The following is a 288,358-nucleotide window of genomic DNA, read 5'->3' as shown; positions in this document are numbered from 1 at the left end:
AATGCTATTCTACATCCCACCAGAATGAAAACAATGGGAACCTTCTCTGGTTACACCTCCGAGGCTTCTACAATTTGCAAGCCATACGGATGCTGAGACTAAGGAAGATGAGGGAATTCTACATTTCACGTCCCATCTGCTCAGCGCGGTAAAGTTCCAACGAGAATGGTTCCCTTCATACTCCACACAGAGTAAATGTAAATCAAAAACGAATAACCATTTTCAATTTCAAATAATAAGTTTCGAAACCGGTAGGGGTGCTTGCGGCACTCTCTGATTGGACTAGAATATGGTTCGGCTGTGTTTTCGTTTTGCAACGAAATTGAAAATGGTTATTCATTTTTGATTTACATTTACTCTGTGTGGAGTATGAAGGGAACCATTCTCGTTGGAACTTTACCGCGCTGAGCAGATGGGACTTGAATTGTAAATTGTAGAATTCCCTCATCTTCCTTAGTCTCAGCATCCGTATGGCTTGCAAATTGTAGAAGCCTCGGAGGTGTAACCAGAGAAGGTTCCCATTGTTTTCATTCTGGTGGGATGTAGAATAGCATTATGTTGTTTTATATGCCATTAGAGTGAAAACTTAGTCTTTTTAAATAAATTAGGTACAATCTTCTTTGTGTGTCAATTAATTTAATTTAATTTAATTTTTTTTTCTTGGACACCTTGTATAAATAATTATGTTAAAGTTTATATTACTGAATAGAGAATTGAATAACCTTTTAAATGAGCTAGCACACGGCTCCTATTCCCTATTTAAAAATAAGGGGTGAGGGAAGTGAAAGGGAGGGGGTTGACAAATGACAGATTTATGTACCGTAAAAATGTGTACCCTTAGATAAAAAATCGACCTGTATCGTCATTTCCTTAAAACCTAATAAAAACTGTCAAATATGGAGGTGGACTGTTTTCAGTGGCCCACCCTGTATATTTAGTAGGTGTATATGACATAGCATTGCAAACAATATTCACGACGATATTTCTGATAAACCAGATGTTAAAAATGCCATCTGGTGCTAAAAAATCTTTAATTATAGTCCGCAATTCTGGAATGTCAGACGGTGGATCGGTCTACCTCTTTCAGTATTCCCCATATATACGCATCAGGTCAGGTGGCGTTAGGTCTGATGAGTGGCGATCTTCCAAAATGATCAAGCAGTATTCTAAAAGACTCCCTGGCCGTGTAACAGGTTGCCCCGTCCTGCTAAAACCATTATTGATTTTAATCTGGGACCGTTTTCGCGACCTTTTGCGTATGACCGAAAATAGTATTCCTCGATAAAAAAAATTTCTGCAAAACTGAGAACCATCCTGAAGCACCTAACATTAACACGACGTTCACACACGTTATAACGACGTTCGGAAACAACTCAATACGTTTCAGCGCGCAGCGTATGTAGGACACATATAACTTTGAGGCATACGCAATTCAGTGCTTTTATTTTTGCGCATACCATAATGGTTATTTTATTAAATTTATTTTTTATAAATATGTGAAAAAATAAATACACAAGTCTTACTTAGTTAAAGGAAATAGGAAACAAAGCATGTCAAAATGGAAACATTACTGGCCGCTATTTGTTAACTGGAATATCTAGGGAAAGTCCATAGAAAAGGCGTACCATCTCGTGACTATCGAAATTTTTATTGCGTCATCGTTTTTTATTAACATAAATTAACACAATTAACACAAAAAGCGAAATTTCTCATTTAATTCAAAATTGTGAAAAAACTACGCATTGTGTAGATGAAAAAGGCCAACCGACGACTGTATTAAAAAATATGAAAAAAAATTTTTAAGAAACGCTTTTCTTTAGTTCAAGTGACTAAAATTAAAAATATTATAAAAAAACAACTAAAAAGCAAAAACTAAAAAAAAATGAAAAAATCTAACACATTTGTCAAAGCCGCGTGGCGCGGCTTCATCGAATAAACTGTTTTTGCCCTAGGTTTTTCTTTAACGAATGTGTTAGATTTTTTAATTTTTTTAGTTTTTGCTTTTTAGTTGTTTTTTTTATATTTAATTTTAGTCACTCGTAACTAAAGAAAAGCGTTTCTTAAAAATTTTTTTTTCATATTTTTTTATATTTTTTTAGTTTTTACTTTTTTGTCTTACACTTTTCAAACATTAAAATATATCGTCATGTTTATTAACATATGTATAAAACATATGATGTACAAACATAAAAAGTAGTCGGAATTGGCAAAAAATTTGAAACTTTATTGTTTATTTATGAAGCATAACGTAAACAATTAACGTAAAAAGTCAAATAATGCATAGTTCATATAATTAGCTGCAATCTGTAAAAGTTTCAAGTTTCTTCATTGTAAAAAACAAGAGCATTAAACAATTTAAGCATTTTCCGTTAAAATCGGTTTTTTATTTAAACAATAAATAAACATCAAAATTTTTCTTATTGACTATTCGCGTATTGTTCCCGCGAATGCATATGTCTGCAAATTTTCAGTCATTCGCATTGAAGAAAAGGCAGTCAAATTAACGTCTAAAGGTTTGACCCAAACGATTGAACTAAAAATAAGCGTTTAATTAATACGCCAAAATGAATTCTAATATTAATTGTAGCACAAAACGTCTCTACCGGTAGTTTTTCTAAGAGTACGATAAAAAAACGATTTTTTTAATTCGAGTTTTGGTTGAAGTTTTGTTTCGTATAGTATTGAAATTTGACACGAACAAGCGCCGATTTTTATATAAACAAATATATTTATGAGCGATCAAAATTTGAAACTTTATTGTTTATTTATGACGCATAACGTAAACAATTAACGCAAAAAGTGAAATTATGCATAGTTCATATAATTAGCTAAAATCCGTAAAAGTTTCAAGTTTCTACATTGTAAAAAACAATAGAATTTAAGCATTTTCCATTAAAATCGTTTTTTTTTTATTTAAACAATTAATAAATATTTAACATATGTCTGCAAATTTTCATTCATTTGCATTGAAGAAAAGGCAGTCAAATTAACGTCTAAAGATTTGACGCAAACTATTGAACTAAAGAAAAGCGTTTAATTAATAAAAATAAATAGATAAAATGACTTATTAAAATAAACAATAAAAACATTTAAAACATATTTCACAGTTGTATAGTTACTTCTAGAATAAAAAACCGCTAAACGCCGTAAAAATGAGTGGCGCATACAATATTCCAGCTACAAAAGATCTGATATGAATGTTACGTGGCGCGAAAATGGATTTTCATTTTGATGCAAAACAAAATTCTAGTTTTATTTTAAAAGATTTTTCCATAATATTTGCTAAATTTGAAGTAAACGCACCACAAAAGAGTAAATTTGATACAGTTTGAATTTTGAAACTCTTTTGTGGCGCGTTTACTTCAAATTTAGCAAATATTATGGAAAAATCTTTTAAAATAAAACTAGAATTTTGTTTTGCATCAAAATGAAAATACATTTTCGTGCCACGTAATTCTCATATCAGATCTTTTGTAGCTGGAATATTGTATGCGCCACTCATTTTTACGGCGTTTAGCGGTTTTTTATTCTTGTATCAGGAGTTTTTCAAGTTATATACAAATAAAATGTATGAAGTTGAATGCAATTTTTCTCGATTACACGTTAAGCTTTATGGTCACCTTTGTAGCATTATCTCCCAAATGATCTAGTGTCCATCGAATGTACACTAGATTTTTTTTCTATTCGAAATAGATTGAATAAAAATATTGGGATGGCCGGTAAATGAACTCGGATTGCCCGTTGCAGATCAAATTTAGCATCGTAACCACTACAACTACATAAACCATTTCGGGAATAATCGTTAATTGGATTATACTTGTGTAGCTTAATAATGAGAATGAAAAAAGAAAAAGAGCTGTTAATCAAAATAAAAACAGCCAAAATCGAATACCTCGGTCACATCATGAGGAACAGTGAGAGATATGGACTGCTGCAACTGGTCTTGCAGGGAAAAGTAGAGGGAAAGCGAGGACCAGGAAGGCGAAGGATTTCCTGGCTGAAAAATCTACGAACGTGGTTCAACACAACCACTACAAATCTTTTCAGAGCAGCAGTGTGCAAAGTGCAGACTGCCATGATGGTCGCCAACATCCGAAACGGATAGGCACTACAAGAAGAAGAAGCTTAATAACTTCTAAACGGCTTAACCCATTTTTATCACTAAACATGAGTTTGAAACGTATTGACAAGTAGTATCTGATGCATCTGAGGTCAAGTATGAAAACTAAAGCTGTTACAGAAATTATTGAGCTTGAAAAACCGTTTTCCCCATAGGAAATAGATTTGATCATACTTATGAAGCGTATAACTTAAAATTTCGAATTTTCCCGGATATGAGGTAAACAACGTTAGATTCGCCTAGAGTCCTTCTACAAACGCTCAGTTATTGGCGAAATTCGTAGGTTGAAATTTTGAGTAATTGTCGAAACACCAAAATTTTCAAAGTTTAGTTTTTCAATTTTTCGGCAATACTGAGCCGTGTGTATGTCTGAGCTTGATAGCTTAGGCACCATTTGAAAGCTTAACTCAATCCTATTGATGTGGTGTATTTGCGATTTTCCTGTCTCTCCTTGAACCTAAGATATATACGCCCAAAAAATTTGCCATTTCGTATCTACCTAGCCCTATAGCTGGCTTACGGGTAGTCAGAAGTCAAAAACTACACCGGTTCTGAATCGGCCCTCACACCCTCTTGAAACAGAGAAAAAAAAATTCAGATCGGTGTAACTTTTCCACATGCATACATACATACATACATATCCACAAACATTTTTCCCCTTTTTAAATAAAAATTGAGTTCTAATTCTGAGCTCGGTAACTTTTGAACAGTCTAACTGATTTTCAAAATTAAACATGCGTTGGAAAGCTAATGATCTGTGCTATCAGAAGCCGTAAAGGTCGGGCTTAAGTTTTTGAAATTTTTGAGAGTTTTGGGGACGAGAACGAAAAACAGACTCTAAATGGGAAGGACCGTAAAATCCACACCCTTGGACCAAAATGGAGATGTAACATATGGATGGATGGAATGGAGTCTTTTCCTATACTTTAATATGGGGTTTGGTCCAATTTTCAATTCAGTCAGGTTTAGAAAATCGAAAATTTCGTGTAATATAGTGTCGCTTGTAGGGGTGTTGTGCGCCACTGGTGAGAACTGCCGTTCTCTGTGGATATGTGCAAAAGATGGGTCTTATTGGGCGAGTAATGTTTAAACAAGTCTGTTTGTTTATCATATTTAAGAAAAATGGGCATTTTCAAATGACTGTACAGGTGCTTTGTCAATGTTTTTAAAAATATATATTTATTTTTACAAATAATTAAAGCACAATTAAGTACCAATTTTCAGCCTTATAAACAATTAAAGTATATGATAAAACAAATATAATATAATAATATATTGTATCAAAAAAATAATATTGTAGTACTTACGTTATGAAATAAGAAATTTATGACTATGAATCTGCAATCAATCACAAACAAGTCTGGCTAATTGGCTATGCCAAAGTCATTTTTCAAGCAAAAAAACAATTAAATTATTTCCGCCGTTTTAACCTTTACATAAAACAAAACACACCATCTGAAAGGTTATGAAAAAACACATATTAAAAAAAGAGGGAAGTTTGATGATCCATAGAACCAGAGATATTGTTTTTTTATTTCACAGCGAAATTTTTTTAGGCGGGTGGCATTTGTCAAAAGGTGTCAATTAAACAGAAGTCTCTTTTCTCGATTCGATTTTTTTTTTGATAATTTAAGATGTTATGCAACTTTTTATTATTTCAAGATGAAAGTTTTGCTTGTAATTTGTTCGTAAAATGTCTACTTTAAGCGTAAAATGGAAATAAACAGTTAAAAATTCTGAAAAAAGCCAATTTTTCATTAAGTTGGACATCGAATTAAAAAAACAAAAATTTTAGGATAAATGCTTAGGTCCAGTGATTTTAAAATGCACGATTCTATGTATTTTGATTTTATATTTCAGAAATCAATTTAAAATACCTACAAACAAATTTATTTGTTGAATAATTGTTATAAATAAGCAGGTTCCCGTGGCAAACTTTGAGTAAACTTATTACTGTGATATTTTAACATCATATTCATTCGATTAAAACAATATTCAACTTGAAGGTAAGAAATAATCAATGTATTTCACGTTAAGTTCAGACGCTCGTCATTCCCGAAACGCAATGGTGTATCAATCTGTTTATGAATTTTTTGAACTGACTTTTGCAAGATAAAATCAAAATTGAATTGTAAATTTTGAAAATACTTGACTTAAGGTTTCATCTCATATTTTTGTTTTTTTTTTAATTTGATGACTAATTTATTGAAAAGTGGCCTCAAAAACGCTAAAATTGGCATTTTAGTCATTTTTAAATGTTTTACGCTTAAGGGCGTAGGCTCAAAATTTCGCGCCAATGTGTTTTAAGTGTTTTCGAATCCTGAGGAAACTAATAAGTATTTTTGAAAAATTTAAAAGCAGAATGAAAGATTACATTATTACCGAGGGCCAGAAGTCCCTTAAAATAACCAACAAGTTTCTTTTGAATGAGATTGAATGAAATTAAAAATCACACTAAATTTTCTCTTTTTTTCACCCATATAACTTAATAAAATAAACATTATAGAAGTTTTCGGGGACTTTCGGCTCTCGGTAATAATGCAATCTTTCATTCTGGGTTTAAATTTTTCAAAAAAGCTCAGGTTTTCTCAGGACTCGAAAAAATGAATGCATTTAAAACACATTGGGTGAATTAAAGTAGGGATTTTTCGAAAAAATCATACTAATAACTTTTATCCTAAAATATCCCAAGTTATTAAAATAAAGTAATTTCGAAGCGAAAAAAGGGATCTTTTATAATTTGTTTAAAATTCGTTTAGTTTCTCTTGGTTTGCCAACTTTAACAAGTTTTTATTATGCTAAATATGCATGTATTAATCTTGATTAAATTTTAAATGAAAAACTGAAACTTCATTGACAAATTGCCCAAATTTCAGCTCTTAATGTTTGTAAATAATGGCGCTAAGTTAAGAAAAATATCTCCAGTTCTGTTAATCGTACAAAATTCTCTTTTTTTTTTAATGTATTTTTCATTACCTTTTAGATGGTGTATTTTGTTTTTTTGTAAAGGTTAAATTATGTGTAAATAAATAATTAATTATTAAATTAAGTAACAAAAAATTAAAAATAAGAAGAAAACTGTGCATTGATAGGTATCAACCCTCCGGCGAGTTGATTGGGGGTGGGTGCCTTCCGCAGTGCAACAGTACTTCTTGTTATAGGTCCAGCAATGCTGTCAGATGCCAAGAGCTAAATTAGTTAGGCAAAAAGTATAGTCATTATTGCAAACAGGTTATATTTTTCTATTTTTGGGTACATTTTAAGTTTTAAGTGAAATAAAAATATATTTTTCTTGCTTTAGGTTGATAAATAAGATTACGCGGTTAGAAAAATGGACGAAGTTAAGGAAATGTGCGCAGATATAATGAAAATGGTTAAAGAGTTGCTACAAGAAAACAAAGAAAATCGTGAAAAAATTAAGAATATAAAGGAAGAAAACCAACAACTACGCAGAGACCTTGAAAAATTGAAAGGCAGACTGGAAGAAATGGAAAATAAACTCGAAAGCAAGGACAAAGAAACAACCAAAAATAATATTGTCATAAGGGGAATAAAAATAGGACAGCCTGATGCGAATAAACAAATAGAACAGCTAATTAAAGAAAAACTCAAGCTAGATATTAAAATAACAAACGTTCAAAATATTTCACTAAGGGAGAACAAACAACTGACAATTGCTACAGTTGCTAACCTAACGGACAAAAAAGCAATATTGCGAGAAAAAAGGCAATTGAAAGGAACACATATCTTTATAGACGAAGACCTAAGTAAGAATGAACGGAAAATACAGAAAATTATACGTGACAGGGCTAACATGGAAAGAAAACAAGGAAACAGAATAAAGATGGGGTACAAAAAGTTGTGGATAAATGGAGCACTGTGGAGATGGAGAAATGAGGGAGAGAAATTGGAACGAAACGAGCATACAAGCGCAAGTCCAAATCCAAAAAACTGATGACTGAAATAACTGAATTGGAAAATATGGAAACAACCGCAAGAAAAAGGAAAACGAGCACACAAGAAGATAAGATAAAGTTAGACAATAAGAAACGGAAGAGAATAAATAAAAGAAAAAGAAAAATTGGATCTTGGAACGTGAGGACACTACTAGAATCAGGAAAAATGCAGGAAATGGCAAATGAGCTACAAAGATACAAAGTAGATATTGCTGGATTACAGGAAGTCAGATGGGGAGGACAAGGCAAAATAGAAAAAAGTGATTATACAATATGGTATGCAGGAAAGGATAAACAAGGGCAAGGAGGGACAGCATTTTACATCAGAAGAAAATTAAGAAAGGAAGTCTTAGAATTTAAAGCAGTCGATGACAGAATATCTTATATAAGAATAGATTATAAGCCGCAAAAACTATCTATAATTAACGTTTATGCACCCACCGAAAATAGTGATGAAATAACCAAACAAGACTTTTACGAGAAATTGGAAGTGACAGGTGATCAAGTGCCAAAACAGGATATACTAATTATCCTAGGGGATTTTGATTCACAGGTTCAAAGAGAAAGTTATAATCAAGAAGTGGCAGACACACATACATTACATGACAAAACCAACGACAACGGGGATAGATTATGTGGCATAGCAGCAGCACTAGAAATGGAAATAAGTAGCACCAAATATCAGCATAAAGATGTACACAAAATAACATGGTTAAGACCTGGAACTAATACCGGAAACCAAATCGATCACATTCTGATCAATAAAAAACAAGCGAAGTCAATAAATGATGTACGATCATATAGAGGAGCGAACATAGACTCCGACCACTTCCTGGTGATTGCAAAATGCAAAATTAGGGCAAAACCAAAAGAAACAAGAGTAGCGAAAAAGAAATGGAACATACAAAAACTGGAGGAGGATGAAATAAAAGATAGATACAAAGAAGAACTTAAAAGAAGAATACAACACGAAGAACAAAAAATATAAGAACAATGGAAACGAATTAAACAAGCCATAGAAAAGGCAGCGGATACAGAAATTGGCACAATAAGAAACATCAGAAGAAATTAATGGTTTGACCAGGAATCTAGAGAACAAATAGAAAGAAAGAATAAAGCCAGATTGAAATGGATAAACTCAGGAACAGCAGAAGATATGAAAACATATAGGAGAGCAAGGACAATAGCAAAGCAAACATGTAAAATGAAAAAGAAAAGAAAATTAGAAGACATAATGATGGACATCGAAAGAGAAACATGAGAAATAATTCTAAACCACTATATAATTACTTAAAATTAGGAAAAAACCAAAACCGATGGTAGCCATAGAAGACATTTGGATAAGACATTTCGAGGAATTATATAAAGCAACAGGTGAGATGACACAGGAAGGGGACATAATAAGGATAAGACAGGACGCGGAGGAACACAAGGAGCCTACATACGAAGAAGTAGCAGAAAGTATCAAGAAGATCAAGAACAGAAAAGGAGCGGGTTATGACAACATAAACGGAGAACTCATCAAATATGGTGGAGAAGCTCTAACTAGAAAAATACATAAATTAATTGTAACGATTTGGAAAGAGGAAAGAATGCCAGACGACTGGAAAACGGGAATAATTATAACGATACCCAAAAATGGAGACCAAAAAATATGCAAAAACTATAGAGGAATCACCTTGCTAAATGTGACATATAAGGTCATGACGGGAATAATAAAGGACAGACTAGCAGAGCATACTGAAAAAATCATAGGAAATTACCAATATGGATTCAGAAAAGAAAAGTCGACGATAAACGCTATTCACATAATAAGACAAATCATGGAAAAAGCATATGAACACAACATGGAACTGCATATGCTTTTTGTGGATTTTAAACAGGCCTTCGATAAACTAAAAAGAGGAGAACTAATAGAAGATCTAACACGCATAAAAATACCAGACAAATTAATACAGTTAATAATAAAAATGACAATGAAAGAGGCACAAGCAGTAATAGATTTAGGTCAAAAGACAACAGAGAAGATCAGGGTCCAAAACGGAGTCAGACAAGGGGATGCCCTGTCAACTGAGTTATTCATTACAGCTCTAAATTGTGCAATAAAAGAAGCAACAAATAACGGAATAATTAATAAAAATGCAGTACAAATAGTAGGTTATGCAGTTGATATCGTTTAATAGCCCGGAACAAAAGATCATTAATTAAGGCATTCTCTGAAATAGAAAAAGGGGCAAAAAGAAGAGGACTAGACATAAATATGGAAAAAACAAAGTACATGAACGCAAGCAGATTCAAGAAAACAAAACTAACACAAATGATAATAGATAATTACAGATTTGAGGAAGTAGATACATTCAAATACTTGGGAACGATGATTAGTAGAGATAATGAAAGAATAGACCTGAAACATAAACTACAAGCAGGAAATAGAGCTTACCACAAAAATAAAAAGATAATAAAAGATAAAAAATTAAGCAGAAATACAAAGACGCAAATATATAAGACTACCATAAGGCCAGTGGTAATGTATGCCATAGAAACCAACACCCTAACGTTAAAAGAAGAAGAACAGCTGAAAGTATTTGAAATAAAAATAATGCGCAACATTCTGGGACCAAAAGTAATCAATGAAAACTAAAGAAGACCCTGGATGAACCACGAAATAGAACAATGGATGGAAGGAGAAAACATAGTAAAAGAAGCAAAAGCACGAAGAATAAGATGGTATGGTCATATAAGTAGAAAAAGTGAAGATGATCCCATTAAAGTTATTAAAAACTGGATACCCCCTGAGACAAGAGCACAAGGCAGACCAATAGCAAGATGGAAACATCAAGTCGAAAACGACTCAAGAGTTATGGGAATTCGAAACTGGAAAAAAAAAGACTTAGAACCGAAATGAGTGGAGAAAAGTAGTGAAGGAAACGAAGACATACAAGAAGCTTTGAGGAGACCGATTAGAAGAAAAGTGGACTGATCCCCCATGTCTTAATGGATCATTAAAGTGAAAAACAGCTATAACTTCCACGGGAGTGTACAGCTTATATACATATACCAACAATTAATAACGAATATACTTTTTTAAAAACATAAAAATTTAGAAAACTAGAGATATTACGAAGAAAATGAGACCTAAATATTGACAAAGCACCTATACAAACATTTGAACCTCTTTTTTCTCAAATGGGGTAAATAAATAGAATTGTTTAAAAACTACCTACTCAACCCATCTGTTGCACATATTTATAGTAACTTCTCATATTTATTAAATTATGTTTTAAATATTTTTATTGTTTATTGTAATAAATATAAACAATTAAAAAAATGCTTAAATGTTAATAGAAAATCTATGACGCAGTACAAATTTCGATACCCACGAGAGGCTTCGCCTTTTCCATTGATCCCTAGATATTCCAGTTAAAAAATAGTGGCCAGTAAATTTTAGTTTTTTCAAATGCTTTTTTGGCTTCGTTTACTGGTATCTACAGTGCGTCCATGAAGTAACGGATAAATCCATTATTAGCAAAATAAACAACATTAGAAATTCCCCAAATAGGTCGATTTTTATTTTTAAATTACGATTTTTTTGGAATATATATCACAGTAGTGACCTCATCCATCTGGGCATAATGACGTAATCGATGATTTTTTAAATGAAAAGAGGGGTCATGTGATAGCTCATTTGAAAGATTATGCAATTATCTATTCAGTAATATAAACATTACCATAATTATTTATAGATGCTGTCCAAATTTTTTTTTATTAAGTTAATTGAGACAAAAAGAAGATTGTATGTAATTTATTTAATTCAGAATACGTTTTGCTGTTGTCAGAAAACGGAAAAAAAATATTTATTTAACAAAAATATATTGTTTTTCGCTTAATAAATTCAATGTTAAAGCTGCCACACACCTGCCTCTTGTCAGTTTAAACATTTCAGTTAAGCGAAAATCAATGTTTATTTTTCAAATATTTTTTTCTGTTTTCTGACAGTAGTAAAATATATTTACAATTAAAAAAATTAGATACATTCTTCTTTTTGCATCAAGAAATTAAATAAAAAAATGGTGGACACCCTGTATAAATAATTATTGTTTGTATTACTAAATATAGAATACGCTTTCAAATGAGTTATCAAATGACCCCTGTTCTCATTAAAGAAAATCATCGATTACGGCATCACGCCCAGGTGGATGACGTCACTAGTATGAGATATATGCCAAAAAATCGTAATTTAAAAATCAAAATTGGCGTGCTTCGAGAATTTCTAATAATGTTGTTTATTTAGCTAATAATGCATTTAATGCGTTACTTTATGGACGCACTGTATGTGAAAAAAAAATTAACAAATACTGTTACTTAGTTATGTGCAGTTACAATATATTAAACAGAATTAAAAATTTCACACTTTATTGAAATGCCAGACGATTTTTTATTATTAAACAAAACAAACATCAACATAGCATCAGGCTAGGCCGGCCCTAAATGTTAGAACTAAACGGCCTTGGAAGGTCCTATACTACCCGCGGCCACCCCTACCCTCTATTATCACAAATCGCACACTCCATAACAATTTATCAGCACAATATCGCGATCGCTTTACGTTCTTCAGAGACTTTTGATCGCGAGCGCGGTTTTCTAGTGTTTTGCAGTTTTCAGTTATTTTATTTTTCTCAGATCAGCTGAGAAAAAACTGCTTCAACAATTGAAGCACTAATAATTTTCGTTCGTTGATTCGCTTTAATTTGTTAATTTTTTTATTTTTATTTTTGTTGTAAGTATAAACTATCAGATGTTAGAGTTTACATTTGACGAGGATACCACCTTTGCCGTGTTGACAATTCCGAATATGGTGAGTAATAGAGTAATACTTACTATATACAATAAGAATAAGAGTAATTCCACTAATTGTTTGGGTATTGAAGTCAAACTTTAGTTTTAGAGAGGCTTTAAAGTACACTATTATCTGAATATTCAAGCCTTCGAAAACGTTTATTATTTCTTTTTTCAAGAAATTCTACAATGCACCAAGAGTAGAAAAAATTCCTATATGTATGAGTGAACAAAAAGTAATGACCAACTTATAAGAATTTATAATATATATAAATTATATTGTTAAAAAAAAGTTAATACACATAAAATTAAAAGTAGTAAAAGGCTGTTGTAGGTCTTGAATAACATAAAAAATAACTCGCAACCGTCTCCCACACTTTTTGATTTGACATTAAGTTTTGAACTAAATTAAATAAAATATCACTAATATTTAAAGCTAACTACAACAACTATCTTTTACTATTTTAGTCCTGTCGCCAGGGGGGGTACAACGGCCTCCTTAATTCAGATGGACTTACCCAAGTTTTTTTATGTATTTTCACCCGTAGAAGACGAATTTTTTGGGTAACAGTTGATCCGGATGTCGATAAGTTTGTTATAAACAAAGAACTTGAGGAATTACATAACAGCGATTTTTCGCAAAACAAAACATTTTTTTGTATTTTTTGGCTGATTCTCAGCAAAAAATGATCTTACAAGTTTTTTCGTAGGATGCATAGTTTTAGAGATAAACGCGGTTGAACTTTCAAAAAATCGAAAAAGTGCAATTTTTGAACCCAAATAACTTTTGATAAAAAAATAAAATAGCAATTCTGCTAACTGTATTTGAAAGTTCAAGTCAAATTCTATCGGGTTTGATTATTTGCATTGCTAAAAATTAAGTTTTTATTTGTTAAACAAAGCCATAAACACATAGTGTTTCCCGTGCCCAATGCATGCGATTTAATGTACGTAATCTACGTAGAAATTGTCTGTATGCGCACACTCGTTCGATTTCAAATGGGAAATGCATTGAAAACATCATTCAATCACTATGTGTTTATAGCTTTTTTTAACAATAAAAAATTAATTTTTAGCAATGAAAGTAATCAAAACCGATAGAATTTGACTTGAACTTTCAAATGCGGTAAGCAGAATTGCTATTTTATTTTTCAATCAAAAGTTATTCGGGTTCAAAATTTGCAATTTTTCGATTTTTTGAAAGTTCAACCGCGTTTATGTCGAAAACTATGCATCCTACGAAAAAACTTGTAAAAACATTTTTTGCTTAGAATGACCCAAAAAATACAAAACAATGTTTTGTTTTGTGAAAAATCGCTGTTATGTGATTCCTCAAGTTCTTTGTTTATAACAATCTTATCGACATCCGGATCGACTGTTACCCAAAAAATTCGTGTTCTATGGATCAAAATACATAAAAAAAACTTGGTAAGTCAATCTGAATTAAGGAGGCCGTTGTACCCCCACTGGCGACAGGACTATTTTTAATTTTATGTATATTATGAAATTTGTATGTTACGGTAAAAGTAGGTAATTGATATCTAATTATTGTATACAATTACCAAGGACCACCGGTAAAAGTATAAAATGATGAAATAAAAACAATAAATTATAAAGCACAATTAAAAATAAAAACAAGAGACAATTTGTATAACTTGATTTGAGCTTTTCTTAAATACTACTAGTGATGTAACGAATATTCGTATTCGCATTCGCGAATATTCGCATATTTTTGCATATTCGCATTCGCATCCGCATTCGCAAAATTTGTGCGAATGTTTTGCGAATATGAAAACCAGAAAAAAAATAATTTTAAGATAATATTAGGTTAATAAAATCAAAATCTATTCACTTCTCATCTTTTTTTATTAAGAAAAAGTAACTTAACCTCAAACATGCAGCTACTCTCAAATGGAAATTTGCAGGACACAACAGCAGACAAAGAGACGGAAGATGGAATGAAGCAGTGGCGGATCCAGTAGTATCCTGCATCTTCAAGAGGGGGGGCCAATTGGCTAAATTTTTATGAAAAATAAATGAATAAATGAATGTTTTTAATCTTTATATATAACTTGGTTAGAGAGGGGGGCCGATCGCCCCATCGCCCTCCCCTGGATCCGCCACTGGAATGAAGCGATAACCCACTGAAGACCTTGGGACTACAAAAGAGGAAGGGGCAGACCACAGATGAGATGGTCGGATGACCTAAAAAGATACACAGGGACCAGATCCGCCAGATCGACAGCATAAGTACACTATAGCACTGAACCGAGAAGAGTGGAAAAATAAGGGGAGGCCTACGTTCAACTTTGGACAGATGAAGGGCAATAGATAGATAGAACTTAACCTTGTATAATCACATTATCAGCCTTCACTTTTTTTATTATTTGGTATTATGTAATAAAGCTTAAGGTTCAGATTGATTTACACTAAATATCAATTAATTTTTCATTATAAATTTAGAAAACATTACAAAAATAGAAACAAATTAAAAAAAAACTGAATACTCGCATTCGCATCCGCATTTGCGAATGTCGGTAGCAGATATTCGCATTCGCATTCGTGAATGTTCAAAAAAGACATTCGTTACATCACTAAATACTACTTACTACCTACTTACTACTTGTTGGCATGGCAAACTCTCATGGCACTTGGAATTACACAACTTTCCATTGTTTTACATTTATACTTATTTGTTATACATTATTTACTTTGCCAAGCACATCGCTGATAGCCTTGCCCACCCGACAAAGACGTTTTTCTCACATACTCCCTCAATGAAATGTTTAGTTTGGGAAACATATCTAGAGGAATGAAAGATTCCTTTTTCTTCTTCTTCTTCTTCTTCTTATATTAGGCCTCTTGGACTGTTCTTAACCGATTTTGAGCTTGTATTCGTAGCTGTGATGTTGACTGCCAGCTATCTCGCCACCTTTTAACCCGGCACCTGCCACGTGGGGATCTACCAGCACCCCATAACATATTTTTATCAAATATTTGGTATTTCAAGTTTGGTAAGCGAGCTGTGCGTCATAGTAGCTTTCTATAATATTATATAGTATATATGTGTTAGTGTTTAAAGTGGTTATTTAGTGTCATTCTGAACTTATAGCTCTAAAGTCGAATTGGGGTGTCATCATCTGGCACTTTATGTTTTAATTTTTTTTTGTATTTTTGATATAAACAGGTCAAATTTACATTTTGTATTGAAATAACTGATTTAAATTATTAATATAGACTCTATACTCACTATATCTTAATTTTTTTAGATATTTTACTTGACTTCATTTATTATGGTTTGGTACTTGCCAATTTGCTTATAACACCTTTTTCATTGTATTTTTCAACTTTTATAACATATTAGTGGCTAATAAGTTAATAAAACATGTTTATTTATATTCTTGTGTTACTCAACACATTATTTTGTTTTTTAAACAAGTGGATCACAGAAAATTGTTAAGGGGTGCTGTGAGATCCCCACGTGGCAGTTGGCGCCTTTCAAAGCCACGTGGCAGGTGCCGGGTTAAAGGGCCTTCCTATTGATCTCTTGCCTGTTTCCGAAAACCTTGTTGTTACTCACTAATTGTGTATTCTTCATTTATTTTATTGGCAAGTATTTTTGTTAAAAGTTTAAGAGTTGCGCTCAGCAAGGTGATGGTACGGCAGTTGCTAGGGTCTTTGCTGTTTCCTCTCTTGTGTATAGGTATTGTTATTCTCGTCCTCCACTGGTCTGGTACACGCTGGCTACATATTATTTCTTGAAAGAGGATCTCTATGATTTCGATTAAGGTTTCTCCTTCGTATTTTAGGAGTTTATTTGGTATCCCATCGGGTCCTGGGGCTTTTCTGTTTTTTAATTTACGTATGTTATTCCTTATTTCTTCTTTTGTGATTTCTAGTTTTGTGTCTATGTTTGATCCGTTTTCATTTCTTGTTTATTCCTCTTCTTCAGGTATTACAGTATCTTCCTTATATAGTTCTTCTATATAGGCGGTCCATTGTTCGACTTCTATTTTATTTAAACTTCTATATTCGTTAATGGGTTTTTTCCTACTTTTTAATATTTTCCAAACTTTTATTTGCGCCCCATACAAATCGTGTTCCATTTCTTTGGTAAAGCGTGTCCAATATTCTCTTTTCATATTTCTTATCTTATAATTGATGTAATTTCTTGTATCTCTGCATTGTTGGTAATTATTTGGTGTTTTGTTAGTGCTGTATTGTAGGTATGATTTCCTCTTCTCATACGCTAGATCTCTTATTTCAATATTGAACCAGGGCTTTGATATTTTTGTTGCATTCAGGTTAATTTTTCTAACTCTTATGCTTTCCTTTGGGGCTTGTAATATATTATATTCTATTTTTGCCCATGTCTCATTTACTCCTTCACCTGTTGTCACTGGGTTTATCTCAAATCTATGTTCTAAACGTCTTTTATACAGACATTTTGTGTTTTGGTTCTCTAGAAACTCTATGTTTAGTTTTTTGAAGTACTTGGGGGTTTTTTCTTGTTTTGTGGTATTTTGAGCAAAAATTTTCTAAACACCATTTTATAATCTGATCCGATATTCAGTGATGTTAATGCTCTTACGTCTAATATTATTTGCAGATGGTCAATTTATTTCTGTTATAGAACTGTAACAGTCCGTTAGTACCGAATTCGTATAATTCATTTTGAAAACTCATATTAATAGCCAAAATATTTCTAGAATCATTTCGTGCCCTGTCCACATCTGGCAATCTTATTTTTACCGTATCACCGACATTGCCAGGGGGAAATTTAAAGTTTGATGTTTTAACCATTTTCTTCGTTTGCTCTTCAAGACCTTGCTCTTCACGTGTCCGTTTAATTACAACAGGATCTTGCCTCTGTGAAATTTGATTAGAAGATATTTCTTCTAGAATCTCATTCTGGTTCTTGTTCAATTAAAAGCTCATTTGGTGCATTACTTCTGCTTCTTCACGTTTTTCAGAATCAGGACCTGAGTGGGTTTCTTCTACTTGTTCCACCAGCGCTTCTAAACCTTCTTCAGTCGAAATAATATTTTCTAGACCATCTTCTGGCAGTGATGAAGTTTTCAAACCAATTTTAAGAGGAACCCTCAACCATAACTTCATATGGACTGCGATTGTTGCTAGAATGATAAGCTCGGTTCTTAGTGAATTGTACAATTCGAAGACCATATGACCACTTGTTTGTTTGGTTGATTTCCATCCTGAAACGTCCTAAATTTTCGATGTCTTGATTCACACGCGTTCAACAGATCCTTGTGACTGACTATGTCTTGGCTTACTGTTTACTATCTTCAAATCTTTCCAAATTGAGCATAGCGCTTCTATAATTCTGTTGGAGAGTTCTCGGTCATCATCGATTTGAAGAATGATATGCGCTCCAAAGGTATGCGAATGCTACTTCTTCTGCTAGTTTAGTTTTCAACTGCAGTAATTCTACAAATTTTGTTAAGTAATCTTATTAGACAAAACTGTATGGGTTTGCATATCTATCAAATCTGTTTGACATCTACTATTTATTTCTTTTGACAGTATAGGTTTCACTATTAAAGCTTTTTTGGAACTTTAGATTTTCTTCTGACAAGTTTCACACAGATCCAAATATATAGATTATTATTATTCCACAGTTATGTTCTTATTTATTCTTTCAACATGCTTTTTGTACCTCCATGTCCAATAGATAATATAATGTACAGCTCTGTATGTAGGTAGGTGAACACAAAACGTTATGTCGGTTAAAGAAAACACTTCAAAGATAGATAGGCAACATTATTGTTAAACACGAAGCACATGCCAAATCAGGATAGAAACATTTTTGATGTCTTAATCAACACTGTAGACTAGAGACTGATTACGCACGAAGTAAACAAGAGCATTGAGCTTGCGTGGCGATCGTTATAATTTGAATTTCTTACTTTCTCTATGGAATTGTTTCTCTTCGTTTTTGTTATTTTCTTTTTGAATAAAATAATAAGTGTTGTGATAGGAAACTTGCATAAAATTTTAAATTCAAAAAAATGCTATAAATCACAACAGAACATAATTTAAAACATATACCAAAAAAAAGTTTTTTTGTCTTTTGTTTGGCCCTTAAGACGATTAAAATTCAGAGAAAATGCAAAAGCAGGCAGCCCAAAACGCGCCATAACTGGTCGTGACGTCATATCATTATATTTAATGTCTTCGCTATAAATTCATTAGGTTTGGCATTCTTCTTCTTCTTCTTTTTCTTTAGTTTATTGGCCTCCACCTACTTGGGTATTTGGCCAGCTCATCGTCGCGGAATAAGGGAAAAATCCCTTATTCACTTACAATTTGGAGTTAGTACATTGTACAATTTGATTCTTCTTCTTCTTCTTCTTCTTTAGTTAACTAGCAATTTTGGTTGGTGTGGGAAAAACATAACAAGATAAAAAAAATTTCACGCTAGGGGTAACTGTCTATCAATAAACAATCTTCTTTTTCTTCTTTGATTTAGTAGAATTTTTGAGTTGGCATGGGACAAATACAACAACTAAACTTTTTTTCAACGACATTAAACTTTTTTTCTCTCGGGGGCAACTGCCGACTACTACACAATCTTATTCTTCTACTTCTTTTTTAGTTTACTGGCAATTTTGAGTTGGCATGGGATTTTGGTTTGGCATTCGTTATGACACTCAGGTATGACACTGACTTATATTTGAGTATTTTTGTTAAGACATATATTATTACATTAGACTTACAAGACTTTTACAAGACTTACGATAAATGACATTTTAAAATATAATGATGTGACGTTACAAGTGTTCGCGCGCTTTTTGGGTCGTTTGAAATGGTTTAAATACACAGAAGATTTTAAATTCGTTCTTCTAAGTTATTATGAGTTTTTGAGGCGTGAAATTTTGGAAATCTCATTTTTAAACAAAACTGAACATTATTATGTAATAAAAAAATGTGCAAGTTCCATATAATTCCAATATACAACAGAATTGTCCAAATACTTGGAATATGGTACAGACCCGCAGTTTGAAATATAGGTTTTAATTCATGATTTGGAATATCTTTAAGTTTTAGCGAATTTTTATTTCCATTGGTGTTATTTTAATTTATTATCATCGAGATTTAATTTTGGTGCGTTTATCATCATTGGTTGTCTTGAAGTGACGTCTTGAAAGGTCAATTCTTTATTTTTGGATATACAGTAGAACCCCGCAAATCCGAACTAATTGGGAGAACAGCCTAGTCCGAAAAGTTAACTTATAATTCAAAGCTTTCGTTGTCGTTGATTTTGAGTCGCTGCACCTGTCTCACCATTTCCCTCTCCTACCCATCTCAGATAGATGTCATTGTTAACGGTGATTGGCAAATCTAAAAAACCACTAGGTTCGAATGACATGAACGCTTTACCTGTTTATTAAAGGCCCAAAGGAAAGCATGGATGAATAGAGCACTTTTTAAGGAATGCTTTAAAAAACAAGTTGAACCATTCGTTTTGAAATTTAATAGGAAGTGGGGCTTCTCAAAAGAGCTCTTCTTTTCTTAGACAATGCTACTTCACACCCTAAAGTAATGGAGGTTATATGTGATGAAAGATGTTTTCCTACCAACAAATGTTGGTACGAACTGTATTAGAAGGCGAGGAAAGTTTCATTACTGACAACCTGAAAAAGAAATCACCGTAAAATATGTCATTTATTGGGTGGCTGAGGCCTGGGACAACTGACCTGATATCTTAATTAGAAAATCCTGAAAGAAGTTTTGGCCAGATTTACAATTTGACGAAGGTCCATTTTTTCAAGCTCTATTACAAAATGACTTTTTAGAGGTCGTACAACAACTTCCAGGATGTGAAAAGAAGAAGAAAGTGCAATTACAGAATGGATTGAAGCTGATGACAATGGGCACCAAGAATTTACGGATGAAGACATTGTAGACACTGGTTAAACCTCAAGGCAACTCTAATTAAGATGAAATCGAGGAATGAGTTTCCCTGCCAGATCAAGTGACGCACGCAGGTGCCACCATGGCTCTGAATGTGACTCTACGTTACGTGGAGCAGAACTCTGCTGCGTTATCGGTCGATGTAATGTTTATGAGTAATGTATGTATACAGGGAGTTTCATTAGTAATTATCCTTATAGTAACTGGAGAAACCTTAGAAAGAAAGAGAAACTTAGAAAACTGGAGAAACCCTTATACGAAGATTTAACCTAAAACACTTAAATAAAATATATCTCCTTACCGAGATACAGAGTGTTTTATTACAAATATCCTAAAATGATTTGAGCCCATTGTTCTAACACCTTCCAATATTCTTTGTTTAAACTTGACAAACGGATTACACATGTCAGAATACTTTAACTAGTGTTAAAAGATAGTTTTCCGCTATTACCAGAGGCGTACTGTAGGAATATATACTTAATTTTTCCACCTATTCCCCCTGCACAATCTACTCCACTGTCGTAATAATCATTTCAGCATGTTTTTTTATTCTTTGTTACTTTTTACGTAAATATCAAATTCTTGTCTTAATGCGATATAGTGAGTAGTTTTCAAGTTATTTGCGTTTAAAAGTAAATGATTCAATAAGATTATGTGTATTTTAAACACATAATCTTATTGAATCCATTATTTTTAAACGAAAATAACTTCAAAACTACTTACTCTATCGCATTGAAACAAAAGGATGATATTTATGTAAAAAGTAAAAAAAAGAATCAAAAACATGCTAAAATGATTATTACGACAGTGGCGTAGATTGTGGGGGAAAAGGGGGACAAATTAAGTATATATCCCTACAGCACGGCTCTGGTAACGGCGGAAAATTATCTTTTAACCTTAGTTAAAGTACTCTAACGTCTAACATGTGTAAATCGTTTGTTTGTCAAGTTTGAACAAAAAATGTTGGAAGGTTACAACAATGAGCTTAAATCATTTTAGGATATTTGTCATAAAAGACTCTGGAGAAATATTTTATTTTAAGTGTTTTAGGTTAAATCTTCATATTTTATGCTAAGGTTTCTCCAGTTAATATATGGACAATTACTAATGAAACACCCTGTATATAAATTGTGTAGAATTATTTAATTTTAAAATAAATGTAAAAACTATTTTTGGATTTGGAAAAAGGATTGATTTCGCGACCGCTATCGCGACCGTCATCGCTTCGGCGAAATAAATTTTGTACGTATATATAATTTGTGTATGTATATATAAATAGGGTAGATGCCACGCAACGCGTATATAATATACGTGTCGCACCTATTTTTTAATGGGGAAAAAGAATTGATTTCGCAACCGTCATCGCTTCGGCGAAATAAATTTTGTACGTATATTATGTGTATGTGGTTACAGGGTGACCTTAGTGCAAATGTGCACATAAAAAAAGTTACAGCCCTTTGAAGTTACAAAATGAAAATTGTTTTATTTTCATATATCGAAAACTCTTAGAGATTTTTTTATTGAAAATGGACATGTGGTATTCTTAGGGCAGCAACATCTTAAAAAAAATTAAAGTGAAATTTGTGCACCCCATAAAAATTTTATGGGGGTTTTTTCCATTAACCCCCCCCCCCCCAAACTTTTGTGTACGTTCCAATTAAATTATTATTGTGGCACCGTTAGTTAAACACACTGTTTTTAAAACTCTTTTGCCTCTTAGTACTTTTTCGGTAAGCCAGTGTTTATCGAGATATTTTGAATATTTGTAGAATCCACCACATATTTGTATATGGTTAAGTACGATTATAGAAACCTGTTAATAATCTGAAAATTTATTTATAATTTATATTTTTAGGTATTTTTTGAAAAACAAGCCACATCTCGATAAAAGGTGACTTTTCAAAAAATGACTAAGAGACAAAAAAGTTTTAAAAACACTGTGTTTAACTAATGGTAACGCAATAATAGTTTAATTGGAACGAACACAAACATTTGGGGGGTTTAAAGGAGCAAAACCCCCATAAAATTTTTATGTATACATATTAAAAAAGAAGGCGCATCTCGATAAAAACTGGCTTATCGAAAAAATACTAAGAGGCAAAAAAGTTTTAAAAACGTTTTGTTTAACTAATGGTACCACACAAATGAATTAATTGGAACGTACACAAAAGTTTGGGGGGGTTTAAGGGAACAAAACCCCCATAAAATTTTTCATGTCCATGGGTACATGTCCATTTTCAATAAAATATCTCTAATAGTTTTCGATATATTGAAAAAAATCGATTTGCATTTTGTAACTTCAAAGGGCTGTAACTTTTTTTATGAGCACATTTGTACTAAGGTAAGTTAGGTTCAATCGAACTACTTTTGACCCCAAAATGTGTGGTATAATTTATGACAAATCTTTGCGGGACACCCTGTATAAATAGTGTAGAAATCACGGCAACCCGTATATAATATAGGTATAGCGCATCTTTTTGGATGGGGAAAAGGAATTAAATTCGCGACCGTTATCGCTTCGTCGAAATAAATTTTGTATGCATATATATTATGTGTATTTATATATAAATAATATAGAAGGCAAGAAACTCGTCTTTTTCTTCTTCTTCGTCTAGTCATTCACGTCCACATCTGAACATAAGCCTCTTCAAGTCTTCCTTTCCATTGTTTTTTATTTTACGCTACTTGAAGCCAATTTTTCCCGGCAGTCCGTTTCAGATCATCTGTCAATCTCATAGGAGGTCTGCCTCTGGATCTTTTGTGTGAGTATGGTCTCCAGGTTAGAATTGTTTTGTGTCATTTGTTTAGATCGCTCCTAGTTACATGTCCAGCATATTCCCATTTCAATTTTAATAACGTAACTCGTATATTAGGTATTATAATATAGGTATAGCACCAATTTTTGGATGGGCAAAAAGAATTTATTTCGCGACCGTCATCGTTTAGTAGAAATAGATTTTGTATATATAATATATAGGTATATGTATTTTGTATATATAATATAATATATATTTGTATAACAAAAATACAGGTCATAAATTTAATCACATATTCTGGGACCAAAAATAATTCGATTGAACCTAACTTACCTTAGTAATATATGCACATAAAAAAAGTTACAGCCCTTTGAAATTACAAAATGAAGATCGATTTTTTTTAATATATCGAAAACTATTAGAGATTTTTTATTGAAAATGGACATGTGGTATTTTTATGGCAGTAGTATCTTAAGAAAAAATTATAGTTAAATTTGGACACCCCATAAAAATTTTATGGGGCTTTTGTTCCTTTAAACCCCCCCCAAACTTTTGTGTACGTTCCAAGTTAACTAATATTGTAGTACCATTAGTTAAACACAATGTTTTAAAAAAATTTTTGCCTCTCAGTACTTTTTCGAAAAATCAGTTTACCTATATCGAGATATTTTGAATATTTGTCAAATCCACCACATATTTGTATATGGTTAAGTACGATTATGGAAACTTGGTAATAATATGAACATTTATTTTTGATTTACATTTTTAGGTATATTTTGAACCATATTAACATCTCACATCCCGATAAAAGATGCCTTATCAAAAAAATACAAAGAGGCAAAAAAGTTTTAAAAATACTGTGTTTAACTAATGGTATCGCAGCAATAGTTTAATTGGAACATACACAAACATTTGGGGGGTTTAAAGGAACAAAACCCCCATAAAATTTTTATGTAAACATATTAAAAAAGAAGCTGCTAATCGATAAAAACCGCGTTATCGAAAAAATACTAGGAGGCACAAAAATTTTAAAAATATTTAATTCAACTAATGGTACCACAAAAATAATTTAATTGGAACGTACACAAAAGTTTGGGGGGTTTAAAGGAACAAAACCCCCATAAAATTTTTATGGGGTGTCCAAATTTCACTATAATTTTTTCTTAAGATACTACTGCCATAAGAATACCACATGTCCATTTCTAATACCAAATCTCTAATAGTTTTCGATATATTGGAAAAAATCGATTTTCATTTTGTAACTTCAAAGGGCTGTAACTTTTTTTATGTGCATATTTGTACTAAGGTAAGTTAGGTTTAATCGAATTATTTTTGGTCCCAGAATATGTAATTAAATTTATGACCTGTATTTTTGTTACACCCTGTATATTATGTGTATGCATGTATAAATAGTATAGGACGCACGCAACGCGTATATGTATAATACATATAGGTATAGCACTTCTTTTTAGATTATGTGTATGTATATAATATAGTATCGGACGCACCAACGCGAATATGCAAGCAAGCAAGCAATTTGATTCAACCCGACCTGTGGGAGATGTCCACCCTATCGAAAAAGTACATTCGGGTGTAACAATTCATTGGGGCGAGGTGTTTTGACCCGAGTACAAACAGGGATCACCCCACCTCGCTCCAATGCCCCAGGCTATCCCTTTCCCCCACATAGCACGCTGATGCGCGATGGGGGCACAAATATCGTAGCCAAATGCTCTTCACAATGGAATCCTGGGTAATAAGATTCCATGTGGTACCCTAATCGAATGCAAAAAACTAGGCCAGCGTGAAGCGCTCTATGCCTTTATCTTCTTAATTACTTATCCGTGGAACTAAAATTGCTTGCTTGGGCCCCAAGTCATTGTACCGAGCCTCATTGAGCTCTGTCCAATGACTTGTTGCTCGAGTTGTTTTGGGTGTTTTTTTGGTTTTTTATATTTTTTTGGGGGCTTACGCCTTTTTTGTATTTTATATATTTTTTGGGGGCTTACGCCCTTCTGTATTTTTCTATTTCTGACTTACCTTAAAGGTGATCGTGGTATTGGACCTACGTGTGTTACGTTTTCTTCGGCACTTGTTTTCGAGCTACGAACCGTTCACTGTTTACACTATTTTATTTATTTATCCCACTTTACAATATTTGTTGCTTTGGACGTTTGTGCTTCCACCGGTGGAAGGCGTCGTACCTTAGCATCTCTCGCAGTATTGGGCTTGGATGGTGTTCCAGATCTGCAAATTTTACCCTGGCCTTGTCTGTCATCATCTCCGTGACTCTTACTTGCTGTAGTTCTCTGAAGAGGAATCGCTCGGCAACGTATTTTGGGACTTTGGCTGCTTCTCTTAGGCTGTTGTTGTGGACCGCCTGTATCTTATTTTTTGTTGTGTTACACACGTGTCCCCATGCAAGAGATGCGTACGTTAATATCGGAAGTATTATGCTATTTATGAGCCTTATTTTAGTCTTCAGTCTTAGCTTACTTCTCTTTCCTCTTAATCCTCTTAATGTTGCTCTTGGCATGTTGGTTTTTTGGACTGTGGCTTCTACGTATTTCTTGAAGGTTAATCCTTTGTCCATGATGACTCCTAGATATTTGGCATCGTCTTTCCACTCGATGGGGGTGTTCTGCACCGTCAATTGTTCTTCTGGCTGTTGTCTTCCTTTCTTATATAGTACCGCTTGCGTTTTCTCCGAGTTGATGGCTATCTTCCACTTTATGCTCCATTCTTCTATGTCTTCTAACGCTGTTTGCAGCTTGGTCACTGCTATGTTTGCAGGTTGGCGATTTCGTCTAAGATGTTCAGGTTTGTTGTTATGCCGCCCGGATTCCAGGAGCCTATCCTCAAGTATCCCCTTTCTGTCAGCATTACTTCTGTGCCTCCCTGGTGCCCAATATCACTTCTTTGACTACCTTAGTCACTGTGTTGGTGACCACTCTGACTAGGTAGTCTTCGTCTGGCATCGCTGTGTTGTTCTGCGCGTTTTATGTGGCCTGGGCGTAGGAAACCCCGGTTGCTTGAGGTCGTCTTTGTTGTTGTGGCCTCCTTGGTGGTGTTCTTCCCCATGTTGGGCACCTAGGGCATCCTCGGTAGCTGGCTGGATGGCTCCCTTTGCAGTTAGCGCAGGTTGCTTTTACTTCTCTGTCCCGTTTGCACTGTTTCGTTTGGTGGTCTTCACCGCACTTCACACACTTTGGATCTTTGTGGCACGCGTTTTGGGCGTGGTGGAAGCCCTGGCAGTTAAAGCACTGCGTTGGTCCGTTAGCCTTTCGTAGGTCCTCTACCACGACCTTCATGTGGCACAGGTTTGTGATTCGCTTGGCATCCTCGACGTCCTCATGGTCCAGAGTCAGGACGAACATTGGAAGCTGTCTCTTTGGGCCGGCTCTGGTGGACATGTTTTTCGCTGAATGGCAGACAATATTATATTGTGCTGCCATTTCGTTTTCTATTTCTTCTTCTGTGGTATTTGTTGGTAACCCTCTTATAACCACTCTGGGTTTCCTATCCTCGTCTAACGGGAAGGCTATCCATTTTAGCCTTTTGGTTTTGTCTTTGGCTTCGTATGCTTTAGCATACTCCTCCACTATCCTAACCATGTTCCTGTAATCTTCGAGGCTTTTGGTTTGTATTAGGGTTTCCCTACCGCTCCTGGAGATCTTGTTAATCGTAATGATTTTTTGTTTTTGGGCAATGCTGAGGATGGCCCCTGTCTCGCTCACGCTCTGTAATTTTATTACAGGCGGTTTTCGGTGGTGTGTTACCTGTTGTTCAGACAACGCTGCGGTATCTTCATCTTGGTTGGTTTCCATCTGACATTCTGACTCTGAGACACTGGAACGTCTCGGGGCAGGCGCACCACCACCTGCGCTCGTAGCTGGATGGATTGGTTGGACTGGTCCTATTGGCAGGAGCACTTCTATTGGGGGTGACTTGGCTCTCATCGCATTATTGGCTTGACGATCCCATGTCGTCGATTCTTCATCTTTGGAGGTGGATGGCAGTACCGGGAATTCTTCTTTGTTTTTCGGTTTGTCTTCGGTTCGAATCTTTTTCAGTCTCTCTTCAGCGGTTGGTTTTGGCTTTTTGGCTTCAGGGGCTGGCTGTGGCTTCTTGGCTTTAGGGGCTGGCTGTGGCTTCTTGGCTTCAGAGGCTGGCTGTGGCTTCGGTTTAGTCTGCATTTCCTGTTGTTGATTCTTTTCAATGAGTTTTCTAGTCTCTTTCAGTTCTGTCAACAGGTCGTCTAACCGGTTTTACATCTTCTTGATTTCGGCCCTTAGTCGCTCGTTTTCTTCCTCTTTCTTTGCCATTTGGTCTTCGGCAATTTGAAACCTGGCACTCATCGTTGTTATCACTTCTTTCAGTGTTGCTACTTCGTCATTCGGATCCTCTTCGCTCTCGGATTTGGCTGTCCGTGCTCTTTTGATGGTACCTCTGCCTGCCTCGTCGGGAACTTCTTCCTCCATGGCCTCTACTTTTGGGTTGTCCTTATCTTTCGTCGTTTCCTCTGGTTTATTTTTCTCGTCGCTCTCTTTCTTTTTCTCCTCTCTCTTCTTTTTGGACTTTTCCCTCTTCTTCTCGCTCCTAGGGAGTTTAAAACCATCGTTGTTCGCGCTTCTGTCGTCAACGGACGAGAATCCGTCAGTTTCATCTGAGCTTAATTTCTGAAACAGGTTAGGATCCACTTTGCGTGTGTCCTCATAAGTTGGCGGGGTAGGCGCCATGGAGCGGGGGGGTGACCGAGATCTGACTCGAGTCATCTGGGGTTGGGGGCGAATGGTCCTAATTTTGGCGAAGCCTTTTTTCTGCCGACTGGCCCGACGCCAGCTCGGTTTCAGGGTTGGCTCCCTGTACCAAGCGCGGTTGTTCACGTACCCAGACAGAACTGGGTACGGGATCCTCTTGACTTTCTCGTTCTACTGACCTAGGGGCCGGGGCTGCCCGATGTAGATTCCAAAGAACTACACCTTGCAGTGTCGATACCCTTACGGAGGCACAGTAGAAATCCCGTAGCGGGCTCACGTCGAGCCCGCTTTTCTTTTTCTGCTAACCGATCTCTAGCTGTGGCGTCTCAGAGAATTCAATAAAATCAAACTCCCTAAGTTTCACCACATCCAGTCGATCGGCCTTTGCCTCTCCTTCTCGCCTCAGAGAGTGAGAAGCGCTTAACTGATGTCTTGCTTACATTCAAGACTGAACTAAAAAGTTCACAGTTGGGCTACCCCCACCTCGTTCGGCTGCTCTCGCTGCTGCTCCGCTCCGCTCGTACGTGTAGCTCCTCCGGTGTCTGACACCGGACTACTAAGTGAAACTTACTACCAACCCGAATATAATATATGTGTACCTAATATATAATATATGTGTGTACCCGAAGGAGCTTGCCAAGCAACCGCATGAGGGGCCACACTATCCCCTCTCGAATCATTATAACTGATTAGTGTTTAAAGTATTTTTGAAATAAACATTTCTTTAGCGACGTTGTGCACTTTTTGGGTGGGAAAAACGCATTTAATTGGCGACCATCATCGCTACGGCGAGATATTAGTTATTTATATACAATAGGTTGAAACCTGTATAAGTTCGACCGAAGTTATAATGCTTGGAGGAGGGATAGAGTGTGTAGCCGGGGGAGCTTGCGAAGCAAGAGCACGAGGGGCCACACTTTCCCTACTCCAATGGAGTAGGGAAGTAATTAAAACTGTCAAAGTATCACTCGGGATACAAATCGATAATAATTTTAGAGCTTTCGTGTAATTACTACTGATAATTTCGATATAGTTTCCTGGAGTTTTCACTTTTAAGTATTGGCAGTCCGTGGAGTTGCCATAAAATAGAATTTGATCTTCACATACGTGCTAATTTGCAGATAACCAGGATATTAAAATATTTTACTATGTGTGCAGATGTCATTTAGAGAAATTATTATTTTTTTCATTTTTTAATAAATATCGAGTTTGGTAACATGATGAGAAATTCAGACTCACTTTTTGTTGGAATTGGTAATAAATGATAAAGGTCCAAATTAGATTCATAATGAATAGAAACTGAAAGAAAATATTGTATTTGGTTCTTTTCTATTTTGTAAGTTCTGTGTAAAATAGCTTCTAAATCTAAAATATTTTCATATTTTACTTCAAATGGTAATTGTGGAAGAAGAACGTTAAAAGTCGAAAAGTTCTAATTTTTAAGAGGGACGTTTTAAAATTTTATTGTGCTATTTTCATTATAATTTTGGTAAGGTAAAAAATAAGAGGTAAAATATTTTACAATATTAAAGAGCCCATTACTATCATTTAAATATAAATAGAAAGACTTTTCTTGTTCTCATCTTTCTACCTGTAATTAGTATTTGTAACAGTTTTTCCCAAAATTTGTTGAAATGTTACTGCATTGCTCATAATAATTCTATATAAACGCACATATCCTGTAAGGAATACTTACCTAAGACGAAATGTAACTCTCTTGCATTAAATATTAAACACAAAATCCCAAAAAAAACGTTCCTTTTTTAACTTGTAACACTGTTCTCCAAAAAACATGTGGTAACTTCCACAACAACTGAAACACGACTATATTGCGACGCTCTTCCATAAAATGTAATGCATGGGTTTGACAAAGTCAAACTGTTATAAGTCGCCATCTAACGGTAATTACATGAATGCAACTTCTGACAATTTTTCCCATAATAAAGTGTAACATTTAGAGCTGGTTAGAGGGTAAACCTCAAAAATGGCAATTTTTGAGTTATAACGTTCTTCTTGTGGGTAGCGGATAGGAACTCCTTTGGATAGTCCTACCAGGGAAAATGAATCAATTCCTGCCCTCCGTAGATTCCAGGGGTTTCCTGACCCGGGAAACTAGTACCTGTTTAGGGTCCCTTGTCCAGGGTTACGGATGAAGTCCACAACGGCAGCCATGGCGGAGAAGAACACCTTCGGTACGGTATGGATGGCGGACGTGGCAACCCCTTGATTTTAGGGTTTGTATGGAATCAAAACAGCGCAGCGTCTGACTCAGAATGAGCGGCTGACAACAGCGTCTGACCCAGAATGGGCGGCTGAATGAAAACTCGCCAACCCGCCTGACAAGCGTGGCGTTTTAATGTCAAAAAACCCTCTTCAAAGAAAAACATGTCGAATCACAAAACAAACGGAATATTACCCCAGGTGGGTAGAGATAACAACTCACAGTCCCACACCGACAAACCGGTCCGCCTCAAGGATTCTGGGGGAGGCAAACATTCGACTAAACTAAACGTAGGTACATATAACATCAGATCCATGAATGAAGACACTAAACTCCACGAATTAGAAGAAGAACTAACTCATATACAATGGGATGTCATCGGTCTGTCAGAGATAAGAAGAAAAGGAGAACAAAAAATACTATTAAACTCGGGAAACATGCTGTACTACAAAGGTAATGAAGATAACACCAACAACGGAGTTGGTTTTATAATAAACAAGAGAATCGTTAGATACATACAATCCACCAAGGGTATATCAGACAGAGTAGCCTACATTATGCTTAAATTAAAAAGAACGTCGTTGAAAATTATACAGGTATACGCACCAACAAGCACATATAAAGATGAAGATATTGAAAACTTCTACGAAGAAATAACACACGCTGTGGAAGAAAAGAAAACTAAATTGACGCTAATAATTGGAGACTTCAATGCCAAATTAGGGGTAAGAATAGACGAAGACGAACACAGAATAGGACAATATGGATACGGCGAAAGAAATAATAGAGGACATACATTAATGAACTACTTGGAGGAAAGACAACTTTTTGCTATGAACTCGTTTTTTAACAAAAAACCGCAAAGAAAATGGACATGGATAAGTCCCAACGGCAATACTAAAAACGAAATAGATTACATCTTTACAACAGAAAAAGCCATCATCAAAGATGTTACAGTGCTGAATCGTTTCTCAACCGGTAGTGATCATAGACTTGTCAGAGCCAAACTCAGCATTAATAGCCAATTCGAAACAAAAAAGAAAATGGAAAATAGATCGAAACTAGATATGGGAAAACTTAAGAAAGCAAAAGAGGAATATAAACAAAAAATAAGGGAAAGTATACCGGCCACTAGAGATTTGGAAAACAAAAATATCGATGAAATAAATCAGCTATTAACCGATACATTAGCAAAGGCGGGAAAAGAGGTAGCACAAACAAGAATAAAAAAGGAAAACTATATATCCCAGGAAACAAAAAACCTCATGAGCAAAAGAAAAACATTAATAGAACAAGATAAGAGAAACACAGTAGATTACAAAGAGGTAAACAAAGCTATCAAAAGGAACATCAAGGAAAGTCAAAGGAGAGTACAGGAAGAAAAAATAGAAAAAACCATTGAACAAAATAAAAATATGAAGTGCTTAAAACCACAGCTTGGAAGCATACAGATTAATAGTATAAAGAACAAAGAAGGCATAGAGACCAATAATATAGAAGAAATTATACAAATAACATAAGAATATTATAAAAACCTCTACAATACAAAACAGAAACCAACACAAGAAATCCTTAAGCAATTACAAATAAAAATAAAAAATGTCAATTCCGACTTACAACCAGAAATCAGTAAGAATGAGATAAAAAGAGCACTCAAGGAGATGAAGAATAATAAATCGCCAGAAAAAGACGGGATAACTGTAGAAATGCTAAAAAATGGTGGGAAAACAACTAGAGAAGTTTTGTACACACTTATGAATAAAATATTAATGACAAAACAAATACCCAACATTTGGAACGAAGCAGTAACATTGTTACTATTTAAGAAAGGAGATAAAAAGGATCTAAAGAATTACAGACCCATAACTTTACTAAATGTGATGTACAAACTATTAACCAAGATATTAACAAACAGATTAACAACTAAATTAGATGGATACCAGGCAAGAGAACAAGCCGGATTTAGAAAAAGCTTCAGTACAAGTGACCACCTTTTAACGATGAAGATATTAATCGAAAAAGCTAACGAATATCATATCCCGCTATACATGGCATTTATTGACTTCGAAAAAGCATTTGATAGTGTGGAACACTGGGCAGTAACGAATTCCCTACAAAACAGCAGAATAGACTACAGATATACCGACTTAATTACAAATATATATGATAAGGCAACAACAACTATCAAGCTAATGAAACAAACGGAGCCTATTAAAATAAACCGAGGAGTAAGACAAGGAGATACCATCTCGCCCAAGCTATTCAACCAAGCGCTAGAAGATGTGTTCAAACAACTGCACTGGGATGGTTTGGGTATAAACATAAACGGGCAATATCTGAATCACTTACGATATGCTGATGATATTGTATTAATAGCAGAAAGAAGTGAAGAATTGTAAAGAATGATGGAAGAACTAGATAGAGAATCGACAAAGATAGGACTGAAGATGAATTACAGTAAAACAAAAACCATGACCAATCAACAAGAAGAACTAGTAATTACAGTGGCACAAACAAGAATAGAACAAGTAAAAGAATATATATATATATATATATATATACTAATCAAAAAACAACATTCGAGACCTAGACATAGAAGGTGCGTAAGTCTACGGCAAATCCGACAATGACAGTCTCAAGTTTTAATTCCCTAATTACTTAAAGTAAGTAAAATATATGTTTAAAAACATAAGATGTAGATCTTTGAAACACACTCAGTGAACCAAAGATCCAAGGTTATTGGTTTAACGACCACTCGTACGAAATCAAATAGATGAAATAGAGAATGTGGAAAAATCCCCTTACGAACAATTCACACATCCACCATTTCGGGCTGGGAAAAATTTTTCGAATAGAATCAAAGATCCAAACACCAGTTCTTAGAAATGTGTTTCGCCCTCTTCAACCTCTCTGGGCTCGTCGGTAAAGACAAGAGGTTGAATATCTTTAGACACATTCTAATCAAAAAACAACATTCGAGACCTAGACATAGAAGGTGCGTAAGTCTACGGCAAATCCGACAATGACAGTCTCAAGTTTTAATTCCCTAATTACTTAAAGTAAGTAAAATATATGTTTAAAAACATAAGATGTAGATCTTTGAAACACACTCAGTGAACCAAAGATCCAAGGTTATTGGTTTAACGACCACTCGTACGAAATCAAATAGATGAAATAGAGAATGTGGAAAAATCCCCTTACGAACAATTCACACATCCACCATTTCGGGCTGGGAAAAATTTTTCGAATAGAATCAAAGATCCAAACACCAGTTCTTAGAAATGTGTTTCGCCCTCTTCAACCTCTCTGGGCTCGTCGGTAAAGACAAGAGGTTGAATATCTTTAGACACATTCTAATCAAAAAACAACATTCGAGACCTAGACATAGAAGGTGCGTAAGTCTACGGCACAAAAAATTTTTCCCAGCCCGAAATGGTGGATGTGTGAATTGTTCGTAAGGGGATTTTTCCACATTCTCTATTTCATCTATTTGATTTCGTACGAGTGGTCGTTAAACCAATAACCTTGGATCTTTGGTTCACTGAGTGTGTTTCAAAGATCTACATCTTATGTTTTTAAACATATATTTTACTTACTTTAAGTAATTAGGGAATTAAAACTTGAGACTGTCATTGTCGGATTTGCCGTAGACTTACGCACCTTCTATGTCTAGGTCTCGAATGTTGTTTTTTGATTAGAATGTGTCTAAAGATATTCAACCTCTTGTCTTTACCGACGAGCCCAGAGAGGTTGAAGAGGGCGAAACACATTTCTAAGAACTGGTGTTTGGATCTTTGATTCTATTCGAAAAATTTTTCCCAGCCCGAAATGGTGGATGTGTGAATTGTTCGTAAGGGGATTTTTCCACATTCTCTATTTCATCTATTTGATTTCGTACGAGTGGTCGTTAAACCAATAACCTTGGATCTTTGGTTCACTGAGTGTGTTTCAAAGATCTACATCTTATGTTTTTAAACATATATTTTACTTACTTTAAGTAATTAGGGAATTAAAACTTGAGACTGTCATTGTCGGATTTGCCGTAGACTTACGCACCTTCTATGTCTAGGTCTCGAATGTTGTTTTTTGATTAGAATGTGTCTAAAGATATTCAACCTCTTGTCTTTACCGACGAGCCCAGAGAGGTTGAAGAGGGCGAAACACATTTCTAAGAACTGGTGTTTGGATCTTTGATTCTATTCGAAAAATTTTTCCCAGCCCGAAATGGTGGATGTGTGAATTGTTCGTAAGGGGATTTTTCCACATTCTCTATTTCATCTATTTGATTTCGTACGAGTGGTCGTTAAACCAATAACCTTGGATCTTTGGTTCACTGAGTGTGTTTCAAAGATCTACATCTTATGTTTTTAAATATATATATATATATATATATATATATATATATATACATCCTACTATCAATTTGGCATCGATACATTATGCATTTACCATCGATTTGGCATCGTCTTGCAAAGTGGCATCTGTATATCGATGCCACTTTACACTACCTTAATAACTTTATTCCTGTACTTGCTACCAGAAGTCTAATCAGCTCGGTAGTTAGAGATTTGATTCCTTGATGTTAATTTAATATATCAGCTTTCCTTGTTTACCTCTTACTAAGTTATATAAGTTTATTCCATAAAATGTTTGAGTCCAAAATGATCGTACAGTGAAAATATTATATACATTTAGTTCAGTGTTTTACCGTTTTGTCGCTGCCGTTATATACATGAAAACGTATATCCCACTTTCATTATCAATCATTTTGTGATCAGAAATTTGGCATCACTGTTGAATACAATATTATTCACAACGAAAAATAGACAATTTGAGAATGTATATATTATTTTCATAAAGAAATCAGTCTGGCATCATGTTTTATTGTTTTCACCCAATTTTGAAAAAATGTGAAAACTTTGTATTATCCACGTCCGTCTGTCCGTCTGTCTGTAACCACAACTCCTCCGTCAATATACCAGCTAGAATGACAAATGAGGTATCAAATGAAAGCTGATAATCCAAGGATGGTACTAAAGGTGAGATATTTGACCTTGGCGGTCTGTCCGTCGGTCTTTACGACCGCGAATATAACTCCTCCATCATTATACCAGGTAGAATGACAAATGAGGTGTCAAATGAAAGCATATAATCCAAGGATGGTACTAACGGTGAGATATTTGACCTAGGCTGTCTTTCCGTCGGTCCCTCCGACCGCAAATATAACTCCTCCGTCATTATACCAGGTAGAATGACAAATGAGGTGTCAAATGAAAGCTGATAATCCTAGGATGGTACTAAAGGTGAGATATTTGACCTAGGCTGTCTTTCCGTCGGTCCCTCCGACCGTGAATATAACTCCTCCGTCATTATACCAGGTAGAATGACAAATGAGGTGTCAAAAGAAAGCTTATAATACAAGGATGGTACTAAAGGTGAGATATTTAACTTAGGCGATCTGTGCGCCGGTCCCTCCGACCGCCAATATAACTCCTCCATCATTATACCAGGTAGAATGACAAATGAGGTGTCAAATGAAAGCTTATATTCCAAGGATGGTAATAAAGGTGAGATATTTGACCTAGGCTGTCTTTCCGACGGTCCGTACGACCGGGAATATAACTCCTCCGTCATTATACCATGTAGAATGAGAAATGAGGTGTCAAATGAAGGCTGATATTCCAAGGATGGTACTAAAGGTGAGATATTTGACCTACATGGTCTGTCCGTCGGTCCGTCCGACCGCGAGTATAACTCCTCAATCATTATACCAGGTAGAATGATAAATGAGGTGTCAAATGAAAGCTTATAATCCAATGATAGTACTACAGGTGAGCGATTTGACCTAGGCTGTCTTTCCGCCGGTCCGTACGACCGCGACTATAACTTCTGCGTCTTTATACCAAGTAGAATGACAAATGAGGTGTCAAATGAAAGCTGATAATCCAATGATGGTACTACAGGTGAGCGATTTGACCTAAGCTGTCTTTCCGCCGGTCCGTACGACCGCGACTATAACTTCTGCGTCTTTATACCAAGTAGAATGATAAATAAGGTGTCAAATGAAAGCTTATAATCCAAGGATGGTACTAAAAGTGAGATATTTGGCCTAGACAATCTTTCTGTCGGTCCGTACGACCGCGAATATAACTTCTCCGTCATTATACCAGGTAGAATGACAAATAAGGTGTCAAATGTAAGCTGGTAATACAAGGATGGTACTAAAGGTGAGATATTTGACCTAGGCGGTCTGTCGGTGGGTCCGTCCGACCGCGAATGTAACTCCTCTATCATTATACCAGCTATAATAATAAATGAGGTGTCAAATGAAAGCTTATAATCCAAGGATGGTACTAAAGGTGAGATATTTGAGCTGGGTACTCTTTCTGTCGGTCCGTACGACCGCCAATATAACTCCTCCGCCATTATACCGGGTAGAATGACAAATGAGGTGTCAAATAAAAGCTTGTGGGTGAAAACCTAGGACTTACGAAGTCCAATTTAAAAATAGGGCATATCAGAGATATGCCTTAGACATCATAGAAGACAATGACACAGAAAAATCAAACAAGCAATATGTCAAAAGGGCCTTAGTTATGTATCTTCGGTCCTGTTGGTCCAATCGTGATGTATAGCACCTCAAATGATAGGATTTGACAAACAGAATACAATGAGAGAAAAATCAAATACAACCTCATGTCAAAAGGGCCTTAGTCGCGTATCTTCGGTCCTATAAGACCAATCGTGACGTACGGCATCTCAAATAATAGGACTTGACAAATAAAATACAATGACACAGAAAAATCAAATACAGCAACAAGTCAAAAGGGCCCTAGTTATGTATATCTAGTCCTATTGGTCCAATTGTGACGTACAGCAGCTCAAATGGTAGGGTTTAATGAACAGAATACAATGACACAGAAAAATCAAATACAGCAATATGTCAAAAGGGCCTTATTTACGTATCTTCGCTCCTATTGGTCCAATCGTGGCGTACAGCACCTAAAATAACTGGATTTGACTAATATAATACAATGACGTATGAAAATCAATTACAGCATCATGTCAAAAGGGCCTTAGTCTTGTATCTACGGTTCTATTGGTTCAATCGTGACGTACAGCGTCTGAAATGATGGGATTTAACTGGCAGAATAAGATGGTGTAGACAAATGAAAATGACGGCATGTAATAACACTTTAAAATTGTAGAAATAAAATGGATTAACACACATGGTATGACATATTAGGTGAGAGTATTTAACAAATAGAATACGATTACATACGTCCAGGTTTTGACAAGCGACTTCTCTACATATGATAAACGCGAAAGGGCCCCAACGTTCACTGCTCGACATAGGCCTCCCGTTCACTGCATATACCCACTGCTTTCTGACGCTGTGACTTGAGAGGATAGGATTTAACGAATAGAACGACAAAGAAGACTAAACAAGGCAGCTCACGGGAAAAACACAACTGTCCGTTTTATACTCTACAGGGAAGCATCAAATATTCAACGTAAGAATATATTAGAGTATAACGGTATGATAAATCTTTTTCTTCTTTTTTTCATTTAGTGCATTCCGTACGTTTTTTAAACATAATCAGGAGAAGTTGTTGAATTTCTGAAGTCTATAAAAGAATTTCTTAACAAACCTTTTTTTAATTGTGTTATGGATTATTTTTAAGAATGTGTTTAAAAGGCAGTTCGCAGGCTTATTGTTCAATGGTCTTATCACTTTCAAGCGCCTGTCTTTTTTGTAGGACTATTATTTGTTACTTGTGATTTCAACCATTCTAGCGGGGCAATGCCTTTTCTATAACTGAAATGAATATTGTTATCCATTTAATTTTTTTCCTCAATTAATTGAATGCCTCCTACTGGTGTTTGGTCTAAGCTTACCGCTTTTCCCCATTTAAGCTAAACTGCTCGTCAAAAGTTAGGGATATAGAAAATTATGCTCATTTTCATAGCTAATTTTTTCGAGAACAGATTAACGGATTCCACTATTTTTTTTTAATATTTTAGATTTTTCTTTAGTATTTACACAGTTGTGCAAAGGTTTACACAAACTTCTTTTTTGTACTTATACCGAGTGGTAGGTATAAGTACAGAAAAGAAGTTTGAGTAAACCTCTTGATAGGTATTAGTTACGTATCTTCACTCCCATTGGTCCCAACGTGTCGTACGGCGGCTCAAATCATTGGAATCAGCCAACAGAATACAATGACTAGTTAGCGGATTTATATGCGATCAATTTTGATGAAATATTCGCATATATATGCGGTAAAAAATTACGAAATATGCGCAAGATATGCACAAAAATTCAAAAAATGCGCATTTCGGGAAACCACAAATTTTCTGTCTTATTTAGTAATCTTATTTATTATTTTTCAAATAAAATCATTTTTTATATATGCAATTTATTCACAGTTTTTACAAAAACTGCTACCAATAGTTACCTATTTAAAATAAAACAACAATATCACTATAAATATATCTTCGATTATAATTCACTACAATGTGTTTTTCCAAATTCTTTACGAGGAAACATATTCTTTGATCAGACAAAATATTTTTATAACTTGAAAAATTCCTTTCAACATCGATAATTGGTGCGTATTTAAAATAACTTGTTAATTTCCGTTAGAAAATCGTAAAACTTTGGCTAAAGGTGTAAATTCTCTTAACAATAGAGGATTTAAAAAATCACCAGAATTATAGGTAGGTACCTACCCTAATAGCACAAGGACGTCCAATGGACGTCCTTCACGGACTTTAGGGACGTCCATTGGACGTCCGTTTTCGTCCGAGGAACGTCCTTTATACGTCCTATTTTGGTCCAAAATGTCGCGCTACCGAACGTCCATTGGACGTCCATCTAATGTCCGAGGGGACATATATTGGATCTTAATCGGACGTAAATTGGACCTTAATCGGACGTCCTAGGGGACGTAAATTGGACCCTAATCGGACGTAAATTGGACCTTAATCGGACGTAAATTGAACCTTAATCGGACGTAAATTGGACCTTAATCGGACGTAAATTGAACCTTAATCGGACGTAAATTGGACTTTAATGGGACGTAAATTGGACCTTAATCGGACGTAAATGGGACCTTAATTGGACGTAAATTGGACCTTAATCGGAGTAAATTCGATCTTAATCGGACGTCTTAGGGGACGTGAATTGGACCTTAACAGGACGTCCAAGTTTGGTCCAAATTCCACGTTGCCAAACGCCCAATGGAGGTCCACCTAACGTCCGAAGGGACGTTCGGTGGACGTCAATTGGGCCTTCATAGGACGTCCCAGTTTGGTCCAATGTATTGCTGCCGATCATCCATCTAACGTCCTGGGAGGACGTTCGGTGGACGTCTAGAGACGATATTTATACCTGTGGAGAATGTATTGTGGGAAATAAAAAATATATTTTTTAAGGAACTTATATTACATCTTATATTAATTTACAATTATTGGATATTAGATTATTTACATTAAATTATAATTACATTTCTCCAAGAAATTAACGCACCACCTTAAAAATGGGCCATTTTTGATGTCTCGAATTTCCTAAAGCCATTGTCCCATCTAAGTGATTTTTTTAATAATATTATAGCCTAGGCTATATGGGCTACCTCCATAAGCTTGTCATGCACGGGGAGCTATACTGTAATAATATTATATCACATCGCTGAGGGAACTCTACATTACATATACTTTTCGAATCAAAACTTTTATTCTCTTAATATTATTACTTAAAAAATATATACTACATTCGTCTCGCTAAACTCGAAAAATAACTTATAAACCATAAAAATCTCCAAAAATATAAATGACATAAATGAGAATTGGCACAATTATTATTATGGTTTTAAGTTGATTTTTCGGATTTAACTACAATATTATGCAAAAAATTATGTTATATCGCAGATTTAAAATGGGTTTATCTCGAAAACAGTTATATTAAGTTTAGCGAGATGATTGTAGTACACTTTTTTTAAGTAAAAATATTAAGAGAATAAAAGTAGACTGGTACGCAGTCTGATTTTTGCATAAGAGTTTAATGAAATGGTAACAAATCAATTGGAAGTTCTGTCCGACAAAATACATGGAACGTTTTCGGTAGTCTGATGTTCCAAGTTTTTAACCTGTTCCACAATTAAAACTTCCCCGGTTCCAGTATTCCCGTACATCAAAGTTTGTCCGACTAGACACCGTGAAGCTATTAACAAATTTTCAGCTTGCTGTTAATCAACTTTTTTTATTACGCGGGATCCAGGTCTATAAATGAATACAATAAATAAGTAGGTAGGTACATATTATACACTTATTTATACGAGTACAATTAATAGTAGAGCTGGTTTTTGGGATGTTACAAGCAGCATTTGCATTTCCACAGAGATACTTATGACAGAAATAATAAAATACCGAGACGGACTATTATTATAATAATTTACAATAGGACCCGACGGCCGACGCTATAGGGACAGGTAAAATTTGTGACTGAACAATGCACCGAGCATCGATACAAGCAATATGTACCGGTCGAAGGTTATTTTTTATTGTGCCAAATGGACGTATATAGTACCTACCTTTAAAAATCGAATACACAAATTAAAAGATATTTAACAACCATAAAGATTTGTCAAACTCTATCACCGACTTCATGAAAACAAGTATTACTACATTCTTTGATGGTTTTTGCTGTAAATTTTAAAGGATTGACATGAAATTTGGCATACGCATAGCTAACATGCCAAAGAAAAAAAGTGATATTGTGCCAATGTGTGCTATTGCCCTGGGGTGAGTTTCACTCTTTCTCTGGGGTGAAAAACGTTCAAAATAAGTCCGGACTTCGATAAACTGATTAATATTAAGCAACCTTTATTCCATACTTACAAAGTATGTGTACTTACAAATTAGTATGTGAATTTGGGGGGTGAGTTTCACCCCGAGGAGGGGTGATATACAAAATATAGATAGATACACAAAAGATATACAAAAATGTTTCAAAACATCGAAAAAATGTGGTAAAATGCAAATATACATATCATATTATGATAAAATTGCGATTTTGGCGATTTGCCTTTTTGGATAGAATGATGATGATGTTGATTAGGATAAAACTGCGAAGAATTTTTTTATCGAAATATAGTAAAAAATATGAAAAATATACCAACAAGCTTGAAAAAATATGTAAGTATGTAAGGAAAAACATAAATAATTAAATAAACTTTTGACAACACAACACAAAAGTTTGAAACACTCACTATTTGGATTGGTTGTCCTGGCTTGTGATTTTCTTCTTTGCAGATGACGCTCACGGATCGATGTCAATGTCCAACGGACGTCCGAGCACGGACGTCCAATGGACGTCCAAAGGACGTTCATATTTATTCAACACGTAAGTACGTCCAACGTCGGACGTCCGAAGGACGTTCATTTATAGTCCATCCGCATTAGGACTAAAACTGGACCTATTTTGGGCACACGTACGCTCAACTTCAAAAAGATGCTCTCAATATTCATCTGTAGTAAGGATACATTGATAAAAATTATATTTTTGCTTATTAGAATTAACCACCAAACTTCTATCATCTTGGTAACGGGAATAATAAAACATTATAAAGTCCACTTTACATCAACAATAATTGAACAAGAAATTGACGACAAGTTATTCAAGGTCAAATTTGGCTTATACAAAACAGAATTCTACTTCCAATTTTGCCGTGAATAAACAGAAAATAAAGAAATTTGACAAAATAAAACATATCCAATTGTTCTATTTCATCAAATTCCTTCATTTTCTTTTACAAATCATACATTTTGTACTCGTCAAATTTGGCCTTGAATAACTTAGTCAATTTCTTGTTCAATTTATTGTTGATGTAGAGTGGACATAACGAATAATTTACCGATCAGATTTTCACACTTTACATAAAAACAAAAACATGTATTAGATATTAAACTACATATACAGTTTTGAATTAAATATGATTTATAATCTTTTCCATTTAAACTATTTTATTAACATAATTTAGTTAATATTTTATTAAATAATTTTGCTGTTTAATCCCCTTATTGGTAGAATATGTCCAATATGGACGATTGGAAAAGGTCCGTATTTCGTCCGAGTACGGACGTTTAAAGGACGTTCATATTTATTCCACCCGAAGGACGTCCAACACCGGACGTCCGAAGGACGTACATATTTAGTCCACCCGAAGGACGTCCAACGCCGGACGTCCAAAGGACGTACATATTTAGTCCACCTGAAGGACGTCCAACGCCGGACGTCCAAAGGACGTACATATTTAGTACACCCGAAGTACGTCCAGCGTCGGACGTCCAAAGGACGTCCGTTTATGGTCCATGGACGTTAGGACCAAAAATTGACCTATTTTGGACGTCCAAAGGACGTCGTGTGCTATTAGGGTATTAAATATAACAAAAGTATATAAAATTCGGATTTCCGGGTAAAACATCCTTCGTCATTTTAACATCCTACAATCATTTCATAACGGCGGCGTATTATCCTATAAGTACTTTGTGTAGAGATCGTTTATTTTCTAAGAAAAAATGAAAGGCGGTTAATGAGCTGTCTCTCTTGGTTCTCGAATTAATACAGACCACAGCCTGTGCGTGGAAATATTTTGTCGAATTAAAAAATTTAAATTTTGTTTTGGACTAATGAAATAAAACATTTTAGTAGTTCCAAAATGACACAAAATCTAGGCATCGGATAAAAAAGTTTATTTGAAGAAAGTGTATTTTTTTGTTCTTCTTAATGGCGGTACAGGCTCGTTTTTTTAATATTGTATTTAATTACAGAATAATTTTCAAATATTACCTAATATATTTTTCAAATTGGGCTCTGTACCGCCATTCTTTATTATATTACGGATACGTGTGCCAAATATCTTGAAAAAATATTCAAAATTACAGCCGCAATCTTGGAACGCGTTTTGGCTACCTGTTGATCGCTACTGTATCACCTTAAACAATTTTTTAAACAAATTCACAAAAATAATTTTTTCATTACGAACGATTTTTTAGATAAGTTGGGTTATTCTGAGCAAAAAAGGTATCTTGAGATTTTTCTCTAAAATTGATTTTTGTCGAGTTATATGGCCATTTTCGCATTTTTCAGGTTTTAAATCGCGTATAACTCGACAACAATCAATTTTAGAGAAAATTGACAAGAGACCTTTTTTGTTCAGAATGTCCAAAATTATCTAAAAAAAAATTGTTCAAAGTGAAAAAATTATTTTTGTGGATTTGTTTAAAAAATTGTTTAAACAATTTTTCGACCACGGCACCTTGTGAATATGTTATAAGGACCTCTTTTTGAGTAAGTTTGTGCAAAAAAATCGAATCGGAATAATTTCACTAACAGGGGCGACGATAAATCCGGGACTATAGCGCTAATTATTAATAATTAAAAATAACAGCTTTGTAATAAAATAATGACAAAAATCTCTTAAGGACCTTGAAGCAAGGGTTTGAAACTTGATCTGCTCACTTTTTAATTTCATAATAATAACTTTTAATCGAGTTATTAAGACTTAAAAATGGCCATTTTCGCATTTTTCAAATTTTTAATCGCATATAACTCGACAACAATCAATTTTAAACAAAAATGGCAAGACACCTTTTTTGCCCAGAATGACACAAGTTATCTAAAAAAAATTGTTCGAAATGAAAAAATTGTTTTTGTGAATTTGTTTCAAAAAATTTTTTTAAACAATTTTTCGACCAATGCACCGCCCGGCACCCTTTGGATATGTTATAAGGACCTCTTTTTGAGTAAGTTTGTGCAAAAAAATCGAATCGGAATAATTTCGCTAGCGGGGGCGACGATACTGCCCGGTCTACTTTTGATGCTGATGGTGATAGAATAGATACTTTTTATATAACAAAAATAACACTTTTTTTAAACTCTTTAAAAAATTTGTGGCGGGTTTTCCCCGAAAAGTGCGTTATTTTTTGGACATTTTACGTTGAACTAGTCGATTTGGAATTTGACGAATAAGAACCAACTTTTGATTAGCTCCAACTCTGTTTTTATTGTGTGTCCAGACTTCATACATACATCATTTTTTTTACTGTTTTATAAGCTTTATATTTGCTAGGAATAGTTTTTCGATCAAATACTTACTTTTTGATTTATTTGCGAAAAACCATCTAAAAACAAAAGTTACAAGGAATTTAATTAGTTTATCCACTTACGGACTTATTTGGACCTATATTTTTTCACACTCGAGAAGGGGGTGGTACTCATCCCCAGAAAAAAAGCACACACTGGCACTCTGATGTTCATTTCGCGAAATATCGCAGGGTTCGTATTTAAAATTTTTAATTTACTCCTCACCCCTTTCCGTGGGGGTTCGTTTTTGGTATCATTCGATAGACTTTTGAAAAATATTGAACACGCATTTTTTAGTTTTTCGATCTGACGTTCATTTCGCGAAATATTCGCTTTTTTGTGAAACTTTGTGACTCGCCCATCATTTCTTCAGATTTGGGAACACTTAATAATCGGAGGGGGCCAAGTCAGGAGAGTAAGCCGCATGAGAAAGTAATTAGAACCCCAACTCGAATTTTTGCTACTGTCACAACGCTCTTGTGAGTCGATGTATTGTCTTAGGTCTTGAGAACACTTTTTTCTTCTGCTTATGGAGTCGTTTTTCATTCATCACATACCGGAACTCACCACATAAATTTTGAAGGCCCTGACATCAAAACTGTATTAAATTATATGTGATCTAAGTAAGTTAATGAAAAGTCAGAATAGATAGAGTAGAACACTTATAAAAAAAATTGTAACAAGCAATTGGACATCGTAAGTTCTAATTTTTCACAAAAAGTGACCGGAAGTTGAACCGGCAGTCGATATTTGAACCCTTCGTGTAACTTTTTGTCAGCTGATATGACGGATGAATTTTGTTCACCTACAGATATGGACGAACAGACAGGCATGAAACCGGAAGTATGTATTTGTTCTGGTCTTTCTTAGTCGTGTTGACCAATAGTTTGTACTATTTCGACGAATTTAAAACAGTACTTTCGGTTGCAACTCTGGAACAGGCAGTCCGAGGTCAAACTTCTCACATGTAATATCATATTTTGGTTATAGGCTTTCATTTGACACCTTATTTGTCATTCTTTCTGTCCTACTAATAGACGAGTTGTGTTTATTGACGGACAGACATGGATAATTCTAGGTTTTCACATTTAATGATAAAAACAATAATTATACAATTCAGTTAACCTGACTATATCATTGTGATAATGACTTCTTATCTAAAAGTGACAACGGCAATAATTGCCGTTGTAATAATTATTATTCCATTCACTCACGATAAAATATCGCAAAACCTCCAGATTTTAAAGAACCGCTTGGTTTGACATAAAATTTGGCACACACGTAGCTAAAATGCCAAAGAAAAAAGTGAGATTATGCCGATATGTTCTCTTGTCCTGGATGTGACTTTCACCCCTTCTTGGAGGTGAAAAAACATACGTGCAAAATAAGTCCGGAAGTGGATAAACTGACTAATTCTAATTCTAAGCAAATTTTGTTCTATAAAAGTTTTAGGTCAATACTTTTCGAGGTATGTGCGAGTGAATATGTTTATTTTTCATAGAAAAACACGTTTTGGACGGATTTTCGCAAATAACTCAAAAAGTAAGTATGTACATATTTTATCGAAGAAAATATTCCTAGCAATAATATAGCTTATGAAAAAGAGGTGTCAGTATAAGGTCTGTAGACCCAGTAGAAGCAGGGTTGCAGCTAATGAAAAATAGGTTCTTATTCGTCAAATACCAAATCGAATATTTCAACGTAAAATAACCAAAAAAATAAAGCACTTTTCGGGAAACACTCATCATAACTCTTTTAAAGTGTTTAAAAAAATTTTTTTTTTTTTGGTGTTGTTAAAACAGTTTCTAGCGTGAAAAGTAAGCAAGTTACGCTGAAAATAAAATCGTTCCCTTTTTTTTGGCAAAAGAAAGTCATGAAAATTAATTGTTACCGCTTCACACGTTACTTTAGATAAATGTATTGTTTATACAGGGTGTCTCCGAAAATAGTGCGTTCCTTTAAGGTGTGGATATAATACACAATTTAGAACAAAAAGGTGTTGTAACATTTTTTCCTAAAGTTAACCGTTTCAACAAAAATTACGTTGTTCTCCATAAGAGTAAATTTTTATTTTCATAAATTTATATGACCTGGCAACATGGCGTAGAAGAACCTGTGACTGTGAAATTTAATCTAATGGGACCCCTTGTTTATTTACTAATTGAGTATCAATTTGCATATCAAAATGTATTTTCGTTTTTTGGTCAAACGGCTGAATTTAGAATAAAATGTTATAAGACTTTTTTGCTCTACATTGTGCTTTCTATCTATACCTTTAAGGAACGCACTATTTTCGGGGAAACCCTGTATATGATCTGTAAGTTGCATTGGTTCAAAATGCTTATTTTTGAAAGGGGTTTTGTTGAAAGGCCTCGAACGAATCACTAGTCACGAGTATGTATATGCAAATTTTGAACAGCCATATCTTAACCAATTTTTGTCTTCCAGAAAATCAAAAAATTCCAAATATTTAAAAAAGCAACACCTACATTTTTTACTCTTTAAGATATTTGGTATCACTAATAATTTTTAAGTTATTTTGACAAAAGTCTTTTTTTCAAAATTAAAGATTTAAAAAAATTTACTTTAAAACCAAATTTTTCCACAAATAAGCACTTTGAACTGATGAAACTTACAAACACAAACAATACATAAAGTTACTTGTGAAGTGGTAACGATTAATTCCATTTGGGCTGTTAATTAGAGGGAGTTTTTAGAATATTTTTAACCAAAAAAAAAGGAACAACTGTATTTTGAGCGTAACCTGCTTACTCTTGCTGCTGGAAACTTAAAAAAAAATAAAAATAAACGTTTTCTTAAACACTTTAAGAAAGTTGTAATAAGTTTTCCCAGAAAAGTGTTTCATTTTTTTTATTTCACGTTAAAATATTCGATTTGGAATTTGAGATATAAGAGCTTATTTTTCACTATAGTCTGTTTTTAAACAAGAGGAGTCATTCAAATTTCCCGCGCCGTACACCTTGTTTGTAATTGGTACAACCTCAGGCAATTTTACTCATATCAAATTTTGACACTATTGGCATTTCATAGGTTAGTTTATTTATTTTATCAGCAATTTTTGTATTTTCTGCGTTCTTCCTTTTATTTTTAGATTTTTAGTCAAGATTACCGTCAAAGGCCGATATGATCAACCAAAAAAGAAGATTTATCTGATGATATTTCTAGTGACTTTCTTGGGTGTGAATCTGCCATTTAGTTTACCTACTCCTCTTGGTTTTAAAACAAAGCTTAGCAATAACTCTGCTTCTACTGGGTCTACAGACCTGACACATATACCATTTTTTCACTTTTTTATAAGCTATATTTACTATTTGCTAATTTTTTTTCAATAAAGTACCTACTTTTTGAGTTATTTGCGAAAAACCGTATAAAAACGTTTTTTTTTTGTTGAAAAATGAACACATTCACTCGCAAATATCTCTAAAAGTATTGACTTAGTGAAAAACGCTATAAAATAGAAGTTGCTTAGAATTAGTCAGTTTATCCAATTCCGGACTTATTTGAACGTGTTTGTTTTCATACCCTATAACCGACGAAACTCACCTCCAGATCAAAAGCACATATCGGCACAATATCACTTTTTTTCTTTAACATATTAGCTATAGGTACGTGTCCCAAATTTTATGTCAAACCAAGCGTTTCTTCAAAATTCTGACCAAAAACCCTAAGTAAATTAAACGAAAATATAAAATGAATTTTTCAAACAAATATTTTAAGTCGGTATGAGAAATTTTAATTTAACAGATGAAATCAAATAAACACAATTCAACTCGTAAAATATTTAGACCCTTGCTTGGTAATCCAGCTGAACAGGTAAAGAACCTACCTTTTATGTAGTTTATAATCTGAGAGGATGGAATATTTTACCAAAATATTCCATCCTCTAAGTTTACAATAGACCTTTTCTACCTGTCCTCAAAAGATCGGTATTTTTAACTCGTGGCAACGTCGAAAAGCGGCAAAATGATGGGAAATACACATTTTTATGTGGTGGAAGTCAAAATGGTTATGAAGTGTAAAAATTTTTGTATATAATTTAAATTTTTAAAATTAAAATTTTAGAAAACTGAGAACGATACAGGGCGTTAAAAAATGCGCTCAACAAACATACACGAACTAAAATTCGAAAATGATAGTATTTCTTGGTGATGCCAAATGACTGCAACATGAAAAGATGACATAATGATAGCGGGATGTATATATATATATATATATATATATATATATATATATATATATATATATATATATATATATATATATATATATATATATATATATATGTGTGTGTATATATATATATATATATACATCCTACTATCAATTTGGCATCGATACATTATGCATTTACCATCGATTTGGCATCGTCTTGCAAAGTGGCATCTGTATATCGATGCCACTTTACATTACCTTAATAACTTTTTTTCTGCACTTGTTACCAGAAGTCTAATCAACTCGGTAGTTAGAGATTTGATTTCTTGATGTTACTTTAATATATCAGCTTTCCTTGTTTATCCCTTACTAAGTTATATAAGTTTATTCCATAAAATGTTTGAGTCCAAAATGATGGTACAGTGAAAATATTATATACATTTAGTTCAGTGTTTTACCATTTTGTCACTGCCGCTATATACATGAAAACGTATATCCCACTTTCATTATCAATCATTTTGGCATCAGAAATTTGGCATCACTGTTGAATATAATATTATCCACACCGAATAATAGGCAATTTGAGAATGTATATATTATTTTCATCAAGAAATCATTCTGGCATCATGTTGTTTTCACCCAATTTTGAAAAAATGTGAAAACTTTGTATTATCCACGTCCGTCTGTCCGTCCGTCTGTCTGTAATCACAACTCCTCCGTCAACATACCAGCTAGAATGACAAATGAGGTGTCAATTGAAAGCTGATAATCCAAGGATGGTACTAAAGGTGAGATATTTGATCTTGGCGGTCTGTTTGTCGGTCTGTCCGACCGCGAATATAACTCCTCCATCATTATACCAGGTAGAATGACAAATGAGGTGTCACATGAAAGCTTATAATCCAAGGATGGTACTAAAGGTGAGATATTTGACCTAGGCTGTGTTTCCGTCGGTCCGTACGACCGCGAATATAACTCCTTCGTCATTATACCAGGTAGAATAACAAATAAGGTGTCAAATGAAAGCTTATAATCCAAGGATGGTACTAAAGTTGACATATTTGACTTAGGCGGTCTGTGCGTCGGTCCCTCCGACCGCGAATATAACTCCTCCATTATTATACCAGCTTGAATGATAAATGAGGTGTCAAATAAAAGCTTATAATCCAAGGATGGTACTAAAGGTGAGATATTTGACCTAGGCTGTCTTTCCGTCGGTCCGTACGACCGCGAATATAACTTCTCCGTCATTATACCAGGTAGAATGACAAATGAGGTGTCAAATGAAAGCTTATAATCCAAGAATGGTACTAAAGGTGAGATATTTGACCTAGGCTGTCTTTCCGTCGGTCCGTACGACCGCGAATATAACTCCTCCGTCATTATACCAGGTAGAATGACAAATGAGGTGTCAAATGAAAGCTTATAATCCAAGGATGGTACTAAAGTTGACATATTTGACTTAGGCGGTCTGTGCGTCGGCCCCTCCGACCGCGAATATAACTCCTTCATTATTATACCAGCTTGAATGATAAATGAGGTGTCAAATAAAAGATTATAATCCAAGGATGGTACTAAAGGTGAGATATTTGACCTAGGCTGTCTTTCCGTCGGTCCGTACGACCGCGAATATAACTACTCCGTCATTATACCAGGTAGAATGACAAATGAGGTGTCAAATGAAAGCTGATAATCCAACGATGGTACTAAAGGTGAGATATTTGACCTAGGCTGTCTTTCCGTCGGTTCGTACGACCGCGAATATAACTCCTCCATCACTATACCAGCTTGAATGATAAATGAGGTGTCAAATGAAAGCTTATGATCCAAGGATGGTACTAAAGGTGAGATATTTGACCTAGGCTGTCTTTCCGTCGGTCCGTACGACCGGGAATATAACTTCTTTGTCATTATACCAGGTAGAATGACAAATGAGGTGTCAAATGAAAGCTGATAATCCAAGGATTGTACTGAAGGTGAGATATTTGACCTAGGCGGTCTGTCCGTCGGTCCGTACGACCGGGAATATAACTCCTCCGTCATTATACCAGGTAGATGACAAATGAGGTGTCAAATGAAAGCTGATAATCTAAGGATGGTACTAAAGGTGAGATATTTGACCTTGGCGGTCTGTCCGTCGGTCTGTCCGACCGCGAATATAACTCCTCGATCATTATACCAGGTAGAATGACAAATGAGGTGTCAAATGAAATCTTATAATCCAAGGATGGTACTAAAGGTGACATATTTGACTTAGGCGGTCTGTGCGTCGGCCCCTCCGACCGCGAATATAACTCCTCCATTATTATACCAGCTTGAATGATAAATGAGGTGTCAAATAAAAGTTTATAATCCAAGGATGGTACTAAAGGTTAGATATTTGACCTAGGCTGTCTTTCCGTCGGTCCGTACGACCGCGAATATAACTTCTCCGTCATTATACCAGGTAGAATGACAAATGAGGTGTCAAATGAAAGTTGATAATCCAAGGAAGGTACTAAAGGTGAGATATTTGACCTAGGCTGTCTGTCCGTCGGTCCATACGACCGCGAATATAACTCCTCGATCATTATACCAGGTAGAATGACATTTGAGGTGTCAAATGAAAGCTTATAATCCAAGGATGGTACTAAAGGTGAGAAATTTGACATACGCTGTCTGTCCGTCCGACCGCGAATATAACTTCTCCGTCATTATACCAGGTAGAATGACAAATGAGGTGTCAAATGAAAGCTGATAATCCAAGGATGGTACTAAAGGTGAGATATTTGACCTTGGCGGTCTGTCCGTCGGTCTGTCCGACCGCGAATATAACTCCTCGATCATTATACCAGGTAGAATGACAAATGAGGTGTCAAATGAAAGCTTATAATCCAAGGATGGTACAAAAGGTGAGATATTTGACCTAGGCTGTCTTTCCGTCGGTCCGTACGACCGCGAATATAACTTCTTTGTCATTATACCAGGTAGAATCACAAATGAGGTGTCAAATGAAAGCTGATAATCCAAGGATGGTACTAAAGGTGAGATATTTGACCTTGGCGGTCTGTCCGTCGGTCTGTGCGACAGTGAATATACCTCCTAGATCATTATACCAGGTAGAATGACAAATGAGGTGTCAAATGAAAGCTTATAATCCAAGGATGGTACTAAAGGTGACATATTTGACTTAGGCGGTCTGTGCGTCGTCCCCTCCGACCGCGAATATAACTCCTCCATTATTATACCAGCTTGAATGATAAATGAGGTGTCAAATAAAAGATTATAATCCAACGATGGTACTAAAGGTGAGATATTTGACCCAGGCTGTCCTTCCGACGGTCCGTACGACCGGGAATATAACTTCTCCGTCATTATACCAGGTAGAATGACAAATGAGGTGTCAAATGAAAGCTGATAATCCAAGAATGGTACTGAAGGTGAGATATTTGACCTTGGCGGTCTGTCCGACCGCGAATATAACTACTCGATCATTATACCAGGTAGAATGACAAATGAGGTGTCAAATGAAAGCTTATAATCCAAGGATGGTACTAAAGGTGAGATATTTGACCTAGGCTGTCTTTCCGTCGCGTCGGTTCGTACGACCGCGAATATAACTCCTCCATCATTATACCAGCTAGAAGGATAAATGAGGTGTCAAATGAAAGCTTATAATCCAAGGATGGTACTAAAGGTGAGATATTTGACCTAGGCAATCTTTCTGTCGGTTCGTACGACCGCCAATATAACTCCTCCGCCATTATACCGGGTAGAATTACAAATGAGGTGACAAATGTCAAAGTTTAGTAAAAATGACTCAAAATTAGTAAATTCGTATATCAATCCACGCAAAGTTACACGTAAAATTCAAATATCGTCTTCCAGTTCTGCTTTCGATTACTTTGGGTGAAAACCTAGGATTTACGAAGTCCAATTACTTGTTTTGTTTAAAAATAAGGCATACCATAGACATGCCTTATGCATCATAGAAGACAATGACACAGAAAAATCAAAACACAGCAGCATGTCAAAAAGGCCTTAGTTATGTATCTTCGGTCCTGTTAGTCCAATCGTGATGTATAGCACCTCAAATGATAGGATTTGACAAACAGAATACAATGACATAGAAAAATCAAATTCAATAGCATGTCAAAAGGGCCTTAGTAGCGTATCTTCGGTCCTATTAGTCCCATCGTGACGTACGGCATCTTAAATAATAGGACTTGACCAATAGAATCAAATTTGACGCAAACAAATCAAATACAGCAACAAGTCAAAAGGGCCTTTGTTATGTATCTTCGGTCCTATTGGTCCAATCGTGACATACAGCAACTCAAATGATAGGGTTTAACGAACAGAATACAATGACACAGAATAATCAAATACAGCAACATGCCAAAAGGGCCTTATTTCTTCTTCGCTCCTATTGGTCCAATCGTGGAGTACAGCACCTCAAATAACTGGATTTGTCAAATAGAATACAATGACATAGAAAAATCAAATACAGCAGCATGTCAAAAGGGCCTTAGTCTTGTATCTACGGTCCTATTGGTCCAATCGTGATGTACAGCACCTCAAATAATAGTATTTGACAAATAATATAAAATGGCACAGAAAAATCAAATACAGCAACATGTTAAAAGGGCCTTAGTCATGCAGCTTCGCTACAATTGATCCAATCGTGACGTACAGCGCCTCAAACGATGGGATTTAACGGGCAGAATGCGACTGTAGACAAATCAAAATGGCGGCATGTAATAGCACCTTAAAATTGTAGAAATAAAATGGATTAACGCACAGAGGTGTATGACATATTATGTGACAGTGTTTAACAAACTGAATACGATTACATACATCCAGTTTTTGACAAGTGACTTCTCTACATGATAAACGCGAAAAGGCTCCCTTCGTTCACTGTTCGACATAGGCCTCCCGTTCACTGCATATATCCACTACTTCCTGAAGCCGTGACATAAGAGGATAGAATTTAACGAATTAAACGACAAAGAAGACTAAACAAGGCAGCGTGCGGGAAAAACAGGACCATCCTTTGTATATTCCTCAGGGAAGCATTATATATTCAACCTTAAAACTATGTTATAGTATAAGGGTATATATTTTTAAATGATAAATATATTTTTTTATTTAGTACATTCCGTACGTTTTTTAAACATGATCAGGAGAATTTGTTGCCTGAAGTCTATAAAAGAATTTCCTAACAATCCTTGTGTTATGGATTATTTTTGAGAATGTGTTTAAAAGGTAGCTTACATGCTTATTGTTCAATGGTCTTATCACTTTTAAGCGCTTGTCTTTTTGTAGGGCTATTAATTGTGATTTCAACCATTCTTGCGGGACAATGCCTTTTCAGTAAATGAAGTGAATATTGTTATACATTTAATTTTTTCCTCAATTAATTGGATGCCCCCTACTGGTGTTTGGTCTAAGCTTACAGCTTTTCCCCATTGAAGCTATTTTATAACTAATTATAATTAGGGGTACGGAATTTTCGCAAATAAAAAACATGAATTTCGCATTTACTTTTTTTATAATTACAAAATTTCGCATTTATTTTTAACTACGAGTAAAACAACAGAAAACATTAATTAAAAGCTAACATCGTTGTAATTTCGACATTCGACTCTTTAAAAGCTGTTCTTCGATCTGTCACTGTCACTACAATATTATATGTGCTGAAGAATCGTTCTGCGTCTACGCTGTTCGTTGGACTCCAAATGCTCTGTAATGCTGCTTTAGCAAATGACGGAAAACTGCACTGTGTAGCAATTGTGTCTTGTGTCACACAGATATAGGTCATCTGTTGCAAATTCTTTGACTCGATCACTCAGAATTGTTTTAGGGCGTCCCATTTTAGGGGATACTTTAACTAAATTTATGTTACTATGAAAACTTTTTTGATAGACCATGTTCTTAATAAAAATTGACGGAATGAGCACTGATTGTCCTGTTTGACTAATTTATATGTTTAGAAAATAAGAATTAGCCGACTTTTATTCCTACTTAGATTTTTACCAATACAAAAGACCGAAATGCAGATAACAACAGTCGGATTATTTATATTTCTCAAAGAATCACCATTGAAAAATATCAATTCCTTATCTTATCTTTATCTATTTAATGATGAATAATGAAAGTTCCTTCTGTTTCAACGCGTGTTAGAAAAATAAACAACCTTTCAAAAATTATGTACAATAGAAAACTTTCCGTAAAATCTTTCCATGCCTTATTTACTACGTAACTACCTACTTATTTACGGGCGAGTTGGGCACCTGCAGGTATTTCGCGGAAATAAACAAAAACTCCATATTTCATATTTATCGCATTTATGTTCAAAATTTCGCCGAAATTCGCATCTATTTCGTAAAAACGAAAATTCCGTACCCCTAATTATAATAAAACAGTTGGTCCAGAATCATTATCTCGTTGACTTTTTCTTGTTTATCGTTGATAATTCTGCCGTTTGAACCTTCTGATAATCCATATATTTTCTTTATCTGCTCTTAAAGTGTGTTTATTATATTATTTTCTTTCTCATTTAATTTACACCGATCCAGACTAGTATAGCTCCATATAACAGTTCTAGTTCTGCAGTAACGAATCAATACTTTTATTTAGCACATTCATTTTTGTTTTGTCTTCGGGTCTATTAAATAATTTTCTTGCACTGTTTCTCGCAATTTTTAATTATCCATTTATTACTCTACTTGTCTTATTTTTTGAATATACGACTTGAATAAAGACCTTAATGTTTTGCCAGTCGTTATTGTTTAGTAGACCGGAATATTGAGATATTAATTCTTTACATTACATATTTGTCTTTCGGTGATTTTCTGTTATTAATATGAAGCTGGAAGTGTTAGGTTACACTGGTTTTTGATATTTGGTCCAGAGTTCCCTCTCAATTCTTTTGTCGGATTTATGCCGTGTCGCGGATGTCGATGCCGTGCGCATAATACGATTCTGAAAGCTCTGAAAAATAGTTATTTTTTTCTTCAATTATCTCAGCTGATTTTTTTATTTACGAGTCATTTCTTCAGATTTGGGAACCCTTAATAATCGGAGGGGGCCAAGTCAGGAGAGTAAGCCGCATGAGAAAGTAATTCGAACACCAACTCGAATTTTTGCTACTGTCACAACGCTCTTGTGAGTCTTAGGTCTTGAGAACACGTTAAAGAACACTTTTTTCTTCTGCTTATAGAGTCGTTTTTCATTCATCAAATACCGGAACTCACCACATAAATTTTGAAGACCCTGACATCAAAACTGTATTAAATTATATGTGATCTAAGTAAGTTATAAAAAAAGTCAGAATAGATAGAGTAGAACACTTATAAAAAAATTGTAACAAGCAATTGGACATCGTAAGTTCTAATTTTTCACCCAAAGTGACCGGAAGTTGAACCGGCAGTCGATATTTGAACTCTTTCATGTAACTTTTTGTCAGTTGATATGACGGATGAATTTTGTTCACCGACAGACATGGACGAATAGACAGGCATGAAACCGGAAGTATGTATTTGTTCTGGTCTTTCTTAGTCGCGTTGAATAATAGTTTGTATTATTTCGACGAATTTAAAACAGTACTTTCGGTTGCAACTCTGGAACAGGCAGTCCGAGGTCAAACTTCTCACATGTAATATCATATTTTGGTTAAAGGCTTTCATTTGACACCTTATTTGTCATTCTTTCTGTCCTACTAACAGAGGAGTTGTGTTTATTGACGGACAGACATGGATAATTCTAGGTTTTCACATTTAATGATAAAAACAATAATTATATAATTCAGTTAACCTGACTATGTCATTGTGATAATGACTTCTTATCTAAAAGTGACAACGGCAATTATTCCATTCACTCACGGTAAAATATCGCAAAACCTCCAGATTTTAAAGAACCGCTTGGATTGATATGAAATTTGGCACACACGTAGCTAAAATGCCAAAGAAAAAAGTGAGATTATGCCGATATGTTCTCTTGTCCTGGATGTGATTTTCACCCCTTCTTGGGGGTGAAAAAACATACGTTCAAAATAAGTCCGGGAGTGGATAAACTGACTAATTCTAATTCTAAGCAAATTTTGTTCTATAAAAGTTTTAAACGGCTGAAAATGTTATAAGAATTTTTTGCTCTACATTGTGCTTTCTATCTATACCTTTAAGGAACGCACTATTTTCGGGGACACCCTGTATATGATCTGTAAGTTGCATTGGTTAAAAATGCTTATTTTTGAAAAGGGTTTGGTTGAAAGGGCTCGAACGAATCACTAGTCACGAGTATGTATATGCAAATTTTAAACAGCCATATCTTAACCAATTTTTGTCTTCCAGAAAATCAAAAAATCCCAAATATTTAAAAAAGCAAAACCTACATTTTTTACTCTTTACGATATTTGGTATCACTAATAATTTTTAAGTTATTTTGAAAAAAGTCTTTTTTTCAAAATTAAAGATTTAAAATTTACTTTAAAACCAAATTTTTTCACAAATAAGCACTTTGAACTGATGAAACTTACAAACACAAACAATACATAAAGTTACTTGTGAAGTGGTAACGATTAATTCCATTTGGGCTGTTAATTAGAGGGAGATTTTTACGGTATTTTTAACCAAAAAATAAGGAACAACTCTATTTTGAGCGTAACTTGCTTACTCTTGCTGCTAGAAACTTTTTAAAAAAATAAAAATAAACGTTTTCTTAAACACTTTAAAAAAGTTGTAATAAGTTTTCCCAGAAAAGTGTTTCATTTTTTTTATTTCACGTTAAAATATTCGATTTGGAATTTGACATATAAGAGCTTATTTTTCACTATAGTCTGTTTTTAAACCAAGAGGAGTAATTCAAATTTCCCGCGCCGTAAACCTTGTTTGTAATTTGTACAACCTCAGGCAATTTTACTCATATCAAATTTTGACAATAATTACATTTATAAAATTTTAACACTATTGGCATTTCATAGGTTAGTTTATTTATTTTATCAGCGATTTTTGCATTTTCTGCGTTATTCCTTTTATTTTTAGATTTTTAGTCAATATTACCGTCAAAGGCCGATATGATCAACCAAAAAAGAAGATGTATCTGAAGATATTTCTAGTGACTTTCTTGGGTGTGAATCTGTCTTTTTACCCTAATAGCACAAGGACGTCCTTCACGGACTTTAAGGACGTCCCTTGGACGTCCGTTTTTGTCCGAGGAACGTCCTTTATACGTCCTATTTTGGTCCAAATGTCGCGCTACCGAACGTCCATTGGACGTCCATCTAAGGTCCGAGGGGACGTAAATTGGACCTTAATCGGACGTAAATTGGACCTTAATCGGACGTCCTAGGGGACGTAAATTGGACCTTAACAGGACGTCCTAGTTTGGTCCAAAGCCACATTGCCAAATGTCCAATGGACGTCCACCTAACGTCCGAAGGGACCTAAATTGGACCTTAATCGGACGTAAATTGGACGTTAATCGAACGTAAATTGGACCTTAATCGGACGTAAATTGGACCCTAACAGGACGTCCTAGTTTGGTCCAAATGCCTCGTTGCCAAACGTCCAATGGACGTCCATCTAACGTCCAATGGACGTCCACCTAAAGTCCGAGGGGACGTTCGGTGGACGTCAGTTGGACCTTCATAGGACGTCCCAGTTTGGTCCAATGTCGTGCTGCCGAACGTCCATCTAACGTCCTGAGAGGACGTTCGGTGGACGTCTAGCGACGATATTTAGACCTGTGGAGAATGTATTGTGGGAAATAAAAAATACATTTTTTAAGGAACTTATATTACATCTTATATAATTACAATTATTGGATATTACATTATTTACATTAAATTACAATTACACTTCTCCAAGAAATTAACGCACCATCTTAAAAATGATGCATTTTTGATGTCTCGAATTTCCTAAACCTGTTGTCCAATCTCAGTGATTTTTTTTATAATATTATAGCCTAGGCTACAGGTTACCTCCTTAAGCTTGTCATGAACGGGGAGCTATACTGTAATATATTATGTATATTATATCATATCACTCCCTATAGTAATGAGTGAGCCTGGAGACACGGAACTAATGGTTCCGTGTGTGCAGGCTCACTCATTACTATAGAGAGCGATGTGATATAATATATATTACAGTATATAGCTCCCCGTGCATGACAAGCTTAAGGAGGTAACCTATAGCCTAGGCTATAATATTATAAAAAAAATCACTTAGATGGGACAACTGGTTTAGGAAATTCGAGACATCAAAAATGCTCAATTTTTAAGGTGGTGCGTAATGGGCTGTATATTATACATATATTTCAAATCGACACCTTGCTCATTTGGAGATAATGGACAATTTCTTAAAAAGAAGATATTCTATCTATGTATACTTATTATATAGTGTAATATTATATTATAATATTATAATAATCATTCAACTTTTGTCTAATTTTTTTTCATCCGCCTTCGCTTTCTGTCTTTAGATAATTCAATATTATAAATAGATCATAAAATACTGCGATAAATACTTTTTGCTTACTAGGTACAATAACCAACCCAATCTGTTTGACAAAAGAACTGTTATGGGTAGAGGTAATAAGTTAAGACGAACAAAAGGCGACTGCGGTAGCGAAACTTTCCTTTAACAATTGTAATTCAAAATTCAAGGAAATCTATACTTTATAGAAAATCAAAAAGATTGGCTAGAATACAAATATGTACTTATACAGTGTGTTTGGTAAAGAATAGGCCATAGATTAACCTTAGATTTCGGAGGGTAAAATAGGTCGATTTAAGTTAACTTTCGTTAGTACTAAAGTTGATAATAACCGAAATACAAGGTGTCAAATTTAAATTTTTATTTTATTTATTCTTGAATATTTCCTAACAGGCATGGGCTAATATCACGAAATTTGGTAAGCGGGGTTTTTTTGGGACAAGAAATCTAAATTCAACACCAAAAATGATGTATTGCCCAGGAAATAATCAAGAATAAAATAAAAGTTTAAATTTGACACCCTGTATTTCGGTTATTATCATCTTTCGTACTAAAGTAAGTTAGCTTAAATCGACCTATTTTAAGCTCAGTAATCCAAGGTTAAGCTATGGCCCATTTTTTACCAAACACCCATAAGATTGAAAAATGTATGAAAAATATACCAGAAAGAATAAGAAATATATATCAAAGAGCATGAAAAAATATGTAAATGTAATAAAAAACGTAAATAATACCAATGTTTGGATACCAGTTGTCCTGGCTGGTGGTTTTGTCCATCATTCTCGGTGAGTTTGTCCTCTAGGCCATCAGGGATCGATAGGCTATGTCCAGACGGTGGTAGCAGCAGAGTCTGAATGCTTCCTCTTTGGCGTTCACTTACCAAGAAGTGACTGGCTGCAACGTGGAGCTCCAGTAGCTCTCTGGGGTTGATGGCTCCGAAAACTCCTCATCTGATCGAGGAATCAGGAACATAGACTGTTTCGGCACTTCAGAAAAACTCCAGGAGCAGGAATCCTCAGGGTGGTAGATTAAAATGTTGTGCGCCTATGTCAAAGGGGCACATAATAATCCATTGGATGGGCTTATGCATTGATGCTCTAAATGGCCCGATGAGGCGGTCGGACTCTGTGTTATGTGTTGTGAAACAGCGTCTTCATAGTTTTACGTAATATATAGTATATGTATAAGTATATTATACTTTAATTCGTATATAATATAATTTCTTACATTATGAAAATCAGTGGTTAATGAATAAAACTTTACGCGGGAGCCCTAACGACGACAACGACTGAGAGATCAACTCTCTAACTTCGAACTGATATCGGTGGGTGAATCGAAAATCTATCGCCTATCGTTATAGTTTTGTGAACAGAGGAACCAAGTAGTGGAGGTGATTTTTAGACGTCCACAAAAAGTCCGTATTTCGTCCAGTACGGACATCCAAAGGACGTTCGTATTTATTCCACCATCGGAAGTCCGAAGGACGTATATATTTAGTCCACCGTATTCATATTTATTTCACCCGAAGTACGTCCAACGTCGGACGTCCACAGGACATCCATTTATAGTCCATAGACATTAGGACTAAGACTGGACCTATTTTGGGCACGGCCACGTATATTCAACTTCAAAAAGATGCTCTTAAGATTCATTTTTAGTACAGATACATTGATAAAAATTATATTTTTGCTTACTAGAATTAATTAGCAAACTTATGTCATCTTGGTAACTAGAATAATAAAACATTGTAACAAATAATTTACAAATAAGATTTTCACACTTTACAAAAAAAAACAAAAACATGTTTAGAATATTAAACTGTGCAATTTTGAATTAAATATAATTATCTTTTCGATGTAAACTATTTTATTAACATAATTAAGTTAATATTTTATTGAATTATTTTGCTATTTTATCCCGTAATTCGTATAATATGTCGAATATGGACGATCAGCAAACGTCCGTATTTCGTCCAGTACGGACGTCCACAGGACGTTCATATTTATTCCACCCGAAGGACGTCCAACATCGGACGTCCGAAGGACGTACATATTTAGTCCACCGAAGGACGTCCAACGTCGGACGTCCGAAGGACGTACATATTTAGTCCACCGAAGGACGTCCAACGCCGGACGTCCAAAGGACGTCCATTTATAGTCCATGGACGTTAGGACCAAAAATGGACCTATTTTGGACGTCCAGAGGACGTCGTGTGCTATTAGGGTTAGTTTACCTACTCCTCTTGGTTTTAAAACAAAGCTTAGCAATAACTCTGCTTCTACTGGGTCTACAGACCTGACACATATACCATTTTTTCACTTTTCTATAAGCTATATTTGTTATTTGCTAATTTTTTTTTCAATAAAGTAGGTACCTACTTTTTGAGTTATTTGCGAAAAACCGTCTAAAAACGTGTTTTTTTTTGTTGAAAAATGAACATATTCACTCGCAAATATCTCTAAAAGTATTGACTTAGTAAAAAACTCTATAAAATAGAAGTTGCTTAGAATTAGTCAGTTTATTCAATTCCGGACTTATTTGAACGTATTTGTTTTCATCCCCGATAACGGACGAAACTCACCTCCAGATCAAAAGCACATATCGGCACAATATTACTTTTTTTCTTTAACATATTAGCTATGCGTGTCCCAAATTTTATGTCAAACCAAGCGTTTCTTCAAAATTCTGAACAAAAACCGTAAGTAAATTAAATGAAAATGTAAAAGGTACATTCTTCTTCTTCTTTTTTTCTCAAAATGTTATTTTATGCGATTTTACAGTGATTTGGTGTTTATTTAAACAAATTTGCATTTTCTGTCGTAAAGTATCAATGAAAAACATAATATTTTAATAGAAATGACTCAAAAATGTCATTATATGGCATTATAACAAGTTATTTTGAATCAAAACAAGATTTTGATCAAATTTTATAGTGTAAAAAACGTTAAAATACCTTTTTTTACATTTTCCTCCATTCCCAAAATACATCATCATCGATTTGGCTAAAAATTTGCCCGCAGATAGCTAAAAGATAGGACTTTAAGTGGTTAGAAGGATTTGAATTATATTACAATACCAAAAAAGTTACATGCAGTAATATCATACTCAAAAGTATATATTAGTCCAGTCGGGATAGCATTTGACCTTGAATGCCAAGCTGCACAAAAATGTATTTTTCTGATCTTTAGGGGAGTCAATAGTAGCCTAAATTTAAAATCGCGAATGAATTCCTCCGTTACGTTAGCGGCCATCTTGATTTTAAAGGAGAACCTGTTTTGCTCAATATCTCCGCCATTTTTAACTTTTCGACAAAAATGGAAGGAACTGAAATTGTTCCAAATAAATCGTATTTACAATTATTACAATTTCTTTTTAACAATTTTTGTCGTGAGGTCGATATTTTCGAGTTAATTTTACTTACAGTAGACGCCTATATTTTTGACTATAATATTGCATGTAACTTTTTGGGTATTGTAATATAATTCAAATCCTTATGACCACTTAAAGTCCTATGTTTTGTCTATATGTGGGCAAATTTTCAGCCAAATCGATTATGATGCATTTGGGAATGGAGAAAAATGTAAAAAAAACCGTATTTTAACGTTTTCTACACTATAAAATTTGATCAAAAGCTTGTTTTGAATCAAAGTAACTTGTTATAATGCCATATAATGACATTTTTGAGTCCCTTCTATTAAAATATTATGTTTTCCATTGATACTTTACGAGAGAAAATGGAAATTTGTATAAATAAACACCAAATCACTGTAAAATCGAATAAAATAACATTTTGAGAAAAAAAGAAGAAGAAGATTTTTTGACCTTAAATATCTTATTTTTACTTCCCGCAGAAGCTATATACCAATTTTCAGACAAATCGGAGGTCCAAATTTTTTTTGCTCCAAAATTGAGTAATTTGAAATGGAATGACACAAATTAATTTTTCAAACAAATATTTTAAGTCGTTATGAGAAAATTATAATTTAACAGATGAAATAAAATAAACACAATTCAACTCGTAAAATATTTGGACCCTTACCAGCCGAACAGGTAAAGAACCCACCTTTTATATTATACCTTTTCTACCTGGCCTCAAACGCTCGATATTTTTAACTCGTGGCAACCTCGATTGACGGCAATTAGACCGCAAATACACATTTTTATGTGGTGGAAGTCAAAATGGCTGTGAAGTGTAAAAATTTTTGTATATAATTTAAATTTTTAAAATCAAAATTTTAGAAAACTGAGAACGATACAGGGCATTAAAAAATGCGCTCAACAAACATACACGAATTAAAATTCGAAAATGATAGTATTTCTTAGTGATGCCAAATGACTGCAACATGAAAAGATGACATAATGATAGCGGGATGTATATATATATATATATATATATATATATATATATATATATATATATATATATATATATATGTATATATATATATATATATATATATATATATATATATATATATATATATATATATCTAGGACCAATCACTAGATTAAATAAAGAAAATCAGACCGAAGAAATAAAGAGAAGAATAAGGTTGGCCTGGGCATCATTCGGAAAACTGTCTTATATTCTAAAGAACAGAAAATACCCGCAATACCTAAAAACAAAAGTCTTCAATCAATGTATACTCCCTGTTTTAATATATGGCTCTCAGACATGGACGTTTACAAAAGAGAATATGGAAAAAATAGCAAAGACAGAAAGAGCCATGGAAAGACAAATGCTGAACATTAAATTATCAGACAGGAAAAGAAACGAATGGATCCGTAACAAAACAAAAGTGAAAGACGTCTCTACCCAAGTAGCAAAGCTTAAATGGAAGTTCGTCGGACACACCCTATGCCAGAAGGATGAAAGATGGACTAAGATGGTAATACATTGGAGACCATGGAACCACAAACGAAAAAGAGGAAGGCCACAGATGCGATGGTCAGATGACCTGAAGAAACACACTGGGTCAAAATGGATGCAAATTGCCCAAGATAGAGAGGCATGGAAGAAGGAAGAGGAGGCCTATATCCAAGGATGGATGTTTAGGGCTGATTAGATAACGTTCTTCTTCCAAACCAACGGTATAGTTCACATGACTTAATTATGCTAGGATGTAATGTTTTTAATTTTCAAAATGTAATCGAATTCTGGACATTTTCCACTGTATTGAGTATTGGGTAGTATGTTATTATAATTATATATTATATATAATTAATTATTATATATCTCCTAAGAAAATGGACATACTGGACAGCAATTCTTGTTGTGTTATCCGCAGATTGGTCATTTACACTGTACATAAAAGTTTGATGTCACTCTTCTTTGATGGCTAGGGCATATTAAGTAGCATAGATACTGTCCGTTTTCTTTCGATAGGATTATCCGGCTGAGGAACTGATTGTATATTTAGGATTTCGTTTATGTCCTGTCGAATATTGTGCCGTAAATGTGGTATGTTGAATTTTTGGCGCATCTATGGTTCAGCAAGGCTTTGCCCAAATCAAACATAAACTGAGAGCGGAAAACTGACTTCCTATTTGCTTTGTGGGAATTATGGCAGTATATCACATACGAATTGATAGTACTTAAGTTTATTAGCACATACAAAACACACAATATCCATGCTAATGTTACGGTCACTACCATGGACCGATTTTGTCAATTCCTTTACAAAAAATTTGTAAGAGGTATCGGTGCGTATTCCAATGTAGGGACATCAATCACATATTTAGAGGATAAATCGCAAAGCATAACAATCCATGCTGTACTTAGACGGCTTACCTATGTTACCAATGTTAACACTAATACTGTCGTAATGATTACGACAGGATCACAAACTTCCGCACAAAATTTAACTGACGATTTTACAGGGTGAGTCAGCACTAATGGGACGGAAAATAACAGCGAAATGGTAAAAGATTTGAAAACAATTTTAAATTAATAGTTTGTAAGTTGATAAAAGCTACATTTTAAAATTATTTTGAAATATACAGGGTGTCCTAATATATGACGGAGTATCAAAGTTATATTTTTTCTTATGGAACACCCTGTATTTTATTGCATTCTCCGATTGTCCGCAAACGATAAGGTATAGTTTTATAAGGCTTCTCTATACCTATGTAAAGAGTGTTCTGAGTTAAGTTAATTTTTCTTAAATTTTAAAGTTTTAAAAGAGGACTCATTCTCAAGTTAATTAATAATTTATAAAAAAAAACTAGTTTTACATGTAAATAGTTGGATATTAGTTGAATGTATTCCATAATTGATTATTACACATTTATTTACAGGGTGTTCAAAATTTACAGTTTCATTATTGGATTATTCAATGTGTCATATGATGCTTATTTTAAATAGAACACATATTAATAAATTATTATACTAAAAAAAATTTCCTCTTTTGAATGGTATATAGATGTCCTATCCGCTGTGAGCTCGTACGTAGTAGGGATATTTACAAATTCTCGAGCGCCAGTAGTGGCAAGTCTGTAAACGTTTACCGGAAATTTGACATAAATGTCAAAGTGATTAAAGTAAAATTAAAATTAAAAACATTAATTATAAAAAATATTAGTTGGTAAAAGTTGTGGTATATATTTTTACCTTAAATATACTTACGTTTTAAATACTGAATTTAAGTTTTTTTAATGATCCGTAATATGTAATTATAATTTAATCTAAAAATCTTAGCGCCATCTACACGATAATTGTGAAAGTATCCGAAGTAAGAAATTCATATTTTATCAATAGAACGTCAAAATGATTAGCAAAATCTTAAAAAAATCGATTAAAATTTAATTAATTTTTTGCGTTGTAAATGTTAAGCGATAACAATTAAATAATAAATTTAAAAATTACCGGTGAAAGATAATTCCAGTAATCCGCTAGGAGCGCCACCAGCGAAGCTCAGAGCATATACGCTGTGAGCTCGTACGTAGAGGGGATATTTATAAATTCGCGAGCGCCAGTAGTGGCAAGTCTGTAAACGTTTACCGGGAATTTGACATAAATGTCAAAGTGATTAATTTAAAATTAAAATTAAAAACATTAATTATAAACAATATTAGTTGGTCAAAGCTGTGGTATATATTTTTACCTTAAATATACTTACGTTTTAAATACTGAATTTACGTTTTTTTAATGTTCCGTAATATGTAATTATAAATTAAGCAGCGCTATCTACACGATAATTGTGAAAGTATCCGAAGTAAGAAATTAATATTTCATCAATTGAACGTCAAAATGATTAGCAAAATCTTTAAAAAATCTGTTACAATTTAATTACTTTTTAGCGTTGTAAATATTAAGCGATAGCAATTAAATAATAAATTTAAAAATTACCGGTGAAAGTTGAATTAGTAATCCGCCAGGAGCGACACCAGCGAAGCTCAGAGCGTATACCTAGGTCTCATAGTTTTTGCGTATTTTACAATTATTTAAATTATTAATATCTAAATCAATTATTGTGAAGCAAAAGATGTAGTTAGAATGTCATTGTATGACATTGTTATTTTATGACAGTTGGGTCCGGTAATTATCAAAAATATAAACATTAGTGCATGATATTTAAATTTAATTGTTCGTAAAAATGAAGAATTACACTATCTACGAAAGAGTAGACAAGGTAGGTAGGTACTTTGAATTCGGGAATGTTTGGAAAATTGTCTTTTCGCTTCTAAAATTTACGCCTCAATAGTATTCTGATAGAAGACACCCAAAAAAGGACGTTTTTTGCTCAATAGATTCCGTGCTACTGGTAATGTTGCATACGAAAAGTTAAATAAAAATAACCCAGCTATCTGTGAAGACGTCAACGAACTTGATGTCCTGCTTTCTGTTACAGAAAAACCCAAATACTAGTAAGAGAAAAATTTCGGGTAAATTGGAAATCAGTCAAACGAGTGTATGTAAAATACTTACGAGAAACCACTATCATCCGTATCACACTCAACTATATCAGCATTAGACAGAAAAGGATTGTGATAAGTTTAAATTTTCGTTTATGGACTTAGATAAATTTGGAGAAGATCTTGATTTTTTTAAAAAGGTATTGTATACAGACGATTCTACCTACTTTTCATAATAATGGTCTAGTAAATGGACATAATTCTCATTTTATTATGATACAGTAACAAAAAATAATTTCGTACTGTTGATCACCAACACTGATGGAGTGTTAATGTTTGGGGTGGTATTCTGGATAAGTACGTTATCGATCCGTATTTTTTTGATGAAAATCTGAGTGGAACAACTTTTTTAAATTTCTTAAAACAAGATTTTTGGATCCTTCTTGAAAACCTTCTATTTAGCGCCCGAACAAACATGTGGTTTCAGTTGGACGTAGCTCATGCTCATTTTTGACGTGATGTTAAAAACTACCTTAACAGAAAATGTAGAAATAAATTGACAGGTAGAGGCGGTCCATATACGCTGTGAGCTCGTACGTAGAGGGGATATTTACAAATTCGCGAACGCCAGTAGTGACAAGTTTGTAAACGTTTACCGGAAATTTGACATAAATGTCAAAGTGATTAATTTAAAATTAAAATTGAAAACATTAATTATAAACAATATTAGTTGGTCAAAGCTGTGGTATATATTTTTACCTTAAATATACTTACGTTTTAAATACGGAATTTAAGTTTTTTTAATGTTCCGTAATATCTAATTTTAAATAATCTATTATAATCTTAGCGCCATCTACACGATTATTGTCAAAGTATCCGAAGTAAGAAATTGATATTTTATCAATAGAACGTCAAAATGATTAGAAAAATCTTAAAAAAATCGATTACAATTTAATTACTTTTTTGCGTTGTAAATATTAAGCGATAACAATTAAATAATAAATTTAAAAATTACCGGTAAAAGTTGAATTAGTAACCGCTAGGAGCGACACCAGCGAAGCTCAGAGCGTATAATTAGCCACCTAGGTCACCAGAATTGCCAAAGATTAATCTTTTTAAATGGGGTTATATTAAAAATATCGTATATGCTACACTTCCTACTACTCCAGATGATAGAAATTAAGATTTTCGAATACTTTTGCGTTTATAACACCAGCTGTGCTAAATACTGTAAGCAAATTCAATATTCAATAACGAAAAAAAATATTTTACAAATCAGCAACTAAAAGTAAACATATTTATACCCTACAACTACACTCATCTATAATGTCAAGATGATGGGTTTAAAAATGGAGAGTGACTACAAATATTTTAAAATCGATTTACCGTTTAAGAGGATGGGTACGTATTTTCGGCTACAATGCTATTCAAATGGGGATTCAGTTTTTTCGAATCCTGAGGAAACTAATTTTTGAAAAATTTAAACGCAGAATGAAAGATTACGTTATTAGTGCGGGCCGAAAGTCCCTGAGAACTTCTATAATGTTTATTTTAATAAGTTACAGAAGTGAAAAACTAAGAGAAAATTTAGTGTGATTTTTAATTTCAAATACCTCATTCAAAATAAACTTTTTATTTATTCTAAGGGACTTTCGGCCCTCGGTAATAATTTAGTCTTTCATTCTGCGTGTTTTAATTTTTTAAAAGTATTTATTGGTTTTTTCAGGATTCGAAAAAAATGGACACCATGTCCGTGGTAATATTTTCCAAATCCATCTTTGTCTTACAACGCACTCAGTCGAATAGAATATTGTCAGCATATTGTCAGTCAGACAGTGAAAATCAGTGACAATTTTAAATATTTGACATGACGTCGTGAATATTTTGAGTTGTTAATAAAATTATATTGATATATAGTGTATTTGATAAATAATTGATTTAAGACGTGAACTTAATAAAAAGTTATTTATTGTGTATTATTTGTGGAAGATCCAAGCAGAGAATACATCAGGATAATATATTCTGTGATCCAAGTATTTTATTGTTAAAGATGTTCAAAATTGTAAGCGTTCCATAGTAACAATATATTATTAAAAAATCACTTTTCCTCTTTTCTCGATTGAGTATTAGTTTTTGTTGTACATAAATATAAATTATTACAATCACTGAATACATAGTTAGTGAAAAAATTATCACATTTATTAACTGAATTAATAATTTGCAATTATGTAAATAACAGTTATCCAAGAACATTCAAAAGCCATCTATTTAAGTTAATGATGACATTTTCAAGTAGAAAGATATTCTAGTAATGTTTACATATCCATACCAGTGTGAATTTTACTAAACATAATTTACCGTGTAACGACAGAAAAAGTAGGGATAGCCGTAAAATATTTGCGAATTATGTACCCATGGTCTTAAGGAAATTGTACCTAAATTACGCAAAAACTATGACTCCTAGTTATAGAACATCTATATACCATTCGAAAGAGAAACCTTTGTTTAGTATAATAATTTATTAATATACATGGTGTTCTATTTAAAATAAGCATCATATTATGACACATTGAATAATCCAATAATGAAACTGTAAATTTTGAACACCTTGTAAATAAATGTGTAATAATCAATCATGAAATACATTCAAAAAATATCCAACTATTCAGATGTAAGCGTAAATTTTTTATAACGTCTTAAATAACTTGAGAATGAGTCTTCTTTTAAAACCTTACATTTTAAGAAAAGTCCAAATAACTCAGAACATTCTGTACATAGGTATAGGGATATCTTACGAAACTATACTTTATTTCTTGCATACAATTGGAAAAATAAATAAAATACAGGGTGTTCCATAAGAAAAAATACAACTTAAATATACGCCGCCATTTATTGGGACACTCTGTATATTTTAAAATAAGTTTAAAATGTAGCTTTTATCAAATTACAAACTATTAATTTAAAAATTTTTCAAATCTTTACCATTTTGCGGTAATCTTCCGTCCCGTTATTGGTGACTCTGTTATAAATTGAGTTAGGTGAACTAACTAAATAGACTGGGAGATATTATACAGAAGTTCAGCCACGATTTTCTAAGTCCTGCCTTTTGCAATACTGGAAGGGTAGACGATGTAATTACAATCTGTGGAAACATCCACAAATTTCCTGTGACATTTTCCTGTAAAAATTAGATTTTCCCAAAAAATAAAAATAGGGTTTTGCGATGAATTTCTAAGTCCTGCCATATCCGTAGATAGACAGGATACTATCGATTTTATGAAGAAAATTTTTTGGGCAGGACGGTCGCAAAAGTACTTAGGGAGTATACATATATACAAATATGTAATGAAAATAATGAAATTTTCATGATTTTCTAAGTCCTGCCAACTTAATAAATTAATTATATTTATTTCAAAATGATCAAAAAAATATTGGCATGACGTCTCCTAATGTTTAAGTATACTTGTCCCTTGGAAAATTCTGCGGAAAATTCTCACCCTGATTCCGTGATTTTCTAAGTCCTGCCTTTAAAAAGTTATAATACTCAAATACAATCAATACCTTTTCGGTACTCGGCAGGAAGGTTAAACAGTTCTTGTAAGACGGCAGGAGTCCTAGATTTGTAAGAAAATTCGTGAAAAAGTCAACGATTTTCTAAGTCATGCCATTTTGCACATGTTTCAAGAATCTTAATATAAGTCTATATACAAAGAGGCAGGATGGTTTTATGGTTATTTTGTATACAGGGTGGGGCATTAGTGTGGGCTAGTCCAATTACTCGTTTGTCGTAAGATATACGAAAAAAGTTATTTAGGTAAAACATGTGCCACAGATAGGACTATAATTTAACAGTATTTTCTAATATACAGGGCTACCCGTTTTCACAGGGTGACAAAAATTTATGTTTTTTTAAATGGAATACCCTGTATATTTTTACATTTTTGGATTCTACTCGATGTTCTCTTTAATAAAATATAGTGTTTTGAAATATTATACGAGGTAGTTTAAAATATAATTACGTTTTTTTTTTATTTTGTAGGAACATTCACACCCTATACATATTGTTAGTGATTTGATATCCAAACTTCTATTAATTTATGTTTAAACGATTTTTAATATAGTCTACTATTGTCAGTTATTAACAGTATACCAAAATTTTTAATTTTAGTATACGGGGTTGGTTGAAACTTGAAACTCGGAATGAGTATTTTTTGAGTTTTCTTAAATGGGACACCCTGTATTTTAGTATTATAATAAAATGATATTTTATGGTACCTTTTTATTTGCTAAGCATTTTCTATACCATATTTATATATTAATTTCGGCAGTAAATTGATACAGACAGATTACTCAGGTGGTTTTTGGGGTTTCTGAACAAGAATGTCACATTAGAACAGATCTTTACCTAGTGCCCGGGGTGACTGATATACACGCCGTATTCTTAAATTTCGAGGCTTTCAGACACTAAAGTGATGCAAGTAGATTTCTCGAAGAGTTTTGTGGTTGCTGAACATGAATACGCCATCAGAATCGACCTCCAAAAACTCTCTTAAATTCGAGATCAGTCACCCTTTGCACCAGGTGCTCCGAGGGTCTTTGCACCAGAATATTCTGTTTTTTTTTTTTTAATTTATTGCCGATATCCCACGAAACTCCAGATGGCGTGCCTTAGCAGCAACTCTGGGCACTAGGTGATTCAGAGGTCGGTTCTGCTTGCGTATTCGTAACTCCATAAACCTCAAAAATAACAAAATTTTGCCCTTCATACACCGATTTTGACAGGTTTATGCACTTTTGGATGCATGTTATGCACTAAAATGCAATTTCTACCCATTTTTATATTATACACCTTTTCCTGATGTTATCCTGAACACAATGCAAAAAGTTGCAAGTAGATAGATGCTGTATTTAAAAATCGTTATTCTGGTGTTGTTAGTGTTAGTAAATTTTGCTATCAAATATAGGAAACAATATCAGGATAATATCTACAATCCTACAATATTAGGAAAACGAGTTGAGTGCGGCAACTCAGCGCCTGTTACATGCGTGTGTATTTTGTGTTCGAACAAGTAAGAAGGCGGGATAAAATTGCTATGCAACAAAATAAATTAATAACAACAAATTGATTTTAAGGCAATTAATAATTGCAATAAAGGCAATTAATAAATTTAATAATTTTACGGCAATTTAACACAATTCAACTAATCTGAAAATGCTTCCTAAGGCAGATTAAAATAACATAAAACGTGAAAGATGAGACGTGAAACATGAAACTTGAAATAAGAAACAAATAAATTGTGAAAAAACATTTGATTTCATGTGATATACTAATCGAAGAAACAAAAATAAAATTTGTATAGTCGACAATGGAAAGTTATGACGAGGTCGTTGCTGTCATGGCAAACCTTTATTACTTTCTAAGGGAGGCCGCAGATCAAAGAAACGTGAAGTAAAACATAAAACGTAAAACATGAAACAAAATGAATTGTGAAGGACGAAACCGTTTCATATTATATACTAATCAAAGAAACAAAATGAAAATTTGTATAGCCAACAATGGAAAGTAATGATGACGAGGTTGTTACTCTTGCGGCAACTTTTTATTACTGCCCAACATCATAATCATAGTACGTATTTGGTTGCAAACGAACTAAGTAATCATCTTCCCAAATTTAAATAATTTTATAGACTGAGTATTCAAACATCTACATTGTTTTATTGTGGGTCCTGGTTTAAAGAAAACTGATATTTTCTTATCATTACCTATTCGAGTACCTCTCCAGGTTATAATAATTGTACAACTCTTCATTCTACTTTACAACAGAAACCAATGCAATATTAAATTCTTGGTTGGAATTCATATTATGCACGTAATTAACTGTCCAAAACAATGAAACTGAAACCGAAAAATACAACACGATCTCTTTCCTGAAACAGATTTCACCAAGATAAAAATGTTTTATGTGCATGAATCACACTCGCTTCTTGTGTGTGCGGACTTCAATTTGTTTAACTGTGTTTTATTTTCATGAAACGTGTCATGTTTTATGTTTCTTTGGTGTGGGGCCTCTCGAAGATAAAAAAGTTTCAGGCACATGAATCACACTCGTTTTATTGGTGGGCGTACTTTTAAATAGACGGAGGCCTATGACCAGTACTAGAAATTCACAATTGATAAAATCGATTCATCTCTGGAAGAGAAATAAACGTAGCAGTTTTCGTTTTTCTAAATAGAATTTTTCTAAATTCTTTTAAACTCAAAAAACCAAAAAGCGAAAAATTTTTCACATCGATTTTTCTAGAACACTGCATTGCGTGTTCTTCTGAGTTAAAGCAAAAGTACCTTTTAGTACAAAACTATCCCAGAATTCAATAATCCAGTGTCAGAGATGCTTAAAAGTTAGACAGAAAAGTTATTCGATAATATATCCGTTTCCGTACCCAAACGGACCCCTATGACCTACTAAAAATTGACAATTGATAATTGACATTTGACAATTGACCTCTGGAAGATAAATAAGTGTACCAGTTTTCGTTTTTCCAAATAAAAGCGTTCTGCAGCTATTTTAAAGAAACTAATTACAAGACATCGATATGCTTCTTCTAGACGAAGCATATCGAAGTAGAGGTCGTCCGCCAACCAGATGGTCTGATGACATTTGTAAAGTTGTAAACGGTTTTAGATTAGTGTTTTTTAAGCATACTCGACATGGTATGACTCAAGAAAAATGTGGTGATATGAATATGTTTGTATAACACCCTGAAATAATTTTACAGACAGATAATTTAATTTTTTTATACGAAATAACTATACAACCATCCTGCCTCTTTGAAAATAGATTTATATTAACCTTCTTGAGATATGTGCGAAATGGCATGACTTAGAAAATCGTGTAATTTTCCACGAATTATCTTACAAATTTTTTAACTATATATAGTAAAAAAGGTGTAACTAAACATCCTGCCATTTTGCATAATGTATACTGAAATTATTTATTTTGTAACAAAATTTATTTTATGACTTAGAAAATCACGGAACCAGAGTGAAAATTTTATACAAAATTTTCCAAGAAACAAGTGCAGTTAAACATTAGGTGACGTCATGCCAATATTTTTTTTGGTCATTTTGAAATAAATATAATTAATTTATTAAGTTGGCAGGACTTAGAAAATCATGAAAATTTCATTATTTTCATTACATATTTGTATATATGTATACTCCCTAAGTACTTTTGCGACCGTCCTGCCCAAAAAATTTTCTTCATAAAATAGATAGTATCCTGTTATTCTATGGATATGGCAGGACTTAAAAATTCATCGCAACTCCCAATTTTTTTATTCATGGAAAATCTAATTTTCACAGAAAAATGTCACAGGAAACCCGTGGATTTTTTCACAAATTGTAAGTACCTTCTCTAACCTTCCAGTATTGCAAAGGGCAGGACTTAGAAAATCGTGGTTGAACTTCTGTTAATATCTCCCGGTTTAAAATGACAAACAACGATTTATAATTCACTCAATTACAGGGCAATAGGAAAACATTTTAATTGAACATGACTGACATTGTATTTTACTAAACTTCTAAACTGTCATTACATAGAGTATGTACAACTATAGAGCAACATCTACTTTTAACGTTGTATATTATAACACTCTTCCTCAACGTGAAAAGTAGATAAGCCAAACAATTTTGGTTTCTTTCTAACACGCATATTGTAACGCTTAGATTATTGACACCATCATCGCTGCTTTCTTCTCTATTCACTTCTTGATTTTCACTTGTAATTTCTGCACTTTCCATATTCTCAGATTGCACAATTTCATTCATACCAGTTTTCACTTCTTCGGATGAGTTTACATTTACACTAAAATATTCCGACTGATTCTCTTTCACTGATTCGGCTTTAACTTAAAAAAAAAACGAAAATTGCATGTAACCTCAGGTTTAAATCGTACGTTGTGGCTCGATACGAGTCTTCTTTCAGATGGAATCCATATTCTAAAACCATCCCTGTCATTCAAGTAACCAACCAAATAACCATGTATCGCCTTATCATCAAATTTACTGCAAAAATTCTTGTTTACGTGAGCATAATATTGAGTGCCAAATATTCTTAAATGTTTCAAACTCCCAACTCCCCAACTGGCTTTCCATACCACAATTCATAGAGACTTTTATTCTCAATTAATGACTTTCCTGTGCGATTCAGAAGATACACTGCAGTATTGCATGCTTCTGCCCACAATTCTTTGGACAACTTGCATGGGTTTAACATGGAACGAGCACACTCTACAATGGTACGGTTTTCCCTTTCAGCAACACCATTCTGCTGAGGTGTATAGGGTGGAGGGATACAATGCTCTACCTCTAATCGCAAGAAGTTCAGATACCTTTCTATTGTCAAACTCTCTCCCTCCATCACATCTCAGTTGCTTTACTACATAGCCATTTGTGTTTGCTTCATTTACAAATTTTTCTAAGAAGGTACATAGGGAGCGTTCAAGTATTACGTAAAGCGATTTTTAAAGATTTTTGACCCCCTCCCCCAACCCGCCTTACGTGATACTTGAACGGCCCCATACTTCACTTTTGTGTTTCATAAATAAAACTTTCCGAAACTTACTAAAGTCATCTTTGAAACATACGTAACAACGTGCTCCTCCTAGTGATTCTATTAACATTGATCCATTCACACCTGCATGCATCTGCTCACCAGTTTGTTGTGGCCGATTGATCCTAGTTTTAAATGGCAATCTATGCATTTTTCCAATTTCACATCCATCGCAAAAGCTTTCTTTGCACCCATCAATGTCTATATTTATTTTCTTCAAGATCTTCTTTACGTGTTGCTTATGCTGATGACCAAATCTTTCATGATACACTTGTAACATATCTGTTGACTCTACTAAGTTTGCTTGAATGGGTTTGGTCGGTTTCATAACACGTATATCAAGTGCATACAGGCCATTACTGAAGTACCCAGTCATTACAGATTCAAGAGTATTTTTATCATGTAGATTTACACCTTTTTCGTCGAGTACTGTAATGAACCCCCTTTGCGCAGCAGCTTTCACAGAAAACAAATGAGCGCTTGCTTCAGGAACATAAAAAATGTTCTTCAATTTAGCATCTTTCCATTTATTATTCAGACGCGTTTGAATTTTCACCGTTCCTTGTCCTTGGGCTAACATACATACATCCTTCTTACCTAGTGATATCTTTACGAGTTCGGCAAACTCTGTATAAGATGCGAAATATTACTTATCTGTAGTGATATGATTTGTGGCTCCACTGTCACAATATCATTTTCCAGCTTCAATACAATTATTGGTTGATGAAGCACTTAAACAACAGACAAAAAAGCAGTATCATTACTTTTATTCTTGTCTAAATTCTCAGTAGATTTTTTCAGTGGACACTCTCTCGCCCAATGGCCTAATTTCTTGCATTTGTGACATGGAAATTTCTCTTTTGCACGATTTACATTTTTCTTTGCCTTCGTAGTAGTTGTACTTTGGCTCTGTTTGTATTTTTCTGTCGAGCTATTGTGTGCAACAAACGCAAAATATTCTGTGGTACTTTGGTCACGTAATTCAATGGCACACAATTTCTCAATCAATAAGTTCAAAGTTTGATTCTTTGATGGTAATCCCATCTTTGTGTCCCACAAATCTTTGAAATTATCAAAGTCCTTGTCAACACGAGCTCGGCAACAGTTTTTCCTAGCGTACCTGCTAACAAACTTGCCGCTTTTGCATCGTCTTTAAAACCAGTGTTGATGCTTCTCTACTTCCAATGAAGTTGAATTTTCAATAACCTCGGGACACTTACGCACACCGTTCACAATGTCTTCAAGTGCATACGCTCGTAATAACATCGAAACGTGCCATTTCCATTTTGCCCAGTCTTCAGGACCCTCAAGTTTGTCGACTTGAATTTTATAATCGTTATTACTGGTCGCCATATTTTTTCACCTGTTCACAGTTCACACGTGAGCTGGGCCCGTAACCTGTTATAAATTGAGTTAGGTGAACTAACTAAATGACCAACAACGATTTATAATTCACTCAATTACAGGACAATAGGAAAACATTTTAATTGAACATGACTGACATTGTATTTTACTAAACTTCTAAACTGTCATTACATAGAGTATGTACAACTATAGAGCAACATCTACTTTTAACGGTGCATATTGTAACAATACACGGTGTATTAGGCTTTGGAACTAGAAATGAAGCTGGAGATGACATGCTTGAATTAGCAACAGCATTGGATATGGCGATTGTTAAAACATTCTTTAAAAAGAGAGAAACTCAACTTATTACCTAAAAAAGTGGACATCAATCCCAAATAGACTACTTCATGATAAGGAAAGAAGACATACGTGAATGCAAGGACTGCAAGGTAATAGTTAGTGAGACAGTAAGCCAACAACATAAGCTGCTTGTTCTGGACATCGAAGTAAAAAGCGAAACTAAACAAAAATATCGGAGAGGACCACAAAAAATTAAGTGGTGGCTGCTGAAAGATGAGAAAGAAGGTCTATTCAGGAGAAGAATTGTAGAAAAAAATTGTTGGAACATGAAAGGAAGCCCTAATACAATTTGGAGAAAAATGGCCAGTAGTATTAGAGAGACTGCTATTGAAATACTTGGGAAAACATCAGGAAAAAAGTTTGAGGATGAAGAGACTTAGTAGTGGTCAAACGAAGTACAAGGAAAAATAAAAGAGAAGAGAAAATTATATAAAAAGTGGCAAGAAACCAGATCCGACACAGATCTTCAAAACTATATGGTGGCGAAAAAGGAAGCGAAAGTAGCAGTAGCAAAAGCCAAAGCAGAAGCGTATTCAAACCTATACGATCAACTTGATACCAGGGAAGGCGAAACGAAGATATATAAAATAGCCAAACAGAGAGCAAAGAAAGCAAAAGATGTTAATCAGATTAGATGTATCCGAGATGAAAATAATAAAATACTAGTTCACGAAAGGGATGTCAAAAGAGATGGAGAAAGTACTTTGACAGCTTATTAAATGAAGAATTTGACAGACAGCCTGTAGAGTCAACGGAGACAGTAGCAGCAATGGTCACCAAAATAACCAACGAGGAAGTGGCTCAAGCGCTTCAAAAAATAAAGAAAGGAAAAGCGGTAGAACCAGATGATATTCCTGGGGAAGTATGGAGAGCATTGGGAGAGACAGGAGCAAGGTGGCTGGCAGGTCTATTTAATAGAATTATGGAAGTCGGACAAATGCCAGACGAATGGAGAAGCAGTATACTGGTACCTGTTTACAAAAACAAGGGAGATATAACAACAATGTACAAACTACAGGGCTATAAAACTGCTTAGCCACACCATGAAAATATGGGAAAGAGTAATTGATAGACGGATACGTGAAGAGACCGAAATATCTGAGAATCAATTTGGCTTTATGCAGGGTAGATCAACAACAGATGTAATTTTCATTATAAGGCAGTTGATGGAAAAATACAGGAGTAAAGAAACAAACGCTCATATGGTATTCATTGATCTTGAGAAAGCATATGATAGAGTTCCTCGAGAGATTCTGTGGTGGGCACTCAATAAGAAAGGAGTCACTGGTGGATATGTAAAGATTGTGAGGGATATGTATGAGGGAGTAACGACTAGTGTTAGGACAGGTGTGGGAGAGACTGATAAATTTCATGTGAAAGTAGGATTGCACCAAGGTTCTGTGCTTAGTCCGTATTTATTCTCATTAATTTTGGACCAGATAACAGCGAAACTACAGGGTAACATTCCATGGTGCTTAATGTATGCTGATGATGTCGTGTTAGTAGGAAATAGTGAAAGAGACTTAGAACAAAAACTGGAACAGTGGAGACAAGCTCTGGAGGAAAAAGGTTTAAAACTTAGTAGGACAAAAATAGAGTATTTGGAATGTTCATTTAAAAATGGAGCTACTACAAATAAAATGGTACCTTTGGATGGTGAAATGATTGTGAAAAGCAATAGTTTTAAGTACCAAGGATCGGTATTACAGAGTAATGGAGAAATAGATGGAGATGCATGCAGTAGAATTAGGGCTGGATGGATGAAGTGGAAAGAAGCGAGTGGTGTGTTGTGTGACAGAAAAATTCCAATGAAGCTGAAGGGAAAATTCTATAAAACAGCCATAAGACCGGCTATGATGTACGGAACTGAATGTTGGGCAGTGAAAAAGAAAGAGGAACAACGAATGCATGTGGCGGAAATGAGAATGCTTAGATGGATGAGTGGAGTGACAAAGAAGGATAAAATTAGAAATGAGTATATTAGGGGAAGTCTAGGTGTGGCACCAATTGATGCCAAAATGAAAGAGCATAGGTTAAGATGGTTTGGTCATGTTCAACTTCGAGACGTTAATCACCCAATACGAAGAATAGCTGAAGTGCAGATCCCTGGAAGGAGTAGGAGAGGAAGACCAAAGAAGACCTGGGGGGAGGCGATAAGGCAGGACATGTTGGTAAAGGGGATTAACATTGATATGACCCAAGATAGAATTGTGTGGAGAAATGCAATTAGGGAAGCCGACCCCGCATAGGGATAAGGCAAAAAAATGACATTGTAACATACTCACTCTGTATACCAACGTTTACTCTAGTACTAAAGAAGAAGCTACCGTGGGACCCAAGTTCGTGGGATTTTCCGTTGTTGAGAAATTTCACAGAAAATAATTCGGCGTCATATTATAATTTACGAGTATTAGTTTTCTAGGGTTTTAACAGTTCTTTCGCCCACATACAAACATTAATTAAAAAAAGTCATGCTTTTTTAAGAATCTTGTTCATTTAGTTACTGATACAAATGAATTTTAAATGGGGGCATATTTATTTTCCTTTATAATTCTGCAAACTGTCATTGCACAGTATTATTGCTCATTATTTTTTGTAGATCTTCTGTGCAGATATCTCGGACGAACGCAACACTGTTGACAATTGTACATGTATAATAGGATGTATTTTTAAATTTTTCATTTTTCTTTACAGGCTGCTAGTTATGGGAAGAAAAATGGTATTTGGTATGCTGCCCCTGGAGGTCAAGGATGGAGCAAAGCGCCAAGCCGCAAGGCTTCAATAGTCGAAACCGATGTTCCACCTCCTGGCGGCGGTCCCATTAAACCGAGCACTGGACGCGTCATAAGAATAATTAATAACATGGACCATACTGTTCAGGTAAATTAAAAAAATCTCAAACCAATTGACCTTCTTGTTCAAACGAAACTCACATTAATATTATTTTAGCTTTTAGAAGAATAATCTGTTGCTTGTATTCCTAATTCTTTGTAGCTTGACTCTAAATCCCTCTCTGCGGCCTCTAACCATCTCTTCCTTGGGCTGCCACGTCTCCTTTTTCCCAATGCTCTGTCATTCAATATTCGTTTGACGTTTCTACTTTCTGGCATTCGAGTAATATGTCCCAGCCATCTAACTCTTTGGGCTCGTATTTTTGTCGTTATTTTTGGTCTCCCATACATCCTCATTACTTCTTCATTTTTTCGTCTCCTCCAGGTTTTCTCTGCTATCTGTATACCTCCAAAAATCTTTCTCAGGACCTTCCTTTCCCATATCTGTATCTTCTTCTCCTCTTGTTGATTCATTACCCATGTTTCGCTCGCGTACAACACTGTGGGCCGTATTATCGTTTCGGACATTCTAATTTTCGCGTTAATTGATACATTTTTTGCTTTTAATATCATGTTTAAGGCACCCATAACTCGACTTCCCTTCAATAACCTTTTATCTATTTCTTTTTCTTCCCTTCCAGTATTGGTTACAGTCACTCCCAGGTATTCGAATTTTGATACTTCCTTAAATTTATATTCATCTCCTTTTCCTTTCAATTTTATATAGTTATCCTCTTTATTTATATTTCCTTTCATTACAATGTATTGTGTTTTTCCTTGGTTGATTCTTAATCCATACCTTTTTGCTTCCGCTTCGAACTTTTGGAATATTTTTTGGAGATGTTCCTTTGTTCTTGTTAGGATGACTAGATCATCAGCGTAAGCTATAAACTGCTGTCTGTTGTTAAATATGGTACCGCTTGTACTAATTTTATCCTTCTTACTATGTGCTCTAGTACCAAGTTAAATAAGTCTGTGGATAGAGGGTCGCCCTGTTTCAGTCCTTTATTCACTCTGAATTGTTTTGAAAAATTTCCTTCCATTGTTATCCTGTTTTTTGTATTGTTGAGCGTCATTCTCACTAATTTAACCAGCTTTCCTGAAATACCTAAGGATCTCATTGCTTCATATAGCATATCTCGGTCTACTGAGTCGTAAGCCTGTTTAAAGTCAATGAACAACATGTGTAGTCCCAAATTTTGTTCGTAGCTGTTGTTTTGTATTAGTTTTAATAAACATATTTGATCTGTTGTTGATCTTCCTGGTCTAAAACCTCCTTGGTATTCTCCAACGATCTTATTTACCTCCTTTTGCAATCTATTTCGGATGATTTTTCCAAGTATTTTATAGGCCACTTCTAATAGCGATATTCCTCTATAATTTTCGCAACTTGTTTCATCACCTCTTTTGTAGATTGGACAGACGAGTGCATTGTTCCATTGTTGCGGCATTTCCTCTTTTTGCCAGACTGTTAATATTAGTCGGAAAATTTTTTCTTGCAGTTTTTCTCCTCCTGCTTTAAAGATCTCTGCCGGAATTCCGCTTTCTCCTGCGCTTTTGTTATTTTTTTGCTTCAATATTGCTTCTTTTACTTCTTGTAGTGTAGGTTCTTCTTCACGTTGTTGTTCTGTGTTATCCTGTTGATGTTGTTTTATTTCCTGGGGTTCTGCTTGTTTATTTGCATTTAATAGTTCTTCAAAATACTCCGCCCATCTGTTCAATTTTTCTGTTGTTTCTCCTAAAAGCACACCATCTTTACCTCTACAGTAACTTGTTTTACTCTTTGCAATTCCTCGTGATTTTTTTACTTCTTGGTAGAAATTTCTTATTTCCTTGTTTATGTATGATTCTTCTATTGTTTCCAACTGTTTGTCAAGATGTTCTCTTTTCCTTTTTCTGCAGATTTGTTTTACTTCTCTTGTTGCCATTTTATATTTTTCTGTAGTATCCTGTGTATTATTTTTGTCTTTTTCTATTTTTGCTTTGTTTCTACGTATCAATGCTATTTTACAATCCTCGTCAAACCAGTCTCTTCGTTTCTCTTCTTGTACTTTTCCTAGACATAGTTCCGTTGCTTCTGTCATCGCTATCTGTATATTCTTCCATTCTTCATCAATATCTTCTGCGGTGGGGTAACGAAGTCTTTTATTTATCTCTGCCACAAATCTGTTTGCCGTTTTTTTCTTCTTTAAGTAATTCTATCTTGTATGTTGATCTTTCTTTTGCTGTTCTTGGGTTTCTTGGCAGCTCTTGTTTAAGTTTGGCTATCGTTAGAATATGATCGCTATTGGTATCTGCCCCTCTGTAGCTTCTGTTAATACGTGGTCTATCTGGTTTTTTGGCGTTCCATCTGGAGATATCCAAGTTATCTTATGAATATCCTTATGGTCAAATCTTGTGCTTACAATTTTCATTTTATTTTCTGTTGCAAATTCAATTAATTTTTTCCCATTTTCATTTGAGTCCTTATGCAAACTTTTTCCACCCGTTATACTTCTGTAAATCTCTTCTCTTCCTATTTTGGCATTCATATCTCCTACGATTATCTTTATGTCATATTTCTGAATTTTATCTATCAAATTACTTAGCTTCTCATAGAACTCTGTCTTGGTTTCTAGGTCTTTTTCTTCAGTGGGGGCATGTGCATTAATGATGCTAATTTTTCTGTACTTTCCTCTTATTCTTAAATAACATATTCTATCTGATATTGCTTGGAAGTCTATAACTAATTTACTTATTTTTTCTGTCACCATAAATCCAACTCCAAAATATCTGTTTGTCCCTCCACTCTTAAAAAAGGTTCTTTTTCCTATTTTGACTATTTCAGTTCCCAACTGTTTTGTTTCTTGTAAGGCCAGGATTTCTTGTAATTCTCCATAATATTATCTAAATTTTTTAAGGCACCCTATTAGTACGTACTTCGTACATTCCAGGTTCCAATTTTTATTATTTCCTCAGGTTTTTCCTTATTTGTATCGTTTTTTTCCTCATTTTCCAAAGTCGTTATCCCTTTTTTGCCATGTCAATACCATATTTCAGCCGCTGTTCTTCGTTTATTTGTTTTTTGAAATTTCTATCAGCTGTTCTCTCCTTTCATCCCATATCCAGATTTTGCCATTCACTATTAATTTCTTGTAGCCGATTTTTGTTTGCTTACCGTTGCTTCTTTCTTCCTTTGCTATTTTAGTTATTTCCTTTTGTATCTCTTTTTCTTTCGATGTCCAATCGTTGTTTATATAGATACGATCTTTGTGCTGTTTTAGTTTACTTTTTTTGTTTAGGATTTCCATTTTATCCGTGAAGGTTTCTGTTTCTATTGCGCATACTGTTTCTCCTATTTTTGTTGCACTTCTTAGTTTTATTTGTGTTTGCAACTCTTGGGCTATGAAATTTTTCATTTCTTCTTTTAATTTCTTATCATTATTTGTTTCTACTTTCAACCTAGTTAAGATCAAGCTTTTCTTTTTGCTAAATTTCTCCAGTTGCTCCATTCTTTCATGTAGTAGTTTTACTTCTTTTTTAGTTTTTGATTCTCTACTTTTACATCCATTAACTCTTTATTGGTTTGTTGTTGTTCTTTCCTTATTTGTTTTATTTCCTGAAACATTTCATCATTTTTATTCATTAGCTCTCTCATCATCGTAATCATAATATTTTCCATGTCTTCCTTTTTTTCGTTGCCTGCTTTGCTTGGTGACCGTTTTGTAATTTTACTTCTATTAAAACAATCATCCAAGTTTTCTCTTTTGCATTTCGTTTCGTCATCGGTTTCACTTCCTGTGCCATTATCCTTTCTTTCCATTTTCTAAGAATGCCCCGCTAAATGTTACAATTAGAAAAATCTGTATAGAATACAATATAAATATAAGGTTAGTTTAAAAATAAACCAATATTAGACACAATCTATGAACTCAATTTAAAAATTAACTTTAAGCCAGTTCGTAATCACCGTAAAAATTAAAATTATTGATTTTTAATTCTCGCACTATTTTAGATTTATTTTATTAAGTCCGACTCTGCACTGCGGAAAGAAATCAAGCCTGTTCGACCCATCAAAACTTGAATTTCTTATCAGTGGTTTTATTTTATTTATATTGTTCGAATAATTATCGACATCTAAAATAACTGTTTACAGTAAATAATGGAGAGATCTTACTTTTTCGATGCTTTGGACGATTTATTTTCACTTACTAGTGCACTTGTACTTTTATTTACACACTGTGTTAACTTGGCGATTTATCTGTTCGTAATTCCAATGGAAATTGGATTATTCACGGAACCGACGTTAATCAACCTCACAATTTGCCTACCAGGACCGGTTTGCTCAAACTTATGTTTAGTGATCAAAATCGGTTAAGGCCCTTCTAAATTATCAAGCTCCAACGTATAATCCATTTAACCATTATCGCCGAAATGGTTTATGTAGTTGTAGTGGTTACGACGCTAAATTTAATAGGGAAATATTTTTTCAATCTATTTCGAATAGAGAAAAAATCTAGTGTACATTCGATGGACACTACATAGATCATTTGAGGGATAATGCTAGAAAGGCGACCATTTATAACACAACGTGGAATCGAGAAATATTACATTCAAATTCATACATTTAATTTATAAATAACTTTCAAAAACTCCTGATACAAGAATAAAAATCCTAGTCCTGTCGCCAGGGGGGTACAACGGCCTCCTTAATTCAGATGGACTTACCCAAGTTTTTTTTATGTATTTTGGTCCGTAGAACACGAATTTTTTGGGTAACAGTTGATCCGGATGTCGATAAGATTGTTAGAAACAAAGAACTTGAGGAATTACATAACAGCGATTTTTCGCAAAACAAAACATGTTTTTGTATTTTTTGGGTGATTCTCAGCAAAAAATGGTCGTATAAGTTTTTTGGTAAGATGCATAGTTTTCGAAATAAACGCGGTTGAGCTTTCAAAAAATCGAAAAAATGCAATTTTTGAACCCGAATAACTTTTGATTAAAAAATAAAATAGCAATTCCGCTTATGCAATTGAAAGTTCAAGTCAAATTTTGTCGGTTTTGATTATTTGCATTGCTAAAAATTAATTTTTTTATTGTTAAACAAAGCTATAAACACATAGTGTTTCCCGTGCCCAACGCATGCGTTTTAATGTACCGAATGTAAAACCGATAGAATTTGACTTAAACTTTCAAATTCGGTAAGCAGAATTGCTATTTTATTTTTCAACCAAAAGTTATTCGGGTTCAAAAATTGCAATTTTTCGATTTTTTTAAAGTTCAACCGCCTTTATGTCGAAAACTATGCATCCTACGAAAAAACTTTTAAAAACATTTTTTGCTTAGAATAACCCAAGAAATACAAAAAAATGTTTTGTTTTGCGAAAAATCGCTGTTATGTGATTCCTCAAGTTATTTGTTTATAACAATCTTATCGACATCCGGATCAACTGTTACCCAAAAAATTCGTATTCTACAGGTCAAAATACATAAAAGAAACTTGGTTAAGTCCATCTGAATTAAGGAGGCCGTTGTACCCCCACTGGCAACAGGACTAACCGCTAAATGCCGTAAAAATGAGTGGCGCATACAATATTCCAGCTACAAAAAAGCTGATATGAATATTACGTGGCGCGAAAAGGTATTTTTATTTTGATGGAAAATAAAATTCTAGTTTTATTTTAAAATATGTTTTCATATTATTTGATAACTTTTAAGTAAAACGCGCCACAAAAGAGCTTCAAAATACAAACTCTATCCAAGTTACTCTTTTTTGGCGTGTTTTACTTCAAAATTATCAAATATTATGGAACCAGTTTTTAAAATAAAACTAGAATTTTATTTTCCATCAAAATTAAAATACATTTTCGCGCCACGTAATATTCATATCAGCTCTTTTGTAGTTCGAATATTATAGTATGCGCCACTCATTTTTACGGCCTTTAGCGGTTTTTGATTCTTGTTAAAATAAACAATAAACCATATTTCTTGATATGAGTTTTTATGTAGTTACTATTTTTTATCCCATTTAATTTGTCAATATTCAGTTTTTGATTTCATTTTCTTCGTAAGGTCTCAAATTTTTATGTTTCAAAATAAGTATATTCATTTTTAATTATTTACTTACAAATTATTGCTGCCGAATGAAGTAATACTTACCATTTTTCACCACATAAACAATTAATTATCTACGCCGTTTTAACCTTTACAAAAAAATACACCCTCTGAAAGGTTATGAAAAAACATATTTTCTAAAACGAATTTTTTTTTAAGTTCACAGCGCAATCGTTTTAGGCGGATGGTGTTTTCAAAAAAGGTATAAAGTTTCAAAATGTATAAAAACAATTCAAGGTACTCATGGGAGTGCCGACAGAAGTGAAAACTTCTTATAGTATACAAATTACGAGCTCAATGCTTTTACCCCATCCTAAAAGAAGTGCTATACCTATATCATATACGATATACGCGATGCGTATGCCCTATGCTATTTATGTATGTATGTATGTATGTATACACCGTTCTTAGGCGTCAACGCCCTTCGGTAGGGATCTATGGGGAGTTTCACGAGCCGCAAGCCCTTATTCCTTGCCGTACTGCTCCCTCATAGGTCGATCAGATACCCGCATATTCCAGTCTAAGCGCCAGATTCACATTTAGAATTTTATACAGACGCGTTAGCCTTTTTGTTTTTCCGATGGCCTGGGCTGGGCTTGAACGCACATACCTCACGGCGAAGTGAAGTGTGGGTCAGCCGCTAGTCGAACTGAGCTATCCGATCGACTATTTATGTATACATACACATAATTTATATATGTACAAAATTTATTTCAGCGAAGTGATGACGGTCGCAAATTCAATATTTTCCCCATCCAAGAAGTGCTCAACGTCCCCAAAGAAATTTTCAATTCAAAAATTTATTTCGTCGAAGCGATAACGGTCGCTAATTTAATACTTTTTCCCCATCCAAAAAGTGCACAACGTCCCTCAAGAAGTTTTCACTTCAAATATTTATTTCGTCGAAGCGATGATGGTCGCTAATTTAATACTTTTTACATCGAAAAAGTGCACAACGTCCCTAAAGAAGTTTCACTTCAAATATTTATTTCGTCGAAGCGATTACGGTCTCTAATTCAATATTTTACCCCATCCAAAAAGTGCACAACGTCCCTTAAAAAAGTTTTCACTATAAAATTTATTTCGTCGAAGCGATGACGGTCGCTAATTTAATAATTTTTCCTTATCCAAAAAGTGCCCAACGTCCCTCAAGAAGTTTTCACTTCAAAAGTTTATTTCGTCGAAGCGATGAAGGTTCGCTAATATAATATTCCCCATCCAAAAAGTGCACAACGTTCCTGAAGAAGTTTTCACTTCAAAAATTTATTTCGTTGAAGCGATGACGGTTGCTAATTTAATACTTTTTTCCATCGAAAAAGTACACAACGTCCCTAAAGAAGTTTCACTTCAAATATTTATTTCGTCGAAGCAATGACGGTCCCTAATTCAATATTTTCCCCCATCCATAAAGTTCACAACGTTCCTAAAGAAGTTTTCACTTCAAAAATTTATTTCGTTGAAGCGATGAAGGTCGCTAATTTAATATTTTCCCCATCCAAAAAGTGCACAATGTCCCTCAAGAAGTGTTCACTTCAAAAATTTATTTCATCAAAGCGATGACGGTCGCTAATTTAAAACATTTTTCCATCGAAAAAGTGCACAACGTCCCTAAAGAAGTTTCACTTCAAATATTTATTTCGTCGAAGCCATGACGGTCCCTAATTCAATACTTTTTCCCCATCCAAAAAGTGCACAACTTCCCTCAAGAAGTTTTCACTTCAAAAATTTATTTCATCGAAGCGATGACGGCCGATAATTTAATACTTTTTTCCATCCAAAAAGAGCATAACGTCCCTAAAAAAGTTTTCACTTCAAATGTTTATTTCGTTGAAGCGCTGACGGTCGCTTGTTTATTACTTTCTCCCCATCCAAATTTAATAATATTCCCCATCAAAAAAGTGCACAACGTCCCAAAAGAAGTTTTCACTTTAAAAATTTATTTTGCCGAAGCGATGACGGTCGCGATGACGTTCGCTAATTCAATACTTTTTCCCTATCTAAAAAGTGCATAACGTCCCTAAAGAAATTTTCACTTCAAAAATTTGTTCCGTCGAAACGATGACGGTCACTAATTTAATACTTTTTCCCCATCCAAAAAGTGCACAGCGACCCTCAAGAAGTTTTCACTTCAATACATAATGTACAAAATTTATTTCGCCGAATAGATGACGGTCGCGATGACGGTCGCGAAATAAATCCTTTTTCCCTATCCAAAAATAGGTTTTACATTTATTTTAAATTTAAATACTTCTATACAATTTATGTATAGATACACATAATATAGATACGTACAAAATTTATTTCGTCGAAGAGATGACGGTCGCTATGACGGTCGCGAAATAAATCTTTTTTCCCCATCCTAAAATAGGTGTTGCATTTATTTTAAATTTAAATACTTCTATACAATTTATATATTCATACAAATAATATATAGCATAAGCGATGACGGTCGCAATGACGGTCGCGAATTCAATGCTTTTTCCCCTATCCAAAAATCGCACAACGTCCCTAAAGAAGTTTCCACTTAAAAAATTCCTTATTCTTTATAATTTCGATTATTTTGAGACAAAAGTTATTCTGTATTTTTTTCGTAAAATGCCTACTTCAAGTATAAAATGCAAATAAACAATTAAAAATGACTAAAACATCCCATATTAGTGTTTTTTGAGGCCACTGTTGAATAAGTTGGACATCGAATTAAAAAAAAAAACAGAAATATGAGATGAGAGCTTAAGTCAAGTAGTCTATTTTGATTTTATCTTCCAGAAGTCAACCTTCAAACAAATTATTCAAACATAATAATATATTAGCTGACATGAAACCGAAATCACAGAAAGACAAATTCAATCCAATAAACACGCTAGTTAGAAAAATTAAGGGAACTTAAGTAATGCTTTTAAGTTATTTTTTATGCCTTTTATGTAATCTGAGTTTATCTTTTTTTGTCTTTTGTCTTTTGGTTGGTATTTCATTGCAAGTTCCCCGCTAAGGCAAATTTCCCATCCCAAAGCAAATTTCTAGATCCACCACTGCCTCTGGCACTAAAAAATCATTAATTCTAGTCCGCAATTCCGAAATGACAGACAGTAGATCTGTCCGATTCATTCAGCATTCCCCATATGTACACATCTGGTGGCGTTAGTTCTGGTGAGTGGCTACTGCCAAAATGATCGCGCAAGAGGCTCCCTGGCAGTGTGACAGGTTGTCCGGTCATGCTGAAACTATTTTTGATTATAAGCTTGGACCGTTTTCGTGACCTTTTCTGTATGACCGAAAATAGTACTCCACCATAAAAAATTTCTCTCCAAAACTGAGAACCATTCTGAAGCACCTAGCATTATCACGATATTTATATACATACGTTGTAACGACGTTCAGATACCACAGTAGGGAGATAAAGGTTAATGAGTAGCGGAGGAGGAGCACCTGTCCCTAATTAGTATACCCTCCCCTAATGAGCACCTGTCCCTAATTTGCATACACCCGTAGGCCCTGTAATTTGCAAACACTTGTCACAATATAATTTGCATACATACGGGTGACATAATCGCTGTCCTCTACATCTGTCCCATTTTTTATAGAGAACAGATGCAGGACATCTGCTGTCGACCCATGGTAAGCGGGTATAGCGCAGGAGTAGGGGTTAAGAAAGGGTATTTAAAGGTGGTAAGAGCGTTTTTGATGGTTAAACCTATAAGATGAATCAGTGTATGTGCGGTAAATCTTTCTCACGGTCAGATAATCTTCGTAGATATATAAGTGTCTGTAACAAAAGTCACACGGGTGTGTACATGTGTAACAAATGTGGAAAGACTTTCACACGAGATTCTGATTTAAAACGTCATGGAGTTAATTCTTGTGACGTCGCTTGTCCGATTCCGAGAAAAAGACTAAGACCGATAGGTATTGAAGTGCTCGAAAGTGGTGTTACTAAACTATCACATGCGTTTAAAAATAAAATAGCCTCATACCTGTTTATGAGTCAAACTAACAAAATTAACTATTCCACTTTCATGAATGATATTAAATTCAAAGTAACCCGAATTCTCAGTGAATATCATGATCAACACGAACACACGGCTCTTAAAGTTAACTGTGAACTTTTTGCGGTGTTTTACAAACCCGATAATGACATCTCGGATATTAAGTCTATGAATATATCTAATAAATACTTTGAGTAGTGATATATCCGAATCTCGGAATCGGACAAGCGACGTCACAAGAATTAACTCCATGACGTTTTAAATCAGAATCTCGTGTGAAAGTCTTCCCACATTTGTTACACATGTACACACCCGAGTGACGTTTGTTATGCCGGATTTATACTCAGCTATTGCCACTGCTGCTGCCGCTGACGGAAATATTGCCCGAAATACGATATCGACGCGAGTGAGGTGTTCACATCAGTTCCTCGCCAATGTCCTCACATCTCATTACCGAACGACTCACAAGAATGGAATGTGACGACAGCATCGTCTTGCTCCCTTAAGCGCTGGTTTCCTCGAAAGCGGCACCGACAAACTGCGACCGTAGCACTGCGATAAATTACGTCAGATTACGGTGAAAAATTCAAGGTTCTTCACTGGGACAATGGAATGTGCAAGCTCAGCAAGCGGTGGCTTCCAACGCATCCTTGGAAACCAACGCTTTCATTTTGCATGGTACAGTTTTTTATGATGTCATTCATCGCAGTGTTACGATCGCAGGTTGTCGGCACCGCTTTCGAGGAAACCAGCGCTTTACTCACTTGTCGCTTTGCCGGCGGCAAGTGAGAGAGTGAGTAGTTGAATGTGAATGCTTACTCGCGTTCGCGCTGCCAGTCCTTTGACTTCCATCTCGAAAACCGACTTTTGAAGTATCGTCGTGCAATGGCAGTAGCATGAGCATGCGCAGCGCGAGTGAGCTACTTACACATTCACGCTGCCCACTTCCCTTCCCAATTCGCTGTCCAACAGGACTGAGTATAAATGCGGTATTACAGACACTCATATGTCTACTAAGGTTATCTGACCGTGACAAAGATTTACCGCACGTACACTGATTAATCTTATAGGTTTAAACATCAAAAACGCTTTTACCACCTTTAAATACCCTTTCTTAACCCCTACTCCTGCGCTATACCCGCTTACCATGGGTCGACAGCAGATATCCTGCATCTGTTCTCTATAAAAAATGGGACAGATGTAGAGGACAGCGATTATGTCACCCGTATGTATGCAAATTATATTGTGACAAGTGTTTGCAAATTACAGGGCCTACGGGTGTATGCAAATTAGGGACAGGTGCTCATTAGGGGAGGGTATACTAATTAGGGACAGGTGCTCCTCCTCCGCTACTCATTAACCTTTATCTCCCTACTTACCACTCAGTACGTTTCGGCGCCTGACACATACAAATGTGAGGCATACGAATTCCAGTAATACGTATTTATGTTGCCGCATACCGTAGCATTCCAAAAAATTGGTCTGTAGGATAAACATATACAGTGAGCACGTAAAGGTTGGAATAAATTCATTTTCTCGAGAATGGACAATTTTGGAAAAAAAATCTGAAACTGGTCAATTTTTATTTTTAAATTACGACTTGTTGGCATATACAGGGTGTAACAAAAGTACAGGTCATAAATTAAATCATATATTCTGGGACCAAAAATAGTTCGATTGAACCTAACTTACCTTAGTACAAATATGCACACAAAAAAAGTTACAGCCCTTTGAAGTTAAACGATAAAAATCGATTTTTTCCGATATATCGAAAACTATCAGAGATTTTTTAATGAAAATGGACACTTGGCATTCTTATGACAGGAATATTTTAAAAATAAGTTATAGTTAAATTTGTGCACCCCATAAAAATTTTATGGGGGTTTTGTTCCCTTAAACCCCCCAGACTTTTTTGTACGTTCCAATTAAATTATTATTGTGGTACCCTTGGTTAAACACAATGTTTTTAAAACTTTTTTGCCTCTTAATATTTTTTTGATAAACCAGTTTTAATCGAGATGCGGCTTGTTTTTTAATATGTTTACATAAAAAATTTATGGGGGTTCTGTACCTTTAAACCTCCCAAATGTTTGTGTACCTTCCAATTAAACTATTATTGCGGTACCATTAGTTAAACAGGATGTTTTTAAAACTTTTTTGCCTCTTAGTATTTTTCGATGAGGCACCTTTTATCGGGATGTGGCTTCTTTTCTAATATGGTTTAAAATATACCTCAAACTGTAATTTATAAAAAAATTTCATATTATTACCAGGTCTCTACAATCGTACCTAACAGTATATTAGTGGAGTCACTGAAGGTGGATATCAGCTATTACCTCCGATTTCGTTGAACCTCCATCGATTTGCATGAAAATTGGTGAGTGGTTAGAGGATATCTCAGGGAACAAAGGTGACATGGTGCCAACTTGCGCTTTTACCCTAGGGGTGGATGCCACCCCTTCTCGGGGGTGAAAATAATTTTATTAAAAATAATCCCATAATTCGATAGAGGGACAAATTTCAAGCAAAATTTGTTATATAAAGTTATTAAAATAAATCAAAACTTTTTGAGTTATTAAAGATCAAAGATTTTAATTTTTCTTGAGAAAAATGCATGTTTTTAACCAATTTTTCATCAATAACTCAAAAACTGTAAGTTTTTACAAAACAGTTATTATTATCAAAATTGAAGCTAATAAAAAATGAAATAAACCCCTTACTAGAAAAACCTTTTAGTGTTAACTAAAAGTGAGTTATAGGTAATTGAATGTATATTTTTTTCGGCGAGTAAAAAACTCTTAAGTATTCAAGCTGAGATAACGGGAAATTGATGCATTTTATAACATAAACTTACTTAACATTTGCAAAGTACTTAAAAATATCTATTAAATGAGCCCCCGAATATGTTGATAGCGTTAAAATTTATGCTCCAAAATTTTTTCAAAATTTATCTTTTAAAAATTTTTCCAAAAAATGTTATTGCTTTTTTTTAATAACTCCGTTCGTGTTTATGATATTAGGTTCATCTAAAAACTTTTTGAAAGTTAATTATAAGTGCTATTTAACCACGTTGAATCTAATCTTTTAAACCCCTTACTTTTTTAAAAATAAAAGGTTAAATATCCCCGGTTGCATGGTTCCCACAACAAAATTTAAGATTTAAACGTTTCTATCTCGGGTATTTTTTACCCTATAGAAATAGTAGAACAGGTAAAATATTTAGCACAGAAAAAACTAAAATTTGGTTATATACAATTTTTTACGTATATTAAGTATTTTTGGAGTTATTATCAAAAGAATATGAGAATTACAATAATTTTAAAAATTATGATTTTTTTAAATTACACCTTTTTTTTCAAAAATATGCACTCTAAACCGGTCAAAATTATCGAAAACATTACTTATGCTAATATAAAGAAGCTCTTGTAAGGATTACTATAAATTTTAATTTTTTTGGAAATGGCGTATGTTTTATTTTTCACTTTTTCCTAAAAAATTTGAGACGGTTCTTTTATTTTCATTATAACTTGCTTAATTTTGACGCTATTACCTTGTTCTGAAGCTCATTTGATAGGTATTCCGAAGTACTTTGACAAATGTTTAGCAGGAATATTTTATATATTGCATCGTTTTCCCGTTATTTAAGCTTGAATACTTAGATTTGAGTACTCCTCGAAAAATATACACATTCAATTGCCAATAACTCACTTTGAACTAACATAAGTTTAGTTGTTTATGTAAGGAATGTATTCAGTATTTTATTATCTTCAATTTCAGTAATAATAATTTTTTTGTAAAAGCTTATAGTTTTTTATTTATACGTGAAAAACCGATTTAAAACATGCATTTTTTACGAGAAAATAAAATTTTTGGTCTTTAATAACTCAAAAAGTGTTGATTTATTTTAATAACTTTATATAACAAATTTTGCTTATAATTTGTCCCTCTATCGACTTATGCTATTATTTTTAATAAAATAATTTTTACCCCCGAGTAGGGGTGGCATCCACCCCCAGAGTAAAAGCGCAAGTTGGCATCATGTCACCTTTGTTCCTTGAGGTATCCTCTAATTACTCACTAATTTTCATGCAAATCGATGGAGGTTCAACGAAATCGGAGGTGAAAACCTTCAGTGACTGCACTATATAAATATGTGATGGATTTGACAAATATTCAAAATATCTCGATAAAAACTAGCTTTTCCAAAAAATACTAAGAGGCAAAAAAGTTTTAAAAACATTGTGTTTAACTAATGGTACCACAATAATAATTTAATTGGAACGTACAAAAAAGTTTGGGGGGGTTTAAGGGAACAAAACCCCATACAATTTTTATGGGGTGCACAAATTTAACTATAATTTATTTTTAAAATGCTCCTTTCATAAGAATGCCACGTGTCCATTTTCATTAAAAAATCTCTAATAGTTTTCGATATATAGGAAAAAATCGATTTTTATCTTGTAACTTCAAAGGGCTGTAACTTTTTTTGTATGCTCATTTGGACTAAGCAACCAGTGTAGCAATAGAAAGTAGCACTGGTACTCTGGTTCTATCAGCAGCATATTGCCCACCTAAACACAACAACAAAAAAGAACAATATACTAACTACATACGAACACTCGGAAACAAATTTATAAGTGGAGGTGATTACAATGCCAAGAATACACATTGGGGATCTCGACTTACAAACACTAAGGGCAGAGAATTATTGACCACAATCACAGGTAACAATTTAAGCATCAAAGCAACAGGAGAGCCCACCTACTGGCCGTCCGATCCTGCGAAAATACCAGACGCTATCGACTTCTTCATCGTAAAAGGTATTAACCCAAACTACCTAAAAATTGAAAGCAGCTATGATCTTTCATCAGATCATTCTCCTATAATATTGACGTTACATGCAAAAGTAATAAGAAAATACCAAGAACCTCAATTATGCAACCTAAAGACCAACTGGAAGCTATTCAGACAAAAACTTGAGGAGAACATTGAACTAAACGTTCCACTCAAGACACCACAGAACATTGATGAAGCCGTCGCAAATCTAACAAAAGGAATTCAAACAGCAGCCTGGCACGCAACTCCCAATGTTGCCGATAATAAATCCAAAGGTGATAATCCAATTATTGTAAAAGAAAAAATCATAGAGAAACGAAGACTTCGTGAAAAGTGGCAAAACAATAGAATAAAAATAGAACAATAGACAAAAGGAATTATAACAGAGCAGCGTCTGAATTAAAAAGACTACTACACACAATAAGGAATCAGAACGTACAAGAGTACCTCGAAAAACTAACACCTACGGAAGCAACAGATTATTCTCTATGGCATGCTACACGAAAAATGAAAAGACCAATACAACAAATACCTCCGCTTAAAGACTCTGCGGGAACATGGGCCAGAAGTAATAATGAAAAAGCAAAGGCCTTTGCTGAACACCTAAGCAACGTCTTTAAACCTTACAACATGAACCAAAACGACGAAGATAATAATGAAATCTTAAATTTTCTTGATATACCTTTTCAAATGGATCTCCCAATAAAAAAATTTAAACCTAAAGAAATCCGAATGGTAATTATGAATGAAATCAATCCAAAAAAGGCTCCTGGATATGACCTCGTCACTGGAAAAATCCTGCAAAACGTAACTAAGAAAACAATCATGGCAATAACACATATATTTAATGCAATACTTACGTATGCACATTTTCCCAATCAGTGGAAAGTAGCAGAGATCATAATGTTACAAAAACCAGGAAAAACCCCAAAGAACTGAACTCATATAGACCCATTAGTCTCTTACCTATATTATCTAAGCTATTTGAAAAAATGTTTCTACGTCGATTAGAACCAATAATAGAAGAAACAAGATTAATTCCAAAACACCAATTTGGTTTTCGTAGCAAACATGGAACAATAGAGCAAACACATCGTATAGTCAAACAAATCAGCAATGATCTAGAAAACAAGAGGTACTGTAGTGCAGCTTTTCTAGATATCAGCCAAGCATTCGACAAAGTGTGGCATAGAGGACTCCTCCATAAGCTGAAGAAAAATCTTCCGTATCAATATTATTTAATTATAAAATCGTATCTGACAGATCGCTTTTCATTAGTAAAACAACAAGATGCTCGCTCAGAACTATTTAAAATAAAATCTGGCGTCCCACAAGGTAGTGTACTTGGTCCTTTACTATACCTGTTATTTACTGCTGACCTACCTACAACTAGATTGACAACAGTCGCAACATTCGCGGATGACACAGGTATTATCGCATCTCACACAGACCCCAAAAGAGCTTCGCATAACTTACAAGCCCACTTAAATAAAATAGAAAAATGGTTAAAAAAATGGAAACTAAGAGTTAATGAAACAAAATCGACCCACATGACACTTACCATGCGAAGAGAGACCTGTCCACCAGTATACATAAACAACAAACAATTATTACAAGTAGATACAACCAAATATCTGGGCATACATCTAGATAAAAGACTAACATGGAGAAAACACATATTCACCAAAAGAAAGCAACTTGGACTCAAGCTTCAACAAATGTACTGGATTCTGGGTAGACATTCAAGACTGTCAATTGAAAATAAATTAGTGGTATACAAAGCCATACTTAAACCCATATGGACCTATGGCATACAACTATGGGGCTCAGCCAGCAACTCTAACTTGAAAATTATACAACGTTTTCAAAATAAGGTATTAAGAACCATAGTAAACGCTCCATGGTACGTCCCCAACGCAATAATAGAGAGAGACCTGAAAGTTCCCAGCATCAAAGAAGAAATCAGCAAATACAGTGAAAAGTATGAAAAAAGACTTAGTGCGCATCCAAATGATTTCGCGAGTGAATTATTAAACACGGAGGGTGAAGTTCGCAGACTTAAGCGTTATAAACCAACTGACTTACCAAATAGATTTTAGATAAATTAGAACTATTTTAAGTTATACTTTATTTTACTAGTACTATCTATACATTTGTTGATAATTTAGAAAGGAAAGTTTTCATTGGAATTCTTACCTACATGTCATAGCCTAAGAAAGTCATAACTTTAACTGATTGTTCCTAACGGAACAGATTGTTAAATAAATTGGAGTAATAAAAAAAAAATTTGGACTAAGGCAAGTTAGGTGCAATCGAACTATTTTTGGTCTTAGAATATGTGATTTAATTTATGACCTGTATTTTTGTTACACCCTGTATATTATAATAGGTAGTGACGTCACCCATCTGGGCGTGATAACGTGATCGATGATTTTTTTTTAATGGAAATAGGGATCGTGTGATAGCTCATTTGAAAGGTAATTTAATTCTCTATTCAGTAATATAAACATTAATATAATTATTTACTACCATAAAGTAATCCATAAAAAATTTTTTTTGAATTAAATTTATTGACATAAAAAGAAGAATGTGTGTAATTTATTTACTTCAAAATACATTTTACTGCTATCAGAAAACAGGCAAAAATGTTTATTTGGGAAATAAATATTGTTTTTTTGCTTAAATTCAATATTAAAGCAGCCACCCACCAGCCTCGTGACAGTTTGAAATTTAAGCGAAAAGCCATGATTATTTTTCAAATAAACATTTTTTTCTGTTTTCTGAGAGGAGTAAAAGGTATTTTGAATTAAATAAATTACATACATTCTTTTTTTATATCAATAAATTTAACCCAAAAAAAATTTTTTGGACACCCTGTATAAATAATTATATTAATGTTTATATTACTTAATAGAGAATTGAATTACCTTTCAAATGAGCTATTGTCCTTTTCATGAGCATTTTTCAGTGCGTAACAAATGATAGGAAATAGGTAAGTCCGTGATAATACACATTTATGACATTTATTCTAACATGACATTTAAGTTAAATCTGACAGTTGTCACATTTTATTTTCAATTTGGAATAAAAACAAATCAAATGTGTTTTTTGCATTTATAAAATGGTATTTTCTTTGATTTGTATAGTCTTATAAATTATACAGATTATATTTGTAATATTATTATCTAATTAAAAAAATATTTTTTTTATTATGGCGCCATCTATCGACAACTAGAATAACTAGAATAAATGTTGTAAATGTCTGTAATCACGGACGTGCCTTTTTTCTGTCACATACAATTTAATGCGTTAGAAAGAAATCGAAAAACTGTGACGCACTGAAAGATGATCATGAGAAAAAGAATACCACACGACCCCTATTCTCATTTAAAAAAATCATCGATTACGTTATCACGCCCAGATGGGTGATGTCACTAGTATGATATATATGCTAAAAAGTTTTAATTTAAAAACAAAAATTGACCTGTTTCGGGATTTTTGTCCAAAATCGTCTATTCTCGATAAAATAAATTTATTCCAACTTTTACGTGCTCACTGTATAATAACTTTTAAACTAATTAATGGATCGGTCTAAAATTTTAAGTGTTTGTTAAATACTCTAATATACAACTTTGGGTGAAACGCCAAAGTTCTACCCTAGTTTTAGTTAAAGTTATTAACAAATAATAACGATTTTCACTTATTTTGCAGTTTTCGAAGAAACAAATTGAGTTTTTAACTTTAAAAAATCGACATTTTAAAGCTTTTGTTATGTTTTAAAAAATCAAATTTTGTACTTTTATGTCAACTACATATTTAGCTTTTTAGTGAAGTGCAAAAAATCGAAAAAATACCGTTTTTGCACTAAATTGTTAATAATTAAAAAACGGCTCCGAACTATAGGCAGGAAACAGGTAGGTTTTCTTCCTTCTTCTTCTTCTTTAGCCCATTTCTATCCAACTTTGGACATAGGCCTTCCCCAAATCTTTCCATTTCCGTTTGTCCTTGGCTGTGCTTTTCCAGTTAGTCCCTGTAGCCTGCAGCTTTTACAATATCGTCCTTCCATCGCATCTGAGGTCTTCCTATTTCTCTTCTTTTCTTTCTACAGGTTCACAATAAGTAAAAGTTGTCAGGTACGTGGATAATTCAGTCCCCTGAGAAAATCTTTATTTCCCCTGGACTAACCAGGTGGAGCAGGGAATACCAAAAATGCTTCAAATTCTTCTTCAGTAAATGATTTGAAAACCTTTGGTGATGGTCATTTGGAGCTTGGTACTGTCGAATTGGTTTAGTATTATAATTTTCAGTTTCCTTGTTGCCTTTTCACGTTGTAAGCTAGTAAGTGCTTAGACAAGTTTTAACTTGCATATGCATACGGATACCGAGTAGGTAACATGGTAACAAGTTTACTTGCTTACTTACTCCGTGACGTTAGAACCCTTCGGGGGTTTAGCCGACTCGACAACATGCCTTCACTCTTCTCTACCTATCCAGTTCTCCACGCCCATAGTTTTCAGGTAGCTTCCATAGGTTTCAGGCTTTTCCTGCTATATTATCCCGCCACCGGAGTTGAGGGCATCCGCGTGGTCTTCTTCCAGTTGGGATTTCTTCCCATACCAGCCTTTGGTCAATAGGTCTTCTGAGACGTACTGCGCATTGGAGTCTTCTGGAATTTATTTCTTTTATGATCTGGATATAGTTATTCGAGCTCTTGTTAGTTCTTATTTTATATTGTGCTGCGGCTTCATCCAGCACCGGCAGAAAAATTTTCCTTAGGATTTTTCTTTTCCAAACACGTAGTCTCTCTTTGTTTGCTTTTGTTGTCGTCCACGTTTAGCTTCCATATATTCTATGGGGCATATGATTGTTTTATATAGTTATATCTTTGTACGTCTTGTTAGTTGTTTCGATTTTATAAGATTTTGAAGGGCATAAAGACATCTGTTGCCGGTTTGAATCCTATTGTTTATTTCTTTGGATCCGTTATTGTCTTCAGTTATTGTTGTTTCAAGATACTTAAATTCTCTAACGCGCCCAAAGTTAAAGTCATCGATGGTGATGTTCTGATCAATACTGTCTTCGCTTTGGTTTTTAAGGCTCATATACATATTTGACCATATTTGCGTTTTATTTTCCTTGATTAGCCCCATCTTCTCTGAGACGAAAGTCTCCTTCATCAGGCGCGGATCCAAGGGGGGTCAATGGAGTCAATTGCCCCCTCCTTGAGACCTCGCCTGGTGTCTACTGACACTTTTTTTAAGAAAGGGATTAAGGCTGAAAAAAAAATAGTGAGTTTTGTGTCCTGTTGATAACTGAATAACTCAAACATACTTAAATATGGAGAATTTCTTGGAATCGAAAATTATTAAGTCTTTGGAACATAACAAATGAAAAATTTGTAATTTGTTTTCTAGAAAGGTTTGTATTGTTGACTGCAATAAAGTAAGCTGGTCTCCAGTAGACGCTGTAGGCTGCGTACCGCATCACGCCGTAGGAAAATTATTCCTTTATTTCATTTCATTTTGTCCTTAAAAAAATCTTTGAAGGACAAAAACTATCTTATTTTTTAAAATTGTAATTCTAATACAAAGAGCCCTAATAAGAGCCACTTTTAAAAGGAAGTCCAAAGTATCATCTAACAGAGACTTAAAATTGGCATTAAGGATCCACCTACGTTTCTCGGGCTTACTGTGTGGTGTCGAGTCTTGGACTGTGAATAAAATCGATCTAAATCGCCTTGAGGCTCACGAGATGTGGTGCTATAGAAGAATTTTAAGAGTTTCTTTGGTAGGAGAAGAACAGAATGGCGTAGAAAGCTTGAGAAGGTCGAGGCCCTCTAAGGGCTGTAGCACCAAGATAATGATGATGATGACGATGATGGGAGGAGAAGATTCAAGAATCCACAATACTAGAACCTCTCAGCAAGACTACTGCGATTATAAAAGCATCAAGAAGACAAAGCTGGAGTATTTCAGACATGTAATGAGAGGTTCCAAATATAGATTGCTACAAAATATTATGCAAGGGAGAATAGCAGGCAAACGCAGTCCAGGACGAAGAAGAACTTCAGGTTGGTTAGGGTGGCAGTGAATAAATTTAAAATAGCTATGACGGTAACCACCTCTCTGAAATGATATGGTACAGGAAGAAGAAAATAACAGCCAATCCTGAAAAGAATTCTTAGTACGCCAGTGACGAGAAATTTTTTATTTCATTGCCCTTATCTTGCAAGGTTGCTAGATCCGCCGTTGTCCTTCATCCTAGGTAACGAGTGGTTTGCGTAAAAATAATAAACAAATATACCACTAAAATCATCACAAATTCTTGTTCAATTCTCCACGTGTTCTTTTTCAGTCATTTATAAGTTAAAACAAATGAAAAAATATCTCCGGTTCTATTGGTCGTACAAACTTCTCTTTTTCAAAGATTTGTTTTCTTTTTCGGATATAATTTGCAACGATTCTTTTGTTTCTAAACAGTTTTTTAATATTTAAAAAGCCTTATTGTATTTTATTGTATTTTCTAGAAAGTCATCTATTAAACGTTTCCATCTAGAATGCGTAGTTTTTTCACAATATTGAAATGAATGCAAAAAGTCGATTGTGTGTTCACTTAAATTAAGTCGCTTAAATGATAATAAAAAAAATATGAAACAGTAAAAATTTCGATACCCACGTGGGTACGCCTTTTTCTACTAACTTTCACTTGCTATTCCAGTTAAAAATAAAAGCCAGTAATTTTTCGATTTTTCACGTGCTTTTTTGGCTTTGTTTTCTGGGGTAATATGTTACGTGTGGTAACAAATTTAAATTGAGGCGCTCAGAGCAACAGTGGCCTAACCCCAAAAACGAAGTTTTGAGATAAATGCAATCTTCGCATTCGTATTTCCATTATGCTTATGGGATGGTGCTTCTTTAGCCCATTTCTATCCAACTTTGGACATAGGCCTTGCCCAAATCTTCCCGTTTCCGTCTGTTCTTGGCTGCGCTTTTCCAGTTAGTTCCTGCAGCTTTTACAATATCGTCCTTCCATCGCATCTGAGGTCTTCCTCTTCCTCTTCCTCTTCTTCCTGTCCACGGTCTCCAGTTTTGTATTTTAGCATTCCGTCTTTTATCTTCCTGTCTCACATTGTGGCCCGCAAATCTCCATTTTAACCCTATTTTATTTTTAGTTACATTTTTACTTTTGTTTTCTCTCTTATCCATTTTTTTTATTTTCTCTCTTGTAGTTTTATTCCCAACATGGATCTTTCCATTTTTCTCTGAGATATTTCTATAGAAGTAAGTCAAAATGTATTGATATATTAATGTCAAAATGAGCAAATTTGTGGCTTAAGCCACTGTTGCTCTGAGCGCCCCAATTATAAACCATTAAACTCAACGGTACGAATAAAATATCGAAACACTGAATAGCGCCAAGAAAGATGAGCGTCAGCATGTTCTATACATCTGACTCTTTAAATTGTACTTAGAAAACGTTTGAGCATTTATTCTTACAAATATGGAATCACGTAAAGATAATATATGTATTAATAAAAATGTAATACTAGAAAATATTAAAATTTCAAAATACTGCATTATGAAAAATGACAGTTAAATAAAGAGAAGATTTTGAACTTAAAATTAACAATAAACATATTGAATTAATGGCAATTTTCGGTCACTCGGAAATAAAAAATTCATTAATAAGATTATCGATATTGCATATCGTTGTAAAAAAGAACCCAGGTCTATGAAAGAACTACATAAACATATAAATAAAAAACTAACAGAAATAAAGTCTAATCAAAATCAATGTTCTGCAGGACGAAGGAGATCTAGTAACACCACAAAGTAAAATATTGAAAATTTGGACAGCATTTTTTTAGATATGGTTTGTCCATCCCACATCCCACTCCTTATACGAAATATTTTGTAAATATCATTAACTCAGCTCTCTGTATACATAAACGAGATTATCCCTCTGGATGGGATACAAAAATATTGACGTCATCTAGAAACAGCTCTAGAAACCCTTATAATATGTGTTCTCGCGTCCAATATCGCCTTTTATTTTACGCTATTTTTAATTATAAAACAGAAAACAGAAGATTTGTTAATTACTTAAGTTTATTTCTAGTAACTAAAATATGGTATTTTCTTGTGTATCTGGTAATTTAAGTTTGATTAAAATTCTCTTTTCATCAATCAGCTCTGATTTTTTCACTGTTAAACCTAGACCTCCTCCAGATATTGATATATTATTCTGTTCTGCGCCTCTGTTATCCACTTGGTCACAATTCTTTTGAGATCGTCGGTCCATTGCGTTGTAGGTCTTCCCGGCTTCGCTTGTGTCTTTGTGGTCTCTATTAAAGCAATTTTTTGTCTACTAGCCATCATTCATGCTCAAAACATGTCCCGCCTACCTCCATGTTTGCCTTGTAATACGTTCGATGGTGCCTTTCACTCCTGTTCCTCTACGAACTTTCTCGTTTCTTAATAGTATATTTCACAAGCTTATTCCAAGCATCGATCTCTCCATCTTACGTGTGTCTTTCTCAATTTTTGCGCTGTTGTTTTAGTGAGAGTTAAGGTTTCTGCTCCGTATGTGAGGGCTAATAGAAGGCACTAGCTAAAATCTATCCATTTTAGATGGATTGGTATATTTGTTTTAAACACGTCTCTCATTTTTCCAAATGCAACACAAGCTAAACTTATTCCTCTGTGCAGTTCACATGTTTGGTTATCTCTTGGCGATATCTGTTGGCGATTCCTCGATTTCTATTCGTTCATTGGAGATAATAGAAATCGAAATATGTAGTTTTATTTCTCTTTGTCACTAATATTCCTATACCTGGGGTCTATTCTACTTTCTGATAATTCTTTTAAGATACTATTTCCACTGTATCAAATGCTTTGTGGAAGTCAACAAAAATAGGAACAAGTGGTCTGTTATATTCGAAGATTTCTCCACTAGAGTTTATTCAAACAAAGAGCAGGTGGGATAGTGAGCTTTTTTTGTTTTGTTTTCGGGTCTTGGTTTAGAACAATAGAATAGAAATATGCTTTATTGTCATGAAAAATTAAACAATTTTATAGACAAAGCTTTCAAGAATCATAAATAAGAACAATAACAAATAACAAATACAATTTACTAAAATGATATAAATCGTCAATATTAATAAAATATAATGAAGTGAAACAAAAAACAGTAACAATCTATTGCAAAATTTTAAAAAAATTGCAAATTGCATAATCTACCTTAAGAATTTTAATAAGTTAAGTTAAGCTGCTGCATATGACACTCAAATATAGATTAAGATTCTACTTATAAATAAGAATACTGTACTTTCTTAGTTATTGGTTAAGAAACTTTTTTTGGCTTTAAGGTAAAACCCACGCAGCCAGACACAAATTTTGTAAAAGAGAGTACAAGGATTTAACACAAGGATTACACTCTTCTCGCCCAGGGGCCGATCAGGGCATTTTAAAAACGATCAAAAGTAGGTCTTGGATAGATAAGGTATATATACATTAAGAAAAGACATAAGGTAGCAGCAAAAGGTATTGTTAAGTTTGTATTTTTGTTATTCTGACGAAATATAACAAACAATCGTAAATCTCTTTTCTGTCTAAAGCACGAAGATACATTATGTTATATGGGCTTTCAATGTTCAATTGTAGAAGTTTTCTGAACAGCTCATTGAATTGAGCAGATTGAGCTCTATATTTTTGGCAATCAAAAAAGATGTGGTCCAAGGCACCAATTTTATTACACACTTCACAAAGATCACTCTCAAGTATTTTGATTTTATGTAAGTGTGCTGGATAACATGCGTGACCAAACTTCATTCTACTTATAGTGGTTATGATTTTGCGATTGTAATCGTACTTATTGTACCAAGGATTTTTCCTCAATTTGGTTTCTAGTCTGGTGTAACGTGTTGGATTTGTAAAGATGTATTGTTGCCACAAGTAGGACCATTTTCTCATCATTTTATGTTTTGATATGTTTATTTGTTCATCCGTAGTTAATTCGCAATTTATCTGTTCCCCCATTTCTATGCTTTCTTTGGCGATTTTGTCTGCAATTTCATTGTTTGTTATTCCTGCGTGTGCTTTAACCCAGAAGAATTTTATAAATTTATTTTGGTCTTGTAATTTTTTAATAATTCTTTGGATGTTAAAGATAATTTCATTTGTTGTGTTTGAGTTGGATTTTAAAATTTTTAGAACTGAAAGTGAATCGGAGAAGATAATGGCATTCTGTTCCACTTTCTGTTGTACATATTCTAGTGCCTTTAGAACTGCTATTACCTCAGCTGTGAAGATAGATGTGTTTTTATGTAGCTTATAGTGTTTTTGTATACGTTTAGGTATTACGAAGGCACAACCTGTGCCGCCAGTGTTTTTTGATCCATCAGTGTATATTGTGACATATTTTGGATGTTGGTCTAAAATTTGATTAATAACTATGTTATTAGATGATTCTAATTCAGAGTAATGGGGTATATTCACATCACATACAACAAAGTGAACAAAGAAATCGATCTCTACCTTTGTTTATGGTTGTACGGTCACGTTTCTTAATGCTTCACAAATAGGAGGAGAGTTCTTATGTATCCAAAAATGCTTAGTTAAGTCGTATTCGTTTAACTTGTATGTGCTACTAATGAATGATGAATTTTTCTTTAGCGATTTAATAATCATTTTTTCAGCTAAAAATGATTTTCTCAGTTCTAATGGAGGTTCGATTGCTTCAGCTCTTAACGGTTCAACTGGTGTAGATTTCATTGCTCCCAGACATATTCTAAGTGCTTTGTTTTGTATAATGTCCAGCTTACGTAGATTGGTTTTATTTGCCGTTCCATAAAGTGTACAACCATAATCAATTATTGATCTTATGTAAGCTCTATAGAAAATTAGTGCTGTTTGAGGTTCTGCTGCCCACCAAGTTCGCATGATGGATTTTAAGAAGTTTAGTCCTTTGTTAATTTTATCTCTATTTGTTCAATATGTGGTTTCCAGGTCAGTTTTCTGTCTAATATAACTCCTAAGTATTTGGCATTGGTGTCCACTGGAAATTCTATTTTATTAATTTTGATTTTCTGCATTGGTTTCACATTATGCCTGGTGAAGATTACGACTTTAGATTTTTCAGCGGAGATTTGTAGTCCTAAATCATTTATGGATCTTAAAAAGAGTTCTGTGCTGGAGTTTAAACGATTGATGCATTCATCCAGGTGTTTGCTACGTGTATAAACAACAAAATCATCGGCGTATTGTATCATAGTTGCTGTAGATATGGAGGAGTGTAAGTAGATTAGTGGTATATATATTGAAGAGTAGTGGTGCAAGAACAGATCCTTGTTGCAAACCTAAATTTGCAGTTAGGTATTTCACTGGACAGCCATCACATCCTCTGAGTCCTACTTGAATGTTTAAATACAATTTGCATATGGTGTTAGCAACTACTTCTTGAGAGATTTGTAGTTGTATCATTTTTTTCCCGTAGAATGAACCAGTTGGCATTGAAATATGCACCTTTATCATCAAGAAACATCGTGCCATTGTAATCATTTTCAGTTAAACATATTTATATGTCTGTAAATAAGTGTGTCACCGCATCAATGGTGCCAAACCCTTTTTTAAAACCGTATTGTGTGGTTGGCAGAGAGCCAGTTGTATTTAACCACCATTCCAGTCGGTGTTTAATTATTCTTTCAAAAATCTTGAGTATACATTGCATACGTGCAATAGGTCTATATGCATCTCATAGGTGGGGGTTTTTGTTTGGTTTGTGTATTGGTATTACAATAGTCTTTTTGCATTCTTCTATACATTCCCCATTAATCCAGATGTCATTTAGGATTTTGATTAGGAACATCTTGGCATTGTTTGGTAGTTGGAATATCATAGGATATCTAATATCATCATAACCAGGTGATGTATTCTTTCTATTTTTTATGTTATAGTTTAATTTTGGCAGACTGATAGGTTCACTGAAAATTTTATGATTGGTATTATTTTGTTCTTGTTTTGTAAAAATGTGTGATGTATCATTCAAGGCATTAGCTGTCGAAATTTTATCTAGAAATTCTTCTTGCCATTCATAATTCCCCGATGCAGTATTAACTTCCCCAGATAGTCTATTCATTTTTCTGACCTGTGTCCATATATTTCTCAATGGTGTATTTTTATTTAAGTTTTCACACTAGTGCTGTCAATATAATTTGACTTTATATTTTAAAAACTTTTTGGTTTTTGAATTTTCGTTTTTTACATTTCATATAGTTTTCCATGGTGCTTTGTTGCTTATATGTTTTGAGCATATGTTTTCTTTTTTTAATAGCATCTTCGCAGATTTGATCCCACCATGGTGGAAGAGAGGTTTTTTTGCTCATTTTAAAAGGTTGGTAGATGGGTATGGAGGCATTGGCTGCCTTATTTATCCCTTCAACTAATAGGTTGTACTTATGTTCTACGTTGTTGTTATTTTTAATGTATTGTGAGAAGTATGTATCCGCAATTTCTTGATATAAGCTCCAATCTGCTTTATTTAGGTTCCATTTTGTTTTAAGATGTATTAGGATGTTTTTACTTTCCATTCATTTATTAATTTCTATAATAATTGCGAAATGGTCTGAGTCCAGTACATCAGATAAAGTTCCCCATGCACAATCAATTAATTGCTATATTTGGAGTTGCAAAAGTTAAATCCATGACTGAATTATTCCCATTATTTGTGAACCTTGTGGGGGCTCCAGTATTTAAAAGTACTAATTCTGTATTGTCTGAAGCGGTTATTATTTGCGTGCCTTTGCTGTTATTTTTGAAAGATCCCCATGTTTGATGATGCGCATTGAAATCTCCTCCAAAAATGCTATTAGACTTGGTAAAATTATTAAGAATTGCCTTCCAATCTGCAACTGTTGTTCGTATATCTGGTGGGCAAAATATCGAGAAACATGTTAGCGTTATTTCACTGTTGTTCAATATCTGTATTTCACACATCAAAATATTGTTATTAAAATTTTTCATAATTGAAATTTCTTCAAAACGAAATACATTTCTGACACACAAGTATTGCCACACCAGCATAACCATCATGACGATATTTACGTATAATTTGATAGCCTTTGAAATTATATTGTTTATTTGGCTTAAACCATGTCTCTGAAATTAAGGCAATATCAATTATATTTTCATTTAAACATTTAACTAAACTCAACTTATTAGCTACAGCCAATTGCGCATTCCATTGTACTAAAATCTTTATCTTATTTTTTATTTTAGTAGTCATTAATTAAATTTATCATATTTAATAATTTTATCATATATGTATGCTCTATCTAATATTTCTAAATCGTTAAAGGAATCAAACTCTTTGAGTACACTTTTAAAAAAATTGAAAAAAATATTAATAAATTCATCTGTGTTAGGATCAGGATCGGAACTGTGTAAAATATTTGGTAGCAGAGGGTTTTTTGGACCAAACTAAAAAGAGAACATTTCTTCAGCTAAAGGAGATTGGACTTTCCTTTTTTTAAATTGAGAAGAAGTTTCAGGTTGACTTGGAATTACTTTTTGTGTTTGTTGTTGGATACTGGATGTGGATGGTTTAGAAATATTATGTCTGACATTGTTTTGCCTTGGAAGAGGTGGAAAACTTTCATTATTTATCGTACCTAATACTTCAAACCTATTCCTTGTAGTAACAGCAGATGTATAAGATCTTTTTAGACTGTCCTTTGCTTCCAAAAAAGTTAAATTGTTTTCTGCGATGTGTCTTTTAATTTCGTTTTGTTCTTTAAATTTTGGACACTGTTTGGATATGGATTTGTGCTCAAAGTTTTTACAGTGTATACAATAACTGTCTTGCGGGTATCTACAGTTATGATCATCGTTTTTCTCTTGTGAGCAGTTATTGCATCTCGTTTTTGTACTGTTGCAATTACGAAATATGTGTCCATGTGGCAAGCATTTGAAGCATTGGACAACTCTATGCACATACGGTTCTACGGACCAGGCCACTCTGTTTATATATACATATCTAGGTAAAACGTTACCTTCAAAAGTAATAAGTAATACCATTTGTCTAGGTACATATGCTTTTTCTCCATTTATATCAACTTTCCTTTTAAGTCGAGTGACTTGTGTTACTGATATATCGGATATTATATTTTCGAAAAGATATTCATTACTAAAAGCAGTATGTACGTTTCTGATGATTGCTTTTCTTTCAAACAGGTTATTTGAAATGTATGCTTTTAGTTGTTCCTCTTTTATATTCTCATTCTTAACTAGATAATTTGCATCTTTGGAGCTTTTAAGTTGTACTCTTACCCTACTTTTTCCTACTCTGTCAATGCTAAGAATATTCTTAATTCCTAATTTTTTATGAAAAAGGTGACCTACCTTCATGGGGTGAATTTTTCCAATCTGCTCCGCATTTATTTTTTCAATGAATACATCCTATACTTTATCCGTATAGACATACCCTTTTTGTGGATTGAACAGCTTGATTTCTTTTTCTGGTTCCTTGGTCCTTTCGTTTTCTTCCTCCTGGTCCATGTTTTGGGTTCCCCTTGTATCAGGGGGAGAGTTTTCACCTATTATTGTAAACTACCGCCATATAAACACAAAACAAAAATAATAAACACTTCACAACACTAAGTTTTTTATTAATTTAGATCGGTATGAAATTAGTTTATTATTAATTGTCACAAAAACTTGTCTTAATCACTATTTAAGCACCTATAATCATCCGTGCACTCGGTATGAAAGATCGTACAATACTGGGTTAAGAAACTCTGCTATTGAATAATATGGTCTTTCAGATAATTAGGCTTTGGTCATTTTACGGAACTTGGGAAAAGATGTTGCAGATTTAAGTTGTAGAGGGAGATGGTTGTAAAGTTTTTTTGCAGAATAGAATATAGATTTCTTTACTAACTCACTGGACGGGATCGGTAAATAGATGTCAAGGGTAGAATTTCTGGTGGAATAGTCATGTCTAGGTCTTGCTGGGAAGACATGTAGATGTTTACGAATTAAGCAAGCAGTTTTTAAAATATATAAAGAAGGTAGTCTTAGAATCCTGTGACCTTTGAAGTAGCTTCTGCAATGTGTTGTTCTTCTGAGGCCAAACAGACATCTTATTGCTCTTTTTTGTAATTTAAAAATAACATCGGATTGGGCAGTAGTACCAGAACCCCAAAAAGGAAGACCATATCGAAGATGGGACTCGAACAAAGAAAAATATGTTATTTTGGAAGAGGCTAAATTCATTTCCTTCGAAACAGATCTTATTTCAAAGCAAGCTAAGGATAGTTTCTTGCTTAACACATCAATATGAAGGGACCATTTAAGGTTGCTATCTAAAAAAATATCACGAAACTTTACAGAATCAACGATACTGATCTGGCTGTTATGAAGAGGTAAGGGTTGAAGAGCTCCTTTATAGGATAATGCTACTGTTTTATCTGCATTAAAAGAGAGTAAATTTGAATGGGACCAGGATTTTATTGGGAGTAGATCAGAAGTTATAGTAGCATGAAGAGTTGCGATATTTGAGTTGCTCTAAGTGACACTGGTATCATCAGCAAAAAGAAAACCTCTAGCCACTTAATTACATATAAATATTAGTAAGCTAATGGGTCTATAATTTTCAAGATCTAATTTATCTCCTTTTTATGAAGGAGGATTGTAACCGAGTTCTTCCATTTTTTTCGAATGTTTTAATTATGCACACATAGATTAAAAAGTAACAGGATTCGTGGCATCAAAAGTTGACCTCCTAGTTTAAAATTGTCTCAATACCAGCTTCCCCCGGAGCTCTATTATTTTTCATATTTTTGAGAGCATGTTGAATTTCCTCGCGTGATATGTCGTGTATATCCACCGATACTACATTCCGTATTTTTTGTATTGGCTATTCGATGAGCTCTTGAATAACTTGACTTTGATATAATGTTTCATATAAACGTTCCACTAGGTATATTTAATATGCCTGATCAATCTGACACTTCCGTATATATACGTATTTAACACGAAATACGTATATAATACGTATTTCCATTTTTGTATAAGTTGGAAGATAATTTTTTTTACCATTTTATATTTTTCTCCTCAATGCTTTTGTTTTCTTCTATTGTTTTCATAATTTTCTCGTTCTTGTATTTTCTAATATCCCATCTGATAGCTTTAAAGATTTCTTTATTATGAAGTTTATTTCGTGTGGGTCAACATTTTCTTGACTTTTCTTGGAGTTGTGTTATTGTATTTACTATTTCTTCATTTAGGCTATTTACATCTCCTTTTGTTGTGTTCCTGAGTAAGTTACTGCTGATATATTTCTCAAAGTTAAGTTCATTCGTTGGGCATATCCAAGGTTTAAATTTTTTTACATTTTATCATCTTCAGTCTTTCTTGTTTAATATTAAGTTCTACAGTTGCTTGGACCATTTTATGTTATTTTTTAACTAAGTATGTGTTTTTTGTCCGTGACCGTGACGATAAAGACGATCTCGTTTTTAGTCTTATCTTCGGGATCCTCCAAATTGATCTGATTTGGATCTCCTTGTAGAAAAAGCTATGCATTAAATATAAATTGTTTTCCAATAGAAAATTTAAGAGTATTTAGCCCTGTTTCATTTCTACCCGGTGTGCGAAAATGTCCATCATGTCCATAATTTTCAGCTGGAACTGTTTTTACTCCTATTTTTGCATTAAAATCGTAAGATATTATGGTAAAATATTCTATTTTTTCTTCAGTATGGCCCAATCTTGGTACATAGACTTGAATATTCTTTATGAAGTAATAGGTATTTAGCTGTTGACAGCAGCCCAATATGAGTCAGATGCTGTCGGCTGGATTGTATACCATCCCTAACATCCAGAGATACCCCTTCCGCCATCCACGTCGTACCGAAGATGTTCTTTTTCACTGTACCTATCGTTGTGGTCTTCACCCGTATCCCTGGATAGTGTTCCGTGTTATACCCCACAGAACTGGGGCGCAATCCCAATTAGCTATATTATATATTCACTCCTACCTACTGCAGTGATAGACGACCACGTTCTGCACGGGTTGAAAAAAATGAATTTTACAAACACAAAATTGCTAGCGATAGCTGTAGCTTTGGTTAAAGATGGAATATGGAAAAGGCGAATGGCAGTCCACCCAGCATGGTTATCATAGGTAGCTGGGTACTTTCTCACACACTAAATTAAATGTTTGTTATTCATTGTAGAATGTAACTTCTTAACTAAATAGGTAGCTGGGTACTTCCTCACACACTAAATTAAATGTTTGTTATTCATTGTAGAATGTAACTTCTTCTTTCGGAGCCTCTTCTGATCCAGTCCTAGACATAGGCCTCCCATTGTGTTTCCATATTCGCCTGTCTTGAGTTATCTGGTGCCTTTCTTTCTACCTTTTCTTTAATGTAGTCGACCCATTTTTTTTTCTGTTTTAGTATGCCTCGTTTATGTGTTCTTGGTCGCCATTGTATTATTCTCTTTGCCCACTTTGCTTTCTCTTGCCACATAAGCTGCCTATTTATATTTAGATTTTGCGGTAGCTTCGATGACATCTTTACCTTAGGTTCTTCTGCTTAGGTCTTAGTTTTTCATATGATATCTTAAGTTTACATTTATCATAAGTCTCTCAATAGCTGCTTCAATTGTTTTAAGTCTATTAAGAGATTGGTTATTAATAGTAGGGGAGGAAAGTATGCTAAATTTGCAGTTAATCGAGCGTTATGGAGACCTATTGGGTTGTGAAGATAGACGTCCTAAATACGATAGTCCTAAAACCAAAAAAAGTTAGGTAAAGTATTCCATTTAAGTGGGGACTTTACATTTTTTAATTTAATTTTCCATTTTTAAAAATCGTTTTTCCGTTTATAGCGCCATCTATCCATAATTCTAAAAAATTTCTCGAATAAAAGTTACTTATTTTTACGTAAGGAATCGAAATCTGCAATAAAAATGGGGGCTCCTATTTAATGTTTTAAAGTAAATCCCACCTCAAGGTTAATAGATTACGGCATAGGTTGTGTCGTAACTGTAGACCAATCAAATGCTCGCTTTTTAAAGGCGGGAATACGTCATCCGTACGACAATTTTAAAATTGTCATAAGTTTCAATGCTCATTAAAGGTTCAAAAACTTAGGTTTTGCAATATATTTTGGGATCTTATTAGGTATAGGTACATTAAGTGGTTCTTATATTGGTAATTATATCAATTTTTCCGTTAAAAATCAATAATCTGCTGACAAAAAACTAGAATTGGTTTAACACTTATTATGTGTGTTTTAAATGGAGAAAACGGTTTAATTCGCACAAAAATCCAAAAAAAAATAGAAGAAAAATTTAAAAGCAAAATTACTAATATGTTGGTACTTACTTATTATATTTTTCGTGAAATGTGCAGCATTTTTATTATTTCTAGTGGTATGCAACAACAAAAGAACGAATATTATAAATAATTTATTATTAGGTTAAAATACAAAAAACACATAACATAATATTAACATATTCAGACACGAGGAAGTATTTGCTACATATTTTTTATAATTAGAGGCCCATTTATCTTTATGGCAACATTCTATTATCCATTGTTTGATAATGTTAAGGTATTTGGAAAATGTAAAAAACATTATTTTGTTTCCATCTGGTTCAGGATTTTTGGAGTTGCTTTTACATGTAGCTATGCTACAAAAATGTTACCGCCACTCATCTAAAAAATATTTCATTATTATAACATACAAAACTACATATTATAATTGTTAAACTAACCTTTATATCACGGCTACGAAAACACACTTCACAAGTCATTACTGTCTTTGTATAGGACCCAAATAAGTATTTATAGTAATATTGTCCTTATATACTTAAAAACTCAACAAATATTAAACAAATAGGGCTTTTCATCGATTATCATTTGTTTCGATCTTCTGTCATATGTTGTATAATCTGTGTATAATATTAATATACACGGATTATACGACATATGACAGAAGCTCGAAACAAATAACTGTGAATGAATAGCCCTATAAACGATATTATAAGAAAATTCCACAAAAATATACGGAAATACAACCACAAACAACTGTCAAATTTGACTTTGTCGTACGAGTGACGTAGGCATTCCCCTCCCCCTCGCGTCCGGCCACATAGTTACGAGACAATCTATCTGTGAACCTTATCCCCAACCCACTTCGGTGGGGGGGTCGTGTTTGGCGTCATTCGATAGATTTTTCAGTTTTTAGATTTGATGTTCATTTTGCAAAATATCGCCTGGTTTCTATTTAAAATTTTAAATTTACCCCCTACCCCTTTCCGTGGGTGGGTCGTGTTTACTATCATTTGACAGATTTTTGGACAATAGTGAACGCGTATTTTTTAGTTTTTCGATCTGACGTTTCTTTCTCGAACTATTCTCTTTTTTCTTGTGAAAATTGGTGACTCCTTCTTTACCTATTGTGACCCATTTCCTTATGCCCCTCCCAAACCGTCAGATTTTTTAAATATACACAGTTCTGCATGCAGGCCCGGCCCCAGGGGTGGGCGAACTGGGCGGCTGCCCAGGGCGGCAGATTTAGGGGTGGAAAATTTTAGAGGACAGCCAATTTTTGGAATTGAAAAAATGATAAATTATTATGTTTTTCAAATTATAAAAAATCAATATTATGAACAAGAGCGGCAAAAATGCAACTGTAAAAACGAGAATTACATAAGTGAAACAATCACAATTGCAAGATTTATTCGACGGGAAATCGACAACACCGCCTTCTTCTTCATCGCATAAGAATAGTGGGATCGGCATCACTACTTGGGAAAACGCACTCAAAACGAAATTATTCAGCTCCTCCATGACCAAATCAAAAATAAAATTTAAACTTTTTGAAATCAGCAAAGTATTATAGCATAATTTTAGATTGTAGGTAGGTACACCTGATATTTCTGAGCGGAACAAATGACTATTGTTGCACGTTTTGTCGATTTAGGTTCCTGTTCACAAATAGTTAAAATTGCAGAACATTTTTTTGGATTTGTGCCTGTACTGGAAACCACTAGCTTGGGACTTACAGGAGTTATTTTGCAAAAACTGAATGAATTGGGAATACCTTTGGAAGATATGAGAGGATAATTGTATGATAATGGAGCAAACATGAAAGAGAAGAATTTGGGAGTTCAAAACAGAATTTTGAAACTAAATCCTAGAGCATTTTTTGTCCCAAGATCTAGCTATTTGCTCAACTTAGTCGTGAACAATGCTGCTAAAGCCGCACACTTTGCAGTTTCTTCCTTTTCCTTAGCGACAAAAATGTACAACTTTTTCTCAGCATCTACTCATCGTTGGGCTATACTGAAGAATCATATTTCTACCCTAACATTGAAACGTTTGTCCGAAACTAGATGGGAAAGTAGAATTAATGCAATTACTCTCATCAGATACCAATTTGAAGAAATCTACGATGCTCTTATAGAAATTACTGCCAATAATAACAACGATAAAACGGTTGCTCATGAGGCAAGCTGTTTGGCAAACCAAATCCGTGATTTTACTTTTCTTTGCTCTGTGATAAAATGGCATAATAGTTTACTTCACATCAACGTAGTCAGCAAATCACTGCAGAGTATCGATATGGGAGTGTATCAAGTCGGTTTAAGTATTAGAAAAAAACGGAAATCAATTTTAAGTCTCTCAGAAGCGATTTAAAATTCCAGGGCTATTTGACAGATACAACGATGCAAAAGAGCTAGGCATCAAAGTTAGAAATTGAGAACTCAAAAATCGGAGGCACAGTCATAGCAAGAAAAAGGAAAGTGAAAAGACAATTTGGCTATGAGGCTGAAGATGAAAGTATTGACCTATGTAGATCCAGAGACTTCTATTTATCCAGTTAACTTCTATTTAAAAGTTATAAACACAACCGTTAATGCATGCAAGCGATAGTTTTCAGCAAATCAAGAGGTGTGGTGAAATTTTTGAGTTTTTGTACGACATAAACCAAACTAAGGATATAATTGTTAGTGATTTATCAGATAAATGTTTTAAGCTATTTGATCATTTCCAAAAATACAAAGTACTCTTCACGATTATGAAGCCCAAGGGTACCTACACCTCTAGATACCCTAAAAATGATTAGAGTGTATGGTTTTGATTTCGCACCCAACGTTAATGTTGCTTTGCGGATTTTATTAACCCTACTAGTGACAGTGCCTCTGGAAAGAGAAACTTTTCAAAGTTAAAACTAATAAAAACTTAATTAAGATCAACTGTATTCCAGGAACTTTTGAATGCTCTAGCGACAATCTCTATTGAACACGAAATAGCTGAGTCCCTGGATCTTGGAGAATTATTAAAAGACTTTTCTGGTGTTAAGGCAATAAAAGTGCTACTTACTTAAAAAAGTAATGGTGTAATTATGGATAGTGAGTTTTGGAATATTAAAGCGTGTTAATATATAGTAATCTCGTAAAATTTTATGAAAATATTGCAAAATATATGTGTTTTAAGCAGGTAGCGTTCAAATAAAGTGGAAAAAGGCCTATTATATAATTTAGCACAAAGTACACATCAATAAAAATACATATGTGGTTTAAGATGGCGCTCGCTGAAGGAAGGTGGTGAGTCATGGGTCTACCAAGAGAGGAGGGGGCGGCGGTCACCGATCTTGTCCAGGGCGGCAAAATCCCTAGGGCCGGGCCTGTCTGCATGTACTTAGCTTACCTTATCTTAATCTGACGATTTCAAGCTTTTCTAAGGATAAAATTTTTTCTGACCCCTCTTAACGAACTCCCCTGTACTAAGATCCAATATATGGTGGGGGTACATTTACAGAGAACAAGGTTTCTCCCCATGTGATAATCTGACGCGCTCAAGTAACTGCAAAAATCCTCGCTTGGGCTCCTTTACCATAAGTGTCATGGTCTCCATTCCAAATGTCATGACCGGAAGGATACATATGTGTCAAAAACCTTTCGTTTTAAATTAACAATTTTTTTGGGGATTTAGGGATTTTTGAATATTTAATACTTTTTTACTTTTTTAAACTTTTGTTGATATTTTAGAAAACTTTGATATTTTAGAATGTAACTATAATATAAAAATATATAAACATACCGACATACCGGACTGGCCAAAAACAATTAAAATAAACTGCTCGTCAAAAGTTAGGGATATAGACAATTATGCTCATTTTCATAGTTGATTTTTTCGTGAACAGATCAACAGATTCCACTATTTTTTTTATTATTTTAGGTTTTTCTTTAGTATTTACACAGTTGTGCAAAGGTTTACTCAATCTTTTTTTGTACTTATACCGGGTGGAAGAAATAAATGTTTTTCTTATGTTAAGTTTGTGACACCCTGTAGGGAAGAAGAGGTACAAATATTAGTATACATCGGAAACGTATTCTAATCTTATGTTTTGTGAACATTTTGTTTGTTGAGTGTGCCTGATATATTTAGAAACAAAGAAGATATGTGGTTTTACTCTTTAGCATGCGTTTTAACTAAAATTAAACTAAATTCCTAGGGAATAGGCACCCTAATTCTTTCTGCAAACAATGATTTTTCTCTGATAACAAAATATGACTTTTTGTTGAATGAAGCCTTCTTTGAATTTTCCTTAGTTTTTAATAAAAATCTTAATCTTTACATTATTTGCATCTATAGATCACCTGACTCTTCCGTGGAACTATTTTTTCAGAACCTGCTAAATTTGTTAGATGACTTGCCTCACAAAAGCAGAAAAATTATATGCGGAGACTTCAACATAAATTATGCTGCTGCTTGTGCTACCCAAATGTTCTTGGTCAACATATTTGAATCATATGGTCTCTCCATGCACGTTAATTCTCCTACAAGGATTACAAAAACTACATCTACCATAATTGATTATATTGTCTCCGATTTCTCACCCCTTGATGTTTGCTCTACAGTTATTAATGCGGAACTATCGGATCATGAAGCAGTATATACGAAATTTAAGATCTTCAGCAAACCCTCCTCGAAAACCCGACGTTTAGGTAGGATTTTTTCCGCTCGGAATTTTCATAAATTTCAAAATTTATGTTTAACTTCTGACTGGCATTTTCCTTCTACGGACGTGGACTATAATTTCAGTAATTTTTTGGAGAAGCTTGTCTGTATCTTCAATAAGGCATTTCCTTTAATTACGATTAAGCCAAAACGTCGCAAACCCTGGACTACCAAAGGTATCCGCATATCAGCAAAAAATATGCGTTCACTACTTTATATCAAGAAATTTACTACCAACGTCTCTGTCACTCAATATATCACCAATTACAGAGTCACATACTTAAAACTCATCAAATCAGCTAAAAAAGCCTACTATCAAAATCGTCTGGGAAGCTCCAAAAGTGTTGCAAAAGAAACTTGGTCCATAATAAACGATCTTCGAAACAAAACCCACGCAGCTCAAACATTTGCCCTTCCAAACCCTGAAAATCTAAACGAATACTTCATTAACGTGAGTAAAAATATAACATCCACTATTCAGTCTCAACAAGATCCCATTTCCTATCTCCCTAATTCAGAAATTGTCTCGAATTCATTCTTTATAAGACCAATCTATAAATCTGAATTGATCCAAACGATCAATAGTATCAAAAGCAAATCATCTTGTAGTACTGATGGACTATCTGTAAAAATCTTCTCAAATCTCACAGATAATGTGTTAGAACTCCTCGTGTCACTAATTAATGATTCCTTTGAAAACGGTAAATTTCCAGAGTGCCTAAAGACAGCCATTATTATTCCTCTTCATAAAGGTGGCGAAAAATCTAATGCCTGCAACTATAGACCTATTGCCCTACTACCGGTACTCTCCAAAATTATTGAGAGGCTCATAAAAACCCGACTTATGTCCTTTCTCTTTGATAACAATATTTTATCACAAAATCAGTTCGGCTTCTTAACTAATAAATGTACAACTGATGCCATGTTTTCTGTACTTCACGAGGTTTACCAAGCACTAAATAATAATCTTTATACTGCCACTGTTTTTTGTGACTATTCCAAAGCTTTTGATTGTGTAAATCATAACATTTTGATTAAAAAACTTAATTACTATGGAATTCGAGGTATTTCTTTGAATTGGTTTAAATCTTACTTAGATAATAGGAAACAATTGGTTAGAGCAAATGATACTGACTCTAGTCTCAAAAACATTATATGTGGAGTACCACAAGGTTCAGTATTGGGTCCTCTACTTTTCCTGATCTTTATAAATGACATCACTAATTTAAAAATCGATGGAAAAATTTTTCTTTTTGCTGATGATACCAGTATCACTTGGAGCAACTCAACTATTGCAACTCTTCATGCAACTATAGCTTCTGATCTTCTTACGATAAAAACCTGGTCTGACTCTAATTTACTCTCCTTTAACGTGGATAAAACGGTAGCATTATCATATAAAGGTGCTCTTCAACCCCTGCTTGTGAATAGCAGCCAGATCTCTACCGTTGATTCTGTAAAATTTCTTGGTATTCTTTTAGACAGCAACCTCAAATGGTCCCTTCATATCGATTTGTTAAGTAAGAAACTCGCCTCGGCCTGCTATGCCATAAGATCTGTTTCGAAGGAACTCAATTTAGCATCTTCTAAAATAACATATTTTTCTTTATTCGAGTCTCATCTTCGATATGGTCTTCCTTTTTGGGGGTCTAGTACAGCTGCCCAATTTGATGTTATTTTCAAATTACAAAAAAGAGCAATAAGATATCTGTTTGGCCTCAGAAGAACAACCCATTGCAGAAGTTACTTTAAAGATCACGAAATTTTAACCCTTCCATCTTTGTATATTTTAGAAACTGTTTGCTTAATTCGTAAACACATGCATGTCTTTCCAGCAAGGCCTCATCATGACTACTCCACCAGAAATTCAACTTTTGATGTCTATTTACCGACCCCGTCTTCTGAGTTAGTAAAGAAATCTATACTATATTCCGCAAAAAAACTATACAACCATCTCCCTTTACAACTTAAATCTGCAACATCCTTTCTCAAGTTCCGTAAAATGACAAAAGCTCATTTATCTAAAAGACCATATTATTCAGTAGAAGAGTTTCTTAATGACTAACTAAGAAATCACAGTAATGTACAAGTAACTAAAGTGTATTTATCTATATTTGGGTGTCACATACAGCAGCTTAAACTTATTAGTTCCTTTGTTTGTGTTTTATTATATTATGTTGTAGGTTCAGTTTTGCAATTTATAGTAATTTTGCAATATATTGGTTTTTGTTTTTTTACTTCACTTTTTTTTAACTTGTTTATATATTTTTTTTATTGACGATTTATCTAATTTTATAAAATTGTATTTGTTATTGTTATTGTTATGTATATCTTTTTCGTGAATCTATGTTAAGCTTTGTCCATAAAATTGTATAATTTTCAGTGACAATAAAGCATATTTCTATTCTATTCTATTCTAAATTAACAATCAAAAATAACGGTTAACAAAACTTTAAAAACAGAATGGCACATAAGGTACTTCAACAGTTCTTATCGACACCTATAAGAGTTATTTGCTTACCAGGTAAGCGGTATGCGCAGCGCAACATAAAAGAGACGAAATTGATTAATGGAGGCTTTGTGATGTTTCGGGTTAAAATTTTCTTAAGAATAATACATTACTAATAGTACATTACACAGATTTTTTCTTTATACGTTCCTTTCGCACTATATGTAGAAAATAATTTCATCTTAGTGGTATGATAAGATATGGCCTCCTCGCGTATCGCATGTCGTCAGTTAAAACACATATTAAAGAAAAAAAGACTAAGTTTTCACTCTAATGGCATATAAAATAACGTAATGTTACTCTATATCCCACCAGACTGAAAACAATGGGAACCTTCTCTGGTTACACCTCCGAGGCTTCTACAATTTGCAAGCCATACGGATGCTGAGACTATGGAAAATGGGGGAATTTTACAATTTATAATTCACGTCCCATCCACTCAGCGCGGTAAAGTTCCAACGACAATGGTTCCCTTCGTACTCCAATCAGAGTAAACATGTAAATCAAAAATGAATAACCATTTCCAATTTCGTTGCAAAACGAAAATACAGTCGCATCATATTCTAGTCCAATCAGAGAGTGCAGCAAGCACCTCTACCGGCTTCGAAACTTATTAGTCTCTCAGCAGGAGGCACATATGCTGCTCTCTGTGATCCAGCCAAAACAAACCCCGGCGTGCAGTCACGGATTGCAACGAACGAAATGGCATAGATGCCCTAGCGGCAACTGCTAGCAAAAGACTTAGTTTTCACTCTAATGGCATATAAAACAACGTAATGTTACTCTATATCCCACCAGACTGAAAACAATGGGAACCTTCTCTGGTTACACCTCCGAGGCTTCTACAATTTGCAAGCCATACGGATGCTGAGACTAAGGAAGATGAGGGAATTCTACAATTTACAATTCACGTCCCATCTCCTCAGCGCGGTAAAGTTCCAACGAGAATGGTTCCCTTCATACTCCACACAGAGTAAATGTAAATCAAAAATGAATAACCATTTTCAATTTCATTGCAAAACGAAAATACAGCCGCATCATATTCTAAAATTCCCTCATCTTCCTTAGTCTCAGCATCCGTATGGCTTGCAATTTGTAGAAGCCTCGCAGGTGTAACCAGAGAAGGTTTCCATTGTTTTCAGTCTGGTGGGATATAGAGTAACATTACGTTGTTTTATATGCCGTTAGAGTGAAAACTTAGTCTTTTGCTAGCAGTTGCCGCTAGGGCATCTATGCCATTTCGTTCGTTGCAATCCGTGACTGCACGCCGGGGTTTGTTTTGGTTGGATCGGGGAGAGCAGCATATATGCCTCCTGGGCCCAGAGCACGCCAAATAGAATTTTAATTTTGCTGACGTCACAAAATAGAATTTCATAATGGGAGAATCGACGGTTGCTAGGCAAAGTGACGTCACTAAAATAGAATTCTATTTGGCGTTCTCCCACAGCTGATGAGAGACTAATAAGTTTCGAAACCGGTAGAGGTGCTTGCTGCACTCTCTGATTGGACTAGAATATGATGCGGCTGTATTTTCGTTTTGCAACGAAATTGAAAATGCTTATTCATTTTTGACATATTAAAGAGTAATACCTTCTAGTTTCTTTGTTATTAAATATATCAGAGATAAAAAAAATAAAATAGTCACAAAATATGAGGCTACAACATAATATTTTTGGGTACCCACCGTTGTGCCTTTTCCCCCCTACAAAGTGCCTCAAACTTTTGTTTCGGTTAAAACGCATATTAAACTACAAAACCGTCTATTTTCTTTGTTTCTATAGATATTAGGGATATTCAAGTATATTCAAATGGGAAATAAGCCACAATTTTACCTAAAAATGATTTTATTAACGCTTCGACGCCCAAGTCGGGTGTCGTTGTCAAAATATAATTTTTTTGTATTTTGACAACGACACCCGACTTGGGCGTCGAAACGTTAATAAAATCATTTTTAGGTAAAATTGTGGCTTATTTCCCATTTGAATATACTTGATTATAAAAATGCCACAAGAAAATAGCTTCAGAACAACATTAGGGATATTCAAAAAAAAAATGGTCACAAATCATATAGGCGAGCGGCACACCCCTAACTTGATGCTTAGAAATCAATAAAGGGACGATGATAGGTAAATGGCAAATTTTGGTGATTTTTTTTTAAATTCTGAGGTCGCTGAATCCGAATATGAAGATTATTTTTATCTAGAATTGGTGGAACACCTTCAAAAATCAAATTTTATGCAAAAATGCGAAAAATCAATTTTGATGATTTTTCATATTTACCTCGCTGTATCTTTGGTCGATGTTAATATTTCCTTTTGAAAATTTTACTGTGTCATCCTTAAAGTTTTTAAATAGAAACGAGTTTTGTCCAAAATTTTTAAACAAATTAAAAGAGGAGTTGTTAATTTTTAAACAATTTGTCATCAGATTTCGTTAGTTTTGTTTACTAAAAAAAGTTGAGTGACAAACTTTTTAGTTTATAATTTTAACCAACATACTAATAAAATACAATTCATAAAGAAGTTTTTTGGAAAATTTAAAGTCAAAATATTGAATAGGAAAAAAGTTATATGACTTTATAAACGAGTGGTACTCCCCCAAAAAATCGCTTATTTCTCGAGATACTGACCACGGTATAGTGAATGGCTAAATTTGATCTTACGTTATATTTTTGATGGTGCTGAAAACGAAAATGAGGTGTTTTTGAGTTTTAGATGGGGGAACACTATCAAAATCGCAATTTTACCCTAAAAATAACAAAAAAATTAAATCACGTTTTTCTTAAAATTGGAAGTTGCATTTTTTTTTCTATAGAACATTTTATCCTTTGTACCCTATATTTTAAAATAAACTTCAATAAAAAGCTTTTTAAAAATTTTCTAACTCAACTTTTGCGATTAAACTTTGCAATTCAGGAATCTTCACCTTTTACTTTAAACAATTCATATCTTTTATTATAATAAGACAGAAAGATTGAAACAGGTACCGTTGTCTTCAGAAAGGTAACAAATACTATAAGAATTTCAGAAAAAAAATATTAAAATGAAACAGAGTTGTAGCGAGTTAAATTTAAAAAATGTGATTTAATTTTTTTTACTTTTTGGGGTAAAATTGCAATTTTGCCAATGTTCCCCCACATAAAATTCAAAATATACCTAATTTTCGTTTTCATCACCATCGAAAGCATACAGTATGACCAAAAATTAGCCATTCACCACACCGGGGTTATCGCACCACACAGCATCTCGAGAAATAAGCATTTTTTGGGGTGTGCCGCTCGTCTATAAAGTAACATAACTTTTTCCTGTTGCATATTTTGACTTAAAATTTTCCAGAAAACTTCTTCATAAATTATGTTTTATCGCTGTGTTAGTTAAAATTATAAACCAAAAAGTTTGTCACTCAACTTTTTTTTAGTTAACATGAAACTAACGAAATCTGACGACAAAATGTTTAAAAATGAACAACTCCTCTTTCAATTTGTTTAAACATTTCAAATGAAGCGAATGAAATGAAGCATTATTATCTATATACTTCAAAGATAACACATTAAAATTTGCGATAGGAAATATTTACAGCGAACAAAGATACAGCGAGGTAAATTTGAAAAATTATCAAAATTCATTTTTCTATTTTTTGCATAAAATTTGATTTTTGAACCAACTCTAGATAAATATAAACTTCGTAAACAGATTCAGCGACCTCGAAAACATAAAGAATCACTAAAATTGGTCATTCACCTTAAAGTTGATATTCGTGGTCGGTATAACGTAATTTTAGGGGTTGCTGCCGCTCGCCTAATAAGACTAAAATACGATTCTGATGTATACTCACATTTGTACCTCGCCTTTTCTTCCACCCGGTATAAGTACAAAAAAGAAGTTTGAGTAAACCTTTGCACAATTGTGTAAATACCAAAGAAAAATCTAAAATAATAAAAAAATAGCGGAATCCGTTAATCTGTTGGAAAAAATCAAATATGAAAGTGAGCATAATTTTTTATATCCCTAACTTTTGACTAACAATTTACAATAGTTACCCGTGAATAATAGTACGTTGCGACCGCTGAGTTAGGTCTGAGTTGGGCGGACAAGGAACGGGTACGGTACTGTAAAAAAATCGTAACCCACGGGGCAAGCCCGTCATGTAGGCTAGGGATGGGAAAAACCTACCGGTTATAACCTAAAACCGGTTTTTTTACTACCCAATAATCGGTTTTACCGGTTATTTTTTTGTCCCGGTTATAACCGGTTTTCTCATTTTAAAGTAATAACCGGTGAAAAACCGGATAAGTGGAAAAAATATTGAATTCAGAAAAAAAAAATGGGAAAATTTTTACTTCTACACGCAGGAATGAGAAATTTTAAGCTGACCGAAACCGATTTGACAACATTGATGACTGATTTCTATATTGATATGGATTGACATCGATTATAATGGAGTATCGCAAACTAAAGCTCAATATAAATGTAACCTATTAGGTATTGGCTATTGACTAAAAAACCGAAAACCGGTTTTTGGAATAACCGGTTTTTTGACGGGTTATAATCGCCAGGTTAAACCGTAGGTGAAAAAAACCGGTATAACCGAAAACCGGTCTTTTGTCAACAACCGCCATTCCTAATGTAGGCGCCCCGTCCCGTTGTAGTATAATCTACCCAATGTCTTTCATATCACACGATTCATCAACGTGCCCCGCAGGACAGCCGTTTTGCACACGGTCCGTTCTAACATAAATCAGCCTTTATAATGGACATGTATAAATGGAATCATACATGTACATTAGCATCCCGTTTAGGTTTACTTATACCTAAAATTGTTTAAGTATTTAATTTTATAAACATAGTACTTGAATTGTGTCTAAGTCTTCTTTCAGAAATGTTAGTGAGCATGTTAGATCTTCTATTGGTGTGTTTGTAAAAATGATTGTAGATTTTCTTGCCAGTAACACGAAAAAATATACAATTTTTATATCTATTGCGCACAAAACATTTTATATGTCCTTAGAAAACCATTTTATTTTACAGTGTCGAGTTCTACTCAACCTCCGTACGACCCAACCGTTTGAAGAAGTGCTTGAAGATTTAGGGCAAGTACTAAAAATGAATGGTGCAAAACGTATGTACACTGTATCAGGACAAGAAGTTCGGAGTTTTTCCCAACTTCGAAATGAATTTGCCGACGTCGATACGTTTTATTTGGGCGTAGGTAGTGTAGGCGGGGGAGCAACACCAGCTGTTATGCTATCACCTGTCCGAAGAGCGAGATCAAGAGCTCCTCAAACCGCTATTGTTGAAGACATTAGTAAACAGAGAAGGGCGAGAAGTAAGAGTAGACCAAGAGCACTATATGCTCCAGAAAGTGAAATTATTAGAACCAATGGTAAGTTTTAGACTACAATCTTCTTTAAGAATAATAATAAAAACTATTTAACCAATCAATAATATTTAAATGAATAATATTCTAAACCAGCGGTTCTCAACCTTTTTGAGTGATGTACCACCTACAGTTATTTTTATTATTTTTGGTACCACCTGTATTTTTAAATTGTATTATCAATACTTACTAAGTACTACTATTTTAATTTTTTCTGTGTTTTGTGTACCACCGCCAATAATGATATGTACCACCAGTGGTACATGTACCACAGATTGAGAACCTCTGTTCTAAACAAAACGAAATCCAAAGAGCCGGAGATCTAAAGATTTCTTACGTTGGAAAACAACCTAAATCAGAGCTTTCTACAATTTATAAAGCAAACGGACGATAAACGAATGTACGTATGGAATCTAAGATAGGCATTCGACGATACGTCAATTTATCTAAGTAGGTAAAAATCCAACGAATTTGATTCCTAGTACTCAATTTGTAAGTAAACGAAGGTAAAGAAAGACAGTTTAAGATTTAGTTTCGATACAGAGATCACCACCATCTGCTTATTCATATTTCGTCCCCTTGGACTCCCAATAATATTCTATTTTAAAAGCATTACCATTGTTTATATAGGGATAGTTGGTCCGCCCAATAGAAAAACTTGTTTGATTCAAATTGAGACAGTCACCAGATGTCCCCACAATTTCTGCCAGGGCCCCAATATCAAAAGGCATAGACACCAAGTTGGATACGATCCTTCCTATTCATAACACCCCATCTCGCATACATATTAAGAAAAATAAATATATATGGAAGAATATATTTAGAAATTGAAATAATGATGTCATGCTATTATATACAGTGCTAGTCAAAAGTCCGTACCCCCCTCTTATCTTTTGAACGGTTATACGTACAAAAGTGAAATTTGGAGGGAGGAAATAAACGGACATAAGCTCCTTAACTAGTCATGACAGGTGACGTAATAGTGACAGATGACGTTACAGAGCCACTGTGACCGATAATTTTAAATGGGACCTTATGGCAAGTGATACCTCGTTTGAAAGGTATTTAAAATACCTATTCAGCCATACTAATTTTTTTGGGTGTAGGTGGATTTTTATTTTGGTGAATAAATTAAATAAATATAATATTGTAGTTTCTCATTTAATTAACAAAAATTCAAATGTCCGCCTATGGTTTCTTTGTCAAAAAATTTGACGTTTTTCAATTTTCTAGTAGTTTTTACGTAAACTTCAACCCTTTTGACAAGTAATCATAGGCAGAATTTTGAATTTTTATTAATTAAATGCGAAACTACAATTTTATATTTATTTCATTTTTTCATCAAAATTAGCTTAAACTCAAACAAAATTAGTATAAATGAATAGGTATTTTCAATACCTTTCAAACGAGGTATCACTTGCCATAAGGTCCCATTTAAAATTATCTGTCACAGTGGCGCTGTAAAGTCATCTGTCACTATTACACCATCTGTCATGACTAGTTAAGAAACTTACGTCCGTTTATTTCCTCCCTCCAAATTTCACTATTATAGGTATAACCGTTCAAAAGATACGAGGGGGGGTACGGACTTTTGACTAGCACTGTATAATGTATAGTGGCATGACATCATTAATTCAATTTCTAAATATATTCTTCTATATATTTATTGCTCTTAATATGTATGCGAGTTGGGGTGTTATGAATAGGATCGTATCCAACTTGGTGTCTATGCATTTTGACGTTGCGACCCTGACAGAAATTGTGGGGACATCTGGTGACTATCTCAATTTGAATCAAACAATTTACCTATTGGGCTGACCAACTATCTCCCTATATAAACAATGGTATTACTCTAAACATTAAATCGTAAAAGAAATAAAATGAAAATTAAATTGATCATTTAGTTTTGGACAGTCTGCAGTCCAAAATACAGTCAAAACTTTAATATATCTTTAAAACAAAACCGATGACGTATGCATTCATCATTAAAAGTTACTTTTTTGCATTCTAAAGAAATACTCAACTTACCGGCAAGACCTGAAAGCTATTTATCATGAGTTCAGGGTTTCTATTCTGATTGAGTATTGAACTCCTCAATATAGTTTTTGCATACTCACGGTGTTTAAGAGTATAATAATAAACTAAAAAAATAATATAGTATAAATAATAAAATTTAATCTATTTCCCTATTTCTGTTGGTTTATGCTGGCACTATCAATTGTAGATCAAAAATACGTCAACACTTTTTTCTGTTTATTTCTCTGAATACTAAAATTGCTAATATAATTGAGTGTGCAGTTGGATAAGGAAAAAAGAAGACAATGAACGTGTTCCCATTTAAACCAATGCATTATATTTCGTATATAGTTATGCACATCATCAGATGGTAGGCTATACAGTGATGAGCGCGCTAATAACAAGATGGAAAATGTATTAAGTTGTGAGATAAACAGAAATGAAACTAGTGGAGGTGGGATTTTATCGGTATTAACTTATAATTTACATTACCATTATGGATAGTTTCCACCTTTATACCTTTAAACGTCAACTAGTTAACTTCGGTCATAATTCTACGTATGACGTTCTTTCAAACCTAGTTTTAATGAGTTATGTATGTCTTCTTCTTCTTTTGTTTATTGGCCTCTACCTGCATGGGTATTTGGCTAGTCCATCGTCTTGGGATAAAGGAAAAATCCCTTATTCACCTACAATTTAGAGTTGATATCGGACAAATACAACAGAGGTAAAAACTTTTCTCGTACAGGGATAACTGCCGACCATTACATAATCTGCTTCTACTTCTTCTTTTCGTTCTTTAGTTAATTGGCAATTTTGAATTGCCATGGGACAAATACAACAAAGGCAAAAATCTTTCTAGCTCAGGGACAACTGCCGATCATTACAAGATATCCCTGGTCTAAGCTGGGCGAATTATCCCGAGGGATATAACCCAATAAAAAAGAAGAAGAAGAAGACCATACAAGATTGCGTAATGTGGCCTCGGTTAGTTGAAGTAAAGAACCCAGATGATTGCAGACAGTTATCCAAAATATATTTTAATATAATATTAATGTTATATTAATATAAAATATTGTATTGGTATTTTACCCAGATTTGAATTATCTAGTCGTATGCAATTTTTGACATATTGTTCAAATTATTTATTATTTTATCCATTCATTTCCAATATTTTGCTTTCCTCATAACTAAGTATGACGTTAACATGACATTAACATTTTCTTTTGATTTCGCATAAAGTAAAAATCAATTGAAGGCAATAAAGCAAAATAAAAACAGTTTAATTAGTGAAATGAATGTCGATTCTACGAAACCGTAGATTTTCTAAGTTTAATTAGTTTCTACCATGATTTTAAACGTCTCGCATTCACTCATGTCACTACAGAATTGTCAAAGGTTGTTTCAAATCCCACAATTGTGACTTTTTTGCAATAATTAAATATTAAAATTTGAAATTATTGAGTTCTTAACTCTAAATTGTAGATGATTAAGGGATTTTTCTTTTATTCTGACAGGATGAGCCAAAATACCCATGAAGGCATATGCAGGTAGAGGCCAATAAACCAAATAAGACGAAAACATACATAACCTGATAAAACTGAGTTTGAAGGAACGTCATACGTAGAATTATAATTATGACCGAAGTTAACTAGCTTACGTTTAAAGCTATAAAGGTGGAAACTATCCATAATGGTAATGTAAATTATAAGTTAATACCGATGAAATCCCACCTCCAGTAGTTTCATTTCTTTTTATCTCACAACTTAATACATTTTCCATCTTTTGAGCTATTTTGCCGGTTTATATACAATTAGTAAAAAAACCATCCAAAATTACAAAAAATTTTTGTGACTTACTTTATAGAGAAAGGATTAATGTTGGGTGAACTAGCTTTTTCCACTTCATGGTATTGTCTATGTACATATGAAATTATGCCTCAAAAACAAATCGTAAAAAACTCGTCACAGGATAAAAACACAGATTTTTATATCTTTGATAATACATATACAGTGGAACCCCGATAAGTCGGCCCCGATAACCCGGAAGTCCGGCTAACCCGGACCGATTTTTATCAGACAAACATTACAACAATAAAAATGTATGTCCTTTATGCTGGATTTTCCAATTTCTTTTCAACATCTTAAAATATTTTCTTTTATCTTTCCTTATAAACATATATTGTTCGAATACTATAATATCTTATATTTTTCAGGCTAATTTTATTTATCATAATAAACTTTCTTCGTAAAAATTTGTCGTTTTAGCGAATTCCTATGTAGTTCATTCGTTTCAATTTTCAATGTCAAACGCATTATACAATGAGAGATAATGCGTATTTGTGTAATTTGATACATAATATACCTTAGTAAAAATAACTGGCATGGCAGACAACGCTCATTCTCGTGTTATCGAAACCAATAGGCATCTGTAGTATCCTTTATTTACTTGAAACTGTCTAGCATTGTTTAGAAAAGACTATTAAAAAATTATTTTTCAAACAATGGGCTTAGTCTTCACTCTTATTAAATAACATAAGTTCGTTCTCGTTGCGTGACGGTATTGTGTGTGTGTAGTAAAGTCTCATTGTTCGTTCCGCGTAAATATATTCAGATTTTGTTGTTTGCGTGATTTTTTGTCTACGTAATGGCAATAAAACTTAAAATGTTGTTTTTGTTTCAAAATGATAACAAAAGACAGTTTGGACAATCGGTGCAATGCTAAGAAAGCTAAAAATGAGACTCTCGACGACGCTTTGTATGTGTGGAACGCGAACGTGGTTTACAAGTGTCTGTGTGCCAATTATAACGGAGTTTATCTGTAAGCATACCATATTTTAATAATTTTTACCATTTTCTCCGGCTAACCCGAATTTTCGATAACCCGGATCGGCCGCGGTCCCGATTAATCCGAGTTAACGGGGTTCCACTGTATAGTTTTTTAATGGCATGGACTTTATGTCATTCAGCCAGTCACAACATGAGTATTAGTGCCATGTGTAGTGTGTATGTTGAGTAAATGTCTTGTTACTTTGCAAAGTCGACGTCATTGTCTTTACAATGTTAATATATAGTTAAAATGGTTTAAAAGTCATTAAAAATGTTGGTTGACTAGCATTATTGATGATTTTGTTATTGTAGTTACAATGAATTCATAAAATTATTCAAATTTTATTTAATTTTGTACCGGTTTCTTGTGTCAACCTCTCAACACCAACATGTGATAACTGATAGAAAAACAAAGGAAGTACCATAATTGGCTTCCTATATCTGTCTCCTGTCAAAAGTCACACGGAGCACCCAGAAACTGACAACAACAACATTGTGACTGTACCATAAGTATTATAGGGTACCTACGGTATGACATCAGACGAGGCATCGACAAAATGAATTCAGAATAAGTACAGCCACATCTTAGACCATTAAACATTATGGAATTTCTTTGAACAACATAGAAACAAACAAATTAGTATATAAGAAGCGGCAAAAAGTGAGACCTTGCCATTGTCAATTCAAACTCCAAGAACAATATTACAATACGTTAACTCTTACAAACTGACAACTGTAAACTTCTAAATCTGAATTACAACTATTATTGAAACTGTCCAGTTGACTCCATATGTTTTTATACATTTTCTGATGTTCTGACATTTTGTTAATTTAGTGACGACGGTGGTGAGAAGATTTAACAGTGTACCCATTTGTTCAATCAGGACTTTTAACATATTTTTTAGTTCAGCCATGTCATTTGAGGCTGGAGTAGTGGTGGTAGTTACTTCTGTTTGATTCGTATTACCATTTGTAATTTGTTGTGAGTTGTTGACTATTTGGGCGTAGGTAACTCCTGCTTGCACATGTTGTACATGAGTAATTGGCACGCTAGGCTTGGGTCTAATCGTTGAAAATTTTTTCGTAGCTCCTTGTATACTTTGAAACCTTTGTAGTTTTCTGGGGGGTCTCCCTCGCAGAGTACACACTTGACGTCGGCACTGCTTTATTTTCTAGTGCCTTGCTCTGTTGCATGATCTCCATCTCCAGTGCATTTTACACAGCATGGTCTAAGGTGGTAATATGACTTGGTATGTCCATATCGTTGGCATCTAAAGCATTGTTTTATCTCTCTTTTTTGGTATGGTGGTTCAATTTTAATATTATGGTTTAATAGGAACTTTATATCGTATATATTTTTATTATTATCAGAAGGCTCCAGGTCAATGAAAAATATGGATAGCTGATTTTAGTTTTAGGGTGTTTGATGTTCCAAATATTTCTAACAGTGCGACCTATCTCTTCTATTTCCTTTTTTATAAGATTTTTGTCCATCGAGTAATGCATGTTCTTAAGAACAACCCTGAAACTGCGCTCATTTTTTATCTGATAAGTATTTAACTCTGTATTTTATTCCGCTAGAGCATTTATTATTGCTCTGTAGTAGTCAGCAGATTTTGGCTGGAGTTTAACTTCGGTTTAACTTTTAATTCATAATTGTTTTTAGCAATTTGGTTTAGTAATTGCATAAGTGGTATGTGTTTAACCCCCTTAATAAATATTGGAGGCGGAATGGTTATTTTCACTTGTGCTTTCATTGTCATTAATTTCATCATATTTTGACTCGCTATTTAGTACCTCGAATCTGTTAGAAGTTGTAGCCGGCGAGTTCAGCCAGTAATCGTTTATTTTTGTTTGCTTTACAATTCTTTTGTCTGGACTAGTTCGATGCCTTTTGTTAGTATTTTCGACTGTTTTCCACATTTCGGTTTGATTTAACGGGGTGGAAGGTGGGTTAGTTAGTATATTGGGGTTGATGTAAGGGTTGAGAGTAAAACGTGTTTAATGGTTGAGAAATTTGCATATTACCTTATAATTGTTGATCAGTGCATATTTGGTATTGTGGTGTGTACGCCACTGACTGCTGGCTGGTACATGGATTTTTCGGCTCTCAATGTGTCGGTTAATTTGATTGTATGTAGAATATAATGTTGGTTTACTGCCATAGAAGCGAAATCAAATTTCGTCTTTTGGGTCCCCTTAACAATTGTTTAATTTATTTGGCCACAAATACTGTTTTTTGTATTTATATTTAACTAAAGATAAGCAGGCCAGTAATATCGACTGTCTCGTTTAAAATTCAAACAACGACTAAATAAAAAAAAATAAAAAAAATATAAAATAAAATAATAAATAAAATAAATGAAATCAAAATTATTAAAATATTTTTATTTTTAGATTATACATTATTGGAAGTGTTAAAGGAAGAACCAGTTCGAGTTACAATCAAGGGTTTACGAAGAACTTTTTATCCTCCTATTCATCATGCGCCCGTAGACAATACTCCTCCCGAAAAAAAAATGGCTTTAGAATGGGTGTATCCTTTGTAATCACAAAAAACTTTTTTATTTACAATATTACGCATTTCTCAAATGTATTAATGTTGTATTAAATAGAGCTTTCACGACAAGTTTAGAAAACATAAAAAGATAGCTATCATTGAAGTGCGCAAAAATAAAAGAGATAGGAAAATTTGAGAGAAAAAAATCTGTCACAACTTACCAAGACCTCCAAAAATTCCAAGATATTAAGATCATTTAAAATGACGCCAGTTGGACAGAAATCATAAGGTCACGTTCACATAACAAGCATTTAACGCTCGTTTTGATAACGCGCGATTACAATAACATACATTTTATTTGAGGCCGTTCACATGCCAACGCGCGTTTTAATGACTTAAAAAGCACGTTAGCATGTGGACGGTCTCAAATAAAATGTATGTAGTTGTAATCGCGCGTTATCAAAACGCGCGTTAAGCGCTTGTCATCTTATAGTCCGGGTAGTATGGGCACACTAAAGTTAAAAAAAATGTTGAATGGGTTGCATATGTGAGTTCATTTTAAATGAAGTAAAGAAACACAGACTTACTCACAATCATTTAATAATACTTCGACGACCGTTTCGATCTCTACACTATTCAGATCATCTTCAGGTCGGCGCGCGGCGTTACAAGTAGTTAAATGCTACAATTAAAGAAAGCCAGAGTTAGAACATTGTCTGGTTGTATCAAAATGCAAATAGAAAGCCCAAAATTTTTTTTTGAAAAGTAAGCAACTGTTGACATTTCAGAACAACAAACTGATACATACGTATCCACACATATGAGAAACAGGTACTCATAAGCACGCATACGCACATAGATGCATGCGGTTTATGACTATTTGTTGAATTAAGTTAAATTTTAAAATTATTAAAACATTTTTCTAAAAAACTAAAAAACTATATAATTTTGATCCACTTACATGCCGTTACAAGGGATGCTTTGTAAGTTCATCGATAACATGTTTTAACGTCCAAATTATGCTAATAGGATAGCTAGGTGAGGGACTGGGTAAGCGGACATGCTTCGTAGGTCAAAACACAGTGAATTGGAATGAATGCTGAAGGCAGAAAATGGATCTGGATGCCTTCAGGATCCATTCCAATTCACTGTGTTTTGACCTACGAAGCATGTCCGCTTACCCAGTCTCTCACCTAGCTATCCTATTAGCATAATTTGGACGTTTAAACATGTTATCGATGAACTTACAAAGCATCCCTTGTAACGGCATGTAAGTGGATCAAAATTATATAGTTTTTTAGTTTTTTATGAGTACCTGTTTCTCATATGTGTGCATACGTATGTATCAGTTAGTTGTTCTGAAATGTCAACAGTTGCTTACTTTTCAAAAAAAAAATTTGGGCTTTCTATTTGCATTTTGATACAACCAGACAATGTTCTAACTCTGGCTCTCTTTAATTGTAGCATTTAACTACTTGTAACGCCGACCTGAAGATGATCTGAATAGTGTAGAGATCGAAACCGGTCGTCGAAGTATTATTAAATGATTGTGAGTAAGTCTGTGTTTCTTTACAAATATTCTCATTTCATAATTGAAAACAATCATCTTTAAAAGAGTCGAATTGAGGCGCTCCGAGCAACAGTGGCCTAACACACAAATTAAGCACTTTTAGATTATTATATCAATAAAAGCGGCAACATTAAATCTTCCTATTAACGAGAGTCTACACAAACTACCTCTATATTTGGCTAAATAGTGCTACATAATTTGTAGCGCCATGCCATAAGCCAATGTAAATACGAATGCAAAGATTGCATTTAGCTCAAAACTTCGTTTTTGGGGTTAGGCCACTGTTACTCTGAGCACATCAATTTATAAATTCGATTGCAATAAGTCACATAAGCGCTGAAAAATTGTTTGGGGAACGTGGAAAGAACAATATCTATTAATAAAGTTTCAAATGTCTTTTCACACAATTTAGTGAACTCTGTAGAAGCGTGATAAATTAAAAATTAATGTATGTACTGTTAATATTTGATTAATTTATGAAACATTATTTAAATAAAAATTCAATATACTTTTAAGATATTTTAATATTTATTTTAAGACATTTTTATCTTAATTAATAAATTTAATTTTAATAAGTCACATAGGCAAGAAAGTTTATCATAAATCAATAAAAAGATTCTAAGTAATTAGCTATTAAAGTTGATAAAAAAATTTCCATTATTTTTATGACAAGGGGTAGTTTTAAAGGATGGAAAATTTCGCAATAAATAAATACTTTAATGCTCAGTAAATGAGATTTTAATTCAATAATGTATTATTCAATTATTGACTAAAGTTTCTTGAAACTAAAGTTAAATTCTTATTTTACTTCACTTTATCCTGTCTGGACATGTCATTCATAGAATTTCGGTCTAGCATCGGGCTACGTCAGTTTCATCTTTGTTGGGAAGCCACAAACCTTCGAGGGTACATAGGCCTGGATCCCGCGTGCCAAAAAGTCGTTTATTAATAGCAAGCTGAAAATTTGTTAATAGCTTAACGGTGTCTAGTCAGACAAACTTTGATACACGGGAACACTGGAACAGGGGAAATTTTAATGATGGAACTGGTTACAGGTTTCGAACGTCAGACTACGAAAACGTCCCATGTATTTTGTCGGGCAGAACTTCCAATTGATTTGTTACCCTTTTATTAAACTCTCATGTAAAAATCAAACTGTTACTTATCATCAACATAATTCCTGTCATTTAACATATTCTACGTATCGGATTTATTAAAATGCCCAATATGTTTGTCGGACAAACATTTTTTCATATATTATATGGATGACAAGTTTCACAATTAGAATCACGTCCCACAATTAAAACTTTCCCTGTTCCAGTCTTCCCATACATCAAAGTTTGTCCGACTAGACACACAGAGTTTTTTGATACGCGGGACCTAGGCCTAACACCGATGAGGACAGTTTCTGCATGTAAGAAAATGTTCCATATTTTGTGTTTCTCCACAGTCACAGTTCACATCATCTTGGTCTATTTTCCCCCATTTTGCCATGTTTGATTTTATTGGAGTGACTCTCGTTCTTATAGGGCAGTCAATGAGGGTATTTGGCTCCGAATTCCATCCTGCTACATTCATTTACTGGATATTTTCACCGTAAGTAGGGAATAGATCGACAAACAAAGTCTACCCTATGCCAATGTGTGTTTTTATCGTGGGAGTGGCTCCCACCCCTTGCCGGGGGTGGAAAATTATTTGGTTAAAAAAGCCACGGAAATGGCTATAGAACCTAATTCTAAGCAAACACTGTTCTATATTTTTTTTGAAAACTCAATAATTTTTGAGTTATGCGTGGTTGAAAATTGACCATTTTCATTGAAAAATGACACCTTTGCGGACGGTTTTTTGCGAATACCCTAAAACTATGCCTAACGAAAAAATTATTTAAAATATTTTTGTAGCTTATAAAAATGCAAAGAGATTCGTTCTTTCATAAATCTTCTAGTTATAATACAAAAAGAGATATAGTAGGTGAGAAGAGTTTGTTTTTTTGGTGCATGCTCAAATCGGTGTATTTAACCTGAAATAACAGAGAGACGGTAGATTTTACGTGTGTAATGGTGCTAATACTTTTTGCAGTGATTGAACAGACCTTTAAAATGAGCAACATTAAATGTAAATTACATTCAAACTGAGCGAGATATGCTACAAAAAATTGATGACTAACGTATTTTAAGAAAAAATGAGAAGTATATTTAACCCCTTATCCGTCAGAATTTAAATACATCGTTTTCCTCCTTTTTACTATAGTGTTATTTTTATGTTCAAAAAGTTGGACGGGTTTAAAATGAATGGTTTTTGAATAAAATAAAATCAAATTATAGAGCGCATTTTTAAATTTTCTTAAAAATCTTCTTTTTCTCCATGTAACTCGAAAATGATAAGAGATACGAAAAAAATATACTACACATTATGTAGGGTATTTTTAGATAAAAATTTTGTTTTCATTTTTCATTACTGTATCTCTTATCATTTTCAAGTTACATGTAGAAAAAGGAAGATTTTTAAGAAAATTTAAGAATGCGCTCTATAATTTGATCCTTTTTTTTTCAAAAACCGTTTATTTTAAACCCGTCCAACTTTTTAAACATAGAAACAACACTATAATAAAAAGTACTGTAGAAGAAAAACGATGCATTTAAATTCTGATGGATGAGGAGTTAGATATACTTCTCATTTTTTCTGAAAATACATTAGCCATCAACTTTTTGCAGCGTATCTAGCTTAGTTTGAATGTGATTGACATCTAATATTGGTCGTTTTAAAGGTATTTTCAAGCACTACAAAAGGTGTTAGTATCATTATACACGTAAAATCGACCGTTTCTCTGTTATTTCAAGTTATCTTTCTTTAAATACACCGATTTGAGCATGCACCAAAAAAACAAACTCTTCTCACCTACCATATTTTTTTTTGTATTATAAGTAGAAAATTTATGAAGGAACGAATCTCTTTGCTTTTTTATAAGCTACAAAAATATTTTGTACAGTTTTTTCGTTAGATGCATAGTTTTTAGGGTATTCGCAAAAAACTGTCCGCAAAGGTGTCATTTTTCAATGAAAATGGCCAATTTCAACTGCGACTAACTCAAAAAGTATTGAGTTTTAAAAAAAATATTATAGAATAGTTTTTGCTTAGAATTAGGTTCTCTAGTTAGAGCAACAAGAAGAGGAAAATACTCAGGCAGTTCATCATGCACTGTTCCAAGGAAGCTTTTCCTGGATTTTAGTCGCTTTCGTGGTGTTCGAGCTTTGTATAGGGCATACTGCTCGTCTGCGATTTATTTAATTTTCGCCATATGCTCTGCAACGCCTCTGCGTGTTAAGGGTTTTGAAAAATCCGCTACTTTATATAGATTTGAGAATGACGTTGGTTTCATGCATCCCGTTACTATCTATCCTGCATGTCTCATTTAGCGCAGTATCAACTTGTTTGGTGTGGGAAGATCTAACCCAAACGGTACACGACAATTAGACCGAAATCATTAGACCGATAGCAGTAGACCGAACTCATTGGACCGAAACGCACTTTACCGAAACCTCACGAGCCGAACAGCATTAGACCGAAATGGTACATAAATTAAAAAATATTGCAGTAAATTATGCTAAGATTTTGAAGCACTGCAGAGAGAACAGAATTTGAACGAACTAAGAATAGAACAATATTTAGCTGGCAACAACCACCCACGAGACAGAAAAAAATACAGAGATTCTGCTGACAGATTAAAATGCCTCGTCGGTAACTTTGATGTTCATGGTAACATACTTAATTCTTAAGGGGGATTGCACGTAACTTTTTTTAAAAATTGTTAGTATTCAATTTTTAGTATTGTACATAGTAAGTAAAAAAATAAACAAAACACAAAGCAAAAAAACAACGTCTAAACTATTTTAAGTATTTAATTTTTAGTATTGTACATAATAAATAAAAAATAAACCAAAACCATATAAAAACAAAAAAATAAACAAAAACAAAGCAAAAAAACAATCTCTAAACTCGCCAGTACTTTGTGCTGCCAGTCCTAAGCCTGGATAAAAGGTGAACGGAGGTTGATGTTACTCTTGATCAGATTACAATCCTGTTTGAGCACCCTGTATTATGTACCTAATGCTTTTCGGTCTCGTACTGTTCGGTTTAGTGAGGTTTCGGGAAAGTGCTTTTCAGTCTAATGTGTTCGGTCTACTGCTTTCGGCCTCTTTACAGTAAACCACCCCAAACGCATATTTAGCAGTTGAGAAACACAGTGCCTATGCCGTTGTTCTTAAGATGCCAGGACATGCACTCCATTTACTTCCCATTAGCTTTCTGAGTATGCTGTTTCTAGTTGATACTTTCACTCTCGTTTCTATGCAATGTTGTCAGTAGGTGAGGGATCGGTCCAGAGTTACTCCAAGATATATAGGATGATCTGTGTGTTTTAATATATTAGCATTCCACGCAATTTGGAATTTTCGCTGGGCTTCTTTTGCGCGAAGGTGGAAGGCGCAGACTTGAGTTTTAGAGGGATTGGATCTCAGGGAATTCTGCAGGTAGTACGCTGTAATTCTTCTTAAGGCAGTTTCGAGTTTCTCTTCTTCTTTCTAACATAATCGATCATGCTAGTAGCCTACTGCATGTTCATTGCTATTAAGTCTTCCCCGTACGGTGAGGTCCTGCATTCTCGCCATTGTTTTCGTGGTCTAAGCTGTGGTCTTTTACCAACTGCGTTATCCGTTTTTGCGCTTTTAACGAGTCTTCTGTCCTTCATTCTCTTTATATGTTTGTTCCAATATCTTCGTATCGGTCTCTTCCTCCTGTATTTCACAGTTTGACTTCTTAGTGTTCTCATTTCAACTGTTCTCATCATTTGTGTGATTATGTATTTGCTTTCAGTATTTAGATATTTGTTCTTTCATATGATTTCTTTCAGGCATCCCGAGATTATAGCTGCTTTCATTGTTTGTTTTCTGACCTCTTTTGAGAGATTTCCATAGCTTGTTATTTCCGCTCCAAGATATTTGAAGTGATTCACCTGTTGCACAGTTTTGGAGTGAAGTTCCAATTGCATCTTATCGAATCTTTGGAAATTACTAGGCAGTTAGTCTTCTCGGTGTTGATGAGCATATTTAGTTTTTTAGCTTTAGTATTAAATGCATGCAGTAGCGTTTGGAGATTGTCTTCGTAATCGGCGACAAGCATCGTCAGCGTAGCAAACGACTCTAAAGAATGTGTTACCCATCTTAAATCCAGCCGTTGTGTGAAGGTTTTCTATTATTTTGTCCATTATTAAATTTAAATATGAAAGGGCTCAGTGAATCGCCTTGACGGATTCCTGTATTTATAACTATGTCTTCTGTTGTCAAATGTACTAGCCTTATTTTTGTTTTACATTATTTGTTAATATAGTGTACTTGGTTAATTAGCCTGTGGTTTAGCCCTTTTTCTCCTATTATTTCTAACACTTCATTTCTGTCAAAAGCCTTGGTTCTTTCTTGGTTTTAACAAGGCTATTACTTTTTACAAGTTTTCAATGATAGTACTTAAAGGCGAGCGGCAGCAACCCCTAAAATGATGTTATATCGACCACGAAAACCAACTTTCAAGTGAATGACGAACTTTTATCACTCTTTATGTTTTCGAGGTCGCTGAATCCGAATGTGAAGTATATTTTTATCCAAAATGGGTGGAACATGTTCAAAAATCAAATTTTATGCAAAAATGCAAAAAATCAATTTAGATAATTTTTCAATTTTAACTGGCTGTATCTTTGATTGCTGTAAATATTTCCTTTCGAAAATTTTATCGTATTATCTTTGAAGTAGGAGATAACAATGAGATTTTTGTCCGATATGTGTAAACGATAGGATTAACAATTAAAAGAGGAGTTGTTAATTTTTAAACATTTTATCGTCAGATTTCGTTTGTTTCATGTTTACTTAAAAAAGTTGAGTGACAAATTTTTGAGTTTAAATTTTGACCAACACAGCATCAAAACATAAATGAAAAAGAAGTTTTTTGGAAGATTTCAAGTCAAAATATTTAATAGAAAAAAAGTTATGTGACTTTATAGACGAGTGGCACTCCCCCAGAAAAACGTTTATTTCTCGACATACTGACCCCAGTGTGGTGAATAACTACTTTTGGTCATACTTTATGTTTTTGATTGTGCTGAAAACTAAAATCAGGTTTATTTTGAATTTTAAGTGGGGAAACACTATCAAAATCGCAATTTACCCTAAAAATAAAAAAATGAATTCAGGTTTTCCTTAAAATTCAAAGTTGCGCTATTTTTTTTTTTTTTCTATAAAACATTTTGTTTTTTGTACTCTATATTTTAACATAAACTTGATTAGAAAGCTAAATTTCAAATTTTGTCACTCAACTTTTGCGATTAAACAGTTCAGGAATCTTCACTTTTTCAATAAGACTGAAATTTATTATAATGAAAGATTGAAACATTGTCTTCAGAAAGGCGAAAAATATATACAGTGGAACCCCGATAAGTCGGCCTCCGATAACCCAGAAGTCCGGCTGACCCGGACCGATTTTCACCAGACAAAACAAACATTTTTTCACTTTGACCAAGTTTTTTACCAAGAAATACACAATACTGTATACAACTGTACGTAATTTAAATGTACTGTGCATTTGTATTACATGTTTCTGCAAAAATAATGGACTTTATTTGTAAGTATACCGTGTTTTATTAATTTTTACCATATTATCCGGATAACCCGGATTTTCGATAACCCGGATCGGCCGCAGTCCCGATTAATCCGACTTATCGAGGTTCCACTGTACTAGGAAAATTTTAGAAAAAAATATTAAAATGGAGCACAGTTGTAGTGAGTTAAACGCAAAAAAACGTGATTTCATTTTTTTTTTCATTTTTAGGGTAAAATTGCGATTTTGACAATGTTTTCCCACAAAAAATTCAAAATAAACCTCATTTTCGTGTTCAGCACCATCAAAAACAAAGTATGACCAAAATTAGCCATTCACCACACCGTGGTAAGTATCTCGAGAAAGTAGCGGTTTTTTTTTGGAGTGCCACTCGTCTATAAAGTCACAACTTTTTTCTTGACTTGAAATTTTTCAGAAATCTTCTTCATGACTTATGTTTTAAAACTGTATTGGTTAAATTATAAACTAAAAAGTATGTAACTCAACTTTTTAAAGTAATCATGAAACTAACGAAATCTGACGACAATATGTTTAAAAATTAACAACTCCTCTATTGATTTCTTTAAACATTTCGGACACATTTCATTGTTATCTAAAAATCTAAACACTTCAAAGATGATACAGGAAAATTTTCCAAAGGAAATATTTACAGCGATTAACGATACAGTGAGTTAAATTTGAAAAATAATCAAAATTGATTTTTCACATTATTGCTTAAAATTTTATTTTTGAACATGTTCCACCAATTCCAAATAAAAGTGTACTTCATATTCGGATTCAGCGACCTCGAAAACATAAAAAATGATCCAAATTTGCCACTCACCTATCATGGTCGCTTTTTCGATTTCTAAGTCTCAAATTAGGGGTGTGCTGCTCGCCTATTAAATGGAGTAGTTTTTAAGGCTGAAATTTCACAGTCAGACAAAAAGTATATCAGAAACATTAAACAAATAATTGTTTGTGTGGTTGCTAAACCACAGGGTTTTGATTTAAGGGGTGGTTGCTAAAAGGGTGGAAATATAATTAAAGTTATAAATTATGCATATAAATGTTGAAAAATATATATTTTATTTAATTCAACGAGATTACTTAGAAGTTAGGGGTTAAATATACTCAATTCCAAATTTTCATGCAAATGGTAGGAGATTGACTCAAATCGAAGGTAATAAACAAAGGAGAAAATTCTCTTTGGAATAGAGAATTCTTGGTAACAATATATAATCTAAGCTTTTTACAATTTTAAAGCAAGCAGACCGGTAAATAGTGGACATGAGAGAATCATCACCTGCCTACTTATATAGATCAAAACCCTGCTTCCTTGGGACTCAAATCTGAGTAAAATGAAATAAGAGGCCATCACCATCAGTTGACATATGTTTCTTCTTTGTAGAGTCATCAGAACTGCCTGTGATGTACCCTCCGTCTCTGGTGTCAAAATAATTTTTTTATATTCTTAGAATTTTCATCATACTTTGTTGCATATGATCTTTTATAAAGAAATTTTGTTGAAAATAATTTGTTTCTTAAATTGTCATTAAAAAGCAATCACCAAAAGTTATCTCAATAAAGCTTACCTTTTAATTGACCCAACATTCATGACAAGAATTCTGAGATTAATATTAAACTCTAGTGCAATTCTAATGGCACATGAAATATTATATCAGTCTCTCTTATACATATACGTCCTTAAGGGGGACTGCGCAAAATGCAAAATGTTGACGCCTGTCACAATTTTCAATGTGTTTTAAATGTATTCATTTTTTTCGAATCCTGAGAAAACTAATAAGTATTTTTGAAAAATTTAAACGCAGAATGAAAGATTGTTATATTACCGAGGGCCTAATATCCCTTAGAACAAATAAAAAGTTTCTTTTGAATGAAATATTTGCATTTAAAAATCACACTAAATTTCCTCTTTTATTTTCACTCTTGAACTTATTAAAATAAAAAAATGTATAAACATTTTCAATATTGTTGCAACCCGAAAACGCAGCAGTACCATATTTTGGCTCAATCGGAGAGTGCAGGAAGAGTCTATACCGGTTTCGAGGCTTTTTGCCCCATCATCAGAAGTCCCTTACCCTCTTCTCTCCGTCCAAACCAGATAACTCGACGAGTGCCGTCTCGGATTACAACGAACGAAATATCACGGATATCGTAGCGACATCTGCTAAGAAACAAACTAAGTTCTCAATCTAGTAGTACAGAAACCGACAATTAATGTCGTTCTCCATACTACCAGATTGACAACAGATGGAAATCTCTTTAGTTACCTCCTTTGGTCCTTTACTATATATTTTTTAATTTATTTACTCTTTTTGGAGTACTTAGGAAATCTTTTTGTTGGAACTTTACCACGCTGAGCAGATGGGACGTGAATTATTTAAAATTCCCTCATCTTACTGTTCGTCTCGGCACCCGTATGGCTTATAATTTTTGAAAGCCGCAGAGGTAGTAACCAAAGAAATTTCCATCTGTTGTCAATCTGGTAGTATGGAGAACGATATGTATTGTCGGTTTCTGTACTACTAAAGTGAGAACTTAGTTTGTATTAAAATAAACATTATAGAAGTTTTCAGGGACTTTCGGTCCTCGTTAATAATGTAATCTCTCATTTTGCGTTTAAATGTTTCAAAAATGTTTATTAGTTTTCTCAGGATTCGAAAAAAATGAATACAATAAGGTCTCTTTTTATGCGGATTTTTTTAATGCACTTTTGAAGTTGTGCGGTTTGTAGTTCGTTCAAAAATTTCTATTATTAATAACTATTATAATTAATATTATTAACTATTCACATCCAGATATCAGTAAAGTGAGCGTTTGAAATTTGATTTTTTGGATTCCACTTGTTACATGATGTCGCTATGACATCATTATGAGTTTCACATTGAAAGGTATAACCTGTAGTTGTTTTGAAATTAAATTTTCTCTTAGAGGTGCTTCATTCATTTTTACAAGTGACTAGCTTAAATTTTGTCTGAATTTAAGTTGCAGTATAAATCCGCGTCCTCACTGGTAAAAATTTACAACGAACCAACTGTTCGTCGCAATTATTTGCGTGCTGGAGGTAAATTGTGCCAATGTGGATGTGTTCGTCGCATAAATCGGACGCAAGAATTTTCGACGCACACACGCACATGCTCCGACTGTTGACGTTATGCCGCGTCCTCACTGGTAAAAATTTGCATCGAGCCAGCTGCTCGTCGCAAATATTTGCGTGCTCGAGGTAAATTGTGCTAATTAGGACGTGTTCGTCGCATACATCGGATGCAATAATTTTCGACGCACACAACGCGTATGCTCCATCGGTTGTCGGTTTTTGAGCAAAGATAAAATAATTTGCGTCGCATACGGTTTGCAGTGTGAACGAACGATAAACAGATTTTCGATGGTTGAGCAATTAAATTCGCGACGCAAATTTTGGCGACAAACCATTAGTTCAATACGCTCGTAAAAATTTACCAATGAGGACGCGGCTTTATATGCAGCACATTTTGATTTCTGCATTGAAACGTTTAAAGTAAGTGTCGTAAAGTTTTACTTTTCATTAGAAGAGGTTTTTGCCATCTCAATATCGTAAGTCTATTTTTTTTATTTCTTTTTTACGATTTTATTTGAAATTTTGGTGGACAAACCGTTTGGTTTTATGTGATTTTAGAAAATTACGGAACGTATCCCTACTTTTTCAGTGCAAGTCAAGTCTTTTTTAATGCGATTTTTTTATATGCGCTTTTCTATAAAACGTATCCACCGCATAAAACGAGACCTTACTGTATATTTAAAACACATTCAAAATTTTGACAGGCGTCAAAATTTTGCATTTTGTTCCTTTCCCCTACCATGTGTTACTACATCGTACATACATTTCTCAATTTTCTTCATACTAACTTGAAATTCATTTTTCACTCAATGGTCACCGCAAAGTCTGTCGAGAATATTTTAGGATATTTCCCATATCCGCATCTGAATTTAAGTGACGTCTCCCAATCATAGGTTGTATATCATATTATCTTTACTCTATATACTGCTGCCCTGAAGAGTTCTATGGAACTGCATTTAAACCAGTCCCTTAAATGTTTTAAGTGTAACACTTTCCTTCTTCATAATATTATTATACTCCTTTCTTCTCTTATCTTTCCCCGTATTATCAATCTTAGCATTTCATATCGCTGTCCCCTCATTGCATGTCCTATATATTGTAACTTTCTTATTTTTATTGTTTTTTTTTTTTTCGCATTTTTGCACATTTCTCGCAATACTTCCGTGTTCGTTTTCTTCTATGTCCATGATATTCTAAGCATCGTAACACCACATTTGAGGTGACTGTACCTTATTTATATGCTCTTGCATCAATTTTTAGCTTTTAATTCCATATTGCAGTATCGAAAACTAGGAGAATTATTCTTATTTTTCCAGGTTCCCAGGTATTTGTAATTATCAACCCTTTCTCTCGGTACATTTCCCAAATGTATGTTTGTTTGTATATTTGTTTTGTTAGTTATTTTTATATATTTAGTCTTTCTATATTCATTGATGCCCTTCCTTACTACGCAAAAATGAACATTCAGTAACATTTAATGACAATTAATGTTTTACAACTTGTCACAGAGAACACCAAGAAACAGGTTTAGCAAATATTCAGGTGAAGATATCAATAAAATATTAGTTTAAATGATTTAAAGAAACAGTTTTATTCATGAAATAATCTTGGCGAATTACACTCGATCTCTAAAATTATTATCGAATTGTTGCCCTCGTGACACTTTGACATAATTTCACTCATCTTCGGGTCATGAAATTAAAACTGTCAAAGTGTCACTCGGGAAAAAAATCGATAATTATTTATAAACCTAAAAACGAAATGCAAATCTTATGTAAAAAAATTGCTTTTTTAAAAACTTCAATTTTTAGCTTTTACAGCAAAGGCCATAATTTTCATCATAATTAGAGTAACTTTACTGCACTTAGAAGTTCATTAAACGAAATAAAAATAACACACGCTTTGGTATCATATTCGAAATTACTGAATAACATGCACTTTCACTAGTTACATTCTGAAGATTAAATGCAAATTTGCGTAGTTGCTCTACTTTTTTAATTAATGCAAAACGTAGTTATATCTTGATTTTTATAACATGAATCTTAATCAATGAAAATACACTCACCGGCAAAATTAACCGCCTGCCTTGTATTTCTTTTAATTTGCAGAAATTAACAATCTTGAATCACATTTTATGAAAGATGCGGTGAAAACTACCTCTGAGGAAAAGAAAACAAAAAATTATTGAAAAGAAAAAGTCTATTATCAAGGGATTCTTGCAAAAACGCAATGTTTAAAAATCTTTAATTCTTTAGAAGAAAATTCAAACAAATATAATTGTGCATATCATAGTCTTATTAAGAAAAATATTAAAAAAATATTATAAATGCTCATATTTCTTCTAAGATGTTTTAAAACATATGATTTTTACTAAGCATGCCGTAATGTGATACAGTAGCGATCAACAGGTAGCAAAAACGCGTTCCAAGATTGCGGCTGTAATTTTGAATATTTTTTCGAGGTATTTGGCACACGTATTCGTAATATAATAAAGAATGGCGGTACAGAGCCCAATTTGAAAAATATATAATATGTGGAAATTACTCGGTAATTAAATACAATATTAAAAAAACAAGCCTGTACTGCCATTAAGAAGAACAAAAAAATACACTTTCTTCAAATAAACTTTTTTATCTGATGCCTAGATTTTCTGTCATTTTGGAACTACTAAAAATTTTTATTTCATTATTAGTTTCAAAATGACACAAAATCTAGGAATCGGATAAAAAAGTTTATTTGAAGAAAGTGTATTTTTTTGTTCTTCTTAATGGCGGTATAGGCTTGTTTTTTAATATTGTATTTAATTACAGAGTAATTTCCACATATCAATATATTTTTCAAATTGGGCTCTGTACCGCCATTCTTTATTATATTACGAATACGTTTGCCAAATATCTCGAAAAAATATTCAAAATTACAGTCGCAATCTTGGAACGCGTTTTCGCTACCTGTTGATCGCTACTGTTTCCTCTTAATAAGCAACTTTTTTTTAATAATTTTATTATTTTTTTATCATCGAAGGTAGTTCTCACCGTATATTTCATAAAATGTGGTCCAAGAATGACAATTTCTGCAAATTGGAAGAAATACAAGGTGGGCGGTTAGTTGTGCCGGTGAGTGTATTGTTAAAAAAATTTAATACCTAACATAAAAATTAAGGACACTCTTTTGGTTGGTATGCGCTTAAAAAGAAAAACGAAACAGTTGATTGAAATTTATAGGTGCATTAAAAAAACATGACTACTAAAGTACAGATACTTTAGGAAAAAATACCAAAATATAAAAGAAATACTGGTGGAAGATTACAAGAAAACTTAAAGAGGAAAAAAAGACAAGGCAAATAAGCCCAATATTACAAACCAAAAAATTTCACTGAAATATCACTAAACCAAAAGTGTACAAAAAAAAGATTCTAATAAAGATTTTTGTAAAGAAACTGTAAAAATAAAGAGATCGTAAAGAGTGTATAGAAATATAAAACAAATAATAAAATGAATTAGCTAAATTACAATACACACAAAAGATAGTCAACGCAATTTCATTAAAGAAAAATAAAATAATAAAAATATGGAAAAATATGAAAATACGTGAACGAAGAAAAACTAGAGATTGCTGTCGAGGGCGGAAAAAATATATTAAACACGGACGCCGGACGTGAGAAATGAAGAGTTGAGTTAAAAATTAAATAATTGCAGAAAATGTAAAAAAGTAAAAAATATTGCCAAAAATACAAATCATAGGCATAATAAAGAAAATTTTAAAGGAAGATGGAATGTGCTACAAAGCCGCACTAGTACCAATCTACATATGCAAATAAAGACACCTCCACCAAAATTCTACACCAGGCACCTCCGCCACTCCCAAAGTGAGGTCAATTAACGTGGCATAATATTATAGAGTTTAACGAAATCATTAGACGTGATAATATCATTTATAAAATATTAGCTATATTAGCTATATAAGTAAACAGTAGAATAATAATGGAAGAAGGATTTCTTAAAGCAAGATATACTACAAACATGATTTTTCTTTGGATGCTATACAATGTGCAACTCCTCTCACTACTTACATACATTCAAAACGAACAATTTCTCTCGCAGAAAAGTCGGCCATTGCAGTGAGAAATATTTTTTCTCACGGGTTCTCCTACGGTTTTACATACATATGATCTGCTCCGTTTCCATGATAACATGTACAATACAAACACAATTAATGTTATCAAACAAAATGTGTTGAAGCAAAACTTACCAGGAAATACCTTTCAAAACTGTTCAAATATAACTGGTAATTGGAATTTTAAATAAATAACGTACGTAAAATTTTAAGAATATTAAATATCTACATGTATATATGTTTTATTTCAATTTATACATATAATATACCAAAAAAAGCACCTAAATTATTTAATTTTAAAGTTTGAACTCTTGACAAAACCGCATCCACAGAAAAAGTACAGTGTACAACGCATGAGAAAATGACATATTTCTCCCTCGCTTGATTTGCGGCACTCGCCTCGTGCCTCAGGTCGTGCCAACAAACTTCTGCGCTCGTGAGAAATATCTCTTTTTTCTCACTTGTTATACAATATACTATTTCTTACTAATAACTAGGGATGGTAAAAAAACCTACCGGTTATAACCTAAAACCAGTTTTTTACTCCACAATAATCGGTTTTTTTTTTGTCCCGGCTATAACATGTTTTAAGTTTTTAAAATAATAACCGGTTAAAAACCGAATAGGTTACCTCTGCAAAAAATAATGAACTCAGAGAAAAATGGGGAAATTTTTCGCACTCGCTCGCGCGAAGTACACATTTTTAGCTGACCGAAAACGAAACCGATTTGACAACTCAATTGATTTCTATTTTAGGGACTAGGGAAAGGATCACTACAGGAGCAATGCTACCATTTGTGACAACAATGTCACAAGCCCTGCCTTTCTGGGCGACGACTAACACAGTCACGAAGGTAAATATACCTAAGGAAAGAAAAGCCTAAACGTTATGAATAAAGGATATTGAGTAAGCGAGTACAACTAAATACATATATAGACAAGGAAAATCATTGGCAAAAACTATGAATGTGAATACAAAATTAAAATATTTAATAAAGATGGAATACAACCGTAGACACGTGTTTCTGACTCGTTAGTCGTCATCATTACCTATGGTATAGTCAAGTTAGAAAAGGAGCAAGTTAACTTGGGAAATGATCACTACAGGGGCAATGTTACCATTTGTGGCAACAATATCAGAAGACCCTGCCTTTCAAATCGATGACCAACACAGTCACGAAGGTAAAGCTACCTAAGGAAAGAAAAGCCAAAACTTTATGAAATAAAGAATGTTGAGTAAGCGAGTACAATTATAAATATACTCAGGGATAATCATTGGCAAAAAACTCGCAATGTGAATGTGAATACAAAATTAAAATATTTAATAAAGATGGAATGCAACCGTAGACACGTGTTTCTGACTCATTAGTCGTCATTAGTACGGTATAGTCAAGTTAAAAAAAGGAGCAATTTAACTGCAGTACTTTCTTTAGACATCTTTACATCCGTGACTGTGTTGGTCGTCACCCTGAAAGGCAGAGTCTTCTGGCATTGTTGTCACAAATGCTAACATTGTAGCAGATGGATTTCTGCCACAATGTTTTATTAATATCATTCATAAATTTAATATCCTAATTCCCAAAAAATATCTATTTTTCCAATTTATTCTATAAAATAATATACCATAAATATTTTAAAGCCGTCCCTGTTTGAAAGTTTTAGAGCATTACAAAATATTGCGTAACGTTGAAAAGTACCCCAACTCCCCTTGAAAAAATGGTTTAGTCCATCTGAAAGTACCCCAACTCCCCTTGAAAAAATGGTTTAGTCCATCTGAAGTAACTGAGTTTTTGTCAAATAAGCAACTCTAAGGATCAAAATAGCGCTTTAATTGCGCGGTACTTTTCTCGATATGTGTCTTCAGAGCGAAGCGCAGTTTAGTTCTACAAGTACCATTGAAGCGTAAGGATCTTTCCCGTGGAACTCCGGAAGCCGTAGGTACCTCTACCGGCTTGAGGCTGTCGTCGTTATGTTAAACTAAGTGAAGGATTTGCAACTTGTCCTGTGAATATTATGGAATACTAGTAGAAAGTTTCAACCTCATTATTTTGGATATATATATATATAGTGAAAATCGAGTATATAGTATTTGTGACGCAGTTTGCCGGTAGAGAAAGTGTGCGGTTTCTGTTGGATTGTGTAGCTGTGCCTGATCTTTATCTATTCCTGTTCCTTCTACTAGCCCCATTTCGACCCCCCCCCCAGTATCTATGTAGTTAGTATGTCCCTGTCCCCATTAGAGCAGACATGTAAAACGCTTCAAATGGCACCCAACGTGGGGCGCCAGTTACAGAAAGAAAAGGTACATTTTCAAAAACGTTTATTTTAAACATTTAGAAACTTTGTTTTTATTAAAAAAAAATACTTTCAATATGAAGTTATTACAAACATGACTACTAATTTACAAAACTTTGACTGGTTTTAACATTAACATTCCGAATAATTAACCTTTTACAAATCCTTTTTTTTTGTTGGGCAGTATATGTCAAATTAAAATTTGACGCACTTAACAAAATTTGACTGTGACAGATGTCATAAGTCACTGCCATTTTATTTTATTTATAAAAAAATTACCATGTTGAAAACACTATTAAAAAAATCTAATTATTTACCAGCAGTTTATCCACTTGGCATTTAGCAAAATTTAAAAACGCATCATACCTTTCTTTTAATGTCACACGGGTTACACAAAACAAAACACCGGGGTCCTTGACCTGAGGCGGGGAGGGGCATGGCTTCAATCTTCAATTCAAGGCAATGAGGACAAGACGAAATTTGGGGCCGAATCAGACATCAATGGGGACTTATACGACAGGAACTGGAATAGATAAAGATCAGGCGCAGCTACACAATCCAAGAGAAACCGCACACTTTTTCTACCGGCAAACTGCGTCATAAATACTGTATACTTGATTTTCACTTTATATATCCAAAGTAGACCAAAAGTATTTACCGCTCATGATGATCGTACGCTTTTGGAGAAATTAGAAGAGAATGCTTTTGAAGATCCGAAAACTGCAAGAATTCAAATAATATCAAAATTTAGACCTTAATAATTTTTACAATTTATGAATTAACATAATATGTAGTCAGTTGTTTATTGTTTGTTTGTTAATTTTATTATTTGTCAATAATAAATTGATATTGTATGTCATAATAAATATAATATAATGTCAAACCAATCAAGTACACTGCTCAAAATGATCAAATCTTACTAAGAGTCGAATCACTTTTTTAGGAACCAGCTGTACCTACTCTCTTACTCAACATCCTTTATTTCATAACGTCTCAGCTTTTTTTCCTCAGGTAGATTTACCTGCGTGACTGAGTTGGTCGTCGCCCTGAAAAGCAGGGTCTTCTCATATTGTTATCACAAACGGTTCCTGTAGTGATCCTGTTCCTAGTCCATAAGCTTTATCTTTAATGAAAGCTGCCTAACAACCTAACTTCAACGAACTATATCAAGTAGTAACTATTATAAATAATACAGGGTGAAATTATCAAATTAAAAAGTATGGAAAACACTTATGTAATAAGGTTTTTTATATCCTTATTTTAGAAAATTATAAAAAACGTTAGGATAATATGTCAACTTTGAAATTCAAGTGAGAGCTTTATAAACATAAATCTAAATAAAGGTTTAGTTTGAATTTGAAAATAAAACTATGAACAAAGTAAAAAGTTGTAGTTTATTTATCGCAAATTTTTCTTAATAAATTTTAACAGATATGGTTACCGAGGGACAGATTCTAGAAGGAACCTTTGGGTTCTCCCAACAGGTGAATTACTTTATTTTGTTGCTGCCGTAGCTGTTATGTACGATAGAGATGAGGAAACACAAAGGCACTATACTGGACATACTGAAGATATACAATGGTAATAGATATACCTCCTTTGACTTTTATATCTTACACTGACAGGAAGTTCTTTGATTTTTTTTTAGTTCTTTTTTCAAATTTGACAAAAAATGAACACAGTTAAGCAGAAATCCCTAAAAATAGTAGTTTGCGAGAAATGTCATTTAAATTGAATTGTTCAGATATTGTTAGAAAATCTCAACGATATTGAAGTTATCCTCTTAGACTTACTTCAGTGTTACAAGGAGGCTACGCACGTTCAATTGTTTTTATTATGACATTTCTGTTTGTAGACGTCAAAAATGTTTAATATCGTGTATGTGTCAAATCTTGACAAGTTCAAGTTTTAGTGCAGAAATTGTTGCAACTATTTTTATTATTATTCAGGATGAAAGAAGTTAGGTTTACGTAGCTAACAGATACGGAGTCTCACGCAGGATACTGCACCGTGTGTTGGCTTTTCTACAAGAAAAGCTGTATTATATCTGATATTGTTGATTACTTCTCCGCCTAGCCTATTTGTCCGCCTAGTCATCCAAAGCGGCCCTAATTATTTCTTCAAAATATAGATTCAAAAAACTGGTTGAGAATCTCAATCCCGGCGAAGGTTTCGATAATACCAAGACCCACTATTGATTCATCGTCATAAATCAGCCAATCTCATCCACTGCTGGGCATAGACCTCCCACAGTTCTTTTCAAGTTCTCTACACTGGTCCGCCTGTAACCAGTTTCCCGCCACTTTTTTATGTCGTCGGTCCATCAAGTCGGTGGTGGTCCTGGGCTTCTTTTATAGTTTCTGGGCCTCCATTCCATTGATCGTCGTGTCCACCATCCATCTTATGTTCTAGCCAAGTGCTCTGCCCAGTTCCACTTTAGCGTCGTAGTTCTTTCGATGACGTCATTAACTCCTGATCTTTGCCTGATTTGTTGGTTTGTTATGTGGTTTCGAAAGCTCACGTTCAGCATCGCATGTTCCATGGCTCGTTGTGTAACTCTGAGATTATTTGCGGATTTTTGCGTCAGTGTTAAAGTCTCTGTTGCATAAGTTTCTACAGGCAAAACAAAACACATTGGTTATAAACCTTTTGCTTGAGACACTGTTAATTACCTGCGAACAAATAAATACAGTTAATTGATGTGACAATACGATGCGATACTTTTATTATGCAAACACATCAAGGGGGAAGGACGGTCGATGCGGCTATAGAATAGAGACGGAATGGGACGTTTCATCGCCGCCGGTTCATCGCCGCTGTTTCGATGCCGCCGGTTCATCGCCGTCCGTTTCATCGCCGTCCGTTTCATCGCCGTCCGTTTCATCGCCAGTTAGTCAGTTGATTTTGTATTATGGGAGATGACACGACACGACGTTAAATTCAGTTCAAAACCTTTGAAAATTAAAAAGATTAAAAATTTTACTGTTCTTCTTCCCCTAAATTTTTGTACAGAAATTTTGGGTTCTTTTCGAATTTAAGAAACAGTTTCTCTTGGTTTTAAATGTTGACCGTGAAATTTAAAAGATTATCATAATATATTTTATATTATAAAAATTTAAAAGTATTTTAAAATATTAACGCCCGGTTTCCGAAAGGATGATCATCTCAAAAATTATGTAATCGACGATTAACAATAGATTAAATGCGTCAGAAACGTCAACCAAACTAGTTTTAACAACAGTCGATCACCTGACAAAAGATTAATCGTTAGTTAACAGCCGATCATGAGTGTTTTGAGTCTCGGAAAGGTCGATTAACCAGTTTCGCTTGTCAAACGGCGGTAAAAATGGACTGTTACCTAATCTGCGACTATCCGTCGATTAACGGGCTGTTAAGAGTTTTTTTTTAGTTTTTTAATTACTGTAATTAACAAATACCGGGAAAAATTGTCAAATAACACATATATAAATGATATAAATCATATTGTTCAATAAAAATAAGATTTTTTTATGGAAGAAATAATTTAAAATATTTATTTAACTTGCAGAACATGGATATCTCGGACATTTTTTATATTTGATTATATAATTTATATTTTTTTTCTTTTAAAAATGTAAGATAACAAGGATGCTAGACTCATAGAGTTATTTTTTGAGAGGCCAGAGCTCTAAAAAGCAGAACATAATGATTATAGCGATGTAAATAAGAGGGAAAACGTGTGAGAAATTATAGCTAAACTTTGAAGACAATAAAACAACCGGTAAATAAATTAAAAATAAATATAAAAAGTAAATATATAGACCAAAAATAAAAATACGATTATAAAATATTATAGATCATAAATAAAATGTTTTATATCTCCAACTCTCGTCACATTACCTAGCTTCATTTTTAAAATGCCCTCGTTCAATTCTTGCTCCAAACAAAAGTGACAGTACGTAAGAGAGAATGCACTTTTAGAATCTAAAGATACAAGTTTGGACTTAGAGGTTAATATAATTGAAATTTTGAAGGATAACAGCCAATTGTGACAGTATCGCTACCAAATCGTATGTCAGATCATCGATTACATGATCTATGATCATGCAATTTTACAATTATTGGCGTTTGAGAAACCCATCACAGGTTAACAGTTGATCAAACCTGACAGCCGATTAGATGATCGGAGATTTGAATAACGTTTCGGAAACCGGCTGTAAGTATGGCAACGGGAATTAGTATGATAGAATTGATTGAAAAAATGACATAACCCAGACGTCCAAAGTGAAAGTGATCCTCCAACACCAAATTGTTCTATATGGTCCATATAATGTTCAGAAAAAAGTCACACCTTTTTAAGCGTCGGGTTTGGGGGGAGAGGGGGGAGAATTCGGTAAATTCGTAGTTTCTTACGTTTTTTGTCAATATTTCTAAAACTATGAGGTTCAGCATGAGCACTCTTCTATACAAAAATTTTCTACATTAAATTTGAAATAAAAAAGGTTCTATACATAATCCTTCTAAAATGAACGGTTCCAAAGTTACGGAGGTAGTATATGGGCCATTCCACGAACATACGCCTGTTTTGGATTACTTCGACAACGAATATTTTACTTTGCAACATAAGAAGTACGAAAGTAAATGGCGCTAATAATTATTCCAATAAACAACAATGTAATTTGCAATTTACTTTCGTTCTTCTTATTTTGCACAGTAAAATATTCGTTGTCGAAGTAATCCAAAACAGGCGTATGTTCCTGAAATAGGATATAGTATAATTGGTCCAAAAAAAGGCCTAACCCAGACATCCAAAATAAAAGTTTTCCTCCAACACCAAATTGCTCTGTATGGTCCACATATTGTTCAGTAAAAAGTTACACCATTTTGAGCGTCCGGTTTGGGGGGGAGATTGGGGAGAAGTCGGTAAATTAGTAGTTTCTTTACGTTTTTCGTCAATATTTCTAAAACTATGTTTAAGCGTAAACAATGTTCTATACAAAAACGTTCTACATAAAATTAGCAAAAATGGTCCTATCCATAATTGTTATAGAATCAACGGTTCCAGAGTTACGAAGGGTGAAATGTGGAGGTTTTCGATACTTTTTATATTTTTTGGGCAATTGATGATGATTTTGGGTGGTGAGGTTGACGTTTCTTCAAGGGCTTATCACTAACATACCATCGGCCACTGAAATAGCAAATCCTGTTAAAGAAAATTTCTTTCAATCAGTAAAAATATTATAAATTGCCCAATAAGTATAATAAGTATCGAAAACCTCCACTTTTCACCCTCCATAACTCTGGATTCGTTGATTTTATAACAATTATGTATAGGACCTTTTTTGTTTTAAATTTGATGTAGAACATTTTTGTATAGAACATTGTTTACGCTAAAGAATATTTTTAGGAAATATTGACGAAAAACATAAAAAAACTACTAATTTACCGATTTCTCCCCCCATCTCCCCCCCCCCCAAACCGGACGCTCAAAATGATGTAACTTTTTACTGAACAATATCTGGACCATATAGAACAATTTGGTGTTGGAGGAAAACTTTTACTTTTAATGTCTGGGTTAGGCCTTTTTTGGACCAATTATACTATATACTACCTCCGTTACTTTGGAACCGTTCATTTTAGAAAGATTATACATAGGGCCTTTTTGGTTTAAAATTTAATGTAGAACATTTTTGTATAGAAGGTTGTTCATGCTAAACCGCATAGTTTTAGAAATATTGACGAAAAACTTAATAAACTACGAATTTACCGATTTCTCCCCCCTCTCCCCCCCCCCAAACAAGACGCTCAAAATGGTGTGACTTTTTCTGAACATTATGTGGACCATATAGAACAATTTGGTGTTGGAGGATAACTTTCACTTTGGATGTCTGGGTTTGGATCTAGTTATACCATACTAAATGGTAATATCTCGCATTTCCTAGAATTCCTAATTAATACTAAAAATAAATAATAAATGTAACTGTCGAAAATTCGGAAATATATTAGATATCGATTAACTGACTGGCGATGAATCGGCCGGAGATAAACTGGCGGCATCGAAACGGCGGCGATGAACTGGCAGCGATGAAACGTCCTAGACCCGAATAGAGATGGGATATATCAATCACACTTGATCCGGTAAGGAAAGGTTCGGCGTTTAATCAATACTTAATCGCCGCACCAGGAAGGTTTGACTTTAAATGAGTCTTAAGAGCCCCTTTGGTCTCTAGTCAATATCTTTCGGCCAGTGGAGTCCCCAGATCAACACTCTGGCAGAATTCTACTCTCTATTGTGGCGAAGGTCCTTTTATATCGTTGTCGGTGATCCACCTCCACCGTGCGTCGAAAGGAAGTGGTAGGTAGCATGAGAGCGTGTGTATGCAACGCTGGTGAGTCAATTGCGCGAGTTTAGCCGCGCTTATGATACATGGCCATCCACAGTGATGAGCGCGCTAATAACCAGCAAAACAACGCAAAACATGGAAAACATAATACATTGTGAGGTAAAAATAGATGAAACTAGTAGAGGTGGAAATTATCGATATAAACGTACACATTAACATTACATTACATAGTTCCCCACCTATAAACGTATCGGAGGAGTATGACAACTGTCACTGTAACAGGAGTATTTTATAAAATTCTCTAAAGGTGGGAAACCAGACGTCTAAAGGTGGGAAACTATGTCATGTAATGTTAATTTATACGTTTATATTATCGATAATTTCCACCTCTACTAGTTTGATCTCTTTTTATCTCACAACTTAATATATGTTTTCCATCTTTTGCGTTATTTTGCACGTCATTAGTACGCTCATCACTAAATATTGTATTTTCTTTCTTTCAGTCCTGAAGAAGCAAAACATTCACGAAAACATTGAGATTTTGACTATAGTTTCCCCAATGTTTATAGCTTCACCTTATTTTTTGGTTCTTTAGAAAACATTTAAACGACAATATAACATGTTTGAAAATAAGTATGGTGTCTTAAGGGTATAGGCGCAAAATGTCGCCTGTCAAAACGTTCAATGTGTTTTAAATGTATTAATTTCCAATAAAGCCCCTTATAATATCCAAAAACTTTCTTTTGAATGAGATATTTGAAATTAAATGTCACACTAAATTTTCTTTTTTTTACCCGTGTCACTTATTAAAATAAACACTATAGAAGTTCTGAGTGACTTTCGGCCCTCGGTAATAACGTAAGCTTTCATTCTACGTTTACATTTTTCAAAAATACTCATTAATTTACTCAGAATTCGAAAAAAAAATTAATACATTTAAAACACATTGAACATTTTAAAAACGACATTTTGCGCCTATATCTTTAACACCCGTTCATGTAAACGAAATAAGATAGATTTTTTTAATACTTTTTAGTATGGATTTACATCCATCTCGGGAAATGGTAGCATCAGGTCAACGAGCGGGTAGAAATAGGAAAACTCAAGCACATATAAGAATTTGGAGTACGGAAACTTTACAAACGTTGTATGTTTTTGGTATGGGCGAATTTGAAGTTGGAGTTTCAGCCGTAGCGTTTTCGCAATTGGTAGATATTTTATAAAATCACTTAATTTTGTTTTAAATGTATTTTTTTTAGAATGGTGGAAGTTACGTCTTAGCTGTGGATGCAGGGAGAGAAAGTATTTTATCTGTTTGGCAGTGGCAATGGGGTCATCTTTTAGGAAAAGTGGCCGTAAGTAATGTTAAATTGTATAAAGGATGAAAGTGTGACTTCCGTTCGGAATGAACTTAACTGTTGTAAGAGTTTTCGTTGTAATTTTGAAATATTGCAACATAAGGTGAAATAATAAGCACACAAAGATGAGTTCAAAAACCAAGTGCTGTAGTAGACAACATACAACAATCGTACGTACATCGTACAATCGTTTAAATATTTCGGATAGGAAAATAAATTTAGTATATATGCGATCGGCATAAAAAATTAGATTAAAAAAAATTATTGTAATGGCTGGGTAATAAACTCAGATTGCCCGATTACAAGTTTAGCGTCGTAACTATTAGACCAATTCGGTGATAATGGTTTAGTGATTTATAACGTTTAACTTGTAGAGGATCATTATATTCTAGTTCATACATTTAATTTATAAAATACTAGCTGACCTGGCAAACTTCGTACCGCCTTAAAAATAAATAATGTGTCAAAGTTCAGAAAACCAAATAAATACTTAAAAATATTATGAACTATAAAAGAATCAATTTAATTATTTCTGATAAACAATATTTTTTGCGTTGCGTAAATATACAACGATGGCGGTTGTAATCATCGCATCCCGATGCATCGGTCTACCCGGGATAAAAATACCCTCTCCTTTGTATTTCTCCTTAATGATAATATATACATTTACATCATACGTACTTGATGAACAGAATATAATTAATTTTCTTAGTTATTGATAAAATAGGAAATAAATAATTATGAGAGTATTTAGAATTACACTGAAAAAATAAAATGACAATTATAAACTTCACAACTGCGCTCGATACATAAACAAATATATTGCTGTTTACTAAGTAAGAAGTGACACCGGTAGTGGCCTGGCGGGGATAACTGGTCTAGTGATAATTGGTTGGTTATCAAACACGGTTAAGAATTATTAAATTACTAATATGGCTATTAAAAAATAGGGGTATGTGATAAATGGGTGAAAATTAAGTGGTGTATGTATTTTTAAAATATTCGTTTCCTTTTGACATCATGACCATGGATGGGTCTTTGCCTGTCTGGCTATGTCCTTCCATTTACATCTCCTTTATGGTCTTCTAATCCATTGTCTCACATTCATAGTTTTCAGGCCTTCTTTTACGTCAACCAACCATCTCGGGAAGGTCATGCACTGACGCTATATTTATAATGAGGAAAGTTCAAGAGAAATCGTTGGAATACAACAAACCGGCATATTTATGTTTTGTGGACCTTAAGAAAGCATTTGACAGGGTCACATTAAAGTACGTTATCCATTTGTTATACTTGAGAGAGGTACCTCTAGGAATAATTAAAACAATTAAAAACATCTTCCAGAACAACACAATAAAAGTAAAAGTGGAAGATGAATTAACTGATCTAATTGAAGCCGGAAATGATCATGATCGAAATAATAAAAAAAAAAGTAAGAACTACAAAAGGATACCAAATGGGAGAAAAACAACTTAAAATAATCTGCTATGCGGACGATGCAATACTAATCTCTCAAAGTGAAGATAATTTACAACGTATGCTGCACCAATTTAACATAACTGCCAGAAAATTTAACATGTTAATTTCCTCCAAAAAGACAAAATTCATGGTTATAACAGCAGATCTAATAAGATGTAAATTGGAGCTGGAAGGTCAGATAATAGAACAAGTGATGGAGTTTAAATACCTAGGCATCACACTATCTAGCTACGGAAGGCTCGAAACAGAAGTGGAAAATCAAGTGAATAGAGCAAACAGAGCCGCAGGTTTCCTGAATGACACAATATGGAGAAATAAAAATATCGGAAAAGAAATGAAAGGCAGAATTTACAAAACAGTCATCAGACCAATAATGACATACGCGGCAGAAACACGTTCCGACACAGAGAGGAAAAAAAGGTAGATCGAAACAGCGGAGATGAAAACCCTTCGAAAAATCGTTGGTAAGACTCTATGGGACAGAGCTAGAAGTACAGATATACGACGGAGATGCAAGGTGGATAACATTAATAACTGGGTAAGAAACAGAAGAATAGAATGGAATGACCACATAAGCCGGATAACAACAAATAGGGTAGTCAGGACAGCCAAGGACGGTTCCCCAATAAGAAGAAAATCAGTGGGAAAACCACGAAAACGATGGAACGACAACTTACTAGAGGCACATTGAAAAAACAAACAGAGTCATGTCTATACAAAAAGAAGAAGAGAAGAAGAAGAACCATCTCGATCAGGGCCTTTCTTTTTTAGTCTTCCTATCGGCTCCACTGTAATATTTTCGTTATAGTTATTGTATTTTATTGTGTCTGGGCATGTCCCAGCCATGTACCCCAGTTAATAGGTAAAAAAACATGAAAAAATGTTAAGCAGGGTTTTGAAGGTGCTAAACGGTAGAGGAGTGATAACTGATGGTAACTCCGTGAAGACGTACAGCTAATTTTTCTTCTTCTTTTTTTTAAACAGTTACAAAGAATGAAAAACGTTTTTTGTTCATTTTAGAGAAAAATGTTTTAAAGAAATATTGTAGACCTTAAAAAGTTCTTTAATTTGGTGGGACACATATTGAAATATATAAACAATTGACCGAGATAATTGCAAAAAACCCTCATTTTTGCATCAATTTATAAATATTGATAACTTTACTTTTTGCATAATGATATATAATTTAACTACTTTAAATTATGCTATTTAACGGGCTATTTAAGTGTGCAAAATTTAAACCAGATCGACCAAATAGTTTATAAGTTATTCAATTTGTTTATCCAAGAGAGCAATTGTTTATACAACTGTTCTTGCCCTAACAGTGACTCTAGAGATATTTAGCAAATCGCAATCCGTTACTCGAGACTCTATTTTTAAGATATATTAAAAAAATTTAACATTTTATTAAAATTGTTATTAAAAAAACCGTTTGAAAAAGGCCCTACTTTTTAGGTTATAAACAATTAGAATAACTTTGACAGTTTTTATGTCACACGTTTGCATGTAGGCTCACTGAAAAGCTGATGAAAAATACATATTAAAATAGTAAAAATAATTGTATATGATTAATATGAATCAAATTATTATTTGTTTAATAAATCAATTTTGCCTTGTTTATAAACATTAAGAGCTGAAAATTGAACATATTGTATTTAAGGGAATCTATAATTTATGATCCAGTGTATAGATTGCATAGGCAGTGAAATAATAAAAAAACTTATTATTATAACGGTATCGTTAACTGACGGTACTCGTGAAACACCACCAACGAAAGTGAAGGTGGGAACTGTTCGAGCTTCGCTTCCTTTTTTGGAAAAAAAACTGCAATAAATTATCACCTTCCATAGCTTGCGCAACCTTCTTTTTTTAACTGGGTTAGCTCAAAAAAATAATAAAAACTGTGCAAATTTCAACTTCCGGGAAAATGGGAAAATCCCGTGAAAATCAATTGATTCAATTATACTATAAAAGTTATTGAATTTTACAAGTATTTCGTAAAAATTCTTTAAATTTTATTAAACAAAGTATATTTTTTATATAAGTATAAAATAATTATAAATTAGTACAATACAATATTTATTTATTTTAATTGCAATAATTAAAAGTATATAAAAGTCCTTAATAGTTTTTAAAAAATTAATTTTTGTTTTATTATGATTTAATTGAAAGAAGCTATTAATATTTGTCTAGGTAGGCATGTAATAAGTATAAAAATAAAAAATAAAACATTGTTTATGAATTTTAATTTGATTATTCTAGTGAACAGCTACAACTTCTAAACTTCTCGGCAAGTTACAGTTAGTTCATCGTCTACAAAGTCTGACTCGACATCGTCAAGAACCACTGCAGCGCGATTGCAACATTTTTTCTCCTGTTCTTCCACTGCACACTCTGCACAGTGTGTACAAAGATCCGTACAGTTTATACCATATTTTTTACAGCCACATCTTGTACTTTTGCAACCCGTTAAACATTTACATGCTATTTGTTTTAATATCACTTAAGGAGTCAAACAATATAAGGTGTAAATGGGTTCAAAATCCATATCAGTCTTTTTCTATCCATATTGGGTATGGGTAGCATCCAGTTTTTTACCTAACCAGTGTTGTAATTGATGATAAACGCAAATTTTTTTCCCTGTATTTCTTACAAATTGTAAAAATCGTAACTCATTTAATGCCAATATGTTATTGTGTTTTTTTTTATATGTAACATCAATTGCAGCAGAATACAAAGCAACAATGATATATCCGTTTTTCATTATGTCCTCCTTGTTAGCATTCTCGTCATAAAAATATTTATCAGATCTAAAAAGTTGTATCACACCCAGTAAAACTATATAAGAAGAACCCAACGTATTTTCTTATATGAGATTGTTTAAACCTATTACAACTATAATAGATAGATAGATTGTCCTTTTTCGCTTTTTTTTTTTTCTTTCAAAATATATGTAATTGTCCGGAACAGAGAGTTGCGTCAATATGATGATTATATCGGTATCATTACAAATTATTACAACGATCTTGTCAGGTTCATATGTATGTTCGTAAAGAGATGTCTGCACTATTAATACGTCTGCATCTTCATCTGCTACTTTAGTTCGGTACCCAGATTTGTTGAGCTCTGCACATAAAAGTTGAATTAATTGTAAATTGTTTTAAATTGGGATTCCATTCTAAAAAATAAAACGAAGCTATTCTCACCTTCACATTCGTTGGCGGTGTTTCACGAATACCATCAGTTTAACGGGTCATGAGTAGTCATGACTTTTTATTTTTTCACCGCATATGCAATATATGAAGTGGATCATAAAATATAGATTTTCTTAAACAACTCATTCAATTTTCAGCTCTTAATGTTTATAAACAATGGAAATATGATTTATTGAAAAAAAAATTCTAACTTGATTTATATTGGTCACATAAAATTCTTTTTACAATTTTAAAGTATATTTTTTCACCAGATTTTCAGTGAACCTACATACAAGCGTGTATCATAAAAACTGTCAAAGTTATTCCAATTGTTTATAACCTAAAAAGTAGGGTCTTTTTCAGACGGTTTTTTTAATAACAATTTTGATAAAATCTTAAAACATTTTCAATACATCTTAAAATTAAAGTCTCAAATAATCGATTGGGATTTGTAAAATATCTCTAGAGTCACTGTTAGGGCAAGAACAGTTGTTTAAACAATTGCTCTCTGGGATAAACAAATTGAATAACTCATAAACTATTTGGTCAATCTGGTTGAAATTTAGCACACTGAAATAACCCTTTAATTGGCATAATCTAAAGTAGTTAAATTAAATATCGTTGTTCAAAAAATACAGTTATTAACATTTATAAATTAGTGCAAAAATAAGAGTTTTTTACAATTATCTCGGTCAATTCTTTATATATTTTAATACTTGTCCCACCAAGTTAAAGAACTTTTTAAGATCTACAATATTTATTTGAAACATTTTTCTCTAAAATGTACAAGAAACGATTTATAGTCAAAAAACTGAGTTTTTCATTTTTTGTAACTGTTTAGAAAAAAGAAGAAGAAATATTAGCTGTACGTCTTCACGGAATTATCATCATTTATCCCTCATCTATCTTTTAGCCTCACCTTATCTAAATTTTTTCCCTATTAACTGGTGTAATGACAGTTTTTGACTTTTCACAAATCGTACGATATGATAACCTCAATTTAATTCATTAATTTCGTCGATTCTCTAGCCGCGACCCGCGCGACGGACAAATTTCATTTCGAAAACAAAACAAACTTCGTGTGCTCATGCACAACAACTGTGCTGAAGTTGATTAAATGCATAGTTTATGATTCTATAAAGAACATATATGTTACAGTTCAAGTTGATTCTCAGTTAGAGTCGACTCCAACTAGTTGGAGTCAACTCCAACTGAAACGAGCAGTAAAAGTTGATTTTAAAAATTTAAATCAACTTGTACTAGTTGACTCCTCCTGGATCGATTCAGTAAATGTTGATTATACGAGAATCTCAAGTGCATTTTTGATGAGTGTGCGTTTCTTTGTCTTGACCGTTTTAACTACTTATTAGTAGAGTATGTAACGTCGTCCCCATTAGGTTAATTATTCTGATTCGATTTTTTGCACAAACTTACTCAAAGAAATACATCCTTATAACAAATACACAGGGTGTCACGCGGTACCGCGGTCGAAAAATTGTTTAACCAATTTTTGTTAAATTCACAAAAATAATTTTTATCTACTTTATCTCATATTATGTAAGTAAAGGTTTTATTGTGTGAAAATTGTAAATATAGATAGCAGTACATGAAGGGCTTAAAGTGTGTCTGAAGTAACAATGTATTTTAAATGGCTTTTAATTTTTCGCACTGTTTTTTAGCACACTTTCATATAATTAAACATCCTTAACTTTCGCCTTCGGGAGGAAATCAGACTCGCCCTTGCAACGGCAACTGAAATGCTCACTAAACAGCGACCACGAAAGCAAAAATGGATGACATAGGAAATATTGGATTTAATGGATAAAAGAAGAAAATTCAAACAGCACAAAGCAATGTACAAAGCATTAAATAGAACCATTAAACAAAAAATAAAAATTGCAAAAGAAAAATGGATAACAGAACAATGTGAAGAAATCGAAAACTTATATAAAAAAACATGATGACTTCCATCTGTATAAGAAACTCAGGAATTCACAAGCACGACATATTCACAAGGACTAAATAATCTAATCAACGCAGAAGGCAAACGGATTTCAAGCCCTGAAGAACAAATAAACATGTGGGAAGACTAACGACGAAGGTCTTCCAATACTGAAGTCCGAACTGGAATATGCTCTACGTCAACTAAAAAACAACAAATCTGTAGGAAAAGATGAAAAACTAGCTGAGCTGTTGAAGTTAATTAACGAGAAAACTTAGACCTTCTTCTTGGACTATTTAATAATGTTTACAATACAGGGACTATCCCTAAAATATGGCTTGAATCAGTCTTCATACCACTACCTAAAAAGAAGAATGCCAAATTATGCCAGGACTTCCGCCTTACAAGTCTATTAAATAACATTCTAAAGCTTTTCTTGCGTATCATACAGAACAGAATATACAGTAGAGTCTCGGTTATCCGCCCTTCATTTATCCGCCGTTCCGTTTTATCCGCCGCTCCATTTAAGTAATATAAAAACGAGATACATCAGCAAGGCAGATGAAAATCGCTAGTTTTTTTCGTTCATCCTAAATCATTCTATCTATTGTCCAATGTCAGTCAAAATTAAACTGATTCTCTTCTTCTTCTTCTTGTGCCACTCCTATCGGAGACTGGAAATCATCAAGGGCTCAACTTGTGTTTGATTTAACGCTCCCTATTATCCGCCATTTTTGCTTATTCGCCCTTCCATCGGCCTGTTTATGGCGGATAACCGAGATTCTACTGTATTATAAAAAATGTGATGAGGTCACCGGTCAAGAACAATTTGGCTTCAGGAAAGGTATGGGGACACGAGAAGCAATATTCTGTCTTCAAACTCTGGCACAAAGATAAGCAAGCAGACCTTTTTATCTGTTTCATAGATTTTGAAAAAGCGTTCGATAGGGTGACGCACAAGACCTTGATAGAAAGATTGAACAACATCGGAGTCGACAAAAGAGATTCTAAAATTATAGAGGCTACTTATTGGAATCAGGCAGCAATCGTAAAGACCAATGGTAATACGTCAAGGCCAATTGAAATGCAACGAGGTGTTAGACAGGGTTGTGTGCTATCACCCATACTTTTAACGTCTACTCTTAGGTAATATTTGCGAACTCTTTATCGCACTCTTCAGAAGGAATCAGGATAAACGGTCAGAGAGTAAATAACATCCGCTATGCAGATGACACAGTATTAATGACTGATTCGGACTATAGTCTGCAGATACTGTTGGATAGGGATACTGAGAGTTGTGAAAAAATGGGGATGAAGATCAATACTGCGAAAACCAAAGTTATAAAAATATCAAGGAACAAAAATTTACCTCTTTCAATAAATATGTGAAACACCAACAGCTTGAATACGTAAGCCAGTACAAATATCTTGGTTGCTGGTTCAACAATCAACTTGATTATAAACAAGAAGTCAAGAGCGAAAATACAGGTAGCCCGACAGGGGTTTATCAAAATGAAAAGCTTATTTTGTAACAGTAGCATTAATATCAGCCTTAGATGTCGTTTTCTGCATTACTATGTGTGGTCAATACTTTTGTATGGAACGGAGGCCTAGACACAACACAATACTGATGAACAAGTTGGACGCCTTTGAACTCTGGCTTTATAGAAGTGACTTGAAAATACCTTGGACAACCCACACCACCAACGAATATGTTCTGAGGAGAATAGGTACAGGTAGGGAACTGCTAAAAATCATTAAAGTCAGAAAAGTTAGCTACCTGGGACACATAATGAGAAACGAAAAGTACCGCCTCACGCAACTGATCATCCAGGGTAAGATTGTAAGAAAACGGGGTCCCGATAGGCGCCAGATTTCATGGCTTAGAAATATCATACACTGGACCGGCCTTGATTCAACATCTTTGTTTAGAGCCGCATTGGACAGAGACAGATTTGCCAGTGTAGTCGCTAACCTCCACTAAAGGAGAAAGCACCACAAGAAGAAGAACTTTCACCTTGTCATTAACATGTGAGCAATAAATTACAAAAAAGTGTTTTTGTGGTTTGACAGAAGTTTGAATTTTTAAATGTCAAAATGGTGCAATGGTGCATTTCACTCGCACTCACATTGATAGCTGCGTCAATACGCTCCTAGCGCTCATTGTTAATAATTAAAAATAACCGCTTAGTAATAAAATAATAACAAAAATTTCTTCAGTATCTTGTAGGGGGGTCGTTAAAACTTTATTTGGTGACTTTCGGACTTTCTCGTGACTTTCGGTGACTTTCTCGTCACTTTCGGTGACTAATATAATTTTTAACTGAGTTATTAAGCCTTGAAAATGGTCATTTTCGTATTTTGAAATAAATATAACAATAAACAAGTATGAACAATAAATTTTACAGAAAAATCACAATAGACCTCTTTTGACCTTGCTCCGAATGACCCAAATGATGTAAAGAAAATTGTCCTAAATGAATTTTTTTTGATGGATTCGACCGTTACTTGATGGAAGTTCATTTTATCTAACAATAAAAAACTGAAAACGTTTGTTTTCTATACTTCCACAAAATTTATTATATCTAAGTGACTACAGCTGTTTCGGCGGAGTGCCTTTCTCAAGTAATATAGTTTACAATGTGTTTGCCTTTTTAATCTTCAACTGAAGAGGTTGAGGAGTGGGGAGCTGTTTGTCTCGAGTTGGTCATTCAGAATTATATCTGTATTTTTCAGTTTATTAATTTCCATAGATTCTAAAAAAGATAGCTTAAGGCCTTTATTTTGAATATGTAGAATTTGAAACTCTTCATTGAAAGAATGATTATGATCTAGAAGGTGAAGTGCGTATGTAGAAGTGTCTGTTTTTCTATTGTTGAATGCCCTTTTGTGTTCTGCTATCCGTTTGTCAAAAGTTCTGCCAGTTTGACCGATGTACGTTTTCGGACAGTCACCACAAGTTAGTTTGTACACACCACTCTGTAGTTGCTTTCTCTTTCGGCTTTTATTGTTCTTAATATATTTGCTTAAGTTGTTGTTAGTTCTGAAAGCTGGTGTTATTCCTTTCTTTTTTATGTATCTGGTTATTGTTGTTGTTATCTTGCCAGTATATGTGAGAGAGCAGAAGGTACTGGGTTCTTTCTGTGGTGGTGGATACACTAATTTCAGGGCTTTCTTATGGAGTTTTTGGTTTAAAATTTTGTTAACTGTTTGTTCGTTATAGCCGTTGTTTACTGCTATTTGTTTAATGATGTTTAGTTCTATTTCGAAGTTATTTTTTGTCATGGGAATTTCTGTCAGTCTATGTATCATGCTATGGTAGGCTGCTAATTTGTGTTGTGTAGGATGGGATGATGAATTGTGTATAGTTGTGTCAGTATGGGTAGGTTTATGATATATGGAGAACTCATGTTTGTTGTGTAGTCTGGAAATCGTTACATCTACAGATCTACAGATCTACAGACTACACAACAAACATGAGTTCTCCATATATCATAAACCTACCCATACTGACACAACTATACACAATTCATCATCCCATCCTACACAACACAAATTAGCAGCCTACCATAGCATGATACATAGACTGACAGAAATTCCCATGACAAAAAATAACTTCGAAATAGAACTAAACATCATTAAACAAATAGCAGTAAACAACGGCTATAACGAACAAACAGTTAACAAAATTTTAAACCAAAAACTCCATAAGAAAGCCCTGAAATTAGTGTATCCACCACCACAGAAAGAACCCAGTACCTTCTGCTCTCTCACATATACTGGCAAGATAACAACAACAATAGCCAGATACATAAAAAAGAAAGGAATAACACCAGCTTTCAGAACTAACAACAACTTAAGCAAATATATTAAGAACAATAAAAGCCGAAAGAGAAAGCAACTACAGAGTGGTGTGTACAAACTAACTTGTGGTGACTGTCCGAAAACGTACATCGGTCAAACTGGCAGAACTTTTGACAAACGGATAGCAGAACACAAAAGGGCATTCAACAATAGAAAAACAGACACTTCTACATACGCACTTCACCTTCTAGATCATAATCATTCTTTCAATGAAGAGTTTCAAATTCTACATATTCAAAATAAAGGCCTTAAGCTATCTTTTTTAGAATCTATGGAAATTAATAAACTGAAAAATACAGATATAATTCTGAATGACCAACTCGAGACAAACAGCTCCCCACTCCTCAACCTCTTCAGTTGAAGATTAAAAAGGCAAACACATTGTAAACTATATTACTTGAGAAAGGCACTCCGCCGAAACAGCTGTAGTCACTTAGATATAATAAATTTTGTGGAAGTATAGAAAACAAACGTTTTGAATTTTTTTTGTGAGTTTGTTTAAAAAAGTTGTTTAAACAATTTTTCGACCACAGTACCATCTGACACCCTGTGGATTCGTTATAAGGACCTCTTTTTGAGTAAGTTTGTGCAAAAAAATCGAACTGGAATAATTTACCTATCGGAGGCGACGATACAGCCTAGAATATAAATATCACAATTTGAACATAATTATTTCCAGTAGGTAACATTTAATTTCTAGAATGATGACGTCATCTACGTTTTTTTAAATGAGAATAGGGGTCATGTGATAGCTCATTTGAAAGGTAATTCAATTTTCTATTCAGTAATATAAACATTAACAATATTATTTATACAGTGTGTCCAAAAAATATTTTTTTTGAATTAAATTTTTTGACAAAAAGAAGAATGTGTGTAATTTATTTAACTCATAATACATTTTACTCCTATCAGAAAACAGGAAATAATGTGTATTTGACAAATAAAAATATTGTTTTTTGCTTCAATTCAGTATTAAAGCAGCCACCCACCTTCCTCTTGACAGTTTGAACATTTAATTTAAGCGAAAAGCAATGATTATTTTTCAAATAAACATTTTATTCTGTTTTATGAGAGCAGTAAAATGTATTTTGAATTAAATAAATTACTTGCATTCTTCTTTTTGTCGGTAAATTTAATAAAAAAAATTTGGGCACCCTGTGTAAAAAATTATGTTATTAGTTATATTATTGAATAGAGAATTGAATTACCTTTCAAATGAGCTATCACAAGACCCCTATTCCCATTTAAAAAAATCATCGATGACGTCATCACGCCCAGATGGGTGACGTCAGTACTATGGTATATATGCCAAGAAGTCGTAATTTAAAAATAAAAATTGACCTGTTTCGGGATTTCTTTCTAAAATCCTCCATTCTCGAGAAAATGAATTTATTCCAACCTTTACGTGCTCACTGTATATTATGAAAGTCAGAAACTAAAAAAAATCAAAGATTAAAGCTACCTCTATAAGATCCTGAAGAAATTTTTGTCATTATTTCATTAATAAGATATTATTTCTAATTATCAACAATGAGCGCTAAGCGCGTATTGAGGCGGCCGTCAATGTGAGTGCGAGTGAGATTCACCATTGGACGGCCCAAATGGTGCATCTCTTGAGCACTCACCATTGACGGCCGCCTAATACGCACTTAGCGCTCATTGTTAATAATTAAAGATAAAGCTTAGTAATAAAATAGTGACAAAAATTTCTGCTGGATCTTGTACAGGGGGCTATAAACTTTGATTTGGTCACTTTCTGACTTTCATAATAATGGATTTTAACCGAGTTATTAAGCCTTGCAAATGGCATAATTTTTGCATTTTTCAAATTTTAAATCGCGTATAACTCGACAACAATCAATTTTAGAGAAAAATCACAAAATACCTTTTTTTGCTCAGAATAACTCAAATGATCTAAAAAAAATTGTTCGAAGTGAAAAAATTATTTTTGTGAATTTGTCTAAAAAAATTGTTTAAACAATTTATTGATCAAGGTACTGCCTGGCACCCAGTAGATTTGTTATAAGGACCTCTTTTTGAGTAAGTTTGTGCAAAAAATTCGAATCGGAGTAATTTCACTAACGGGGACGACGATACAGCCTAGACTAATTTGAACATATTCAGTAACATTAATTTAATTTTTAGAATCGGCTGTTTGTGTGAATCAGAATCAACTTTTACTAAATGGCATTGGGAAGAGTATACTTTTATTAGTTGGAGTCTACTTTTACTAGTAAATGTTGAATATAAATCTTCATTTTATATTTATAATCAACTTTTACTGAAACCAGCCGTTAGAGTCGACTCCAACTAGTTGGAGTCAACTCCAACTGGATAATCAACTTGAACTGTAACATATACACAAACATTCATTTTTATTTATATAGAAGAGGTAAATATTTAGATGGCTATTAAAAAATAGGGGTTGGTGATAGAAAAGTGACAATTTAGGCCTATATGTTGAGTTCCACATCATATAAAATTAACAAAAAACATTTTGTCCAAAAAACTAAAAAATATATCAGGGGGCAACCCCCTTTCACTTAGGTTGGTCGTACTAACTTAAAAACCTTCGCGGGCTCATGCAAAACCACTTTGCTTAAGATTATCACATGATCAAATGAATAGTTTACGATTCTATAAAGGACATACACACAAACATTTATTTTTATTTATATAGAAGAGGTAAATATTTAGGTGGCTGTTAAAAATAGGGGTTGGTGACAGAAAAGTGAAAATTTAGACTTATATCACCGGTCCGTAACAAGAATGACGTAACTGCAAATTTTGTCAATTCCTATTTATTGCGTAATTAACTTCGAAAATACTGTGTACAGATGATAAAAAAGCGACAGAACTGTAGCTGTGTGCTGAGCCAATACAGGGTAGTTGCGTTGTTATTGAAATACGCACCATTTTAGACCTTCTTTCAAATGAATAATGACGAAACTTTAAATAGGGTTGAAAATGGGAGAGATTAAATTAAGATAATGAAATTCGGACATACAGGAATAAAAATAAAATTCATCGCTGTAAGAATGAATGGTATACCTACTAAATATTTAAAAATTGTTTTTTTTTTGTACAGAAAAATTGTAAGATTAAGAATGACGCAACTGTAGATAGGGTTGAAAATGGGGGAATTAAATTAAGATAATGAAATTCGAACCAATAGGGATGAAACTAAAAGCCATCGTTGTAAGAATAAACGCCATACAGATGCTCTTGGATGGTTACTCTATATTTAATCACTATTTTAAATATTTAAAAATGTTTAGATGAATAATAACGCAACTGTAGATAGGGTTGAAAATGGGGGGATTAAATTAAGATAAATAAATTCGAACCAATAGGGATGAAACTAAAAGCCATCGTTTTAAGAATAAACGCCATACCGATGCTCCAGGACGATTACTCCTCATTTTCAATTCCTATTTTAAATATTTAAAAATCGTTTTTTTTTTACTCTCCTGAGAAATTTGGCTTTTTGCAGTTACGTCATTCTTGTTCCGGACCGGCGAATGTATTTTTTCATCATGTATGAAATTAAGAAAAAACAGATTGTCCAAAAAATAGAAAAAAAATGCCGGGGAGCAACCCCTCTTCTCACTTATCACATGATCAGAATAATGTACAGTTTGCGATTCTGGAAATTCTATTCTATGAAAAGGGCATTAACACAAACATTCATTTTTATGAACATAGACTTAAAAAAATACACACAATATTCCAGCTACAAAACAGCTGATTTGCTAAATTTTAAGTAAAACGCCCCGCAAAAGTGTACCTTTGATAAAGTTTGAAGTGTGAGGCTCTTTTGTGGAGCGTTTTACTTAAAATATAGCAATATTTACTATGGAAATATCTTTTAAAATAAAACTATAATTTTATTTTCAATCAAAATGAAAATACATTTTTGCGCCACGTAATATTCATTTCAGCTCTTTTGTAGCTAGAATATCGTGTGCGCCACTCATTTTTACCGCGTTTAACAGATTTTTATTCTTGATAAAATAAAAGCAAAACTAAATTTAACTTCCATTTACATTATCTTATATATTTGTAGACTCTACAGGAAGAACTTACAGGAGCAGTTTTTCATCCTTTAGATGATAATTTAATGATAACTCATGGAAAAGGTCATCTTACATTTTGGAATAGAAGAAAAGATGGATTTTTTGAAAGAACTGATATTATTAAACCGGTAAGAACTTTTTCAACATAAGCTTTAAATATTTAATGATAGAATCAATTGCACAACAATAACAATCCATATCAATATCACAAATATACATATACCTATATACATAAATATACAGAGAGGGGCAAAATTATGGAATAAATTCATTTTCTCTAAAATGGACGACTTTGGAAAAAAATCCCGAAACAGGTCGATTTTTATTTTTAAATTACACTTTTTTAGCATAATAAAATCCATCTAAATTCTTTCCATTTCAAAAAGACAACATGGCTGCGTCAAACCATTGTGTGTGAATTGACGCATTTTTTGAAATGGAAAGAATTTAGATGTGATTTTATTAATTTTAAGGGTTTTTATACCCGAGATCTGTGGATTTGCCCAGTATCTATGCATTTCAATGTGTTGTTTTGTAATTTCTCTTCTATGAAGGATTTATACCTGTTTCGAACAGGATACCTTCTACTTTAGATTAACTTCTTTATCTTGTTCTACTCCTTAACTTGCCAGGTTTCGAAGTAAAAATCAATCAAATTAGGTTAGCTGCAACTAATTAATGAAAACTCAGTCAAATTTCGTTCTTTTTCCAAATTTTCCTACTTTTTTACTACTTTTCCGATGACACTGACAAAACTCAATTTTGATATCAAGAGCTTAATAGGAGAGACTTAAAATACTAACTTTGTTTACAAATTAGATAGCGACTGAAAAACTACCTAACTTGACATCTGCACTAACTAATTTTCTAATTGTTATTAGTCCAAAGAAATGGTTTAAACATATTGAAACATTCTCCCTCTCTAAGATTAATGAATCTTAAAGAAATTTACAACCAATTAAAATGAATCACAAATAACAACCAAATGAATGAAAAATAGTGAAATTAATGAAATTTAAATAATTATTTAAATTTTCAATCTTCTTGATTGATTTCCATCCAAAATGGGTGGAAACTTGATTTAATCTGGAACTCTATCACACTTTCTTAGTCTTTCTTCCGCGACAATGACTCCGTTTTCATTCAAAAATGGAATGAATTGATAAAGCTTACTTTTAGTGGAGACGGTTCCTTTCTGGAGCAACTGTTTTATTTCTTCAGCAAAACAATCCAGTTGAACTTGTTTCACCCAAAGTAGCTCAGCTCCTTTCACACCAGCAAGGCTCATATTATCTTCTCCAATTTTTTGAATCTTAAATCGAAAAGATCTGATGAAGCTTGCTGTTTTCATAATCAGTTTAGTCCACGTTGAATATTTCTTGGCATCCGGAACAGACATTTTCCATAACGGCTCCTTCTCGTGAATGAAGTTGATATTGCCCGTTTCTCAAGTAGACTACCATCAGCGGTTGGTAATGTCGAAATCCTTGGCCATTTATTTTCCTCCGATTTCAGAAAACTGCGTCCATTGAGCCAATGACAAGAAGTTGACATCTTTATTGAACTTCTTAAGCGTGTGGCATCATCGGCAACATTTTCCTCCGTGTTGATCTAATTACACTGATCCAACGTAGAGTAATCCAGAATAAGGTTTACCCGATTGGTTACATATTGGCTGAATCTTTCCATTCGTGAAGTCAACCACCACATTACAGTTCTTGAATCAGTCCATAGACAAGAGCTTGTAAGCCTGTTTCCCACAGTAAGCCTGTTAAGATCTTGTCCAAAAGCTTTTTCCACATACGCCTTCACCTTGGCTCCTTCAACAGCAGCATCGAGTTCCAATCTTGGTGTTGACATTCCTTTGGCTCTTGCTACCTTTTCTTTTCCTGCGATGATTGAAACACTTAAGCTTCCTCTCGAATGACCTCGTACGTAAGCCACGGCTGCAAACGCTTCTTCGCTAGCATTACAAAATATGTGAAGTGCTAAAATCCACATCGTAGAATCTTGGAACTTCAATCTCAGGAATTCCTCGAAGTTCTTCCAACCAGTCTTTGAAGCGGATGTCAATAACGTCTGGTACTTGATCATCCCAGTCTACTTTGAATTTCCAACATAGCTGCAGAATGATTAATCCTTTTAACTTTCAACGGGGTGAGAAATCCTAACGGGTCGAAAATACTCATTACGAAACCTGCTGGTTCACGTTTTGTCGGAGTCCTATGTCCTTTCAGAACATCCTTGGGTATCCTTTTTGGATCTAGCTCAAATCTGAAACAGTCCTTTACTTTATCCCAAAAAATTCCGAGAGTTTTTTCAATTTTTAAATCTGACTTTGATGAAATTTTGATCGTTCCTTCCGCCCGTAGCTCTAATGGAATTGCATTTGTAACTTTCACCGAATTACTTCTCCATTTGACGATGGGAAAACTTCCATTTTTATGAATCATTGTAACTTCTTTCTGCATTTGTATAGCCTGTTCTTCCGTTTTAGCTCCACTTAAGAAATCGTCTATGTAAATATCTTTGATGATAGAATTAACTGCAACTGGATATTGATCCATATGTTCCTTTGCATTTAGGTACTTGACATAGATTGCAGAGGTCGGTGAGCATGCTGATCTAAAAAACAATACTGACATTTCATACGAATCAGGTTCTCGATGACGATCCATTCCACGATACCAAAGAGTCTGGGCTGGTCGCTCAGGCGAATTTTCTTTCCTCAGTGCGACTTGGTGAAACATCTGCTTGATGTCTCCAGAAATAGCAAATCGATGTCTTCAGAATCTCATTAGAACAGCAGCAAGTTGTAGCAGATCGGGTCCAGTGTAAACGAAATCATTAAATGACTTTCCTTTACTTCTTGCAGCTGCATCAAATATAAGTCTTGGCTTTTTACTCGGGTTAAAGGCAAAGAAATGAGATAGGTACCATTGCTTGTCTTCTGTTTCATTAGGGTCGACTTTAACCTTTTGGAGAAATCCAGCTGAGATATATTCTTGGAAATTGGTTGTGTACAGCTTAGCAAAAGCTGGATCTTTATCGGCTTTCCTTTCCATGGCTAACAGTCTCTTTCTTGCCATTTCTTCAGACGAAGGTAAAGGTAGAACACCATTTTTCCACAGTAAGTCTGTTTCCCAACGCCCTTCTTTCTTAATCGTTGTTTCTTCCAAAATCTTCAAAGCTTCCACATCCTCTTTTGACATTGGTGTCGCAGATTTGAACGTTGTGCAATCTTCGGCTGCAATGAAGTCACTCATGATTTCAGAGAGATCCTCGTTGCTAATTTTCTTGCAAGTGAAGATAGAGAAATTTTCTTGAGTTCTTCTAGTTAACATTTCTTCATTTCAGAATCCATCATAACTTGGATTTCACAGCAATTAGTAGATCAGGAGATTGTTCAATGTAATCTCGTGACAAAAACAAGGAGAGACTATCATTTTCAATGATTAGTGATGGGGTTGCATTCGTCAGTAATGGGAATGATGCTCCTCGTAAGTACGGATACTTCTTCTTCAGCTCTCCAGCAGAATAGGTCTGAGACGGCAAGTTCATTACTGGGACTGTATGACACTTCAAAATGTAAGTCTTTGCATTTGGAAAGCCGCTTGAGATTTTTATTCTCGTTGTCATTAGGGAGTTTTTGTGCACACAAATACGTAAACGTAACGCATCTTTTTGACATATACGCTTGCGCATTAATGGTTGAACTCCCGTATCGCGATACGTATTACCTAAGGTTACGGGCTGGTACGTTAGGTTCATACGCATCCCTATCGAGCCGAAAGTCACCGAATGCACACGAGGATCTTGCCCGATTACCTACCAAATGAACATTTCATCAGCGTACTACCTGTTTATAAACATTTTAAGGTTATATTGGTTATTGGTTTAGTCTATTTGAGTAAAATTATTCTGTGTTTGTAATTGGAAATTGGAGCTTCATAATAGATTTAAAATTTTATTGTTTTTAAGTTGTCTATTAATAAAGCAAAACAAACAAATCTTGTATTAATTTAAGAAATACAGTGATCACCACAATTAATAACTAGATAAACAAATGACCTAGTTTCAGTAAAATTTTCAAATAAATATTACCACACTATTTACATTATACCTACTGGAATTCTGATGTAGGTATACAATAATTTACAATTAAAAAGTAGGTATAAACAAAAATAAAACAATTTTAACCTAAGGAAAAATAATATTTTTATATTTAAATAGAAGCAATTAAAACCATACAATTTCATCATTCATTTATCTTTTTTTACATTTGTATATTAATTATTGTATATTGTGTGAACATTGTTTTATTTTTTTAAATGTCAACGGAATTTAAAAATGACTTTACGATTTTCTTTACGTTACGTTAAGGCAGTTACAAAAACTACCTATTTTAACATTCATCCTCTACGACACGTTAGTTGCTTTACGTATACGGAGATGCGTACGTTACGTAGCAACAAAAACTCCCTATTGATGGATCCCTGTTATCTTGTCCGTTGAACCATCCAAGTGAAAGATCTCGCCATTTACCATCTATACTAAGTTTCTTCACATTTTCATCCAGAATGAGAGTCTTTTGAGCTCCCGTATCAAACATAGCAATGACGGAAATTGTAGTTCCGTTAGGATTTTAATTGATCTTGAAGGAAGGCTTCATCTTTTTTTTGAAATTCATTGAATCTTGAATTATCATGTAGGAATGTATGATGCCTTCCTCTACATCATTCAACTTTGCAAGTAATTCTTGATTTGTAATTCTTGACTGCGTGATTTTTCTTTAAACAGCGGAAGCACATACGATTCTTCTTTGCAAACTCGTCTTTTTCCTTAATTGGTAATGTTGAAAACTTTCGATAATCACCGACATGATGATTTTCAATTTTGAAATACACACAGTAGTCTTTTCGATCCGGGTTGGGGTTAGTTGATACTGTTCCAAAATGAGTCTGCTTTTTCTTTCTATCCTTGTCATTTGCATTTTCAGAAGCTGTAGTGGGAGTTGACACAAGATACGCTAAAGACTGTTTTATAGAAATTCATTGTGAAAAATATTTTAGATTTTCTTCTCCTGAGGTGTCTTGTCGAAGCCAGCTGTACCACTCAGTTTCCATTTCTAACATCTTCTTGACCAGAGTGCTTAGAATTTCAATAGAATACAGATACTGACTACTTTTATAGGATGTGATGCTTGCCACTAATGCTTGAACGGCGATTCCGAATTTGATTGTTGCTTCAGGTTTGGTTACTGATGGAGAAGGGGCTGCTCTTGCTTTATTTAATAACCCCTTAATCACAAACTTTGTTTATCCAAACCTATCTTCTAGGGCTAGGGTCTTCATGATGCTTTCCACATATCGATGTTTGGTAGCAGGAATGAAACTGTCTCCAAGGCATCTCCTTTCAAAGCTTCTCTTAATCTGCGAATATTGATTAAATTATCAATTTTGCACTCTTTGGTTGATCGATCGAACTCAGCTTTGAATAGTGGCCACTCTTGTGAACAACCATTAAACTTTGGCAACTTCTCTTCTTTGCGAAAATGGGATGGTGTAGCAGACATTTGTGAAATTGCTTGAGCCATCAAAACGATTGGGTCAACTGGAACATTTTTTTATTCTGGTAGACACTTCACTTGTGGTATCTCTTCCACTTCAGTTTGCATGTTCACTTCATTTGAATGATTGGTTTCGACGACTTCACCATCGTCATCAAATCCTAAATGCTGGTCTTCGGCGATTGATTGTCAAATGGCTTCATCTTTTTTCTTTTTAAGCTCTTCAATATTCTTAAGCTTCCTTTCTTGAACTAAACTTAACGATTGAAGGCCTTGTAGTTTTAGCTGAAGGTACCTACCTCAATGTCTTCTTACTTTCTTGCAGGTTTTTTTGTACATTGACTAGCTTCTCAGCATCACCTACGCTCAAGTCTTCTGGAGAGATCTTTTTCAGTTTTGAAAAGTCCTCAGAGCATCGTTCAACCTCTTCTTTTTCTTCTATGATCTTAATTTGTAATTCAGCCATCTTTTCCTTTATCTCGGAGAGTTTGTCTCTTGAGGCATAATGACCTTCTTCCTTCTTCGGCTTGAATTGACTATTGGTTGTCTTACTGTAACTGATATCCGCTTACTTTCACCTTTGCTTGCTGGCATTATTGTAGACAGTATTTTACCTTTGAACTTAAAATGACTGTTTCTTTCCTTTGCAGAGCAGCTAACCTCTTCTAAATTACTTCGATTCCCGGGTTTCGGCACCAAAATGTTTCGAACAAGGTAACTTCTACTTTGGAATAACTTCTTTATCTTGTTCTACTCCTTAACTTGCCAGGTTTCGAAGTAAAAATCAATCAAATTAGGTTAGCTGCAACTAATTAATGGAAACTCAGTCAAATTTCGTTCTTTTTCCAAATTTTCCTTCTTTTTTATTACTTTTCCGATGACACTGACAAAACTCAATTTTTATATTAATAGCTTAATAGGAGAGACTTAAAATACTAACTTTGTTTACAAATTAGATAGCGACTAAAAAACTACCTAATTTGACATCTGCACTAACTAATTTTCTAATTGTTACTAGTCCAAAGAAATGGTTTAAATATATTGAAACAATACCTATGGGACGAAGCTCTGATGATGGCACGTGATGTGCTGAAAGTACTTAGCTAATTAATAAAAAAAAAATTTACACACTATCAATTTTTTTGAGAACATGCACCTGTTTGTCGGTTTGACCTACTTAGAAGTGTGTACAAGTCATACAGTCTTTTTCAATTCAATTTATATTTAGTCCCATTCTCTGTGCAGATGCTCTTAACGACCGAAATGCTTCAGTCAGAGATTCTGTGGACCTACCTATGATGTCTATGTCATCTGCGTATCCGACAATTATTTGTACTGATTTTTTAAAGATAGTACCATTCGTAGTAATCTGGAACTCTCGAATTATTTTTTCTAATGGCAGGTTAAATAAGAGACACGATAGTCCATCACCCTATCAGTCCATTTTTGCAATGGAAGGGTCTTGAGAGATCGTTTTGGATTTTTACCATGCTCTCTGCTCCTGTGAGTGTAAGTTCAGTTAATTGGACAAGATGAAGCTGTATTTGAAATTCTACCACAGCAAGTAGAAGTTTACCTCTATTAACTGAGTAGTATGCGGCTTTGAAGTCCACGAATATGTGGTGGATGTCGACGCTGAACTCTAGAGCCTAGAAGAAATTATCCTAAATAAAATAGATACATTTCTTCTATCGTTAGATAGATGACTGTTTGACTGCAGCACCAGAGGATAAGATGAATACTTTGCTAAACTAATTTAATAACTTCCATCAGAAACTACATTTTAAAAAATTTCCAGGAAAATATCTGGAATTAAACAAAAACATAATGAGACTGTCAAAAACGAAAATGGAGAACTGATGATAAACTTCTGCACGAATAACGAACTTCGAATAAACAACACCTTTTTTGACCACACAGACCAACACAAATATACATTCAATAATACCCGTGGACAAAGGTCTAGGATAGATTATGTTGTAACTAACAGAGATATACATCCATCAAAAATAATTGACGTAAGATGCCTCAACTTAGCAGATGTAGGTAGTGACCACAGCCTTTTTTTCTCCTCTTCCTCCAGCCGACAGGTCTGGAACCGCTCTTGGCGAGCATGTCTGACCCATCGATCTTACTCTTAACTCCCCCCGGGCACCCTCTGCGTGCACTCCGTAGATTAAGCTGCCACCCAGCCGCCCCGTCCCGCACACACCCCGCACAAAGACCGGTCGGTGAAGACGACCGTCCCGTGCAGCCCATGTGCGGGTGAGGCGACCGGGGTGCCCCCAATCCAACATGAACTAGCAAAAAGATACCAGTCGACAGTTACGAGCAACTCCAAACATTCGTGCTTTCATCAATTCGCACTCACACTCATACCCATTCATTCTACAGTTAAAAGGAAGCAGTCAGTGAGGTTGGGTGTAAAAATCCTCCCCCACTACCTGATACAAAACAAAAAACAGACTAAAAAACAAGACAAAACAGAAAGTAAACAAAACAATACAAAGGCGGTCAGCATGGGTCAGATAAAAAAGGTCCTCCCCCTGCTGAGTACCGCTTACAACACGCAACACATTTGAGTAATAAAATTGATTTAAAATGATAAATATTGTATAAATAAGATTAAAGAAGTAAATAAGGAGATAAAACAAGATAAAATAAATAAATAAGTAAAACTAGTTAAAATAAGACAGACAGCGCAGGTTGGATGTAAAGGATCCTCCCCCCACTGGCTGCCATCTGCGACACAAAAATAAAAACGTTAAAAAAATAAATAAATAGACGGTCATGCCGCTTGCAGTCGCCTCTCTTTCTCCTCTTTGTGCTTCATTGTCTTCGTGACAAAAGCAATGGTCAGGTCGAAGTCTCTCTTGCTATTGATAGCTTTTTCAATTAGCTCGTGAGGCTCGCCTAGAGGGGATCCCAGTCCCAGCTGCAGCTCGGTACGTCCAGCCTGGTATGCAGGGCACACGAAGACGACATGCTGCGCGTCATCCACTACCCCACACTTAGGGCATAGATCGTCCACGGTTTTCCCTATACGATGAGTAAACTTCCTGAACTATCCATGTCCCGTCAAAAATTGTGTGAAATAGTAGCTGACGCGCCGATGCCGGCACTCGTACCACCTCACCACATCTGGAATCAGGGATCTCGTCCAGGCCGCCTTCTCGACATCGGCTGCCCATTCCCTCTGCCACATCTCTAGACTTCTTTTCCTTTCTTGTGGACCTGAACATATTGCCCCGTTGCCCCTCTGGTACATTTGGACTCTTTCTCTGGCCAGGATGTGCACCGGTACAGACCCAGCCACCACCTGTAAGGCAATGGTTGATACGGTTCTGTGCGCGCTGCACACCCTGATCAGAGGTTTCCTTTGTGTCCTAAGAAGCACGTCTTTATACTTCTTCATTCGAAGGACCTCGTGCCACACTGGGGCTCCGTATAAAACTATGGATAAGATGGATTGTGCCATCACTATTCTTTCTGAGATCCAGGACCCCTATATTTGGCATAAATTTATTTAGTATAGAGGTCCTTTCTTCTGCCTTCCGACATGCTTCTTGTACGTGTTGTCCGAATTTAAGCTTGTCGTCGAAAATAATTCCAAGGTACTTATCCGTCTTTTGGGGTCTTATTACCGAGCCTTTATATCCAAATATTATGTCATCTCTCTTTCTTGGTCCCCTCAAGATAATGGATTCTGTCTTCTCTACTGCTAACTTTAGATCATTTCTCTCTATCCAATCTGCGGTCTTCTGTATTGCTTCGTTTACTTTTTGTATTATTCCCCTATTCATGTCGTCTTCGACCAGTAAGGCTAGGTCGTCCGCGTATGCAATCGCTCTCACTCCTCTCTGCCTGTTTACTTCTAGTACCCCGTTGTATAGTATATTCCAAAGTAAGGGTCCCAGGACTGACCCCTGGGGTACTCCCGCGGTCATTTCTTTCTTCTTTTTCTTCGATATGCGTACGGTTCTTTCAGATAGGTAGTCCTTTATTATGTTGGACACATACTCTGGAGCCCAAATTCGACTATTCGGTCTACTATGTGACCCCAGTTTGCTGAATTAAAAGCATTTTTTATGTATGTCCAACAGAACAAGGACCACACATCTTTTTTTACTTGCTTTAGCCGCGTCCCTTATCCAGGTCGCGGCATCGACTGTCGATTTACCTTTTCGAAATCCATATTGTTGATTTGATAACACTTCTGATCTTCCAACACGCCCTCCAGCCTCCTCTTGATAAGCCCCTCGTATAACTTACCAAGGCAGTCCAGAAGGCATATTGGCCGATAAGAGGCTGCTGAATCGGGGGGTTTCCCAGGCTTTAGGAGTAGAACTAAGTTCGCTTCCTTTAAGTCCCTGGGAAACTCTTGCTTCTGCAGTAGGTAGTTGTATATTCTTCTGATCAAACCTGGTTTCTCCGTTGCTATTATTTTTATTGCGGGAGCTTTCCCTGTCTTCATCTCCTGACCAGCTGTTCTAACTTCCTCTTCCGTGAACTCCTCTACCATCGTTGGAAATATCTTGATGAAATTTTGATGATCCTTGGTAGGAAAGAGGAGCTCAGCTGATTCCATCCGCTGGTCTTCGTCGAGTCTATATGGGGCGATTATTTTCAGCGTCTTCATAGTGATCTTGTACGCATCGCCCCATATATCTTCGTCCAATGCTTTTATCAGGGTCTGACACTTTTCTTTTTTCTCTTGTTTTATTTTTTTATTTTCTTCTAAAGTTTTCTTTAGACCTTTATATATTTCCTTGAGCTCGAGGCTGCCCTGGCTTCTCGTATAATTCCTTCGAGCTCTGAGGCATCTCTCCCGTAGACCTTCTATCTCATCCGTCCACCAGTAGGGGGATTTTTTATTATCCTTTCTCTTCACGGTGGCCAAATTTGCTGCACTTTGCAGTGCTCTTCTCAGTTGGCCAAGGTCAGAAATCTCTTGTTCATTAATCTTCCCGACCTCCGATAGGTACGTGGTTTTGTTGAAATAAATCTCCGTGTGTCCTATCGGCCGCCTTATTCCCCCTTCAACCTTTATTTCGTATTGTATATACCGGTGGTAGGTGAATAACTGATCGTCAAGGACATCCCAGCGTCAATATATTACGTCAGAACGTAATATCAATGTGTGTTCGGCTGACCCCCCTTACGAATGTTGGTTTGTTATTGTTTAATACTTGGAGGCCAGCCTGGGCTATCCATTCATTCCATATTTCCCCCTTTCTGTCGTTTATGGGGGCACCCCACAACCTCGATTTCGCGTTAATGTCCCCGGCGATCATCACTTCTTTTTCGTTCGTGGCGGCGCTCATTATTTCATCTACGATTGCTTTGTATCTTATCATAGGGATATTTGGGGACACGTAGCATGCCAGCAGGCTGAAATCCCTCAGTTTGATGAGGATACGATTTCCTTCTCTGACAATACCACGCACCCCCAAACCCCTATTTCTAAAGAGCACCGCCACATTCTTCCCATTATCCTGGACCCAACCACCGGCTGATGTTATTTTTTTGTTTGGTTCCGGGACGATGAGCAAGTCTATTTCTAGTTTGCAGGCTTTTGCGTGGACAAAGTCGTGTGCTCAGCGTGCCCTGCCCACGTTCACCTGCAATATCCGTATACCAGGTTGATCCTTGAGGTCCACTTTGGTTCAGTTCCCAGAGGGCGTTTCTGCGTCAGACTCGCGTCTTTCGAAAAAATTTAAAAGCATAAAAGCTAAAACAAATAAATAAATTAATATAAATAAAATAAATAGATACGGTATATAGATAAAATATGTAAAAGTAAAAGAATTCAATAAATAAAAGTGGTTTAGTAAAATCGAAATAATAAAGTAAAATAGAATAAGTAACATAAATAAAATAGATAAAATAAATTTAAAAGATATAAAATAACACCTAGGTGGGCTGTATATGGGCCCACCTTCGTTTTCCAAGGAGTCTATTTTATGTTTGGTTAGCATGTTTTAGGGGTTCCCCTCTCCTCCCCTACCGTATACAAGGGCTCGGTACGACGGACAGGCCATCCTGTCCATCCTATGCCCTTCTTCTTTGCATACCGAGCAGTACGGTTTATTACCGCAGCTTGCAACGGTATGTCCCGTTTGGAGACAATTATAGCAGCACGCCGCCCTGCTCTCTTCCTTGCAATCATAAGTGTTGTGCCCGAACTTTAGGCACTTAAAACACCTATTAGAAGGTGCTGTGTGACCACAGCCTAGTATTATGTAAAATTAGAATCAACATGAAATGCTTCACACCTAAGAGAGTGGCACCAACACAAACAAAAATCAAAGTCGAAGGACTAAGTACGGAATCCACGGAGTACTTATATAGAAAAAGAATATCAGAGAAGATTGCTGATAATGAAATACTAGAAAACAATAACATCGAGGAGGAAACCACCAACACCTGAAGTGACAACAAACGAAGAAATAAATATTGAAGAAGCAGAGGTAACGGAAGCATTAAGGAAATTAAAAATAGAAAATCACCAGGAGAGGACAGAATATCGAATGAACTCCTAAAGTATGGAGGACAAGACCTGACCAAACAATTATTAAAACTAATCCAAAAAATAATAGAACAAAACAGAATACCACAAGAATGGAGATCAAGCATCCTAATACCTCTCTTCAAAAAGGGAGAAAAATCGGACCCAGAGAATTACAGAGGAATTAATTTATTAAACACAACACTAAAATTAACGACCAAAGTGATAACAAACAAACTGAATAAAATTATAACATTAGCAGAATAACAACAAGTTTTAGGTCGAGAAGATCATGCACCGACGCTATATTTATAATGAGGCAGATTCAAGAAAAATCGTTAGAATACAACTAACCGGCATACTTATGTTTCGTAGACCTTAAGAAGGCATTTGACAGGGTCAAATTAAAGGACGTTATCCATTTATTGTATGCAAGAGAGGTACCTCTAGCAATAATTAAAACGATCGAAAATATCTATCAGAACAACACAATAAAAGTAAAAGTAGATGAGGAACTAACTGGCCCAATTGAAGCTGGCAATGGGATAAGACAGGGAGATTCCCTGCGTCCTCTGTTATTCAACCTGATCATGGACGAAATAATAAAAAAAGTAAGAACAAAAAAAGGATACCAAATGGGAGAAAAACAACTTAAAATAATCTGCTATGCAGACGACTCAATACTAATCTCTCAAAGTGAAGATGATTTACAACGTATGCTGCACGAATTTAATATAACTGCTAGAAAATTTAACATGTTAATTTCCCCAAAAAAGACCAAATGCATGGTTATAACAGCAGATCTAATAAGGTGTAAATTAGAGCTGGAGGGTCAAATAATAGAACAAGTTATGGAGTTTAAATATATAGGCATCACACTATGCAGCTACGGAAAGCTCTAAACAGAAGTGTAAGATCAGGTGAATAAAGCAAACAGAGCCGCAGGTTGCCTGAATGAAACATTATGAAGAAATAAAAACATCGGAAAAGAAGTGAAAGGCAGAATTTACAAAACAGTCATCAGACCAATAATGAAATACGCGGCAGAAACACGACCTAATACAGAAAGGACAAAAAGAATGCTAGAAATAGCAGAGATGAAAACATTGCGAAAAATCGATTGTAAGACGCTGTGGGATAGAGCTAGAAGTGCAGATATACGAATGAGATGCAAGGTGGACAACATTAATAACTGGGTGAAAAGCAGAAGAGTAGAATGGAACGACCACATAAGCCGAATGACAACAAATAGAGTAGTAAGAACGGCGAGAGACGGCTCCCCAATAGGAAGACGATCAGTGCGAAGGCCACGAAAAAGATGGAATGACAACTTACTGGAGGCACATTGAAAAACAGAGTAATGTCTATATAAAAAGAAGAAGAAGAAGAAGAACTAAATTTTGAATAGATAGCTACAACTAGGGTGTTCCGAAAAAGCCAAAGTTTAACAAAGTTGATCTTCCCGGCTGTTTTCAGGTGATGGGTAGCCTATAAATCCTCAATATCAAATTTCAGCCCAAGATGTTAACCCTCACCCTTGTCTTAATCACCCCGAAAAAAATTTTTTTTTTGGTTTTTCAAAGATTTTTAATTATTTTTTTCTTTTCCTTTTTTGATCTCCCAGACTGTTTTCTGATGTTGGGCGGCCATAAACCCTCAATTTCAAATTTAAGCTCAAAAGGTTAACCCTAACCATTGTTCCATGCCCCCCAAAAAAATATTTTTTTTTTGGTTTTTCAAAGATTTTTAATTAATTTTAATCTATATCTTTGTGTAAGAAAACAAACAAATAAACTCAGCTTTAAATTTTATTTTGACATACCTATTAGAAAAAATCAAACAACAAATCAAATGAATCAAATCAATCAGATAACAAAATCGTCAGAAATCAAATTGACTACATGCTAATAAAGCACAGATATCGAAACTCAATTCAGGCAGTAAAGGCGTATCCAGGAGCGGACGTATCTTCTGATCACAGTCTTCTTATTGCTAGGTTTCAACTTCAACTAAAAAAGACGCAAAAAAGCCGCAACAACAATAAACTTAACATACAGAAACTTAAGTCAGAAGAAACAAAAGAAAATTTGAAACATGAAATCAACACAAATCTAGATAGAAACCCAAGAAATAATTGCAACGTAGAACAACAGTGGCAATTCTTCAAAACCTCTATATTAGAGCCAAGTAAGAAAGTACTTACAACAACCAAATGTAAGAAAGAAGAATGGATGACGGAGGAAATTCTAGAGTTGATGAATGAAAGAAGAAAAAACAAAACAATTAATAAGACTCGCTATAAACAGCTTCAAAACCAAATAAGAAGAAAAATTAGGGAGGCTAAAGAAACCTACTTCTCTGAAAAATGTAAAGAAATAGAAGAACTTCAAAACATATATGACAACTTCAACCTACATAAAAAAGTCAAAGAACTAGCCGGAATAGGAAATAGAAGAACCTCAAATATATTGCTCGACAAAAACGGAAATACTACAATGGAGACAGAACGAAAACTACGACGATGGAAAGAGTGCATCGAGGAACTATTTCATGACCAGAGAGAAGCTAGTACATCCGTAGATAGCCAAACCGGAGATGTAGGCCCAGAGATAACCAAATCAGAGGTTAGTCAGGCAATAAACTCTATGAAAACCAATAAATCTGCTGGTCCAGATGAATTACCTAGCGAGCTGATAAAGTTGGTCAACGAGAAAAACCTGGACATAATAGTAGAACTGTTCAACGCTATCTATACTACGGGAATCATCCATAGAGAAATGTTGACATCAGCATTTGTGTGTTTGCCAAAAAAAGTGAATGCCAAAGAATGCAGTGACTACCGAACCATAAGCTTAATGTCACATACCTTGAAAATTCTGCTGAAAATTATCCACGCCAGAATACACTCTAAACTGGAGCTGGATATTAGTGACACTCAATATGGGTTCCGCAATGGAATGGGCACCAGAGAGGCATTATTCTCCTTCAACGTGCTGACACAGAGATGTTTGGATGTTAACCGTTCTCTTTACGTCTGTTTTATAGACTACAATAAAGCGTTTGATAAAGTAAAACATGACCGACTCATGGAAATTCTAAAAACTAAAAACCTAGATGAAAGAGATTTAAGACTAATAACACATCTCTATTACAATCAGCGAGCAATAGTAAGAATTGAAACAGAAACATCTGAAGAAATGGAAATAAAGAGAGGAGTCAGGCAAAGCTGCATATACTATCACCTCTATTATTTAACGCTTGTTCTGAAGAGGTAATGCGAGAAACTCTGGAAGATGAAACAGTCGGCATAAGAGTAAATGGAGTCTTAGTTAACAACATCAGATATGCAGATGATACAGTAATAATAGCCGATAATTTACAAGACCTGCAAATACTCATGAGTAAAATAGTAAGGTGTAGTAGGGAGTACGGACTCTCTCTCAATATCAAAAAGACAAAGTTTATGAAAATTAGTAAAAACAACCATAATACTAACGAAATCTTGATAGTAGAGGGCCAGCAGATCGAAAGAGTAAAAAAGTACACTTACCTAGGGACACTTATAACCGAAAATAATGACTACACTGCAGAAATCAAAGTCAGAATCGAGAAAGCGCGTTCTAATTTTATGAAAATGAAAAAGGTCCTATGTAGCAAAGATTTAACATTAGCTCTTAAAGTACGCCTAACGAAATGTTACGTATATAGTGTACTATACTATGGACTGGAATCATGGACGTTAAATGTAGAGACAATGAGACGACTTAACGCCTTTGAAATGTGGACGTATAGAAGAATTATGAGGGTTTCCTGGGTAGATCGAGTTACGAACAATGAAGTACTGAGAAGAATAGGTAAAGAGAAAGAAGTTGAACTTACAATTAAAGAAAGAAAACTACAGTACCTCGGACATGTGATGCGGGGCGAGAAGTATGGCATCCTGCGACTCATAATGCAGGGAAAGATAGATGGCAGAAGAAGCATCGGCAGAAGACGAATTTCATGGCTGAAGAACCTGAGAGAATGGTTTGGATGCAGCTCAAAACAACTATTTAGAGCTACTGCCTCAAAAATTAAAATAGCTATGATGATTGCCAACCTCCGTAGCGGAGATTGCACCTGAAGAAAAAAAATTAGAAAAAATCATAGGCCATGATAACAACTTTAATACGGGGATTAAAATATTACCCATTTTTCACTTTTATTATGAGTACGTGACTGCAAATTATTCTCGTTAAAAAACAACACATTTTTCTGACTAATCTTACATCAGTATATTAACGAATGCACAAAGTTGTTACAAATTGATTCAAATGAAAAATAGTAACTACATGAGTAAAAGTTTGTTTAAAAACAAATCAAAGTTGCTTTCTGAAATCGGTATAGTTATTTTCCTAACTAGTGCGGAAAGTGATACTTTCAAGCACGAGACTGCCGTTGACCCGAACGATGCGATAGCGGAGTTCGGGCAAGCAGTCAAGTGCGGGGAAGACACTTTCCGCATGAGTTAGGAACAATATTTCCAATAACGCCGTACGTTTGGAAAAAGCCACAAAAAATAGAGTTATATAAATTTTTATTTAGAAGTGAAAATACACGAATTAATTCTTTGACAAGGTTGTCAAAACCAAACTTTCAATATAATGGGTTACCACGACGACGATATTGGTTTCCATGACGACCATTCAAAATCATTGTAATTGTCTACTGATCTGACTTTTAAATATTATGTCAACCCCCTTCGTGGCTCAGTGGTAAGAGCGCCTGCCTTTGGATCGAAAAAATCCGAAAGGTTGTGGGTTCGAATCTCACCAGGGACAGAAATTTTTCATTTATTATAAATTAATAAATGAATATAGTTTCTGTCCTTGTGGGATCGGTACTCACCGGAGGGACCGCAGACGTTCGGATACAATTAGAGTCTCTTTGCAAAAACAATGACGTCAACTTTGCAAAGTAACAAGACACTTACTCAACACACACACTACACATGACACTAGGTACCTAACTGTTCAAAATTACCGTACCTACCATGCCAATGGCCATTAGTTTTCGAGGCATTAGCTAAATAAAAGAAAAAAAAATATTATGTCAAAATAATTTTATTTCGTCGAATTATCGCGCTAATTTCATTAAAACATGAACACAATAAGATAAATTTGAAATAAATTAGAAAATAATCTAAATATTAGTTTATTGCATGTATTATAATATATTATAATGCCATATTACAAGGTATTTTACTTTCCCACACGCCGTGCGGGAAAATTTACTTTCACACACGCCGTGCGGGAAAGTGCAACTTTCGGAAACGAAATGCGTGCGTGAAAGTGGCTCTTTTAGCACGGCCGTAGAAAAAAACACTTTCTGTGGGTTTCAACTACTTTTAACACACTTTGCTTGCTTTTTTCATCTTTTGTGAGGGGCAATGAAATGTCTGAAATTAAAAAACCAAGCAAAGTGTGTTACAAGTAGTTCCCAATCACAGAAGGTGTTTTATCGATTTCAGAAAGGCAAATTTTATTAATAGTAGGGGAGGCAAGTATGCTAAATTTGCAGTTACGCGAGCGTTATGGGGACCTATTAGGATGTGAAGATTGTGTCCTAAAACTAAAAAAGAATTTTTTTTTATTTATTTATTTAACACCAATAAGATGCTTAAGGACATTACAATCTGATCAAATAATGTGATCAATGAGCTACTTATTTCTAACCTAAATTACTACTAAAAAACTTAAGACTAAGGACAAACTCGATAGTACCCCCTAGGTTCTGTTAATATATTGCACAAATTTTAACTTGTACCTATCATTTGCACCGTGCACTATTTTTCACTTAACTAACTCGAAGGTTTTCTTTCTCTTGAGTCTTCTAGCTAGATCCGTGTTGTCGAGGAGCTGGATGGCCTCAACATTGACGTGTTGAAGAAGTCGTTGTTCGTGACTGTTGGCAAATTTTTCAATGGTCTTGTTAACAGTATCCATGTCTAGGTCCCTATGGAGATCACTGTTCCTATAGTACCATGGAGCGTTGACAATGCTCCTTAGCACTTTGTTTTGGAATCGTTGAATGATAATTAAATTTGTATTACTAGCGCAGCCCCATAGTTGGATGCCATATGTCCATATAGGTTTTATAATCTGTTTATACAAAAGTATTTTATTGTAGATCGAGAGAGTGGATTGTCTTCCCAATATATATATATATATATATATATATATATATATATATATATATATATATATAATGTTCTTGAACTCCTAAGTGGAGCATAGAGCTTCAGTGAAAACGCGCCATCGGGTTCTATTTTGCGCTAGGGCCTTCAACTCATTCCAAGACTTTCCTTGACTTCTTATCTCGTCCATGATGGATCTTCTCCAAGTTTGTGCTGGGCGACCTCTTTTTCTCTTTCCTTGGGGATTCCACTCTAGGGCATTTTTTGCAATACTGGAACTATCTTTTCGGAGTGTGTGACCTATCCACCCCCACTTTCTGTATTTGATTTCATTTTCTACCCTCTTTTGTTGGGTCAGGTGTAGCAGATCTTCGTTTCTGATGGTGTTTGGCCAGAAAATACGAACAATTCTTCGTAGACATTTGTTAACAAAGACCTGCAATTTGTCTGTACAATCTTCCCAATAGCCAATACATTTTTTTATACTTCATGTTAAGCTGTTCTCGTTTCTTTTTAATATGGGCCTTCCAGCGTAGCCTAGTTTTTTCTTAGTAGAAATTAGTAGAATTTTCCTTCCTCGTAGATCTACAATAGCATTATAAATTCTAGCCTGTACTTGGCGTATATGTCCGTCTGCTAAAGTCATATTTAGTTTGGTCTCTTCGTAGAGTAAATTTATTGAACAAAAATGTTTAAATAAAAGATTACCTGCAATTGTATTTCTATCGCCAGAATCGATATATACTAACCCATGTCTTCCAACAATACTAACTTCAATCAACGGTCTAGACATGAGGGATACTGCACATACATCTGTGTAAAGCACATCTAGACTTGAAGAGTGAGTGGTAGTAGCTGAATTTGAAGAGGTGGGCTGATTGCTCGAACTGCGACAAGTAGGACATTGGGACAGGACCGGACTGGCACATAAAAAGGCGCCAACCCAAATCCTAAAAAAGGTGCCAGACCCCCCCCCCTTCTTTACATCAAACTTTTTTAAAATCCTAACGCATGTATTTTCTAGTAACGCTATAAATATTACTGGTGATTTTTTTAAGTTTATTTTAATTTAAACCATAAAGTAATTTACTATTTTTATTGAAAATAGTAAATTATATTAAGATGCCATAAAAATATAGCTTCAGTTTCCCAGTATCCCTTTTACTCCGTTATATTTTTTGGTGATCTCTGGAAATTTAAAACAAATTTTTGAAAAGTTTGAGTCATTTTTCAACTGCTTCTACAGAGTAATCTACTGGTTCAAAAACAATTAACAAAAATCATGATTGGTGTTCAATATAAGTCACTTTTTGAATTTTTTCAAATTTTTAGAGCGCTCTACTAGATATAATAGAAGAGTAAACCTAGATAAAATATCCGCAACCACACGGTGTCAGACGATCCGTCCCTGAGTGGTGAAGTGAATGACATAGATCAGGCAGCCGCAAACGGAGCCCTCGGATAACTGACGAAACGCTTTGAAATTTGAAATTCAAGCCTTAACGTAGGTAAAGGCGCACTGCCTCGCCGGACAGTATAATTCGCCCCTACTCATGGGAACTATGGATAAGTATTTAATCACGCAGGAAAAAATAAAACAAAACGAAGGGACAATGGAGCGAGTCACCGGTGGTGATGCAAGCTGGAACAAGCTATGAATGAGATGATAATATCGTGTTCATCAGTAGTGAAGGGAACCAAGGGAACTCAGCGAAAAAGAAAAGAGGAAGAAGATTTCGGAAAAAGGGGATCTGTTGGAAGAATTCTGGTCAGGGGTAGGGACCTGAACAAGACGGAGCTTCCAGCGGAGGCAACCTTGCAAAAGAGCTCCTCACTTGGGGAGCAAATATCTAGAGAGAAGGAGTAGAGTTCCGAAATAACGGCTAAGGTAAGATCAATGCATAAACTTACCAGTTACAAATAATTTAGTGAAACTAATGTCCGACCATAAGAACACGAAAGTCGAAATCAAGAATGAGGTAAAAAGCTTTAAAAGAGTCACTAAAGACCCCTTCTTCTTTTTGTATAGACATGACTGTCTGTTTTTTCAATGTTCCTCTAGTAATTTGTCGTTCCATCGTTTTCGTGGTCTTTCAACTCATCGTCTTTCTATTGGAGAACCGTCTCACGCTGTCCTTAAACTATCGAAGACCACTGTCCACCGAAGACATGGAGGGCACTTTCAGAGAAGTCGCCCTCGGCAGCATTGAGAACCGAAATATAATAGTAGAGGAAAGCGGTGAGGAAGGAACGACTAAGAGGCGGCAAGCGTGTCCACACAAATGGACTTCGAAGAGTTCTTTCCCGAATAACTTAGTGAAAGAAAGATACAAAAGATCGCAACGGTCCTGATCTCAAGAGAAAGAGGCTTTGAAAAAATTTACATTATAAATTAGAATAGGAAGAAGATTACTTTACTTTACGGTCGTCAAACCGGGAAGAGGAAATAAACCTCCAGGCGACTTAGTAGTGGTCTTGGAACCTGGACTTCTAGGTGAAGGGAAAGGTCCAACGACTGACCAGGAAAAACCGAAACTGGTAGTAAGTGCAGTAGGTACATACAGACCAAGAGACCTCCCACTTAATTCTATTATCACAATTACAAGGTAGAGTTAGGAAAAAGAGAACCGGGGAAATCGTCAGACTATTTTCATGATCCCTGTAGAGAAAGGGGTGACGGAAATGGAAGGGGACAAGAGACTACTGGCAATTATCTCTAAATTATTGAGGGAAGACATAGAGACACTGGAGATCAGAGAGGCTTCCCTAAGAGTATAGGGGGGGCTACAGAGGCAGGAACCTCAGGAAGCTTCTCGAAGTCACCTTTATGGGCGTGGACCTCCACCTCACGCTGGAGGAGTATGAACGTGGTGACGCAGAAGGTGATCGTGAAGGGAGGTGGAAAATCCTACGCCGAGTTGCTAAAGCTAAACAAAGACAGTGCAGACACGAGGAAGAGTCAAATTGGTGTCAAAACCGCTAAGAAGATTAGGTACAGGGACCTAAAGCTCGAAGTGGCATGGAAAGAACAGGCCGAACACCTGAAGAAGATAAGCGTGGCCCGCACGGAGGAAAACGTAGTAGAGAACGTCCGGGGCTATCAGGACCAGGTGGATATATTTAATATAGGCAGTGATGTCAGAAAGTTAATCCTGAGACAGGTTCGCAGGTATACCAGCAGCAGAAAATCTAACACATCAAACTCGTCTCTATAAGGGAAAATAGAGAAGGCAACACAAACGTCATAGTCAGACTGACGCGCATCGCAGCTAAAAAAGTACTGGAAAGAGAACATATTGGCTATAACTCGTGCAAGATACGAAAGAGAGACTGCATGTCCGCCGATGTTTCAGATACCTACAGTTCGGTCATGGTAAAACCGACTGCAAGAGAGAAAACAGAGCGACTCCTGCTACAGATGTGGCAAGGGACGCCATCAGGCACGAGAGTCCAGTAGCGAGGCGACTTTTTGCCTCACTTCAGTGCCCGGAGTATAAATGGGATGTAAATGATTAATGGAATGATAGGATAATGCGTAGTAGAAACGCATTCTGACAAAGTTGCGTTTCTACTACGCCCACGGGCTTCATTATGTAGGATTCTAGGGCGCAACAATCCTACATGTATAATGTAGTTATGGAGCGCAGAAGACTGCACTCATATATTTTAGGCCAATTGTGAGATGTAACACTCTTATATTATAATACAAAGAGCGGATATTGATTCCTACGAAAGGCTCCTGAATCGTAAAATTGGTCTTCGAGGGCGCCGCGCGTCGCATCTAAGCCATTTGATTATCTAATACCTTTACAAGTTGACAATTTGTATTTTGTTGTACCCAATGGCTTCATTATTTATGATTCTGGGGCGCAACAATCTAATACCTGATAAAAGTTGACAAGTTGGCGCACAAAAGGCGCCCGAATCGTAAAAATTATCTTCGAGGGCGCCGCGCGTCGTATCTAAGCTATTTATTATAATAGAGACAGCGGATATTGATACCTACAAAAGGCAAAGGAATCTAAAAATGGTCTTCAAGAGCGCCGCGAGTCGGATCTAAGCTATTTATTATAACAGAAACAGCGAAAATTATTGATACCTACGAAAGACACCCGAATCGTAAAAATTATCTTCGAGGGCGCCGCGCGTAGTATCTAAGTTACCTATGTATTATAATAGAATCACCGGATATTGATACCTACGAAAGGCGCCCGAATCGTAAAAATGGTCTTAGAGGGCGCCGCGCGTCGTATCTGTGCTATTTGATTATCTGATACCTGGTAAAAGTTATACTTTGTTGTACCTTCATTATATAGGTTTCTATAACAGTTTGTTTCTTCATTAAGTAAAAACAGTTTTTAGGGGAATGGTTGCCACCTAGTCTTTGTGTAAAGGTTAAAAAAAATTTTCAGCGTTTAATTTTTTTAATGGATATATACTAACGAAGGCAAAAGGCGCACCGGCCCGCGGGCCGGTGGGCCAGCGGTCCAGTCCGGGCCTGCATTGGGACCTTATATAACCAGGTGCTCCGCATCCATAGCATGTAACTCTAGATCCATTTGAAACTTGAGAAGTGCTGGATTAACTTCTTTGTTGAGTTGGAGCAAATTTACGACAATTTTCTTGCACATGCCTAAAATTATTACAAAACTGACATTTTGGTCTTGATCTGGTAGATTTGCTGTCATTATTTCCAGAGGGTTTGTTTCCAACCAGTGCATTACCTTTATCTTTAGGCTTCTCTTCAAAACTATCTTCAATCGCTCTTGATTTTTCAATAAGATCAGCAAAATATTTAATTTGATCTCTCGGAAGTCTTTCCAATTCTACGATTGAGTAAAGCATATACCATGTCAATTTAATGAGTTATATGTAGTTCAGGTGGTTTTGGGAACCTAGCAATGAGTGCACGACAAGAATTAACAAAGATATCTGTCGGTTCTCTCTCACCTTGATCACGGGAAAACAGTTCTTTGAAAATTTTATATGGTGGTATGTTCAAACCATAAGAGTGTCTTAACGCCTTTAACACATCATTTCAACTAAGGATTGTGGATTGGATACCTTGCCACCAAGTTGCAGCATGATGATCTAATAACATCGGCAAACCTTTTATTGCATTTTCATCTGAAATGCTAACACAGTCTTTAAAAATGGTTATGGCACTTATAAATGCTTCTACATCTTTATTTTTATTGCCAGAAAATCTGGAAGAAAAACTTGAAAAGTTTCCACTTTTAGTAATGCTTTGGGCCTGATTTTGGACAATTACTTTTGTCATACTAGCAATCTGGGCCGGCGATAACGGGCCTGCAAGGGATGCACTGCAGGCGGGCGCCCTTGTTTGGGGGGCGCCAAAATGAGCTTTTTTCTGCCGGTGCTATACAAAATACTAATTTAAAAGAAACCGAAGAGTGCCTATGCTTCTTTTGCAGGCGGACGCCTTATACCCTAGCGCCGGTACTGCTAGCAATTAAACTTTGAACTTGTTCATTGGCCATCATTATAGGAGCAGGGGGAACAGCAGACTCGTCTTGTTGCATGGGAGCGGGAACAGCAGACTCGTCTTGTTGCATGGCAACAGATGATTCACGATCAAGTAAGCAGTTTTTGGATTCTGAGCTAAGTTCTGAAATTTCTGTGAACTTAGAAGCACTTCTGAGGTTATAGTTGCTCATTAGACGATATCCAAATCATAGGATAGTCCAAACTGACATTCATACAGGCATACAGCACAATTAAACCAAAGCGTTGGTATTTTAGCACAACAATGCAGTTTAAAAGGATATTCAACAGCAAAGAGTATACACTCAAGTAGCAATTTGTCGACGCGACAACGTTGTCTACCGCGTGACAACGTTTTCTTACAACGTTGTTATTGCCTAAAAGACGACCCTATTCTGCACTGATTTGGTGGACAATTTTTGAGTTGTCTTGACGTTGCCAAGGCAACCTCCTGTTTAAGCAACATCGTTTCGTAACCGTTGCATAAGACAACTGAAGCGACTATAAAAAGCACCTGCGCGTGCAATGGTTGCTCAAGGAGTCAGACTAGTTATGTTTTTTTACCTATATTTTTAACACCTGTATGGTGAATCCGAAAACCAAAAAGTAAACTGTTTTGACATCGTATTGGGTATTTAAATTTATATGATATAAATACATAAAGGACTTATTACCTGATGTGAAATTTATAAACGCATCTCAGATTACCGTCAAATATGGATATTTCACCTTTAAAAAACACACGCGCTGCTTTTTTATGACATTTTTGACAAAAAATATGCAAATCTAAAAAATCAAATTTTAATATAAAAGTCAAAATTTATGTTAAAGATGTTCTGTATAAATTTAATGTATTGATGGTGCTTTTAAAGTTATCAGAAAATGCCTGCATTTTTTATATTCTGTGTTTTCATTTTCTTTACATCCCAAAAATCTCAAGTAAAACCAAAATGGCGCATTAAACAATATTACCAATATTACTAAAAAAATACCTAATTACCAACCTTAGACGGATAAGACAACTTAGAAGTCCAATCGCCAACCAAACCCGGCCGCGCCGACTATCAAAACCATTTTAGAACGCACCCTCTTATTGGGTGACAGAGGTCATGTGACCAGTGTCAAAAGTGTATCATTCTCATTAACAGCGTTGCCAAATTTAGTAGATTTCTACTGTTTTGGTAGATTTTTGATATTTTTTAAAAAATTCTAGTAGGCAATATTTTTAGTAGATTTTTGGTTTTTTTTTTTCAATTAAATCAAATTCAACAGAATTTGATCCATTTTTTTCGAATCATGAGGAAACTATAATAAGTCTTTTTGAAAAATTTAAACGCAGAATGAAAGACTGCATTATTTAGAAAAACCAAAACGTTTCTTTTGAACGAGATATTTCGAATTAAAAGTAACTAATTTTTTTCTTTTTTTCACCCCTGTAACGTATTAAAATAAACATTATAGAAGTTTTCAGGGACTTTCGGTCCTCCGTAATAACGTAATCTTTCTTTGTGCGTTTAAATTTTTCAGAAATACTTATTAGTTTTCTAAGGATTCGCAAAAACCGAAAACATTTAAAATACATTGAACATTTTAACAGACGACATTTTGCGCCTATCCCCTTAAGTAAGCTGTTGTTTTTATTAAAAAATCCCAAATATATCCCAAAAATACTTAAGTATATTTTAGTTTTTGATTTAGTAGATTTTAGCTAAAAAATGATAATTACCAGTTGGTGGTTTGGAATAATTAGGTTTCCAATTTTGCGGAATTGCTCTTGTGACATTTAGGACGGATGTGTATATCACTGTATTACTGTATATTTACATGGCCTAAAAAGAATGTCCTGATTTTGTGAAAACAAAACTACTGAAAGAATTAAAACTGACCTGGCAACCCTGTCTACCAAAGCAGATACAAAGATGGTTATCAAATCTCGAATCTACTGATAAAACAATGGAAACCGGGCTATTAAAAAAACAAATAAACAGGTTGTTAAATAAATCGAAAATTTCTATCAAAATAAAATATATAATAATTAGTTTAGCATTATAACATTTTTAAGTCGTTGCGATTGTTGAAAAAACTGAAGTGTGATATGTAGTTGTCAAAATGGTAATAAATTAGTTGCCCGTATAACTACAGGTTGTAACATCGTAATGTCAGTCGGGGTAGGGGACGTTGGCCGAAACAACTGAAAATGCTCTCGGGCAACGTTGTAGACAGTGCATTTGTTTGTACTGACGACCAATGCGTCGAAAAATTGCTACTTGGGACACACTCTTGAATCTGGTCACTGTAAGTTACCTTTAAGAACTTATATTCGCAAATAACAGTCTCACAAAGCCTTTTTGTTGGTTCTCTTCCTTCGCACAAAAGGTATTGGTTCACTTTTTGTGTTGAAAAGGGCCTAACGTTGGGTCGCCATTCTTGTAGGATTGCCTGGGAAATAAACGTGCAAACAGTTTATTTTAGGTTTAATATATTTGTGTGAGACCGAGACCAGTGAAACGTGTTGATTTGTGTCTAACAACCTTAGACAAGGAAAGAGAGAGGACGAGTAATCCTATGACCAAAAGTGAAGCCAAACCGACACCAGAGATTTTGATCATCGACGTATCTTTGGGGTATTGTTATGCATTAAGTATTTAAAATAAAAACATGAAATGTATTTAAAATGAAGAATTTGTGTACGGTAAATGTTTTATTAAGTTGCTCATATTACGTACATATGTTTCAATACATACATATATTTTTATTACGAATTTTAGATGATGATTTACTTTATTTTTTATGAAATTTTAACCTTCAACGAACACCCACCACTGGCAACCCATTGTTATTTTTGACGTGACCGCCATGTTTTTGGTGACAAACAAACCAAAAACCGGCTTCACTTTTGGAACGTGTGTGTTAAATGAGTGTTACCCGTCCTCTCTTTTTTCCTTGTCTAAGCTAACAACTATTGTAAAAGTAACAAGTAATATTAAAAAAACAGTCTAGGAGTGACCAAGCATCTTCATAACCTCCCTCCCCGAAGTTAGCTGCAGAACTCGAACTGTCACTCATTCAGTTAACGTACGTCTACACCTATTAGGTAAAGGCACGCGCACACTTATTCTTCTTGCTACAGTATTTAATTAGCACAATGACAACAATTAATTTAATAAATAAATTGTTTAAAAAACTATGTTAATCATAAATTAAAAAATTTTAATAAATGTCAAGTATTCGTTGGTAATTTTTCGCGTAAATACGTATATGTACTGTAGTGAGTCGTCCATATGCGTCAGGCTTAAAAATGGAGTGAAAGCGCATAATTACCAATTAAAAACTACTACCTAAATTGAAATAAGCCACGGTTACTTTTTAGAATCTATAAACTGGATATTTAAACTTCAATTTAGGCACTTCGCAACCTCAAAAATAATTATTGAAATGAGTTGTCAAGCCTCGAATAAGCTTATTTTTGCATCTTCAGGTTTAAATCGCGTATGTATAACTCAAAAACTCTAAACTTAGAGAAAAATGGCAAGAGAGACATTTTTTGTTTAAAATTGACCAACACTATAGTTGTATATAAAGATTTATTTAAATGATACATTTTTGAACTGAAATCTGCAAAGAAACCGAATCAGAAACATTTTTCCTAATGGAACGGCCTTACAACTTGGACTAAATGAACTTTATCATATATACTTTATTTGGGAAATGATTAATAGCATTAAACGAGTTATGTTTTTTAGCCTTCCAGGACGTTAATAACCTCTTTACAGTTTGAACAAGATGGAGACGTAATAACAGCTGATAGTGATGGTTTTATAACCATATATAGTGTAGACGCTGATGGCGCTTATTTTGTGCGAATGGAATATGAGGCTCATAACAAAGGTGTTAGTTCCTTAATCATGCTCTCCGAGGGTACATTGCTATCAGGTGGTGAAAAAGATCGAAGAATAGCAGCATGGGATAGTTTGCAGAATTACAAAAAGATAACAGATACTAAAGTAAGTAGGTTTATAACGAGCGATTCACAATTATTTTCATCAAAGCTATCCGAGCAAAAAATTGCGTATGTCTTGTTTTAATCTGAATTGGTGAATTGGTTTATAAATTAATTTTAATTAACATTGTAAAACACAAAAAAATCAGCCAAAACCTTTAACACAGAACTTAAATCAAAAATCAAAAAAATATTTAACTAAATTACAAGTAACAATAATAAATAAAATAAAAGAAGATGTTGTATATATCCACCACCAACATCTATACATAACGTAACTCTTCCTGTCATTGAGTATATAACATTGTTTAGAATCCAGGGGGTACCCATTATTTAATTCTTCAATATGATTCTCTATTCTTTATAGGCCAGGGTAATAAGAAAAAAATATAGGTACCCTATTCGTGACACTTCAACAGCCAGGGTACTGAAGCGTTTTTTCGACAGGTAATACCTATAAGAACAAATTGTAACTATTTCCTGCGTAGAATCTGGCATCCATTTTTATTTATTTTTATTTATATTTTCCTGTTTTTGTCAAATCAATGGAAAACAGTGAAACTTAAGGCTTTTTTAGTAGGTACAAACATCTTCGAGAGCATAGAAAAGGCTTTAACATGGCGTATTACAAAGTTTGATATACTCATTTATTGTTAATATAATTTCGAAAAATGGTCGAAATTGCAACAAAATTTATTTCGCAATAACTATTGTAAAAATTAGTGTACAGCTTTGAAATTTTTGTCAAATAAGGGTTTTTTGGTGCTTAATATGTAATAAAAATTTCAAAGCGATTTTAATTTTTATTCAAATTGTTTATCCCAGAGAGCTTTTTTTGTAATAACATAAGTCAGAAAAAAATGATTTTAGAACTATTCTACAGGTGTCAAATGAAAGAGCATGAGCTAAACTTTTAAATTGGTTTAAAAAAAGTAAACAAAAAATGCATTTATTAGTAAGAAATAATTATGCAAAAGTATCGTCGATTTTTTCTTATAAACTTTTTGAATAATTTTTTTTAAATCTATTTTTTACCCTCGTTTAGGTGTACATCTACCAATGTACCTAATGTTATTTATATAATAATTGATAAAAATTTGTAATAAATATATATAATTTATTACATAAAAAAATAAAAAGTTTATAAGGACAGCTTGACGATACTTTTGAATAATTATTTATTACTGATAAATGCATTTTTTTATTCACTTTTTTAACCAATTTGAATATATAGCTCATGCTCTTTCATTTGACACCTGTGGAATGGTTCTAACATCATTTTTTTCTGACGTATGATATTGCAAAAAAAATGCTCTCTGGGATAAACAATTTAAATAAAATTTAAACAATTGAATGAATCGCTTTGAAATTTTTATCACATATTAAGCACTAAACAACCCTCATTTAACAAAAATTTGAAAGTTGTACACTCATTTTTACAATAGGTATTGCGAAATTAATTTTTTTTGCAATTTCGACCTTTTTTCGTAATTATATTTATTTCGTAACTTATTTATAACTTTGTAATACGTCATTTTAAAGCTTTTTCCATGCTCTAGAACAATGTTTCCCAACGTGGGGCCCACGCCCCACAGGGTGGAAATTTGATTGTTAAGGGGGGCAATTCGAATATGGACTCGACACGAGTTTAACCCTTTCCTTCCGGGCCATTTAATTGCAATGCTAGATTTCGGTGAAGAATATTAAAGTCTCTATTTACTTCTCATACTTCAACTAATAATCGTGTGTTTGGGGCTAGTTATCAGATTTCTTTATTCGTCGCTAAAACTGGAGAGAGTTTTTAATAAAACCGTCAATATCAGCATTTCTTATAACGGTTCTGGGAAAAGATAAGAAATACGTAAAAGGTATGTCACTCAGTAACATACTGTTAGTGGAAGAATAGACGAAATGGGTTTGGATTGCCCGTTTATTTTAAAATATAATTGTCAAAAAACTATCAACTTAAAAACAGAAATTTTATAGTCTGGGCTGATTATCGGAGAATAGGCCATTTTTGGGAAATACGATACAAAGCGAATATATTTGGTATCATTACCCATATTGAGTTACGTCAGAAACGTACTAACAACAAAACCTTTGAACAGTTTCATTGGCTCCAAAAATGTGAAGTAAGATATTGAAGCACAACTTGAAAAGCTGAAAACATGAAATTTCTCAGTGCAAATGGCTGAATCAACTTTGAGAGACATTGAGACAGTATTGATAACTTGCATCTTGTGGTGCTGATGGATTGATGGGCAAGAAAAATGGCTGCTTAAAATTCATGAAAGATGCGAATCCAGGAATAATTCTTGTGCATTGTGGTATTTATAAGAACATCTTGGTAGCTCAAAACATCTCACTTGTTCTAAATGAAGTATTCATTACATAATAAAGTGTGCTAATGGTATTAAATCTAATGCCAAATGTGAGCATCTGTTTAAGTTATTTTGTGAAGAAGAAAATAAAGACCACGTGAGACTTTTACTTCATACTGAATACTGAAGTGAGATGGCTATCTGAAAGGAACTGCTCGAAAATATTTATAGAACTGTTTGCTTCTGCTAACGATTTTTTAAATGACAAACCTGAAATGAAGTATCTGTTCACTATCGATGGTGAAGCATTTGTGAATTATTTAGTGGAAATCTTTAAAACTAAATGTATTAAATACGCAACTTCGAGGAACAAATAAAACTCTTGTCGATACAAAGCGAATATATTTGGTATCATTACCCATATTGAGTTACGTCAGAAACGTACTAACAACAAAACCTTTGAACAGTTTCATTGGCTCCAAAAATGTGAAGTAACTGATACCTCTTTACTTGTTATTGCCAATCATCAATATTCTATTTACTGATTTAAAATAAAGATTTTTTGATATAAAACAAATTGATTTTTCAAAATGGATCATGCAGCCAATGTTCGTGGATTTTTCTGATATATTAAATATGCAGTATAAAGAAGGATTTGCAGAATTGCAAAATGATGAGTCAGTTTTTCATTGTATAAAAACTTACTGATTTACTGGTAAAGGAAAATTGGTTGGACATAACAAAACGTGGAGACTTGAGACTGAAGCTAACCACGTTAGTGAATAATTAATTTTTTGTATTAAAAATTATTCTTACATAGGGGGCATGAGAATTTTAGAAAAACAAAGGTGGGGCATGGCACAAAAAAAGGTTGGGAAACACTGCTCTAGAAGATGTTTTTACTAAAAAAGCCATAAGTTGCACTGTTTTATATTGATTTGAAAAAAAAAAGGAAAAATGCTGTTTTTGGCACTAAATTGTTTATAAATAAAAATGGCCGTCAGATCCTACGCAGGAAATAGTTACAATTTGTTCTTATAGGTATTACCTGTCAAAAAAACTTTTCAGTACCCTGGCTGTTGAAGTGTCATGGAAAAAACCTTATTACCCTGGACTGTTATCTAAGATCTTCCAAATCGGCTATATGAGTTTTAAAAATCTAATTTTTTAAATGTGGCCATAGAAAGAAATAACAGGAAGTCTAATCATGATCGAGTGGGGAATATAATAGAAGTATTTAAACTTTTGACCCTATTGTCGAAAAAGTCAAATCTTGCAGCATTGTATAAATTCGAGCCTCGTCTTGCTGAAAATATCCTCCTATTAATGCACCATCCATCAATAATTGATTTAAAAAAATTTATAGAATGCAGCTATTTATAAAATGGAGTTAGAATTTATTTACGGTATCTTTCAGCATTTAGAATCCCTTCGAAAAATTTGGGTTTTACAATACGTCGCTTGCTAATAGCATCCCAAATTCCAAGTTTCTGTGAATATCAATAGTGCACTCACTGAAAGGTTTCCAACACCGATTTCGTTTAACCTTCATCGATTTTCATAAAAATTGGTGAGTAGTTAGAAGATACCTCAAGAAACAAAAGTAACATAGTGCCAACACTTGGGCTTTTACCCTGGGGGTGTAGGCCAGCCCTTCTCGGGGGTGAAAACAATTTTATTAAAAATAACCCCATAAATCACAGGAGGAAGAAATTGTAGCAAAATTTGTTATATGAAGTTATTAAACTAAAGCAATACTTTTTGAGTTATTAAGATCAAAGATTTTAATTTTTGGTGAAAAAAATGTATGTTAAAGTGGTTTTTTATAAATAACTCAAAAACTATTAGTTTTCACAAAAAGTTATTGTTAAAATTGAGGTTATTTTTAATAAAATCGTTTTCACCCCCGAGAAGGGGTGGCATCCACCTCCAAGGTAAAAGCGCAAATTGGTACATGTCACTTCTTTCCTTGGGGTATCATCTAACTACTCACCAATTTTCATGAAAATTGATGGAGGTTCAACGAAATAGGAGGTAATAGCTCATATCCACCTTCAGTGACTTCAGTAAAAGGCGTTTCAATAAAATAATGCCGGATATCTGCACTCCACATCCTCATATTCTGAGAATTTTTGCACCCAGAAAAATGAAACAATATTCGTCAGTAAAAAAGGTTTTTCCTAATACATCATCATTATTATTGAGATTGTTCAGAAACTAATTACAGAAGGGTAGCCTTTGGGGATAGTCGTTTACGGTGATTTCATGGAAGGCTTGTATACGATACGGATGAAAATGTAAATCTTGCTTAAGAGGCTACAGTAGCGATCAACAGGTAGCAACAAACGCGTTCCAAGATTGCGGCTCTAATTTTGAATATTTTGTCGAGATATTTTGCACACATATTCGTAATATAATAAAGAATGGCGGTACAGAGCCCAATTTCAGAAATATGTCAGTACGTGGAAATTACTCTATAACTAAATAAAATATTGAAAAAAGGAGCCTGTACCGCCATTAAGAAGAAAAAAAAATAAACTTTCTTCAAATAAACTTTTTTATCCCATGCCTAGATTTTGTGTAATCTTGGAACTACTAAAAATTTTTATTTCTAACAAGAAATCGAACATATTACAAAGTCGGTTCGCTAAACTCAGACACAACTGGCTAGTGATTTTAGTAAGTAATTTTGCCAATTTGGTAAAATTGGCAAAAAAATAATTACAAATATTTAATAATTACTAAATAGTTAGTAATTTTGCCAATTTTGGCAAAATTGGCCAAAAACAAAAAAATTACCTCCTAAAATCACTAGCCAGTTGTGTCTGAGTTTAGCGAACCGACTTTGACTAAATAACTAATTAGACAACATAGAGAAATTATCACTGTCATTTTGACAAACCTGCGTCAGATTTTCTCTAATCTGTTTTGTCATCTTTATCGATATCTGTTCAGTGCAGTAGTGTGTTAATTTAAGAATTCGTTTTTGTTGTTTCATAGGAAAGTAGTGTTTATTGATAGTTAATTTATTATATATTTGTTGCTAATTTAAATCCCATGCTATGATTTTTCTGACGACTATTCTTAAGTTAAAGTTGATTTCATGTAATTGAATGAACTATCTTCCAATAAAGTCGTCCCAGAAATGCAACTCATAAATATTGGCAATATCATTTTAAAGTCGTCTACTTTAAAACGTATAATATATGTCTGAATTGTAAATATAAATGAGTCAGATACAATTAAATTATTAGAAGATTTTTTTACCAAGCTACATAAACAAGATTTGTTTAATTTATTAATATTTTGTATTTTGATAACGATTTCCGAAGTGGAAGAGGAAACGTCAAATAAATTCAAATTCCAACTTAAATTGTGCCTTATTTCCCAAGTAAAATAGTAAAGTCAATAATGGTGCATAAAAATTATTTGTAGCATTGTTGCAAAATCGGTTATAATAGTTAATGTATTTACAGCTTCCTGATGTTTTTGGGGGCGTCAGATCAATTTATCCACAGCGACCTGGTAGAAATGATGGCAATATATACGTTGGAACAACAAAAAATAATATTTTAGAGGGATCTTTACAGCGAAGATTTAATCAGGTAACATTATTTTACTAATATTTTTACTTTTCGACCACTTTTATAGTATCAAATTTTAATATATTATTGAACTTTAGAAAAGTAGCCTATAGCTATTTTTTGAGATATGCCCCTCGAAAGGGCCAAAAATGTTTTACACTAAATTTTAAATGGCTACCCAAAAGAGCTCTTTTTACCCTATATTTAAGAGCTCTATCTCTGAGCCCAATGATTTTGGCACACAAATGATTTTCTTGTTAAAATCTCAAACTTTTGATGAAATAATTTTCAAAACCAGAAAAGATACGTTTTATTTTATAGGTTATTTTATAGGTTAAGAATAGGTTCAGAAATAAAATAATAGGTTATTATTTTATAGGTTCAGAAAACCGAAAAGCAAATTTACAAATTTTATGATTTTCAACTAATTGTCAAAATTTAACTAAACGAAGAAAACAATCGACAAATTGGTAAAGAAAATGGTTTTTAAATGCCATTCAAATAGACGAGGGCATTTAGCACAAAATAAACAGATTTTTAAATACAGCACCTAGAGACTTACAACTTTTTGCATTGTGCTCAGGATGATGTCAGGAAAAAAGTTTACTATAGAAAAATGGGTGGAATGCATGATTGCATTTTGTAGTGCATAAAATGCATCCAAAATTGCATAAACATGTCAAAATAAGCATATTAAGGGCCAGATTTTGTTAATCGGGAGTTTTTGGGGTTGCTGAAGACGAATCCGCCATCAAAATAGACCACCGGAGCACCTGGTGCCCAGGTAAGGCCCGTCATCTGGAGTCTCGATGGTTTTCGGCGCTAAATTCATGCAAACAGATTTCGGACAGGTTGTATATTAGTGCACCCAATAATTTGACATGTAACACCATTGCCATATCCTCAATTTTTTCATACTATTACATTACATGCCTTTAAAAAATAGTTTTGAAACACCAATAAAGTAAAGTTTTTTAACACAAAAAGCTCAAAAGAGGCATTTTAAATCAAAATTAATCAAAATTGTTATAAAGAAGAAGATCAACTGATAAAATGTGCGCTAAAAATCGGTTCACTATGCTCACAGATATAGCTCTTAAAATATAGGGTAAAAGTGGCTATTTTTGACCCTTTCGAGGGGATATCCCGGAGTCACCTAGAGTGCTAAAAATAATAGTTATAGACTACTTTTTTAAAGTACAATAGTATACTAAAATTTGGTAAAAATCCGCGAACATATTTTATTGGAGAATCTTTAACCAGAGATTCTCCAATTTTTAATAATTGTATATTCTTATTCATGAATTAATTAATTGAAAGTAAATTAATCCTATTCGTCGTAGACAACTGAAACTCATGTATTCCATGAAAAGTTAAGAGGTGGTGTAATTAGACAAAATAGCAGGTTTTTAAAGGAAATTAAACAAATTAACAGACCAAATTTTCGTCAGGTATTAGAACAGCTAAAGTATTTTGGACAGTAAACTAAAGATTCCTGTTTGGTCAATTAAGAATCACATTTTATAATAAATGTGATATTCATATGTTACCCATTAATTTAAAAAAAATCTTTAGCATATTAAATTTTACCTTTCCACAAAATATTTCTAATAACTCAAAATTTCTAAAACAGACCAGTACTTATTAGATAAGTGCTTACATACATCGGCGACCCTGAATGGTGTGACCATAAGTCATAATAACGGCCAAAATTAGATCCACAACTGATTGATACTAAATTATTAGACAAAGAATAAAAATGGAACTATGTAGAGGTAGAGCATTACATATGTATTAAAGTGGAAGAATGGCTAAAAATAAACTTATAAACATGTACCGGGTGGTGAATCGTCAAACGGGCCACAAGAAAATCAATGGAAAATTCTAAATTGTTGAATTTCTGCTTCCCTAATTATTTTACATTAAAATTCATGAAAAACTATTTGTAGAGAACTGAAATCTCTTTTAAAAACAAATGTTAGATTTGTTCTACGAATTAAACACATTCCAAAATTTTGCAAAAATATAATATCTACATTTGCCATATATTCGGGGAGGAAAGTATGTTAAATTTGGAGTTCTAGAGTAAAACAGTCTATGAACAATTAATATACATATAAAGCAAAACTTAGTAATAGTAGTAGTGGGTGGTGTAAAGGTCGAACAGGACCTAATAGCCACTAACAAGAAAAAAACCACTACAACTGTGCTAAGCAAAGGTATTATTAAAGATAACAATCAAAATCAAAGTCCGTGGGAATAGCAAAAGTCTTAACACTAAGGTTAGTAATTAACATATAACTAGACTAAGCTAGATAAGGTACTTAACAAAAGGAATGAATAGAACGCTATGGTTACCACAAATATAGACCGAACCTAGCAGGAATTAAACGGTGAGGTATTCACCAATAGGACTATTAAGTGTCCGAACTAACTAAATACCAGATCCATGTAAATTATATCCTTACACATAGATACTGGGAGATATAACCAATCACTAGAAATAAGTCGGGTCAGAGACTCTTTTATTTAATCCTATTTAAAAAAAACCCTAAACATAAACTTACTCCCCTATTGAAACCCTGTAAATATTTAAATTTAATTATCCCTTCCCTTGCTTACTTTTTTACTGATTTATTTCAAATTATTGTTTAACATTACCTACTTAATCTGTTGTTCTGAAGCTATTTTCTTGTGGCATTTTTGCAATTAACTAGTTTTGATGGGAATTAATTAAGCCAAATTTGTCTTTTTAAAGGCAGAACGCATGTTATGATTTTTTTTGGCTTTGATTTCATGTAATCGAATGAACATATCTTTACTGAAAGATATTTCAGTAAAGTCGTCCCAGGAACGCAACTGATAAATATTGGCAATATCATTTTAAAGTCTTCTACTTTAAAATGTATAATATATATGTCTGAATTGGAGATATAAATGAGTCAGATTAAATAAATGATTAAAAGAATTTTTTTACTAAGCAACAACATTTTTGTTTAATTCATTAATATTTTTTGTATTTTGACAACGACCCGATTTGGGCGTCGAAACGTTAATAAAATCATTTTTTTAGTAAAATTGTGGCTTATTTACCATCAAAACTAGTTAATTACTTAATCTGTATCTAAAATTCTACTACATATATTTAAGATTAACAAACAAACAAACCCCTCTTATTTATTACACAAAAATAACTATGAATAATGTACCTGATTCATATGCATATAAAACAGTTTATAACATTTGTTGTAAACGAGAACCAGAATCAATATATTGATATAAAAAAAATATAAACAAAAGCTTAACTTATCCAACAGCTGTTCCAACGAAAACTAAGTTCTTTTAGGGTGTTTCCTCCAGGCACTGACAAACATCAAAATCATGTGGAAGGCTGTAGGGAAGGAAGCAAAAACTGCTGCTATGTTGATGGTCCTAGGAAGTTAGGTAATGGTCTCCAAAACAATTGCAATAATATAGGTGAATGGCTAGACAATATACGTGAATCCACAAGGTGTAGGTGGCAAGTCTACAAACAAAATAACCTTTAAGAAATCTACGGTAATCTCTATTAAGACCGTGCAAGTTCGGAAGAGCGACACCTGGTTTCATAGCTCAGCAACATGTCTAGCACTTTTAATTATATTGGCCAATTATATTAGTCCTGGTTACTGGATAATTGTCAAGGCCATAGTCCAAAAAAATAATAAGAAGAAAAAGTAAGATTCAGGTTATGTTATTAAAGCGTAAACATTGTAGGTATGTAGTAAATAAAATTAATAATTAAAATGCAGTACATACTACAAACAAAATACAAATAATTAAATTGGCTTTAATAATTGCATATCATATCAATATTGTCGAGCAACATATATAATTTTTACAATTTATAACACAGCATTTGCGAAATTCCATTTTCTACAATGACAGAAATATACGTCAATTTGACAATATGAAATATTTAGGAAATATGTTGGAAAGTTGTAAGGTTTCTCCGCGACTCGCGCATTATCGTTACTCGTATCCCCTCCAAGTACTTGCACACAGCGAATAGGAGTAGTTATTATAACTCCACAAATTCATTTTACTTGACAAAAAAAAACATTACTTTTTAAGTGTTTAATCAAATAACTCAAAATAAATACATCTTGGTTATGCCATGTCAAACTTTATGTCAATCTCAGCATTAGAAAACTTCTAAGTGGTTTCTCATGACTTTTGATGTAAAATAATTAGGATAGCAGGAATTCAGCAATTTAGAATTCTCCATTGAGTTTTCTACGCCCCGTTTGACGATTCACCACCCGGTATACATGACAAAAGTAAGTTTTTAAGTAATAGGTCTGGATCCCGCGTATGAAAAAAAAGTTGATTAATAGCAAACTGAAAATTTGTTAATAGCTTAAGGGTGTCTAGTCGGATAAACTTTGATATATGGGAACACTGGAACAGGGGCAGTTTTATGTGTGGAACAGGTTAAAAATTTGGAACGGTCAGACCACGAAAACGGCACATTTATTTTGTCCGACAGAACAGACTTAAACTCTCCGAATAGAGATTAAACTCTCGTGCAAAAATCAGACTGCTATTTATCACCTGTCATAATTCCTGTCATTTGACATATTCTACATGTTCCACTCATTAAAACGCCCATTTGGTGATAAATAGCAGTCTGATTTTTGCATGAGAGTTTAATCTCTGTTCGGAGAGTTTAAGTCTGTTCTGTCGGACAAAATACATGTGCCGTTTTCGTGGTCTGACCGTTCCAAATTTTTAACCTGTTCCACAATTAAAACTTCCCCTGTTCCAGTGTTCCCATATATCAAAGTTTGTCCAACTAGACACCCTTAAGCTATTAATAAATTTTCAGCTTGCTATTAATCAACTTTTTTTTCATACGCGGGATCCAGACCTATAATATTTGTAAATAAAGTTCAACCGAAACTTCTTCTATTAACAGCGGTAATAAAAAGTTAAACAAAGCATTTCTAGGTTGAACAGTGATAAGCTTCTTTGCTTCTCTATCTGGTCTTTACAGGATTTTTTTGTAGTTACTCATTAGGATTTTCCTCAGTCTCCTGAGCCCCGAATTCAGATCAGTTCACTACTAATCTCACTACTAATCATACAGGGCGATTCTTTGGAAGTTTTAATTAGACGTTTTAGAGAAACTTGATATAATTATTATTTAACTGAAAATATAGTATTTTCGAATATGGCCAATTTTTCTTATTTTAAATATAATGCTCTGTACAGGGTGTTTCATTAATAATTGTCCATATAGTAACTGGAGAAACCTTAGCACAATATACGAAGATTTAACCTAAAACGCTTAAATAAAATGTGGTTCCTTACTGAGTTACAGGGTGTTTTGTCTAAAAATTTAAAAATTATTTTTGCTCAGAATTTTAAAACTATTCGACGTATCCTTTTCATCTTCTTCTTCTTGACTGGCTTTACAACTCGGGGTGAGTCTTCGCCGCATCCACTATGGCCCTCCATCGTCTGAGATCTTGCGCTTCGATTTGCCATTGTTGTACCCCAATCCTAGATAGATCGGTTTCAACATCATCCTTCCATCTTTTTCTGGGACGGCCCACTGATCTTCTACCGTCTGGTCTCTCGAAGAACACTGTCTTTAGCACGCTGTCTTCCTCTGATCTTACTACATGACCTGCCCATCTTATCCGATTAGCTTTTATATGTCTGACGATGTTTTCAGTACCATATAGAGTCACCAATTCAGCATTGCGGCGACTTCTCCACTCTCCTGTCAATTCATCTCTTTGAGGACCAAATATCATTCTGAGGACTTTCCTTTCAAATATCAGCAATTTATTTATTTCTCGCTGATGTAGAGTCCATGTTTCACTCCCATATGTAACAACTGGGCGAATAATTGACATGTACAGTCTTAATTTAGATTGTCTTTTCAGCAGCTTAGATCTTAATAATGATGATAGGGAGTATAATGCTCTATTTGCAGCTATGCAGCTATTCTTGTTCCTCTTTTTCTATGTGATTGTCCTCTGTGATTACTGCTCCCAGATATTTAAACTCTTTTACTACTTCAAAGTTGTGGTCATTAATAGTTACGTTCTGCCTAACTCTTGGTCTTGGATTTTTGGTCACCAGCATATATTTCGTCTTCTCTTCATTTATTCGAAGGCCCAGGTTACCTGTTTCCTCCTCGAGCTGTGAAAACACCTCTCTTACGTCTCTTGTAGAATGAGCGACTGCATCTAGATCATCGGCAAAGGCCAACAATAGTTTTGATCCTCGATTTGCGAATCCCCCTGTTAGTTCAGACGATATGTTACTTATTGCATATTCTAAAGCCAAATTGAATAGCAATGGTGATAAAGGGTCTCCTTGTCTAAGCCCTGATGTTATACTAAATGGCATCGATGTTCTGTTTCCTATCTTTACCTGTGCATATGAGTCTGCCACGCACATTTGAGTGAGCTGCACTAATTTTCTTGGTATTCCCATTTCTAGCATTGCTAGCCATAGTCTGCTTCTTTTTATCGAGTCATATGCTTGCTGGAAATCTACGAAGATTTGGTGTACATCTCCGTTGAATTCCCAGTTTTTTTCTAATATTTGTCGGATGGTAAATATTTGATCTATTGTTGACCTTCCACTTCGAAAGCCGCATTGGTAGTCGCCTAGAATATCTTCCGAATACGGAGTGAGTTTCTTTAGTAAGATAATTGATAGAATCTTATACGCTGTACTAATAAGCGATATGCCTCTGTAGTTTCGGAATTGCTCTTTATTTCCCTTCTTATGTATGGGTATTATAACGCATCCATTCCATTCTCTAGGCATTTTCTGCTGTTGCCATACTCTGAGAATAATGTCATACAATTTTTGATGTAAAACGTTTCCTCCTTTTTTTATCAATTCTCCATTTATACCATCATTTCCTGGTGCTTTGTGATCTTTAAGATCACAAATTATTTCCACATCTGCAGAATGAAATTTTTTCTCTGATTCCTCCATCTCACTTTCAATATTTAGTAAATTCCGAAAGTATTTCTTCCATCGCTCTACGATTTCTGTTTCCATCATTATCAGTTCACCTGCTTCATTTCTCATAGCTTGTGTTTCCCCAACATTTCCACCTTGTCTGACTGTCTTCACTTCCCTAAAGAATTTTCTTATTTGATTCCTCTCGCCACTTATTTCCATTACTCGTATTTGCTGTTCTATGTAGCTTCTCTTTTTAGTTCTGAGTAGTTGCCTTGTCTGTGCCCTCGTTCTGCGAAAATCTGCTTTGTTCTCATCTGTAGGGTTTTGTAGCATTTTCATTCTTTTGTGAGTTTTTGTTTCCAGCATTTCTTCGCATTGTTTGTCAAACCATTTCTGTTTTGGGCGAGTCCTCTTTTTCCCAATGGTTTCTTTCGCTGCTTGTTCTATCACTGATGCCACTCACTGCCATGCATCTCCTAGGTCTACATTTTGGTCTTCCTCTCCCAGCAATTGAAATCTGTTGCTTATGGCTACTTGGTACTCCAGTTCTTTATTTGGTGTTTGAAGAGCTTCTATGTCCCATCTTTCTCTTTGTTCTTGTTGCTCCATCTTCTGTACTGATATTCGTGTTCTCAACTTTGATTTTACAAGAAAATGATCACTATCGCTGTCAGCTCCTCTTATATTTCGTGTATTAATAATGCTACTAGAGTGTCTTGCATCAATGAGGACATGATCTATTTGGTTACGTGTTCTTCCATCATTTGACACCCATGTGACCTTGTAAATGTCCTTTCTTTCAAATTGGGTGGATTTAATAATCATGTTATTAGATATTGCGAATTGTATTTGTTGTATCGTGTAGGGTATGTTTACCAATTACTTCTCTTAAATAGTCTTCCTTACCTAGTTTAGCATTACAGTCCCCCATTACTATTTTGATGTCATGTTTTGGCGCTGCTTTATACTGTTGGTCTAGTAATTCGTAAAATTCGTCCTTCCTATCTTCTTCGGCATCTTCTGTTGGGGCATAAATTGAGAATATAGTGAGATTGAACCACTTACCTTTGAGTATAATATAGCAGATACGTTCGTTTATTGGCTTGAAATCTATCACTGCCGTTTTTAATCTTTTTGCAATTACGAATCCACATCCGTATTCATGTCTGTTCTCACTACCCGACCAAAAGACTATAACATCTTCCATTTCTAAATTTCCCGTTGCTGTCCATCTCATTTCCTGTATCGCTGTTATATCCATGTTATATTCTTGCAGTTGTCTAATGGCTCTTGTCGCTATTCCAGGTCTGTACCAACTTAACACATTCCACGTACCTATGCAAATATCCTTATTCCGTTGCGTGTGTCGTTTATATCGAGTATCCGTCATGTTCCGAGGCAATAGTTTCTGTTTCGTGGCTTCAAAATTTTCATATGTACGGGACGCCGGCCCATAGCACAACCCCCTTTCGGAGGACCATTTCACCCGCTCTCGTCCGTTCCCGACCCCACTTTCCACCCAGGTTTGATACCGGATCTCCGGCGGGGTTGCTCGGTTTAACAGGAGGTACCAGCGTGAAGGTGAGAGTCGGATTTGAGTAGAAGAGGCTAAGTGGAGTAAACTGGAATCAACTCCATATATTCGCATTCTACCCCTTTACCCCCCTTTACTATCCTTTTCATACTTGGCAGAAAGTGCGACTACTATACACCCTACTAAATTATGATAAACAAACTTTTATAGCTACTACCAGAGGCGTACGACAGGGGGTAGTGACTGGTTGACCCTTCTCAAATTCTACGCCACTGGAGGACTTACTATTTTAGTGCCATTTTTAATTTCTTCAATACTTTCCACGTACATAATATACTCTTCATTGGTAACGATAAAGTCATTAATTTTCGAGATATTTGAAGTTAAATATGAAACGGCAAAGTTATTTTGATTAATTTGCGATATGATTAAAATTTAAAAATTATTTGTACCCAGTACTTTAAAACTATTTGGCGTATCCTTATCATACTTGGAAGAAAGTGTAGATACTGTACACCCTACTAAATTAAGATAAACAAACGTTTCTAGCTACTACCAGAGGCGTGCGACAGGGGATAGTGGCTGGTTGACCCTTCCCAAATTCTACGCCACTGACGAAATTGCTATTTTAGTGTAATTTTTTGATTTTCCAATACTTTTTATGTAAATAATATACTCTTTATTCGTAACGATAAAATGATTAGTTTTCGAGATATTTGAAATTAAACATGAAGCGACACAATACATTAATCAAAATAACCGTGTCGTCTCATTTTTAACATCAAATATCTCGAAAATTAATTACTTTATCGTTACGAATGAAGGGTATATTATTTTTTAAGAAAGTATTGGAGAACCCAAAAATTGAACTAAAATAGCAATTCGGCCAGTGGCGTAGAATTTGAAAAGGGTCAACCATTCACTTTCCCCCGTCGTACGCCTCTGGTAATAGCCAGAAACGTTTGTTTAACATAATTTAGAAGTTTGTACAGTACCTATACTTCCTGCTAAGTATGAAAAGGATACGTCGAATAGTTTTAAAATTCTGGGCAAAAATAATTTTTAAATTTTTAGATAAAACACCCTGTAACTCAGTAACGAAACACATTTTATTTAAGTGTTTTAGGTTAAATCTTCATATTTTATCCTAAAGTTTCTCCAGTTACTATATGGACAATTATTAATGAAACACCCATTATTTCGGATTTCGATAAAACTTTAAGCCGCACTCAAACGACTCGTGTACTTGGCGAATAATCGTCACTTGCGTATAATTGCCATGCCGTGTGAGTGGGTTACTCGTACAATTATTTGTCACTCGTTACCACTCGTTGGTTTTCCATTTCTTGTCGGTAAAAGTGACCCGAGTCAAAGGGATCACGATGATTCGTACACTTACCACGTACATATATGTCTATACTTGCAAAGTCGCTCAAACGAAATGTATAAATAGTAATTGGCATTTACTGTGACTATTCATTTAGACCAGTGCATTTAGCACTGAAAACATTGGAATAAATCGATTTTTAAATACACCACCTAGTGACTTGCTAGGTTTTGCATTGTGTTCAGGATACCAGGAAAAAAGTCTACTATAGAAAATAGGTGGAAATGCATAATTAATAATTGCATTTTAAAGTGCATTACATGCATCCAAAATTACATAAACATGTCAAAATAAGCATAGAAAAGGCCAACTTTTGTTACTAGAGGGGTTTTTGCAGTCGCTGAACATGACTACGCCATCAGAACCTACCCCCGGAGCACATAGGCACGCAGGGTCACTGCTAAGGCAAGTCATCTGGAGGTTCGAGGGCTATTGGCACTAAATTGATGCAATCAGTTTACTGGGATGTTTGTGGAGTCGCTGAAAACGAATACGTTATTAGAACCGACCCTCCGGAGCACCTGGTGCCCAATTTACTGCTATAGCACGTCATACTCTGGAATTTTGAGGATTTTCAGCCTCAAATTGATGCAAACAGATTACTCGGGGGTTTTTGGGGTTTCTGAAAACGGAATTAGCCACCAGAACACCCGGAAAGCCTTGTGTCCGCGGTCACTTCTAAGGCAGGTCATCTTCTGGAGTTTCGAAGGTTTTTGGCACTGAATGCATGCATAGATTACTAGGCGGTGTTTGGGGTCGCTGAATATGAATACGCCATCAGAACCGACCTCCGATCACCTGGTACACAAGGTCACACAAGGCAATTTATTTGGATGGTTTTTGGGCACCAGGTGCACCGGGTAGTCGGTTTTGATGGCGTATTCTTGTTCAGTGATCCCAAAAACTCCACGAGTAATTCGTTTTTATCAATTTCGTGCCGAAAACCCTCGAAACTCCAGATGGCGTGCCTTAGCAGTGAACCTGGAGATCAGGTGCTCCGATGGTCGGTTCTGATGGCGTATTCGTCCTCATCGACCCCAAAAACCTACCAAGCAACAAAATCTGGCGTTAATACACTTATCTTGATATTTTTATGCACTTTTGGATGCCTATTATGCACTTTAAATGCAACTATGCATGTCCACCAATTTTTCCGTCCAATTCAACTATGTATTTCCAGAAATTAAAATCGACCTGTCTCGGAATTTTTCTCCAAAGTGGCCTATTCTCTAAAAATGAACTTATTCCATAATTCTGAACCTCTCTGTATATTTTACAGTGTGTTCCAAAGAAAATTTTACCCCCTCCCCCCAAAGTTTCTTCACAATTTAAAAAACACGCCAATTTGTACTGGAAAGGGGACGAATTTTTATTCAAAAGTTATGCCTCAAATGTAACCCCCTACTGCCCCGCCTCAACTTCTAGTTTTTTTTTAAATAGTAAGTGTGGTCGAGTGGCACATCATTTGAAATGTATTTTTTTCTCTTTACTACACTCTATTTTTTTTAGTTTTCGTAATAACTTTGAACCTAATTTTGGATTTAACTAATTTGCCACATTCTGTCACAATTCTTTGTCGCAATTCTGCAAGATCTGCAGACGGATAGGTATATTTTTGATTTTAGGTATCCCCCACAAAAAAATCCAAACGCAAAAGATCCGGCGATCTTGGGGAGCTGAAATTTTTGGATTTTATTATTATTACTGATATTCAACCAATAAATTAGTTAAATCCAAAATTATCTTATTTACGTTATTACGTAAATTAAAAAAAATAGAGTGTCGTATAGAGAAAAAAATTACCTTTCAAATGATGTGCCACTCGAGCACACTTGCTATTTAAAAAAAATGGAGGTTGATGCGGGTCAGTTGGGGGTTGCATTTGAGGGCATGAATTTTGCATGAAAATTCGTCCCCCTCTCAATATAAGTTGACGTGTTTTTTTTAATTTTGAATAAAAAACTCTAGAATAAAAAATAGAAAATTCTTGGTTTCTGAATTTCTGGGGGGGGGGGTCAAATTTTCGTTATAACACACTGTATATTCATTTCTGGGAGCTCTAACACTGGAATAAATTAATATGTTTTTTTATTTATAAATTTCAATTTATCAAAATTTATAGTCTTAAAGTTTACTGTCCAACGTTTAAAAATGGGCTTTCTTTTACTCTACATATTATTCCTCACTACTTCACTCATTCCATACCTGAGAAAATAAATAATTTGATTTTGATTTTTTTTATTTCACAATGTTTGGAAAATTATTTTTTATTATTATTTACATAAAATACCTCGACAACTTCAACATGATGTTACTCCCATTTTTGAATGCCCTAAAGGCCTCAAGTACTTTAACAACTTATAAGTAATATATAACCCAAAAAAAAATCTTGATTTAATCTATTTTGAAGTCTATAAAATGGGGAAAATCTCAAAAACACCTCAAAAACAGTTTTTCTGGTTTTGAAGGTGGCTTACGAAAAATCTAAAAAAAATTAGACCTGCAGCCATCTCCAAAAAGTTTTCTCAATCTGTTATAAACACTCAACCTGTGGGTCTATACACAATAGACATGTTCTGTAAAAGGATCAAATATGCATGTGAATTTTTTTACATTTTTAAATTGCATCCTACCTAAAAGAAATAAAAAATGACGTTTTGGGGTTTGGGGGATGGGGGAAATTTCCAATCACGTAAAACGTAAAAAAAATTAAAAAATTGAATTCTGGGAGTGAAAGCATATTGTCGATTTTAACGGGGGTACAGCTTAAATATATTTACGTAAATTATTATTTCAAAAATATTAAACTGATCACCTTTTTTCTTATACGCTGGCCGCTGTATTTAAAGGCATTTGATACTTCATTTTTGCGGGAGAATTTTCACTTCGTTTTTTACTGTTTCACCTATTAAGCCACTGCGCTATTCTCATGATGCCACCAGAGCAATGCATGCAACTACGATGTAAAATGCAACTTTTTAAAATATTTTTTTTGCTAATTTTTTAGGTTGTTTTTGGTCATGGAAGACAGCTTTGGGGCTTAGCAGTCCATCCGGATGACGAAGTATTTGCTACAGCAGGTCATGACAAAAATATTGCTCTTTGGAGGAAAAACAAACTTATATGGGTTACTCAAGTGAGTCTATCTACGGTTAGGTTAGATTAGGCTAGGTTAGGTTAGGTTAGGTTAGTTGTCGACATCGGATATCGCTAATATTTTTTTGACTTTTTATAGATCTATCAAACGAATTAAACAAATGTTTATACATCTATAAAAAATATACTAGCAAACGTACCAGTTTTCGTTTTTCTAAATAGTTTTTTTTTTATTTTTTTTATTCAAAAAACAATATATTGCAAAATCGATTTTTCTAGAAAACGGTGTATCCTATCGACTTAAAAGAGTAACTTTTAGTACTAAAATATCTCATAATTTAATAATACAGAGTCAAAAATGCTTAAAAATTAAAGACAAAAAGTTATGTGATGAAATAACCGTTTCCCTACCCAAAACGGACGCTTATGACCGGTAGAAGAAATTCGCAATAGATGAAATCGATTTATCTCTGAAAGATAAATACGGTTACCAATTTTTGTTTCTCTAACTAGAAGCATTCTGAAGGTATTTAAAAAAAAAACTAATTACAAGACGCCATCTTCAAAGAGCACTAGCTTCCTTAGGAAGCATTTTCGGACTAGGTGAATTCGGTAAAATTTTCCTTAAATTATCTGAGGAATCTCCTTTCTTCGTTTGTCGTTGAGTTTCTGGACACCCTGTATATATATTATGCAGTGATGAGCGTGCTAATAACCGGCAAAAAATAGCACGCAAAAGATGGAAAACATAATACATTGCAAAACAAAAAGAGATGTAACTAGTGGAAGTGGAAATGATCGTTATAAACGTATAAATTACCTTAATATTACATAGTTTCCCACTTAATGTTGTTCTGAAGCTATTTCCTTGTGGCATTGTTATGATCAACTATTTATATGGGAAATAAGCCACAACTAAATTGAAAAAATAATTAATTAATTTTTTTGAGAGTAAATTAAATGTAAGACCAAATACTTACGATGTCGGGATAGTATCACTAGTATTCTGGGCTAATTAGCAAAATACAAGGAAAAGTTATTTACCAGCAATTTTATTGCTGGAATCGAATCTTATTATTGTATGTATTAATAATATAGATATGCAAAGTCCGCAGATAGTGTGCTACTTTTTTTATAAACAAAATGGGGCCCGAAAATCGTGTTTTTTTCAATTTTTGCTCTATAACTCCAAAGATTTTAACTTTAGACCAAAAACACCCAAATAAAAATTCACCGCAATTAAATTCTGCATAGAGACGTGTTTTTTCCGATTTACTTTGACCAAAACTTTCCCCAGAAAAAGCGGGTTTTTCCAACAAAATCTTTAAATTTCAACTAAACTTTTAGATAAGTAGTTGTTAATCAATAGTTAAATAACTTGGTAACGTAAAAGCCCCTTCTGCATATATTATAATTCCAGAAGTCTATGGAAATTGAATGAACAGTTTAGCAACAATAAAAATATTAATTAAAAATTTACGGTCACTATAATAACGACAATAATTATGATGCATAAGAATAACTATGATTTTTTCATAAAAAGATATGATACCTATCTAATGTACTTTACAAAACTGAAATTGGACTATTTAAGCGGCCTCAGGAATATTTTAAAATTATAAACAATTTTTTGGTTTATAAACAAATATAATATCTCAGGAAATATTAAACTAAATTAAATTGTGAAAACGGTATTAGAAAGACAGCGGCAGGACGCTTCTTTTAAAAGAAAAGAAGTTTAATTATGACGAGTGGTTCCTGAGATACAACCGGTCAAAGTTGACCGAAATTTACGGCAAAGATATAAACAACAGGATCATAATTTTCAAACCATCACCTTTTTATTTTTGTCCTCTTTCTCCACACCAATTTTCATTTCTTTAAAATCCTCATAACATATATTATTATAATAAAAACTATCGATAATACGTGTGAAAATTGCCAAAAATAGCAAAATTCCAATCAAAAATTAGGTTGGAGAAAATGTAACCCTCAAAGTTCAAAATCGGTATACATTAACAAAATGCATTTTCTCGGCTTCCCATGGAGCAATTTCCTTCATTCTTTTTTTGTTCCCTCATAATTCGAGTAGAGCCATCGAACTAACGCATTATTAAATGTCAAACTTGCTTTTGTTTTGTTATAATAGATTAATTTATTTATAAGAACAGAAAATTACATATTTTTTCCAGTTGTAGGCATTTTTTAGATACACTTACTACAAGTGTACCTTTTAAAGTTAAAAACATAAATATTCTCATTTGAAAGCTGTATAATTATTTAAACAATTTTTATTTAAACAAATTAAAATATTGTGTTATAATAAATAAATTAATTTATTATAACAAAACAAAAGCAAGTTTGACATTTAATAATGCGTTAGTTCGATGGCTCTACTCGAGTTACTTGGGAACAAAAAAAGAATGAAGGAAATTGCTCCATAGGAAGCCGACAAAATGCCTTTTTTTAACGTATACCGATTTTGAACTTTGAGGGTTACATTTTCTCCAACCTAATTTTTGATTGGAATTTTGCTATTTTTGGCAATTTTCACACGTATTATCGATAGTTTTTATTATAATAATATATGTTATGGAGATTTTAGAGATATGAAAATTGGTGTGGAGAAAGAGGACAAAACTAAAAAGGTGATGGTTTGAAAATTATGATCTTATTGTTTATATCTTTGCCGTAAATTTCGGTCAACTTTGACCGGTTGTATCTCAGGAACCACTCGTCATAATTAAACTTTTTTTCTTTTAAAAGAAGCGTCCTGCTGCTGTCTTTTGAATACCGTTTTCACGATTTAATTTAGTTTAATATTTCCCGAGATAATTTCAATTCTCTAAAGTACATTAGATAGGTATAGTGTCTTTTTATGAAAAAATCGTAGTTATTCTTATGCATCGTAATTATTGTCGTTATTATAGCGACCGTAAATTTTTAATTAACATTTCAATTGTTGCTAAACTCTTCATTCAATTTCCATCGGCTTCTGGAATTATAATATATACGGAAAGGGCTTTTACGTTACCAAGTTATTTAATTATTAATTAACAACTACTTATCTAAAATCTCACAATAAAACACTGAAAAACGTTTGTTTTCTTTGAAAGGCACTTTGCCGAATGCCGAAACAGCTGTAGTAATAACATAGTTGTAATAAATTTTGTGGAAGTATAGAAAACAAACGTTTTTCAGTGTTTTATTGTGAGATAAAATGAACTTCCATCAAGTAACGGTCGAATCCATCAATTACTTATCAAAAAGTTTAGTCGAAAATTAAAGATTTTGTTGGAAAAACCCGCTTTTTCCGGGGAAAGTTTTCGTCGAAGTAAATCGGAAAAAACACGTTTCTATGCAGAATTTAATTGCGGTGAATTTTTATTTAAGTGTTTTTTGGTCTAAAGTTAAAATCTTTGAAGTTATAGAGCAAAAATTGAAAAAAAACACGATTTTCGGGCGCCATTTTGTTTATAAAAAAAAGTAGCACACTATCTGCGGACTTTGCATATCTATATTATTAATATATACAATAATAAGATTCGATTCCAGCAATAAAATTGCTGGTAAATAACTTTTCCCAAAAATGGCCTATTCTCCGATAGTCAGCCCAGACTATAGGTTTTTTCCTGGTTTTCCCTTGTGATTTACTATAGAATCTCTAACGCCAGAATTTCACTATCATCGATGCATTTGGTTGTCTTTTTAAAGACAGATCACATGCTATGATTTTTTTGTGTCGGATATTCTTGAGTTGGGGTTGATTTCATGTAATCGAATGAACTATCTTTCATTAAAGTCGTCCCAGAAACGCAACTCATAAATATTGGCAATATCATTTTAAAGTCTTCTACTTTAAAATGTATAATATATGTCTGAATTGCCAATATAAACGAGTCAGAATAAATAAATTATTAGAAGAATTTTTTACCTAGCAACAAGATTTTTGTTTAATTTAGTAGAATTTTGTATTTTGACAACGTCACCCGATTTGGGCGTCGAAACGTTAATAAAATTATTTTTTCAATTTAATTGTGGCTTATTTCTCATATAAATAGATGATCATAGTTTCCCACCTTTAGACGTACGAGTATGTGACAGGACTATTTTATAAAATTCTACTGTCACAGTGACAGTTGTCATACTCCTCCGATACGTCTGAAGGTGGGAAACTATGTAATGTAATGTTAATTTATACGTTTATAAGTATCATTTCCATCTCGTGTTTCGCAACGTATTATGTTTTCCATCTTTTGCGCTATTTTGCCGGTTATTAGCGCGCTCATCACTGTATAATATACATTGTACTTACATAATATTTATTTAAATTTTAGGTATCGTTTGAATGTATATCCTTATGCTTCCATCCATTTGGTGTTGCACTGGCAGTAGGAAGTACTGAAGGACATCTATTAATAATAAATTCCGAATCTGGAGTTGTGGTTAACACTATTCGAGTTTGTGGATCTCCTTTGAACTGTGTAGGATACAACCCAAGTAAGTTTATTTGCAACTATAGTTGCTATTTTCCACTTTTAACTTAGTAAATGAACGTGAAATATAGCGTACCTTGTAATTTTCAATGTCCCCACCGAATTGCTTGAAGATTTGGATTTAGGTACTACTTACCATCAACTTCAAGGTTGGACTTGCGCCGTTGATTGCTTTTTCTTTTGGGGAGGGGGTGAAAATCACCCCGTCTTGGGGAAGAAAAAACATACGTTTAAAATTAGTCAGGAAAGGGATAAATTGACTAATTATAAGTAGCTTCTGTTCTATACAGTTTTTTAACTAAGTCAATACTTTTCGAGTTATTCGCGAGTGCAAATGTTTATCTATCTATCTATAAGCGAGGATTCTACAGCCTCTAACGCTTCTTGCATTTCGGCCGTCATCGTTTTCTGTCCATCCATTCGTCTTTTTTGATGGCTCTATCTCTCATGAAGTGCCGTTCACGTGACCATACCACACTAATTGTCTCGTTTCAATTCTATCTACACTGGAATATACAGTATTTGTCCGTCTTCTAATATCTTCATTCCTGATGTGATCTTTTTTGGATATAACACACGCTCTCCTTAGATAATCCATTTCTACTACTTATATTCTTTTTCCATCCTTTTTCGTGATCTGCCAAACTTCTGCCCCATAAGTCATAATAGGCTCTACCAAGGTACGATAGATAGCCAATTTCGTTTTTGTCTAGGTATATCTTTAGACCGTAGTAGAGAGCTTAGAATGTTTACCGCTGTTTTGCGCTGCTGCGTTTTGTTTTCGATGTCTATTTCGATAGTGCCTTCTTTATGCTTTATAGGTCCGAGATATTTATATTATTTACATGTTTTTGTGGTTCTAATTTCTAACTCTGGATTTTCTTCATCATCCCCTATTTTAAGATATGTACTCTGTCTTTGACATATTCACATTGAGGCCCCCTTTTTCATGTACTTTCTTTAGTTTTCTAAACATGTAGTTAATGTCTTCCTCATCATTCGCTACGACTACCTGATCATCTGCGAAAAACAAAGTTGTTAGACATTTACCACCGCCTATGTATATTCCCATTCCGGATACTTGGCTCCTCACTGCTCTAGCGATGATTGAATATACATTTTAAATAATGTCAGAAGCAGACAACATCCTTGCTTAAGCCCCTTTGTTTTTGGAAATGATTCAGATATAAAGTTTCCTTCTTTCACGATACTTTTTACATTTTCGTATATATTTGCGATATCATCCACATACTCTCTACTGAGACCCACTTTCGTCAATGTTTGAAACAGTTATTTCAAAGATACCCTATCGTATGGGGTACAAACAATAGGTGGGTAGATAGGTTCCTTGTGTTCCGTTTTTCTATTACCTGCTGCAGAACGAATATATTATCAGCGCATTATCTTCCTGCACGAAATCCACTTTATCATTCCAGAAAATGTTAATTCTTTAACAAAAAAAAAACATGTTTTTAGGCGGCATTTCGCAAATCACTCAAAAAGTAAGTATTTTATTGAAAAATTCTCTTAGAAAAAATGTAGCCTATAAAAAAACTAAAAACATTATGTATCCATAAAGTCTATAGACCCAGTAAAAGCAAAAGTTGTGTGGCTCATGAAAAATACGATCTTATTCGTCAAATTCCAATTCGAATATTTCAACGTGAACTAACCAAAAAATGAATGTGTGTGTACTTTGTACGCACGTAAGAAGTTATACTTCTACCACATATTATGTGATTTTTAAGACAATACCAAAAATTTAAAAAAATAAAAGAATAAAACGCACACAAACACATTGAAAAATGCCACAAAGAAAAAATTATTTCTGAACGATAATAATTGTTGGCAAAAATTTTAAATACGCATTTTCTGAAAAAAAAAATTATATAACAAATATACTTACAATCATAAAATGCATAAAAAATAAAAAATAAAAACTTGCATCGGGAATCGAACCCGTGAATTTCTGGGCGCTTTGATTCGTAATCGAAGCCTAGACTCACTCGTCCAATTCCACATTATTTGTCATATGGATATCCGAACAAATCGGTTTTCCGAACACCTATGTCCTCCAATTAGTTCGGATAATCGACGCTCTACTGTATTTCAACCTAATCCAAATGTATAATTACAATATGATTATAATAAAAACTACTTACCAAATTAGAATGAGTTTTCCTTGTCCAAAATAGTCCAAAAGTCCAAAAATATAGGTATATGAAAACTATTTAAAAAGGCAGTATAACTATTAACTAACTTTTGTTTGTTGTTTCTTTTCACACAAATTTTAAAACGCAACAAACATAAATAATCTAACTACAGCTGTGCCACAGCCGCCATATTGAATAATTTTTGACATGTCATTTGAACATCCAATCAGAACAAAGTTATAATGCGCATGCGCCGGGATCATAGGTTATAGCATATAAAAATTCACCCTCATATCGCCGGTAAAGAAGTATAACTTCAAAAATAAGCACTTTTAGGGAAAATTCAATAAAAATGTTTAAAAAAAATCTTTAGTTTTATTCTAGCATCAAAACTAAGTGAGTTACGCTCAAAATAAAGTTGGTCCCTTTTTTGTAAAAAAACGTTAAAATCTCCCTTTATATTGCACCCCAAATAAAATTATTATTCGTTACCGCGTTACAATTTACTTTACCGGTGTATCGGCTGAGTAAGGATGATGAAAAATTTAAACTCAATAGAACACCGGTGTGTGCCGTGGCCCAGGAGGTGAATTTCAAATCGGACACCGGTGCCCGCGTATCGCTTAACCTGTTAATTTGTAAGTTTAACTGGTTCGAAGTGCTTATTTTTGAAAAAGTTATAATAGGGAACTTACATAAATTTTTAAATTCGAAAAAAATGTTATAAATCACAACACAACATAATTTAAAACATGTATCAAAGATAAAAAAGTTTTGTTTGTCTTTCGTTTGGCCCCTTTTTTTTTTTTTTTTTTTTATTAATGGCTTTGACATAGCCAATTAGCCAGACTATTTGTTTTTTTTTGTATGGTATTACAATAACAATTTTAAGTTAACATCTAAGCCTACTTATTATCTAAATTTACAGGTTGTTATAATATATTAATGAATACATTTTTCAATTTTGTGTGATATTTTTACAATTTTTAATTTTATTATCTAAGCCTATTTAAAATTTAAATTTACAGGACGTTACATATTCGTAAAGACATTTTAACGTCTGCTTATTTTTTGGAAAAAGAATTTCGTTTAAATTGACAGGTAAAGGACAATTTAGATCAGTTAACTTTTCATACATCACTTTAATATTTTGTCTGTACTGTCCACACTCCAATATTAGGTGCTGTAGATCTCCCATTCCACCACAGGCGCAATATGGGTTATCACTGATACCTATGCTGTGTTTGTATGCTGGGGTGAGTGCGTGATTTGACCTCATTCTGTTTATTGTTTTTATAAATAGCCTATTTGATTCTTGTTTAAACCATCTCTCATTGGGAATTAGTGGTTGGCAATTTCTAAAATTTATTCCCGTTGTACTTTGGTTATATACACGTTGCCAATTTTGTTTGCAATGGTTTTTACTGATATTATCTATATCGGTTACTGGTAGAAGTATGTTGTTTATGTTTCGTTTGGTTAAAGCTGCAGATTTAGCTATTTTGTCGACTTCTTCATTTCCAAATATTCCAGAATGTCCTTTAACCCAACAAATAATAATTGAACTACCCGAGGAAGTAATATCATAATATAGACTCTTAATTTCTATCTCAATGTGGTTTAGACTTTTTGTCGATTGGATAGAAGTGAGTTTGTCCACAATACTTCTACAATCGGTGAAAATGATATAATTGTCCATACCAACAGAGACTATATATTTTAGCGCAAGTAATAAAGCTGATAATTCGGCAGTATATATTGAAGCTTCATTAGGCAATCGGCATGATTCTTGGTATTCAGAATTCCAGTGATATATTGCACTTCCGGTTCTATTTTGAATTTTGGAGCCGTCAGTAAAAATATATTGAAACATAGGCCACTTGTCTTTAATTATTTTGTTGATAATACTGCCTGGAAGGTTTGAATCCATGTAATTTGTTTGTATTATCTTGGAAAAGAGAGTTTCAGGAGGTTTAGTGTAAATTGGAGGTATTTTATTTTTGTATATTTGGTGTTCATACATTGTCAATTTTCTATAGCTTTCAACGTATATGGGGGTTTTTTTAGTACACCAATATTTGTGGCTTAAATCTAATATATTCAAGTTACGAATAGTTCTTAAGTAGCTGACGTTTTTTGAAATAGCTCTAGCTACAAACTTATCTGTACAAAACTGTCTACGTAGAGTAAGTGGTGGTTCCTTAGCTTCAATCTCAATAATAGTAATAGGAGTAGATTTTAAGTAACCGAGACAGAGTCTCAAACATTTATTCCTTTGGATTTCAACTTTATTAAGATATCCTGTTGACGCAGACCCATATAAATGACAACTATAGTCGAAAATTGGTCGAATCATTGAGCGATAGAATAGCAATGCAATATTCGGGTCAGCTCCCCAACCGGTTCTACAAAAAGCTCTAAGGATATTCATAGAATTTTCTGATTTCTTTATAATATAATGAATTTGATCCTTCCATAACAATTTACGATCCAAATACGTCCCAAGATATTTAACACAATTTTTTATCGGAAATTCTATTCTACCTAATTTGAAGGTGCCTTGAGGAATTTGGCGTTTTTTGGAGAAAAAACAAATTTCAGTCTTTGTCGTTGATATGGATAAACCTAGAGAATGGTAATCATTTTTTACACAATCTAATGTAAATTCAAGTTGACGTCTACAAATGTCTAGAGAAGAATGGGAGGTGTACAACACAACATCATCTGCAAATTGTAAAATATTAGAGTGTGGAGGTACTATGTGTTCTAAATCTATATTGTACAATGAAAAAAGAAGTGGACTTAAAATACTACCCTGTGGTATACCTATACTCGTTAACCTTGGTGGTAAAAGGTTCTCGTTTATTTTTAAGTAAGTCCATCTATTCTTGTACAAGGATACAATGAAATTTGAAATTTTAATTGGCATTCCAAGATCTACTAATTTTTTATAAAGAATGTCTAAATTGATGTTATCAAACGCTGAAGTTACATCTATAAATGCTGCAGCTGTCGACGCCTGATTTGTAAAATTGACCTGTAGAGAAGAGACTAGGGAAGTGAGAGCATCTTGTGTAGATCTGGATTTTCGAAAGCCGTACTGAGATTTGGGAAGGATATCTTCGGACTCAAGCCAGTATTCAAGCCGAATTTTGATTAATCTCTCTAGAGTTTTTAGTATACAGGAACTTAAAGATATAGGTCTGTAAGATTCAACTTTGTTATCTGGCTTTCCTGGTTTTTTTATAGGTAATACAATATAGTCCTTCCATGCTTTGGGAATTAAATTTTTGTTTTGCCATATAGTGTTAAAAATTTGTAGTAATGATAGTTTGTATTCTGTAGGTAGAAAATATAGCATAGAATATGATATACAGTCCATCTCTGGAGATGAACTATTATTTTGCTTGAGTCCATGATTTAATTCCCATAATTCAAATGGTTTCTCTAGATTGAAGTTTTCTCTGGGTACGGTAACTGTAGCTTCATTTATTTGACTTGGAACCCAAGGAGGTGAAATCTTGAAATGGAAATCTTCTATCCATGCAGCTTCGGTGTTTATCGGAAGTTGATTGGACTGCTTTCGGTTTTTGTAGCGATTTACTTTCTTCCAGACGTCGCTGATTGGAGTGTTGGAGTTTAAGCTTTCGCAGTAATTTATCCAAGTTTGTTTTTTTCTAATTTTAAAAGTTTTCTTTGCTAAGGCATCTAATTTTTTGTATTCAATTAGATTGTGAAGATTAGGATTTGTTTTATAACGTCTATATGCTGTTTTGCGGTTATTTGCAGCTGATTCGCAGTTATTATCCCACCATGGTTTTGGTAGCTTGTTTGTAGGATATTTGTTATTGTTGTATGATTTTGGAATTGAAATGGTTGCGCATCGGTTTATTTCGGCAACTAATTCTTCATAAGTTTGTGGTTGTTTTCCCGAATAAAAGTTCGATGAATACAAATTCCAATCTGCTTTATGCAAATTCCATCTTTTGTGTGTATTGTCACCAGGTTGTATTGCTTGTTCCGAGTTTTCCAAGGCGATGATCAAGGGTAGATGATCAGAACCATGTGGATCTTGAATAACAGACCAAGTTAATTTAGATACAATGTCCTGGGTACATATTGTTATATCGATTGCTGATGGGCTGGAAGTTAGTGCAAGAGTTGGAGAACCATCATTTAAGTATAATAGATTACATTGTTCTATCGCCTCTAATAGAACTTTACCGTGAGTATCATTATTTTCGCAACCCCATGCCATGTTGTGAGCGTTGAAGTCTCCACCAATGATGAATGGAGAAGGAATGTGTTGAAAAAAATTGACCCATTCTTCAACCGTTACTCTAATACCTGGTTCTTTATATACGGATATTATATGTATAGGTTTCTTGATACACGAAAGTTTAACAGCTATGCAATTATAAGTAAAATTATAATTATCCAATAAATTTATCTCTTCTGTAATTATTTTATTTTTAATTAAAATTGCTGTGCCTCCGTACCCATCAGGGCGATCAGATCTAAAACAATTATATCCTGAGAAGTTATAAAATTTTTCTGGTTTAAACCATGTTTCTGATAACATGGCCACATATACATTTTTTTGAATAAGTAAGGCTTCTAAATTTGGTTTATTAGAAACTGCTGAGCGACAGTTCCATTGTAAAAAGTTTATAGGGTTAGTTGTGTCTGACATGATGTTTGAAATAGTAAGTCTTCTTGTGAGATCGCTGCCGTACTTAAGTATTTATTAATATGTTGTGTAATCTCTGTTTTTGATTTGTCTAAATTTTCAGTGAGTTTTAATGAACTAATTATATTAAGAACCAATTCTAAAATTACATTATTTAATTGTGATGGTACTCCTTGTGTTTGCAAGTTTGTTGTATTTGTATGCTCTGTATATTTAGACGTATTATAAATACCACCTTTTTGTCTAGGAATATTTTCTTGAGAAAGTATTTCTTTTCTAGCTGATTCCAAAGGATTGGGAGAATTTGGCCGGTGTCGCTTAAAATTTATTTTTTCTGGGTTATTACTGCTGAAGAACATTTGTGAGGAGAATTTCTTTGATGATGAAGCTGATTGATTTGGAATTACTTGATAAGATTGCTCATTCTGATTAGAATTGGTTGGTAAGGAAGAACTGCTATTTCTGGCAGCAATATTGGCATATGAAACTTTCGGAATTTGTTTACATGCATCAAAGAAATTTAGATTTAATGATGACATCGTATTCTTAATTTGTTTCTGTCTAGAAAATTCAGGACATGAACTTAGGTGTGTAGTCAAATGATTACCTTGACAGCTGAAACAGGTTGGAGTATATTCATTTACTGTACAATCTTTTGTATTATGGAAATCATGACATTTATTGCACCTGGGACGTGCTTTACAATTAAATCCAAGGTGTCCAAAACGGAGACAAGAGAAACATAATAGAACTTTTTGAACATAGGGTTCAACGTCTTTGATCACTTTATTAATTGTGATATATTTAGGAAGAGTTTGTGCTTTAAAATTAACAATACATGATTTTGTTGGAACTTTGTCTATTATTGTTTTATCTTCGATATGTTTCTCTACCTTTCTATTTATTCTTCTAACCGAAACTACTTCGAACTTACAGTGCATATCATATTGTTTAATTTTATTTTTGATATATTCTTCTGAAAATTCTATATCTATGTCCCTAATTATACCCTGTCTATGGAGTATAAACTTCGGAACGTAAACATCTAAATTGTTGTTTGTAAACAATGAGCAAGCTTTTTGATTGATTAAAAAATTGGCTGATTGATAATCTTTAAATTTAATTCTAATTCTATTCTTGCCTATTGAATCAATACTAGTAATTTTGTTATCTAAATTCGAAAAATTAGAGAGTATAATGTCGCCAATTTTGATAGCATTAAGCTGACCTTTAAAGTTTGGAGTATTATTTTCTATATATGCATGGAAAGGTCCTACGTCACTGCTTTGATATAGGAAATGTTCTCTTATATTGTCTGTAGAATTATCAGATTTACTACTTACAGTTTCTCCTTTATTTTTTGATTTACCGTCCCATGTGTTATTTATATTGATGTCACTTTTCTCTATATTATCATCTTGATCCATCCTGTTAATATCTGGAGGTTTATCTGGAGGTCTCCCTGCATAGTCCATATTAAATTTAAAAGTTTTTAAAAATTGAACACTTTGTCGCTTCCGATTGACGTCTCCAAACGGAAACCCCGAATGGGGTAAAATAGATTCAAATACAATTAACTTCTAGGTTTTTCTTGGTCACTGGCAATAAAAAACTATTAAGGATGTAATAGATCGAGTTTTACAAGCCCAAAATATGATATTTTGCTATTTAAATAGTAATTTTCAGGAGCTGTTTTTTAGATGACTGTATTTGACGTCTACGTTTGGCCCCTAAAGACGATTAAAAATTCAAATTACAACAGGTGGTCCAAAACGCGTCGTGACGTCACTTGGTTTTACATTTACATTTTTCCAATAAAGTAAACAGAATTTTAAATTAGACGTTATAAACGTCAGTAGAAAATACATTTATGTGACGTTACAAGTGTTTTTGATCGTTTGAACTATTCATAGAAAAATTCGTACTTTTACAAAATGGTTTTATTTTCAATAGTAAACCTTCCTTCCTTTTCTTCAAAAACAGTATAAAACTACAATTTTAACAAACTGGTATATATTATTACAATGACATACGATAAATGTCATTAGAATATAAATATTTTTGACTTATTCCACGACGATGAGCTTGCAAATACCCAAGTAGGTGGATGCCAATAAACTACTAAAGAAGGAGAAGAAGGATATACCTAAATATAAGGTTGTGTCTAGGTATACGTTACCGTGTACGCAAATAAAAAAGTTAGAGTGTCAGTGATTTCTTATTTTTTATTTGTTTAGTGTTTGTTTTTAAATTAACTACGGAGTGTGGACAATTATTTAGTTCTTTTAATGGGTTTAAGAACATTTTAAAACAGTACGAAAAAGATAAGAGACTATAAATTAATATATATATTTTTTTAGTTATAAATGAAATAGTATGTTTTACCGTAAAAGATTAAAATAAAAAGAAGACCTAAAGCTTTCACAATAATAATTAACTTTTTCTGAAGCTATTATCCTTGTGGCATTTTTGTAATCAACTATTCTAAATGGGAACTAAGCCACAATTTAACCAAAAAATGATTTTATTAACGTTTCGACGTCTAAATCGGACGTCGTTGTCAAAATACAAAATATTATTAAATTAAACAAAAATGGTGTTGCTTAGTAAAAAATTTTTCTAATAATTTATTTAATCTGACTAATTTTTGTATTTTGACAATGACATCCGATTTGGACGTCGAAACGTTAATAAAATCATTTTTTTAGTTAAATTGTGGCTTATTTCCCATTTAGAATAGTTGATTATAATAATTAACTTACGTATAAAAATTATTTTAACAATATTTTTTACGTGTTATGTCAACTAAATACATATATTTATTTTGCTAACCTAAATATATACTTTAATATATACATTGATTTATTACAATTAAGTTTGAAACATCTGAATAGTTCTGCTTCCCTTCCTTTAACAAATATTTTTCTATCAAACACACGCTAAACATATCAAAATAGCGTGTACCAAAAAATACAGTCACTGCGCACGCTAAATAATAACGTCACTGGCTTGATGAAGTTTAATTCGCGTGTACATACCTAACTTTTTTATTTGCGTACACGTTAGCGTGTACCTAGACACAGCGAAATATAACCATAATAATAACTAACGTAAAACTATGTGACGTCACGGGTCGTTTGAACTATTTTATACCGCTGAAGACTTTAAATACGTATTTCTAAGTTATTACGAGTTTTTGAAGCGTGAAATTTTGGAAATCTCATTTTTAAACAAGACTGAACATTATTATGTAATAAAAAAAATTGTGCAAGTTCCCTATTAAAAGGGCTTGAACGAGTCACTAATTACGAGTGTATGCAAACTTTGAACAGCCATAGCTTAAACAATTTTTGCTTTTGGAGCAAACGAAATAAAACTAAAATATTTACAAAATCACAACCTACATTTTTTTAATCTTTGAGATTTTTCGTATAACTAACACTTTTTAAGTTATTTTGAAAGAACAGCATTTTCTCCAAAATAAAAAAAAATACTATAAAATAATATTTTTTTCAAAAATAAGCACTTCGAACTGGTTAACCTTACAGACCATATAAACAATACATATAAAGTGGTACCATGACATCTAATAACGAGACAGTTCGTAACCCGACAAATGGTAACGGACAATTCATAACGGTGACAGTTCGTAACGGCGATACTTCGTAACGGGGACAGTTCGTAACTATACATATTCGTAACGCTACAATTCGTAACACCAACATTTAATTTTTTTTAGAAAATTTAGTACCTACCTATTACTGAATTTAATAAAAAATGCATTTTGCATACATTCCTATAAAAGTAATTGTACTATTTTTAAGAACACTTGAATTATCTAAATTATGAATTATCTAAAATTCTATAACAGGAAAAAAATAATGAAACAAATAAAAACAGTTTAATAATAATATATTTACTATAATAGTATATTATTCAACGAGCATGTAATGATAGCTATTACTCACGATGATGAAGTTTGCGACACGAGCAGTAGGCGAGTGTCGTAATTCATTAGCGTGAGTAATAGCCATTACATGCGAGTAGAATACTATACTTTTTCTACGACTTTTTTTTATTTTAATTAGTAAAAAATATAATTATCAACTACTCGAGATTCAAATTATAATAATTTACAAAAATACCTAAATGCTGTTTACGCCTAGTACGTGGCTGAATAATTGGTTGCCTACTTTTACCAAATTCTTATTTATTGTAAAAATACGACTAGGCCAGGGTAATAAGGCAAAAATATACCCTGTTCGTGATACTCGAGCAGCCAAGGTACTGAAGTGTTTTTTCGACAGGTAATACCTATGAGAACAAATTGTAACTATTTCCTGCGTAGGATCTGGCGGCCATTTTTATTTATAAACAATTTAATGTCGAAAAACGGCATTATTTCCGTTTTTTCTAAAATCAATGGAAAACACTGTACCTTGTGGTTACATTAGTACAAACATCTTCGTGAGTATGGAAAAAGCTTTAAAATGACGTATTACACAGATTGATATACTTATTTATTGTTAATATAATTGAGAAAAAAGGTCTAAATTTCAAAAAAATTAATTTTGCAATAACTATTGTAAAAATTAGTGTACAGCTTTGAAATTTTTGTCAAATGAGGGTTCGTTAGTGCGTAATATGTGACAAAAATTTCGAAGCGATTTATTCAATTGTTTATATTTTATTCAAATTGTTTATCCCAGAGAGCTTTTTTGCAATAAAATAAGTCAGAAAAACAGAATATTAGAACCATTCTGCAAGTGTCAAATAAAAGAGCATAAACTAAACTTTCAAACTTGTTTAAAAAAAGTTAATAAAAAGTGCATTTATTAGTAATAAATAATTATGCAAAAGTCTCGTCTATTTTTCCTTATAAACAATTTGAATAGCTTTTTTGTTACGGCCGGTACAAACATTTTTTTACATATTCTACAAGATGGTATTTTTACACGAACTTTAAAACAAAATAATTTAGCCTAGGTCAATTAGGGCCAAAGTTAGCAACATTTTTTTTAAATATACAGCTAATTTGTTTATAATAAATAAGGATCGAAAATAGCGCTTTTTCACTTTTAAAGACACGAAGTATTCATAAAAAAATGTTGGCTCTATTTGCTTTTTAATGGAGTCGTCAATAAAGCTTCAGAAATGAAGTATGTAAATCCATGCGACCTAAAATTGAAATATTAACTTCAAAATCCTACAATTTTTTGTATCTTGGGAACCAGCCAATGGATTTTAATGTTTTTTTAATTTGTATGTACTTTTAGCGTAATTTACAAGTATGGAGTCAGTTGATTCATAAATTATAATAACCAATTTAATTAATTTAAACAAAAAAAAACAATTTATTTAATTTTTTACCGTGTTTTAGGTGCACAACTACCAAGTAATGTTATGAATATAATAACTGATAAAAAATTGTTTTGAATATATTTATGATATATACAGGGAGGGGCTAAATTATGGAAAAATTAATTTTCTCTAAAATGGAGGATTGTGAAGAAATCCCGAAACAGGTCGATTTTTATTTTTAAATTACAATGTTTTGGCATATATTTCATATTAGTGACGTTATCCACCAGAGCGTGATAACGTAATCGATGATTTTTTAAATAGGAATATGGGTCGTGTGACACCCCATTTGAAAGGGTGTTCAATTCTCTATTCAGTAATATAAACATTAATATCATTATTTATACAGGGTGGCCAAAAAAATAATTTTTAAATTAAATTAATTGACGAAAAAAGAATGTATACAGTTTATTTATCTCAAAATACTTTCTATCGCTGTCAGAAAATTGAAAAAAATGTTTAATTGGCAAATAAACATTGATTTTCACTCAAATTAAATGTTAAAACTGCAAAGAGGTTGTTTGTGATTTAATTTAAGCGAAAAGAAATGTTTATTTGTGAAATATTTTTTTTTTATTTACTGACAGCAGTACAATGTATTTTGAGTTAAATAAATTACATACATTCTTCTTTTTGCGTCAATTAATTGAATTCAAAAATTATTATTTTGGTCACCCTGTATAAATAAGGATATTATTGTTTATATTACTGAATCGACAATTGAAGACCCTTTCAAACGAGGTGCCACATGACCCCTATTCCCATTTAAAAAAATCATCGATTACCTACGTCATCACGCTCAGATGGATGACGACACTACAAGATATATGCCAAAAAAATTGTAATTTAAAAATAAAAATCGACCTGTTTCGGGATTTTTCGTCAAAGTCGTCGATTTTAGAGAAAATGAATTTATTCCATAATTTAGCCCCTCTCCATATATATTATATAATAAAAGAAAAATTTCTATAAAAGTGCGACTTTTACTCTATAAGTTTGCTTACAGTTGCAGTAATTTGAATTTTGTGATTCATTGTTTATCAAATCATTTTTCTGTCTTAGATTTTATATTTATATGAATAAAAATATAAAGTTTTTTTCAATTACAAATTTAAGAAGATTTTTTAAAATGTACCTATAGAGTAACTATTTATATGAATTTTCTATTAAAAAACATTCCATGTGAGAAGAACTCATTTGGAAAGTATGTACAGCGGCTACTATTAAGTAGAGACATTTTTTATTTTTTTGTAAAAAGTACATGTAAACATCTATTTGTAAGTTAATTTTTGAAGTATCCGAATATCTCTTTTCTTGTAAGAGCTGTAAATAAAAACACTGCTTTGAAGGTTTATTTAATTAAAAATATCAAGCGCACTAAAATAAAAAAAAAACAAAATGAAACAATTTAATAGTGAGTATGTCCATCTCTTGCAGCAACGACTTCTCGCAATCTGTTTGGCATCGAATAAAGGTGTGTTAATATTGCCTGGGGAATAGTCCGATATTCCTCTACCAAGGCCATAACTGTACCAAATTTTCTGGAGGCCTGGGATAACGGCGAATAGCTTTTTTTAATTCATCCCATAAATGCTTAACAGGATTGAGATCTGGGCTGCATGCGGGCCATTCTAATCTTATCAATCCAACCTCTATTTTATGAGTCAATCAGTGTTTTACTTACAAAAAATGATACAGCTCTTACAAGAAAAGAGATATTCGGATAATTCAAAAGACAACATTTTAGTGATGTCTCTGGAATAATATGACAGGACTATGACACAAAATGAGCCCTTCCGTTTTTCCACAGAATTTTTTAAAGTTAGTAGAAAATACAACGCTTCCATTCACCCCTGTATAATGCCATGCAAGCAAATTTTTTTTGTTACCGGAAAAATACGAAACGATATCAATATGTATCTACAAATTGGTGCAAGAATCTTAAAAATCGGAGCACAAATAATAAAGTTATAAACTATTAAACTTAATCAAAAATTCTGGGTGGCCGAATTTTGTGCTGGTGAGTGTAGTAATAATATAGTTATTACAATTTTTTATCAATTATTACATAGATAACATTGTAGTTGTTCACCTAAAATACAGTAAAAAAAATTTTTTTGCAAAAAAATTTTTTTAAACAAATTAAATTGTTTATTAAATAATTTATAAATCAACAGACTCCATATTTGTAAAGTACGCTAAAAGTATATACAAATTAAAATAAAAACATTAAAATCCATTGGTTGGTTCCCAAGTTACAAAAAATTGTAGGATTTTGAAGTTGATATTTCAATTTTAGGTCGCACGGATTTTATGCTTCTACTTCGTCGGTAGCAAGCGGGTCGCGTTTGTACTTCATTTTTGAAGCTTTATAGACAACTCCCTTAAAGAGCAAATAAATCCAAAATTTTTTCTGAATACTTCGTGTCTTTGAAAGTGGAAGAGCTCTACTTTCGATTCTTATTTATCATAAACACATTAGCTGTGGATTTTTAAAAAAATGTTGCTAACTTTGGCCCTAATTGACTTAGGCTAACTTATTTTTTCCTAAGTTCGTATAAAAATGTCATCTTTTAGAATGTGCAAAAAAAATGTTTGTACCGGCTATAACAAGAAAGTTATTCAAATTGTTTATAAGGAAAAACTGACGAGACTTTTGCATAATTATTTATTACTAATAAATGCACTCTTTATTAACATTTTTAAACAGGTTTGAAAGTTTAGCTTATGCTCTTTCATTTGACACCTGCAGAATGGTTCTAGCATTCTGTTTTTCTGACTTATGTTATTGCAAAAAAAATCTCTCTGGGATAAACAATTTGAATAACATATAAACAATTAAATGAATCGCTTCGAAATTTTTGTCACGTGTTAAGCACTAATGAATCCTCATTTGACAAAAATTTCAAAGTTGTACACTAATTTCTACAATAGTTATTGCAAAATTAATTTTTTTGAAATTTAGACCTTTTTTCTCAATTATATTAATAATAAATAAGTATATCAACCTCTCTAATACGTCATTTTAAAGGTTTTTCCATGCTCTCGAAGATTTTTGTACTAATGTAACCACAAGATACACTGTTTTCCATTGATTTGAAAATAACGGAAAAAATGCCGTTTTTCGACAATAAATTGTTTATAAATAAAAATGGCCGCCAGATCCTACGCAGGAAATAGTTACAATTTGTTCTCATAGGTATTACCTGTCGAAAAAACGCTTCAGTACCCTGGCTGCTCGAGTGTCATGGAAAAAACCTTATTACCCTGGACTAAACAAGAAATAGTCAAGCCAAGTTCTATTCATTTCGGAAAAAATATATCCATAAATTTGCACCTACTGTCAATGAATCTAATAAATAGGAAATTGCTATTATCGGCGGACGTATTTCATTCATAAAGTTTTATGTATATTTACATTTAACTATATACGTATAATATAATAATATACTATGTTACATATTTATCACAATACAATTTAAAAAATAAACACAATATTAGTTATAAATTCCAATTAACACAAACAAAATACGCTAATGTCACTGTCACTAAAATAAATGATACCTAAACGTCAAAATTTTTAGTAAACAAGATATAAACGTAAAAAATATACGGACATTGTTACAGTTAAAATTCCTTTAAAAATTTTTCGAAGTTAATTATTGATATAAAGTACAATAATTATTGTATTAAATAAACAAATTTAAGTACTTTTATTTGCAGTTTACGATTCATATTTAAAGTGACATGCACCATTTGAACCTAACTTCAGCCCATGAGTAATGACCCGTGAGTAACTTCAGCCCGTGAGTAATGAATTATTACTCAGTAATGGGTGTTAAAGTAATGGGTGATATTATCTATTAAAAAATAGCAAATAATGAGCATGTTATTAAACGGTCGTAGAAAAATACAATTTTTCAACGACCGTTCAATAACATTCTCATTATTCACTATTTTTGAATAGTTAATAAAACCCATTACTTAACCCGTGAGTAATAGTTCATTACTCACGGGCTGAAGTTAGAGTAGGGGTTAAAAGTGGTTCATGCCACTTTTAATATATTAGTCGTATTTAAACTGAAGATAAAATTACTTAAACTTAGTTACTTATTTAATACAATAATTATTGTAATTTATATCAATAATTAACTTCGAAAAATGTTTAAAGGATTTTTTACTGTAACAATGGGTCAGTATATTTTTTACGTTTATATCATGTTTACTAAAAATTTTGACATTTATCATTTTTAGTGACAGTGCCATTAGCGCATTTTGTTTGTGTTAATTGGAATTTATAACTAATATTGTGTTTATTTTAAAAAGTAAGATTGTGTTAAATATATTATAACATATTATTATACATAGTTATATTTTATTAGGTATATAGTTAAATATAAATGTACCTACATTATAACTTTATGAAATACATTACCGATAATAGCCATTTCTTATGTATTAGACATATTGACAGTAGGTACAAAGTGCTTATAATTTTTTAAAAACGGATAGAATTTCAACGAAATATTTCTTGTTGTATTTTTACAATACATAATACAGCATTTGTTTATAGTGGGCAACCAATTATTCAGCCGCATAATATTGGTAGACAAGATTTATTTTTGTAAATTCTAATTTCAATCTCGAGTAGCTGATAATTATATTTTTTACTAATTAAAATAAAAAAAGGTCGTAGAAAAAGTAGTATTCTACTGGCATGTAAATCATTACATGCTCGTTGAATAATATACTATTACATAACTACATTATATTTTTTATTTTAAGACAATTTTAAAATTTTATTTTTTTACGAAATATGAAATGTGTTGAAAATGTTTATCCTGGTGCTTGTTCGTTAAATTAATAAACGTAATTTCAATTATTGTACCTGTAATTGAAGTTAGTTTCCACATTAAAAATAAAATAACTTTTATGGCCTTTGGGAACTGCGCCCATCTAGCCAGCAACACTTCTTAAAATCAACGCCACTCTTCTATGATCAACGCCAAACCAAACCTACTACACCATACTACACCAAGACCATTACGAATCCAATCGAACAATCAAGGGTAGGGAAGGGAAAACACAGACTAAGTAGGGATACGGGGTATTATTACCAGGGAGATAAGGCAAAGGTAGCAAAGCTATACCTAATCTAAAGTTTCAATTTACACATTAACGGTTTGTTCAAAGCTGTTCAACGTTCATCAGATTATATGGGAGCTAAACGTTTTCTTGCAATAGCTGCATATTGAATAGATTTCTTTGTGTCACATATTTGTCACATGCAAAAAATATATGATTTAAGTCACTTATTGTATTGAAATTTTCGCACAAATCCGACTGTATTACATTGATTTTATATACCTACAGTCGGAAAAAGGAAAGAATACCCATGCGTCATCGACGATATGCATACGAATCAAATCAAAAATTTCTAGTCAAAACAAAGTCTAAACTAAGTTAATACTGAAAATAAACGGATGTGACTACTACCCCACCGTACGATTTTTCGCTATGTAAGAATGTGTCAAAACTTTTTTGTGGTTTTATTCTTTTTCTGATAATATATATTTATTGGTGATAAATGTTACTATTACTACCGTAATTAATTACTTGATATAGATTATTAATACAAAAATAATGAGTAAGCAAATATAGTATTATGAATTTCTCCATGTTAAAGTTGCCAGTGGACGTAAATAGTAACATTAATTTAAAAAATATCGTTTATGTCAGCTGCATTAAGTGATTAAAACGAAAGTAAACTTAATGAATTCAGATCATTAGGTATCCAGGATCATTTTCCAGACAATCTGCAAATAAATGTACATTCTTAAAAATATACTAATCTGTAGTTTCATACACTATGTTTGTAAAGTCAGAATATTTTTTTTTTTAAATGTTAGTTATAAAAATTCTAACAATAAGCGTCTTTGGGGTTTGAAGTAAAAAAAATTGATGTTAGAGAGGTCAGTCCAATGACTGGACCTCTAGTATGGAACAAACATGACATTCCGATAATATGCTACATACAAACATACATTTTACACTTACAAACAATACATATATCTAAAATATAAACACAATTACGGTGAGGTATAAAACTTATTTATAAATAAGGTCCAGTGGATTTTTACGTTTTAGTCTGTGAGTTTGTTGACTATTATCAAGCAAGTTTATTGCCAGGGCATTTCGATGGCTTTCTAGGCGTTTTATGTACCGAACACTGCACTGAACTATCACTTCACTGATCGTAGGTACTTCTAGATCACAATAAATGTCTTTGTTTGACACGAACCATGGGGCGTCTGTTATAGAGCGTAACACTTTGGATTGTAATCTTTCCATTATGGATATGTTGGATTTTGCTGCTGTACCCCATAGCTGGATCCCATAGGTCCAGACCGGTTTGAGTATTGTATTGTATACCAACAGTTTGTTACGTATAGACAACTTCGATCTGCCCAGTATCCAATAATGTTTACGAAATTTTAAATTTAACTGTTGCTTTTTCCATATATGTGTTCTCCATGTCAAAGTTTTGTCCAGGTGCATACCAAGATATTTAACGCTTTCGGCTTGTGGAATTGCTTTGTTATTTATTTCTATATTAGGCGATATTTTACGACATTTTGTAAATATGATATGTTGTGATTTTGATTCATTGATCTTTATTCGCCATTTCTTTGTCCACTTTTCAATGTTCCTAATATGCCTTTGAAGAGATTCGGTAGCTATTGCGGGATTTTCATCTGTGACTAACATAGCTGTGTCATCTGCGAATGTTGTAGTCGTTACATTTTCGTTTGTTGGTATGTCGTGTGTAAATATTAGATATAATATAGGACCCAGAACACTACCTTGAGGGACTCCAGATCGTATAGGGTAGATTTTTTATGTATCTGCTTCATGCTTGACACGGTAGTACCTTTCTTCTAAATATGATTTTAGTATAGTAAACATTGAATCAGGAACGTTCATTTTTATTTTGAAGAGCAACCCTTCATGCCAGACTTTATCAAAAGCCTGACTGACGTCAAGAAAAAGTGCAGAACAGTACTTTTTTTCTTCAAAAGTTTTATTTACTATATCAGCGACTCTATGAACTTGTTCTATTGTTGAATGCTTCTCTCTGAAACCAAACTGGTGATCCGGAAAAAGATTATTATCAGTTATTATCTTCATTAGCCTGGTCGCTAAAAGCTTCTCAAATAGTTTAGCTAGTACCGGTAAGAGACTAATAGGACGATAAGAGGTATGTTCGTGAGGTGGTTTACCATGTTTATGGATCATTATTATATCAGCAATTTTCCATTGCGTTGGTACAATTTTGAGCCTTATTGTGGCGTTGAATAGTTGTGTTATCATAACTACACCTTTATCTGGTAACTCTTTTAAGATAGTTCCTGTTATAAGGTCATAGCCAGGAGCTTTTTTGGTTTTTAATCTATATTGAATAGTATTTTTTACATCTCTTTTTGTTACTGGCTTAATTTGCTCACTTGGCTGTTGGATTGTTGCTAGACTTTCATAGATATCCTCATCTTCTTCAGCACTGACAGAGGGTAGAGGTTGAAAAACTTCTTCAAGATATTTTCCAAATGCCTCTGCTTTTTCTTGATCTGTTCTCGACCATGAGCCATCTGAATTTCTTAATGCTGGTATGTGTTTACTGGGTTGTTTTAATTTCCTGGTGGCCTTTGGCCTTCCAAAGTGAATAATCAGTATCTGCTGTTGGTGTTAAATTTTGAAGATAATTTTCGATGTAGGAGTTTTTGTGCTGTAGTATTGTATTTTTCAGCTGTCTTGCGGCTGTATTGTAGTTCATTTTGTCTTGATGCTGCCTTGTGTTTTGCCATATCTTTCTTAGTCTCCTCTTCTCTTTAATTTGATTTCTTATATTAATAGGATTGTTTCTTTTATTCTGTGTATCTTTACATTCTGGAGTGGCATTCCAAGCAGCTTCTGCAGAAGTGTAGTAAATTCGTATACTGCCAATTCAAGTTCATCTTTTATTTTGAGAGAAATATTAAGGTTTATTTTTTGATGTATTACTTCCCTGGACTCACTCCAGTCGGTTTTATGATTGTACAGTTTTGCTGGACGTTCCTTCTCAACAAATCTTGAATTTAGCGTCGCTATTACGGGGTATGGTCTGAAGCAATTTCATAATTTTCAAAACCTTTGCTTACAAAGAAGTCAAGACAGTCCGGAAGTCTACTAGGGTCAGTGGGCCAGTAAGTAGGTGTGTAACTAGATAAGTGTTTGAGATGTAGTTCCTGCATCACTTGAAAGAGGATTCTACCTCTACTTGGTGGAGAAAGTCGAGAGCCCCTACTCACATGTTTTGCATTATAGTCAGCACCGGCAAGAAATCTATTACCTAGTGAATTAAAATAATTAGTAAATGATTCTTTATTCGGTGGATAGTTTGGTGGAAGATATGCTGCAGATATTGCTACTTGTCCAAGCCAATCTTCTATGATAATACTTTCTGCCTGCAGGTGTGGCTCTTTTATGTTACCAAGGTGATAGTGTTTAATCCCTTTTCGAATAATAACGGCTGCACCTGCTCTAGCATGCCTTTTAGCATCAGGGTGTGGTGCATTATACATTATATATTCATATAATTTAAGGTTGTGGTTGCTTGTTAAATGTGTCTCTGATATTAGCATTATGTCAATATTGTTTTCTAACAGGAAATATTGCAATTCGTTTTTATGATTTGCTAGTCCATTTGCATTCCAGAGTCCTACCTTAAGTAACTCACCCATTTGTTTTCAGAGAGAGTGCATGTTTGAGTTCTTCTTTTAGTTCTCTGATTTCTTGTGTAAGTTCATTTATGGTTTTTTGCTGTTTTTCCAAAGTTTGTTGAAGAAATAAATTTTGTTGTTGCAGGTACATGTTTTGTTGATTTAGATATGAATAGATATCATTTGTAGCTATATTTTTTGATGTAGCTTGTGCATATGTTAATCCAGTTTTTGGTTGGTTCGGGCTTGACGTAGGTCTAGGGCCAATATATTGCTGCGATGTAGATGGATAAATTGATTCGGTTTTTTGGAATTCATTTTTATTATTATTGTTGTTCGTGTTCTTTGGAAATTTCTGGAAATTTCTTATTTAATAATTCAACGTAGACTTGACAGCCTTTATTATTCGCAGGATGAGCGCCCCCACATAGAATACATTTTGCTGGTTTTCCGTCTTCTTTCTTCTTTGTACATTTACGGTAGTCGTGTTGTCCAGCACACTTGACACATCTGTATTGTAGTGTACATTGATTTCGTGTATGACCATAATTTTGGCATCTTTTACATTGGACTATGGTTTGTTTCTTCCTTGGAGCTTCAAATCGAATTACTGCATTTAACAGAGTTCCTATTTTATATATATCATTGTTGTTTTTTGGTTTGAAGTAACGTTTGGAATAATATAATTTGCTTGGTAACCGCCACCACTGGTTCCTTGCATTTTATGGCTTATTAATTATATACACAATAAAAATGATCATTATTTTTGTTTAGTATTATTTAAAATAGAATTTTTATTTCTTACCTAAAATGCTGGCAGTATCACTAATTGCTATTTTATTACTTTTAAATTTTATTAAAGACACGAGAAAAAGCTGTCTCACACCTCAACGGTTCGAATGAGATCAACCTTTTATCAACTTTAATTGTTTATTAATAACATTTATTTACAGCACTGAAAAACTGAGTGTAAATACGGAGAGCCAACACGTCCGTTTAGATTCGATGCTTGATACAAATTTTATTGACGTATTTTAATTAAATAAATACTTACCAAACCACAAATATAATATAATATCAAAATAGCTCTTAAAAGGACTCAATTTATTCAAGTAAATAAGACTGATTATTAAAATTTATAAACTCTACGGAACCTAACCTACTTTCACTGTCAAAGTGACAGAAATCGAATCAGTCAGATTATAGTTGACCAACACGATTACTCGAATAGTAGTTTATACAATCATTATCTCTACTCATGTTGAATGTTTTTTTAAGAATGACATTAGAAATACAGAAATAGTCAAGTGTGAGTTTAAATTTTCTACTAAATTAATATAACTACGTTGAACAATTGTATCGCCATCTCACTCTGTCAATTTTAAATATGTAACTGCGTATGTCTTGGATAACGTTTTTGCTTTGTAGACAACACTTAATAATCTATCTCTCTCGTTTGTTATTTATAGAAAAAAGCAGCAAATCCAAAATATGTGCTTGATATGATCGCTCATGTGTATTCTTTCATTTTTCCGACTTGTAGATGTGCGGGATAACAGGCATGGCCAAATTTTAGTCGAGAGATAGTAACAATATCTCTCGGGATATTCGGATGTAAAAGACAATTGACCTTGACAAAAGACCTTGTTGGACAATTTATACAGTATTTATTCCATTGAAGTTTCCAGTTATCATGTAGTCTGGTTTTACTTATGATTATACATTCTTGAAGTCCAATATCATTCAATGTTTCCTCGCCACTGAAAACGCTGTCTTTTGCCAACTGATCTACTTTTTCATTATTTTCAAGACCAATATAAGCTTTTATCGACGTAAATACTATATCACACTGCATATCTGTTAGATTAGATCATAGTATTTTTAAATCTTTGATGTAGGGATTTGCGTTAACAGAATTTCCATCTAGTTGACTAGATAAGCTTTTTAAAACTGATAATGAGTCGGATAATATGTTTGTTTGTTTGAGATTTTTATTTTCGGCATATTGGCATGCCTTTATGATAGGTGTGGTTTCTGCTGAAAATATTAATGTATTGGAATTAAGTTTAAATTTTTTTTTAACATCTAGTGATGATATATAAAAGGCGCCCTGTAAACCTTTGCGTGTGGAAGCTCTAGAACCTCCCTTAGAACTCACAAGAACATTTTTTCTGAAAAGTTTATTCTAAAATCCTATATAAAAGATCCAATCTTAAGTAAGAAAATTTCTGCACTAAACTACTTCGATTTAACAATAAAATATTGGTCTAAAAAACCTCTCCCACCTTATGTCCAGCATTTCGTAATACTTGCAATATTAGCAAAATTATTAGAAAACCACCTCAATCGTATTTCTTTCAGGCTTTAGAAACATCAATAATTCTAATTCCCTCATATTCTGAACTTCACACACTTAGCAAAACTACCCTTAATAATTATACTGCAAAATACCCTAAACTAATCACCTACAAATATATACCGATGCTTCAAAACAAAGTGATGGGAATTCAATTTTAACATTACGAATTGTCCGTTACGAATATGTATAGTAACGAACTGTCGCGGTTACGAACTGTAGCGGTTACGAACTGTCGCCGTTACGAACTGTCGACGTTACGATTTGTCGCCGTTACAAATTGTCCGTTACCATTTGTGTGGTTACGAACTGTCGCGTTACGAAATGTTTTGTCACGATATACAGTAAATGGTAAAGCAGTAACGATTAATTTCATTTTTGGGGAGCTAAATAGGGGGAGACTTTCACGATTTCTTTTTATCAGAAAAAAAGAAGCTAACTTTATTTTGAGCGTAATTCGCTTAGTTTTGATGCTAGAAATTATTATAAAAAAAATTAAAATAAAGCTTTTGTTAAATACTTTCAAAAAGTTCCAATGAGTTTTCCCAGAAAAGTGCCTCATTTTTCAAGAGCTACAACTTTGCTTTTACCGGGTCTGTAGATGTACACTTCATGAATACACCATTTTTTCGTTTTTTTATATGCTTCATTTTTTTAAGAATATTGTTTTGATAAAATACTGACTTTTTGAGTTATTTGCGAAAAACCGCCTGAAAACGTGTTTTATTTTTTGTTGAAGAATAATCATTTTCACTCAAAAATAACTCGAAAAGTATTGACTTAGTTAAGAAACTCTATAGAAGAAAAATAGCTTATAATTAGTCAATTTATCCATTTCCGAACATATTTGAAACGTATGTTTTTTCGCCCCCGAGAAGGGATTACTTTCGCCCCCAAGTAAAAGCAACCAACGGTACAAGTCCAACTTTGAAGTTGTTCAAATTTTCAAGCAAATGCGTAGTGACGCTGAAAATTACACTCCAAAATGGCCATTTACTGGGCTATTTATTTGGAACACAATTATAATTCAATGTATTGGAATCATTTTAGCTGGAGATCTGATAGCAATAGCCTCACAAAATGGAAGTATTTACTTATTTAGGGTAAGCAGAGATGGATATTCCTATAAAAAATCAAATAAAATAAGGGGAGCTCAACCGTTGATGCAACTAGACTGGAGTTCAGATAGTAACTTTATTCAAACTGTCACTGCCGATTACGACTTATCATTTTGTAAGTATAAATGAAGTAAACGAATTAATTTTTATATTACATACAAACTAGTAACCGGCAAAATAGTGGAAAAGACGGAAAAAATAATACGTTGTGATATAAAAAGAGATGAAACTTGTAAAGGTGGGAAATTATCAATAGAAACCTATAAAACATTTTATTGATAGTTTCCCTAAATTTTTATCTGAAATTGTTCGTCCACGTCCCCGAAAAAGACATTTCAGGAGGCTGCAGACGAGCCTCTTTTGACCCAAATCAAAATTTTAAAGTTAGCTTCTATTATTATTTATTGGACATTGTCATTGCAAAATTAGTGAAAGATTTAAAATGTTGAGCGAATATAATTATAATTTTTCTTTCCTGGAAAGTATATTGAGTTGGAGAAACTCCAAAGAAAACTAAATAAAATCACAATGTTTAAATTTACAAAAAAAACTAGCGCGTGGAAACAGATCTGATATAAATGGTCAATATCTATTTCATGAGTTAGAATTGTTATCAATATTATTTTTATAAATAAACACAACTCCATTCGATTTTTTAAGTTATATATATTCTAATAATTTACTCTCCGTTTTCCCAAATCTTTCTACGTGTCTAAGGATATATTTAATACTTCCAGTAACAGTAACTGAAGGAGAAAGGTCTTTTTCTAAACTTAAATTGATCAAAACTCAATAATAGACCAAGACAGATTAACTACCCTGGCTGTTATAATTATAGAAAAGCAAGTAAAAATAGATATCACCGAAGTAATAAAACTTTTGCCAACTTAAAAGCTAGAAAAGTTGACTTTGATAATATATATACATAGTGTTATAAAATTGACCCTTTTTGAATACTGAAACCATGTTTATTTAATATATAAATAAAGAAAGCTAACATAATAAGTTTAATTTTAGCGTACCTATAACTTATATAATCTTCTGACAAAAGAAGGGACAAAGATGCGTCTTGCACCCCGGCGCCGCGCCGTGTATGACTTAATTTGCCGGCCCTGATTATATTATTTCAGTTTGTTCGGACAGCGCCATAAACAATCTTACTAGTTTCTCATATTATATAAATATCTCTTATTATATAAATATCTCTTATTATGTATATAAAGTATATTATAAATGTTTTAAGGGGATGTAAAAACTTTGTCGCCAGAAAAAAGTCCAATTGCAGTCAAAGACGTAAAATGGTTTACACATAATTCAACAGTTGGATTCTTAACAGCTGGTAAGTCTATATTTTTATAAATGTCTATAATAGTCCATTGAAATGTTACATTTTTAGGCATTAGCTTGCAATTCTTAGAGGACGCAATTTTATTTTTTTAATGTGTATGAGGAGCCAGTAGAAGCTTAAGTTCAAGTTTGTGGGGTCGCCACCCTTGTCCCCCAGTCGTCATCTTGGAAAAAGGGTTGTGTAAAGGGTTTTCGCGTTGTAACTCGTAAACTTGCAACCTTACAGAAAATTTAATAAAACGTAAAATGTAGCAAATTAAATTTTTTACAATTTTATTTCTATTACTTTTTATCGTCAAGTGACCAACAAAAAAAGTTACAAACAAAAATAAGTGAGAATTTTGTAACAAGTTTCCTTTTAAAGGTTATAACTTTTTTCAGTTCATTTTATAATAAAATGACACCACAGCAATTTTGTTTTCAACGAACAATATCCACTATAAAGTTGTTTGAATTTAATTATTTTTCTAGGTTTTACAGCGCTCCAAACTTGATCAGGTTCTCGAATGCTCATAGGGATACAATAAAAACAAAACGTTAGGCTTACTTTTTTATGTATATATTTTTTTAATCATATATTTTATTATAATATTCTTAACATTCCTATGCTATAAATAAACTATTTTTGAGGTAGATCCCCTACCACCTATGAGGTAGAGTCTGCACGCGCGTTTTTAGGTTGTATCCCCAGAAGGCCTAATCCACGGACAATTTCTAGACAAAATAATATTATTTATTATTATATATCGAAAAAGGTTATATATATATATATATATATATATTAGGGTGGTCCAAAAAACTCAAGTTTTTTTTAGAGACCTAGGGACCCTCCCATTTTGTTATATCTAATAAAAGAATAAACTATGCCAAATCTTAACACTCTAGAACTTATGGAAAGCAGTGCTCAACAACATTTAGTTTTCATAAATTTCCGTAAAACACTTAAGCTTATCATTGCTATTGCTGCCGCACTTGAAAGCGGTAAATCCTGCGGATTTACCGCTTTCAAGAAGTTCTGTAAAAAGGAAACGAGACGCAGCAAGACAGAATGTTTCAACACAGATTAAATCAAACTTAGACATCAAAGAACCAATTGTTGTTAATTGGGACAAAATCCTGCCCGACATTTTAGGTTCACAAAAGGTAGATAGACTACCAGTGCTAGTTTCCTATGCTGGTGGAAATGAGAAACTACTGGGGGTGCCAAAATTGGCTAGTGGAACAGGTTTAAACATTGGAGATGCAGTACTTAAAACTCTTAAATCATGGGATCTCGATGATAAAGTCATTGGTATGGGCTTTGACACAACAGCTGTAAATAATGGTCTTAAGAGTGGTGCATGCACTTTCCTTGAAAATAAGCTGAATAAAGAACTTCTGCCGTGTCGCCAGCACAAAATGGAAATCATTTTGGGCAAAGTATTTGCATTATGTTTGGGACTTTCAAGCTCTCCTGAAATTTCCATATTTAAAAGGTTAAAGGAATCATGAAATGCAGTTGATCGATCAGATTACACACCATTAATTTTTCCTCTTGGAGAAGCCGAGTTAAAAAACAGTGCCATCGAGTCCTTGCTACATCATCTTAGTAAGAAAAACCAGCCTCGAGATAACTACCTCGAACTTATTGAACTGACGCTGTTGGTGTTGGGACAACCAATAGAAAAAATTCACTGGAGAGCACCTGGGCCTATACACCACGCTCGGTGGATGGCTAAGCTTATTTATGCATATAAGTTGTACCTTTTCCTAGGTCAAGGAGTTTACCATCTCACAAACAAGGAGAAAGAAAACTTAGACCGATTTATCCGTCTCGGTGCACTTTTGTAGGGGAAAAACTGGGTTGAGGCTCCAATCAGCGCCAATGCAGCTTTCAACGACCTAATTTTTTGGAAAGAGGCTGGGAAATACAGCGTCATTGATGAAGATATAGCCAAAACTATCAAAAAAGCCTTGCAGCCACATTTGTGGTACCTATCTGACGAAATGGTCGGGTTATCACTTTTTTCCAATAAAGTGAGCCGTGAAAACAAAGTGAGCATAGTGAATAATATGTCTGTCCAGGCACCGCCAAGGATGATTAGAGGAAATGCCGATTTCCTAAGCGATGAATGTGAATTGGCAGATTTTGCTAATAGTAGAACAATGTTTGTTGTTTACTAAGCTCAACATTATGCAAAGCTTTTTAAACAAGCACCCAAGTGAATGGGAACAGGACCCAGAGTTTAAAGAGGCAAAAAATACAGTAAATAAAATCAAAGTGGTCAATGACATCGCAGAAAGAGGTGTAAAACTATTTCAAGATTTTAACAAACTCATAACAAATGATGAGGACGAAAAACAGCTGTTACTGCAGATTGTAGAGGCTAATCGAAAACAAGTCCCGACTGAGCCAACAAAGAAGGCCGTTCTAGAAAGTCTACAGAAACCATGAATTTCCAAAGACAAAATTTAAAGAGTTCATTTTTATTATGGCCTTCAATGTAAAATGTACTTATTTTAAACATGGATTCCAATGTAAAATAAACAAATAAATTAGGTTTTTGTATCCTAACATGTCTTGTAATTTTTTCAAAAATCGATAAAAATATTCTTGTTTTCATTATTTAAACAGTATTGAGCACTGCCTTCCAAGTGACTTATGGCTTTCATATTTTGGGTTCTTACTTCTTTTATCAATTAGAAAAGAATTGGGGGGTCCCTTGCCTTTTACATTCAACTTGAGTTTTTCACATAGGATCTTGAACCACCCTAATATATATATATATATATATATATATATATATATATATATATATATATATATATATATATATATATATATATATATATATATTATATATATAATAGTTATTATTTTTTCATTCCCTTTAATGGTCCAGGCTGCCGGTAAAGACCTGAATCAATATCCGAGGTGAATTTTTTTGGTATAATGAGAGCGTATAATGATGCTTATATACTGACGCTTATATACTCGATTATATACTGATTAAAGAGAGATATCGTAACACCATCAAATCCGTTAAAACATATCCAGGAGCAGATGTCAAATCAGACCATAACCCACTAATCGCTAATGTCACGCTTAAGCTTAAACGTATTAGAAAACCCCAAAGAACTTCAAATATAGATGTTAGAAAACTGAAAGAGGTTGATATAAAAAACAAACTTCAACAGAAAATATACGAAAACCTTGATAAATTAGATACTAACACCTACGAGATAAACCATCAATGGGAAACACTAAAAAATTGCCTACTTGTTCCATGCGAAGAGATATTAAAAGAACCGATAAGAAAGAGAGACCACTGGATGACCGACGAGATACTCGGCATGATGGACTAACGAAGACAAGCCAAGAACAAAGACAATCACAATTACAAAATAATTGACAATGAAATCAGAAAAAGATAAGAGAGACAAAACAAACTTACTATGAAGAAAAATGTAAAGAGATAGAAGATCTTCAGGACAAATACGATCTATTCAACCTGCATAAAAAGGTTAAAGAAATGGCCGGGCTGCAAAAAAAGAAACCACAACACAACTCTTTTAGACAAAAATGGAAACACTATTATAACGACTGACGAAAAGCTAAAACGATGGAAAGAATATATGGAAGAGCTTTTCGACGACGAAAGAGGAAACCTACAAGACATGTATTTCGAAAACAGAGAAACAAGTGTAGAAATTACAAAGGAAGAAATATTGTATGCACTAAAAAACACCAGTAACGGAAAAAGCCCGGGGCCAGATCAACTGCCTATTGATATCCTTAAAATAATAGAAAATGAGTACATAGATGTCCTCTTAAAGCTCTTTAATGAAATTTATCAGTCGGGTGACATACCCAATGAATGGTTGACCTCAACATTTATTTGTCTCCCAAAAAAGAAAAGTGCTAGAGAATGTACCGACCACCGCACCATAAGCTTGATGTCTCATACACTTAAAATGTTCTTAAAGATCATTCATAAACGCATTTAGCAAACACTTGATATGGATATTGAAGAAACCCAATTTGGATTCCGTAGAGGTATAGGTACCCGTGAAGCTCTCTTTACATTCAACGTACTAATCCAGAGATGCTTGGACGTGAACCAGGATATGTACGTCTGTTTCATAGATTACAACAAGGCTTTCGATAAAGTCCGCCACAAACAACTAATGGACGTCCTCAAAGCAAAACAATTACAATACAATGACCTTCGAATTATAACAAATCTATATTATAAACAGCAAGCACACATACGCATTAACGAACACACATCAGAAGAGTTCGAAATTAAAAGAGGAGTGCGACAGGGGTGTGTATTATCACCACTACTATTCAATGCATAATCTAAAGAAATTATGAAAAGAGCTCTTGAGGGAGGAATAAAGGTAAATGGAACGCCAATTAACAACATTAGATATGCGGACGATACTATCATAATAGCAGACAACCTTAAAGACCTCCAAAAGCTAATGAACAAGATAGTTGAGTATGGAGAAGAATATGGATTATCAATAAACATCAAGAAAACTAAATGTATGAGGATATCAAAAACCCAAAATAATGATGAAAGCCTGACAATTAAAGGTAAAACTTTAGAACAAGTAGAAAACTACAACTATCTTGGCACAATAATTAATCACACACACACACACAAACGATTACTCCAAAGAAATCAAAGTTCGAATAGAGAAAGCAAGAACAAACTTCAATAAAATGAGAAAGGTACTTTGTGCAAGAGAACTGAAATTAGACTTGAGAGTTAGGCTGGCAAGGTGTTATATTTTCTCGACTCTGCTTTACGGGATAGAAGCATGGACACTTAGCACATCGACTACTAAAAAGTTGGAAGCATTTGAACTGTGGGTGTATAGAAGAATCCTGAAGATATCATGGACCGAGCATATAACAAACAACGAAGTCATGAGAAGAGTCAACAAAAGACTGGAAATATTGGAAACCATCAAGACACGAAAGCTGCAGTACCTGGGGCATGTTATGCGTAATGAGAGATACAACATACTTCACAAGGGAAAATCCAGGGCAAGAGAAGTGTAGGAAGGAGACGAATCTCGTGGTTGCGTAACTTGAGGGAATGGTACGGATGCACATCAACCGAACTATTCAGAGCAGCAGCATCTAAGATCAGAATAGCCATGATGATTGCCAACCTCCGTCGCGGAGATGGCACGTGAAGAAGAAGATAATGACGCGTTGGCGTCATTGTCGGTAATTCATGTTTCAATTCATTTTCTTCAATTAATGTTGATCTGTCCACGATGTTGCTCCAGCTTTCACCACCACAATGGAGGAACACTGCTGAACATTTGAGACTTGCTTTTCGGCAACCGCACGCACTAGCTGAACATTCAAGGTCATGTCATTACGTCAAATGGCGTGATATACAGCCAAATGTTGATCGTGAGTGTTGAATTATGATTACTTTTTTTGGCGTAATGTCAAAATCTGGATTTCCATTCGCTCGGTAATCCATCGTATCATGCCGTTGCTTAACGCAAAGCCATCATGCCGTTGCTTGACGCCAAGCCATCATGCCGTCTGCTCGTGAGTTGCGAAATATCGCGTCATGCCATCACGCCACCCTACCGTCAACGTCCAAACCCACGTCCATTTTTCGTTCATTCCACGCCGAGACTTACAGCTTCTCTCATATCGGTGTCTTGTTTCTTTATTAGTAGAGTAACGAGCTCCAGTAACTTGAAGTATACTGGCTCGTCCATTTTCAGGTAATTTCTCCAATCACTTGGCTCCAAAGACAATTCATTTAATAACTTCATGTAGGTGAAGATACTCCTTTTTCTCAACCACTCTTTTTTTATATAAATATATGATGACAAACAGCAGCCGGACCCAATAAAAGTTCTTCTTCGGAATCCGACATTGTGCATCTTCACTGAATCACGTTAAATACGAAATGATAACCCATTTGGAGTGATGGTGAACGGGCTATAATTTTGGCGTCAATCCATTTGACTTAATCCATTTGGCGTGGCTCCAAATGGATTGACCGTGAATGCCCAGCTTTCCTTTCATCACACAGTTTCCTCTGCATCTGCAAAAGTTTAATTTCATAAGCTCGGGGTGATGGAGGCTTGGAAGTTTGGATTGGCATCCAAAATTTTCCATGCTTTTTCCAGCCCTAATCTTCTGGATCACAATGTATACCGAGTCGTGACTGAACCTGGTGATACACTTGGAGACTGTGGAAATGGACTGCATCTTGTGTTGGAGGAAGTGACGAGACATTAAATGAATTTTTGACACTGTCTTAGCGAATCGTTTGTATCTCAGGGTGTCCAGAGAATAGTCTTTATTTCCGCCATATAAAGAGACGAAAAAACGTATGTCAACAACACTGAGTAAAGATGGCTCGACTTTCTCACTGACATATATTTTACGGAATCAAGAAATTCATAATGTTGTTCGTCGACCTACGGAAAGCCTACGATAGCGTTCCACTGAAGAAGCTATGGCAATCAATGGAAAGCACGAATATTAATATAGAAATAATAAAAGCCCTCAAAGTGTTATACAATCAATAAATAACAAGAATAAAAACAGGAACATAAATAACAACGAATTTATAACATCAAGAGGATTAAAGCAAGGGTGTTGCCTATCCCCCACTTTACTTACAATATACCTCGAAAGTGCTTTAAAAAGATGGAAACAAAAATGTAGAACAATGGGGATAGGTACCACTCACCAACACTATGATATATATGCTCAACTTTGCAGACGATCAAGTAATAATGGTTCTAGATTATGACGATGTAAACTATATGGCACGAAAATTAATTGAAGTGTATGCTCAGAATAAAACCGAATCCTTGTGCATTGGATGAGAACAAAAAGACCTCATATTAGACGACAACACCATAATAAAGCACTGCTATGACTACAAGTATATAGGTATCAGTATTTCGCAGAATGGAACATTAGACAAAGCCATAAGAGAGAAAAATACGTCGGGTAGAAGAGCCATCACAATGTTAAACTGCATTTTATGGGACCAATCCATCAGCAAAGAAAATAAAAAGAGGATATATAAGACTATAGTAAAAAATATCACCCCATACAGCTGTGAAGTATGTCCACTGAAAGAAAGAACACTGGCAACGCTGAGAGCAATGCAAATGGATTTTGGAGAAGAGCATCATGAAGATCTAGAAGAGAAAGGATTACCAACGAACGTATTGGAGAAATAATGGGAATCAAACGAACAATCACGGATGACTTATATATAACAACGTATCTATTTCGCACATATACAAAGAGGATAAACAACGAATACCAAAGGAAATACTAAAATGGCAACCAGAAGGAAAGAGAAAACGAGGTAGACCGAGAAAAACTTGGAACGAAGGAATAAACAAATAACTGAGAGAAAGAGACATAGAAGAGAACCTATGGAACAACCGGACGAAGTGGCGATTGAAAGTCGGTAAACAGCGGAGAACGTTATAAACCAACATGTAGAAGTAGTAACTTCACTTTAACCTAAACTCTAGTTGGAGTCTAAGTTGGGCTCATAGATCTGGACTTAAGAACTCTATTGGTGACAAAAGACGTCTATATTGAGTTGGCGTATTGACCATAAATATTTATACCTTGTGTTTTGAATGCATGTATAGTGAAGGGAACGGAAGTAGAAGTCCTGGTCAATAAAATATAAAGTTCAGGTTAGGCGATGTAATCAGGACACTCATTTGTCAGTATCTGATTGAACGTTTGGCGGCACTGTACGATAACTCTTAGAGTCTTGGAGAAAGAATACCTTGGAATCTTGAAAGTTCATCAAATTCATTTTGAATTTTGGAACCCTTTAAGTATCAGCTTATACAGGTCTAGTCGATTGGTACCTATGTTTTTGAAGTCACTTGTTAGTCTAGAAAATGTATTTACCGCCTGGGAATAAATGCCTCGCAGTAATACAAAATATGGTTGACATATGAAGCTTAATTATCGATATGAAACAATCCATTATATATAAATAGGTACCTACATAGCTCTTTACTGGTTCATGTCAAGTTAAGAAGATACTTAGAAAGAGTCTGAGCTAATCCCTGCTTGTTTTCCTCATTACACTTCAGCCTTATTGGCTCATTTTTAGTACTGATAAGTTATTATATTTCTCGTACTGAACATTTTTTGAATTCATTTAATGATGGAAGTTGGTAGACTTTTTTTGCAGCTACCTTATTATACAGACTTTGATGAGGTGTTATTAAATGTCTTATGTATCGGTCTATGAACGGTTCTTTTGACAACATAGTCTTTTCGAGCTATTTGACTAGATACTACAAGTATTTACTGTGTATTCTCCTGGTTTGTAGGCAAATAATTGTTCTTCGTTGTGGCTGTTCTTCAACTGAGGCCTTAGCACCTCAACTGTGTCGTTTGAACTGTAGGTTACTGGATTTATACCTTATTTTCTGAATATATCTCCACATTTTTGTCTAGAATCATTAATTTTATGATTAAAAACTGTTCCATTGAAAGAGACTTCGGTAAATGCCTTTTTTATCAGGTACATAAACCTTTTTCTTGTTACGTCACTTATGTCAGTGCCTGTGCCTGTTGAGCTTATTTAGTGGTGTTGTGATCAAAGTACCTTTTCAGTATTTCGTCTTGTATCTGGTAGTATAGCATGATATAGGATCCATTTTCATAGTTTCTTGGTTGTCGATTTGGTTTAATTGTTCTTAGTCCATTTTCGTCCCTCGAGAAGCTAGGGAATGAATGGCCACTCCCAGCAGAGCCACATATACCGAATAAATATAATAAAACCTAAATAGCGCCTGTTGCCCGAAGTCTATAGTAGTGACTAAGAAACCCCTTAGCTTTGAAGCGCAATTTCTAAGCTGCATCAAGCTCTCGGCTTTTTACCAGTGGCTTTTTCTGTGAGTTCCATCTCATTGGCCGGTTATTGAGACGGTAATTCAGACGGAACACATATAAGTTCTTCCGATCAACTCCGAATCTAAATCTCGACTCTCTCTTTGTTTTACTAATATACTAATAGTCTTTAGCTTCTCGTACTCGGCTCACAGATTCAGCGACTACGACCGAACATAGAGGCCCTCACCTAACCTAACTCAACCTTAACTTTTTTTTTTTTTTTTTTTTTTTTTTTCATCACTAGGTGGGGAATCTGCAAACAGACGACGGAGGTAAACATTTCCGACAGTGCTGGGTTCCTGAGCTGAAACCTCATCAGTGTCACGTCGACCAGTTTGGCCCTAAATCGGACCTCCCTGCCCTCCGTAACTCCGATGTGGCCGGGACCAGCTAAACCCCACCCCTCTCATACTAGGGCATCAGGTTGGAATCGCCCGTTAAGGCATGACTTCTCCCTGATGTCCTTCTTTTACCCGATTCTCAATCACTCGTCATCACGCATTAGCTTCCGTCTCTCGCACTCATCCGACCACTACGTCCTTCAATCATATGCTGTCAACCTCTTATTCTTACTACCTATGCGGGCCCAGCTCTGCCTCCTCGATACCTGCCAGAACTGCGTCTAGCTCCCGCGCTTCCTTCTCTTTTATCGACAAAACCTTTCTCACATAATTGTGGATTTTGTCCCACCATCGCTCATCAATCACCATTTTCTCTACCATCTCTCTCACAGACGCAAACACTCTTTCCAGCTCATTCCTTTCCCTTGCCCATCTGACACACTCCAGAAGGGTATGTGACACAGTGTCCGAAGTCCCACAGTACAAGCAATTGTCCGATTCGGTCTTTTTGAATCTGTGTAAGTAGCTACGGAAGCTCCCATGTCCTGTGAGCACCTGCGTCAGATAATAGTCTAGGCGCCTGTGCCCGCAGTCCAGCCAGCCTCGCAGATTCGGTATCAGTGACTTCGTCCACTGCGCCACATGCTCCGTTACATCCCACTCGGCCTGCCACATCTCAATAGATGTGGCCCTCTCCTCACTTCTAACGTTCTCCCCTTGTAGTTCTCTATTTCTCTGCTGGAACATTCTATCTCTCTCACTCACCAACACATGTAAGGGAACACAGCCGGTGATCACCCACAGGGCAGCAGCAGACACAGTCCTGTAAGCACTTGCCACCCGCAGCAAACTAGTTCTGTCCGCGCGTACCAAAAGCCTCTTGTATGCCTGTATTTCCACAGCGGCACTCCAGACTGGTGCCGCGTAGAGGATGACAGATTGAACAACACCGTGTAGAACCCTCCTCCTTTCGGATTTAGGTCCCCCGATGTTAGGCATTATCCTCCCCAGCGCAGCCGCTCTTTCCGCTGCCTTCCGGGTCACCTCCCGGACGTGCTCTCCCCAACCACCATTCGTATGTAAGACCACTCCCAAGTACTTGACGTACTTCTTAGGAGTGATCCGCACGCCCGCACAGTCAAACACCATTCCATCTCTCTTTCTCGGGCCTTTAAGGATTACCGCCTCCGTCTTCTCCGCCGCGAGACTCAAACCATGGTCATTCATCCAGTCCTGAATCAACACACTTGCATGCCATACCCGGAACAGGAGTTCCTCCCTATCCCGCGCTACTGCCAGCACCGCGAGATCATCCGCGAATGCAAAGGGGGTTACCCCCTCTCCGAACTCGCAGTGAATGACACCGTCGTATGCCAAGTTCCATAGCAACGGGCCAAGGACGGACCCCTGGGGCACCCCAGCCGTAACGTCTACAACCACGCCTCTCTCTACCATAATTTTCCTTTCGGACAGATAGTCCGACACGATATTCATCAAATATGCGGGACAGTTCCTCGCCGCCAGAGGACCTAGCACAGAGGACCACTGTAATGAATTAAAAGCGTTTCGAACGTCGAAGAGGAGCAGAACCGCCCACCTGTTGCGATCTCCCCTCCCCTCAACAGCCCGAAACACCTCCATCACCGCATCCACCGTGCTCTTACCCTTACAAAATCCGTACTGCCTTGGGGACAATCCCCCGGATCTCTCTATCACCCCTTCGATTCTCTTACGCAACATCCTCTCGTACAGCTTGTTTATACTGGAAAGAAGACAAATAGGCCGATACTTTCCGGCACCTTTCGGCAGGAGTACGAGCCTAGAGATCTTCCAAGACTCGGGAAACACCTGTGCCTCAAGCAGGGCATTTATGTGGCCCAAAAGCCACGCAGGCTCCAATCGCTCCAGACACTTAATCGCCTCTGGCGGTATTCCGTCTAGACCGGGAGCCTTGCGCGACTTGAGGGACTCCGCCGCCTCAGCGAGCTCCTCAGGGGAGAAGGGTACACCCCGCTGCGCATTCACGTCCCTCCGCACGCCATGCCAAATTCCGGGCGGGAATAACTCCCCGACAATCTTAAGTTTCTCGTCCAGCGGCATGTCGTACGGACGATACGCTTTAAAATGCTTCATTACGATTTTATACCCGTCCCCCCAGAGGTACTCATCCAATTTGCTACACAGATCACTCCAGTGCCTCTTCTTCTCGGCTCGGATCGTTCTATTCAAATCCTTCTTCCGAGCTTTATACTCTCTCTCTTTATCTCTCGCTACTTCTTCCTGTCTTCTACTCCTCGCTCTTGTCATTTGCCGGCGTAGCGTGATGCACTCTCTTCTCAGTATTGCAATTTCATCATTCCACCAGTAAGGCATTCTGCTGGCGTGCACATTGCTCGTTCTACTATCACTCAGCGCGGCTTTCATAGCTCGTTCAAGACATTCCACCGTAGGTGGTTGGTCCCGGACGCATTGCACCTCCCACTGCACTCTCTCTTCATATACGTCCCAGTTTATCTGACGGCTTCCTTGAATACCCGTCTCGCGCGCGGAGGACCTTCTTGTGGGAATTCCTGCCCCGCCTATCGCGAAGCCGATAAACCTGTGGTTGGTCCCAGTGTAGTCCGGTAACACAGCCCAATCTTTCACGCATCGCGCTGTCGCCTGCGTAGCGCAGGTGACGTCGATATATGTTCCAGACTCACCTCTCACAAACGTAGGCTCCAGGCCTGTATTTAGCACAACCAGGTCAAGAGCACCCACATACTCCATCATCACTTGCCCTCTGGTGTCGGTGATCGGCGAACCCCAAGCCGCGGATTTCGCGTTAAAGTCGCCGAGCACTACACATCCGTTACTACTCTCTTTCCTCACCTCCTCCATTATTTCATTCATTTTCCATTCGAACTCATTCACTGGTATATTTGGAGAGATATAGCAGCAAACGAGACTCACTCTCTCCAGCCTTACGCACAGGAAGCCCATATGGGCTTCGATCTCTCTCACTCTTAACTTTGAATTCCGGATCCATACAGCGACGCGACCCGAGTCGTCCACATACCAGCCACGATTCCTGACCAATGTAGGGTTTGGTTCCGACGCCACGAGAATGTCAAACATTCCCTCAGCGGCGGAAGCAATGGCTAGATCGTGTGCCAATCTTGCCGTACCCACGTTGGTCTGGAGAACCCTCAACTCAGGATAACGATTTTTATTCGCCATTTCAGACAAAGAGCTCACATCTACCGCACTGCGTTCGCAGACCTACGCCTGGCCTCGTCAACCAAACGCCTGAACTTCGGGCACTCTCTACTCTGACCTCTATGACCTTCTACGTTACAGTTCGCGCACCACAATTTACTCTCATTGCATTGTGTGGCTATGTGACCCTCTTCTCCGCATCTCCAACAACCCTTATGCTCACTCTCTGCCTTACACTCCGCTCTTATGTGCCCAAATGCCTGGCATCTGTGGCATCTCGCGATAAAAACCCTTTCCTTTACTAGACAGGATATTATTCCCACCCTCAGTCTCTCCCTCCGAATCAGTCTCTCTGCTACGCAAAGTTCTACCTCTACCCTGGCAATTTTGCCACCGTGTGACGGTCGAATATCCTTCACCTCACATTCGCACTTTCTCCCTGCAAAGTCCTCTATCGCGTTCATTACGTCTTCCTCCGTGGTTATCAAGTCCATGTCGATCAGGGAGATCATCTTTTTTGGCACTCCACCCTTCGCCACCGCTTTGGTAACACAGGTGTTGCCCGCGGAGACGATCCTCCTGACCTCCTCAGCCATCTCTCTTCCACCGTCCAATTCCAAAACCATGCCCTCATTTTTTGTTTTCCTCATTCGCTTTACCACTACATCTTTCCTCTCTCCCAGTCCCGTGCGAAGCCCTCGCACCATATCAGCAAAGGATTTATCCTTGGCCTTGCTTAGCACAACTACCCCGTTTTTGACAGCGGGTCTTCTCTCACTCTCTTTCTCTCCGAACAGGGTCACCGTCAAGCTCCTGCCTCTCACTGCCAACTCCGACAGCTTGCGGGCTACCTCCATCCCCAAGGCTGTCGGGGCCCACACATTTACACTGCTCCTTTCATCCTTCTCCATTTTTTCCGTCAACAATCTCATCGCTGACAGGAACTTGACAGCGTCCGGTTCCTCACCCTTGCCGAGGATGAGTTTGTGCGCGCGCCTTTCAGTAGACACTCGCTCACCCTCCTCGTTGTCGTGCTGGACCCTTACATATACCGTCCCCACGCCTGCGGTCTCGTTACCGGAAACAGGGGAGCTTGGCAGCTCTGGATAAAGCTCCTTGAGCTTCTCAATCACCCTCGCATCTCCAGCGTCACTCGTTATGGCCACGGCCACGTCGCTCCCAGATGAAAAGGGACTTCCTTCTTTCCGGATCGTCCTCCTGAACAAAGCCTCCGGCCAATCCTCGCTAATCACCGCCATTATATCTTCCGCACTCGCATTCGCTCCCTCGTTCATACTCTTCTCAATCCTTGCCACTCGTTGTTCCTCCGAAAACTCTTCCTCCAGGTTGGTCTGAATTCCAATATCGATACTCGTTGGAGCCATCGATGCAAACGTCTGTGTTCCCTCGCTTGTTGTACAGACGGAAGACTCCTTAGATTTCTTTTTTTTGTTTCCACACATCTCTGCTACCTCTCCTTCCATTTCCTTAAAAGACCGCTCCAGCCTGGTGAGCTGCCAATCTAAGCCCGCCACCTCAGTCTTGATTTCAACTTTGGTGTTGGGATTGACCTTAGTCAACCTCAGCACCTCAGTGATCGTCTCCTTTAGCTTTTTCAACTCTGTTCTCATCTTTTTGACACTCTCTAGTCGTTCTGGGGTTTGTCCTGGCCCTATGCCCGCCTCTCTCTTTCTTTTGCTGGTAGTTACCGGCGTCCCTTTCTCTTCTAGGTCCGTGTGGACCTCCGGCACTTCAGAAGAACTATTAGCCCCCTCACTCTTACTTATTTTTTCCGCCTCACTCTTGCTCTTTCTTGCCGCCTTTTCAGGGGTTCTGTCGGTCCTCATAGATCGGGAGAAAATTGAGAAAAATTCTCCTTCCACCGCAACTGTATTGTCATTATTTTTTACTTCCATTCTAATTCCCACGAGTCGGGCCGAACAACAGTCCAGCGGGGCCGTGCGCCCTTGCCGCGCTAAGGCTAAGTTACTTCGGGAGGTCGCCAGGTATCCCGAAGGGATCGTTTGTGATGCTCTAACCCTCACATCTTTCATACCTTTGGCACGATGCCTTCCACCGTGATAATGGGGATTATTTTATTGAGGTTTACTCCTCTAGGCTTTTTATCACGGTTGCCTCCGGACGCAGTAGCAGTCTGTATTCACAGGCTACTTGGAATTTCCGCGTTACTGCTGCCTCCCCTGTAGCGCGGGATTTGGAAAGGATTTGCGGTGGGAAAGGTGCTTAGGTGGGGTAAGACATGGCGGCTACTCACGATGGGTATGTCGAGAATGTCCTCGAAAAGAGGTTTGTGATCGGAGCCCGACGGAGGACCCCCTGCCCAGTGCGTGGGGTCCCTCCACCGGGCCCCGGCCAGAAACTCTTGGGGGTGGGCGAGATTAAATTTATGGGTAAGGGTAGCCGCAAGGAAGTTGGAAGGAAATGTATAAGTGCTGAAGGCGAAGGTGCCGCAACTGCTCGCCCCAGTTGCGGCACCTTTTAGCGTCCAGCGGCGGTGTCCGGCGACCACCCGGTGCACAGTCGCTGGACGCTGGGACCGTGTTTGGTTTCACTGGTCGTGCTCCCCTCACAATTTCAGGGACCAAGACCACTTACTCGGCCCTCTCACCGGCGTCGAGGAAAAAATTACAGTCCCAGAGAGGGAACTCAACCTTAACTACGACAAGTGCTAAAGCGGCTATCAAAATGGTTTTGAGGTAGATATATGTCAGTGGAATTAGTCAGTCATCTCCACACCTCCGGATTTTATTATCGCGCAAGTTCTCGCTGGGCAATATTTAACTTGGTGCTTGCCTTACAACAACTCCGCCAACGTCAAGATCTCACTGCTTCTTGGAAGGCTACCATTAAGGTAGTCATCGTTCTCTTAGTTATTGTGGGTGAAATGTAAATTTTATCAACTTTGAGTACATTGAGTACGTGACCACCAGGCTTTACCTGCTCTCTCTTTGCTTTAGTAGTCCTTAGCTTCTCGTACTCCGCTCTACATGAGCATGAAGAGGCCCTCTCCTCACCTAACCTAACCTAACCCTAACTACGACAAATGCTAAAGTATCAGAATAGTTTTGAGGTAAATGTTTGGCAGTGGAATCACACTATCTCCACACCTCCTTCGGATTTTATGATCGCGCAAATTCTCTCAGTTCTTATAGGTTCTTATAGTCATATTCAAAGCTACAACGATAGCGACATATTAAAATTAACCCATACAGGAGGCTTAAAAAACAGTGCAAGCCTGGAAGACAATTAATCGGTTCTCACTCTGGCTGTGAAAGTCTTGCAATTTAAGTTTTTTATTATATCCAAACGAGCACCTTGGCACGTATAAATCCGAAGGATATAGATATTAACCTATTCAGGGTCTTAATATTAATAACAAATTTTAAAAAATAATATTTTACATTCTAATTTTTAATAAGAAACGGTAAAAATAAAAATATTTTAGAAACAGTAGAAACCCGAAGATTTCTTACGTTTGAAATCAATTTAAGAAAATGATAAATATGTGCTTTCTATAATTTGCAAAGCAGGCAGACTAGGAGGATTATAAGAATTGTATTCCATCCACCACGTTAACGATTTCTATAGTGGAAGTGACATTCAGATGGCAGTATTCGGATATAGGATAACAGTGTTGCCAATTCTACTTGCTCCTTTTTTTTAAATAAGCAGGGCCAAACTCAAAAAAAGTTCACAAAAGTGTAGTATTTTTCCATTTTACATTCATAAATATTTCCCAAATTATAATTCTTTTATAGGAGCCGGCCCATAACGTACGATTAAAAACTTTGACAACATTGTAGTTATTTCTGCCATATAGAAAGCACAGGCATATCTCTGTAACGCTGCCATCTGAATGTGAACTTCATTATAATACTTACTCATATTGCGTGAGTAAACGGAGATTACGAAATATGAATCAGATTTAATTTCAATACAGAGCACTACCATTCATTTATACCTACGTATTTAATCCTTATGGAATCCTTAGGGCGAACTTGTGTAAGCTCTCTAGTTGAATCACAATCTGTACGTTTACGGTGATTGATCGTAATCGTCGCGCATTCAAAGTTTTGCCGCAGGAGTGGATTGCAAAATTGGAACCGTCAATATTCTGTAGTTGAAAGAACTACAGATATAGTTAACTGTTAAATAAGATTTGAAACGAAATTTCTAAGTTTTATTTTTTTATTATATTTTTAGGAATTTGGAATAATAGATTCTATCCTATGACATCAATAATAAGTACAGCAAGTCGATCTGCAGCCCACGATTTATTGATTTCTGGAGATACCGATGGATACCTTAGATTGTTTAGGTAAGTAATAATAGTTATTTATTTAGAATACATTTTTTAATATTTTTTTAATAAGCATGAATATTATAAGTGCCGTAAAAAATAGGACACAAAGTGCACAAACCTGTGAAATTATACACAATGTTTTAAAATTTACGTAGTAGGAAGAAAATTTTACTGCGAAACAGGTAACAAGTAAAAAACCAACACCTTTGAAACCCGATTGATCTGTTAACGTCGCGTAACCAAAGTTTTCGATTGGTGTGACCTTGGCGGCTTCAGATATTTCTGTCGAATTATATAATGATCACTTTATAGGAGATGAAAAATAAGTAATAAAAATTATTTGAAAAAAAAATTATTAGTTATTGGAGTTTTTTTTACGGAAAAAATCAAACAAGATATAACTTTTTGTAATTTCATTAAGCAATATTTAATAAACAACATATCAAAAAGTTCTACTCTAAAAGTGGGTGCTTCACTTTTTATTAAACAAATGAACTGCGAAATTAGTTGTTTTTCAAATACCTACGAAACTATAAATTTTAGAAAAAAAACTGACTTGACCATTGAAAAATTCAGAAAATTTTACACAAAAAAACCTTATATAAGGATTTTTCTAAAATTAAATCTGCACTGTACAGTTGCTTTCGACGCAGCGCACGTTTGAATTAATTTATTATAATTTTTAACCAATTGATCAAATTAAAAAGAAGAATATTAAGGCTATCTTATAGTTGTAATAAAAGGAAAAAAAGATTATGGGCATAAGTACGGTGTGGGCGGAAAATGAGATTTATATTAATTTTGTTTAAAAATTATTTAAAAATGTGTAGGTATCTAATACAATTTTACCTATAAATTTCTAAAATTTGCACAACGTACTTTCCAAACATCTTACTAAACGGTGTTTCATTAAAAAAAATGCAAAAATGTAATTCAAATGGTACGACGTCTCAAAAAGTGTAATTTTTGACAGTTTCGTAGTTTTACAACTTTTTTAGCATTTATGAGGATATTATGCCTGGTTGCACCAACAGATCTTAAGCTCCAGTTTAGCTAAGCTCTACTTATAGATAGAGCCTCCTTGAGTATCACTTACGTTGCACCATAATTTTAGATTCTTACCTTATTATCAATTATATCTATTATTATATTATGGTACTCGTACATATTCTTATTGTAATATATTATAATTATATTATATTAATTCTTATGATATTCTCGACTTAAGCTTAAGATCTGTTGTTGCAACCGGGCATTAGATACTAGAAGTTTAAATGGATATATTACAATTTTATAGGTGCTTGTTTAAACCTTAAGATGTAGTCTTTAAAATGCACCAAAATATTTTACTTTAGAAATGTAACCAACAACTTCTTTTTGAGAAAATTAAGAAAGATAAAAACCGAAAATTATCCGTTAAAAAAGTGTATACAAAGTCATCAAAACTTTTTTCTATACAACTTACCTAAAATATGTATATATGTAATAACAAGCTCATAATAATAAATAATAAAAAAAAAAATTTTTGATCTCTTATACAGTGCGCCCATTAAGTAACGAATAAATTTATTATTTCGTAAACCGGCGACTATAAAGAAAAATCCCGAAACAGGTCGATTTTTATTTTTAAATTCCGATTTTTTGGCATATACATATATCATACTAGTGACGTCATCCATCTGGGCGTGATGACTTAATCGATGTTTTTTTTTAAATGAGAAAAGGGGTATTGTGATATCTCATTTGAAAGGGTATTCAATTCTCTACCAATATAAACATTAACATAATTATTTATACAGGGTGTTCAAAAAACATTTTTTTAATTAAAATAATTGAGACAAAAAGAAGAATGTATGTAATTTATTTAATTTAAAGTACGTTTTACTGCTGTCAGAAAACAGGAAAAAAATATTTATTTGACAAATAAATATTGTTTTTCGCTTAAACTCAATGTTAAAGCTGCACCCACCTGCCTCTTGGCAGTTTGAAAATTTCGTTTAAACGAAAATCAATGTTTATTTTTTATTTGTCAAATAAATTTTTTTTCTCTTTTCTGACAGCAGTGAAATGTATTTAGAATTAAATAAATTACATACATTCATCTTTCTGTGTCAATTAATTTAATTATAGAAAAAAATTTAATAATTTAAAAAAATAAATAATTATGTTAATGTTTATATTAGTAAATAGAGAATTGAATACCCTTTCAAATGAGCTATCACATGACCCCTATTCTCGTTTAAAAAATCATCGATTACGTCATCCCGCCCAGATGGATGACGTCACTAGTATGATATATATGTCAAAAAATCGTAATTTAAAAATAAAAATCTACCTATTTCGGGATATTTCCTCAAAGTCGCCGGTTTACGAAATAACGAATTTATGCGTACAGTATGTCTACGGAACTTGAAACCTATTGAAAACTTCTTTATTGTCAATTTTAAGGAAAAAAGTTATTCTTCATAAAATGCTCCGTATCATATAAAATCTAGGATGCAATCATCAGATAACAAATGTTATTAATTTTATACAAGGTATGTCAAAAAATATGAATTTGACTCAAGAGTAAAGTACCTTTATATTTCACAATATCGAAAATTGTTATTAAGAAAAGTTGTTTTGAATTAAAAACTATGTTTTAATATTCAATTACATCCTTCTAATTGAAATATTGTGAACTATAAAGGTACGTAACTCTAAAGCGAAATACATGTTTTTGGGCATACCTTGTATAAAATTGAAAAACTTTTATAACTGATAGTTGCATCTTAGATTTTAGACCAGTTAGAGAATTTTATGAAGAATAACTTTTTTCGTAAAATTCATAATAAAGTAGGTATCATAATTGTAATAAAATTATGTTGGCTATCCGTAATTTGAGAAAAATTTCCATTTTTTTTCAATTTAAATTCTGTAATTATTGCATTTTAAAACATAGTTTTTAATCTCAATCAACTTTTTATAACAATTAACAAATAACAATATTTATTAACAAATAACAATTTTTGATATTCTGAAATAAAAAGGTAGGTACTTTACTCATATGTTTGCCATACCTCGTATAAAATTGATAAAAATTTGATATCTGATGGTTAAGTTTGAACTTTTGTTCTCAATATTTCCATAAAATTTATTATAAATTAATGTTACTACAGCTGGTCCGACAAAGTAGTCTTTCTCAAGTGATGTGTTTTTACTATCCATCTACACTTAAAAATCTCTAACTTAATAGGTTGAGGAGTGGGAAGCTGTTTATCTCAAGTTGGTCATCCGAAATTATATCTATGTATATTTTTTAATTTGTCAATTTCTATAGATTCTAATAAAGATACCTTAACCCTCCGGTGTCCACACTGTGGTACTCCGTGCCGCATTTATAATACCATACCAGGTTTATAATCTAATATATTATATTGAATAAAAAGTTTCACTTAAAAAAGCTAACCAGTAACCAGATTAGTACATTCAAGATATAAAGAACTTAGGAATTACTAAACGGGAGTCTTACAACTTGTAATATGAAGAAATGAATCTACACGGATAGTTTGACTTTCGAACAGGAATAAAGCACTTGTTACTCCGAGTTCTTGTTAAGGGAAAAGGCGCAAAATGTCGCCTGTCAAAATTTTCAATGTGTTTTAAATGACGATATTCATTTTTTTCGAATCCTGAGAAAATTAATAAGTATTTTTGAAAAATTTAAACGCAGAATGAAAGATTACGTTTTTACCGAGGGCCGAAAGTCCCTTAGAATAAATAAAAAGTTTCTTTTGAATGAAATATTTGCAATTAAAAATCGTACTAAATTTTCCCTTTTATTTTCATCCTTGAAACTTATTAAAATAGACATTATAGAAGTTTTCAGGGATTTCTGGCCCTCAGAAATAATGTAATCTTTCATGCTGCGTTTAAATTTTTCAAAAATATTTATTAGTTTTCTCAGAATTCGAAAAACATGAATACATTTAAAACACATTGAACATTTTGACAGGCGACATGTTACGTCTATGCCCTTAATGGTTGCAATTAAAAAATACCATTTGGTTTATCTATGGACAGTTCAAAATAAAATCATTTGGAGTTTTTATGATGTTCTTTTATTAAAAGAGGCATTTATCTTAGGGCCAGTTCGAAAACAACATCTGATACCAAATTGCAGTTCTCGAAAACACGACAATACAAAATTGTTTCTAAAATTCAAAAACTAACCATCGGGTTATTGGTTTTATATCTATAATTTAAATTTTTTCGGATACAAGCTACAAATGTGATGTTTGGGTTTAAATTTTAAATAAATTAATGTAAATGCATTAAGTTTTCTTAATTATCCTAACTAGCGGGTTTATTGGGTTTTATGTGTCTCTCTGTGGATTAAATATCATAATACATTTTTGTTTATTGAAAGTAAAAAAAATTTTTGGACCTTCTTGGGGGGGAATTATTCCCCCCCCCCGTAGATCCGCCACTGATACAGGTAATTACCTACCTAAGATACAACTTTTACAACATAATTTAACAAAAAACCTTATTGGTTTCAACCACATACGTATCACAATGGTTTATGGCCTTGAAGGCAACCCTTAACCTCTATTTGAAAATTTTCATTTGTAAAGAGCTGTCAGTTGCAAACAAACAATATTTACAAACAAGTCTTTTAATTTTTTATGTTTGTATTTATTATTACTATTTTTTAGGTATCCATGCATAAGTCCAAAAGCGGAATATAACGAGGAAAAAGTATACAGTGGTACCGTAGCCTGTGCAAGATTCTTGTTTAACGACAGAAATGTCGTCACTGTCGGTGGAACCGATGCGTCGTTAATGCTATGGCAGTTAATGGAAGAATAGCAACAAGCGTATGTCTACCTGCCTTCTTTAATTAATAGAGGGATTGTGAGAGACACTGTGAACTACCAAATAGACTCAGATTCTACAACTGAATCTGAACTTTCCACGTTTGAAGTTTTAAATTTACGATATTGAAAAGAACAAATGCGAGAGGGACACATTGATAGTTTCCTACAACAAACAAACTATTAAGTAAATCAATATTTTTCAACTTCTTGTCCCTATAGGCTCGAAGCTTCTTGTTAAGAATTTGATTGTTGATATAATTTTTATTTTAATTTCTTACAAAAAGAATATTAAACAAGAGAATACATAGGTAAATGTTATAAATCCATAATAACTTTGGTAATATTTTTTATTTATAATTTATATTTTTAATAATATATTATATCATCCAAATTTGAATTAACATATTTTAGATAACACATTTAATGAAAATTTAACATATATTAATTAAACATATAAAATTTCTTTTAGCATGACGTTAAGTGTTATTCAATATACAGAATTATACAAACCTATCAAATTATAATACCAAATAGCTACACCATAGCTTTAATCGAAAATGTCATATTTAAGCAACAGTTTTGCATAAAATAAATAAAATATTTCTTCTAGTTGAGATTTTCCATTTTTGTAGATTGACGATAATTTTGGAGAGATGTGTCGTATCTTGAGCTATTATAATTAGTTTAATGAAGGTGTATTTTTAAGATCTAGAAATTATCCTCTATATCCTTTTTTATCATGATCATTTATTTCATCTCAAGTATCTTAGAATATGTTTATTTGCACTATTCACTACATGCTCTGAAATCTCCCAAACAACCTCAAGTCAGACGGTTATATTCGTCTTACTTCTTTTGCACTCTCTCTGTCTACTAAATCTCTATTTATAATTAAAACATCATTAAAGGATTTTTTTATTGGCAAATAAATTTATTTAATAAACTTTCTGATCATTTTTCTGTTTTGTTGTAATAAGTATATTAAATTCTAATCAGCTTAGTCTCCTGCTTACAGTTTATTATGTAGTTATTTTAATAGAGTCGTTATTTCGTATTTTCTTTTTCAGTAGTCTTTTTCGTTAAATTTTAGTACTTTTTATATAAAATTTTATCTAGTCTTATCTGAGCCTTGCTTTAGAACAAAAACTTTGTAGTCCAGGTTGCGAGGCCTCTTTCGTAGCAAAAAATTTCTGACTAGGTTTCTTTGCGGATTCATATCTCCTCGAAACAAATCTGAAGAGTGTGGGGCGAAATTGTTTTAAACAATTGTTTTAAACAAATTCCAAAAACATTTTTTGGCTCCGAAAAACTTTTTTTTTTTTCATTTTTTAGGTCATAGGTACTAAATAAAGAGGTCTCTTGTCATTTTTCTCCAAAGTTGATATTTTTGAGATATAAGCGTTTTAAATTACAAAAATGCGAAGATACGCATTTTTGGGGCCTGGAAATTCATATGTATGTAAATTTTTATTTTTGACTTTGTCAAGTGCCTAAATTGAAGATAAACATTCGGTTTCAAGATTTTAAAGAGTAATCGGCGCTTAATTATGCGCGTCCACTCGAGTTTTCACCCGCCGCTGCACGCCGCACTAAAAGGAGCATTTCTGTTGCACTATACATATATATATATATATATATATATATATATATATATATATATATATATATATATATATATATATATATATATATATATACATATGATTTTTAATATGTAATGACTGTTGGAATTGTAATAAAAATTTTTTTGGGGAATGCAGTCAATAAATTTTTGGGCTATTCAGTGAAAAACTTTGAACTTATTAGTCGAGCTTTAGAAAATTTTATTTTCTTTATCAAGACTATCTACAAATAAAAATGTTTAAATTTAGATAAAACTCAAAAAATAAAACTTAACTTACTGCTCGTGGTTACAAATTAATAATTATACAACTTATATAAAAACATGAAAATTTCTTAAAAGTATGTCAATTCGACATCAATAAAAAAAATGGTTTGGATAAAAAAATCAAATTGCATTAATAAGAGATCTGACATTGATAAATTAAGTATCATTTATAATAACATTTTGTCTTATTAGAATTTGTTGAAACATTACTAATAATTCTACCTAAAATATATTTTTTTATTTCTTCTATCATAAATTACAACAAATTATGTCATAAATTTCTTTCCCAACCCATCGAATTATTATAGTAGTCCAACGACATTTTTTTTTATTGATGTCGAATTGACATACTATCAAAACTTTTACGTTTACATATTACTTTTAAGAAATTTTCATGTTTTTATATAAGTTGTATAATTATTAATTTGTAACCACGAACAGTAAGTTAAGTTTTATTTTTTGAGTTTTATCTAAATTTAAACATTTTTATTTGTAGATAGTCTTCATAAAGAAAATAAAATTTTCGAAAGCTCGACTAATAAGTTCAAAGTGTTTCACTGAATAGCCCAAAAATTTATTGACTGCATTCCCCAAAAAAAATTTTATTATATATACATATATATATATATATATATATATATATATATATATATATATATATATATATATATATATATATATATATACAAACAACTAGTTTATTATATATATATATATATATATATATATATATATAAATAGTTGGTGTTTAATTCCTGGGTTTGCGGTCTGTTATAAATAAAACACTTGATTTTGCTTAGACGTTTCGGCTGTTTGCCATTTTCAATAAGCACTTTTAATTATTAAACATTACACTGTTAACAAACATATTTTATATACAATACACGTAATATTTTGAAAATTAAAAAAAAATGCACATCGTGTTTCTCTAAGATGTTATGAGAGAATCTCATAACATCTCGAATTCTCTCATAACATCTTAGAGAAACACGATGTGCATTTTTTTTTTAATTTTCAAAATATTACGTGTATTGTATATAAAATATGTTTGTTAACAGTGTAATGTTTAATAATTAAAAGTGCTTATTGAAAATGGCAAACAGCCGAAACGTCTAAGCAAAATCAAGTGTTTTATTTATAACAGACCGCAAACCCAGGAATTAAACACCAACTATTTAAAAATTCGCGGTCAGGAAATAAGCAATATATATATATATATATATATATATATATATAAAGTAATTAGGTAATATTGACTGATACTATGTAGATTATAGTTTTGTTTTGGGGTTGCAGTCATTTATTTTTTAGGGGCAGGATAAGTAAAACTCTGTGTTATTACCTAGCTTTCGCAAAATATATTTGCTTCTTCAGGGTAAGCTGAAATGAGTATATTATAAATACAATGAAATTAAGTTAAAATACATTGTATAAAAAATAACAAAAAAGACTTACAACTTGAGGTTATTCCTAAACATTTTCACAAAACATAGTATATATATAATTCTTATTCTAATGTTATCCAAATAGCAATGTTTTAATTTTCAAAAATTCGATTTAATAATTTAGTTTTTAATTTTGATTAATGCCAGAAAGACACTCGAATAATGTCAAAAAGACACAAAAATCTGTTTATTTTATTTTAAGTTGAAAAGTTAGTATTAGATTATTTAGTGAGTAATTAAAAACTATTATATATTTTAAATTATAGAGGATATAACATATATTTAGTTTGCCAATTATGGTTTTGTTAATAAATTAAAGTGTTGCCAAATTTGAAGATTAAATTTATAAAATTTAGTCGAGGAATTTAATGTTCTTGATTTAAAACATCATTTATCATAAGATAAAATATAATTATAGATGTTGCTTAGTTTATTTATATCAGTTCTTTTATTCACACATTGATATTTATTTATGCATACCATTTCTAGGAATTCCCTTTTATTTAGTTGGTTTTCATGTTTTAATACCGTTGTTTCATTGAAATTGAAAGAATGATTTTTACTTATGGCATGATCCACTAATGCACATGTATTTTTGTTGTTTCTGAGATCGCTTTTATGTGATGTTAGTCTACCTATTAAATTCCTGGATGTGTGTCCGATGTATGATTTATCACAATTTTGGCATGGTATCTTGTATACTACATTTGAGTTTTCCATGATACCAATAGGTGTTTTAGTTTTTGTATATAATGTTGCTAATGATTTTATATTTTTAGTTGCAACTTTAATTTGTGGGTAGTTAGCAAATACTTTAGTTAATTTGGGTGTTAATATTGGTATGTATGGTAGTGATGTGTAAGTAAATTGGGATTGTGAAATTTGGTGATTAGGTTCTGTTGTTTTATTCATATCAATTATTCTATTATTAGGGTTGTTAAATAAAAATTTGTTTATTAGTTTAATTGGGTAAGAATTCTCCAATAAAATTTCTTTGAGTTCCATTAATCCTTTATTGATGTTGCTAGTGTGAGATAATCTGTTGATTCTGTTTTTTAGACCCAATATTAAATTTATTTTCATATGAGGTGGATGCTGTGAATGGTAGTTGATAAATTTGTTACTATCTATAGGTTTTCTATACCATTCGGTACTTAATACATTTTGCGGATTTCGTTTGATTCTCATGTCGAGATATGGGATGCTATTATCTATTTCTTCTTCACATGTAAATTTTAGATGTTCATTATAGTTGTTAAAAGTTTGTAATTCCTAGAAATTTGAATTCCTAGAAATGGTATGCATAAATAAATATCAATGTGTGAATAAAAGAACTGATATAAATAAACTAAGCAACATCTATAATTATATTTTATCTTATGATAAATGATGTTTTAAATCAAGAACATTAAATTCCTCGACTAAATTTTATAAATTTAATCTTCAAATTTGGCAACACTTTAATTTATTAACAAAACCATAATTGGCAAACTAAATATATGTTATATCCTCTATAATTTAAAATATATAATAGTTTTTAATTACTCACTAAATAATCTAATACTAACTTTTCAACTTAAAATAAAATAAACAGATTTTTGTGTCTTTTTGACATTATTCGAGTGTCTTTCTGGCATTAATCAAAATTAAAAACTAAATTATTAAATCGAATTTTTGAAAATTAAAACATTGCTATTTGGATAACATTAGAATAAGAATTATATATATACTATGTTTTGTGAAAATGTTTAGGAATAACCTCAAGTTGTAAGTCTTTTTTGTTATTTTTTATACAATGTATTTTAACTTAATTTCATTGTATTTATAATATACTCATTTCAGCTTACCCTGAAGAAGCAAATATATTTTGCGAAAGCTAGGTAATAACACAGAGTTTTACTTATCCTGCCCCTAAAAAATAAATGACTGCAACCCCAAAACAAAACTATAATCTATATATATATATATATATATATATATATATATATATATATATATATATATATATATATAGGGTGAGGCAGATAACTGGCCTATTAGAAATATCTCGAGAACTAAAGGCAACAGAATCATGAAAATTGGAATAAAGGGGTTTTGAGGGATGATCTATTAAAGGAAAATATTTTCATCTCTTTGCAGCTTCCGGTTATACCTTCGTTTAACTTCGTTTCCTATAACTTCGTTTTTTTAAATGGGACACCCTGTATATTTTTCCATTTTTTGATTGTCCTCAATATCTTCTTTCTTAAAATATGAGATTTTGTAATATTATACAGGGTATTTTAAAATATATTTACATTTTTTTATTAATTTCGTAGCAACATTCACACCCTGTAGAATTGTAATAGTTTGACATTAAAAACTCTGCTTACGTTCAAGTGATTTTTAATATAGTCTATTATTGTTAACAATCATTAGTATAGCTAATTTTGAAATTTTAGTATACAGGGTTGGTCGAAACTCGGAATGAATATTTTCTGAGTTTTCTTAAAGAGAACACCCTGTATTTTAGTATTGTAATGAAATGATATTTCATAGTACTTTTTTATTTTATAAGTATTCCCTATACCTAACTGCTTTAATTTGTGAGTTATTGGTGATTCAAGCTAAACATTAATTGCAACAAAAAATACGTAAAATTTTATTAGGTTGGCCGTGAAAATATTCAATCACAAAGAATTTTTCAGAAATAAATACATATTAATCCAGACTGATCCTTAAAATTACCAATAATGGTTTAGCTATCAAAATACCTACGTAGTTAAGATTATTGGTGCGACTAACAATTAAGCACAAATTAGAGCAGTTAGGTATAGGGAATGCTTAAGAAATAAAAAAAGTACCATAAAATATCATAGTAGACTATATTAAAAATCATTTGAACGTAAGTAGAGTTTTAGTTGTCAAACTACTACAATTCTACAGGGTGTGAATATTGCTACGAAATTAATAAAAAAAACGTAATTATCTTTTAAAATACCCTGTATAATATTACAAATCCTCATATTTTAAGAAAGAAGACATCGAAGAGAATCCAAAAATGTAAAAATATACAGGGTGCCCCATTTAAAAAAAACGAAGTTATAAGCAACTTCCGGTATAACTGGAAGTTGCAAAGAGATGAAAATATTTTCATTTAATAGATCATCCTTCAAAACCCCTGTATTCCAATTTTCATGATTCTGTTGCCTTTAGTTCTCGAGATATTTCTAATAGGCCAGTTATCTGCCTCACCCTGTATATAAATGTACATATACAATAAATGCCCTAAAAATACTTGATAATTATTAAAATTTTATAAAATATTAACATAACATGTAATAATATGTAGTTTTTTTTTAATAATTCATTTATTTAGTAAATTAATTATTGCCAATGTGCTAATTAAATATTGTAAAATCTAAATAAACCTATAATTATACAGGGTGTCCGAAAAGATTGATCATAAAGTATATCACAAATTCTGGGGTCAAAAATAGGTTGATTGAACCTAACTTACCTTGGTACAATTGTGCACATAAAAAAGTTTCAGCCCTCTGTACTTACAAAAGAAAAATCAATGTTTTCCAATATGTATATCAAAAACTATTAGAGATTTTCTATTGAAAATGGACATTCTTATGGCAGGAATATTTTTAAAAAATTAAAGTGAAATTTGTGCATCTCATAAAAATTTTATGGGGGTTTTGTTCCCTTAAACCCCCTAAACTTTTGTGTATATTCCTATTAAATTATTATTGTAGTACTATTAGTTAAACTCTCTCTCTTCAATCCTGATCCCCCCGGAGGGAGTGTAGTGGTCGACGTGATGTCGTGTATTGTCCGTCTCCAAAGACTAGGTGACTGTATATGTGACCAGAGACAGAGGTCTCTGGTCATTTTTTTTAACTCATGCATAGGTCTTTTGCATATTCCCGTAATTTCCTCGGGATCTTCGGCCTTCCACCTTTCCTTGTATAATGAGTCTTTCCATGTTTTCTGTGTTTGCTCTCATAACATGTCCAAAGTATTTTAATTGTTGGAGATGGACTTTACTGAAGAGTAGTTGGCTAACTTTTAGCTCTCTTAAGATTGAATTATTTATTCTTCTTAACCTCATCTTTAATGCTCTTGAAATTTGACAGTCCTTCCATATTATGGTCATTTTTGCTGTGGCGACTTTTGCTAGATCACATCTACGTTTTATTTCTTCCTGTAGTGACCCTGTGTTTGTGATTAATGATCCCAGATATAAGTATGAGCTCACAACCTCAAACCGATCAATAGGGAACTTGCACATTTTTTATTACATAATAATGTTCAGTTTTGTTTAAAAATGAGATTTCCAAAATTTCACGCTTCAAAAACTCGTAATAACTTAGAAATACATATTTAAAGTCTTCTGCGGTATAAAATAGTTCAAACGACCCGTGACGTCACATAGTTTTACATTAGTTATTATTATCGTTATATTTCGCTGTGTCTAGGTACACGCTAAAGTGTACGCAAATAAAAAAGTTAGGTACACGCGAATTAAACTTCATCAAGCCAATGACGTCATTATTTAGCGTGCCTAGGTGACTGTATATTTTGATACATGCTATTTTGATATGTTTAGTGTTTGTTTGATAGAAAAATATTTGTTAAGGGAAGGGAAGCAGAACTATGTTTTTTTTATGAGCATTTTTCAGTGGGTCACAGTTTTTCGATTTCTCTCTAACGCATTAAATTGTATGTGACAGAAAAAAACGCACGTCGCTGATTACATTTCGTCGGTGACATTTATAACATTTAATCTAGTTGTCAATAGATGGCGCTAATAATGTAATATTAAATAATATTATATTATTCTATATAAAAAAAATTTAATCTGTACAATTTATAAGACTATACAAATCAAAGAAAATACCATTTTATAAATACAATAAACAAAATTGATTTGTTTTTATACCAAATTGCAAATAAAATGTAACAACTGTCAGATTTAACTAAAATGTCATGTTAGAATAAATGTCATAAATGTGTATTTATCACGGACTAACCTTTTTTTCTATCATTTGTGACTCACTGAAAAATGCTCATGAAAAGAACCATATTCAGATGTTTCAAACTTAGTAATAAATCAATGTATATATAAAAGTATATATTTAGGTTAGCAAAATAAATATATGTATTTAGTTGACATGACACGTACAAAATATTGTTAAAATAATTTTTATACGTAAGTTAATTATTATAATCAACTATTCTAAATGGGAAATAAGCCACAATTGAACTAAAAAAATGATTTTATTAACGTTTCGACGTCCAAATCAGATGTCATTGTCAAAATACAAAAATTATTCAGATTAAATAAATTATTAAAAAAAAATTTTTACTAAGCAACAACATTTTTGTTTAATTTAATAATATTTTTTATTTTGACAACGACGTCCGATTTAGACGTCGAAACGTTAATAAAATCATTTTTTGTTAGATTGTGGCTTAGTTCCCATTTATAATAGTTGATTACAAAAATGCCACAAGGAAATAGCTTCAGAACAAGTTAATTATTATTGTGAAAGCTTTAGGTCTTCCTTTTATTTTAATTTTGGACGGTAATGCTATTTCACTTATATCTAAAAATATATATATTAATTTATAGTCTCTTAACTTTTTCATACTGTTCTAAAATGTCGTTAAACTCATTAAAACAACTAAATAATTGTCCACACTGCATAGTTAATTTAAAAACAAATACTAAACAAATAAAAAATAAGAAATCTCTTTACTAACCAATACTTATTAAAATTAAAGTGTAAACACAACGCGATTAAACAAATTCCAACACTCTGACCCTCTTTTTTATTTGCGTACACGTTAGCGTGTACCTAGACACAGCGTTATATTTAGGTATATTCTTCTTCTCCTTCTTTAGTTTATTGGCCTCCACCTACTTGGGTATTTGGCCAGCTCGTCGTCGGGGAATAAAGGAAAAATATTTATATTCTAATGACATGTATCGTATGTCGTTGTAATAATATATACCAGTTTGTTGAGATTGGAGTTTGATACAGTTTTTGAAGGAAAGGAAAGAAGGTTTACTATTGAAAATAAAACCATTTTGTAAAAGTACAAATTTTCTATGAATAGTTCAAACGATCAAAAACACTTTTAACGTCACATAACTGTATTTTTTACTGATGTTTATAATGTCTAATTTAAAATTATATATACAATTGGTGTAGAATGTAAACATACAACGGCGTGACGTCACGACGCGTTTTGGGGTGGCTGGTATAAGTTGAATTTTTAGTCGTCTTTAGGGGCCAAACGAAAGACAAACAAAACTTTTTTATCTTTGATACAGGTTCTAAATTATGTTCTGTTGTGATTTATAACATTTTTTTCGAATTTTAAATTTTATGCAAATTCCCTATTGTAGTTATGTGTGGATGATTGTTATGTAGTCTATCCACTATCATGATCTTTGGCTTTGATATGTTTAATTGCAGACCAAATATTTGACTTTCGTTTTCAACCAGTCGTATAAGATCAATCAGCTCTGCTTGACTATTGGCAAGAAGGGCTGTGTCATCTGCGAAACGTAGGTTGTTTATTTAATGACCATTTCTTGAGATGCCTTTTTCCCATCCTTCAAGTACTCTTCTCATAATATGCTCTCCATATATATTGAATAATTGTGGAGATAGTATACATCCCTGTCTGACACCCCGTTCTGGATGAAATTCGTTTGAAAGTGTGTCAAGCACTTTAACTGATCCAGTAGTGTGTTCGTATAGTTCAGTTATAAGCGAAATAAGGTGTTGGGGTACGCCTACTTCTGTTAGTATTCGCCATAAGTGTCTCCACGTGACCTTGTCGAACACCTTACGATAATCTATAAAGCATATGTACAGTGGAATATTGAATTCCCTAGATTTTTCGATTATCTGTCTTATATTCAACAGGTGTTCTCAAGTACCTCTACCTTTGGTAAATCCAGTTTGCACTTGTGGAATTTCTCTTTGAAGGAATGTTTTAGTCTCTCATTGATTAGGTATATGTGTGTGTGTGTGTGTGTGTGTGTGTGTGTGTGTGTGTGTGTGTGTGTGTGTGTGTGTGTGTGTGTGTGTGTGTGTGTGTGTGTGTGTGTGTGTGTGTGTGTGTGTGTGTGTGTGTGTGTGTGTGTGTGTGTGTGTGTGTGTGTGTGTGTGTGTGTGTGTGTGTGTGTGTGTGTGTGTGTGTGTGTGTGTGTGTGTGTGTGTGTGTGTGTGTGTGTGTGTGTGTGTGTGTGTGTGTGTGTGTGTGTGTGTGTGTGTGTGTGTGTGTGTGTGTGTGTGTGTGTGTGTGTGTGTGTGTGTGTGTGTGTGTGTGTGTGTGTGTGTGTGTGTGTGTGTGTGTGTGTGTGTGTGTGTGTGTGTGTGTGTGTGTGTGTGTGTGTGTGTGTGTGTGTGTGTGTGTGTGTGTGTGTGTGTGTGTGTGTGTGTGTGTGTGTGTGTGTGTGTGTGTGTGTGTGTGTGTGTGTGTGTGTGTGTGTGTGTGTGTGTGTGTGTGTGTGTGTGTGTGTGTGTGTGTGTGTGTGTGTGTGTGTGTGTGTGTGTGTGTGTGTGTGTGTGTGTGTGTGTGTGTGTGTGTGTGTGTGTGTGTGTGTGTGTGTGTGTGTGTGTGTGTGTGTGTGTGTGTGTGTGTGTGTGTGTGTGTGTGTGTGTGTGTGTGTGTGTGTGTGTGTGTGTGTGTGTGTGTGTGTGTGTGTGTGTGTGTGTGTGTGTGTGTGTGTGTGTGTGTGTGTGTGTGTGTGTGTGTGTGTGTGTGTGTGTGTGTGTGTGTGTGTGTGTGTGTGTGTGTGTGTGTGTGTGTGTGTGTGTGTGTGTGTGTGTGTGTGTGTGTGTGTGTGTGTGTGTGTGTGTGTGTGTGTGTGTGTGTGTGTGTGTGTGTGTGTGTGTGTGTGTGTGTGTGTGTGTGTGTGTGTGTGTGTGTGTGTGTGTGTGTGTGTGTGTGTGTGTGTGTGTGTGTGTGTGTGTGTGTGTGTGTGTGTGTGTGTGTGTGTGTGTGTGTGTGTGTGTGTGTGTGTGTGTGTGTGTGTGTGTGTGTGTGTGTGTGTGTGTGTGTGTGTGTGTGTGTGTGTGTGTGTGTGTGTGTGTGTGTGTGTGTGTGTGTGTGTGTGTGTGTGTGTGTGTGTGTGTGTGTGTGTGTGTGTGTGTGTGTGTGTGTGTGTGTGTGTGTGTGTGTGTGTGTGTGTGTGTGTGTGTGTGTGTGTGTGTGTGTGTGTGTGTGTGTGTGTGTGTGTGTGTGTGTGTGTGTGTGTGTGTGTGTGTGTGTGTGTGTGTGTGTGTGTGTGTGTGTGTGTGTGTGTGTGTGTGTGTGTGTGTGTGTGTGTGTGTGTGTGTGTGTGTGTGTGTGTGTGTGTGTGTGTGTGTGTGTGTGTGTGTGTGTGTGTGTGTGTGTGTGTGTGTGTGTGTGTGTGTGTGTGTGTGTGTGTGTGTGTGTGTGTGTGTGTGTGTGTGTGTGTGTGTGTGTGTGTGTGTGTGTGTGTGTGTGTGTGTGTGTGTGTGTGTGTGTGTGTGTGTGTGTGTGTGTGTGTGTGTGTGTGTGTGTGTGTGTGTGTGTGTGTGTGTGTGTGTGTGTGTGTGTGTGTGTGTGTGTGTGTGTGTGTGTGTGTGTGTGTGTGTGTGTGTGTGTGTGTGTGTGTGTGTGTGTGTGTGTGTGTGTGTGTGTGTGTGTGTGTGTGTGTGTGTGTGTGTGTGTGTGTGTGTGTGTGTGTGTGTGTGTGTGTGTGTGTGTGTGTGTGTGTGTGTGTGAAAAAATGGCTTGGATGCGAGTCCGTTATCCACAGATTTTTATTTTATTTTTACCTCAATTTATTAATTTTGTTATATTTATACGTATTTCACTTAAATGATTATATTTGTTTCTTTCAAGTAGTTTATGAGTAATTTAAATATTTCCATTTTATGACAGCTTAGTAGATATTCTATACTAATTGGAAAATGAACTTGTGTTTGTCGTAAATTGTAATATAATTGTAATATAATTGATTTACATATCTCTCGTTAATTTTGCATTCCAAGAAAATATGGTTTAAATCTCTAATCGAAACATTATCACAAAAACATACTGATGAATTAATTATTCCTAATTTGTGCAGATGTGCCTCATATTTCCCGTGTCGAGTTTTTAATCTGACGATAGTAGAAATATCTTGCTTTGGCAGGTTATATTTAAATATGTATTCAGGTGGCGGAGGAAGTTCTTGATGTAAAGAAAAATATAAATTTTTTGACATGCTTGTAATGTTTTTCCATTCTTTTTTCCATATTTTATTTATTCTAACTTTGACGTCATTTATTGCATCTGTCGATAAGATGTGAGTTAGTATCTCACCTTTTTTTATTGCATCTTTGGCCAACTCATCCACTTTCTCATTACCCAGTATACCGGCATGCCCTTTTGCCCATATAAATACTACTTCCACTTTAGACAAATTATTTTTTATATTACATAAGTATTATTTTATATATTACATATAGGTATATGTATCATTATTTTACTGGCATGTGAATTAAGAGAAATAGTTCTATAATTGTCGCATTTATGGAAGCTGCCTTTTTTATGAATTGTTGTTATTGTAGATTTTGTCCAGTCTTCAGCCCATTGTTTAGAATGCCATATTTGGTTACAGAGTAGATGAAGTAATTTTGCGCGTTTCTTCTGTGGCTTTGAGCATTTCTGCTGTTATCATATCTGAACCTGGTGCTTTACATATATTTGAGCTTAATGATCGCAAGTCTTACTTCATTTTCAAGTATATCAGGTTCTTCTTCTACCTCGTCAGAGATTTGGTTAACAGGTTCTTGGCGTTGATAATCTTTATATAGGTCCCTGCAATACGATCTCCACGTATCTGCTATATATTCTCTCTTTGTTCTCAGAGTTCCAGTGTTGTCTTCAATGGCCCAAGTTCTGGCTTTGAAGTCTCTTGTTAAGTAGCGTATTTTTCTAAATAGATCTCTCAGCTAAATAGATCTCTTAGTTAAACACAATGTTTTTAAAAACAGATATGAATATTTTGAATATTTGTCAAATCCACCACATATTTGTATATGGTTAACTACGATTATAGTGAGCTGGTAATACATAATATGAAAATTTATTTATAATTTACATTTTTAGATATATGTTGAACCATATTAAACAAGAAGCCACATCTCGATAAAAGGTGCTTATCGAAAAAATACTAAGAGGCAAAAAGGTTTTAAATATATTGTGTTTAGCGAATGGTACCACAATAATAATTTAATTGGAACGTACACAAAAGTTCGAGGGGTGGCGGGGGTGTTTAAGGGAACAAAACCCCATAAAATTTTTATGGGGTGTAGGTACAAATGTCACTGTTGTTTTTTTAAGATGTTCCTGTCATAAGAATGCCACATGTCCATATTCAATAAAAAATCTCTAAGGGTTTTCAATATATGAAAAAAAATCGATTTTCATTTTGTAACTTTAAATGTCTGTAACTTTTTTTGTGTGCACTATTATATATAGGTAAGTGAGGTTCAATCAACCTATTTTTGGCCCCAGAATCTGTGGTATAATTTATGACCAATCTTTTCGGGACACTCTGTATAATACTTGAAGTTTATTAGAATTTAGCAATTTATTATTGACATTTTTTCGCAGACAGGCACCATATAAGAGGCACCGCGCCGCGGTGTCTTAAAAATCTCGTGGACGAGCATAATTAACAATTAAAAACCAGCGGTTTAAATTAAAATAAGCCCCGATTGCTCTTCAGAATCTGGAAACTGAATGTTTAAGCTTCAATTTAAGCACTTGGCAACCTCAAAAATAATTATTTATATTATTGAGTTTTCAAGCCTCGAAAATGCAGAGGTTTTTTCCCGAAAAGTTTTCACATTTTAAATCGCTTGTAACTCGATAACTACCAACTTGTGAGAAAGATGATAAGAGTTGTTTAAAATAATCCAAAAAACCTAAAAAATATGTTTTCCGGAATAAGAAAAGGTGATTTTTTTGGCGGCAAACAAGATACCAAATCAGAAACGTTTTTCCTACGGGAGCGGCCTCACAACCTGGACTATGAAGTACTGTTTTCTGCTACCAAGACTATTTCCGGTTATTAGTTATTGATTTTTTACCAAAAAAAAAATTTTATCGTCCGCAATCTAACAATTTTTCTGTGTTAAGAGTAAACTGACATTGATCTTCCACTATTGAGGTTTCATTATTATGGCTTTACTGGGATTCCCTCGCCTGATTTTTTTGCATTATTTTATTTGTTATACATAGAAGGACAAAATTATGGAATCAATTAATTTTTTCGATATTCCGAAATCGAAATCCCAAAACACTTTGATTTTTTTAAATTATGATTTTTTGGCATAAATATCTACACGTTATCTGGGCGTGTTGACACAACCGATGATTTTACAGGGATCGTGTGCTTGTCGATTGAAAGTTCTCTAATTCTCCATTCAGTGATATTAACCATTAACCTAATTGTTTATATAGGGGACCAGAAAGTATTTAAGTTTAAAATTAAATTTATTTACACAACCATAAGTATACATAAATGTAATTTATTTAATGCAAAATAGCTACCCAAAATACAATCATCTTAAACGTTTTGGATCATTTCTGGAGTTATAGTACGAATTTTACGAATACGAATTTCCATCTAATTATATTTTTTTAAAGCTTGTAAATTTTGTGGTCGATCGATGTAAACTTTCGATTTTAAGTAACCCCATTTAGAAAAAATCAACTGATGTAAAATCTGGAGATCTTGTGGACTGTATTGTTCTTGTCAACCAATTCAGCGTAACTAGGGGGGGTTTGGGGTTGTAACCCTCCCCCCCATTGGGATGTACTTTGAGCTCTATACGCTTAACACCATTACTATTCCATACCCACCCAGCGACCCTCCAGTAGTTGTAAGTTGTAACCCCCAACTTAGGATCATCCTGGTGACGCCGTTATACCAATCCATCTGCTAGGAGAATGTCTGATTAAAAAATTATCAACAGGATGTGTACGAATAGCAAGGTGCAAATTACGAGACAATTAATAAAACAAACAAACAATTACAATCCCTGCTAAACAAATGAAGCAAACTATTCCTTCAATAGCTCTTGACGAGATAAATGGTAATTTCCCCTAGGTGCTATTTTCCATATACATACATTTAATTTAAAATGATCGTACAAACAATTTAAAAACATGAAAAGTAAAATGTGTAACTAATTTAGGAAAAACTTACGTTCAGATAGCAACGACGAACCAACGAAGTGGTGATACGCGTGTGTACATACTTGACTTGTAAAAATGCGTCTGTGGTTCTTGTGGCATCGTGGGAAGAGAATATTTTCGTCTCCCTGGCTCTTCCCAATGGTACTGCGCGCAAGCAAGCAATTTGATTCAACCCGACCCGTGAGACTTGTTCACCCCTAAGAAAGTACGTTCGGGTGCAACAATTCATTGGAGCGAGGTGCACCAACTCGAGTCTAAGACAGGAGTCACTCCACCGCGCTCCAATGCTCCAGGCCATCCCTTTCCCCCCTATAGCACGCTGATGCGCGATAGGGGCACAAATATCAGCCAAATGCTCTTCACGTGGGAATCCTGGGTAATAGAATTCCAACGTGGTGCCCTAATCGATTTGCAAATTACTTGCTTGGCCCCAGGTCTCTGAACCGAGTTAAGCTCGGTTTAGAGATCTGGTGCTCAATGGTTGGGCCCTACTTGCCCGGGTTTTTGTGTTTTTGTTTTGTTAGAAATTTTTTTGTTGGCTTGTGCCGGTGTTAGTAATTATTTTTTGAGGCCGATTATTTTGGGTTTTTTATATTCGCCCCACGAAAGACAATATTTTTCGATAACATAAGCGGGATCGTGAGTTGAGAGAGACAGAAATGCATATTTCGTCGAAATATCTGTACAACCACA

The 288,358-nt window shown here is 34.1% G+C and overlaps 3 protein-coding genes across 3 annotated transcripts; 2 read left to right on the top strand and 1 right to left on the bottom strand.

Annotated features, from left to right (window-relative positions):
* The first annotated feature begins 7,451 nt into the window (after nucleotides 1-7,451).
* Nucleotides 7,452-8,075, top strand: LOC126880798 (uncharacterized). Its single transcript, XM_050644860.1, has one exon. It carries the CDS (start codon nucleotides 7,452-7,454, stop codon nucleotides 8,073-8,075), a length of 624 nt encoding a protein of 207 aa, XP_050500817.1.
* Nucleotides 8,076-27,871: 19,796 nt separating this feature from the next.
* LOC126880797 (uncharacterized) lies at nucleotides 27,872-28,342 on the bottom strand. The gene has a single exon (XM_050644859.1). It carries the CDS (start codon nucleotides 28,340-28,342, stop codon nucleotides 27,872-27,874), a length of 471 nt encoding a protein of 156 aa, XP_050500816.1.
* A 48,992-nt stretch (nucleotides 28,343-77,334) lies between these two features.
* Nucleotides 77,335-272,994, top strand: LOC114337264 (echinoderm microtubule-associated protein-like CG42247). Its single transcript, XM_028287679.1, has 16 exons — nucleotides 77,335-77,346; nucleotides 80,243-80,428; nucleotides 125,868-126,222; nucleotides 133,458-133,596; nucleotides 152,733-152,882; nucleotides 158,661-158,832; nucleotides 158,884-158,979; nucleotides 173,528-173,665; nucleotides 201,038-201,298; nucleotides 207,092-207,220; nucleotides 220,100-220,228; nucleotides 224,526-224,688; nucleotides 249,051-249,233; nucleotides 250,362-250,457; nucleotides 267,146-267,260; nucleotides 271,943-272,994. The coding sequence occupies exons 1-16, from the start codon at nucleotides 77,335-77,337 to the stop codon at nucleotides 272,094-272,096; spliced, it is 2,478 nt and encodes an 825-aa protein (XP_028143480.1). The 3' UTR covers nucleotides 272,097-272,994.
* The last annotated feature ends 15,364 nt before the right edge of the window (nucleotides 272,995-288,358 follow it).

The sequence above is a fragment of the Diabrotica virgifera genome, chromosome 2, assembly GCF_917563875.1.
Source record: "Diabrotica virgifera virgifera chromosome 2, PGI_DIABVI_V3a".
NCBI classification, from domain to species: domain Eukaryota; kingdom Metazoa; phylum Arthropoda; class Insecta; order Coleoptera; family Chrysomelidae; genus Diabrotica; species Diabrotica virgifera.
The sequence above is the reverse complement of the archived record's forward strand: the minus strand, read 5'-3'. Positions and strand labels throughout refer to the sequence as shown.

Excerpts from the sequence above, each read along its gene's own strand:
- LOC126880797 (XM_050644859.1), bottom strand. The coding sequence starts at position 28,342 with ATGGCGCCTACCCCGCCAACTTATGAGGACACACGCAAAGTGGATCCT.
- LOC114337264 (XM_028287679.1), top strand. Across the intron at positions 224,689-249,050 it reads CTGTGTAGGATACAACCCAA|CTGGAGATCTGATAGCAATA; the intron begins GTAAGTTTATTT and ends GAATCATTTTAG. Across the intron at positions 249,234-250,361 it reads CGATTACGACTTATCATTTT|GGGATGTAAAAACTTTGTCG; the intron begins GTAAGTATAAAT and ends AAATGTTTTAAG.
- LOC126880798 (XM_050644860.1), top strand. The coding sequence starts at position 7,452 with ATGGACGAAGTTAAGGAAATGTGCGCAGATATAATGAAAATGGTTAAA.